This window comes from Podarcis raffonei, chromosome 3 (assembly GCF_027172205.1).
Source record: "Podarcis raffonei isolate rPodRaf1 chromosome 3, rPodRaf1.pri, whole genome shotgun sequence".
Taxonomy (NCBI): Eukaryota; Metazoa; Chordata; class Lepidosauria; order Squamata; family Lacertidae; genus Podarcis; species Podarcis raffonei.
The window spans coordinates 93,217,978-93,476,447 of record NC_070604.1 but is presented as its reverse complement, the minus strand read 5'-3'; the positions used below and the strand labels follow the sequence as shown (position 1 = coordinate 93,476,447).

Sequence of the window (258,470 nt, the reverse complement as noted above, 5' to 3'; positions counted from 1 at the left end):
TGCGACTGGTGCCTTACTGTTACTGAATTGGATACGTCCGAAATTTTAAACACCTCTTCTATTTCCAGCAGCCGATGGTCTTTTTAACCTGCAGTGCTGTCCTCTGCCCCATGGCTTTGATGATAGAGAGAACGAGCGTGACCCTCATTTCGAAACAAAACCGTGCTAGACGTTTATTTTCTTGAGTGCCTTTCATCAAAAGGTTCCAAGGCGGTGATCAAAAGTCTGACGAACGATTCACAGGCTATATAAATGCAATACAAAACCAACCCATAAACATAGCAATAGGGAACAAGAGAAGAGACAGACTAAAAATAGGCTGGCTCTGTAAGGATTGCGTGAGGCACATAAGGGGGTTCAAACCTCCGTTTGGGAGCTTGTAAGGTTTGCTGCTGGCTGTGCCAGTGAGTCTGGAAGTGCTGTGGTGTCACCTGGTGTTGCAGGGTGGCAAGACACCTGCCATTTTTGCATGTTAAGGTTGTGTGTGTTTTCCCTCCCTTCCCTGTTGAAAATGCATTGGTAATAGTGGCTATTCAGCTAGCATAGTAACTATGTGCCTTAAGTCCCAGCATATTGGCATATTGAACCAGCTGCAATCCTATGCATATGCCAACCAACCCCCCCAAAAAAAAGAGCTCAACAACTTTTGTGTCTGTATTTTCAACTTTTGAAATATGGCAATAGCCTAGTTTCACCCCTGGCATATGCTTACCTAAGGCCAGAATTCAGTCAGGACAGCAACGTGTACGAATGCTTCCAGATGGGAGTTTATTGTGAACTATGTGCTGCTTATGCATGCAAGCTCCCCCGCACTGCCAGTTCCCATGCTATTGTCACAATCAAATCCAAAATGTAAAAACAACTTATAGCTGCAGCCACTGCTGCTGTGGAAGCGTATATGGGGTGTGTGTGTAACAGGTTTATCACGTGTGATGTTTCAGTGAGTGGCTTCTAAGGCTACCACAGCCTACTTCCATTTGCTTGTCACCTGAGTACAACCTAGCCATTTGGTTTCTGGTGGCCCATCAGGAAACATTCTGGGCACTCATAGGTTTACAGTGTATGTCCTGGCTAACCTTAGTTAGCTCAGAGCCTAAATATGTTATTGAACTGCCCACTGGTGTGTTAAGGCAGATAAAAATGTATAATCTATTTGGAAAAATAAAATTTAATGTTATGCATAGCTGTCAACTTTCTTATTTGAAAATAAGGGATCAGCAGCCTCGAAAATAAGGGATCAGCAGCCTCACCTGTCCCGGGGACAGTCTACGGGATAACTAACAATCTGAGATAGCAGCGGGAAGCAGCAGGAAACGGTGCTGGAATAAGGGAATTTTCCGCAAAAAAAGGGAAGGTTGACAGCTATGGTTATGGTTTAGGATTGTTTTTATTTTGAATTACATGGTGGTGGCACCATAACCTTTTCAGTGCTTAGTGCCTCTAAAGGCCTTCATCCAGCCTGTGTAACAAGCAAACATTCTAAGACCGTCAAACAATACACATGGCATGAAAACAAAAGGCATGTAACTCTTTTAAAAAATATTTAGCAATGATATATTGTTGGGCCTAAACCTTGGGCCAAAAATCCCACCTACTGTATTTGAAAGATGTAACTAACATGACTCTTTTGGATGAGCTTTTAAATACACTTGCCTTCTTGGAAACGTTCCCAAATTGTTAAAAGCTGCTTATGTAGATAACAAACACACACTTGGTGGCTGGAGCTGCAAGCAGCTTGTGCAATAAAACTTTTTTTTTTTTGGTGCCAACTTGTGCCTTAGAATTTGTAATTTGAATTTGAGATTCTGTAAACAAGCTGCAAAAAAACAAAACAAAATCATCCACAATATGATTCCAATGTTCCAGTCTCGGTGCCTGTGGCAATTGCCTTTTCTCTATTGCAATTGTGCATTTGCAAACCCTGTTGTTGCATAAGGGAAGTTTGTGCAACCCTTCTATTCCAGTGTATTATGATAAGATATACATGCTATAGTACCACTCCAGCAAGCGTTCAGCATTTTCTCTTTCCATGCATTGCTCCAGTTACTGATCCCGTGAGAAAATTTATGGATTTCATGGGTAGGAAGGAGGCCAATTGCTGGTGTGCGTGTATGTTTTCTAGATTAAAGACTGTTGGAGAGCCTGAACTATTAAGACATTTGAGCCAGCATTCTTTTAAAGATGATCATTATACTGAGAATTATGAAATGTTGGGTTGCAATTGCTGAGTTTCTTAGGCCTCCTCGTTTTTCTTTCAATTGTTGCAATCCTCTTAAAAAACAAATGTGAAAAATGAGTTTCCGCCACCTCAACTGCCTGTAATATTTGGTTCATATTTTTGACACTTTGCAAAGCAAAAACTAAATTTAAAAGAAAAAAACACTTATGGACAACTGAAATATAAGCAGCTATATTAAAGAGAGGGTTTGAGACTGCTTCAAAGCCATCTCCTGCATAGGCAATGCTGCTTTATTGCCATGCACAACCAACCACTGTGATGTCCAAGCTAGTTGAGGCTAGCACTGCCAGAGACTTGATGCTTGTGACCCCAAGTAATACCAAGTAATAGTATTTACTCAAATCTAATGCTCATCTCTTTTGGCCAAATTACGTTGTGAAAATTAAGGTACGCATTAGATTCAATGGCACATTTACATGTGCCAGCAAATGCTTTTTTTGGTTTCAACGTTCTGAAAATTGAGGTGTGCATTATATTTGAGGGTGCATTAGACTTGAGTAAATACGATATATAGAATTTAGTATCTCAGGTTCCGTACAAACAGCAAAGCACTGTATATTTGCATAACACCAAACCATGGTTTAGTGCTACATCGACAAATATGAATGGGGCCAGTCAAAGCATTAGTGTTGTGCATGCTCCTTTCTCCACGTGCAGAGCTAGAAGTCCAGTGCCTCCTAGTGGCTAAACTCTACAATAACACTATACACACAACAGACTTTATTTTTTCATAGACCTATAGGTGCTCCTGCCACTCTAACTACGCTTGCACGCTCTCTTTTAACCAAAAACCTCAGGTGTACCATGCATACACAAACACATGGCTGATTTCTGGCAATGGGAAAGGAAGAGAGATCTGGTCTGGGGTGAAGCAGAGTCAGTGGTAGACCCTCCTGACCATATGTGCCAACCCTTAGAGGTCGAGATCCCTTCGCCCCCCTTAAAATATTTGAGGGTGCCACCCCCAAAGCTGGTGGACATTGCCATTCAAATGGGATGTGTGCACTGTGTTTTATGATTGATGATGTGGGGCGGAGCTTACCTGCCCCCCCCCCAATATTTTATTCAAGTTGGCACACCCCTGCTCCTGATGGGCCAACAACTACCCAAATGTGACATTGGGCATGAAGGCAACTGTGATCTTTACTCTCTGAACAAACCTGGCCCCATTCATTCATACAATCTCTCATGTAGATTCCTGTAACAAGCTCTACGTTGGGCTGTCCTTCAGTACAGTTTGGAAGTTTTGATTAATGCAGAATATAGTGGCTCTCAATTTAAACAGGAGAGAGCACAGCACTCCAATTTGCACAGGTTTTTTATTAGTTTCTATCATCATGTTAAGGAGTCTTAGTTTAAAGTCATTGGCAGCTTTGATTCTGCATGCCAACAGGTGCACCTTCTGCCATGGGTGCCATGTGTTTCATGGTATTTGTTAATTATAAAACAAAAATTATTTTTAAAAACCTCAAGCTGAGAGTTGTTGGGGTTTTTTGCCACTGTTGCTGCTGTTCTACTGCAATTTTTGATTAGGCTATGTGTTTCTAATTTTAAAAGTGGATGTGGTTTTATTGTTCCATTTCAAACTGGCTCAGAAATTTTACAAATATATGGACCTTCAAAAGCCTTTGAAGGAGGTTGTGCAAAACTATTGAGTGTCGAGAGGTACTGGAAAATCCCAGTAACAAAACACCTGCAACACACAATGCAACGTATACAAGTTATTGAGAACAATCTGCAACCCTTCTGACCTGATCACAAGGTAGAATTACCAAACCAGTTCTCAGCTATTTATTTGCAATGTACTGTAACCATCTTCATTAGGAAAATGTGCAGGGGCAGGGGATTAGAAGTTGTCCATGCCCAATCCTAAACATTTTCTTCAGTATAATTTTTAATTTTTTGCACTGGAACAAGCCTCAGGCTTTTGATGTGGTTTGTGTCATTCTAAGCGATTATTTATTAGCCTGTTGCATTAAAAAAAAAGAAGTGTTCTATACATTTCACCGAAGGGTTTTGAAACGTACATTTAGATTGGTAGAGTGCATGCCTCTAAGGTATACAAGTACTGTAAAAAGCTATATGACTTACCACACCTCTCTTTCTTACACTGTCTTTCGTCATGACCTGAAAGGACTTGTGTAATGCTCATCTTCTAAGAGCTGGACTAAATCCATGTGTTGTTGTACACTGAAAGCAGCTATGTGCCGTCCCGTGATCAGCTCCTCGCTCATCCTGTGTTCTCATTGTTAGCTGAGAAAGTGAAGACACTGTGCCCATCTTCTAATCCAATCTGCCATCTGGATATAATTAATATGCAAAACTATGTTTCTAACAGCTATATCAGGCAATCATATCTAAGCAACAAACAAACAGGTATTTTAGAATGAACTGTAAAAATTGTTAGCAATTTAACAGGAATATAAATATACATCTCCTATTCAACATAACTACATGAATGAATCATTAACCTGAAGAGATTAACATCTCCCAGTATTTTTGCATAACGCAGAAAAACAGTTGTTTAGATACTTTCATGATCATGAGGAACAATGGTGGGGAGGAAGACGGTGTGGACATAAAAAGTTTCTTTTAGCCATCACAAAATCAGGCTAGGCCAGACATTTGATAAGAAGATTTCATCTACATCTTAGGAAACATTCCTAATGGTAAGAGCTGTTTGACAGAGGAAGAGAAGGCTTAGTAGGTCGCGGGCTCTCATTCACTGGATCTATTTATGCAAAAGCTGGGCAGCCATCTCTCGGGCATGCTGCTGTTGCATAATACAGATTTGGATTTTCCATAGTGTTATGTACTGAAGTTCTCACCCTGGGCCAGCCGGGGGATACTGTAGATAGTTATGCAAATAAGGGATCGAAAATGACGTTCAGTGATTGGATAGTTTTAGAAAATTGTTACAGTTACGTTGTACTGGAGCTCTATATAAGCAGGCTGACTGAAACCTTCAGTTCTGTTCTGGCCTGTGAATAAACAAGAACTGTTTGAAGAATCGCTGTGTCGTCTGATATGTTCACCCACAACTTAACACATAGGAAGGGGAAATCTGGATTAAATGTTAAAAAACCAGCAGGAGCTGGTATTTTGATCATACAGTAAGTGGGGTGTGGACTAGGTGACCTACATGATCCCTGCCAACATTTTAATTCCAATATCCTGTTTGCACATAATACCAAGCTAAACCATGGCTTCACACAAATGGGCAAACGTGGATTCATGGAGAGAAGACTACGGCTGCTTTGCTTCTTCTCTGCTCCTGATGCTGCCACCCTGGTGTGATCTAAGCCATGATTTGGCTTAGCGCTACTTCTGAACTCAGGATCATTGCTGATTTCACTCCAGACAAAACACAAACAGTGGCCAAAGTTTGTTCTATGATTTACCACTCGTGGTTTGTCCAGAGTGAGATAAACCACAAGCTCAACTTCAGATGGAATGCTAAGCCAAAACAAGGCTGAGATCAGAGCAGCCATGTGGTGACAGGACCAGGAGAGCAAAGCAGCCGCAAACTTCTCCCCAGGAAGCTAAACATTTTCTTGTTCGTGTTAAGCCCTCATTTGGCTTAGCATTATGTGTGAAATGGGCCCTATGATTCTGTAAGTCATGGCCAGCCCCATGGCTGATCATAATCATTATTAAAGGCGTGTTTAGTTTGACCCTTTCCCCCTTTTTATTAATTCAGACTTTTCATAATCCATGAAGGACTGGGTGCTAATTGAAGATGTATCATAATTGAATATTGTAGTCACAGAACATTTGTGGGACATGCGGTAATCATCTACTGAGCTCTGTGGAACAACATAGACCAACAGGTCTTTCCTTCTCTCCATTATTGTACACACAACAGTAATAATGCAATCCTGGCTGTGAGATTGAGGAGGTAATCTTTGCTTTAAAGAAGACAAGAGAGTTAACTTGAACTGACAGTGGCATCGCAGCTAAGCAGCCTTGCATGAAAACAAAGATGTTTCCTGCATATGGTTGAATAATTATGTCCCCCTGCTGATTAAAGAAAGTGTTGTCATTTTGAAGTACACCAGCAACATTACGCTTAAGGCAAAAAACAGATGAAGGGACAATTTTCAAAAATGAAATCTGTATGCTTTTTGTATGACTAAAACTACCCCTTGCCGGAGATCCAATTGGGTTCTATCCAACACTGGTCCTACTCAGAGTAGACCTGTTGAAATCCACGGGCATGACAAATTTAGGCCCCTTAATCTCAGCGGGTCCACTCGTGAGTAGAACTTAAATACAACTGTCAGACTATAGAGCAAAAGCTGGAGTTTTTTTGCCATTTCTTTTTCAAAAGATTTTATTGAAGCTTTTTATAATGCAATAAGATAAAGGAAACTAATTTAAATAAAAACAGAAACACAGAAAGAGAAAAAAATGCAGAATCCTATCTCAAAGGTAGCTCTATAACCCTTGTCACCCACAGACAAGGTGAAGGGTTTTTTTTTCTGTTGGCAGCTATATTCCCCTTTGGGACCAGATGCTGCTGGTGGGTGGGGCCAGAAGCAAAAGGGGAGGAGCCACCCCCTTTGCCTCATTCTTCTATCACTCTTCCTTCCTTCCTTCCTTCCTTCCTTCCTTCCTTCCTTCCTTCCTACCTACCTACCTACCTACCTAGCTGGCAGCTGAGAGAGAGGCAATTACTCTTATTATTTATTAAAGCACTTCTTTTCGTCATATAAATTATCAGGGTGCTATACAACTATGAAACATGCCATTAAAAATAATACCACTGTAAACAATAGTTAATGTGACTGGCTAATTAAACAGAGGAGTACCCCCCAGTGAGGCTCGCCGCCGGCAGCACACCCACCTGAGAGGCTCCTGCTGCCGGAGCACCTCCACGGGCAGCTATCCCTGCCCCCTGCTCCACCACTGTTTATCCACACTTTGGACTACTGTATCTTGTAAAGTTCTGCTGGGAAGAGGACCGGAAGGGAAGATTTCTATAAGCACTCTTTGACTTCCATGAGCCTCTGCACCAGCTCCCAGATGTTTTTAATATAGATGCTGCAGTTCAGCTGCTCACTACATCAGCTTCAACTCTGCAATCACTTGGACTGAGTGTGGTGTTAATAAGACAGGTGAAAGCCAAAGCACTGGAATGCATTATTCATTTCTAAAATCATTCCCGAAGTTTATTCTATATTTGTGAAATCAGGGAGCATTTGAAATAAAATATATTTGAGCAGTTAGAAAATATGCATCAAATACAGGGGTGCTTTCCTGTGCTTTCATAAGAAGGATGGCTCAGCAGTAAACATTTGCTTTTTAAAGGCAATGTCACAAGATGTTTTCTCTTCTGCTGGGATACTGAAGTCGAGCAAACTACACTGCCTATAGGTGGTTAAACTTAAGGATTTGCTTTGAATATTTCAGAAAACCAGTCCATAAGTGGGGAAGCTGTGGGATTTTCATAATAAAAGACTTATTTTTCACTATGAAACACCACTAGTGACTGAAAGTAACCCTGTATAAAAAACAAACACACCCACCCACACTCTCACACAACATCCCCGCCCCGCCCCCCAGCCTAACAGGGGCTCAGATTCAGCCAAGGAAGTTTCAAATATTATTTGAAAATGGGTGTTGCTTTGAAGTAGAACTTTCTTTGTTTGGCTTCCTGTTCACAGCTGCCAAGAAGCCTTTGAACATTCACAAGCTCCAAGGGCCTCCCTCTTTCAACATCTGCACCCCCCCCTTTAAAGGTGTGTTCCCTTATTGCCCCAATCATCAAGGGTGTTAATTTTTTTACCTATACTTTCCCTTTTCTTCTTCAGTATCTCTTCTTAGTGTTGGAGAGATGTTTAACATACATAATTTCCCCTTACTTCAGAAACAGAAAGCTGATCAGAATGCTATTTCCTTTTTCAATCTCTTTGGCAGCCGAGCAAGTTCTTCCATAGGATACTGAAGCTAGGGTTACAAGAAAGATCTCTTTCCCGTACTACGCAGAAGAGACCCTAAGTACTTTTCAGCACACGTTTTGTGCAATATTTTGGATATCGGTATGTGAAATTCAGTTTTTCGAGTATTTCAGTCATTGCAAAATGAGCAGGCTAACTTTGAGTTTAAGTACTGAGTTGTGATGTAGTTGTACAAAGTCTTAACCTTTCAGATATGGGTTTTCTATGGCAGCAGGAAAGATCATTATAAGAACCTACAGCTTAGCAAAGTGAGGAACATTCTTTTTCTGGTATAAAGACTTGTTCTGGAACTCAAGCAAAAAATAATAATCACAGGGATGACATAAGCATTTAGAATAATACAAATGTCCTTCTGAGACATTTGTGTTGTTTCTTCATCTAGCCTAGCCTACAAAAGCAGGGGAATTGCAAACTCCCTCCCTAAGGCAACTCAAACATTAAGCACTCTTTAATCACTTGCTGCAGTGCCTTTTCTTTTATTAAGACTTTCAAACTTAAAAAAATTCAAGTGGTCTGCACCAAGTTTTAACTTCTGCTATGAACCCCTTGTTTTCAGACCATTACCATTCCTCAGAATTAAAAAAAAAAGTGTCAAGTGTTTTGAGAGAAAGAGAGGGAGGGGGACAGCTCTTATGATGAACAATGCTTCTGCTGTTTCTGCCAAAATCCAAAGGGCCGCACCCTCAACCAACTAATGCTAATGACCTTTAAAAAAAAAATCAACTTGGCTCCAGGTCACTGCCTGGTGTGCAAATCAATTTTTGCATTGTGAATGCATTTGTATTATGGATGTGGTATTTTAAGATGAGAGTGAGCAAGGAGTATTAAGGTTTGGCCATGAAACATAATGCTTTTCTCATTTTAAAAAAAGACTCCTTCATTTTTTACTAAGTTTTTTAGAGGCAGTTAATGCATAGTAAGTTCTATTTTGAATCCTAAGCCTGTTTTGCCTCATACAAAGTTATCAGGTGAGGAAAGGATTACCAGCAGTAATCAATGCAGTTTCCTTTAAAAAAAAAAAAGCAAGGAAATGTGCTGCACAGCAGGGTTCATGTAACTGATGTGAGAGCAAGAAAAAGCCAAGGTCACATCTAGCTCTTCCTCTGCCAATATCGGATTTCTTCTCTCTTCAGATATCCTTGCTTGCTTAGCTTCTCATCCCAGGGCCTATATCACATTCCTTCATTCTTAAAACACACAGGCAGAGTGAGCCGGATCAACGAGGAAGCAGTAAATTTTATTTAGATAATACAGTAGGGCCAGCCAAAGCTAAAAGAATGTTAGACAAAATTCATGCAGGAGAGTGCTATGGATGGCTGCTAGGAACAATAGTTATGTACTGCCTCGGTCCTGTATACCTGAAGGAGCATCTCCACCCCCATCGTTCAGCCCGGACACTGAGATCCAGCGCTGAGGGCCTTCTGGCGGTTCCCTCACTGCGAGAAGTGAGGTTACAGGGAACCAGACAGAGGGCTTTCTCACTAGTGGCACACGCCCTGTGGAATGCCCTCCCTTCAGATGTGAAGGAAATAAGCAGCTATCTTATCTTTAAAAGACATCTGAAGGCAGCCCTGTTTAGGGAAGTTTTTAAATTTTAATGAGGTATTGTTTTAAAGACTCGACTGGAAGCCACCCAGAGTGGCTGGGGAAACTCAGCCAGATGGGTGGGGTATAAATAATAAATTATTATTATTATTATTATTATTATTATTATTATTATTATTATTAATTTACTGCCTCCACAGTTAGAAGCAGTGATGCATTTAAATACGAGCTGCTGGAAACCACAGGATGGAAGAGTGGTCTTGTGTTCGAATCCTGATTACAGGTTTCCCACAGGCATCTGGTTGGCCACTCTGAGAACAGGATGCAGCACTGGAAGGGCCATTGGCCTGATCTATCAGGCTGTTCTTATGTAGGCACAGATGATGTACACCATTTCCCTCTACAAAACTATCTTCTCCAAAATGATGACCCTTTGTCATATTTTATATTAGCATACCCTGTTATGCTGTACTTCTATTTAGTTATTAATTAATTCCAGGAAAGAAGTAATTAGGTTCTCTCCACAAGGCACAAAGGACTTGTATTGTGCCACATGGGTTAATTAGCTATCAATGCTAGAATATCTGTGCTTACCATGACTGTTTCTTGTGAATGGTTCCCTGCCCCACCAACGTCATCTCAGCAGTTATTACCAATCTGCTTCTCAGAAAGGTTGGAGGCGTTCCCATTTTAACATCTGTTTAAGCTCTAATTATCACTGACTGCAATTTTTAAAATCTCATTGCTGTTCAACTCCCACCTTATCACTTTCTCCTTCACATGCCAGCAGCCCACGAAGAAGACTTTGCTTCATGCATCTGTCAAATTGGTCTTGAGTACATGAAAGCTTCTGCCGTAGTAGATTCGTTAATTTTTCAGGGTTGAAAGACTTTGATTGCTTCTAGAGCCTGCAGTGTCACTGGCTGAGGGGCCAGATTGGGTTTTGGCACTGATACTAGAAATCAGACCTCTGAGGCTGGCTGGCTGGCTGGCTGGCAGACAGGAGCTCACCAAATCAGATCACAGAGCACCAGGGCCCATGTACCCAGAGCTGGACACTCACACCACTGACCCCCCAGGCCCAAGAAACCAGGCGCCTCCCACACTACCTCCCCAGTCCAATGGCGGAGAGTGTGTACCACAAAATAGGATAAATGGACATCTTTAAGTGAAAGCATTTACCCTTTAGGAGTCTCCAGCTTTCCAAAAATAGATGGCGCATATGAAAGGCAGAGACTCAAAAGACCTCTGTTCGCTTTCATGCCAAGGGCATTGCTCCTTGGTTCTGCAGCAACCGACTTGCTTTGCTCCATGAGACCAGAACAACAACAAATTCATTCCCAAGAAATAAGCAGATTGGACAGCCCTTTCTCTGTCTGCTACATTATTGGTTGATAGATTAGCAGCATGCCTTCCAAGTGCTTATGAGGTACAGTTAAGTCCCCTTAGATTATCACATAAGAGGAGGAACCACAAGCAGAGTCAGATAAGGTCAGCAAGCAAAAACCAAGGTTAAGGGAGTGGAATGGTGCAGGAAGCAGCCCAGCTCATTGAGTCTTTGCTCATTTTTCCTGGAGCACAAAAATATTTGGGTATGTCTCATGACATGGGGTCTCATGACAGGGAGCTCAATGTGTCTCAGAGACTGGGTGTTCCTTTCACAAGGTAATCACTCAGCTTCCATTCAGACTGTTAAGTTGTGGGCAAACATATCAGACGACACAGCGATTCTTCAACAGCTCTTATTTATTCAGAGGCCAGAATAGAACTGAACTGAAGAGCTCAGTCAGCCTGCTTATATAGAGCTCCAGAACAACGTAACTGTTGAAACTTTCTAAAACTATCCAATCACTGAACGTCACTTTCGATCCTTCATTTGCATAACTATCTACAGTATCCCCCTGCTGGCCCAGGGTGAGAACTTCAGTACATAACACAGACACCCCATAACTTTTAAACCAGATCACAAAGGAAATTGGCTATCCAGTACTTCAGCTGATACTAGGCCCCTTCAAGACTGAGTGTGCACCTAAATTATATCAGATAGGATTAATATGTTGGCTGGGTTTGTTTTTTTTAATTCTGGGGCCTTTCTTGACTCATTTTCCATGTGCCTTTAGATAAAAATCCCTATTCAGATCACCAGTGAATACGTGAAGGAAGTGGGTTGAGATCATGACTGAAGTCAGCATCCTCCAAAAATTCATCTGGTCTTCTCTACAGGGATGCGACACCTCAGGCTGTGGCGTCAAAAGCAGCCCTCCAGGCCTCTCTATCCAGGCCTCAGAACTCTTCCCAGGTCACAGTCTTCCAAGCCACACTCTTCACCAGCCCTGACTTGCACCTTCTTTGAGTGTTTTTGCCTGACTGGCATAGGTCCTTGAATTCTGACAGTGCTTCTTGCTTGCCTGGATGGCGCATAGGACAAAACCATGAATGGCCTGAGAGAGCCCATTCCTAGGGCTGCTGAAAAAAGACCTGTGTAGCCTGAGGGAAAGCAAAAGTGAGGTAACTCAGGCTAGGGAGCACACATACCATCAACTTCTGACAGAACCAACAACCAGCCGGAGCTATATGTACAAAGATTCACAAAATGTTTAGGGGTATGTGTACCCCTGTGTACCCCCAGAAAAAAGCACTGTATATGTGACCTGCATGAAGGGATAAGTGAGGGAGCCCAGGACAAGGAGTTTGTGCCATCAGCTCCCAGTAGGACTGAGGGGATTCTGTCACTGCTTTTTATATAATGTTTATTTTTAGTATTAAAAAATTGTAAACTGTCTTGGGTGCCTTGGCAGAAAGGTGGTATATAAATCCAATAAGTAAATAGAGAGGGAAGTGCAAGTATGAGGAAACTAGCCTATTGTACAAAGGTAAAATTAATATTTATTGCTCTGCTGACAGACTTTTGCCTCTGGCCTCACTCGGCACTGGCATGTGGCCCCTAGAATATTGTGCAGAAGGGATTGTGGCTCTTGGGCTAGGAAAGATTTCCCACCTAGACACAGAACAGCAGGTGAATCTGCAAGTTTATGCGATGGGTTCTCAACCTCCTACACATTCATGTTGTTAAAATATGAGTCACATGAATGTTCCAGTATTTAAATATGGCAGCAGTGGCAAGCGTGGAATAGACCTCTTCTAATCTAAGGGCATAAAGTCAGCTAGGTGCTGAGCAAAGCTTACTTCAGAAGAAATGCAGAGCAGGAACGGAGGTATCTTCAAACAGCATAAGGATCTTCCCGCCCATGTTAACTGATTTCCCACCACAAATGTCCAACACCTCAGCCACAACATTAGCGGTACATGTTTGTGTCACAGTGCACACAACAAAAGTATGGGTTTACCGTCATTCTTCTCTCAGCCCCATTCATTCCACCCATATTTTAATGCTTTAATTTCAGTTTATTTGCCTCCCCGCCCACTCCCCCCACCCCACCAATTGTCTCTTTGGCCTTTTTCTGTGGTATTTGCTCCATTTCACAAAACAGCCATAAGTGCCTTAGGCAGTATTTGAATTTAATGATGGATGTTTTCTGCACAGACAGGTTAGCCTAATTACTACATAATCTCTGTCTCTATTTAATTAAAAGGCAGCCAAGGAAAGCAGTTTTTCCTTTAATTAAAATTTTGTTACAAGTTGCAGATTTTACCACTTTCTCCATTGAAACCTGAGCTCATCTTGGCCACTGTGGCAATTATGCAGAGATTTCAGATCAAACTATCAAGGATAAGAGATTCTATGGAACTAGAATCTTTGGTAAAAGTGAGGGGTTTCCCCCCCAAAAAATAGAAATTAGATGTTTCTTCAGTCAGGAACAGGCTTCAAAACAAGGCAGAAGGGATAATCATTATAATGATGGCAGAGCAGAAATGAACTGATTTCTGATATAAAAAACACCAAAGCTGATAAGCAGAACAAAAATGTATATACAAAGCTTAACTGTCACCACAGAACTCCACAGTTCTGTTAATTCCACAGTTAACAAGTGAATTCTTTCTATTACAAATTGGTCCCTAAAACACCATTATCATCCCAAAATGTTCTCCCCTAGAACTGTTCTGTTGATATTCAAATCAGAACAATATCAGTCTCAGGATCTTTCCCCCTGTTCAACATACAGCTGATTCAAATACCTAGTCTGTCTGCTAAATAGTTTGATACTTGGTCAATTGAAAAATTGAAAGCAACATATAACCAATTGGGTTTTCTTTTTTTCTTACCAATGCACTTTATCTCCCTATTTTTATTTAGTGTCTCAGGAGAAAAATAAAATGGTAACAGAACTTGAGACCTGTGTATCATTAATCAGGTTTTCTCATAACATTTGTTGCATTCATTATTTTAAAAGGCTGCATGCAGCTTAATATGGTTCAGGTAAGTGGCACAGGCAATTATTTGAACCATAATGTTTTGTTTTCAAGCTGAAAGCCCCAGTTTTTAGGCAAAAGAGGAAAGCAATAAAATAACAAACCTTATTTTGCCCTTTAAAAAAAAATAAAAAATCACATTAAGAAAACTGAATTCTTCATGGTTTTTTAAGTTAGGCAACTCCCCCATTTTGTGTGCAATCAGCATGTGCCCTCCCACAGACATACGTGGCATTTTCAGCGCCAAAATGGGACAGGGCAACTGAACAAAACCCCCACGCAAGTGGGGAGAGAGGCGGAGCTAGCTGCTCTGGCACCCGGAGCAGCGCACATGTTGTGCACCCAGGGGGTGGGGCTAGACACCGCAGTGAGCAGTCCGGGGGGGAGCAGCGTGGCGATGTCACCTCCCCCAGGGATGATGCCCGGGGCAAACCACACCCACCGAACCCCCTTCCTCCGCCAGTGAGTGGGAAGATGAAACTAAACTATGGGTTGAATCAGCATATACCAGTTCAATTCAACAAACCTTCATATTTGACTTAGGCTGTAATCCTAGGCACACTTACCTGGGAATAAGTCCCATCAAACATAAATGAGATAATTGAATGGCTTTTTCTTTTTTCTTTTTTGCTACAACTGGGCATTACAATGTCTATGACTACAGTACTTCTTTTCCAGTATGGGTATTTACTCAGAAGTGTGAATAGGATTGCCGCCCTAGGATAATAAATGTTAAAAAAACAAAAGGAAGTCTAGATATAAGCAAGGAAAACTAAACATTCTTTAAAACCTTTTGCAGCTTTCTTCTGATCTTAAAATGCTGCCAAGCCAAATAGATCTCTTGTATAAATTAGAGGAACTGTGCTTAACAGAATTCAGGAAGCGGGCCTCAGATTTTTACATCAGTGCTGTATCCTGAGCCAGCATATGAGGAAATGCTCCCTTGACTAGAAATAATTCAGAAACAACTAATCCCTAGAACATTTGGGGCGTAAGATGCAGGTTTCGGCTGCTCCGGACAATTTTTTTTCATAATGTAGCTGTGGAGTTGCTATTCACTTAAGTCTTATTATGCCCCAACTGTTCACTTTACAAGGTAGTAGACAAGCATACAATTTATTGTGCATTTTAAAATAAGCAACTGCCCACTGTAAAGGAGAACAGAAGCCACTCTATGAATACCATAGCTGTACAGGGTCAGTTGCTTGGAGGCCCCTGAATCAGATCTAGCCCTTGGAGAAGTGCTGTCCTCTGGATATCCTGTAGCCAACTGAATCCACAAGCAAACGAAGAACTGAAGTTAGGTTTGGGGATAATAGAACTTGGCAGCAGTTGCGTTTTTTGTTGTTTTTTTGTGGGGTGAAGGTACGGTAGTATCAAGGCCTTGGCCCAAGAACCCCCACTTCCTTCTCAAAGCACCATCTTTTTGCTGGCATTTAGACATTTTCTCTCAAAGCAACACCCACATTTTCAGACCACCCCGCTATTATACTTTGTCTTTGGGAGAATGCTGTTCTTCTCTTCCTCCAGATAGTAATATAACTCATTGCTATTATGAGTGCTGACAGCATCACTGACCTAAGTGGAGATTTATTGTGAACAGTGATGAGTCACAGCTGCCTATTTTGTAAACTCTTTTTAAAATTAAAATGGGAGGCCATTGCAGCATTTATTGTGCACTTTTTTGTTTTGTTTTTAAAGCAGCAATTAAAAAAACAACAACGGACTAGTGCTTTCCACCAAATTTATTTAGCCTTTTAAAAAGGGAGGTATCAAGCCAATGAGAACCCATGGCTTCACCTCAAAAAGGCATGAAGTCTCTGAAAAATCAGACATGCTTTGGTGAAAACAGGAGCAGCATTTTAAAGGTCCAGCAGGGTCAGTTAGAGTTAAACTGACAGAGACAACCAACTTGATTAGGATTTCTAAGCACTGGCTAAGAGACACCCTTGACCTACTTTGCTCTTGCCATCCAGCCCCTCCCCAAGTATACCTTCTGCTAAATAGAAAACAGTTAAGGCCAACTCTCAGAGGGTGTTGCACTCTGAGGGATGACTTCACCAGTGGGTTTTCATTAGCAATTAAAATAGCTTATGGAGAAATTATGCATTCTTAATAATATGACTATTATTGCATTGGCTTTCAAGAGTCTGTGTTGTATTCACAAAAGCAAGCTAATGTGTTGATTTACACTTCTTTTGTGATCCATGTGTCTGTACGTGATTCTGCGGATGTCTAAAATGGTGAACCTTGAACAATCACAGATGAATTTCATTGGTTCCCAAAACCAGAGATATATTCCCCATATGTTGTACATCCACTAGTCAATGCTGACAGCAATATCTAAGAGGTCTGGCATTCACTGATTTTATTTTTCAGATATTCACAGCATTTGTGTGGGATTGTCAGCTGACATTCACCAAAACGTATCTGTAAACCATGAACATATCTTCATCAAATAAGATAAGCAGCACCATGAAATGGACTTAAGCTCTAGAGAATACTAGATAATTACACTAAATGCTTATCAGGATTTAGAAAAGCCTTTCCCCACATCTAGATTAGCTGAACTTGTGTGAAAGCTCTGCAGCTGCACTTTCCATCCTGTTATTTTCTTGTTGCCATTTTGCCCCGTGATGAATCTGAAAATCTTCATTCTTCTTTTTCTTTTCTTTTCTTTTAGCTGTGCTAAATGAGAGCTTTTCTTTTGCAGGCACACACACACATCTGTCTCAGAGCTGCTGTGGTTTAGATCATTTCCTGTCAGTGAGTTCAGCCTGTTGATCTCTTGGCAGCATTGCTAAAAAACGCACCAGCAAGACTACGGAGGGCTTTTGTCAAGCGAAGCAAGCAAATTGGATCACAGTCTCTGCAAATTCTCGTTCTAGTCCAAAACAGCTGAAAAGGCTCTTAGAACCAGTTAAACCTAAAGGGCGGAAATAACTTTCTCCATATTATTGTTTCTCATCTGCCAAAATTTTATGGACTTGTATGGTACTGCACACCATTACAAACTGAACAGGAAATTTCAAATTCTGTTCAGAAAAACATCTTCTGTACCATAGAAGAGGAATTTGTAGTCTTCAAGATATTGTTGAACTTCAACTCCCATCATCCCCAACCACTGACCATGTTGGCAGAGGGCTGGTGTGAGACAGAGTTCAATAACATCTGGAGAGTCACATTTCCTTTTCCTTGGACCATGGCTCTTATTTGATATAGTTGGAAATCTAGGATGCAGCTGAGTTCCTTTTTCCCATGCTGCCTCTACCAAACACAACCCCTGCCCCACAAAAGCATCACTTAGAGACAGCTGTCTCCTCTACATTATCTTCACAATTCTTTACAACAGCAATATCCATATTAATGCTTTCTGGAAGCCAGATGTGAGAGGCAAGGGTTGCTTCAAATTTCCAAAAAATTCCCTTTCCAGCTGGAGTCTTCTTGCATTTGTACTGATATAAGAAACCTGGCTGTCAGGTGTTTGGGCAACCCTGTGCACAACAGTTCCCAAGGGGATTGGCTGTGTGATCAAGTTCCCCACAGGGAAACTGGTTGCATAAAGTGCGTAGGCTGCACCAGTAAGATAAAACAATACAGTGGTACCTGCGATTATGAACTTAATTCGTTCCGGAGGTCTGTTCTTAACCCGAAACCGTTCTTAACCCGAGGCACTCTTTCGCTAATGGGGCTTCCCGCTGCCACAGCACCACCACCACTTGCCTTCCACTCACATCCCAGGGCAAAGTTCGCTACCAGGAGCATCTGCTTCCAGGTTAGCGGAGCTCATTACCCAAAGCGTTTGTAAGGAGAACGGTACATAACCCAAGGTTCCACTGTAATGCACTCAATTTGATTCCCTATCCTAGTATGGTAACTTTGCCCCCACAGTTTTGAAACCAGACTAGGGGATATCATCAATACAAAACGATGTTTCACTTTTTGAAATACTGAAGTCACAAAATGGGGGGGGGGGAGTGGGAGATTCACCACAACGTAATGTTTCTGAACAAACTCTTAAGAGGCAGGCAAGTTCTGAGCAACTGCAAGGGTACATTTGATTAGAGACTGGCATGTAACCGATACCATCTGCATGTTAGCAGAAGAAGCACAGTGCTAACCACACAGTTGAGAAATAGGAAATAACCTCAGAGCAATAACCTCAAGGCCATCATATCCTAATTTAGGGTTCACAGTGGCTCAAGGGAGTGTGCTTTTTTAAGCTGCTATTCTTTCTGAGTTTCATTGTAGCTGTTACCTCATAACAATGCTAAGGGAAAAGGTTACCATAAAATGCCCATGAGATCAATGAGCGGTAACAGTTGGCCTTTGTCATTGTAGATGCCAGTTCACCATACGAGAGTGTAGCAAAAGTGGGAATAGATTTCATGTCATTGGATTTGTGAGTGTTGATCTTGCTGCACTGATTATATATTATTTTTATTGTATTTTATGCTTTACCGTAAGCTGCCCTGGGGGCCCTTTGAGAGTTGAAAGGCAGGGTGGTTGTGTTTTGCTTTTGTTTTTAAAGTCCTTGAGAGCACCTAGCCACCCAAATCCAACCTTTGAGAGTCAGAGTTTCCACCCTCAGCCTCTGCTTGCAGCTCTAAAGCTCTGTGGTGAAGGAGAGTCCATCATCTTCCAAGACAGTCTGCTTTACTGTTCAACAGCTCATACGGTCAGGAAGTTCTTCCCATCAGATGTCAAGGAAATAAACAACTTTCTGACTTTTAGAAGACATCTGAATGCAGCCCTGTTTAGGGAAGTTTTTATTTTTTTAAAAAAATATATTTTATTAATTTTCCATACATTTATGCCACATTAACATTTTGCATTAAACTTTTCAGTTTTTTGACTTCCATCGCCTTCTCTGCCAATCATTCAAATTCTGATTTTTTTAAATACACATTTCCAAATTTCAATATTGCCTTTATACCGTCCCCCCTCTTATATTTTGCTTTTTTACAATGGTTCTTATTCTGTTACAGAGCTTCTTTAAATGCCACTAACGTTATTCCGTTATCACTTATACATTCCCAGTATTCCACTAATTTTCTCCAGTCCTCGATGAATTTTTGATCTCGTTGATATCTAATCTTCCCAGTCAGTTTATCAAGTTCTGCATAGTCCATCAGCTTCGTTCTCCATTCCTCCAACGTTGGTATTTGTTCTTGTTTCCATTTCTGGGCCAGTAGTATTCTTGCCGCTGTCACTGCATATTGGAAAATTTTATGATCCTTTCTATTTATTTCATCGCCAACAATTCCTAAGAGAAAAGCCTCTGGTTTCTTAACAAATGTATATTTCAACATTTTTTTCAGCTCGTTATATATCAATTCCCAGAAGCTTTTCACTTTCTTGCATTCCCACCACATATGAAAGAATGTACCATCTTTTTCTTTACATTTCCAACACTTCTTACATGTTTTGTACATTTTTGCAAGTTTTACTGGTGTGATATACCATCTATATATCATTTTCATAACATTTTCCTTTAATGCAGTACATGCAGTAAATTTAATGCTTTCACTCCATAGTTTTATCCAATCGTTAAATTGTATATTATGTCCAATATCTCTGGCCCATGTTTAGGGAAGTTTTTAATGTTTGATGTTTTATTGCATTTTTAATATTCTGTTGGGAGCTGCCCAGAGTGGCTAGGGAAACCCAGCCAGATGGGCGGGGTATAAATAAATAAGTTGTTGTTGTGGTGGTGGTCAAAATTCCCATTGGTTCAGGTCCTACCCTCTGAAGGAACTGAAAGCAAATTTGCTCCATCGTCTATGTGGCACTCCTTGAAGATGGCTATCCTATTGTCTCTTAGTTGTATCTTCACTAGGCTAAACATGTTCAACTCCTTCAAACTTTCCTTGCAGCAACCGCACACGTTTTTGTTGTCGTTTTGAAAGAAAAGAGAAAGCTAATCGGTAGGGTTTGAGAATGAAGGCCATACCAACCCATCTGTAGGACAGGGCGCACATATTAGAATCCTGCCTGCGCTCAGTTGTACAAAAATACTGGAGGGAACAATGAAAGACAAAGCACTGCCAAAGATGTGAGCAAAACCAGCTTCAGTTCAGACACAGTCCAAGACTAAAAAAGATCTCTGGAGGTTGTCCAAAAGTCAGCTTTCTAGAATGATGACCGAACTACAATATGGAAAGCAGCTGGTGTAGTTATGTGAATGTCTAGCCACCTGGAATGCATCAGACATATGTTGAAAGGGAATACTGTGTGAAATTAGGCAAGGGTTATGGCAGATTTTGCTTCAAGTAATAATGGCCTATCTCACTATAGCTCATTTAAAGGGCCCACGCTCTGGAAAGCAGGATTGTGCAAAAGGATTATTTTACGTCCACCACTGTACTCTGTCCCTGTTCTTGTTCAACTCCCCCGGTTAGCCTCTAACCTATTGCCATTCAGATAGTATTGTAATCTGTAAAACTATCAGTAAAAGTAACAATAAAGTGGTGTTGGAGCTTGGGGTGGGGTGGCAAGGGTTAAGTACCCTCTTCCCAGTTGACACTGTTGGAAGAGATTTCTCTCCTCCCACCCCCGGTGGCACCCTGTACTGTTCCAAGAAACAACATTATGTGAACATACTGTGCAATATACAGAGATAATAACTGGGCAATATTTACTTCGGAAAAAATTCTAGGCTATCTTTAAAGAAGTTCTTTCAAGGTTCACATCAGAACAAAACACAACTATACATTCAAAACAGTGCCTTTATGGGACATCTCACCAGTTCCCTTAAAGCTTTGTCTAATAATGGATTATCATCCTTGCAGAATCTCTGCATTGTAATAATGTCAGTGAAGTGGAAGAAACACCCTTATTATGTGTGTCACTTTAGTTCCCACAGGCTCTGCCTCCCCTCACATATTACATACACATCATCACATAACAGCAACAAAATAATCAGGCTTTGTTTTTACTAAGGGGTTGTGGCTTTCACACAAATTCACACATTTTTGCTGGGCTGTCAGTATGTTTTCACTGAACCCCCCCACAATTTAATGCACAGGGCACAATCATTCTATAAAACTTACTTTTTCGAACTTACCATTTTTTGAGGGCCTCCATTCAAAACAGTACATTTTCCAAAGAACAGATAATAACCACTTTGTCTTCTTCTGCCTGGGGGCCTGTTATACTGCTCTCCTTTGTTAAACCACTAAAATTATGTTTCTCAACCTAACCTTTGGAAATACTACAGTTTCTGAACAATTATAGAGAGCTTGCTTTTCTAAAAACACAGTTGCCCTACTGGTAGATGATCACAGTCAGCATAAAATTTTTTCTTATTGGCTGAGATCCAAATAGCTACTTCAGGAGCATCTGAGGGCTTGGTCACAGGGCTAATGGGATTTTCATTTCCCCCTTTTTCTTTTAACATCAAACTTCCATGCCATGCCGCAAATTGCTTTCGAGCGCTCCCTCTGTTTTAAAGTGGTTTGCCATTTAGCTTGTCAGAGGGGCTGTTGTTCAGGAAACTCAAGACCAAATTCCCCAGTGGGCATGCAGAATTAGCTGCAGAGTTCTTTGGACTCCATAATAAGCGACAATAATTTCAGAACCAAACAAGGCATAAAATGCGTTACAAACTGCTAAACTTTATAGGGATAGATTGTCAATTGTATGAATATGAGAAACAAGCCACCAAGGAACAAACATGTCAAGTGCGATTCAGGCATGAACTAACTCAGGGGTGACTAATCCTGATTCAGGGCCATGATCCACTCAACTCCCCACCCTGAAAATCTTTCTGACCCACCAAGATCCCCAAGCAAGTGATGATAGAATTTTTGGAAAAAGAAGACACAGTGCTAGAGTGAGCTGAGCATAGTGCCCCAGTAGAGATGCAAATTTCCTCCTCCGCTCTCCATGGATCAGCTGAGGGAGAGGGCTGTGTGTTTGCCTACCTTTGCCTCTGTGTATGTATGTGTGTGAGAAAGGACTCACTTTTAGCCATTGTCCACAACTGGCAACCCCAGAGGGTTGGCTAAGGGTGAATGTGGTCCTTGGGCCAGATCTCTGATCTGCAGGAGGTGGTTTGAAGACGCCATAAATTAGACTACACCTAGTGTAAAAAAAATCTCAGGTTGTAGCAAGGCATGCTAGGAGGGGTAGAAGAAACAAAACCAACATTTCGCAGTGCCTTGCAACTACTTTGAAGTCTCAATTCCTTCTCAGAGGGCAGGCAGGGAGAGGCATTGCTATTCTTTCTGCAGCTGCTCCTACTGCTACCTGTTTAAGTTGCTTCAGCAAAGCATAGCCATGCTGGGGAGGAAGAGTGGCTCTAGGGTGGCTTTGCAAGATGCTTATCCACACTGGTGCTGCTCACTAGCTGCATAAATTGTTGTTAGGGAGCAGGCCAGCAATAAAGCATCAGTGCCTGTGAAGTTGACTCTTTATTCAAAGAAACGTGATCATGGCAACTCTTCCCAATAGATCTTGCCCTAGTGAAACAAGGTCTCTGTCTTCCCACAGCTCGTCCTCCACAGGTTCCTTTCCCAGCAGCCTAAGGCTCTGTCGGCCTTATATCTTGTTGTTCCACCCTCTTCATTCCTCTCTGTGTTTTGGGAGACTAGGGGGGAGGGCAGCTGGTCACAGCAGGAGGGGGAAGACTCCCTGGCTTCTTCAGCAGCCTGCCTCCACTCTGCCTCTTGGGCCCCCTCTGCTTCTGCCTCTGCTTCTGGGCTGCTCTCTGCCACCGCATCTTCCTGCTCACTATACCCTGTTACCTCCTCAGCTTCCGACACCTCCTCCTCCCAGTCTGCTCCCTCTGATCATTGTTGACCCACCCTGGCTCTGAGCCATCTTCCCCTGGGGGTTCCCTCGGGGGTTCCCAAGCTGGTCCCTTCCCCCGCTCCTCTGCATCCAGCCAGTCCATGACAATTATATATAGTACCATGGTGGAGGGGACTTGTAGCTCAGTGGCAGAGCACAAGATTTCATGCAAGAGGTCCCAGTTTCGGCGCCTAGTAGCAGTTTCAGGGAGAGGCTGGGAAAGTTCTCTGTTGGAAACCTTGGCGGTCAGCAGACAATACTGAACTATATACACCAAAGGTGTGACTTAGTTGAAGACATCTTCAGTTAAGGCAATCAGTCTATCAGACGATTTTAGATGAGGCCTTTCAAATAATTAAAATACAGTTGTTTTAAAGATGTTGAAGGGAGAACTTCCTAGTTCAAACAATGCAAAGCCATCCTTTTTGTAACATTGGTTGCTCCGCAGGCACCTTGAAAAATGAATCATGAGCCTGCCTAAAAGGGCCACAAGATGTCACTACTGTGCTACAGATAGAGCACTAAGGCAAATCCAAAAAAATGTAGTATAAACACTGACAACTGGGAAACACTGGCCTGCGAGCGCTCCAACTGGAGAACAGCCTTTACCAAAAGTGTCATGGGCTTTGAAGATGCTCAAACTCAGGATGCAAGAGAGAAATGTGCCAAGTCAGGAAGGCACGCTTGGCAAATCCACACCGTGATCAACTCCCGGCCGGAAACCAATGTCCCCACTGTGGAAGGACGTGTGGATCCAGAATTGGCCTCCACAGTCACTTACGGGCATATTGTTAAAACCGTGTTTATGGAAGACAATCTTACTCAGCTACGAGTGAACGCCAAAGAAGAAGAAGTGTGCTCTTTAAGGCCTCTGTGAAAAAGAAATTGTATTTTCTTGTCCTCCTTTTTTTTAAAAGACTCCCCAAGCAGAATAGACTGCAGCTATCAAAATGAGTTACGGATAGATGACCCAACTAAGGACACACATGATCCAAATATGAACACATAGTCTTTGCAAACAAAATAATTTCAAAACTAAAACATGCATCCATTTTTATCCTCCAAAGCAAAACTTTTCATGGCTGGACAGATATTTGCTAGCACTACTGTCCAGCAGAACAATTTATGCATGGCAAAGGATGGCAGCGTTTGTTTAGCACACTTTTCCCTTAGAGTTGCTTATGTTCCTAAAACAATGCTTGCTTTTAATACTAATGCAAATCCTGTGCAAGCTTACAGGGAGCAACTGAACGTGGTGTGACTCATTTCTGATTAGGCCTGCCTAGGGTTGCATGGACTGACAGCAAACGTTTGGGTGCTGTGTGTGTATGGGAGAAGAAACAATCCTCATCCATTTCAGATTAAGTCAGATACTAGAACATTTTGTAGGGATTATGTGGGAAACCTAAAAGAGTGAGGCTGGCTAGCTAAAATAGAGGGGGGTTCAACCTTCACACATACTTGTATGGGGTGCATTCCCATGCCACTGGGAAACAGGCAACCAGATGGGTGAGTAGTGTGGTCTGGTTCTAACGTAGCAATGGATTCAGACCTTCCCCAGTGATATTCCATCTCCTCGCAGAGCATACAAACAGGCCTATTACTGGGGGGGTGGGATACCTCACTTAAAAAAGGTCCAAGTGGAAGAGGAATGGATCATTTCAGGTTTAAACCGTTAGGAAAGAAGTGGTCATTTGCTATCCCTGCATTAGCAATTACACTGCAGCGTTGAGGTTGCAGCGTTCTCTAGAGAGCCATACACTTACATCACTCTTGGGGTAATGATACCTTTTCATGCAGCTTATGATGTAATTTTGTATAGTGTTTGGACTTGAGAAAGCCAGATCTCTGTGGCAATGGGGGTGGGAGGGGGACTACAGTTCCAATTGTCATATAAAGCTCTTTCAGTGTACAGTGCATAACACAGTAGTTTACTAATTTAAGACACAACTTTGGCTTGGCGTGTTGCATTTTTACTCACCTGTTCAGAACGTTCAACAAAGGAACTCAAAAACAGTTTCAAGTGAATTCTAACTGATTCAAAGGGGAAATGTGTACAAGATCATTGTGCCATTTCCCCCTTTGGAAGGATTACATGTTTTGGGTGTGTACCTGAAAATATGTGTGATGTGATACAGGCACACACTGCAAGTAGGAAGAACAATGGTGAACAGCAGCATAACTGTTCTATTTGGAACTGTTTGTTTTATAATTGCAAAATATATTGTTGTAACCCACCTGGGACGTTATGCTGAGGAGCTGGAAACAAATTTTATGAATAAAATAGCTTTTTAGGAGGATTTTATCGTATATCTGATTATAGTTTATAGTAAACACATTATGGTACGTACTGTCATTTATTTTTATATTTCAAACTTGGCAGCCCAAGTCATTAGCCGACAAGCAACAATGTGTTGTGACTTGTCAGCAGCAACTCCCTTGTTTTAGCAGAATCAAGCATACATCAGAAATTCTGGTTGACTACCATCCATCACAACTGGGCTGGCGCCCTTGGCAGGTCACGAGTTTCGCAGGCATTGTTTCAAAAGTGCTTTTCTACATTTGAATTGTGTATCAGCACTGGACTGAAGCCGATTTGTTAGCCGGCATCTGAACCATCAACGCCTATACTTGCCAGTTCGTTTCCAAGCATAACTCAACGTGTAACTATGTACCTTTAAAATCTCTAGATGGGCTGAATAGGACTGCCTCTTTCTAGATCAGGGTGCTCCAACATGCAGCCTCAATGCCTTCTTTGGCAGCCCTCAGCAACATTTGAGTCCTCCCCACCCCCAGCCCTTGTGCTGCCTTCCAAAACCCAGGTAAGCAAGAGGCTAGGCTTTGGGACAAAGGTGTGAGGGCTCTGGCAGGGCCCTAGAATCCACCAGCCCCATTCCCAAAGCCTAGTTAGCACTTTCCCAGTTTTGGGAAGCAGCCTGCAGATTCCATGTTGAAGGACTTTTGAGCCCCACTTGATATGAAGTTGGGCCATCCTGTTCTAGATCATCCTGTCCACCTCCCAAAATCTGGTGCCGACCTCAGAGGCCCTTTGTTGGGTCTGACTTTTAGGAGATGTGCAATTGGCTTGGAGGAGAGAAAGGGCTCTCACTGGACACCCTCATATTATAGAATACATCTGCCCTCACCACCTGCTGTCAGTTGGCAAAAAAAGTTCCAGCGAGCTTTTGCTGTGCTGGGTTTGCAGAGCCCGTTTTTATATTGTTTTCACGGGCTGTGGCATTTTAATTGTTGTAAGCTGCTCTCGGTAACGTGAATGGATTTGGAGGACAGGATACAAAACTTCGAAAAGAGAAGATAACAAGCAAACAGAAACTGGTTTTCCTTGTGCTAAAGTTTACGCCCTCTTTACAGTCTGCCAAGGTATACGGTTCAGTAGAGCTTTGGATGGGGTAAAAGAATACAAATTTCACTTTTTTTTTACATAAGATTAACTTTTATTTCATAAGGTAACTAGATACCAAGTGGCAGAGTAAGAAACCATCTAGAAAACCAGCAAAGCAAAAAGAATGGACATGATGGAAGAACTAGGACAGAAGAAAGCAACCTGATTCTAATGGTTATTATTTATGCAGACTTACATATTAATGCCATGCACATTAGGTATAGAAGTGATTACAGAAAATTAGCATGCATTTCATACAGTTTTTAATGTGAGATTAAGGCACTTTTGTTCGCACTCTCCCCTCCCCCCTATTTTGTCACTTTGGCAGAAAACTCCTGTCCCAGTTAATGCTACAACTGGAACTGAATTTATATTAAAAGCAGAACTCAAATCAATTCATGGATATTTTACAGATTAGTGAAATATACACTTCACATATATGCACCACGTATATATTATATATATATGCACACACTAAAATTCAGCAATGTGAGCTGTAACTGGTTTTTACAAAATTAAGCTATGTATTTGTATGTACCACATTTTATCAAATCTAAGTCTTGAATTAGGTACTTATCAATATAAAAACTGAATTAATTTACTTAACACGCCCCCCTTACTAGGTTATGTTAGCATCCTATCTTAGTGGTTTGCAACTTTAAGACAAATTTATGTTAGACCACAGTAGCTGCCAAGGAAAAGACATGCAGGTCTGGAGTTCATTTTATTAAGCGACACAGAGACGTTAGGTGCCATTATAACTATAGCTTAGATCGGGTTTTATTACAAATGCAAGGGCCAACAGCAAGCCAAAGACCACCTTCCCAAAACTCGCAAGAAATTATTGCTGTTAATGAATGTATATATAAAATTAAGCGGGGAATGAAGGTTAATACAAGAATGTTAAGTACAAGCAATGAACTTGAATCTGATACTAGTAGAGAATTTCATAACACCAAGTTACTTTCATGTTTGTCTGACTTGCCTGCTCTGATTTACAAGGAAGCTATCAACTTAAGTTGCAAAGGTTCTCAGTAAGCAGTCCAATGTAGGCAGCACCATCAGCAGCAATTATGGCTTCCAAATAGTGATAAATAGTTGCTAAATGAAAGGACTTACTACTTTTCAAGTGTTGTTTTGGTTTTGTAGGTATATGGTACATGAAGTCTTAAACATAATGTAGATAGCACAGTAGCTCTCAGACTGAGAGTCTACTGTCAAGCAAGTTCCATACAAGGTGCTTTCTGCATTGTGTCTGATTGTGAAAAACCAAAAATTACTTTTCTCCCCAGATTTTGCCTCAGGATGAAAAGAAGATACTTGGGATTCCTATTGTTGGAAAGTAACTGAAGACAGTCATCCATTTTTATGTCATTTAAATATTTTAAAACACTGAACTTCTAAAATACCACTAGGCTAGCCTTCCCCAACTCGGTGCCTTCTAGATGTTTTGGACTACACTGGCAAAGGTTGCAATAGACCATGTGGTCGCTTATTTCTTAAACCATTGCTGTTTTGGTACGTTTGTGCAAGGAAAACACTCAACTTTGAAGGAAAATGAAGCAAAGACAGGTCTTGTGCTTGAAAAGAGGGGTTGCTTTTCTTTAAAGTTACGTTCTAAATTAGAGAGTTTTATTAAGATCTTGAAAGTGGCAACTTCAGAGAGATCCATGTGGCATGTATGAAATTTCTGCCTCGTGAGGTTGAATTTCTCAGATAACTACTGCCTTCCTTGTGCCTGGGTACAATGCACTTGCTATAGCTTTTTCTTGATCTCATCTTGCTTCATATATTGTTAATTTTCTATCAAGCCAGATCTGCTTTTTGAAATTTGCATGGAGAGCCTTGGAAATTAAGTGGCAGCACGAATCTCTGAAAGTGGAACACATGCTGTTCTGTCAGCCTGGTTAAGCCAAGGTCAAGATCCAGTATTCAGTAAGGGGCCTATCAGCTCTATTTATATAATGTGCCTTGGAAAGTTGGAGGCAGCACAAGTCTCTCCTGCTTCCTTCAGCCTCCCTGACTGCCCAGAACTAAGAGGTGTAATGCCTTTCTCGTGGCTTTCTGCCTGCCCTATTAGGCTGGGTTACACGAACCATTCAACCCAATATAAAGGTAAAGGTAAAGGACCCCTAACAGTTAAGTCCAGTCACAGACGACTCTGGGGTTGCAGAGCTCATCTCGCTTTACAGGCTGGGGGAGCCAGCGTTTGTCCAGACAGTTTTCCGGGTAGGGGAACAAAAAGTGGGCAGTTATCCTCACAGGGTTCACAGTCCAATCACTTCCCTACCATCCAGCACCTGCACTCAGCCCCAGTCCAAGTGATTCCCCCCATTCTCAGCCCAATTCAGTATTTCCTGTCCCTCTCCAGGTGGTTTGTCCATCCCTTTTCCATAAACAAAGGGAGGGAAACCTGCAGCCCTCCAGATATTGCTGGACTCTCTCAACAAGCTCAGCCAGCATGTTCAAGGGTGATGGAAGCTGTAGACCAGCAAACACTTATGGAGGTCATAGGTGTTCTATCCCTGTTTTAAACTGATCATCATGGAATCTTAAAATGTTCCTGCCAACATTTCATTCGTTTTTAAAAAAGAAAAGTGTTAAAGGATTTTAATTCTGCCTAAGCTCAGTTCAATGCTGAGCTGGTTTAGGGAAAGCTTTAAGAAGGCACCGCTATTGTGAAGAACGCATTAAAGGCCTGCACAAGAAGCAGGTGATTATGAAGCATTTGCTCCTGTCATGACCGAAATGGAAGGAAGAATCAAAGCAATGACGCTGGCTTTGTTCACCAGCTGCTAATGATTATAGCATCACCCTTGGAAATGCCTTAAAAGAGATGGCAAGAAAAAAAGAATGTTAAATGCTACTGGGCACAACACTTACGGCACAAGCAAGTCTGGTGATCTTGTGTTTTCCCATGGTGGCTGTGTGGATCAACACACAACTGCTAGCGACTGCCAACACCATCTGGCATAATCGAGCAAAGGTGGCAGCAGCAAGAACAGGACAACCCACCTACCAAAGAAGAGCTGGATGAATGATAGAAGTGGGGAGAGACATATGCCATGAAAAACTCGAGAGCAATGACTGGATCCTGGGAAATGAACCAATTGTGGAGGCAATATGTGGGAGTACTAATGGGGAAGCTGCAGGAACAAGGACTGTGCTTCTTGTGCTGCATACCAAAACCTTGCTGTATGTGGCTCTTAAGAACTTTGATCAGGCTGACATGGCATCCATCTGCTCCCAAAACTTACACACTCAATGAGTTGTAATTTATATTCAGCGCACTAAGCTTTAATATGATTGGTGGCTCCCCCCTCCAACAAGTGACAATAGCCCTCCCCTCTCTCATGGGAGATGTATGATAGCTTGGCAGGCTTTAATCACTAGGATGTAATTTTTGAAAATGAAATGTCCCAGTGGAGTTATTTGCATAAGGTGATATCCAGTGGTTACTCATACAGACTCTTCAAAGTAAGATAAGTCCATTTATTTCCAAGTATGATTTAGTTGGACAAATATTTCTTTTGAGTGTATAAAGTATTTAAATCCTATTTATGGAGCGTCACATTTACTTGCTTTTAACAAACTAAGCTCATGCCTAAATAGTTGAAATTCCAGCAGTAGTCAGCAGAGGGAAACCTAGGCTTACACAATCCAATGCCCTCAAAAGTGAAAGGCATATGGTTACCTACTTAAGTGTTTTAACAGTTATCCATAGTACTCCCTTCCAGCCTCAAATCAGATGTTTATGCCTTTACTGTCCCTCCTCCTCTGCTTCTGTTTTCTACACATATCAGCAACTTATCCTCTTTCTAATGTCACTGTCAAGATACCCACATACTCTCTGCTTGATGGGAAAGTGCTCCCTGGTTCCATTTAATTAATGAAGCCCATAATTTCTCTTTGACCTCATTAATGTCTGATCCTGTCTTTTTATGATCTAGTCCAGGCATGGCCAAACTTGGCCCTCCAGCTGTTTTGGGACTACAACTCCCATCATCCCTAGCTAACTGTACCAGTGGTCAGGGATGATGGGAATTGTAGTCCCACAACAGCTGGAGGGCCAAGTTTGGCGATGCCTGATCTAGTCTGTCAAATCACATAAATGACATTACCTAGAAAGTGAGAAGTGATTTGAGTGAAAGGGTGGAAGCTTGACAAAGAAAGCGTCACAAATCACTTTTGCGTTATATCCAACACAAGATGTCAGCAAAGAAAAAAAGGGGTGGGGCTAATGGGTTAAAAGAAATGGAACAAAGGAACAAGCACAAACAACTGTTTGGACAAAATGTATGGTGTTGCTTTTGTGTAGCATAATGTAGTGTGGTGTTGTGTTTGTGTGTGTTCATTCATTCATTGGTATGGGGAGCCTGGATGGAGACAAAACAAAGCTCAAAAGCAACTTCAAGATGAAATAGCTCCGCTTTCTTGGATTCAGCATAAGTTTTGAATTATGAGTGTTATTTGTTACATTCTTTGTGGAGGTAGCATGTTTAGTATGCTATGAATTTAGGACAATAGGAACAGGTAACTCCAAGGAGGAGGAATCGGTTTCTCATTATGACATCAAGTCTCATAAACAATAGCAGCAGCATGTATATATTGCAATTTTATTTCATCTGCTCAAACAAAACAAAGTTAGCATTTTAAGAAATTTTAAAATGACACAATATGGTAAAAATAGCAGAGAATTAACTGAAAAACTCAAAAGGAGGTAAAACTAAATGCATGAAAATTCAACATTCATTAGTGTTTCATCTTCAGTTTTGATTGACACTTGATGCTTGCAAACTTTTTGAACAATGAACTTTGTTTCATGACAACTCTGAAGAGATTTCAGCACCAGCACTAAGATTTGTACATTCAGTTTGTTTGCAATTGACTTGTTAGCCACTTGTGTATGAATAGGACAGATTTATCACAGATCAGATCACAGTGTTGAGGAAAGCAATACCTTCCTGGAATTAAAAGTGATCCCCTAAACCATATTCAGCTTAAGGCATCCGCTGTACAAAAGCACAGGAACCATCATAACATTTTTTTAAAAGAACAGTAATTAAAATAACCTAAGCTTCCTCTGTAGCTCATTTTAATTACAGGACTATCTAGCAATGGCATAGCTGTCATTAAAACAGCCTTAATTTACAGTTTAACTAAAATTGGATTTCCTGGAACGGTCCAATTCAGGATCACATAACTATGCATGTAGAAAGAGTACAAAGACCTGTTTCTTTTTTCCTTTTGCACAGAAATCATGTTATTTTTAGACCAAGGCACAAAACGTTTAGTGCATTAACCAGTTTCGTTCACAATCTATTAACTCAGTTTTCTTACCTTTGGACCACTTACACCTCTAACATTCTGCTAGGCTATCTCTGAATTTTCTTTACAAACAAAATCAGACATGATTTCTGAAAAGAGTAAGCATTTAGGGTTATACTGTTTAATCAGAAATTACTTTTAAAAGATGAAAATGCCTCCTCTTAATTTGAGAGCAACATCTGTTTGCCTTGTTATTTAAAAAAATGCCTTCAACTAATGCATGCAGATAACACTTTAAAAAAATGTAACCACTGATTTTTGGATCATATTTTATATGCCATACTTCCATCTTACAGAAAGAGGGGAAACAGAGAATGTCCTCAATGAAAACTTTAAGCAGCAATAAGCAGCTGTTAATTTGCTTTGGTGCCCAACACTTGGGAGGATATGGTAAATAAAGCTTTCTTATGAACTAAACTGGATGAAAGTGGGTAATTCAAGAAAATGAATAATTCTGTCCATAGCCACAAGTTATTTTTTTCAAATCAGCATAGCTCACAAGATAAATATGGCACTATTATATAGCATGGAGAATTTAAGAGGCAGTGGGAATTATAGATTGTTGAACATTATTTGCCGAATTACAACATTTAAAATTGCAGGATTCCCCACCCCATCCCTTTCTGGAAGTCTGTATGGGATATCTTAGTAAAAGTTTGGACCCTGGAACAGGAGATGGAACCAAGTGAATTTCATCTTTGAAGAATATGTTGTTGCCACCACTGTTCTTAAGACTTTCCATCGTGTGACTTTGTGCATCAATATTTGACCTTGACTACCTAGGTCAGGCATGGCCAAACTTGGCCCTCCAGCTGTTTTGCGACTACAGTTCCCATCATCCCTGACCACTGGTCCTGTTAGCTAGGGATGATGGGAGTTGTAGTCCCAATACAGCTGGAGGGCCAGGTTTGGCCATGCCTGACCTAGGTCCACTGCATGGTTAAAGGAACAGGAGCAAGCTGTAGGAAAATGTGCATCTTTCCTGGCATGACCCACTTACACCCCCCCCCGGGGCTCCTTAACCCTGGTTACAGGCAGCACTGGCACCAAAAGCTTTTCCAGTCCTGGTTAAAATATGGTCTGGTCAAGTTTACGGCCAGTGACGATGCAACTGTTAACCATGATTCAGAGATGGGGAGAAGGGCAGGAGGAATTTACGTTGGGGAGAGGTTGGGAAGAAGTACATGATCTCGTGACTTGCTCCTAGTCACTTAAACTGGGATTAAAGGATTGGCAGCATAAATAACCCTTGCACTATGCTCACTCCCAAATTAAGTAGAAACTGACCTCAATGCACAGGTTCAAGTAGCTGTTGTGGAAAGACTGCTCTGTATTACTTTTGTATGCCTCTTTTTAAAAAAATTACCTCTAAGTTTAATCATGATGCTTAACTTTATACCAAGTTAAGAAAAAGAAGCAAAATCGCTTAGGGGTTTCCAAACCTCTTACTGAAGCATTACTAATTTTGAAATACAAACAAAATGATACAAAAAAATTATTAAGTATCTGCTTCTATTTAACATGGTTACTGATAAGTCACAACATTTTCCTTATTATTACACATGCATGCAATATAAGGAAAAATAGTGCAGTAATTAATACAAATTTTTTTAAATAAAAAAAGTCACCCTACCCCCAACCCTACACCTCCCAAGTTTTGCCTGGGCGTTAACTAGGCCTTACTGTAAAAAGGCTACTTAATATTTGTGGCATGCAAGGATGTTTTAAATTAAAAAGCCAACTCTGTGGTTGTGTTATATTACAAAAATGTCTACATGCATAAATCTTAAAAGCTCAAAAACCTACGGTAAGTCTCTAACAATCTAACAATTTACATTTGACCATTGATTTGTTTTCTGGAGAAGTCTTAGATTTGGTAAAGCATTACAATTTAGGAAGGCATCTACATCTTTATACTCAGGACAGCATTTGCATTTTCCCCTACAAAACTGTACGAAGGCTAACTAGAGAGGCTTCCTATCATAAGATTCCAAAACTCAATATATCATCACATCCTAGAAGATCCCTCATTCACCAATATTGTATTTTACAACATACTCTTATCTGCTCTTTATTTTGTGAACTGTGTTTGATCTTTAATTCATGGAAACACTCCATATGATAGGAAGACTAACCTGAGATACATTTGTACAACAGTATAACTTGCTAAATCCTTCACTAAGAAAACCTCTCTGAAAAGCCTTCCCAAGCTTTTCTCTCTCTCCTCTCTCTCTCTCTCTCTTTTAGTCTTAATGAATTGTGAATGTGCAGCTTCATCTCGATATGAAAACATTTCAATGCACTGTGATCTCGTCTGACAGGTATAGGATTTTCTGCATAAATCGTTACCGCAACTTAATAACATTTTCCACCAGGTTTAAAGTCAGAAAACAGCAGCAAAGGGAAATCGTATACCGAAGTGATGTCTGAAAGCTTTCAGAATCTTGCCCTTCTTCCAAGTGTATTTTTTTCCATTTTCTTCTAACAGCTCGCAAAATGTAGTCGATTTTGTGCCAAGACCAGTGGTCACAATGGCTAAGTCCTACTATGCTGTATTCGACTTGCTCAGTTCTTGCCGGATTGCTGATTTGGAAAGAGGAGGGAAATTGCTGTTAAACTCTGCAGTATTCTCAACAGAGAAAGGATGTGGTCTGTTCATTTGAGAAAACCTGTATCAAGACAGTGTTTCCTCAAACGTATTACAGACAATGTGGCTATAGGTAAAAGGTAAAGGTATAGGATCCCTGGATGGTTAAGTCCAGTCAAAGGCGACTACGGGGTTGTGCCACTCATCTGTCTTCAGGCCAAGGGAGCTACATTATAGTGTGGTAGTCCCAAAAAGATTAATAAACTGAAAGTGAATTCTGACAAGATGAAGGCTCTGTTGCTAGGTGTTTCTAGGGTCTGGGAATTAGATAAGACAGCAAACTCTAAATGGGGTTATATTTCCCATGAAAAACCAGGTACATAGCCTGGGTGTTTTCTTGGATCCAGCTTTGTCCAGGGAAGCCCAAGTGGTTCTGGTGGTTTTCCAGCTCTAGCTATTGTTATTCTTGGATGGATAGCTTTGTCACAGTAAACCATACTCTGGTAATCTAATGTTCTGGAAGTGCCACAGCCAGCCTAAGTACATAATAAAGTGGGGCAGGGTCTAAGGACATTTACTATTTATCCAGAGCTTTTAATCGGCAGTCTGCTTTAAATTCCAAGTTTATATTCGAACATCACCTTTTGAAGGCAGGCCAGTTTAACAGATATTTACACCACCATTTTATAGATAGGGAGGTTGAGGCAAAACAGTGACTTGCCCCCAAACTAGATATCAATTCAGGTAGGAGTGGATAGAGGCCTCATGGACCTGAAGCCAAACTCTTGATCAACTGAAACATACTCCTCCATTGTAATTGTGATAGTGGAACATTTGGGGGTCAGGATCATGTGCCAATGAAAGGTAAGCATGTGAGGTCTGAGAATTTTCCATTTCAAAACCCTAACCCACTCATACAATTCCATTCTTAAAATCCTGAAAACCAGTCATAGGTTGAAATACTCACCATCAATTAACTCTTCTTTTAGTTTCGTTAATTCCTTCCTCATTTCATCTAAAATATCCTATAGTATCAGAACAGAATTAAAAAGTCAAAAGTTTTGCCCAAGGCAATTTAAAAGGCATCAAAATTGAAAAAGATTTAACAAGCCTACGTTTAAATTTCAAGTAGCGACACTCCAAATGAAGTGCTTCTATGACCTAGATCAAATTATAATTTCCCCCTACTTTTGTATAGAGCTTGAGCACAGAGAGAACCCAGTGAACACAAGCTAATTCCCCTCCACCACACAAATCTGGGATCTGATCACATACTGATTGTTGCATCTATTTGTGGAAACTCAGGGATCTCAGTGGCAAGACAGGCAAGGGTGATGGGAAAAGGAAGAAGAGGGTGATTTTGCTGCCTCACTGTGTGCAGAAAACCCCCCTCCCAGAGGAAACGTTATGTAAAAAAGGGGCAGTATTGACGCAATGCCTTAAAAAGAAGTGTTTATTTACAATCAAACTAGCAAAGTAGCAATTCTATGTCAGATTAGGAGGTATTCTTATCTACTTCGTAACCACAATTTATGAAGCCAGAAACCAGTTTAAGGCTTCTTTGCCCATGTCCCCTCTGCCATTCATTCAGAGATCCTGCTCATTTAAAACTAGAGTTCCTTATTAAGGTCAAAACTGGGAATTCTGGTTTAATGTCTGTTAATTAACCAGGATATTAAGCCCAGAAGCTTAATGATGTCCGTGGGATGCATGTTTAACCACCTATGTTGGTAGTTTGACAACTGGTTAAAACCCTTTCATTAAAGTGTTTCATAGTGACTGAAGGCAGCTATATTTAGATGTTTTCTGTAGATGTTTTCAATAGACTGCTTTAAGACCTGCATACTAAGCATATTTGTGGTTTTTAAAAATGTTTTATTGTTGTGCTTTATATTCTTTCTATCATGTTGTACACCATGCTGCTCAAATGGCAGAGAAATTATAGAAATAAAGTTTGTTGTCAACCAGAAATAATTAAAGTCAATATCATAAACAACATTAGGACTAGAGTTCTAGTATAAAATATTTACCTGTTTCAATCTGTCATAGTCTAGCCCTTCAGACTGTACTCCATTTGTACTGGGTTGCCCAGAGGATGCAGATTTTGGTCTGTAAAGAACAAACAAACATGGTTCAAGTTAACTATGCTACCTGCTACTTCCACCAGCAATTCAATTTATAAGAACAGTGATCTACTGCCTACCATGCCTTTACAACCCACCCCCACCACCAAGTAGTTAAGAAGTTTAATTATTCTGTTTTCTTGACTGATGAGCAAACTGCTTCTGCTGGACCTAGATGGTCTTTTATCTCAAACTGAAAAATGTCGGGAGAATGGCAGTCTGACCATTAAAAGTAGAATGCTGTGTTGTTGATTTTAAATGGAAGTTTCACTTCTGAGTGGATTCCTTTACATAAAAGGTTAGATCCTGCCTTGATATAAAGTCATCAAAGCAGCAACAATATTAAATTATAATTATAATAATTCTCTGTCCTTCTAAAAACACACAGCTAATGGAAGGCCATGAGACGTTTGGTTACATGGTAAATTTGTGTGTTCATTGCTGGTGAAGCTTGGACCCAAACTTCACCATCAGTGAACAATGGGCTCCTTCAGTCCACAGGCTTTTGATCTAGTGGAGGAATCCACTAAAGGTATTACTTTAGGCAGGCATTATCTCAGCCACCACACCAGATGGAGCTAGTAGACAGCTGCCCCGGAAACAGAATTAACCTGCGCCTCCATGGACAGATGTGAGTCCAAAATGACCCCACAGCTGCACACCTGGCCTTTAGGGGCAGAGTTACCCCGTTCAGGACCAGGGAGTCCCCTCCACCTGCCCCCCCCGAAACAGTACTTATGTCTTCTTGGGATTCAATGTCAGTCCATTAACTGCCATCCACCTTCCAACCGCACCCAGTCACTCACACAGGACCTTCACCACCATCACTAGTTCCAATTTGAGTGATTTTTATCTCCATTTTTTTTTTTTGCGAAATCATTGCAAGAGATCTTGGGAGTCCTTATAGGTCCCCAATGGAGAAGGTGGTTCTGTTCAATTACAAACTACCTGAAGGAGTTTCATGGAACTGTTTTCAGCAGATGCGATAGAGGCAGCGAAGAAGGTGTTCTTCGCTGCTGCTATCACCACTTGGTGGGCTCAACGTTGAGCTCTAACCAATGTTTGGTCCGATTCAGAACGAATTTTTCTCCACCAGCACTCTAGCCATCTCAGCAATTGTTTCACTGTCCTCAGCCTGGGGGGGGAAACACTCTGTAGTGAAATCATTTTTCAACTGCTTATTAATGCTGAACTCATACACAATCTACTACTTAAGCTTAGTATAACTTTATTCTAAATATATTACTTGTTTAATTCCTGAGGGAAAATTGCTATGACAATGTAAAATTAATAATTCAATATCAGGCTTTCTTGAAAAAGGAAAGTAACCTCACCCTTTTTTATTACTGATCTTCATCTTTCACTGGATGCTTTGTTATAACAAACAAACAAAAATCTTTAAAGGACAAATAATTGAAGGGCTGAAAGGTATTTAATTCTTCCACTCCTTGGCACAAGATTCATTTTATACGGAACGCTATCTATAGCCATAAAATACTTAGGTCTGCATTTTAATATCCAATTTTTAAAAATAAAACTCCTCTGTTCCAGTCACATTGGGGTGGGTGGGGGTTGTACCCTGCAAACAAAAGACAACTACCTCGAGATAATGGGTGACTTGCTTCCATTCATTGCACTCGTTCTTTCCCAAGGCTTTCTTGTTAGCTCTGCAGGAGATAAAAATCACTGGATGTTACTTACATACATTTGTTTACTGCTGTATAAAAGTCCTTCTCTGAGCTATTAACAATAGTACTTTAAAAAGAGTAATCTTTATGAGCTAAGATGACTTGTATGGCTCCAATCACTTTGCGCCTGGCTGTGTACCACAGATTTAAGCAGTGACATTGAAAAACTTGCTGTCTTATGTACTCCACCCATTTCCCAATAATCCATATTATATTTTACCCACAGCATGCCGAGCCAACGCTTTCAGTAAGTGATACACTGTGACCTGAAAGTCTTCCCAGGCAGACAGAGACAATTTAGACCCCAGCCATTAGGGCATTTTGTTCCTATGTACAAATCATCCTGTGGGCCTCTCACTTCAGAGAGATTTTTTTTTAAGCTCCTGCTAAGAATTTTGCAATGCTGAATCATTGGTTATCATCTACCTCACTGCCTTTTACCTATTTCCTTTCAACCAGTCCTTTAAAAGGAAATATGTGCTATATTCCTTTTTAAAGAACTGGTTGAAAGGAAGAGTAAAAAAATGGAGCCCATATACAAGCCCCATTATGGTAGGTTAAGATGGAAAGGGTGGCTTCGGTCTCACCTGATGTACACACAACACCTTGAACAGGCACCCCCAAACTCAGCCCTCCAGATGTTTTGGGACTACAACTCCCATTATCCCCAGCTAACAGGACCAGTGGTCAGGGATGATGGGAATTGTAGCCCCAAAACATCTGGAGGGCCGAGTTTGGAGAACTCACAAGAGGTGTGGGCTCTCCTTCTTTGGAGGTTTTTAAGCGGAGGTTGGATGGCCATCTGCCATGGATGCTTTAGCTGAGATTCCTGCATTGCAGGGGGTTAGACTGGATGAGGCTTGGGGTTCCTTCCAACACTATGATTCTATTATTGTAGGAATTCAAACATTTCTATCTTAAGAAATTCGTTGCATCCATATTTACAGTAAGCAACAGCATCCAATTAAAAGCTGCAGAGATTGCTATTTTGCTTGTCAAACTAGAAATCCGTTCTAGGTATAGAGCTTAAGTTGTTACTGACATACTTGATTTTGGAAAGTGAACCTTAAAAGCAAGGACAATGAATGCACAGAATTTGTGTCCGCTATGTGACTGTCACAGTTTTGTACAACTTACCAGGTGTGCTTGTTGAAGGAGGCTTTGAAGCTGAATGCTCTGGTTCTTCCTATTTAAATTAGATGAAAAATACAATCAACCTGCAAGTCTAGTCAAAATTTCCAGAAGTGAGGTGACATAATCAGATGGAACATTTAAAGTTATTGGGAGTTTTTTAGCAGATATGAAGCACCGAAGCAGTTTTCCCCATTAAGGCAAGTTAATCTCAAAAATAAAAATACAGGTAATTTGCATCTTATGTGAGGGTTTGGTTCTGAGGGCCCATGTATAAACACAAAAACATGTAAAATCAGGAACCCTCACTCTGCAAGGTGGAAGGCTGCTTACCCAGGTGTGGGAAGGTGGCCTAAGAGCTCTAGCAGGGTCTCAGAGCCCTTCTGCTGCCTTCTCAAAGCCCAGCAAGAAAGGCAGGAGGTGCAAGTGCTCTGAGATGCTGCCAGGTAAGCCCACAATTGCAGCTGTGTGGTGCGTGCAAAGCTGTGATCATGTAAATAAAATAAGTATAAGGTGTGAGTTACCTGTAATTTGGTTATATGGTATGTTGCATATTGTGCCAGATTAATTTGTCAACTTACATTTTTTTCTTCCTTTGTTTCTGCTTCTGATGACCCCTTCTCAGCAATTCGTCTCCTTCAAGCAGGGACAAAAAGTGAACTCAGTTACTCCTTACTCAACACTGCTTGCCAATGTATGGCTTTGCTATCACTCCTCGGCAGCTTGTGAAAATTGTCCTCATTGAAACAAATGACACTCAACATGCAAAAACGTAAGTGTGCACACTGAAAATGTGCTCACATCATAGGCGCATCATACAGTATGCATACCAAGAATCTGAGGTGTTCATAGCTCTTTGCCATTTGCTCCCATGATGGGGAAAACACACCTGCCAAACCTGTACAGTGAGAACTATATTAAAGATGTAAAAATTAAACTATCATCTTACCTTCTTGCCAGCAGGGCACTCATTTCTTCCATTAAGCCACTTCCTCCAAGCGGGAGCGGCCCATTCCCACGGCCAGTATCTGTTTTGGGCGAAGCAGAGCTCGCTCCTCCACTGGTATTAGGAGAATCTTCATTCTAAAATTGACAAGGCCCAAGAGTAAAGACATGGAAATTATATTGTTAGAATGAGGAGTCAGATTTTATAGATGGCAACAAAGGTCTGAAATAGTCTGGGGAAAGTTTTAAGTATTTTAATAATTACCAGTAGGTCGCTTAATTTGACTAAGTGAAAGCCTAGCCATACCCCAGGGCTGAGGAGCCTCCAAGATGTGCTCCTTGTTTTGTTTATTTGCGGAAGCAGTAGAAGCACAGCAGCAGCCTGCCCACCTATCAAATTTGACCTGCAAGGCCAATACAGGGTTACATCTGAACAGTATCCCATTACAATCGTACCTTGGATCCCGAACGTCTTGGTACTCGGACGTTTTGGCTCCCGAATGCTGCAAACCTGGGAGTGAGTGTTCCGGTTTGCGAACGTTCTTTGGAACCCGAACGTCTGATGGGGCTTCCGCGGCTTCCAATTGGCTGCAGGAGCTTCCTGCAGCCAATCAGAAGCCGTGCTTTGGTTTCCGAACGTTTTGGAAGTTGAACGGATTCTGTTCAACTTCCGAGGTACCACTGTATAGTTAATTCTAATAAAGTTAGATATAGGCATTTTAGAGACATTATTGATCGCTGTTCTAGCCATTCGTTATGAACAGTCTGAGCAGATGAAGACCTTAATTCGAAAATTAAAATTAAAACGTCTGGAACTGTGCTTACCCGCGATACTTTTCTGAGTTTGGCTCCAGCAAGAGCAGCTGCTAGTCCTGTTAAAGGACGGTGGTCTTCATACATCGATCCCATGGAAAAACCCGCAGGAGGCAGAGGAGGGGCCGGAGGTGGTGGAGGAAGCTGGTTAGGAAGGGGGGGAGGTGGTGGGGGAGGCGGCCCCGATGGTGGAAGAGGGGGAGGGGGAGGGGGTCCGGGGGGAGGGGGGACTGCTGGTGGTGACTGGGCAGGGCCAGGTGGGAGAGGGGGTGGGGGTGGGGGTGCTGGTGGTCCTTGGATAACACCTAATTAAAAACACACACACAAAAACCAAACAAAAATTGTGACAAAAAGGGAAGACTGTCAGGAAACCAATTCTATACTACATTAAGAAAAAATAAACCTGCACGGTCCCCATGCTGGTTTCAATATCAAAGAAAAACATTCCTTCATTCTAATAGGGACACAATAATAGTAATGAAGAAACAATTCAGCTTGAAATAAAACTACCCTCAAAACTTCTTAAGAGGAAACAGAGATGCCACAAACAAAATTCATGTGAATGTTTTGAGGGACGTGATACTGAGCAGCCTTTGCACAACGTTATCAAAAAACAAAACAGACCACTACTGTAAAAGACAGAGGTAAAACATGATGTACACAAGAAAAATCTATGCATAGAAGCCCAATGACAAAGGAAGAGCCTGCTGGATCAGATCAAGGACTCATTTAGTCCAGGACTCTGTTTACATGGTGGCCAAATGCGTATGGGAAGCCCATAAGCAGGACAGGAACACAACAGTACTCTCCTGCTCATGATTCCCAATAACGGGTATTGAGAGCATATAGCCCTCATATAGCCCTCATATAGCCCTCATATAGCCCTCATATAGCCATTGATAGCTTTATCCTCCATGAATGTACTGAACCCTACTTGAAAGCTGTGCAAGTTGGTGTCTATTACTACATCGTGTGGTACCAAATGCCATAGTTTAACTACGCACTGCATCAGGAGTGAGGAATTGGATTCAGCTGGTGGGCCAAATGCTGGGTTCTCTCGCCCTCCAAGGGTGACTCTGACTCTGATCAGGCAGCACTATGATATCAGGTGACCCATTTACCTCTGTATTCAAGCCCAGACAAGTGCTGCTTGAACTTACCAATCAGCTGATCAACTCTGGCTGGAATCTGCTGGCTATGGAGTTCCCCATGAGTAAATTCATAGTGCAGACAACTCCAATTGGTTTGCTCTCACCAGCAATCTGCTGATCAGTAGTGACAGGGGGAGCCTCCCCTGGCAGTGCACTTTAAGATTCCCCAGGTGTGCACTGGCAGGCACATTTCTACCTGCCTCACACTTGACATCACAGAGGATGTCAAATGCGAGAAAGATGGGAATGAGGGGAAAACAGAGAGCTGTACTAGGAAGTCTCCCATGCCTAAACTAGGTGAATGAGTAATTCATTTTGTCTGTCTTTAATCTCCCAGGGTTCACCTTCACTGGATGATCTCGGGTTCTAGAACTAAAAGAACAAGAAAAACTTGTCTATTCCCTTCCGTACAACTCTATTATGCCTACCCTCTTTTCACCAACTAAAAAGCTCTAAGCTGCTCCATCACCTTCATCATTTTGCCCACATTCTGCACCTTTTCCAGTTCTACAACATTTCTTCTTTATTTGTATTTATTGAATTTATTTACTGCCCTTCATCTGAAGACCACAGGGTGGTTTACAACATAAAAACACAAAATACATAATATAAGAAAAATAAAAAATACCCTCCTTTCAAGGTGATGATCACAACATCAATAATGTTTGTATCCCCAATATAAGTCTAAAGAACACAGGCCTAAATTCCACCAATTTAAGCAAACCTAAGACAAGATACCTGATACATTTGCACCCCATGCCCGTGCTTATTTCCAGAAATATTAATACAGCATACATTAGTGAGTTAGAAGACTTTTAAATGTTGATGGAATGAGTGGTTTTGCCCCACTGCCTGGATGAAAAATAAGATTAGATTTTTTTTTTTAAATCCCTAATCAAGGGTGGTCCACAATTACAGAAGTAAATTTACTATGAAATGCAAGTTGATTTTCATCTGTCCTTGCAGTGGTGGAACACCTCAAATCAATAAAGGGTTGTGAGTTATTTAGAGTAACAGACTCTATAAAATGTTTAGCCCAGACTGAGGGAAACATTAAAAGGATCAATTCATCTTGTTATAAACCATATTTCTATCACATTAAGTAACTGCCTTTGGGTTCCTCAGAAATTTCAGCAACATATTAAATGGATGCAACACCTGCAATTTAAAAACTATTTTGGATACACAAACAAACCAAATTAAAGTATGTGTAAATGGACGTATTAAATCTTACTAATTATGCTTTCCATATACTTTTTGTGAATAATACTGAACTGAGAAAAACCCAATTCACAGTCAACATTCTTCATTTAATGTCCAATGATTAAAAAAGCAAGAAACCACCTAGCAAAACTCTTTCAGCGGACTTCCAGAAATGAAAAAACAAAAACAGAATACACTATTTAAATTTGACTGAAAAAAAGTATCTCCGCTCTTCAAAGTTTCACAATTCCTCATGACATTCTGCTGAACTTTTGCTGAGGGTATTAAGATCACTGCAGCTTTTCAACATGCTAATTCTTCAGGATAAATCAAGTTTCAGGTGCAAATTAGTTTTGAGTGCATTCCTGATTAGTTAATTAGTAGCAGTAACGGAAACCTTACCCTGCTGGGACGGAGGAGGTTCAATCGGCTGAGAGGCTGTCTGCAAGACTGGCTCAGAAGCAGAGGAGTCTCCCAGCACAGAGTTTAGAGAGTTCTCAACAGAGGCAGGGGGAGCTGCAGAGGGAGAAGGGAGAACACTAGGCTTGGATGAGGGAGTCGAGGCATATGGGGAACTTGGAGAGGAAGCTTGAGGTCCAGAGAGCGAGAGAGGCTGAAAGGAAGGTGGCGGCGTTGGACCAGAGGTAGGTGGCGAAGGTGCTGGATAATTTGCCAGTTCTGGAAGACCATTGGGTGCAGTAGGGGATGGGGACAACTGGGAGAGTTGAGCGGTTACTGGAATGGGGAGAACAGGCTTTGGGCCAGTGGCTTTGCCTGGGGGGCTGCTAATCATTACAGGAGGAGAAGGGGGAAGAGGTGCAAAACTAGAAGCAGACCAAGTAGTGGACTTGGTACTAGGGGGCAAAGGGGCCGGGGGGTTCACGGGTGAAGGTGGCCGAGAATTTTTGTTTACTTGACGAGGAACTGTGGCGTAATGCGGAAGGACGGGGTGAAAGGCAGAGCCCAAAGATGTAGCAAAACGTGACGCAGAGTGCCTTAGTGGTGGTGTAGGGGGAGAGGAAACCGATTGTGCAGAAGTCACATTAGCATAATCCGGAGTAGAGTCTGACATTGCTTTAGCATATGAAGGAGGTGGTGCCGAAGGAGGCTGGCAACTGGAGTATTCAGGAAGTGAAGTACTATACGGGGAGTTGTCGTAAGATGGAGCTGGACAGAAGATGGAAAGCAGCAGCAAAGGCAGGATAAAAGAGGAGAGAGAGAAAAAGGGAGCTAATGAAGCAACAAAACCAGCATTCAAACAAAATGTATAAATGTAGACTATAGTTAGTACCAGAGGATTAGGCACAAGTAAATTACTGTTAGGAGAATTTATACACTGTCAACAGATGCTTCCAATTTTGCCATATATATTTGTGCCAACATTTGAATTTACAAGCACATTCTGGAAACGCAAAAACAACAACAACGCCCAAACCCCTCCACTACACAGTAAGTTCTCAAAGGTAATCAGCAAAATCAATTGGTTGGAATCAAGTGAAGTGATCTTAAGAATTTTTTAAAAAAATACTACTGAATGACAATTTCAGAATATGAACAGTGCAATCCAGTGCATTTTCTGCTCAGATGTAGGCCCCATTGGCATGATTTAGGTATCATTTTAAATCATAGTTAAAGTTAAAACTATGGTTTAATGTGAACAAACAGTGTGCTGTTGCACAGTCCTTGAAAGTCCCTGCTGTACTCCTCCCCAACACCTTCAACAAACCCGAGGCTGGTTTCACATTACGTGTGAATCGAGACTAGCAGCCTGAGCAAAAGACAAAATTTTTTCTTGGCTTACCACTCATGGTTTGTTGAGAGAGAATCAACTCACAGGCATGGGATAGCATGCAACATACAGCCAGCCACCCTGCTCGTTCACATTAAAGCACAGTTTAAGTTTAACAATGATTTAAAATGGTATCTGAACCAGGCCGCAGAGTTCAGCAAGACTTGCTCCCAGGTAAGTGAGAACAGGATTGCAGTTGAAAGCTCACACTTCATCAACAGTAAGTAGAAACTATGCCCCAAAAGTAAGAACTGCATGTGAAACATGAGAAATTAGAAAATTCTTCCTCAAAAGTGACTGGCTTATACAAATTTCCACTTTACAGATCGTTCATTCTTCAAGCAAATATTTTATTAATTAGAAACAGGAAATACAGTAGAAAAAAGTAGTTGAGAATTCAGGATTGCAAATAGCCATTTGCCTGCTTGCCTTTGTCAAGCAAGAACTGCCTCCTGTTTACAAGGCAAGGCAGAATCTAGCTTCAGGACATTGGAAGAGAAATCAGTTCTTTTAGAGTGCTGATGTGCCACTTGCGGCTATTAAAAATATTTGCAGGCATACTAGTAAAAAATGTGGGCTAATAATTTTTGTGGACTTATGAACAAATCTGCACAAACCAAGTCTATGTTTATTACACCGAGAAACAAAATATTTTACACAGCTACAGGCGTTGCCTGCATATGCTATTACACTAGCTTCTTTCAGACGAGAACAAATGCAGGAGAGGAGATCAGAAGCTTCCTTTTCCATTTTTTATTAAGTGCATTTCAGTGTCTCACCTGAAGCCTAAACTGTAATTAAGATTAACTAAAGTTAGCCAAAACCAACCAGCTTCACGAACTATAGTTTATGAAGTTGGCTTGTTGCTACTAACCATAGTTCCTCCAGGTTCAGACAACATGGCAAGCTGTGGTTAATCAAATGCAGAAGCAAAAGCTTCTGAATTCCTCTCACATTTACACCGTAGAAGAAAAGTGCTCATTCCCAGGGAAAGCTGGGCTACTGTTAATGTTATGTCCAAACAAGAACATTGTGCTGTAATGAACTTGCATCCATTCCTGAAGTTCTAGGTTTTATACTCAAGAGTGATGCACATTTCCTGAGTCATTTGGCCTCAAGAAAACACACACACACACCGGCCTGCACTCCTGTTCAGCAATGAAGCAAGTCCTATGCTGTAGATTTATACACAAGTCTCTGAGGCATGTAGCCTTGGAAGAATATAAAAAGAATAATGTCACATTCCCCCAAAAGAGATGACCCAACTTTCTGATCACGTAAAACAAAAAAATATTAACAGTCAGGCATCCTAAGCATTCTGTGCTACTCTATCATAGCAAGGACTATTGGCTGGGTCATATTTTATTGGATCTGTTGCACCAATGGTCAGTTTATATCTCCTATTTTATTGGTTGGTCTTTGGAAACAAACTAAGATTATGAAAGTTTTTCTCAAGTTAACCATTTATCAATGTAGTCAACTACAACTACAACTACAACAACAACAACAACAACGAAAACCATAGCTCTGCTTTCAAAGAAGAACTAACCAAAGAATACAGATCCATCTTTGATCCAAGTAATTTTGTACAGTGACGCATCTAAAATACTATCCATACAACTTGCTAAAAGACTCTTGCAAGACTCTTTCCACGAGGTCTGCCTACTGAAATTAAACTCTCATGCCAAACATTCAATTACGCAGACAACTGACGGACGTCAATGTCAAAGTTTCCTCTCAATAACCAAGTTTGGCTGGTAAAACTGCCAGAGAACTTGGCCATCAAATCCCTAGTGTGCTTATGGTTGGAGCCACACTGAGAGAACGAACACTGCCCAATATAAGCAGCATTTCTCAAGCACAACACGCCTCTCACCCAAGTCCTGAAAGGTAAGGGACATACAGGGCCCAAGCTGCAGGTGGAAGGCAACTGCCTAAGGTTACAGGACAGGATAGAGGAGGCTAAGGCGGAGAGGAAAGGGAGGACAACAAGAGGGCAAGAACAGAAACAGAGCCCAGGATAAGAGGAGGATTTAAAGTTCTGGCAATGGGATTAGCATTAAGGGACAGGGATACTGAGTTATGAGAATATGTAGTTCTCTTAGCACAGAACTCTAGTTTCCTTCTTAAGTGATCAATGTAGGATTTCTTTCCTAACTGATGTTATATAAACTGCTTCTTAAGATTAACAGAAAAAAGAAAGAAGGCTCAAAAACACCATCCTACACATATACTATTTGAAAAATACAGAAAGTTTGGTTGCTGGCAATAAGGTTCCAATTTTTGGAAGTTAGTTTACAGCAAAACGGGAAATAAGCCATTTTAATACGTGATTACTTTGATCAATTTCATCACGTTCACAGTTCAGAACAACACACTGCGATTCTTACCAGCGCTTGACAGTTTTCTTTCTCTTTCCCATTCCAGCTGCTCTCTTTCCAGTTGGTCCTGGTGCTCCCTTTCTTGCCTTTCCCATTCTGCTCTCTCCTGCTCCTGCCTTTCCCGCTCTTGCCTCTCTCTCTCCAGGCGCTCCTGCCGGTCTCGCTCTTGCCGCTCCCTCTCCAGCCGCTCCCTCTCCAGGTGCTCCTGTTCTAGCCGCTCCCGTTCCAGCCTCTCCTTCTCCAGCCTCTCGCGCTCCAGTCTCTCTCGTTCTAGTCGTTCCCTCTCCAGCCTCTCGCGCTCCAGCCTGTCGCGTTCCAGCCGCTCCCTTTCCAACTCCTTTTGCCGTTGCTGCTCCTGCAGCTGCCTGCAACAGAGGAAAACGGGGAGTGTTAAAATGAAGAGCCAAAACCAGATTAAAGGCCACCTGGCTAGGAACACATACACAGCGAGCCAGTGTGTGACATAATAATCAGTGTTGGAAACTCAAGATATATAAGCTAGACACCAAATGGCTCCTTAAACCAAGATTAAAGTAAAGGTAAAGAAGGACCCCTGACAGTTAAGTCCAGTCGCAAACAACTCTGAGGTTGTGGTGCTCATCTTGCTTTACAGGCCGAGGGAGCTGGCGTTTGTCCACAGTTTTTCCGGGTCATGTGGCCAGGATGACTAAGCCGCTTCTGGCGCAACGGAACACCGAAACCAGAGTGGTGCACAGAAACGCCATTTACCTTCCCACAAGAGCAGTACCTACTTGCCATTTTGGGGCAAGACGGCTCTGAAGTCTTATTTTTTGATTATCAGCTAAACATCTGGCTAGTTCAGATGACAACCTTGAGCAAAGTTAAGAAGTTTCAGAAGTTAAAAGTAGAAAAGTCACTTGATCCAGGGACAGTCCACATATATGTTGGCCGACTCCGACCTCTTTTTCTTAATGGTGACACAGAGCATTCATAACGTAAGAATATTCTTCACAACTGTGAGCAAGCTACAGTAATTAACTATAATATTGTTCACTGCTCCTGCTCAGGCTGCACAGAAAAAATCATTTTGGTTCCTGAAATTCATTCTGATTGTGCAGATAAAATATGACTGATAGAATTCTCCAGGATGTGGTATTAAGTGTATGAAAACAGTCAAGAACCCCAGGCATGCACCTCAAGATGGTGGAGATGTCAAGTGCACCTGACACCTGGCTAATTTTAAACACAGCTAATAATTTATATCCCACTCTTCAGACAATAGTCTCCATACCACTTCTTATTGAATTTGAATTTTTAGCTTGCCTGTTGATCCAGAAACATCCCCAAGGAAGTTTACGTAAGTAATAATAAAAAGTTACTTCTACCCACATGGCACTGCTCTAGGATAGCTTTCAAATAATGAATCAAGAATTTTGGTAGGCTTTAAATGAGGTAATTACATGCCAGAGTGACGCAGGCCCTAGTCTACCTGGCAAAGGTGGAATTAGAAACTTCCCTATGCAAGGAGTAAGGGTGACAGACTGACAAGAAGCTTTAGTTGTGGCAATATAGGCTTTTAGGGGCCTCAAGGGAATGGCAGGTCTTCTTAGTTGGGAGAAAGACAGGAGAAAGAAGGTAACGGGTGGACAGTGGAAAGCAGACAAAACTTTGCGCTGGGGGTGGAAATGCTACTACAGCACTGAGGAAGAATTTTAGATGGTGTCCGTGAGGGGAGGAGAGCTCCAGAATGTCTTAGAACGGCAAACTCTGACTGCTACCACTAGGCGGAGCTCAAATCATAGAAATACAGTAATAGAATCATATAATTGTAGAGTTGGAAGGGACCCGGAGTCCCACATGACGTAGTCTTGCAAGCACAAGAGAAGCTATATTAAATATTGCACAGGTAACACCTTACTGCCACAAAGATGTAAATTATATAAAACCACTCAAGTTACTTGTAGTGAGTATGGGGTATGGGTGATAATTTCATGCATACATGTTGGGAGCATCCATTGTTGAGCCAATTTGGGGGTATGTGTGTCTTAAATAGATTATTTCCTGTTATTACAGACATGCTAAGATTCCGTTCCCCTGCAGCATATCTGAAGTGAATCTAGCACACCCTAAAGATAAGGTTCTTATTGATTTTTTTAAAAAATGACTACAAAGTGTTACGACAGCATATCGGAATATCCTGGGACCACTGAAGAAAGCACTTTCTTTTTTGCCGGAAATTCAATGGCCTGATAATGACTTTGGAACAGGAAAGGGATTTTCAATGAACTACTGCAGAGATTTGTTCCCTTTTCTTGCTTACTGAAACAATGGCTAAAAATACTCAGAATAATGCATCTTTTTTGCCTGATGATGCACATACATTGTTAATACATTAATTAAAATCTCTCTCTTTTTGCTAAAGACTATTTGCTATATAACATTTGAGGTCCTGATATCCATGCTTACAGAGACACGGATGCATGACACAGTTTCTCAAAATATTCTACAGCAAATTGATGCAGCCATTCCCACATTACAAAACTGATTTTAGAAAAGAATAAAGTGATACATGTGAAGATAACACTAAGACATCCAAGCCAGTCTCTAAGGTTGACTGGTAACTACTACCCTTTATAAAACAACTCATGAGCGGCACCACAATTTTAAAGATTTTTAGGGGTGTTTGCATATAAAATGCTGGTTCAACATCCTTGCAATCGTAATTTAACGCTCTGTGCAGCACTGGATTTGAACCACCATATACACCAATTTCCTGAAGAAGCAATTCTTAGCACCAAGCCACTGAAAATTGAACCTTTTACAGCAAACCTTGTGAATTGCTGGATACTTCACAGAAGTGATTTGAAAAGCAAGCTCTGTTTTCTTCACATCAGAAGGATCACCCAACAGAGGGCAGTAGAGATTTACAGCTTCCACACATTTGTATCATTCTTCATTGTAGTTCGCCTCAATTCCCAAACCAATTTAGCTAGTTTTAACTTGTTCCCTTTTAATCTGTGCATTTTAAACTTTTTCAGTTTTAAATTTTGCTCCAGCTCACTTGGAATCACAATGACCCTTCTCATATATAGAATAACAGCACTTACAACTTGAATGGCCTTAGTAACTTTTCTTTTGGAATTTTTGCAGAAGATAAAAGGGGAAAGTATCATATTCGACTATTATAGTCACAAGGTGACTGACTACATTCACACCTGCTTAGTTTCAACAACTCTGCAGCATCAGCACTCCCCAAGTCCATTCATTAAGACTCCTAATCTGTCATCTTGTTAATTCAGTGCTTAAATTTCCAATTAATGTTTAAGTTATTGCTGCCATATCCCCGAACATGCATTATAAAACCATAGATTTAGCTTCAGTTCATGTGGAAAACAACCTCCAAGCTAGCTAATTAGCAGGAAGAGATTATTCCAGCTGAGGTTCTATTAATTTACCCATCTCCCGTTTTCCCTTTGGGAAATGATTTACCTTTGTTTAAAAGATGCATCTCTCCATAAATACAAGCATTCGACTGACATAAGATTGGTGGGCTAGTTCTGCCTAAACTTACCTCAAATATTGTTTAAGTAAGAATGAATGAGCCTCAGATACTTGGAGGAAGGTTAGGATACAAATGCAACAAAACCCTACGCATGGATCCAATGAATAAACAGGATGAGTGGAAAAGCCTTCCCTTAATCTAGAAGGGAAGTTCCTGATTGATATAAGCCAGTTTCCCCCTCCTTCTACAGTCCCCTGTTGCATCTCATGCCATTTCAGAAGAAATTCCATTTCCCTGGCAGTGTAAGAGGCTGCAACACGACAGGGGAAAGCCCCACTCAGTTAAGTGCAACTCATCTTATTGTAAAAGTTGGATGCAACCAAGCCTGTCAGTTTTTCAGTTACTTCCTAAGATTTCAAACCCTAAAGTGTTGTAAGGAAAAAATGTAGGATAGTGAAATTCCCTTCACAATAATGCAGAATCAATTAAAAGTGACTAGGCTTGCCCCTGCAGTTAAGGAACAACACAGCTAATCTCATAAATCTACCTTTCTGTTTAGAGTGTTCTTTCCACTTAGGTTAAGAGGGTTAATATATTAACTGAATTTCATTTATCAAATTAATTTATTTACTAATTTATTAACTGCATCATGTCCTGGAACTGGTCTCTGGGTGTCTCCCAAAGCAAGGCAAAACACTTAAAACTGTAACCTAAAATCATAACACAATCTGCAATTTAAAACATGATTAAAAGTATACTTCAGGTTACCAGACCCTCCGGGTGTCCATATTTTCCAGGGACAGTCCCGGATTTACAAAAGCTGGTTTCTGATTTGATCCCAGAATGTCCTGCTTTTCCTTAGTGAAGACACAGGGAGGGGAGGAAGATCCAAAGAAAATACGGGCGGCGACAAAGCTGTAGGGACAAAGGCAGGAAGATATCCTACTTCTCTCCTCCCACTGACACACACAGAGACAAAAATATGTGTAAACGAGGCTTCTAACGTAAATGTATAGTTCTCTCTGGCACATGCTGCAGACCACACCCAAGAGGAATACAGTCGTACCTTGGTTGACAAATGCCTTACCAGTCGAACGTTTTGGTTCCAGAACGCCGCAAACCCGGAAGTGAGTGTTCCGGTTTGCGAACTTTCTTTTGAAAGCCGAACGTCTGATGGGGCTTCCGATTGGCTGCAGGAAGCTCCTACAACCAATCAGAAGCTGCACCTTGGAAGTCGAATGGACCTCTGGAACTGATTCTGTTCAGCTTCCAAGGTACAACTGTACAGGGTTCTGGTTGGCTTGTGAACACCCACAGAAGGAATACACAGTTCCCTGTCCCCCAGCCCAGCTATAAATCTTTGGGGTTTTTATTGTCTTCATGCGGAGAAAAAAATGGGAGAGGAATGAGCAAAATAATCCACCACCCTAACTAAGCCATTTCTGTGGAAGGGAGGTGCTAGAGACAGAGGTGGGACCTGCTGGTAGTGACTTTGTTGATTGGCTAAGCAGAAAAGATGGGCAGAAGCATCTTGGAAGCCTCTTGGTAGGTGGAAATGTATTAATAATGACTGTGGGTCAAAGACTGGACCTTGGCTTTGGAGGGTCAACCGAGGAGCCTCCACTGTAAAAGCTTGACCCTTCTTTTGACCAATGCTGAAAGGGAGATAAAAATGTTCTATAAAAAAACCAGTTTCTTTCTGTTTCTTTTTTCTTTAAGTCACTAAAGCTATTTTTGGTGTCCTACTTTTCTCTTCTTTAAAAACGCAAAAATAAATTCCTGTCCCAGATTCCTAAGGAATGGAAGTAGAGTAACTTTTTAAAAATGGAAAACTTATTTAACATTTTACAATTACTTATTTTCTTGATTAAATAGCTAGTTCAGGTTAATTAAAATACCTATTCTCATGATTAAACTATCTTTTAGCTGCATTATACTCAAACTGTGCTAATATATCTCAAAAGCCAAGTAAGGAAATTCATACTCCAGAAGAAAAGCATTTACAACTTGAAAAGCTGATCCTCATTTGCTTTTAATATCCCTTTAAAATATCAGCTTGGCAGATCTTTAATCTTTTCTTGCATGAAAAGAATACAAACTGTTTTTCCTGGTTTTATATTGTCAGTGTTGAAATATTCTAGACACAATGGCACAGGGGGAATCTTCCTTACCTATCAGTACTAAGAAGGATACCATGCTAACTCCTAAAATATACTAGAAGTTATTGTTATATTAGCAACAATATTTCCATGCTGCCCATAACCAAAAGTTTTCTGGGTAACGTAAATAAAAACTGTCATATTATTATATGAACTGGGGAGGTGTGGTGGGAATCATGGCAGGGATTGAGCGCTCCACAGCTGGAATGCTATCAGAGAGAAGGCCCTTCCTTTCATAGTCACCCATCAGGTATCACTTGGCATTGACACTGCAACTTCACTGTTGAGGTAGTATATGGGAGGAGCCAATGTTTCAGGTAAACTGGCTCCAAGCCATTTATGGGTTTGAAGGTTAAAAACAGCACTTTTAATTGGTTCCAGAAATGGACTAGAAGAGTGGAACTGATAAAATATTATAAAATATATTCAAAATGTTGACTTCTAGTTAACAACCTTTCAACCCTATACTGGACCAACTGAAGTTCCAAAGGCATGCTCAAGTACAATGCATAATGGTAATTTAAACTATTGTTGACTCCACAACTGATTAATCTTTATTAGGATCAACAAAAAGTCACAAAAATGTGGCAAACTTTTGAGTTGGAAAACTCTTAATCAGACTGCAAGATGAGCATATCTCGCCTAGGGTGCTACAGTTATCGAGTTACAAGCCAGACTTTATTTTTTTAAACAATGTGGAAAACAGCCATGACTGCTTTATTCTAGTAGTTAAGTGGAAGGCACATACTTTATCTGTAGTACCTGGAAGGGACAAACTGAACCTCCAATCCCCATTCTGGAACTAAGTCTACAAGCTTGCCTAATAGCTACAACATACAGTGGTACCTCTGCTTAAGTACTTAATTCGTTCCAGAGGTCCGTTCTTAACCTGAAATTGTTCTTAACCATTTTAGCTAATGGGGCCTCCTGCTGCCGCTGCGCCGCCGGAGCACAATTTCTCTTCTCATCCTGAAGCAAAGTTCTTAACCTGAAGCACTATTTCTGGGTTAGCGGAGTCTGTAACCTGAAGCGTATGTAACCTGAATCATATGTAACCTGAGGTACCACTGTATAGCCTTTAAAAAAAACAAAACCTTTTCCACATCCCACCAGACCTGGATTTCTGCAACATCTTACAGTTACGGTATTCTGGAGAACTTGAAAGTTTGACACATGTTTTTTTTTTTTTTTTTTTTTTTTACTTTTTTGGTTGGTCCGACTGAAGGCATTGCCCATTTGGAGTTGTTGTTTTTCCCCTTATGTGCCTTTAAGCAAACTGCTGTAGAAAATACTGGCATGTTACTGAATTCAGGACCTTCAAAGAAGTTAACAAAGGGAACTTCAACCAAACTAGCAAGCAAGCTTACAGAAGTTCCTAACCTACTTTGTTACTGTACCTGTCTACACACACAAGTTTCAGTGATTTTGCCTCATCTACAGCCTGAGAGTACCAACACACACACTCTCCACTAGTCAACAAATATTTCTTGCCTGATCACCTGAAAGCGCTTTTGACATGTCACACATGGAAAGCTTATTTAAGAGCTTGAAGACTACCTAAAAATAGAGTCTGCATTGATTTTTCTGGGCAAAAGTGTAATCAACCTCTTCAAAGATTAAAGTCACTCTGGTGTCTTAAAAGTCATTCAAAAGCTATTTTGAAATTTGCTAGTTTGGTTTACTAAAGTTGTTTTAAAAAAATAAATACTGCAGGATAGGTTAGGAATTTAAAATCACACAGTAACCAAAACATCTTTATTTACAGCCTCATCACAAACATTCAAAAGCATGGATTAGAATCATCAGCCAAATCGTACATTTTCTATATTATCCTATATTATCAAATGGATATCAGTCTAGTTCAGCAGTTCCTAATGTTTTGGGGCCTGGGGGCACATTTGAAAATCTAAGAAACTGTCACAAGCACCACAAAATGCCCATTTCACAAAAGAAAGGCTAGCAATGCTCAGAAACCCTCCCCTTCCAACAAAACAAAAAAACAGGCAAAATACCCACTAAACACAGACAAGCTCCCCCCACCCAAAACAGAACAGGCAGACACTCCAATAAATTCAAAAAACCTGTCTAATTTTAAAATTAAAAAATAAAAATTAGAAGGGAAAGGGCACACAGTGGGCACCTGGAGCTGCCTGAGGGTGAGAAATGCTCATGAGGTCCCAGATCTAGTCTATTATTTTTAAAAGATGTAGAGCAGAATGCTGCTGTACACACAGGTAAAAAAACTTGTTTTGGTTACATACACCCATATTCAAATGCTCCTGTGGTACAAAAATGCCTATAAATTTATACAGAGACAAATCCCCCTCAAGTGATTTTCAAAAGTAATACCTCTAGATATTTTCATTAACTTTCATTACATGAGGCCGGCTAGACTTTCACTAAGTGTGTGGAAATGGGTTAAGAGTAATTCAGCTTCTTTGGAAAAATTAAAACTGATTACTTACAGCAGAAGCCGGTCAACCTTTGGTCCATCATACCTCTGAAGGATAAGTGGAGGCCTATACACTTTCATTGTTTCTGAAGTCTGTATACTAATTCTTACAGCTGCCCTCTTTATAAGCATAGGCATGTAGTAATTGCTTTATTTATAGATATTAACTCAATCAGCTACCAACTGATATAAGATACAGCAACGGATTTACATTCATGACATTCGCACCCCTTCTAGCTGCTATATTAACATCATGAATCGTTTAAAGATATATTATGAACTAATGCTCTATTTAAACACAACAGTTAGGATCTTTTATTCTGAGAATCTTAAAATGGGGTTCCGGATATTATATTCAACGGAGAATGCATTAGAACTGAACAAGCCCAGCAATTATTTTAGCTGTTTGTTGCTATCTGTGTTGGTGTCAACCGTCCTGAAAGACTCTAGAACACCCTCCAGATGTTTTTGGATTACAACTCCCCGACCAGCATGAAGGGTTGCTGGGTGGGACTGCTAGTCCACAGCTCCTGGAGGGCACCATATTGGCATGGGCAGTAGCTGCAGGAGGCAATCCACATTTGACAAATATTTACTTCACGTTAAGAGAAGTGCTGTATGTGTACAACAACAAATGCACAATCTAAGAATATCATTCACTGGTCTGATCAATTCCTTACTTTCAAACACTACCCATACTTTTGTGCTTACAAAAGAAATAACAGCAATAAGTTATCATTTAATCCCACCCTCCTGTCTCCCTAGAACATATTCTTATGCCTGAAGCACCCCTTACAGATCTATTAGCTACTATCAATGCTCAAGTGTTCTTATAAGAACTGCCCCCCTCCAAAATGTTTAATATCAGTACCCTATAATTGCTTGGTTCTCAGCCTATCCTTGATGGACATCTTATAAATAAATCCCATTAAGTTCGCTGGTGCTTATAAGCGTATAAAGGATGGCTGCCTTTAGCACTTTAAAGAAAGCTGAAAATAATACAATTAAACCAGCAGTTCCCTTTGGGAATCTCCTTTTAAATACCTTAATTCCCCCTTTCCTGCTCAGTCTTCTTCTTCCTTAGTATGCTGTACCCAATTCCTTCAGAACTGCTTCATAGGGTCTGCTTTCTAAACATGTTACCATCTGTGTACATTTCCGATGAACCTTTTCCAATTGTTGAAATTAAACTTAAGCTCAAGGAATCATTCCAAACCCCCCCCCCCAAAAAACAAACTAGCATGAACAACTTGGGAAAGCTGCCTGTCCTATATATCTGACTGGATGACATCACTGTATTTCTTACAAAAATGGCTCCTACAGGCCATTTTGCACTTCAAAGTTGGTATTGATTGTTTTATATATTTTCTCTAACACTAAATATAAGACTGCAAAATGCAGAAGGTTAAAGAAAGCAATATAATAACAAGTATAGTTCTATTAGGTCCATTAACATTAAGTAGTAAACCATAGCCTTGGTAAAATGCAGTTTTACAACAGAAACAAAACAAAAAACCCTCCATAAAGAAATATATCAACACAAAAATTACCCCCCCACACACACTTCTGTTTATTAAACAATGGCTTTGTGTAATGTACACATCTTGCCCTGCGGCTTAACAAAACACAGTGTGAAGCCATTTTGGGGGTGAGGGTTGTCTTATGAACCTTGGTTTGTTTTAACTAGGTCTTGGCAGTACATGTGAACCCAATACCCATCATTAACCAAAACCACAAAACTATGGTACAAGAGCAGCTGGAAAACAAACCAATGTTTGGTGACATAAATCATGGTCTGTTTGACCTTGTTAAACCATGGCTTAAACAAGCAATGGCTAGGCATCAAATGCAAAATGGGCCAATCTGTGTGGAAATATACATGTCTACTCAGAGAAGGCCATGCTGCACTTTCTGATGTACTATGAAAAGCCTCACATGAACAAATATTTATTTATTAAATAAATATCTACATTGCACTTCATCCAAGGATCACAGGGTGGTTTACAATATAAAAACACAAAAATACATACCATAGTACTAAACAATAACTGCCCCCCCAATAAATACTTGCCCAATCACCATCATAATAGTACTGTTTTATGCAAAACCACACTAACCTTCTCTGGATTTCTAAATCTTCTTGTGATGGGCCATTTTGCACCTGTGGGGGAAGTTGTGCATTTTGTCGAGGCAACGTTGGACCTAGTAAAGCAAGTTACACTTCAGCTGTTATGCAAAAGTCACATGTAAAGTCCAATAAGAAATCAACTTTCAATTTTTGACTACTTATTAAATTTCCAGCAAATAGCCTACAAAATACATAAAACAAACTGAGCATCGCCATCAATATTGCTCCACATCTTTTCAAAATGTAAACTGATATATTCAGCAAGAATATGATGAGTGTGGAGAAAACACATATTTATAAACCTTTAAAAGATTCCAAAATTTTAAAACAATTCTTTGGGAAGCAAGATTACTGTATATACTTGAGTATAAGCCAACTTTTTCAGCAGATTTTTTACACTGAAAAAGCCCCCCTCGGCTTATACTCGAATAAGCTGACGGTCCTCTCTTGACAGTTTTACTACCCTCAAAAGTTTTCGGTGTGGCTGCCTGGAAAAGGACATTCTCTGCGGCATTCCCTAAGTGGTGGAATTCCCTCCCTACATAACGCAGTTTTCCTGGGCCTCTGGCAGCTGAGCTGCATACTTTTAGGACCCACCCCATTCCCATGACTGTTAATTTGTTTTAAACTGTTCATAACATTGTATTTTAAATTGTTGTGGGCTGCAGGCCTTCTGGTGAAAGCAAGGTAACAAATTTATTAAATCTTCATCATCATCAGTAAAGGAGTTGCTAGAAATAATTGTTCTAGGATATGTGATCAACAGTTCAAAATGAAGCACCAGCTGCAGCGTGTTAAATAGCAGATCATGTGCTGTGTGGTGACTTACAGGTCAGTCTCATACACATCCTCAAAATAAAATGCAAACAAGTTCTATATGGTATTTACTCCAGGACAAGGGAGCCTTTTCTCCTGTTGTTTTTCTCCTAGTTTTAGTTCTGACAGTTATTTTGCATGCAACTTTAAAAAACAATTCTTTTTCAGGCACCTGACATATTTATTGAGATAATGTTTATTCTGCCTGTTTCTTAAAAAAATCAATCTTTTTTACTTGAAACACGATCCATGAAGTGTGGTGAGAGGGGCTTTGTGACTGTCACAAAGATGACAACCTTATATAGCAGGACTAGAGAAACTTTGTCCCTCCAGATGTTGCTTGACTAAAACTCCCATCTGGAGTTCTGGCCACGCTGGCTGGGACTGATGGGCCAAAGGTTCACTAGTCCTGCTGTATGTTTGCACTCTCACAATAGCCATATAGGACTCTGTGCATCAGTATCCACCCTAGATTTTCAAACCAAACTCCTTTTTTTAAGCTACCATCTCAAAGCTAAACTAGATGTGACTGCTGTCACATATTTGATGTTATATTTTACAAAAATTAAATTAAAAAGCAATGTAGATGAGGACAGTGGATTGTTGGGCAAGATTTTTAATCATTCCACCCCACCTCATGGTACCAACTAAAAACATCCCCACCCCAAACCAGTATTTTCTTTGTCTGAATAGCAGAGGAAATTGTTAAATAACCCCTGCCCACAGCCCTAATACTGATCAGAGCTATATGCTGCTGTTTAAATCTTTAACAACAGATAATTCACATATTTAATGTATCATCTAGTTTGTCCCTGAGGGGTTTGATGACTGTGAAGCACTGATGAATATATCAGTCACTTAATGCTATGTCTCTCCATTGTTGCAGAGAGCCCTGGGAAAAAGGGGGAGGGGTGGAATGGCTGGCTCTCTTTCAAGAAAAACCATTTTGCATACAGTATAGTTGAAAGGCAACAGGAATGCAACCAACTGCACTACAATGTATGATTAGAGTTCATTGTTATTCAAGCCTGAGAGGTCAGTTGAATTCAAAGTACTGCTGGATAAATCGGCTTGCTGGTCTTATTCACATTCATCAGATGGCACAGAGAACACCCATGTTCTAATTTTGCTGTTCATGCTCCATCAGAAGGCCAATATGAGACCACTTTAATGTTATGTTTTAAGCAATTGCTTCCATTACTTAAATCTGGGTCTTTCCTAAAAGCCATTTCAGGGAACGAATGATTTTTAGCAGGTCTTCTAATTAAGATGTCTTTGTTTTTGACTGACAGAGCTAAGTTTTAAAAATCTGAAGCCTTGGACTATTAATGCATTGACTTGCTGGATCTTCTGCCTAGCAGTTGTTCCTATAGTACCTGTGCAAAGCTCTCTTCGCAATAAAGAAAACACCAAAGCTATTTCATGCTCAAAAGTTTATGTGGACTTCAGTTGTCAAAATGAGTTCAATAAACAGTTCTTTTTTGCACAGCTGGGAGCCCATCCAAGGAGAAGGAAAGCTCTGACCCTAAACCTCTGCTGCCTTGGGGCCATAATCATTTTAAGCTTGGTTCAAACAGTAGAGAGCCATGGGCTTCAAGAGGCACCCTTAGTTGGATATCACCCATTGTGTTATATTGCACACAAATGCTAATAATACTTGCATTAAAGACAAATATATATATATTTCCTAAGCAGGGCCACAATATTTTAAATGCAATATTTTAAGGAATAAAGATAATGCTCTTCCTGAAGGTTTGTGGATCCAAACTGTAGTTTCATCTACGCATTCTTGAAGGTGATTCTTACCCTCTATTGAGGAAGTTCTTATTTCATTCCACCTGGTAGTTTACCTAACACAAATTCTGGAAATACTGCACAGGAACTTGCTGCAGTCTCTTCCCAAATATAAGTAATTACTCACTCTACAATACCCATGAAGTGAACTGTGATGCACGTAAGACTGATTTGCTAATCCTTCACCATATAGGATAGCAGCATTCTGTTATGTACAGTCATAGGATTAAGGCATCTACTTCTAACAAACTCATGTCTATCGGAAAGATAACAGCTTAAGTTAAAATATGTATCTGGACCTTCTACTCCAACTCAAGATAAACAGAACGAAGTAAGATTGAACAATAAGCCACTATTTAAAAACCGTTGTGGAAATTTGTAGCAGCCTTACCAGAGTCTTGTGAATTTAACACTTCTAAGGCATGCATCATGGCACTTGCGAAGACATTGGCATCTTCTTTGCTGCCAAAGTTGAGCCCATACACTTGCCTAGCATCCCGCCACTGATGAAACGTCTGTGTTGCTTGATTGTACTTCAATCCTTTTGGAATGGCACAATTTATTACCACCTAAAAAAATAGTAAAGTATAGTTATGGCTTAAAGGTGCTTTGTAGCATTTTCACCTATGGATATGTATTCCTTCCCCCTTCCCCTTGTTCCAAAAGAATGCGAGAGATTTGCTTATGGTCCTGCCTAAGGGGCCCAATGCCTTGGAATACACTTCCTGTTATCAGCAAATGTTCCTTTCCCTATTGATTTTCCTCAATTATATTGTTTTAATTATCATCCATAAAAAAACCCTGCAGTGCCAGCTAGGTCACTCCAAATAATAATTAAAAAAACACCCCCCACTAATATATTATAAAACAGTAATTTTCCAATGAAAATGCGTAAACGGTCGTTAAATAAAGATATTTCACAGCGTTTGACTATATTGTTTAGCATTAATAGAAATGGGCTGAGAAGAAACTTAAGAGGCAGTTAATGAGCAACTATGTGCACAGTTGGAAGAAAATGCTAAGTACAACTCCTCTTGCGACTCATTCATTCAGACACGTATTTCTCATAGTTCCAACTTCATTTAGGGATTTTTCCCTTTTTTTTTTTTTAAAAGGCAGAGGTACATATATGCCCCAGTACCAGGCATACCCTCTCTGACTAGAACAGAGGGCTAGGTGTAACACAGTATCACTCTCTTCCATCCTCCTGCCCCAATGAGTGCAGCTCCAGGTGAGATTTTGCATTGGAAACAGGTGCTGGGCCAGTAGGGCAGTACAGAAGAGTTGCGCCAGAAGCGGTTTAGTCCTGCTGGCTACATGACCTGGAAAGCTGTCTGTGGACAAACGCCGGCTCCCTCGGCCTGAAAGCGAGATGAACGCCACAACCCCATAGTCGCCTTTGACTGGACTTAACCGTCCAGGGGTCCTTTACCTTTACCTTATAGAAGAGGGCTAGGGAAGAAAAGCAGCACCTGCAGATGAGACCTGCCTTTGTGTCACTTGATTTGTCTGTGGGGAAAGGCTTGGGGATAGATTACAGAGACTATTGTTCCCATGTTCTTATATCCTCTTTCTCCATTGATCTTTGATTTATGTTTGGAACCGTTGGCATATGCAATTAGACAGAACAGAAAGATTTATGGTTTGTGCATGAGCAAGTGGAATTTAGATTAGCTTTGTCTGAAGATGATTTGCTACTATTTGTTAGCAGGCCTGAAACAGTTATATCAGAATTTATCAGATCAATGGATAAGTTTAGTCAGATTCCAGGATGAACAATAAAGTGGTTAAAATAAGAATGCCAGAGGGCAAGTCTAAATTGCCTGCTGTGTATGTCTTTCACTAAGCATTTTCACTAGGGATTTTGGTTTCTACAGATATTTCTCAAATCATTAAATTAAGCCTAAATAGGTTCATAACTGAGATCAGGCACTACTTAAACTTAGCACTTAGGGGTAGAGTTAACACATTTAAGATGTACTGCCATGAACAATAATTTTTCTTAGCGGTATTTGTCAACAAATTTCCAAGCATATTTTCAGAAGTTTAATGTATTATTTTTTGATGTTTATTTGGGGTAATTCACCACCTCGTATATCACTTAAAATAATAAAATGGAAAGATGATTTAATTTTCCATATTTTATTTTATACTACAAGGCATAAACAAGTAGCAAGTTTCTTTTTCTAGGAGTACCCCCAGAATGGGCAATTTGAGAGTTGGCTCATGTAATACCTCTTTTGGGATGGGTGGTGCTGCAGTCTATACATGTAAAAAAGGGTCTACATCACCAATTTCAGCAACTAGGGAGTCACTGTGTATGCTGGCTTTCGGCTATAATTTGATCCATATGCTGATAGTTAAATTAACTTCATGGGGTAACCCTGATTTAAAGATAATTCTTTCTATGGAAGAAGTGGCTAGATTCTGGGATTTATACATTAGATGAGCTGATAGGAACAGATGGAGAATTTTTACAGTTTTCTTTATTGAGGGCCAGTTACTATTTACCAATGAGTGCTGAATGACAATATTTTCATTACAGCACCTGTTGGTGTCTATTTATGGTCCATCTGCAGTGCTTGCTTATACCCCAGGTGAGAGATGGGGTGGGATTCCCGTACAAGATGGTTTCTTCTGTTTCTCAGCTGTGGCTTGACATCTTTATGGTGGGCTGTACATGTGACCTATTGTGGATTGATGTCTGCATGGCCTGGTGGCATGATAAAATGTGTATTGTTACTTTTACTTTTGCAGAGTGTTCCACATACAGGATATGTCTTGAGGGAAGGATATCAGAGTAGAAGGTGATCGAAGGGAAGGGTAGGCATTACAGAATGAGATGTTGAAGGGATGATGACAGGTATTTGTGTCTGATATTCCTCATTAAACTCCCCCTTATCGCAGCATCAATGGATAATCTAACACTGTCCCCTTCAGTCTGCTGGTTCTTCTGCTGGATACTAGGTCAGTTCGCAATGAATGCTAATCCATGATCTGAGTGTGGTTCAGCAGGCTAAACTGGTTGAGGCCAGGTAGGCCAATTTGACTCAGCTCTGCCCACCCAGGTACTTGGTGCGACATCAGCCCAGAATGGAGAGACTATCCACATACCACCATCATGTACCACCTTCCTTGGAGCAGCACTTGAGGATCTGCATCTGACGCTGGGCCAAAGAGACCGGTTAAGGGTGCTATTGCTGTACTGCCTACCCTGCTGCTCATCAACCTCCCTGGCTGAGCTTGTCTCAAGTGTGATGCTGGAGAACCCCAGTTCTGTGGTTTTGAGTGACTTCAACATTCATGCTGAGCATGCCTCAGGTCCAGTCTGGGAGTTCATTGCCTCCATGGCAACCATGGGCCTGTCTCAAGTGGTCATGGGTCCAATGCAGAGAGCAGGAAATAGCCTTGATTTAGTCTTTGCTCCATATGGTGTGGGAGGTTGTCTGGAAACGGGGTGGTGGTGAATATCACTTCGTTGTCATGGTCAGTCCACTTCTTGGTGAGGTTTGGGGGTCTGCTCCATCCCCTTCATCATTTTGATTGCCCCTTACTGAGCCCTTTCCAGCTCTACAATATTCTGTTTGAGGTGAAGCAACCAGAACTCTACACAGTATTACAGGTGCAGCTGCACTAAAGATTTGCATGATGATCTTCATTTTGTCTTCAAAACATTATCAATTACATACCTTCGGCTCCTCAGTCATGAATCTGTTGCAACAAATGTTTCTGTTTTGTAAGTCCCTGATATCCTGATCCTTCAGGAGGTAAGCAGTACACATACAGTGGTACCTTGGGTTACATACGCCTCAGGTTACAGACTCCGCTAACCCAGAAACATTACCTCGGGTTAAGAACTTTGCTTCAGGATGAGAACAGAAATCGTGCTCTGGCAGTGCGGCGGCAGCAGGAGGCCCCATTAGCTAAAGTGGTGCTTCAGGTTAAGAACAGTTTCAGGTTAAGAACGGACCACCAGAACGAATTAAGTTCTTAACCTGAGGTGCCACTGTACTAATATTGGTTTTTTAAAATCAGAATGTTGAAGTCACAAATGCAATCCTTTCCGCTTAAGCAGACTGGGACTTTTGTAAAGTTCACAAAGAAATCACACTGTGAGGGTGAGTACGATGAGGGACCCTTGCTATTTTCTAAGTGGCATGATGTAAAAATATAATAATCCTAGCTTCTTCTCCATCTGAAACTGTGATTAGGAACTAGCTGGCTTGTTAAATCAATAAATGAAACTTTGATCTCACCTACACCAACTCTTTGGACTCTACATTCCAAACCCCTCAGATAATTCCACTCAGTTGGCATTATTTATTTTTTGGTAAAAGAGACAATCGATGATAAAAAATGTAGATTTGTGGTGAAAATCGTCTGAAAGCCTCTGACATGTTTGACTGTTCCATTATTCTATTAAGTTAAAGGCTCTGAGGTGGATCCAAAAGTTCATCTCCTTCCATCAATGTAAGAGAACATTTACATCTGACCAACTAAAATAAAAGGCCATTTTAATTACTTGAGCTTAATCACTTACCTGATGATCCTGAATCTTTCTGCCAACTACTCTAAATGTATTGTTGCCTGTATGATGATATATATGAACTCTGCTAAATCCAGTAGATCCACCAGCTGGTACCCACTTCTTATTAGCATCATCATAGACCATTACAGCAGCCCGTGCTTGGCAGATGCTCTGCTCACTGTTAAAACAAAGGAAAACAAATTATTAGAAGGGAAAAAACAACAAGTGATGTTAAATGTCCTATATGAAAGGAAACACCTTTTCAAAACAAAGGCAACATTCTACCTCTCATTTCCCATTCTGAAACGTTCATACATAGTTTCATTAGTCCAATCAGACACTGTTTCCAAACAGTTCATCTAATTCTTCTGAATAGGGGAAGAGGAGGGATGACCACGGTGGACCAATTTATGTCATTAAAATAATAATAATCCAATCTTGCAATTCATACGTTTCTAACCCACTTTTCAAAGCACAAATCTTCACAAAATGGCTTATAATATTAAATTGGTATAAATACACTTTAAAATGAATGAAAATAAACATTGTAAATACAGCAACAACTTGGGCTCACAGTGCCTTAAGGACTGCCTAAGCCTTTATATCCCAGTTCGATGACTGAGATCATCCAGAGTAGCACTGCTAGTTATTCCCCCCAGCCCCATGTTAGAGGCCTGACCGGACTCAACCAGAAGTTCAGTATTTAGTGACACTGGTCCCAGGTTATGGAACATTCTTCCAACAGAGATTCAGTAAGCATCCTTGCTTTTAACTATTAGGCTTCTCACTTCTCTTGATGTATTTATTTTTAAATACAGGTAGGCCTCCACAGTTGTTTAAAACAAACCATGGTTTAATCTGAATGTTCAATATGCTAGTGCAAGCTACTCACAGAGCTCCCCCTCCCTCCTATTGCACAATGGATGAAACAAGCTCTAATCTGGTTTGTCGTGCCAACAGAACAAAGGTTCCATGATTTGTTTCCTCAAGCAAACCACAAAACGCTAGCCAGTAAGAAACCTTGGCTACCACTTATGACTTGTTTGGAGGAAACAAACCAACAGCCCCAGATTTGGACAACATAACAAAACAGACTGTGACTTGTTTAATTTGTGGTGGAAAAGATGGGATGCCACAGGAACCTTTGAACATTGTGTAGCAGTATACTGCTCATTCTCATTAAATCATGGTTTGTTTTAATCTAAAGTTTAATATGAGATGTGAACCAGACCTATTCAACCTGCAACTTCAGAGCACAGATTCTTCTTCCATTTATAACTGCCCAAACATTCCATGACCCCTATTAATCTGGGAATCTGGCTTTTAGCCCAGATTCCAAGGGACATAAAGCAGAGTGCGGCTCAATAGGATTTACAAAAAGGAGCATAATGTTAAAAAGCCTGCTAACATATTCTACTGTCCTGAACAAATAGCTGCTAGATTCATCCGAGGCATTATCCAACCAACACAGAACACATACTTGAGTATTGGAGACTGGCTGGAAATTATTCAATATGGCAGGGGTCAAGTCAAACTGGGCAACTATAAAGTAACCTGAATGTTCTTAGTCAAACCTAAAATCAAAAGTTGCATTTTAATCTTTTCAGAACACCATCTCTCATTACTACATATTTATTTATTAAATTTTATTATAATTTCCAGTGCTACATGATAACATGAAGCAAACTGAAAGCAACAATGCATTTGAAAAAATATGGAAAAAATAACATGAAAAAACCCTGCTATCTTCTAGGACAGGGGTTAGCAACCTTTTTCAGCTGTGGGCCGGTCCACCGTCCCCGGACTATATTTTTTTGGGGAAATGAACGAATTCCTATGCCCCACAAATAACCCAGAGATGAATTTTAAATAAAAGCACACATTCTACTCATGTAAAAACACGCTGATTCCCGGACGGTCTGCAGGCTGAATTGAGAAGGCAATTGGGCCGCATCCAGCCCGCAGGCCTTAGGCTGCCTACCCCTGTTGTAGGAGGATCAAATATTTTGTCAAATGAGCCATTAACCTGCAGATTTATGTTGACAACACCTTGGGCAGTTTTCAGCATTTTCATCCCCCCGCCCCAAAAATTTAAATAGCAGTATAAACTTCCCATATATTTAGTTGTCATGTCTTAAAAGACTTGTCTGAATTTGTTTCATTATAATAGTTAAACCACACTAAATACACATTTGAAATATGTCAGTTCAACTATTTTTTGCTTTTGTAATTATATAGCATATAAATTTAACATGAAATGCTAGTTTTGATTTGTTCTCTAAATATAAATTAAATAAAAATGTTAACACAGGCTGTATCAATTAAGGGCAGCAATTTTTTTAAAAAAAAATCTTTCTAGAAAACCACCACATTACTCTATGGAAACCGGGGGGGGGGGGGAGTATTACATTCAGCTATTTTTTAAGTATAAACCATTTATTCAGTATAATCTTGAAGTATAAACAACCCATTCAAGTTCTGCCCTTCCCCGCTAGAAAACATCCACCATGACACGGGAAAAACAGGACTAAAAATACAATAGGATCAGATATCAAAAATGAAACATAAAAACAATGACTACATAGCTCATCCTCAAAGAAACTGCAAGGACATCTGCTTCATGAGTGAGACAAACTAGCTTGTGGTGTTTGACGCATACTTTCCCAGCTGTTATTTGGATAGCTCTTTTTTTAGATACAACCACCCTACTTCTAGATCCAACAGAAATGCCCAGAGTACAATGCCCTTTCCTCAAATACTTGGGAAAAGTTAAAGTCAATGTACTTCAGTAAAGTACACTGAAACCAGACCATTTTCACAGTCCTAAAACATTCTCAGGTCATGGTTGTTGAATAAAAATGAGAAGATAGTCTGCTAGTTTAAGAGAACACAAGCACTAGAGTCAGTGCATAGATGAACATTATGAACATCAAGAGTGAAGTCCTTTCTCTATCACAAACTACATTATTCTATCTTTAAACATTTGTTACAGCACAATCCTAGACATGGTCTACTCACAAGTAACTCCCAGTGTGCTCAAAGGGGCTTATTCCCAGATAAGTGGGTACAGGATTTCAGCATGTATAAACTAAAGTGTTGGCGGAGGAAAAAGAGGTCACAATTAACCTGGATTGGGGTTATTTATGAAGACTTAGGATATTACCTAGAAAACTAGAACCTGTTTTATATAGCAGCCTTGCAGCAAGACAGTCATCTCTTCATATTTAACTGGCTTACTGAAATAAACCTGCACAGAATTAGTCCAGATCACCCACCAACACAAATGTAGCAGCTCTGTTGCACTAATAAGTGAGCAGCTAGAGCTTGTGGTTTGTTGTAGAAGCCTTTTAAGCAGTGGGTACCAGCATGCTACTAATCTGTGTTAAACCATAGTTATTTTCTAATGTTATGTGCAAACTGCATTCCAATGTTAAATGCTGGATCCTGACCAAAGAGCACACCATGTTGACTAGGTTAGTTTCTCGGGCATTTAAGATCTCAAGCAGATACTCAGTGGTAAAGCATTTAGGGGCACGTTAGTGATATCTCCGTCACAATTCTGATGCAGATATTGGATGCAAAACACAGATTATGCCACTTGCCTTACTCAGACTTTATAACCCCTGTCTATACTTGGTACAAAGTAGAAGTTATTTTAGTTAAGGCTGTTTCTAGAGTACACCAATGTATGTCAGCTGTGTTATTTATTGCAAAGGTATTTAGTCTCTTCATGCTATAAACGGAAAAACCAAATCAATAACCCTAGAGTATTTGCACCGTCACCAATAGACAACATGAAGCCTAGCTAGACAAGACAAGAATACTTAACTAGTTTTTCCAGAGGGAATTGCAGTTTGAGAACTAAATCAAAATGTGCAAGCACAATAACTGAGAGCTTTCAATGCACAGTGTATCAAAATGAGGTATTGGAGAAAATGCAGTATTTTACTGGTATGCATTGTTTGTTGGAGCCCCCCCCCTAACTCCTGCTCTGAATCCTTTTTATACTATACTATACTATACTATATATATATATATATATATATATATATATATATATATATATGCATACAAACACACACACACACACACACACACACACACACATCAAACCAACTCATTCATTACCCTCCTGGATGGGAGGGAAACCAGGTCTTGGGTTGATTAACATCCTTTTAAATGTCTTGTGGAACCATGAGCTAGTTTTCAATTAAGTTTTACTCAGAGTAGAACCACAGGAATTAATGAGCTGGGTTAGGCCCATTATCTTCTACAGGTCTGCTCTAAACTTTAGTAGAATGCCACCCATGATTTACAGTGAACAAACTTTATCTATTAAAGGGTAAATCAATTCAAAGTCGCTTTTTCTTTGCCTTTTCAGTTGCAGTTTTTCCTCTAGGGAAATGATGTTATAGATTATGCTACTGTTATATAAACTGAAGATTTGTGCTCCTAACAAAATAATTTACTATGCTAGTTAAATGTAAGATTTATTTGGATTTAGTTATAAATGGCATTACTGAGATAGTAACAGTTCAATCTTAAACACTAACTTTGTTTGGAAAACCAGTAATGACTCATTTCCCCCCTTTAAAATGTTTTTGGAAAACAGCATGCTTTAAGCAACTAAGATACAAAATTATATTGGTACAAAAACCTTTTCTTGGCACACAGCCCATTTTTGTTTTTTGTTTAAAAACATTTTATCTATGATGCAAGGAGAAACCAGATCAACCTTTCTGTTTATCCTAATAAGAAGAAAACGAGTAGTACCTGAGCAGTTCAAGTACTGTTCAGTAAAGAATGACTTTCACTATTAACCCTAAAAGGTTCAAAAGGATAAATATAACTATCTTACAAGTACTCGGAGAAAACGCTTCATGTGGGATATCAGTCACTCCCTTATGTCTGTCAGAAAGTCACATGTGCAGGAACATCTTCCAAATGTACCTTTAATTCCTATTTTGTTAATTGTTTTGTAGTGCTCAAGCTATTCGTGCTAAAAATAGTTTGCTACATATAAAAAACTACGTGCAACTATTAATTTCTTGTTATCAGAAATAGATCAACCTCTTTTCAACAACAATGTAAATTAATTTAAAAGTTTGTATTATCTTTCAGAAGCAGAATTTCTGTACGTTTTATCACAAGCAAGAGCTATGGTGTGTACTTACATTGCTACAGGCAGCTGGAGCACAGCCAAGGGTATATCTGCCAGTTTCATGGTTTGCTGCTCTTTGTCAGACAATCTTAAAATTCTCATAGTAAAATGTATAACCCCCCGCAATGGGTATTTCTCAAGACTTTTGAGTGCTCAACTAGACTAGAAGCTTGAAAGTAATGTCCCAATTTCTAATTAAGTCAGAGAGTAGTCTTGCAAGAATGTAACTGGTCCCTAAAATAAACATGCCACTGAAATCTTAGCCATATGCTATAATTCTTTTCCTTCCTGAACTCATTCTCTAAATGTAGTAGGTAACAGTGAAGTGTATGCAGGACTCAACTGGAGAAACTTTTACCAGGCTACTACAAAGTGACTACCACAGGCATTCAGGCAAGGGCATTTTCTTCTGCATAAAGTGTTATGAAGGAATACAAGCAGAAAATCGGCATGGAAGATTTCACAGGTTGTGCAGAAAAGATTGATGAGCACAATGCATCCATCCCAGCAATTCTGTTTAAGGGCAGGTTAAAAATACCTTAAAAAATAGAGCAGCACAGACAGGTCCTACTCCTGCAAAATCATTCCTCAACTGTTTAATCATGGTATTTCTCCAAAGGAATCATTCCACATCGCTCCTTCATATGGGAGATTACACCAAAACAGTCCTACTGAATGCAACTCGATCCACAAGAAATTAAAATACACAATATATATCTGACTGCCTCTCCCAATACGAACCTATCCGGACCCTTCATCTGAGGGCATTCTCCATGTGAGGGAGGTTCACCAAGAGCAAAGCCTTTTGCGTTGGGACTCCCTAGCTGTGGAATTCTCCTCAGTGAGGTCTAAAAGGAGGTCATCATTAACCTCCTTTTAGCACCAAAATAAAACTCATCTTTTATCCCAGGCATTTGCTGGGAATATGACAAGCTGGTTGACGGCCTACTTGATAAGAATGTCCTTGCTGTTGAAATTTTTGTTGTTTTTCTTTGATGGAATGATTTTATTGAAACTGATTTTATTGAAACTTCAGCTGCTTTAGAATGCAACTGCAGTTGGTCCAAAATGCAGACACTGGCAGTGAGATGATCAGACCACCTGGCAGGATCTTACTGGACATAAGGGTGAGGGCCCTTTTACATGGGGACCCTGTGACACTGGAAGTCCCTCTCAGTAGAAAAGCAATCAAATGCCCTGGCTTCAAGGATTTTGGAAGAACTTTTTTCTTACTTGCCTTCCATAAGCGATGTTTTGTTGTTCAGACTATGGCTATTCTCTGCTGTTCTACTGGATTTTCTGGGGGGTTGGGGGGCAATTCTATTTCTTTTGTAGAGTCATGTTTTTCTGTATGTTGTATTTTATTGTTGTAAGCCACTTTTAGCAGGCCCCACCTAGAAATGCTTTAAAATAAACAAACTCCCATCAACCCCAGCCAGATACAGAGCACAAAGTTTTGGAAGACTGGCCTAGTCTTGGGCAGAACTGTCTGCCCTCTTTGATCACTAGATGTCCTTAGGCTGCAAGGAAGCAATGGGTCATCATAGCACATGACAGCTACTTGAGGCAAGTACTCATTTTTTGTGACATCAAAACTTGCATGGGTGTCTGAATATGAGCACAATATGCACAATATGCAATCCATCAAGTATGCTATTTTTAGTTTTACTTTTAGCATTTAAAAATGCTTATGAATTAAACTATTAATAGTGCAGGAAATTTTATTACTATATGTCAGGGACGTTCAACTCCCAAGAGACTGCGATCTACTCCCACAATAAAAAGCTGGCAGTGATCTACCCATTTTTTGGGGGGGGACACCAAAACTGTTGATTTTTTTTTTAGGGGAGCGAGTGAGGGCCAGGGCCGGATGCTTCCCCCCAGGGAGGAAATTAATTGAGCCGCTAGCTGCAGTCAACCTGTTGGACATCCCTGTATATGTTAAAAAGAAGCATCTAACAGATTCATTTTCAGCTGTAAAGGTTCTGGCACTCGCCTACTATCAAAGGACAGCTTCACAATACAATGAATGCTCACTACATATTCCAGTGCTGAACACTAATGCTTGAAGGCAAGCTTATGGCAAACAAGTAAATATGTGCTTGCTAAGCATCTGCTTACTACATATGTGCTACTTCATGATGTTCATGATGGGAACATGCTGCAGAATAAGCAGGATACATATTAGACAACCAATCCTATTCTGGGAATACCAGCTGGTATTCTAAGGCAACCTGGAATTGTGATGCATTAAACCACATCTCAGTGTACGCAGTCTTGCCTTTCACTTTCTTGTAACAAACTTTGAGCAAGCTGTACAGAAAAGCTTACAAGATACAGTTGTACCTTGGTTCTGGAACACCTTGATACACGAACATTTAGCCTCCCGAACACCACAAACCTGGAAGTGTGTGCTGCTGTTTTCGAACGTTTTTTGGAAGCTGAACATCCAATGCAGCTTCCACAGCTTCTAATTGAGTGCAGGAAGCTCCTGGAGCCAATTGGAAGTGGCACCTTGGTTTTTGAACATTTTCGGAAGTCGAACAGACATCCGGAATGGATTCTGTTCAAGACCCAAGGTACGACTGTACCTACCATGTTAGAGCAGCATTACCGTTCCTGCATTAAGTCTATGCAGTCTCTGTCAGAACTCTGCCATAACTAATTTACATGGAGCAATTTTTGAGAAATGACTTAATTCCTCTCACAGTCACAACTGCTCAGTATACACATAGAATATATGGAGGGAAAATGTATTCTTGTCTCTGGTGCAGATTTTGAGGGTACACAGAGGGTTGCAGAGAAGAGGAGAGGAATGAAAAGTCTATTGTGCAAGCTGGATACAACCCTTAGTTCTTGAACGTCTAAGATTGTAACCTAGATTCCCCCACCCCCAAACAAGGGGTTAGTTACACACTATAGACAGGCAAACTTTTAGAGATAGCATTGAAACAGTTTACCATTGTAGCAGATCACTTTACAAGAGGTGTATGTGTTGTTTTCAAGTACTTAAGCACAATTGTTACTCTTCTACAAGAACCGTAGAAGTAATTTAAGACTTACTGGTGGAATTTTTTTAAAAAGAAAAATTGTCTTTCTTCATATACAAATAGAATAATGTATGGAGTATGCATGCCACCTACCTAAGTGTTATAAATCACTTGTGTAGAACAGCCCTTGGGGAACAAGAATGCCGTATCAATCAGCAAGTGCTCTTAAGCTTTCTAAAAAGTTCTATTTGCTAAATAATAAATAATTGTAGACTAGGTGGCATTTCTTAACCTGTTTGCTAATCATCTGCAGGGTGTTTTGTTTGTTTGTTTGTTTTAGCATTCACCAGATATTTTAAAGGAAAACAGTTTCGTCTCTTGCACTGAAGAACCACCATTCATATTGTTAATTAATGTTATGTTCTGAAAAGCTTTGCACAAATTGTGAAGTGAGAATCAGTACAAACAAGGAGGCAGGGGGGAATGCCTTAAAAACAGATGCAAAATATTCAGTGAAGACTGCAAAACATAGTAGATGGCAGGCGCTAGCCTTGAAACTCCTCCCAGTATCTTGACAGAAAAAAGGAAGAAAAGCCCACAATGGCTAGCACCACCTTTTAGCGAGTATTACTTGATTCAACTAAAAGCCAGTCAAAAGTGCCTTTACTGTAGCTCTCTATCCTCTTGCTGGCTATAGGGGAAATAATTTTGCTTAAGTAGTGTCAAACCATTTGGGTATGTTTTTATTTTATTTCAAAAACTGAAAGACCACCCTTCAGCTAGGGCTGGGCAGTATCTGGTTTTCAACATCATGATATACCACCAGTTAAACAACGTGATACACCAATATATCACGATGTCTGAGATATAATGGAGCTATGTAGAGACACTGGCTGACTTCACTGTTCCCCTCCCCCCGTTGTGATTTTTGCCAGCCCCTGCTCTTGTGATTCACTGCCACTTGCAGGAGGCAGAGGAGAGGTGAGCTGGCAGAGTTAATAGGGGCTACAGGAATCAAGAGAAACATTGGCTGGCTTCATGGTTTTTCCCACTGTGATTTTTGCATAGCTCTCACACACACATCATGATTTGCGATATATTGCCAGGTCAAAAATTATGAAACTGATATCACAATATAGACGTCCAACCACTTTGGATGATATACCAATATACTGCCCAGCCCTACTGTGGAGGAAGCTTCTGAGATCTTCAGAACTTGAAGAAGCTGCTCTCCCAGACCACATTAACTTACTGGGTATGTAAGGGATAAGGCAAGTCTCTCAATCTGCAATCCAGATCTTTAGTGTCATTATTATTAGCACAGCATCTGCTAATGAATATTTTGATGACGCTCCAGTAAGAAACAGTAGTTCTGGTACACATGCCTAGTACACCCTTAATGAAGGTCAAACAGGTGCTGGGGAGCCTTATGTTCCATAATTTAAGAAAGGTGGGCTATAAATCACTACACATAAATAGTAAAAAATAATGGTGACTGGAAGTGTTCCACACAACATATCAACCGTTTTCATCTATTTAAAAAACGGTACAAATTGATGTTATTATCTACAAGGTGCCTGAATTCTGCATACAGATGACGACCATTTTGCACTGGGGTTCCATTCCTGGAGTCTGCACATGTCAGTGGAGAATACATAAGCCTGTTCCGCCCTCTTCCGTGTCCCAAAAGACCCACACATTGGCTGTCTTGTGTCAACTGGACAAGCGCAAAATGGTTGCGGCTTGTACTTAAGTGAACACTTTTCCTCATAGGAACTCTCCCATTGGTTGAGATTGAGGGAGGAAGGTTCACTCCCTTCGTTCACATAATGAGACTGCAGGACATTGCCTCCCGTGTAGAAGTTAAATCCACAGCACACCCAAGACAAATTTTACTACAACCCAACCACGATTCAGGAGACAGGAAACATTCAGACATATGTCTGTACTGTACTTATTATACAGTAGTAATAGAGGCAGTGTAGTATAGCAGATAAGACTAGTACCTGAGAGACTATGTTTCAAATCCCAACTCAGCCATAAAGATCACTGGGTGACCTTGGGCCAGTCACTGCCTCTCAGCCTTACCTACCTCACAGGGTTGTTTGGGGGATTAAATGAAGAGGGGCAGAACCATGTACACCACTTTGTGTACTTTGGAGAAAAAGTTGGGATGCAATAAATAAAAATAAATAAATTAAGCAGTAAGGGTATTTTAAAATCTTAAAACGTTCACTGCTTCTTAAAGCTAATGCAATCAGGTCTTCTGCTCATACTGACTTTTCATAAATCGAGCTCTCATTTCTATCATTCCAGGGCTAGATAAAAAGCAGTAGTTATTCAACGTGTGCATACAGATGAACACATTTAAAATCAGCTCTTGAAATGTCAAATCTCATACTGGCACCGTCTGTGCCTTTCCTATTGTGCAGTTTCATTTAATTGCTATGGCACATATCTCTAAGTTCCAAACCAGCACAGTATCCCAATGCCCTTATGCCACAGAAAGTTGTTCAAAATGCATCTAAATTTTTAGACAACACCAAATATAGAATTATTGTTATGATAAGCAAGCCTCAACAGCTCAGTCAAGAAGTCAGTCAAACCATGCTTTGGCCATCAGAAATATGCTCCCACTAACCACAGTTAGTACACAGGGTACCACCCAAACCAGAACTAGAAATCCATTTTGAATCAACACTGGAGGAAATCTATAGTTAGCAGTAAACAGAATTTGTGGAGTTTAGACATCAGAGCTAAGTATTTTTATTTTTAATTATTTATAGAAAATATTTGTAGCAGTTTACAACAATATAAAATATAAATGCATAAAATACAACATATTTAAAACAACCAAATAAAAATTAAAAAGTAAAAAATTATCCAGTAGCACCTTATAGACAAACTAAGTTTGTTCTGGTATAAGCTTGGTTGGGCTATAAGGTGCTACTGGACAATTTTTTACTTTTTTATTTTTATTTTGATGGTGTCAGACCAACACAGCTAGCTACCTGAACTTAAAACAACCAAGATATCCAATTCACCTAAAGAACATACAACTAGCATACCGTCAAAAATATCCCAGCTAGATCTGACAAACAGCACTTAGAAGCCTAGATTAGCCCCCAAAGGCTATGATGCCAAAAACAAACAAACAAACAAACAAACAAACAAACAAACAAACTGCAGGGCAGGAAGTACAGGAAAGAAACAGAGCGCAAAAGGGGAGAAGCAGCCAAACATGAGGCAAATTCCTATAAATTGAGCCAATAGTTTCAAGGTACTGTACATGTTTTAGCAATCCATGTTACAGTCCAAGCATTCAATTGTATGCATCCTTTAGATGAGCAGCGTTATTTCAAAAATTCACACACTTTAATGACAAACTCTCTGCTTCATAACCACAGGAAATAACCTATATTACATCATCTACCACTGACCTATATATAATTGGCAATGCTAGTAAAGACCATACTACTGACTCACTCCACTAGTGTGGCATATGGCCAATATTCTTATAGAGGGATTACCATTCAATTATTTCCATGCAGACTTGAACAGGAAGTATTTTATCACTTCAGATGCTGTTAACGGCAGTAACCTTCTAAGACAAAAATGGACTCCCACAGAAGGTGGAGGAGGTTTTTAAGCAGAAGTTGGGTGGCCATCTGTCATAGATGCTTTAGTTGAGATTCCTGCATTGCAGGGGGTTGGACTAGATGACTAGAAGGGGGATACCTTCCAAATCTACAATGCTATGTTTCTATGACCTTGCTCACATTTGTTTATGTAAGTAGTTTTCAAGTTGGAACTGGTGAATCCTGGAGTTCTTTGGAAGCTTATCAGGGAATCATCTATGACTCAATCAATACTGGCAGAAAGGCTTTTCTGAAGACAGGCTTGTCCACTGCTACTAAACATTCCCTACAATGTAGATAAAAATGGCTGAAAAGATACAACCAATTGTATAGTGTGCATGTCTGTTTGTTGAAACATTTCACTGAACGTACATGTACATCCAGCTACTCTGTCCAGCTCAAGAGATTCCTATCAGGCCCACTTAATTGTTAAAGCATAACTAATCTGTGTTAAGTGGCCCCGGGTATGCATTCTTATGGATCATGGAGATTTCCCTATTTTAGACTATGCAAGACTGACATCAGCATAGCCCGCCTCAAAGCATGAAACCCAAAACTGTTTGCAAAATCCTGGGGTTCTGTGACAAATGACAAGAGAAGGACAGGATTCCCTGGAAGTGGAAGACAGAGAATTTGAAAACCACTTTTAAAGTGACAAACAATATCTATCCTATTCAAAGAGACATATTGGTTTCAAGAAAATGCATTAACCCTCGGGGCCCCTTCCAACTCTACAATAAACCAACAAAGGAAAGATATGACAAATGTGAACAGCACTAGTTTCAAAACATATTCTTGGGTGTTCCAAATGCACTTAAAAATCACATCCACACATACACTATGCCCTACTCAGTAGGGCCTACTCTCTGACAATTCTCCAGTTACACTAGCTCACACACTGGAAGACTTCACTCAATCTGGCCCATCATTTTTTATGGGAGTCAGTTCTATAGTTTAGCTATGAAGAAGCACTTTCTTTTATCCACCCTGAATCTTCTAACACGCTGCTTCATAGGGTGTTCAAAAGATCTAGTGCAGGGGTCTGCAACCTTTAAGACAAAAAGAGCCACTTGGACCCGTTTCTGAAGAAAAAAAACCTGGGAGCCGCAAAACTCGTCATTATAAAAATAACTTTTTTGTCACTTTTTTATTATTTCTTTGTTTGACCCCTCAGAATTACTCCTCCTCATAGAAATAAATGTTAAATTAACAAGTTACCTTTTTGTGTGTGTGTGTTCTTCACTCCCCTTCAAAACAGTGACCAGCGTACATGCCCCCTTTCAATGCAGTGACCAGCGTACATGCCCCTTACAATGTAGCGGGCGGGCGGGAAGGTGACATCAGGGCGGTGCGTGACTAACCCACGCACCGCCCCCATGCGACGTCACAGCCAGTACAGCGCCCGCCACAGTGGGGAGTGTCGGGGCGCACAATGCGCCTCCTCCCCTCGCTAGTATCCGCCCCAGAGCAGCGGCAAAGGTGTAAAAGAGCCACATGCGGCTCCGGAGCCGCGGGTTGCCTACCCCTGATCTAGTGTTATGAGAGAGGGAGAAAAACCTTTTCTATCTACTTTCTCCAAGCTGCACATAATTCTCTATACTTCTTCATGCCGCCTCTTACTTGCCTTTTTCTAAATTGAAAACTCCCCAAAGTTACAACTTTTCTTCATAGGGGAGTTGCTTTATCCCCTTGATAATTTTGGTTGCTCTTTCTGAAACTTTTACAACTCTAGAATATCCTTTTTGAGGTGAGGCGAGCAGGACTGTACAAAGTATTCCACATGTGGCCACACCACAGATTTATATAATGGCATTATGTTCCTGGCAGTTTTATTTTCAATCCATTTCTTAATGATCCCTAGCATAGAATCTCCTATTTTCAGTCACCACGCCCTGGGTTGACATCTTCATCGAACAATCTACTATGACCCCAAGGTTCCTGGAGGTTCACCTCCAGTTCAGACCCCATGAGTATTTATCTGGAATTAATGCTTTTTGTCCCAACATGCATTACTTTACACTCGTTCAGAACGAACTGCATTCGCCATTTTACCAACAATTCACTCAGTTTGGAGAGGTCTTTTTGGAGCTCTTCATGATCTCTTTTTCCTTTTATTGACTCTGAACAATTTAGTATCTTTGTCACCAAACTTGACCACCTCACTGCATGCTCCTAATTCTAGATCATTTATGAACAAGTTAAAAAACACACGCCTCAATACCAATCCTTGTGGGCCTCAACTTCCTACTTCTCTCCATATTTCCCCTTCATCAATTTTACTTCCTGCATGCATCCCATCTTCTTATACCTCTACATCTAAACCGTCATGACATTCCCAATATCCTATGCTGCCTCAGTGTTTAACAACTAATTACTGTAAACTCACACAGTTCAGGAACAGTCCACAGGACAAGCCCCCCCTCCCCCCCGCTGCCAATATTGGAAGGTCTGGGTTATTCCAGCAATCCTCATTGTAATCACAGGCCTAGCAGGCCTAACTATTACAACTGCCAGCTTAAAATGTTAAGCCTATTAGCCATGCAGTCTTGTGTACTCCAAAGTAAACCTCACTTAGTTTAGAGTGGCTTACTCAAAGGTAGTAGGTGAAGGGTATACAACTGCAGCCTAAGGCATCTTTAGAAATAACTGTTTAAAAGGCTATTTGCAGGGTACATGCTGAGAGAATGTGAGTTAGCAACAGCCAAGACTCCATCATAGCAGGTCTATCATAGCATGATGTAGAATTTGGTGTGCTTTTAAACCAAGTTTTTATTTTCTCATGGAGCACAAACAGCCTACAATAAACAATGCAGCATAATGCCAATTATACAAATAAGGCATTACTGGCGTAAATTGATACTCCGAAACACTCATTTTTTTTCCTGCCAATGCTCCATGTATCCGATTAAGCCCTTCTATGTTCCACAGAAATGATGCCAGCTGCATTTGCTGCTGAGTGCCTCTAGAAAGTCAGGCTCTAATCTTGCCAATTTCATCTGAATATCTCATGGTTTAAATCGCAAATTACAGATGCCATGAGAAACTCCATCACAATTACAGGTTAAGAACAAAGTACACATTACCCTAAACACACCTCAAACGGTCAATGCTGGAGGCAGAAAAACACAGAGCATTAATTTTAAGATGGAATTTGGCTGGGTAGAGGACAGTAATAGAAACCTCTGGTTGAGAGAAAGCCAGGGTGCTCTCCTTTCCTCCAGTCAAGAGACTTTTGGCACTGCTCCTTAGGTTACTGAGACTGGGAGAGTGAGATTCGCCACTCCAAGTCTGACCCATTTTGTCAAGAATCCATTCACCAGCACAGTTCTGCCATGAACTTGCTAAAACAGAAAATGCTAAATGTGAAATTAATATTATATTATTTATTAGACTTGTGCATCACCTATGCCAAAGCTTCAAGGCAACTTTCAACAAACAAGTAAGAAGTAAAATTAATAATTACATAAATATAATTACATCTCATAAAATCAATCACCACATAACTACAACCACTACATAAAACTTTTGGTTAGAATATTCTACCTCATACAACTCCCCCCAAACCCAGCATCTCTGCTGTAGATGCTGACAATGGAATATGTTGCCAAAAGTTTGGAAAAGTGAAGTATTAATCACAAAGAAAAAATTCCATATTGTCAGTGATACTGCAGATAGGTATTTTGAAATTTTAGGTCTCTGATCAATTGCTGAAGCACAGTGAAGCGTTTCTTGTTACCAGCATTTGCACTACATCATATTTAACATATTGCAGTAACTCCAGAGTGAAGAATCGCCTTACAACTTTGAGAGGAGTATTCCTAGAAGGCAATATATGATTTAGCCCAAAGTAAGAAATAGTTTCATTTACCTATTGCACTTTCCAAATCTCTATTTTGATGATAAGTGACTATTATTTCTAGGTTGCAGATCATATTCCCCAAGCCATGAGACTGAATAATTGCAGATTTGGTTGCTGAGGCAGCAGTACTACAAGGACAAACAGTGGGAATCCCATAAAGGAATTAAGCTGTTCCAAACAGGCTCATCTGCTATCATGAGGCATTTCACAAACTGTACATATTCCTATTTCCATGTGACATATTGACCCAGTTCAGATCATCGCCATCCAAATGCAGTCACTTGCTATAAAGTGGTCCACAAAACTTTACTTAACTAATACAGCACAAAGAATAGAATTTAATTGGAGAGACACAACAAGTTGGATTGGCAGTGCTTTGAAGGGAACCTAACTGCAAAAAGAAATAGCTTATTGTTCCTTAGTCACAAATGAGGGTTTTTTTTCGGGGCAGGGGCAGGGAGAACAGTGCCAGGCTTGCAAGCCCTAGAACAGTTATAGCAACAATTTTCTCTCCAAAACTGCATATCAGTTCTTGCACATCATGTCATCATAGATGAGAAGTTCCAACCATAAGTTTGATAAATGCACATCTCTGTATGAAATAATACATTTAAAAGAAAGGCCAGCATTACTTGTTCAGTAGTTAGACTAGATACAAACTACTATGGACAATTTTTATAATGTTCAGGCTACAGGTTTACTGCCAAGAAAATCATCTGAAGTGAAGTTTATTTTTTTAAAAGCTAGGAAAAATAGTTCCATATATATTTTGGTGCTCTGTGAACAGGTGGAAAGATCAGATGCACCTGCCTTGTCAGCCATTTGGTACAGCTGCAAGATTAAAGACACAAGTACTGCTAATTACATCTCAGTGAAATTAGTTATAATGTATTCAGAGTTATTCTTCAAACAAAAGGCACTTTAATTTTAAGATTCTTCTCAACTGAGAGATTTTGCACTAAAACGAGCTTACTGATATATATTGCATTAGAAGAATATATAAACATCTACATGCAATTACAGACTATTGTCTATTTTGATACAAGCAAACTGTGAAATTGTAAATCAATGCTGTTTCTAAACTAGCATATGTTATCAAATAAGAGCTCATAATACAAACTTCCAATAGCGCTGTGATGGTTTATGCCAGACACTTTATGAAAATCAAAGCAATTTTAGTACCACACGGATAAATTAAAATCACTGAACAGCATAACAGTCATGTGACCACAGAATAGGCAAAATTTACCCATGAATGTTCATGTGACACAAAGCAGTCAAACTGATCTATTTTTAAAATTATGATTTGTACTCTTAGCCCACCCATCACTCCATGGTCCAAGGGTGGGTTCCAAAAATATAACCATTAAAATAAACACCATTAAAATAAGAAAATAAGAGAGGTAAGCACCACCAGTATCAGCATAACACTTTAAACCATGTGTAGGCAAACTAAGTCCCGGGGGCTGGATCTGGCCCAATTGCCTTCTCAATCCGGCCGGCAGACAGTCTGGGAATCAGCGTGATTTTACACGAGTAGAATGTGTGCTTTTATTTAAAATGAATCTTTGGTTTATTTGTGGGGCATAGGAATTCGTTCATCCTCCCCCCCAAAAATATATATATATATATAGTCTGGCCCCCCCACAAGGTCTGAGGGACAGTGGACTGGCCCCCTACTAAAGAAGTTTGCTGACCCCTGGTTTAAACTAAGGGGCACAGTTCCAGGTGAGCTGCAATTCCAAGACTGCATGCAAGCGTTTTCCCATGTCACAATGACTTCCATCATGTTGGGCGTATACCATCACCAGTAAGTAATGTGGCAGGGCTCACGGGTTTTATGCCTTCTAGCATTTTAAAAAAACGTTCAAGATGTGACTGAGTGAATGCAAGCAGCATGAAACTGTTCCTCCACTTTACAGGGGAAAGGCAATGATGCTTTATGACTGGCTAAGTACTGGAATTATGCAATACTACATTCCTACCTTTGAAAGAATACCAAAACCAATGGCAGATTTTCAGTCGTCTGATCACTTATCATGGCACAAATAAATGCTATTTTATAGGTTATGCTGGGAGGGGGGGACAGGACCAGCGAAACACCTTAGCTATGCACAACAGTAGCATATATTTTATTTATTGTATATACAGTCCAACTTTCCTCTAAGGAGCTCAGGGCAGCATACATGGTTCATCAGCACCAACACTTTATCCACAACAACCGGAGAACATGATGAGAGTGCTACCGTGCTCATGGCCCTGCTTGTGTGCTGGTTTGCAACTGTGGGAACAGAAAGCTGGACTAGGTAGGTATTCAGTCTGATGTACTCATGTTCTTAAGTGGGTTAGACTGAGAGATATGTGGCCACCAACGGTTTGGCCTCATTTGGAAATTTGAGGGTACCATGGGCACCAACACCCCTGGGCTGTTTCTTACCCTGATTCCACACATACTAGGGGGGGAAACAGGCATGCACATGCACACATGTGGCATTCGGAAGGCAACAGAGTTAAAGCAGATTTCCTGAAGTGTACATGGTTTTGCATAAAGGTAAAAGGTAAAGGGACCCCTGACCATTAGGTCCAGTCGTGACCGACTCTGGGGTTGCGGCGATCATCTCGCTTTATTGGCCAAGGCAGCCGGCATACAGCTTCCAGGTCATGTGACCAGCATGACTAAGCCGCTTCTGGCGAACCAGAGCAGCACACGGAAACACCATTAACTTCCCGCCAGAGCAGTACCTATTTATCTACTTGCACTTTGACATGCTTTCGAACTGCTAGGTTGGCAGGAGCAGGGACCGAGCAACGGGAGCTCACCCCGTCACAGGGATTCAAACCGCTGACCTTCTGATCAGCAAGCCCTAGGCTCTGTGGTTTAACCCACAGCACCACCTGCGTCCCACATGGTTTTGCATAGGGTCACACAAAAAACCCACCATTAGATTAAAGCTTACATTGGTAAACTGCACAGTAAAAGTCAAGAGTTCCCATTCTTTTCAGCACCACAGAAACACTGATCCAAACACAGGTGCTCATCGGATCTTCATGATTTTTTTCCCCACACAGTAAAACCCATTGCTAAATTAGAGAACACACTGTGGATACAGAGCAGGCCTATGATTTCATAGCAGGGTGTGTGTGTGTGTGTGTGTGTGTGTGTGTGTGTGTATTTTTTTTGGGGGGGGGGGTAAATTAGGAATAAACAGGCATGTGGAGGATAAATCAGGACTGAGATTATGATATGTAGGTATGGGGGAGGCAGCAATAGTAATCTCTTCCCCTGTGCCATGATCTTGCTATTGTGTCCTGGTGTCCCAAGAACAAAAAAAGCAAAACAAAACCCAGATCTGCAAGATGCAACCACACACCACAAATCTAGTTTGGCCCTACAGCAAATGAAAAAGCAAATAAAAACCACAGAATTGCAGGTGTAAGAGAGATACCTGGCTGCCAAACCTACTTCGGTGAATATAGATCCCTCTTTGCAAGCAGCAAGCATTTCTGTACAGATAGAAACTTGTGTTGGAAATGCACAGAGGCCAGTCCTAGGACATGTGGACAGCAAATTGTAAGAGAAGCATGTAATCCTAGAGTCAGCTGAAAGATTCTTTAACATGTCAACAAAGACTCAAAGGTACAACCTCCTATGTTGGGTAGTATTATGATTACAATGGTGCACCTCAGGTTAAGGACTATTCTTCTACTGCCTGGGAACTGAAACAAAACATCCCTTCTTGGATTACTACTGATAGACATGGTACGGCTCAACAGCGAATCTTCGTTCCAAGGTAAATGAATGTGCAGTTCTAGAACTATAATACATGCTCCTTTCTCAAAGACACTGGCATGAATGATTCTTCAGCATTTATCTATAGCAGAGTGCTATAATGCATGCATCTTTAGACAGTGGCACAGCCCTCAACGTGTCTTCCAAAAATTGTGAGGAAACTCCTGAGAAACTGCTAGATCCTCATCTCAATACCATTATGAAGTTTCCACCCCAAAATGGGAAAGTACTACTGCCCAAAACAATAAGGCTGGCATTTAAGATCAAAGCACATTTATTAAAGACAGACTGGTATTGCCCTGTGATCTTCCAGACAAATGTAGAATTTAATTAAAAGGCAGCTAGCTGCTTTTTCCCTCACTCAAGTTTGTTTTATTACTTCTGTTGTATCATGTATCAACATGCATCTATTAAAAAACAAAGTCATAAAAATAATGAATGGAAAAATGAGCAAGCAAGATATAGCCTAGCTATATATCCTCTCCCTTCACCTTTCTCCAATCCACTGCCTTAAAACCATACCTTGTGCCAGAAAACTCGAAACAAAAATATCCAGAACTTCAAGATTTCATGCTCAATATGTTGTATATAAACCATCCAAGACAGATAAATATTCAGCCAACATCCTCTTACCTGTCAATGACAATCTCCAAGTTTTCCTCTGCAACTTGTTCCATCATCCAACTATAGTTATACATATTTTAAAAGCCCTTTGAATATTTAGATTAAAAATTGCCTTTAAAAAAACTTTACACGGAGGGAGTTGGCTTTTAAAGTTAAGCCTCAAAAAAGCAGTCGATCAGTCATGCATTGAGTCCCAAATGTCTGTTTCATCCAGTCGAGGAGAAACAGGTGCTGCAAACTCTCAAGGCAAAGAAATTTAAGAGTAGATTTAGCACGGCACAAAACAGAAGTAAAAAAAAAAGCAAATTACCAAAGTTAAAAGCTTTAGAAGTTCAGTAGCTCTGAAGCTGTGATCTACACAATATTGATCAAATGTTAAAAAGCAGCTTTGACTTTTAAAAGCTGTTTTAAGTTTGCATTCACTTTCTCAGACTGGCTATTATAATCTTTCTCTGTGAGACTACCGACAGAGTATCCTTAATATTGTTACAGCCCATTAAAGAGCACTGGTGCAGCCCAATGTGAAGAGGAGAAAAAATATACTCAGGATAGCATCATCAGGTAAAGAGGCAATATAAAATAATCTTTTCCTGCCGTCCAAGGAGTCCTTGTGAGCCACACTTTTTTCTCAGCTCTGAACCATCCCTCGACTGTCTGCTCTTACAGGCAAGCTTCTATAAAAGGATGAGGAAGCTTTTTCAGCCTTTTCAGGACTGGATCGACAACTGGCCACCCACCTGTCAATCACATGACATCAGACAATTCAAATTTGAAACTGGGAGTAGGCACAACTTTGCTCTTTAAAAGCCAGCAGCAGAGCCATATCTCCTAACTTAGCACTGTGGGAAAACTTAGTGCTGACGTGAGGAACCCTCCAGATACTGCTGTAGTACCACTCCCATAATCCCTAGCTATTGACCAGTCTTGCTGGGGATTATGGGAATTATATTCAGCAACATCTGAAGGGTGAAGGCTTCATCACTCTTGACTTAATGCTTAGATCAAAGGTAACAACAGATCTCTGTGCCTGATATCATATGACATCATGATGTCAGGTAGCTGATACGTAGGCATAGCCTTGTAAGCCAAACTGAGAGGCCTGGGAAGCCTAAGTAGGCCCACAAGCTGGATATTCCCCACCCCTACCCTAGAAGGATCATTCTTGGGTGTTCAGGTTTCTCTATTCTCTGCCTTGTTTCAGATGTATATTCATTTCCTGAGATTGTAATAGAACTCATTTGAGCACAAGCTGGGGTAGAAGACATCAGATTTTAGATGAGGTACCATGAGGCACCTATCTACATGGAAGTGATGTGGTGACAGTGATAGATGTCTGCTTCTTTCACAAAAATCATATTTTACTAGAAAACCAGTTTCTACCATGCAATCCATGGTTTCCAGCCAAGGCTGAATGAATGCCATGATTCTCTAGAAAAGAGCAGCAAATTGTGGTAAGTTTGTCTGATATGGGACTTAGGAGGAAAACCAGTTTCTGAACCTTAAGAGCATCCCCACACCATTTCTTGCAAGTTCTTCCTGAAGTTCAGTAGACTTTCAGAGGGGCACAGTGAACTGCCAATAAGTGGGTGGGAAAGTCTATTCCAACCTATTCTATGTGTAAAACTCCACTTAATGATTGTTAGGATCATAGCTGTCAACTTTTCCCTTTTCTTGCGAGGAATCCTATTCGGAATAAGGGAATTTCCTGTAAAAAAGGGAAACGTTGACCGCTATGGTTAGGATTCAACCCATAGTCTAGAATAAATCAGCAATTTTTTTTCATATGGTTGGAAATACAGGTGTGTCAATCTTTGGAGAATAAAGACTATGTCACTTTTTATGTAACCAGGGTTATAACATACGTTAAATGATCTAAACTTGTATCCAATCTTTAACAAATTCAAGTGTTGTGTCCAATTCTTCCATTTGCAGAAGAACCTTGATCTCTCGGCTAATGGAAATGGAGGGGAGGTGGTTTTTGCAGATTCCCTGTTTCCACGCTGCTCTCTTCCACAATGCCTCCAACCTTCTGGAGCAACCGGGGGTGTGGGCAAAAGCTTTATCCCCTCCTCTTCCATTAGCAGAGGCTTCCACTGGATCAAAAGCTCTTCTACCACCTGAAGGCACAACAGGATTCAACCCTGATGTTACAACAGGTATATAGAGGAATAAAATGAATATGCAGAGCAAACAATTTAACATATTGTGCTCCAAGTAACACTGTTGCATGGCAACAAGAATCTACTGCAGGGAAGTAGAAAACCTTTTGATTTGCCAAATTACAGTTCTTTCTGGAAAAAAAGGGAAGTCAAGCAGTAGAGGAAAGTAACCCTAGGTCTTGAGGAAAGCTGCAGTTCATCTAATGAACTGATTGTCCACTGCCAGAACTCCCTACTCAGCCTGCTCTTTGACTCTCTCCCATACACCCACAAGACCACATTTTCAGTGCCTTCAGAAATTGTGTCCCAGCTTACTCCGATAACAAATAATTCTAAAGAATAACTACATCCTCGCTAGAAATTTACCATTTCCAGAAATTATGAATCCATAGGAGGGGGGGAAGTGTGGTGGGTTTTTTTTAATGGACATTTTGGTAAATTCAGAAATATGCAATATTTATTTTTGTAAGTATTTGCAATACTTATTTTGGTATCAGAGCTAAGCTTCCTTCACTACTTTGAGAGCATAAAATTTCTTCAGTTAGCTCCAGAGAAAAACTAGTAAAGGAAGAACTTCTCCCAGAAGCACCCATACAAAAACCTTTTCCAATGCTCTAAATTAGTTTGTATTTGCTGACCTCAGCTAATGAAATGTTCTCATTAAGCATGCATACCAGTAGCTCCAGACATGTATATGTCTCCCTCATCTTAGTTTTGATTAACACATAGCTGATTAACACATAGTTTAATCAAGCTATCCAAAAGCACACCTTTAATTCGATTCTCCAGAGAGCCTGGTTGAAGTTAACAGGTCACCTGTAAATCACTACCACCGTTTTTTGCATCCATTCTGCACCCATGGCAACTCCTTGTCACCTATCAAGACCCTTTCACTTCTGGATCTTGAGAGGAAATTCTCACCAGGTTGAGTCTGGCCTGTTTAAGCAATAGGTTTCCACCTAGGTTTCAGTGTTCAGTCTTGAAGTTCAACTGTTTGGTTCAGATCAGGCTGCTCTAGCCCCCATCATGGTGAGCTTTCGACACATTCTTGGATGGGCCGTTCTGTGGGTCTAGGAAGAGGATTACTTCACCGGACAGGCTGCTCCAACCGTTTTCCTTTATTTAGCTAGCTTGGTCCCCTTTTACTTCCCTGCTCCTTGATATTCCTTTCCATGTTCTGGTTTGTTGTTCTGAACTTGCTTCAGTTAGGAGATTTTATGGAACGCGCTTCCTCTCCCAGTGATACTCAAGCTTAAGTTTCACAAGGTCACAAGATTCAGGGACTTGCATAGCTTGGACATCCACAGCTCCAGTAAGTCCAGGGACATTAATCATTCTGGTGCTAATGATGAACTCCAGGCTCACTCCCACCGCCTTCTCCTCTCACATCTAGAAGGACCTTGTTGAAGCATCCCTTTCCTTTTGAACTCTGCTCTTTTCTTCCGCTTTACGTTTATTCCCACTGGCACTAGCAATGTGTACTACTCCAAAAGATAATCTCATCCCCTACATACCTAACCAATCACTGTACTTTGCAGGAGAGTGCATCCTGCAGATACCATCCTATCAGGAAGTCTACTTCGCACAATATTGGAATCAGGCCTTTAGTCATGGTGACACCTGCCCTTTTCAACTCCCTCGTTGCATATCAGACAGGTTGCTGTAACGGCTAAAGACATTCCTATTTTAAGAAGTCTTCAAAAATCTTTATCACAGTTGGTATCTGTATTAAATTTGAATTGCTTTTATGTATGTGCTGTTATTGTTTTTGGATAGGCAACTGTTTTATATCTGTAAACTGCTTTGGCATGCCCCATGGGAAGTGATTTATAAATGAAATTGACAATGATAATGATGATATCTAATTCCTCCCCTTATACCAGTTGGGCTCTACTTATCTCTCTCTCTCTCTCTCTCTCTCTCTCTCTCTCTCTCTCTCCCCCTCCCTCTCTTTATTTGGTCAGGGGCTTTTCCCACCTCAAACTGCCCTAGCTGCAACTAAGCAGCCAATCCGACTTTAATGCTACTTGATTAATCAGTCCTTTTTCATTGTGTAACAACTTTTACATTAATCAATGTCTTAACTTGTAATAAAATTCTACATTTTTAAAATTCTGAATTCTGGTTTGTTGTTGACTTCCTCTCTCTATATATATATTATGGCTTGAAGGGTAATCTCCCTTTGGAGTACCATGTCTCTAAACTAAAGATATATTATTACATGTATCAGTCAAGTACAAGTGTACACAAGTGTGTTTGCATGAATGTATGATCTAGAACACACAAGTGACATCCACACAATATACTCAAAGCTGTCTTATATCACTTTAACCATCAACATCCCCCCCCCCAAAAAAAATCCTTGGAACTGTAGCTTGTAAGGGTTCTCAAAATTGTAGCTGTAAGGAGCTTCTCAACCTTAATAAACTACCTCCACAGCCTCTCTCAACTCAAAGACCCACTCACACTGCAAGGCACACTCTTGGCCTGTCCCGTCCCCCCATCTAAGATGATGGGGGATGGGGGCTTAATTTGAATCCTTTGTTATGATCCGTTCAGTGATGCAGTTTTTATCTTCAGGAACTCCAAACTCCCCTCTTTCTTTCACTGGCTGGTAAAAGTCTTTTTATTCTAGCAGGCTTTTGCCTACTGCGGTCATTGTTAATTGTCATCTCCACTGTTGTTACATTTAAATGGATTTTAATGCTATATGTTTTATCTATTATTGTTGTTGCATTTAGTAATTTATATTTCTATTGTATTGTGATTTTTTTGAGTCTGAAAAACAACATATCCTTTTTTTAAAAAAAAACCAGTGCAACTGAATTGCATCTGAAAACCTATTAATCAGTGGGACTCTTATTACATCAGTGTAGTTTGCTCTTTTTGGCCAGGACCAGTTAATAACTGGTGTTCCATATTCTGGATCAGCTGATATTTCTGAATGATCTTCAAATGTAACTCAGGTGCAGGGCATAATAGTAAATCTGCTCAGGTATTTTATCAGTGAATGTTTAACACTGACAGTCAGTTCAGTGAGGTGTTTACAGTATTGAGATTTTAAAATATCCAAATGAATTTGCTTTGGCAAATGGGAAAACTCCTTTGACAGAGAGTGATCGGATTGCTTAAGGAATGTGCCCAACACCCACCAAATTATGCAGTAAAAGGTGGGCTGGTATTAGTGAACACTGCATTCAATTTGCAAAGCTGCAATGACATTAGTGGGCTCAGTGATCAATATAAGTCATGCCAAACCCATTATAAATATGACCCCCAATTCCAACTTCTAAAAATGAATGGGCAAAAGGCAAATCAGAATCTACTAGTGGGTCGGTAGATGACTTGAAAGACTTTCCAACTCATAACTGTTTAACAACAGCAACAATGAAAGTCCTCTTCTTTCTTCTTTCGTATTAGGCTGTTAGGATCCCTGCTGATCTGTAGTATTTTTGTACGTATTTTTGCATGTCAACTGATAATAGTGTACACTAGTCACAGGTCAAGAATAGTGTACACTAGTCTTCAGGTCAAGAACAGTTTCAGCTTAAGTACGGACCTCCGGAACGAATTAAGTACTTACTCCGAGGTACCACTGTACACAAATTCACATACTGTATAGCCAAAATTTACCTGGTTGGTTTCTGGCGGGAAGGGTGGCAGGATGAAGTCCCACACAGAAGCCCTCTCAGTGTCTCCATTATCTCTCCTTCACTCCTCCACACATGGCAGTTGCATACTGCTTTCCCTCCTCTTTGGGGTATTGCAGAGTGAGTCAGGAGCAGCAACCCAGTTCCCTTACTGATGACCATGACAGTGGGGTGATCAGCTTTGGTGGCGGTGGCAGCCTTCTGGGCAATGGTTGCAGTGGAGGAGGAGGAGGAGACAAAGGTGGAAGTGAGGAGACAGGGATGCAGACAGAAGTGCCAGCTCCATCCATTCTAGCCTTTTTCTTTAGCCTGCATCTCTCTCTGCCGCCGCCGCCCTCCTCCTCCTCCTCCCTTCCACCTTTGTCTCTCCCGCACCACAACTTCCCTGCTGGTTGCCGCAGCCAAGGGAGCTGGCACTGGGGCCCCCTGGAGAGAAACGAAATACTGAAAGCTACAAGCTGGAGTTGAGCACATGTAATTGATTCAGTGCAAGTTAAATGCGCATGTGATGCGACAACACTGTATATAGCTCATGGCATGGATAACGAACTCTGTCCCTTGGGTCACCATTTGGTATCTGACTCCAAACCCATCATTTTGCACTCTGGATTGGTAAATCTTGAAAGAGTTCTAGTAAACAAAAACAAACAAACAAACAAACAAACACAAGTTGGATCCCTCAACCCCGACATTTGCACACGCTTGCTCTGTAAGACAACGGAATTGCACAAGCCACTACTTTTTATCAAGGCAGAATATACAGTATATTGCCTGCAACATTGTTATCAAGCGTGCAAATGCAAATTCCCTCGGAATGGTTTAATAATTTGAAAGCAAAGGTCCTTTGGAGAACCTACTAGCCAAGGTTTTGTTTTTAAATGAAGAAGTTGGGGCCTTCAGCATGCGACACATGTGCCCTACACCTATGCTTTCACATTTTCACTCATTACAATGAATGCTTCACTGCTCAATAGCAGATGTAGCAAACGACAGCCTCCCTCACAAATTTGGAGGTGAAGAACTGAGCAGCAGTTGGGTAGCAATCCCCAGTTCCACAACACGATTGCTTCATTTAAGACAAAAGTCACAATCCTGGACTTAGCTCAGCATGACAGCATGAAGACCAAGCGTCTAAGGCCTTCCAGAAGTAATTGCAGGGCAAAACATTTTATTATTCTTATTGTTAAATTTGTATACTGCCCTTCATCTGTAGATCTCAGGGAGGTTCACAAAATCAAAATACAATATGAAAACACAAAATACATAATAAAAACAGAAAACACCCACAAACCAATAACCACCCACAAACAGATTTAAAAGTGTGTATATAGGAAGTTAACCAGCCCAAAGCCTGCTTGAAAAGGAATGTTTATCCCTCATGTCAAAGGGAAACACTTTTGCACAAACCATGGTGTTGAGTATCCCCACTATATGTTTGTGTGTGCTCGAATGCATACACATGCATGCACACACACACATTTTATTTTTAAAAAGAACTTGTTTTGGTATAGCTCCAGACCAGCAAGAGAGTCAGACAGACATTTATTTAATTTGTACATCACTCTTCATCCGAAGATCACAGGGTGGTTCACAACATAAAAATATGACATGAGAACACAGAATACACAAGACAAAAACAAACCAATACCCCCTCCCAAAAACACATTTAAAATGCTATAGAATGTTTAATCAGCCAAAAGCCTGGTTATAGAAAACTGTTTTTGCCTGGTGCCTAAAGATATGTAATGAAGGTGCCAGGCAAACATCCCTGGGGAGAGTGTTGCTTCATGCTAACCACAATTTAGAACAAACTATGGTATAAGTTGATAAACCATTGGTCTAATCATGTTTACAGTGCTTGTCTGCTTTTTCTGCCTTCCCATCTCCACAATGAAGCAGTTTTTCGAAGTAGAAAATTTGCCTCAACTGCAATTTGTCAATTCGACATTATGCCAAACCAACCATGTTTTTCAAACCCACTTCAACACATGGATTTCACTTCCAGTTTGCAACTATAGTTCTTCAATTCAGCTAAAATAAGGTAAGTCAGAGGTACCCATGTTTGATTTTATGTCTGAGCTTCTTCCAAAGTCCACAATTTTTTGACTGGAATTTGTAACCAAGCCAAAAACTGTTGCCAGATTGCTGGCCCTATACCAACAGCAGCTGCAAAGAAGACCTCTGCACCCCTCTTTCCTGCTTGAAAACATCGAGCCAAGCTTGACCTGGGCTACTGTTCTGCATGTGTCCTGTATCTCTGCACAGCAGCAAAAGCATCCCTCTTTCTTGCTCCAGAAAATGGAATCGGTGGGGCTCTGGACACTTTGCCATGCAGTTGCCAAACACCCAAACATGGACATAGGAAGGAAGCAGGATGACCAGAAACCTGCCAGACAATCCCCACCCACCTCTCTATCTGCAGCGCTTCAAGTATGTGAAGAAGTCTTGCTCATCATGCTAACCCAACAGCAATTCACTATGGTGAATAAAACTGCCAGGGCCTGTTTCATTGGACGTTCATTACATCTGAATCAACGTTTGACTAGCACTGCAACCCAGATTTGATCCTGGGGTTCATTTATCAAGGTGTGGTTGGAATTTATGACTGAACACAGACAATGTCAAGGTGACACTGAAGTTTTACCGGTACAGCTGAATTTGAACTTTTAGGGCCATGCACTCCTGAAAAATCATAGATAATTCACCGATGAGAGCATATGCTTACATAGTCATACCTCGGGTTAAAGACGCTTCAGGTTAAATCTTTTCAGGTTGCATCCCGCGGTGATCTGGAAGTAACGGAACGGGTTACTTCCAAGTTTCGCCGCTCACGCAGACGCTCAAAATGACGTCATGCGCAGAAGCGGTGAATCGTGACCCACGCACGTGTGCAGACATGGGTTGCGTTCCTCTCAGGTTGCAAACGGGGCTCTGGAACGGATCCCGTTCGCAACCAGAGGTACCACTGTATGTATGTATGTATGTATGTATTTATTTATTTTACATATGGCGCATATAAGACGCTAATTCAGTATGTCACATCGACTTAAAAGGGCATCAGACAGCTGAGCAGTAAAAAACATCTGCATCAAACATTGTGGATCCAACATCATCATGGACTCAACAAATGGGGTAAAGCACTTCCTAGGAAGATATTGTTAGTCTGTATCTCTGTCCTCTGCACGTCACATTTCTGAAAAAAATCAACGGGCACACTTCCTTCACAGGCTAACAGGGGGAAAGGGCCATAGTTCAGTGGTGGAGCAACTGCTTTGCATGTAGAATGTGTCACATTCAATTTCTAGCCTATCCAGGCAGGACTGAGTGAGAGCCCAGACGGAAAAACTCTAGAGAATCACTGCCAATCAGTATACACAATTCTGAACTAGATGGTCTGATTCAGTATGAGGTAGCTTCCTAAATATCTATAATCGTATAAAAGAAAATCCTAAAGTGGGAAACGATGACTGAAAACAGCAGGGCCATTCAAGTCAAACATTTAACCCACAATTGAACCAAAAGGAAATGTGTCTAGGATCTGCACTGGATTCAAACATGTTCAACTATTCATCCTAATAATTAATATGGGGGGAAACAAGACAACACCCTTGTACTCTCAACCACTGTGAGGTAAACCTATTTTCCCCAGGAACAAGCAACACTGACATTTCCCCAAGTTGAAATTTGATTTTTCAGTTTATGGTATGACTATAGTCATGCCAATAATATGTTCAACACACTTTGAGTTTATATTGTTTGTACTGTTGGCACCCTCTGGTAAGGTCTTCTCTCCTTTTATCAGACATTGCATTAAAGCTTGGTAAAAATGTATAAACATAGACACAAGTTATAAATTACATTTCTAAAATAACATGAAGCATCTTGGTGTCTCAAACAGAGTATCAGATTGTTCTAAAGTAACTGAAAATACTTTCTTTGGAAAAAACACAGGAAGTTTGTTTTCTTGCTAACGTGCTGAATTTACTGCTTTTGATACTACCAATGATTTCATATTTACATATTAGCAAAAACTTATTTTTACTTTCAGCTGAAATTTCACATTATGGATGTGCACATCTGCAAGGAAGTGGATATCTAATAAATGATCTCAAAAATTCTGCATGACCTTTAGAAAATTCTCTCTCCCCATTACGCCTCCCCACAATGAAATGTAGGAAAACTTGAAGTTACCAATCTATAAAAACACCACAGTGAAACATTACACCAAAAACACCTTCCTTTGTTTTACAAAAGTGACCTGGTTCACACATTACACTAAATCATTGGTTCCCAAAGTGGATAGTACCACCCCTTGGGAAGCAGTGGGATTGCCTAGGACAGTGGTTTTCAACCAGTGTGTCGTGGCACCCTGGGGTGCCTTGAATGATGGTCAGGGGTGCCGTGGGCAACACTGGCCTCTGTCCCTCTTTCCTTCCTTCCCTCCTCTGATGCCCTCTTGTGCCTCTGCCTCCCAAAGGCTTGTGCGGCTGTTTCTTGCAGCAGCCCTGGCTGCAAGCTCCCCAGGCGAATAGTGCCTCTGGGGCTGGCCAGGGGGTGCTTTCCAGGCCCCTGTAGGGCAGTGTGAGGAGGCACCTCTCTTTGGGGCAAGGGGGGCAGCTCAGAGACCAAGGGCGGCAGCAGTGGCTGCCTGGAGGACTTGCAAGCAGAGAGAAGAAACTGAGGGAACACTCCACAAGGGAGGGTGTTTGAAAAGGGGTGAAGGGCTGCCGGCTCTGCAGGCAAAGGGTGACATAATCTGGCTCCTGAGCCCCACAAGGGTGCTGCAGAAAGAATGTAGTTGGTCAAGGGAGCCGTGGACCCAAAAATGTGGACCCCCCCTCTGACCCTGGGGGTGCTAAGAGGCAAGGGGGCAGCAGGGAGGTGCTGGACACATGACTTTAAGACTTTGAAAATCTGGCATCCCTGGATCAAGTTCACCAATTTTGATGAATTAAGCTAAATAGTTTTAATTGGATTTTTAATAAATGTGTGATTAATTGCTACTGTTTTGAATTCTTTTTGTGTCGTTCTCTTCCTTAGTGGGTAGTGCAAACCACTATTCTGTATAATGCTTTTTATAGGGTTGAGTAGGGGGTGCTGCCCTAGAATTTGCTCTTGGGGTTCCCCTAACCCTCTGAAATAGAATTGTGGGTGGTGTGAAAGGGGAGGGGAGGATACGTTATCCTCGAAGTCATTCCACATGTGCAATGATTTAGCTGAATATAACGCAAAGGTTTAATATGAACAAGCAGTGCGCTGATTAAATTGTGTCATTCTTTCTCCCATTTCCTTTTATGCTGTTGGGAACAAACCATAGTCTGGTTTGTTGAGTTATCTGAACCCAAACTTGCAGTTTCTTGCCCCCAAACAAATCATAAGTGGCAAGTCAAGAACAAACCTTGGCTTCTGCCTTATGATTATTTGGAAATACACAAATCACAAGTCCAGGTCCAGATAACACTCTTGTACCAGGTACAAGAGTGGGGGAGGAGTGAAGCAGCAACTTTGACACTGCTTGTCCATGATCAGAAAACAAATAACAAACTGTGGTTCAGGCTTCAGACTGCGGTTTCTTTGGAGTGAAACCAGAATGTAGCTCATACACAGAATCATTTGCTTATCTGCAGATTGTGGCTAAGTGTGGCATCTGATTGAAACCACTAGTGAGGAAAGCAGAAGGAGGGGAAATGTTTCAGAAACCATACTCAAACTCAAGCTTTGGTTTTATCATATTTCAAATGACAAAGTAAGAAAAATCCCTGGACATTTTATATAGTATGATACATATATCTTCAAGATGGCCCATTATTGGTTCATTCAAGCGACACCACTTAATGAACCTGAGTCCAAAGGAAGCAATACATATGCTCTGTACCCATATATAATGAAAAATTCTACATTGCTTTTTAATTGCTGAAATGCTTCTCTTTTGTATAGCCTCTGTATTGCCTAGATTCATATTATAACCAAGTTTTCATACATGTTATTAGTTGCATAAATGCACTAAAACATCTAAATTACTTACTATTTCAACATGTGCAAAAGCTCACAATGGTCTACAGCACTTGATCGCTCAGATAACGAAAGCTAAAAAAACCAGCTATTCATATACAAATACTTTACAAATACTTCAGATTTGACATGTTTATCCCACCACTCTGCAGTACTTGTTCATACTCAGAGACCTTATTACTGAAAGTTATTGAGTATCACCAACATTAGACATAACCATTTTCAAAGGCACCAACAGTAATTGTTGCAAAGGAACTGAATTTAAAACACCAATGGCATAGCTAACTCCTCAACTGCGTACATTCATGCCTGTGGTCAAAACCACTAAAAATATTCAATGTTTCACCATACGAAGATGAATAATCTCCCCAACACTTCACACAATGCAACATTTACCAAGATGGCAAAGTGGAGGGAGGTCACCCACCTAACTGGCCTACTTGTCTAAGTGCCCACAGCAATGCATCTCCTTGACTTCATTTCATTTTTTCAGAATCCTAAGCAACCAAGAGGAGAGGAGAGAAAGACTATACACTCTTTCTTGTACTTGTCTCCTGTCTTCACAATCCTTCCAGAGTAGACCAATGAGAGGAGACTGAAAATCAGGAGTCCTCCTGATCCAATTCCCATGGTGACTTGCAGTTCTAAACCAGAGCAAAACCAAAGTTGCCACATTACATATCTGTACTGAATAGAAATAGTGATTTCACTGGGAAAACACTCAATCCATACTTCTGCGAATTCATGACACTGAAGCTTAATAGGACCATGCCACAGAAGATGTTCTTGTAAATGCTAACAGAATTAATGAGGTTTTAAAACAGCTGTTCTTGTTTTGTTTCATACATATTAACTTGCTATTATATAATTATATTAACTTACATTTATAATATTGCATTGCTTTTATATTAAATTACATTTCAAAGCCATTATTTGTACCTGAATATAGTTATAGCAGCACCTATTGTTTCAAACTGGTATTATCAACCCATTACGAACAATAGGCCACAAAACTTGAATACCTCTTAAAGATACAGCAGGGACATAAAGTCACTACTAAACAGTTATGTTCGGGCTAGGATAAATTCTATGCTCATAATAATAAATTAGCCAATAGATCACAGAATACTTTTTTAAAGTATGTGTTTTAAATAGTAACAAACTTGTTTGCTCCCCCTTCATGTACTTGCTTAGTTATAACATTTCGTGTGCATTAAGGACCTTGATACTTGCAATAAAAATCCAAAGAACGTACGTTTTAGTCTTTAAAAAGTATTGAAAATATTAAAGTTTAAGAAAACTAATTGTGCAAGTTATGTTGTAAGAAGTTTGTACAGTAAAATGACTGACTGATAAATCAAGGGCAGCCAATTTAGCGTACTAATGCCCTTACTTCTGAAGAAATGTTTGCCAGGAATACAGCTTACTTCAACTAGCTGACATATGTTTAAATACATAGTAGCCCATCAACACCAACACTAGAACACATATCAATTCATCTTTTTGCCATGTGTTCAACACATTACAGACATACCCTACAATTAATGGGAGGCACTTTTAAAAGGGTTTCAGTGTGTCCACAAAAGAACTCACAACCATCCTTTAAAAAAATATCTCTGTAGTATCTGGGCATTCTAAGACACAATCAAATGCAAACAAAAGTTGTAGAAATTCTGATATTATAATTTCTAATCCGTTTCTAATATACTAATACACACCACTGTAAAAGTAAATGGGAAGATTTCAGAAACGCTACTATGTAATCCATACTAGACTGAACTAAAGGTAAACAAATACATAGGGCACTCAGCTCTAATTCCGTTAGAACACACAATATATGGCATTTTCTGGTTGTGCGTTGTATAAATATTGCTGGTTTCCTTAATATATTCGCAGAGGATTTGTAAAATACATTTATACCTCGCTCACACACTAGGAGGACACCCAACAATGAAATGAATGAACAAAACCACAGATTTATAAATGGACCAAGTGAGAGCCATGAGAAGTACTAAACGTGGGTGCAGGCTGCCAAGACTGCACAGCTTATGTGCGTTCTCTGTTAAACTTTTTTTCAGAAGAAAGTACTTAAAATTCCTGGTGAAGTCAAGTTACTTGACATTTTGTCTCACTAAAAGAAGTGGTGGGCCATATCATGTGAATCTTATTGTATTACATTCTAAAGGGCTTGGCAACTGTTGGTCATTAATCTTTAACACAAAGGAAATTCAAATACAGTGATAAGTATTTTTTTTGGGGGGGGGGGAGTAATTTAGTCTCAATCCCAATAGTTTAAACTACAAGGATAGGGTCCCCCTGGAGCCTGGTGAACAGCCTAGCAAGTCCCCTGTCCAAAGTGTTGCGTCAAAGTGGTGAAAGAATATAAAATACAGAAATTAAAAACCGTTTAGCCATGGGAGTGGGGGAGGGGAGATACCCACTTCACTACTGACAATATGCGAAGAAACCCCTTTTAAAGCGAAAACAGAAAACCCACCCAAACACATATTCGTCATTGCTAGTGTTGTGTATGTGATTTTCTCCTATTTATCGATTACACAAAGAAAAACCCAGCAGGGGCTGCTGCAATGCAACATACGCCGATTTCAGATTGGAGCGGGGGGGGGGGAGAGAGATTCTTTTTCACTTCTACGCCTTGAATTCTGTAGCTGGGGCGAACTGATAGGTGATTCTATGCCTTGCTTTTAACCGCGAATAAAGGGCACCGAAAATAGCCCGTCCTCTTCCCTCCAGCTCCAGTTGCCCCTCCCAAAGAAAATAAAGGTGGTTTTTCAACCCTCCAAACGAACCAGTGTCACCTTTCCCCCTTCCTTTCTGTGCAACCCCCCCCCCACCCCAAAAGCTCTTCCACAACCCTTGCTTGCAACAAAAGCTCTGCACGCCAGATGAGCCATTATTATCCCTATGGTCACACCATCAGCACAATCCCTTTTCTTTTTCTCCTGCCGGCAAACACGCACACGCAAACTTCCCCCCATTCTAGAGAAAAGAACAATGCGGGGGGGGGAGAGATAGGGAGAAGGACATGTAACTACAACACCGCGGGAAATCAATGCAAAATTTGGAAGGGGGGAGAGGGGAGAGAGGAAAAACATGGGGTGAGAAAAGAAACCTCCCCCCCCAACCCTGGTTTTTCGCCGCAGCTCCTTCCCTCCAAACCGGCCGACACTTCCCATATCCCGCCCGAGGCTTCCCTATTAAGACGACCCCCCCCCCAGTCATGCCTACCCCGTCGGGGTTTCCCCCTCGAGCCCTCAGTCGCTCCACTCGGGAGGGGGCCCTTCCTCAACCCACCCGCGCAAGGCTTCCCCGTTCTCGGCTGCAACCTCTTCCCCCTCCTCCACCACCCCAAACCGTCGCAACAACAACAAAAAAGCCCTCCATGGACACGGACCCACAAGGCCCCCCTCTCGGCATAATGGTTCCCCTCCTTGCAGAGGAGGAAAGAGTAAAAAGGCTGCCCCCCAAACACACACACACCAATGCATGCATGCACACGCACACACTTCACCTCATGTTGCTGCCCAGGGGCCGGGGGGGCGTCTTCCCCCCCGCTCCTCGCTCTTCTCTCCTCAGGAGCCGGCTGGGTCGTTCTCAATAGGCGACGAGTGCGGAGGGAGGGAGGGGAGGAGGAAGAGGAGCAGCAGCAGCGGCGGGAGGGGGGGTCCCCCCGCAGGCGCCAGCCAGTCCCTGCCTTGGCAACCCTGAGACTGGCTCGCCTTGCCTTGCCTGCGCCCTCCGGCTTGGCTGCTTTGGCCCAACCCGACCACAGCGGGGAGTCCAAGGAGGGAGGGAAGAAAGGGAGGAATGGCGCACGCGGGGGGGGGGGAGGAGGAGCGGGAGGAGGGGAGAACAAGAGAAGGTGGGAGCGTCGGGAACGCGGGGGGCAGCGCGCGAGCGGCTCGCTCGAGACGCCGGCTTGCATGGGGGAAGGGGGGGCGGGCGCGCAGGGGGGACGCCAAGGGGGCGGAGCGGAGCAAGCCCCGCCTCCTTGGCTGCTCTGCATTCCCTGTGCATTCCATGCGGGTTCTGGCGCGGGGGGGGGGGAGGTTGGTGGAAGCGCCGTAGAGAGATGTGGGAGCAACCAACTGCGGAGGAGGAGGAGGAAGCCACTGCGGTGAGCTCATACGCTTTGGCGACCCCTGCTGACCGCCCGGGTGGTTCCCTTGCGCACCTTGGGCGCGTGTGCCGGTGTGGCGCGCAGCTGAACCCCCCGCCATCGCAGACGACGGTGGTGGTGGTGCACTTTCCCGAGCCCACGACCGAAAAGGCTGGAATCTGCAGTCTCCAGAAGACTGCCCTCCCTGGAACGAGCCGTTTGCAGATCGTCACAAGGGACTATGGGCACGGAATGGCTAATTTTCCTCTGCTGGTTTCTCCTCCAGGCTTCCCGTGCTTAAAGCATACGGTGTTTCGATGTTCTGCTCCGCACAGCATCCTGCATTTGTTAGCGGCTGCGTGCCGTGTAGGTTATTAAGGACACGTGCGTTGCATATATTACTGTTCAAGCCGCTGGTTACTGTTCAGCCCTTTCTACCGCGAGACCTGCCTTGAATTCTTTATTGCTCAACGCCCCGGTTGCTTCTCTGCTTTGCCTGGTTCTCATGCGCCTTGTTATTCATTCCACATTTACCTAAAGTTTCTGGACTTTAGTCTCGGCGTGGTCCTCCTGTATTCAGCGTGCAGATTGCCACCAGTGCGCACCACTTTCCAGTTAACGCGTCCCAATTGTGAATATGACTCCTGTTTCAATTCCAATCTTGGTTTCTCTTCCATGGTTCAGGAAGAAGAGCATATTAAATCCGTGGAAGAAATCCCACTGCTGTACCCAAGTTTAGCTGCACCTATGCTATGCATAACACCAGTACTCAGCATATTCGCCTGGAAATGAATCTCATTTGTTTCCATTGTTCTATCCTGGAAGTGCACTTAAGGTCACATTTTGAAATGCACACTTGAGAGTAGGTCCCATTGAACTCAGAAGGGCCTTATTTCCAAGTAAGTATAATTGGATTGGGCTGTATGTCTGGTTGTATCCAAATATTCTGGCTTCCTGCTCAGTCCCATGCGTGCCTCTTCAGAAATAACTCAAGCGAAATTCAGTAGGACTCACAATCAAATATTTCCGGGGATGTAGCTGTGCCCATCTGTTGCAGCAAAAAGCAACAAATAGTCTCGTGGCGCCATAAAGACTAAGAGACTTTATCATGACATAAGCTTTCGTCGACTTGAGCTCACTTCATCAGATGCATAAATCATTAGTCATCAGATAAATATGCACACATATGGATTTGAAGGGGTGGGTGTAAGGTTGGAATTAAATGACCATGCAAAGGGTATACAGGCTGTGACAACCTGATGAAGTGGGATTCTAGTCCATTACGGCTTAAGGCATGATCAAAATACTTTGTCCATTTTCCCAAGTACGGTAAGTGTGTGTATAAGGTTAGGTATGAGGTTGTCTTGTTTGAGGATTGGCAGAATGCAACAGACTATTGTGGTTAGGTCAAAGGCTTGACGAAAGTCTAATTTTAGGCCATGAATAAATGATATGTACTGCCTTTCTGTTCCTTCAGCTTCTCAAATTAATCATCAAAGCTGAACCCCATCACAATGACATTTGCCTTGTTTTCTGCGTTGTTAGCTTATATTGCTTTTTGTTTTTGTTTTAAAAAAATAATAATGACATGTTTATTCTCCATGGATAAGAATTTGCTGGCTACTTCCTTGTTATTTCTAGCTGAGTTATTTCTCCAAATTATATAAGGATAGCCTTCTGTAGAAATGCTGAAATAAAAAGAAAATAACGCTTCGTAAGAACAAGGTTGAAGAAGTGCTAATGTTGCATTTAAGAGTAACCGCTCCAAGGTCTATCCTGGAAAGGAAAAATACTCCCCCCATCTTTGGGCACTCTTTATTGATCATTCATCCTGACTTGTTTTGAGGGAGATTAGACAACATTGGCTCTTCAATTCGCATTCAGTCTTATTTGTTTGCAGGGAGATTAGACGATGTTGCATCAAAGCAAGGGTCATCCCACAACTTCCCAGTGCATTTTCCTGACTCTTTCCTTATCAAGAAGAATCCAATCTTTTGGGGGAAGTGGGTTTGTTGCACAAAATGTCCCAATCAACTATAATTGCACAACCGGAATTTGCCAGTGTGTGATTGAATTGATCTTGAAAATAGAAACAACCTGGAAGCACCCATTGTGTGTAAACATACCCGTGTGATGGGAGCGGGGAACCCTTTTCAGCCTGAGGGCCACATTGTCTTCTGAGCAATGTTCCAGGGGCCACATATCGGTGATTGTGGGTGGCAAATGCTAAAGTGGGCAGAGCAAATGCTAAAGTGGGACGCGGGTGGCGCTGTGGGTAAAACCTCAGCGCTTAGGACTTGCCGATCACATGGTCGGCGGTTGAAATCCTCGCGGCGGGGTGCGCTCCCGTCGTTCGGTCCCAGCGCCTGCCAACCTAGCAGTTCGAAAGCACCCCCGGGTGCAAGTAGATAAATAGGGACCGCTTACCAGTGGGAAGGTAAACGGCGTTCCGTGTGCTGCGCTGGCTCGCCAGATGCAGCTTGTCACGCTGGCCACGTGACCCGGAAGTGTCTGCAGACAGCGCTGGCTCCCGGCCTATAGAGTGAGATGAGCGCACAACCCTAGAGTCTGGCAAGACTGGCCCGTACGGGCAGGGGTACCTTTACCTTTACCTTTTTATGCCCAAGGCAGCTTATACTATAAAACAGAGCAAACAATGTCAGTGCTGGTTCCGTAACATTTCAGTTAAAACAATACAATCAAACCTTGGTTGTTGAACGTAATCCATTCCAGAAGACCATTCAACTTCCAAAATGTTCGACAACTAGAGCAGTTACTTCCAGGTTTTCGGCATTTGGGAACCGAAACATTTGAAAATGGAGCTGTTTGACAACCAAGGTTTGACTTTAATATAAAACAACTAAGTTCAAACATGTGGCAGATAAAATACCAATAATATGGGAGACAGATCCAGACTTGCTTCCTGAAATAGATGCATCTTTAAAAGGCAGTGAAAAACTTGGCAAAGGTGCCAAGTTAATCTCCCGGGATGGAGAGTTCCACTGCACAGTCACAAAGGAGAGAGAGTGATATGGCACTAATGTCCTGCTTGTTTGGTCACTGCAACAACAGAATGCTGAACTATGTAAGCCTTCAATCTGATCCAACAGGGCTCTTGTGTTGTCTCCCGTGTTTCCACCACCCAACATGCAGGAGAACTTCCTCAGACAATGTTTGGCTCATACAGGAAGAGAAAGTCCTTCAGATATCCTGTACCTGAGGCAGCCACCCTATTCAGGGAATGACCTTCACACTGAAACAGAGCACCTCTGGTTTGTCCAGATTGGTAACTGTCAGTTTATTGAACTGAATCCAGTCCTAGATGCTGCTCTAGGGTTTCCAGGTAAGAGTGTGAATAAATATTGTCTCTTGTTGCTAGATAATAAAGTCGTTAGAGCAAGCAATTTCTCTCCTTCCTTTCTCTTCCACACAACAACTGATTGTATTATAGTTGATTCGTGTGACACTTGGTTCATGACCAGATGTTGATGAAATCAATCCTTATCCAACTTCACGGCAAAGCAGTTGTTTGTATCATCAAGAACGCAGGCTGCTCCTCAGCATGCAGTGAAAATTGTGCTTTATTATTATTATTATTGCTCGCTCATACCCCTGCTATCTAAGCTGAACAAATGAAAGTATTAAAGGATTCACTTCCCCGTATCAGGAGCTTAAATAAGAATTAACTAAACAATTGAACAGTTATGAGCCAAAGGGAGACACCCTCCACAGGTGATGGAAATGCCCCAAAGTAAATAAATCCTCCTAAATGATCAAAAGCAGTACTATAAATAACCCAGTTTGTTATGGTTACAGGTAGGTAGCCGTGTTGGTCTGCCATAGCCGAAACAAAATTTTAAAAATCCTTCCACTAGCACCTTAGAGACCAACTCTGGTATGAGCTTTCATGTGCATGCACACTTCTTTGAAAGCTCATACCAATAACAAACTTAGTTGGTCTCTAAGGTGCTACTGGAAGGAATTTTTAAATTTTGTTTCGACAGTTATAATTATCCTTAGGATCCCATACTTTTAAAATTAAATTAAGTTTAATAGAGGCTCCCAATGTGTGTGTGCACGCGCGCAGATATGTGTGGGGGTGTGTGCCAAACTGGGTCTTTGACCCAGGTGAAATAAAGTCTAATTTTGCCACTGCCTTACAGCATCATAAGTACAAATCATCATCAGTGTGCAGCAACAAAGATATCTGGAGGACCCCTCAAAGAAAGGACTCCAGACAACAGATATAGCTGGGACAAAATGTCTTCCCTTTGTAAATTCTGCAAATAAATTCTATTGAGAGGGGTTCTGTGTAGACAGGATGCGAATGTTCTTGAGCTACTCTAATATATGACTGTTCCATATTATTCCTGGATTATTTATTTTCTTGTTGCAATTGGTAATGAACAATAAGATAGCATAAACTTATTGGGCTGGATACAGACTGACAGTGCACTCCTATACATGTTGACTAAGTACTACTGAGCTAGGTGAGGGACACACCTCAGGGCAAGTGTTTCTTAGGCTGAAATCCTAAATTAGGCAGCAACCCTAATCCCATTTAACAATGGGAATTAGCTTCTGAGTATATATATTTAGGATTGCACAGTTGGTCATTCTTTTTTCTTTTCTTTTTTGGTCCCATTGAAATCACTGGGACAATTCAGTCATAAAGTTCAACTAACATATAGCACAAACTTATGCGTGCTACTCAGAATTAAGTCCCAAAGAGTTCATTGCAGCCTGATTCTGGATCAAATGCTTTAACTTCTTTAAATATTTAGATCAATATCCATAATCTCTCACCCACAATATTATAAGCAAAGCTATACTAGTACCAGGAAGGAAGAATAAGGCTCAGTTCACAAGCAGAGGCAACACTTATATGGGACTTCTCTGGGGGCTATTTGGATAAAAGGAGGGGGTTCCTTTCCACCAACCTGAAGGATAGGTGGAGTTTCCACCCCCATTGTTCACTGAGGTCCAGCTCGAAGGGCCTTCTGGGAGTTCCCTCACTGCAAGAAGTGAGGTTACAGGAAACCAAGCAGATGACCTTCTCAGTAGTGGTGCTCGCCATTTGGAACGCCCTCCCATCAGATGTCAAGGAAATAAACAACTATCTGACTTTTAGAAGACATCTGAAGGCAGCCCTGTTTGGAAAAATTTTAATGCCTAATGTTTTAAGATTTTTTATGTGCTGTAAGCCGCCCATAGTGGCTGGGGAAACCCAGCCAGATGGGCGGGGTATTATTATTATTATTAGTGGGGTAGACTGGTTTACTGTTACCCAGAGAGGGAAAAGGAGCAGGAGGCAAACCTTTTAAGGAGTTATTTGTGGAAGACAGCAAGCTACAGTAGTATCTGTACTGCATCTATGCCACGCCTTCCGAAAACCCCACTGTACTATTTGGGAACAGCGAAATCTACAGGTTTAGAGGAAATGCATAGTTTAGAACCTAGAAATATTGGAAGCTGCCTTATACTGATTCAGATCATTGGTCAATCTAGCTTGATATGGTCTACGCTGACTAGCAGTAACTCTCCAGGATTTCAGGGAAGGCTCACAGCCACCTCTAACTAGAGATACCAGAGATTGAATGTGGGACTTTCCACATACATGCAGAGCAGATACCACCACTGACCCATGGACCTTCCCCTACAAAATGAATAAGCCTTACTCATATGCAATGTTCTGTGTTTATTTCAGCCAGATTCATTTGTGCATACTCATTGTCCACCCCTAAAACAGCACTTTAATGGTGGAAGAAGAGTAATATGCCTGAAGGATAAAGGACCCGAGTGACTCAGAAGGATTTGGATCAAATCCCTTGGTTGCACAGAGGCATGAATCATATGCTCCCTCTGTGTCCATAAAGAGCTGATAGTATGTTCCAAACTCTATATGTGATTATCTTTATACTGATGATGCAAAACTGAGTCTCCAGCAGCTACTTTAAGATAAACAGAAATATATTATGTTCTATATTCTGATAAGCCTCCATTTGGTATGCTGGGGGTGGGGGCGGACATGGAAAAAAGTCAAAACATGAAACTAAAGACTTACACCTGTGACCATTTCCCACCTACCCCCAAGCCATAAATACCACTGTAGGGAGACCACTGTAAAAACATAAGCTGCCATCATTTTAAATATTTCTTGATATGGCAAAGCCTTCCTGTTGGTGTGCAAGGAGGAAAGGTGTATAACATTTGCATAGATCATCAGGGGGGTTGGGCTGGCTGTTCATCAGTATGCAGATGACACCCAGCTCTACCTATCTTTTAAATCAGAACCAGTGAAGGCAGTGAATGTCCTGTGTGAGTGCCTGGAGGCGGTTGGAGGATGGATGACGGCTAACAGATTAAGGTTGAATCCTGACAAGACAGAAGTACTGTTCTTGGGGGGACAGGAGGCGGGCAGATGTGGAGGACTCCCTGGTCCTTAATGGGGTAAATGTGCCCCTGAAGAACCAGGTGCACGGCCTAGGAGTCATTTTGGACTCACAGCTGTCCATGGAGATGAAGGTTAATTCTGTGTCCAGGGCAGCTGTCTACCAGCTCCATCTGGTACGCAGGCTGAGACCCTACCTGTCCGCAAACTGTCTCGCCAGTGTGGTGCATGCTCTAGTTATCTCCCACTTGGACTACTGCAATGCACTCTACATGGGGCTACCTTTGAAGGTCACCCAGAAACTGCAATTAATCTAGAATGTGGCAGCTAGACTGGTGACTGGGAGTGGCCGCCGGGACCATATAACACTGGTCCTCAGAGATCTGCATTGGCTCCTCCCAGTATGTTTCCGAGCACAATTCAAAGTGTTGGTGCTGACCTTTAAAGCCCTAAACAGCCTCGGTCCTATATACCTGAAGGAGCATTTCCACCCCCACCGTTCAGCCCAGACACTGAGGTCCAGCACAGAGGGCCTTCTGGCAGTTCCCTCATTGCGAGAAGTGAGGTTACAGGGAACCAAACAGAGGGCTTTCTCGCTAGTGGCACCTGCCCTGTGGAATGCCCTACCATCAGATGTCAAGGAAATAAGCAGCTATCCTATTTTTAAAAGACACCTGAAGGCAGTCCTGTTTAGTGAAGTTTTTAATATTTAATGCTGTATTGTTTTCAACACTCGATTGGGAGCTGCCTAGAGTGGCTGGGGAAACTCAGCCAGATGGGAGGGGTATGTATGTATGTATGTATGTATGTATAAATAAATAAATAAATTATTATTATTATTATTATTATTATTATTATTATTATTATTATTATATTATGTTGTAATTCTTTGGTTTGTAAGTTCCAGGGTCTTCACTTTCAGATGAGTGTGTATGTATCAGGGTTTAACAAATCGTATCACTTTTCAGGGCTCTGCTGCTTTTCACCTGATTATTCTACCTTAATGGCTTTGTCAAATCTCCTCTACTTACCCTGACTTTGCTAAGGATTGCTATATTTCCCCATATAAATATAAAATGTGCCCCATGTATTCATAGCTCCAGAAGTTATTTTTATGTAGGAGGCAGGCTCACGCTGCACAATCTGCTATTTCTCTAATATTCCTTTGGAAGATCCAGCTTTTTATTGCTGGCTGCCAGATTGTCACTACTACAGGCATTGGTGAGTGCTTGGTTAAAATGCACCACTGTTGCATACCTGCCCTGCCAACATTTCTCCAATGAAAATAGGGGTGTCCATAAAATAATAAGAATAATGATAATAATTTTATTACTTATACCCCACCTATCTGACTGGGTTGCCCCAGCCACTCTGAGCGGCTTCCAACATATATAAAAACATAATAAAACATTAAACATTAAAAAAACTTCCCTATACAGAGCTGCCTTCAAATATCTTCTGAAGGTTGTATAGTTACTTATCTCCTTGATTCCATACCCCCCAACATTTCTCCAATGAAAATAGGAACTAAGGAAAAGTGGGACATTCCAGGATCAAATCAGAAACCAGGACGGTTGCTCCTTGTGGCCTTGAAATTTTGACTTTCCAAAACAAGGACTTCTAAGGTTGGAGCTGATCTATTTGGTGGAACATTGAATTGCCATTAGTTCCTTTTCAGGCCAACCAGAAGATTCATGAAACAGAGATTGAAATCCGGGTATCTTGATGTCAAAGTTCCATTGGGACCACACCAGCACAACTATACACATAGAGAGTTTCTCTCATGGACTTATTTCAGGAATATTTGGATTGCTTGGCTTTGAGATACTGAGTTGCACATGCCATTATTATTTTGGCATGGTATATATTGTCTAAGACTACATGTAATAGAAGGTGTTGAAATGCTGTACATTATTGATAATGAGTTTTTGTAAACCACAGAGTTGTTTACCTTGTGATTTATCTCTCTGTATTCCTTGAGAGTGATTTTGGACTCCAAGTCTCATCAACCTCATCCACCATGGTCAATGGTCAGGGATGATGGGAGTTGCAGTCCCAAACTTCTGAAAGGCATCAAGCTAGAGAAGGCTGGTCTACATTGATTGCCAGAAAGTCTCCAGGGTTTCAGATGGTATATTTTCTAGACCTGGAGATACCAGGGTCTGAACATGAGACCATCTGCATGGAAAGCATGTGCTCTACCACTGAGCTATGCCCCTCTCCTGACTTGACTGAAACACCGAGCACATACAAAAAGAATTAAAGAAATGTTTTAAAATAACTAATGCTTCAAAAATATATGTACAGGGTATGATTCACTTAAAGCGTTCCACCAGTTGGGAGCCCTGCTCACGGACGTTTGATTGTGCAGTAAAGTTCCTATCTCCCCACCTCACGGCCCCCAAAATAGGTTCAGGTGGGTCAGGAGAACCCCTAGAACTGGGGGGGGGGGGGAGAGAGAAATCTCTCTGTCTGACAAGCCAAAATGCTTGGTGTGGCAGAATGATCACCTTCATGCAACGTTGAATTCCTCCCCTGATGTTTTCAAGCAAACATCTAGAAGGGAGAATCATTCATGCCCTCTGACATCCATGTTTCCCCTCCAAAACAAACACAGTTGAAAATGTTTATTGATAGAAAACATGGGTTCAACAGGGCCTTCTTGTTGTATCTCCTGGGTTGAGGATCTCCCTTCCAAGAGAGTTTAATTGCTCTCCTAATTGATTATATTTAGGTGGGCAAATTTTTCCTTCCACCAGGCTTTTGATTGAATTTCTACCTGCTTGTGGATTTGTTTTGGTTCTCTTCCTAATGCTTTCTGTTTTTATAACCGTTTAAAATGGAATTTGTAATGTTGTAAAGCACCTTGGGGTCCTTTTTGATGGCTAAGGGGCATTCAATCAATCAATCAATCAATCAATGATTATCATTGATATTGCAAACTCCCACAAACATGTCAAGGCATTCTGGGATTATTGCTCTCTGCTACTGATATCTGACTCAGCTGTCCTTCTCTGAACAAGGCCCTTAGTAACATGTCCTGAACTGCCTTGACCAAAGGTGACAATCCTAAAAATAACTCCTGTTGTGTCATTACATTGCAGTTCATGTGCAACACTGTCTGTACTTTGACAATGATGGTGTTCACTCTCTTAAAATATCTTCCAGGCATTCCATTCTTAAGGACATCTCGTTGACGTCAATGGATTCTTAAAGTATAAGACTAAAAACACAAACTCACATGAAAACTCCAAGGCCCATTGAGCTTTTTATACTTCTGAACAGAGTACTTTTACACTTTGTGCTGCACAGAATTATGCCAGCATTTTCACCAAAAATTATGAGCAACAAATGACTTTTAACCCTCAGTTCTGCTCATTTACATTGCATAGATCTTATTTATAAAAATAGGATTGTGCTATAAGAATAAGGAATCTTACAGAGCAGCTCTAGACTTGAGACCTGTTAGTTGAGGAGCTTCAGGATTTGGCAAAAGCCCCAAGACATCATGGAGTGTTAAGTCTCACCGTTGCTTTGAAAAATATGTTCCCTATCCTATGGTATGAACTACTGATCAATATGGGCCTACAGTTACCTTTGTTCCATGTCCTGCCCCATGCCCTTAGCTCCTTGGTAACTGAATCATTTCATACCATGGATGGGTCTCCTTGACCATCGGTCCCAGAAACTGAGCTATGTGAGCTCTCTGCAAGTGACCTGCCAAGGTAGCTATGGGTGTTGGATGGATTCTCCTTCCTCCTCTTTCTGTACTGTGCTCAAAAAAACAATGGCGGGGGGGTTGCATAAGGGGATTCAAATTCATGCCTATTGTTTCGCCTGGAGACTTCCAATAAGTGGCCTCACTGCTGGCTGCGCCACTGGGGCTGATGGACTGTGGGTGCTGTGATTGTGGGGGTGGGGGTGCAGTGGGAGTGGCCCTGTCGATGTGAGTTTATTGCTTCCCTCCATGTATGGGAAGCATGTGGGCACTGTCACCAGCACAGTCTCTGATTGGTTGCCAGGGATGTAGGCATGTCTGTCATTTTTACTCCTTTTGTTCTGTTGTGCATTTCCTCCTTCCATTCTTGGGCCAATCACATATAGGATGCAGCAGCTACTCTAAAATAATCTCCCCTACCTCCACCCAGGTGTAATTAAGAGTACAGGATTGCTCTGAGCCATAGGACAGATTTGTGTATGCACTATCATGACACAAGCTTACTTGTTTTATATGTTAAAAAGTAAAAAGCACACGTGCAACGCACCTAATTCTAGGAACACATCACTAAAAGCAGCCTCATGCAAAGTTGCTCTTCCTCATTCAAATTCTTTAATTTTGTGCTTATCCAAAGGTTTGCAGCCACAGTTACCTTTCAGGAAAGGCATTCAGGCTATGCATCCACAAATCAGAGTATTTTCTTGACTTCAAAGACTTTGCTCCAGGAAAACTAGTTGTCAGCCTCGGAACTTACTTTGCATATGGTTATATATAGGAGGCATATTGTATTTCAGTTCGACATATTATTTTCACTTACAGAATACATACATTCCTAATAAGGCATAGTCAAGTTAGGAATGTGATCGGCTACCGTTACAGAACCATGGTCCTGTTTCTCACTCAATATATTTCTTCAGTCTCTTGTCTTTTTCCTGGAGGGCCATGCCAGCTTTCTGACTGCAGATGAAACCTGTCTCAGACACTGGGCTTTTCTTTGAAGATGTGGCTTATGTAATGTGGAAAAAATGCAACCAAGATGTTTCAAACACAAATGGAACCGAAGCATTCCAATCGCAGAGGGAAATGTTGCAAAATGTTGCCTTACTGAGTTTTCTTTTAATATAAAAAAGATTGAACACAATTTAGACAAGCGTCTATCTTTTTTGTTTTTTGTTTTCAGGCAGCTACTGGAAACTTACTTTTAAAAAGGGGTTTACCTGACCATTTTATCTTGTTTACTATACATAACTTATGCAACTTTGTGTTTTTAGGATCTGTTTGTTTAGATCTGGGTTGCTGTTTTTTTTTACTTTCCTGTTATATACTGCTTTGGAAACAATGGTTTGAAGTGGCTTATAAATCTCAGTCGCCCATCCCAGCATGCTGGGGGTAGTCTAGGTGCAGCTCATTTGTGGTCTCAGTGGTGGTCTTGATTCTGGTTCAAGTACCACTGCACCACACTGGTTTTCAGCTGAGCGATCCAGTTTCTTGCACACCCAAATAGTCCTGCCTTCCAGCCTTAATTCCCCTTTGAACTCACATCCAGCCGACTAGTGTCTCTGTCCCTGATCCCATGTTATTTTCTTTTAATATGCAGACCTGCTCCAAGCAACGGAACTTCAATTGGATATCACAGCTGCACCATTCCTGCTTCTAAAAGTTTGGGCTAGGCTCCAACAAAGACAGCCTGGCAGCAGACACTTGGAGCGACTTGCTGACTATACAGCAATATGGGACACGGCCTACTCTATTATAATCAGGAGTTACTGCCAACGGCAGGTGTGGCAGCAGGACCCCCCTCCTGTGAAAAGTTGCCCATGAGCCTCTGGCACTGTCTACCAGATCCATGAGCAAGTTCCCCTGGTAACCTAGGTGTTGACTCCAGCTTTCTGTATTTTCTCCACTCTATAACACAGACAAATATAACATTTCCTGACAGCATGGCTGTAATAGAGGAAAGAAGAAAAAGTTAACTAGCTCTTTATGGGGCAGCAAGTAGGAGCCATGCATAGACGATGTTCTTCAGAAAGGAACCCTTGTTTCAGAACATCAGTAATGGAGGGTGGCCCTAAATTAAGGAGAATAAATCTGTTCGTGTGCATTTATGAACCTATTTATAGCAAAGGGTTTGTCTTTGCCCCTCCACCAATGAAGGAGTATATTCCATGCTACAAATTATCATTTGTAATCCAAGTCCTTTCTATAACTATCACATGCAGCATACATGGAAAACACTAGCTCATGTATTTGTTCACCCTCTTGTTTTTCATTAGCTTCATCTTGCCAGATATAACGCATTACAGACTTCTCACACAGTTGATTTGGTTTTTTAAAATTTGCTATGGTTTTCATCAGCATCTTAATTTAGGTCTATGATATCATTGACCTCATCCTTTCAGTTTGCAGATCAGAGTCCTTGTTTCGCATCCTGCCTCTTAATGGGACTATTTACCACCAGTCTGTATATACGTGCATTAAGGGATGCAATTTCATCACTTATATCGCTCCTCAGTTGACTTCTCTCAACTTTGTTGGAAGTACTGTACCTCACTTCTCATTTATACCGGAGATGCGGCTTGGCATCCAAATGGACAAGGATTAGGAAAAAGCTATCTTTGCAATTCCGCGTATTTAATTACGTGGTCTGCTCAGAAGCCACAGTCATCGATATAGATCTTTAGTTTGAGTGCCAACAGTAAACTTGAAGATATATATAGACAACCGTCCCCTCCCAATGTCTCCATTCTGATGACATCATCAGCTGGCCAACCGCTGCTCAAGTGGCAATCAAGAGCTTTTCTTTTTCATAAAAATTATACCCCTGGTCTTTGCTGATTTTGTGCCATCAAAATCATTTAGAAAATGATTGGATATATATAACCCCAATCTCAAGAGCCCTGCTGGATCAGGTCAAAGACCCATCTAGCTCAGCATCCTGTTCCCACAATGGCCAATAGATACCTATGGAAAGGCCACAAGCAGGACGTCAATGCAACAGCAGTCTCCCCACTCGCAGCTGGTTTTCCAAGGCACACAGACTTCAACAGCAAAGGTAGAAGAACATTGTCAGCTTGGTAGTAGCCATGTATAATCTTATCCTCCATGAATTTTTAAAGCCATCCATGTTGGTGGCCATCGTTACACCTCATGGCAGGGAATTCCATAGTTTAATCATACATTGTGTGAAGAAAGACACCACTTAGATTTTCACCAGTTCCCCAATCTTCCTTCATTCCCACCCCCCAATTTTTATTTTTATTTTGCTCCAGAGGTCTAGGGGAACCTTCATAACAGCATAGGGCATGGTGAAGGGTGCTGTGGATTATGGGTCTTTTGGGCAAAAATCACCCCTTCAAGAGCCTTCCATTAATAGAACCATATCATTGGGGGGTGGGAGAGAGACTGTCATGTGTGACAAGCTCTTTTTATTTCCCCAGTTTAACCCACAGCAGAAGCTTGCTGCTAATCTGATGTGTACGCAAGATGACATAAGATATGGGTAGGCTTCTCGTGGTGTTTCCTACACTGAAGTGGTAGCCCTCATGTAGGAATTCTGTCTTGTGTGAAACATCCCTCAAGTTGGAAAGTCAAAGGGATGATAATTGGTTCTTAAGTACTTGTCTCCTTGCAGCATTTGCTTCCTGGCAGCAGCCATAGCCAAAGTCACAATTTGGATTTCAAATTTAGCAAGTGATACATCATCCATGCAAAATACACAGAACCACAATTGCAAAAATACCCTTTAAATGTTTTAGAAGGAACATCACAAACATGTTGCCAGATGAATTAACGTTTCTATAAAAAGACAGAAAGGGTTCTATAATATTCTATATCACTAGCACATGCTGTTATAATTACTATATCTAGCAGTAAGCTCCAGGGAAAGGTAAAATCTATACAATAAATTATAGTGAAGTATTCACAATAGACCTCCCCTTTCATACTTTAAAGAATATGACACTATATTTTGACCATTTTAGAGATAATAAAGCATTAGTTCACAGCTCTGCTCAGTACTTATTCTGCAAAGTCTTCAACATCCCCATCCTATGGTTCATGGTAAGAGGGATGCCATGTCACCCTTGCTTACACCAACTAACCTAAGCAATATTCTAGACTGTGCAAGCAGCAATACAGTTACGAACTTAATTCTTTCCAGAGATCCGTTCTTAACCTGAAACTGTTCTTAACTAGAGGCGTGCTTTCACTAATGGGGCCTCTTGCTGCCACTGTGCCGCCAGCACACGATTTCCATTCTCATCCTGGGGCAGAGTTTTCAACTTGAGGTAACTCTTCCAGGTTAGCGAAGTTTGTAACCTGAAGCGTTTGTAACCTGAGGCGTCTAACTCGAGGTACCACTGTAGTACAAATGCAGCAACAGGCTATAACTAAACACTGTGATATATGAACTTAATCTGAATGCATTTTCACAATCCAGTTGTTCAGCAATTTATCAAAACTGAGTGAAAGAATTCAGGAAAAAACCCCGAGTATACCTTTTAGGAAATAGCCCCTGTACACAGGGGACTCTCTCACACCAAACTTCTGTTTCAACACCATATGCATCCTGACCTACCTGACAAATGTCTTGTTTAGTAGCAAAGAAGCATCCTAGGTTCTCTCCTGCTCCATGTGCCTTTAATAATTAACAATTAACAGACCACTTGGAGAAACCAACTCCAGAGGTAACTTTGCAAGTGAAAAAAGTCAGATTGCAAGGCCAGTCTTACCATTAGGTTGAGTGATGGCATCCCATCACCTGTCTTAGAAGGTCAGCTTCAGCATATGGAAATGGAGATGAGGCGTCATTTCATCATTAGCTTCAGGCGGGCCAGCCTTGTTCCAAGTTGCCGATTGGCTCAGAGAACTAAGAACATAAGAAGAGCCTTCTGAATCAGGCCAATGGGCCGTCTAGTACAGCATCCTGTTCTCACAGCAGCCAACCAGACACCTGTGGGAAACCTGCAAGCAGGACCTGAGGGCAAGAGCATTCTCCTCTTCTGTGGTTCCAGCAACTGGTATTCAGAAGCATTCTTTCTCCACAGACTGAAGTAGGCATGTATCCTGTTTTACAGCAGACACTCTACTCTGAAGGACCTGTCTGTTTCAGGGATGGGGGACCTATGAGCTTCCAGATTAGCCATGCTAGCTGAGGCTGATGAGAGCTGGAGTCCAACAACATGAGGAGGACCACATCCCTACTCTACCTTAAGGACTGCCTGATGCAAGTCCTCTTTAAAATAAAGAACCATGAGAAGAGAGAGCAGGGTCCTTGAAGATTTTCATCACCAATTAAGATCTGGACAGCAAAAGGAGTAGATCAGGGGTCAGCAAACTACAGCCCGAGGCCTGGATGCGGCCCACAGGGCTTGTAAATCCGGCCTGCAGACCCTGTCGTCTGCTCAATCAGTCCCCGTGCTAAACTGGCATCACGCAGAGGCCTCACCACACAAGGATTGACTTCCGCGATGCTGGCATGGCTTCGGATTGGCTGCAGGAAGCCAATCTGAAGCCATGGATGCCTCTGGGTGATGCCCCTTCCTTCCCGCTGAGGTGGGCATGTATGGCCAAGAGCCAAGAGGGAGGAAGTGGTGGTGGTGGGGAGGCTGCCTCTGCCGCCCAGGCCAGTGGCCTGGGCTCTGCGCCCAGCGGACCCCTGGCCGAGGCAGAAGACAACGCTGCCGCTGCCGAAGATGAGGCAGCATTGGCAGCTGTGGTGTGAGTGGCAGTGGCGGGGGGGGCCCTTTCAGGAGAGGGTGGGTCTGGCCCCCCCACAAGGTCTGAGGGACAGTGGACCGCCCCCCCCCGAAAACGTTTGCTGACCCCTGGAGTAGACACATACCACCTGGTCACACTTTTCTCCACTACTGTGAGTTATATTTCGATTTAAATTATTGTAATTCTTTCTAAATGTTCGTTTATACATATAAATCAGCATAAGCTAATGTTGTGCAAATCTGTGTGATATTTTGACCACTTTTTTGGTGATACATCTGTAACAACACTAACGTAGACCCAAAGTAGAAAAGTATTTCCTTCTTAAATTGTCTGTTTGCTGACATCTTTGTCTCTCTAGATTTCCCCCAGAAAAATACTCTTTTGGGTGAAATACTTCAAAGTGGAGTAATAATATTCAATAATATCCACATGCCTAGACTAGGGCTAGAGGAGAGCTTTGATGCACCACACATTTAAAGCCAAATCTATCAAATTCACACTTTCCAAAACTGTGTGCCAACCAACACACAGCTATCCATTGAAATTCACACTTAGGTGAATTTTGTGATACAGTCCTCCAACCAAACAGTGTTTGCAAAAATGTACTTATTAGGTGAAACTGTGCATAAAATATTAGTGAAAATAATATACAAAAAGCAGTATATTGAAGATAATTGCTTCCAAAAACGTGTGCATTAGTCAAAACTACATATTAAAAGAGTGTATTATGCTAATGAATTTTCATAGGCATTAAAAAGAAAACCACAAATTTCTGCAAAAAAAAAAAAAGAGAACCAAATTTGAGATTGGAAAAATGAGAAACTGAGAGAACCAAAACTGACAGATCCTTCCAACTCTAGTCTTTGAGGCCCTCACAAACTCATTTGCAGAAGACACTCCTTGCTTGGGGTGGTTGATCTAAAGCCAGCCTGGTCTACAACAGGCCTGCTCTAGGAACTTCTCTATCATCTTCAAGCCTGCCTAAATTGTGACCTGCCAAGCTGAAGTCATGTTTTGCCATATTTTGTGGCACACCAGCAGTTTACTATAGCGCTTGTTTTTTATGCTTGCCTTTTACTGCAAAATTGGCATATAGGGAGAATGAGTTGTCAGGAATCTGGAAGGGCACAATAGGTGCTTTCAGCTTGGTGAGTAACACAAGTTGTGCAGGCCTTATCCACTTATACTTAGTGCTGAGGCTTTATTTTAGTTATTTAGTGCCACCAGTGGGCTTGGCACTTTGCAGAATTACTTAGCTAAAACAAAGAGCTTAAAACTAAAATTAGAACAGTGGCAGGGCAGAAGGAGGACACTTTGTAATGCTACCTTGCCAGAGTAGCACAGGTAAAGAAAATGTCCCCTTTGTTCACAGATGTGATCAAACCTTCGTTTGGGAGAAGAATGTGGGTCACATTTTATTTTCACTTTTAAAGGCTTTTCTGCCTTCCCTCAGTGACTTGAAAAAGTCACACCTGCTCAAACACTCCAGCTCTTGAAGCAAGAGGGACTCTGCCAAATTCGGAATGTGTCTCTACATGAAACGCATTTCACAGGTTTGCACAGATGCAGTGGCCGGGGTCCAAAGAGCTACTTTTGGGATACCTAAGGGAATGGGGAGATCTAGCAGGATTGTTGCCTTTCCCTCCCTGTTTAAACACTGCTTTTGAAATTACATCCCATTTCAAGAGAGGGTGGGTATGCTTTGTAACATGGAGAGTTGCTGCTGGAAACACCCAGTCTAAAATGTTACCTTTGAGGCATGCAGAACTTTTTGGGCACCCCTCTCTGTGTGCACAGCCCAGCACTACTTTCCATCGCAATACTCAGAGAAAAGGTGTGGTCGCAATCGGAGGATACAGTCAGCATACATGAAAGGGAAGTAATGCTAGCAATGTCAACTAGTTGATAATACCAGTGCCCTAAGGGATGCTCTTGGAATCAGTTTACTTAACTGTGGTGACTGGCTGAACACCCTTAACACTGTAATTGTTAAGGGAAGTTGCCTTGAGCAATAGAAAAGATGCTGTAAGAACTAACCAGTCATTCCCCACAGTAACTGTACCAACAAGTAGAAAGAGGAAAGAAACTGACAGCTTTGTAAAGTTTTAAAGTACGTTTTAGGCTGCAATCCTATCTATTTGGGAAGATATCCTACTGAATCCAATAGGACTAACTTGGTGGGTCTGTAAACTGCCCTGTGGTCCTCAGATCAAATAACAACTTCTGAGAAGACATGGTTAGGTTAAGATTTGCAGCCTTAATGTCCAAGTTGCAACCAAAGAGGTATCAGTTCCATAGCATTCTGTGTCTTCGCTCCTTCTGTTAGGGCACTGACAGACATTTGAAGGGCAGCTATTGAATGTGATTCAGGTTGTAGCACAAGGTGTCAAAATACAGACATCTAAGTGGCTGCACACACAGACCAGTTCTGCGCCACACATTTGGAACAAGCCGTGCGTTCCAAAGAAGCCATTAAATATGGCTTGGAGATGAACTGGAATTTTCGGCAAGCGGTGCTGAATCGCTTGCTCTGCTTCTCAGATTCTTAATGAGGGAGCTGGGACTCCTCCATGGAGGAGTGAACCGTTGCCAGGGGAGTCACAAGGCCTCCTACTCACCTGCTGTGGGGCAAAACAGCAAAACAGCAAGCAGAGGAGGACGGCATGCAAATGAACTGCTGTCGCACAGCGGCAGAAGACTTTGCTCCAGAATACTGTCTCAAATTCAGCAAAACAAAGATGGGGAAACTTCAGGCCAGGGGTCAAATGCGGTCCTCCGGAACTGCTCTGTCAGGCCCTTGGGACTCTTCCCAGCCATACCTTTCTGGAGTGCTTTTACCAGGCTGGAATATAGATCCTTGAACTATGGCAATGCTTTGATGGAAAGAGGTGTGGTGGTGGTGTAGACACTCCTGACTTCTGCATGGCTGGAATGTGGCCTAGTGTAGAAAGGTAAGAGTCAAAATCATTACTTTGCCCACTGTTGCATCTGGTATATGCCCACAGAAGGTTGTCCATGAGGCAACATGGCTCTTGGATTGGAAAATATCCCCCACGCCTGCATTAGAGCAATGCACAGAGTGCTAAACATCTGCTAGATTCTGCTAAATTTCCAGAAGTGGCTTTTACATGATGTGGAAGATCGCATAAAGCACAAAAATGATCAGGTAAGGAAACATCAGGAAAACAGCACAGTCCATGCAACAGAGTCCATGCAGAGTAACAGAGAAAAAAGTCTGTTCCATTTTCTTTCTGCCCTTTAGATATTTGAAGATCACTGTCTACACACAGCCCATTCACCCTTATCTTATCATCTCCAGGCTAAACATACTCAGTTCTTTCAACCGTTCATCCTTGGACTTCGTTTTCAAACTCCTCACCACCCTGGTCCCCTTTCTCTGGACCAGCTGCAGTTTGTCAGAGCGGCACCCAGAACCAGAGACAGGACTCCACAGGCAGTCTGGCCAGCACAGAATAGAACAGAACTTTAAATTTCCTGAGATCTGGATACTATGCATTATGAATACAGTCTTGCGTTAGTCTTTTTTTTTTTTTAGCAGCCTCATCGTACTGTGGGCTCATTTTCCCTTTGTGATCAAGGAAGTGATCTTCCAGATTACCTTTTTCCTGAGGAGTCATTCATCTTGCTTTGCTTGCACAACACTTACACAGAAATTAGGGTTCATTCACACTTACCTTTTGCCCTGCACTTTCTAGGTACAGATCTTTATTTTTCCAGTCTGTGTCTGAGCACTTTTCTTTTATTGCCCTGCCTCTTTCCCCAGGAAAACCTACTCTTTAATGCTGAATCGGAACAAATGGCAATTTGGGTTTTCTGCAGAATTGTTTTCAGCAAGAAAAAGCAGGTTTTCATGGGGAAAGTGCCAGCCCCCCCAAAAAAAGCACTCAAACACAGAGCTTTAAAACATGGACCTGTGCCTAGAAGCATGACACAAAAGGAAGGCTGGATGAGCTCTCAGAAGATGGCTGGTCTTTAATGAGCATTTGTTTGCAGGGAGGTTGTACAGCAGAGCACATTTGCCCTGATTCGCTTGCGTGGGGGTGGTTATATGTTTTCCCATTAATCTATTTATTCATTTAAAGTGCTTATGAACCACTCAGTTACCAAAGTTTCTAAGCGGTACAAGTTTATTTTTAGTACCTACACTTTTTATTGCATTTCCCTGCCCCTCGCTAAGCAGAAAAGTCTAGGTTTTTATTTGTATGTTTGCTTTAAAGGGAATTTGTTGCATCAGAGCATTTAAAAACATCTTAACTATGCAAACCTAAATTTCTGTATGTGACTGACTCCCCGCCAGGTTGTCCATTTGAAAACAGAGGTAGGTGGTCCCAGCAATAATGAGTGCATCCACACCTGCCCAGTGACATTGTGGGTGGGCATACAGCAAGATCGCAGTCACACATCCTTCTTAATTCACTTGGGTCATGTGTGGGGAGAAAAAGGCACAGATAACCTAATCAAGGGGGAGGATTTTCAAACATGTATCAAGTAACCACACTCACCCTTGTGGCTGGCAGGAGCTGGAATCAATCGAAATGGAAAGCAGCACGTTGAGGATGAGCAAGCATGATTCTAGATTGAGAAAATCTACATTTTTGTGCTACAAATGGGTTTCTGTGTATGCAGCCACTGCATTAAAAAGAGAGAGTACATACTGGTTGGCATGCATATATATTGAGCCACATGGATAGGCCAAATCAGGAAGAGAAAAACCTATAAAAAATGAACCACTGTGCAGACAGAATTTCCAGGAAGATGATTCTCTAATGCATCCCCTTGTGATTTTAATTGGTCTATTTTCTCTCATTTTCTCATATAGTTTCATTGGTTGCTGAATCCATAGCTGCCTGATGAACTGCTATCACTGGAGCGATGAAGACCGGCTAACTGCCTTAGCAATTCAGCCCCGGAGTCTCGCAGCAATATCTCTGAGGCCCAGTAAGAGGAAACATCCTGCACTCCTACTGCACCACTACCCCTTCAGCACTTTTGCTTTGAGGCTGGTGTGCACGAAAGAGCTGAATAGTTCACTCTTAAGTGTTTCAACACTGTGCTGCCACACATTCCTTTCACTGTTGTACAACGGTTCCTTTTCCTCTCAGGTCATAGCTACATGATAAGAGATATCTGAAAGCAAGTGCTAGGGTAAAAGCATCTGTCAAAATGGATTTAAAATTGTCTGGCTCATATTAAAGGCAGCCTTGAAACAAAACCTGCAGTCGAAATGTATCCAAAGTCTGCACAAATTGCATGTTTCCTGCTTGTATTACAAGGATGAGGAAACTGTGACCCTCAGATGCCACTGGACTCCAACTCCCATCATTCCTGGCCTACTTGGCCTATGGTCAGTGGTTATGGGAGCAGTAGTCCAGCAACATCCGGATGGCCAAAAATTCCCTTTTCCTGTTGTATTCCATCATGAATGGAAAAGTTCTGACTAAACATTTGGAAAAACTTTCTGAAAGTAAGAGCTGCTCAGCAGTGGAACAGACTCCCACGAGAGGTGGTGGACTCTCCTTCCTTGGCGGTTTGTAAACAGAGGTTGGATGGCTGTTTGTCATGGATACCGTACTTTAGCTGAGATTCCCGCATTGCAGGGGGTTGGACTAGATGACCCTTTGGTCCCTTCCAAGCTCTATGATTCTATGATTGAGTCTGCTTTATGCACGTACAGTGGTACCTTGGTTTAAGAACAGCTTAGTTTATGAACAACTTGGATTAAGAACGCTGCAAACCCGGAAGTAGGTGTTTTGGTTTGTGAACTTTGCCTTGGAGGCAGAACACGTTCCACTTCCTGTTGAGTGTGTTCCATTTGTAAATTGAGTCCCCTGCTGCTATGGGAAAGCACGCCTTGGTTTAAGAATGCTATGGTTTAAGAACGGACTTCCGGAACGGATTAAATTCGTAAACTAAGGTACCACTGTAATACTAAACCATTGTTTATGGTAAGCCCATGGTTGCTCAGAATGCAGGTGTTAGTAGACCAGCACATTGTTCTCTCTGTGTGCATCTCTCTCTCTCTCTTCACACACATTAGGGGCTGCCATCCCTGCTCACTCGGATTTCCAACCTCACATACCCACCAACGCCTCTGTTAACCCCCCTCCCCCCACACCTGGCCACCCTCTCCATTTTGTTGAACTGCAATTCCCATAATTCCTTACCATTACCCAGACAGGCTGGGGCTAATGAGACTTGTAGCCTAGCAACATCTAGAGGATACCACAATGGCTACCCAATGTTTAATATTACACCCAGTGCTTGAGGGGGCTGGACAAAGGTCTTGATAAAGGTGCTATGGAAACCAGCACAAAGTGATTGCCACAGGCAGCAAAAAAAAGGTGGGGGGAGGGAGAAAGAGCTTACAGGACTCTGTGCTGGTGCTCACCATCACACACAAAAGCACATATTACACCCCAAAGCAGTTTGTATGTTGAAAAATGCAACTGGGATATATATATATGCAACTATACTATAAAGCATCTACGTGTTTGTGGAGATGCCTTGTGTAGGAGTGTGGGATGAAGTCCAGCAAAATGCCTTGTACAGTGGTACCTTGGGTTAAGTACTTAATTCGTTCCGGAGGTCCGTTCTTAACCTGAAACCGTTCTTAACCTGAAGCACCACTTTAGCTAATGGGGCCTCCTGCTGCCGCCGGGCCGCCAGAGTACAATTTCTGTTCTCATCCTGAAGCAAAGTTCTTAACCCGAGGTACTATTTCTGGGTTAGCGGCGTCTGTAACCTGAAGTGTATGTAACCTGAAGCGTATGCAACCCGAGGTACCACTGTACTTTAAGGCAAGGAGGGTGAGTTTCAAAGTGTCCTTTAAGACCACTTTTTGGGGGGAAGGTTCTAGTACTATGATGCAGGCAGCTCATGTCTAAATCCAACCCAGGAACTTTGTTTTAACAAATTGAAGAAGACATATAACAACCATTCAGTTCAACTTCAAGACCTCTAGCATGAACTGAGAACCATATGGAGGGGTGGGTGAGACCCTGACATCCTTTTTCATGTTGTCTAATAATACATTCTTCTGCAATTAACTCCTATTGAAACCAGTCCCCTTTCAAATTTAAACAGCCCTCCTAAAGTATCATAGAATGATGTCAAATCTGAAATGTTTATGTAGCAACAAGCCCCTGAATAAACTGAGGCTTGGAAATAATCTTCTAAAATATGAACCACCTAATTAATATAATTATAAGTAAACTCTTGTCACCAGAAATTCACTGGAAGGGAAGGAAGACTCATGAATTGTTTCCATACGGGATTATTTAAGACTTGGTTGTGTGGAAGTGGGATAGGTAATAACACCAGGCCCAAAAGTATTTGATTATCATAATTTTGTTCAATGAATCTAGGCACTATTGCATCATATTGGGAAGACAGTCTGCTACTTTTCTTATGGACCAGCCCTATGTTTTGATTGGGCTGAGCACAGTGGCATGCAGTCATTGGACTAGGCAGACTAGGCTAGTCCCCTAAATGTTCCCCTGGCACCACCTTCCCAATGCCCAGTAAGCTTCTGCCCGGCTTAGGAAGGGAGGTGCTATGCTCACACGCATGACATCCGTTCCTCATCGCTTTTGCAAGCTGGCACTTATAGCCCTAACTGTTCCCCTGCAAAAAATGCCACTGCACACCAGTGGCTGAGCAGTGTACATGCTTATTGCCATAATATTTAAGGACTGGCTAAAGTCGGAATGGCAGAACTTGGCTAAAAGGAATTAGCCTCATTTTCTCAGAGTCACTGCTACATTTTTTTCAGAAGCAAGCAACAAAGGTTTGAGCACAAACACATGTTCAATATGTGTGGTCTGCAGCTGTGTTTGTGATCTCCTGGAACTGGGCAAGCTCTTTTGTGTACAAAATTGCAAAGCAGAAAAGCGAAATGACCAGCTCTATGTGCAATAGCTTCATGGGAATATGCTCCTACCACAAATTTGGGTTCCCTGTTATTCATGTTCTCTGCATATAGAGATCCGTCTTCTCTTATTTCCACGTTAGCATTCTGCAGCGCCAAATTTGTGGAGAGCAACAGCTATGATGTCACCAAGCACATCCCATTTCTCATGCAGTTCCCCAGACCATCTTTGTACTGCAAGAGACCACACCCCCATTTTGGTTCAGTGCTGTATCACCGGGTGTGGCGTTATATTTTTAAATTACTGGAATTCTTCCAAAATCAGTTGCCACCTGCAACTGCAACCAGGGGATCTCTCTGGCTCATCTTTACTCTCCAAGAGTTTTGGTAAGCATTTCCCAATTTATATATAAGCTAGGCATCATTTCATGCTTTCATCTAAACATGAGATAGGAAGTTCCAGGCTTTTACACAATCAGTTTCCTTGCAAGGAAAATGTCTTGATGCTTATCTGGCCTGCATAGCTCAGTTGGTTAGAGCGTGGTACTGATAACACCAAGGTTGCAGGTTTAATCTCTATATGGGGTAGCTGCATATTCCTGCATTGCAGGGGGTTGGACTAGATGATCCTCGGGATCATTTCCAACTCAGCAGTTCTATGATTCTATGATTCCGCCTGCATGACATGACTATTACCATTTTACAGTGTCGAAACCCTATTTTGGGAGCAAGCAAGGAAAGTCAGCCTTACCGGATATGTGTTTATGTTGCATTTCCTTTGTTTGTTCCTCTCTGCTGCACACACTTTCCCCCCTGACAATGACTTCCTATAAAGTGTTTCCACCCAGCTTCCAAATTCTAAACAGAGCACACCACAACATCTACTGTCTCCAGTCAAGGCACTCAATACAACTGCATCTATTCAGGCTCATCAGACAGAGACTCATAACTTAAGAATTTACATTAGTCATTCCTCAAACTACAATAGCCACCTAATGTACTATGAGTCTGTGTTGGTACGGACGATGACAGATGAACAAGTCTGGCCTGATAGCCAAGAATAATTACTGAAGGATAGACATAGAAGAGAAAATGACAGAAAATTACATGTCACTTATAATTTCCAGCTAAAACCACTCAAATGTATCATCGGTGATCTACAGCCTGTCCTGGACAATGGCACTTCCATCTCTCGGGCCCAGAGTGGCAGGCCTGTACTTGCTAACAGACAGCCCTCCAACCTAAAACAGCTACTCACTAGCAGCAACAGGCCACATAACAGAGATACAAACACATAGAGCAGTCCTGTGGCCGACCCCAAGGCCAGCTGTGTCCCCATGGCTACTCCGCCAACAATAGTACTGACCTAATATCATTTCTACTGCAATACATTCAAGGGCCAGGCCATCTGTGAGGCAATGTGAGGTGGCCAGCTCGGGTAGCAGGATCCGCAGAGGCAGCAGATCTGGCCTGCAAGAAATTCATTGCTTGCTGCTGCCACCACTGCCACAGTGGCAGTGATAGTTGTGGTGTGCTCACTGGAGGCTGGATCTGCTACTTTCTCAGCAGCCCTCCCTCAAATGTTGATGACCAGGAGGCACTGCTAGTCTCCTCCCACCCTTGTCCCCATAGGAGCCAACTCCTAGGGGCCGAGGTCCTTTTGCCCCCCCCAATAAAATATTTGAGGGGTATGGCTCCGCAAAGTTGATGGGCACCACCATTCAAATGGGGGGGTGTCGCATCATGTGATCAATTATGCAGGGCAGGGCTTACCTGGGCTCCCCAATATGTTATTCAAGTTGGCCCCCCTGTTGTTCCTGATGTAACTCTTCACTCCTTCTTCCCTGACAGGGCGGGTGTGTGTGTGTGTCTGCCATTTTGTAGTTCACCTCAGGTTCCAACATGTCTTGGGCCAACCCTGAATGCACTCTACATCAGCTCAAATTGCTGATACAAAGACCTATACAGCATGAGATGAGGATACAAAAAAATAATAATAGTCTCAGCCCTTCAATCCTAATAAATTGCTAAAATCTGCAGGACAGGGCCTGCTGCAGATACAATCTTACAAGCTCAGGAAGTCTGCTTTGCAATAATATGGGATTTGGGCTTTTAGCATGGTGACACCTATCATTTGGAACTCCTTCCCATGAGATTTATTTATTTATAAAAATATATACCTCTGAATATAGGGTGGTATATAAATTCAGTAAATAATAATAATAATATACAGACTGCACCCATTGTCAAATCTCTGCTGAAAGAGTATTCCACAGAATGGAACCAAAAACAGTGTAAAAACATCATAAAACTATTGTTCTTGTCAAATAAAACAGGTCTGGACGACATGTTTCTTGAATGCCCAATTTTCCTTGGGCACCCATGGTACACCCACGGAGAAGGCCCTGTTTTGGATCTCTGTGCTTCCTGCTACTCCTGTCGATGGAGCCAGGAGAAGAGGCACCCGCCCACCCCCCATCACTGCCCTGTTAGTTGGCTGCTCCTAATAACAAATCAATAATCCATAGAATTGGGGCTTCATTCCCTTGCTCATCTTCCAACGGGATATATATCCCTTCCTCTGCCTGCAATGCCCTTCTACATATGTAGAACAAACAGGCCAATCTCTATGCAAAAGAATAAACGGAGACAAACCTGACATCAAAAGTGGCAATATTTCAACCTCCCCGAATACTCTGAAGTGACCTCAGAATGGCCATCCTAAAGCAAAGGAACTTCAAAGGGAGACTGCAATGTGAAACCACTGGCTTGTAATACATCATCAGGAGGTTCAATGCTATCACTTGTGGACTGAGCCGAGACAAAGGATTTTTAGCACATTATATGTCTGAAACCCTACTTTGTACTTCTAGCCAAGTCAAGCAGTGAAGGCACCCACCCAAATAATCCTTGATTTGGTAGTTTTTAACCTATAACAAAGATGTATTTATGATTATACATTTTCTATACCATATACTTCTCTGTATTTGTTAAAAGTTGTGTGATGTGAAGGGAATTAAGGTTGTGGCCACATTTGACACAAGAGACTGCCAAGATCACTTAGTTGCATGCTCTTATGAAAACAGTTTTAAGCCTTGATCAGCTATGGGAACCTGAAGTCTTGCTTTGGACAGGCAGAAAGGGCTCAGGGCTCAAAGAAGTTATTTTCACAGCTTGGGTTTATTTGGAAACATCTCAGTAGTTTCAGTTTTGGTAGAAATTGTTCAGAAGTACATGGCAGGCTTGTTTTTATTATATATTAAATTTGTATACAGGAAGAAGAAGAAATATTTCAAAAAATGTGGTTTAGTGAATATGGTTTATGAAATGCATGCCTCTTGAGACAAAAGGAACTACTTGTAAAGGAAACAGACACCTCTGATAAATCCAAAGTGGAAATACGTAACATACTGGGAAATATGAAAATAAGGTCAGCATACTTGATGGAACTAAAATCAATACAATTAATATTTTATGTTGGGGAAATCAAAAGAAATTGTAGTGAATCAGTTGGGGATTTTAAAGATGAAGTCTAATTAAGGAATTATTCATGGAACTGGTTATTAAGACCTTTATTCCCTTTAGCTTTCATTACAAGCACTGAGGTAAAGCTACTACGCACTGACTACAAGAATTTCTTCGTTTTATATTCCTTACCCTTTTTTGACATGTGCTGTCCAAATTTATATATATCGGTCAAAACCATAGAACTTCAATTTAAAGCCTTGGGAAATAAAAATGCCTTGCCACCCTGTAATCTCAGAAATAACAATGTTGGTGCCTTGTGGATCTGTCAGGGTGGATATTCCACAGGTAGGAGCCACCACCAAAAGGACCTTTTCTGCCATTGCAAACTGTCTAGCATCTGAAGGTAGGAGCACTCAAGTGAAAGCCTCTGAGGATGACCTTAAGGACTGGCAGGTTTATAGTGTGCAGAAAGTGGCCCTTCAAGTAGCCTGGTCCCAAGATACTGAGAACTTTAAATGGCCAAACCAGCACCATGGATTGTGGATGGAAACATACTGGAAGCCAGCGAAGACATTTAAAGACAGGTGAAGTATGTTCAGGCTCATGTGTTTTAATTAGTAAGCTTGCTGCCATATTCTGAAAGTCTTTCAAACAGTCTTCAAGGGCAATCCCAATACAAATGCATTGCAACAATCTAATCTGACCTCACAAGAGCATGGATAACTGTTGCAAGCTCATTTTTGTCTATGAAGGGACTCTGGCTGGTGTACCAGTCTAAACTGTAGAAAGGCTCTTCATGCCACAGAACCAGCTTGAGCACCCAATGAAAAACCCAGGTCAAACATCACTCTGTGACTATGAACCTGCTGTTTAAAGGGGGTGGCAGCCATCCAGAGTTGTCTAGACCTCTAAGAGATATTGAGGCTTCAATGCCCCTCCTGGTTCAAATGAAAAGGACAAATAGAGCTGCGTGTCATCATTATATTGAGGGTACCTCATGCTACATCATCTTTAGCGGAGATTCCTGCATCGCAGGGGGTTGGATTAGACGAACCTTGGGTCCCTTCCAACTCACTCAGCGGCTTCAAGTTGATGATAAACAAGGCCTATGCAACACCACAACACAAGTGCCACTGCCATGACAACAAATTCAGCACAGTTTGAAATACAACACTTGATTATCACATTGTGGGCCTATACCCTCCTGAGTTTTAAGCAAAGCTTGTAATTTCTCACCTTGGTCCTATAGCTTTCTCTGTTACCTCATTTCCTATTTACCCTGGTTGTTGTGGTTACAGGCAGGAAGGCTTTACCTCATGCTTAATGCATAGCTTCTGGCAGGTGAGATTATAATATTCAGGATTACTTCCAAGGATCCTGGGAAATGGAACTACCAAGAGGCTTCAGGTTCAATGGAACCCCCGTCCTCACTCTGGCTCCCTGAAAGGAATGGAAAGCAGAAGATTCATTTAATATTTGTCGATGGATTTTAAGTATCAACTTATTAAGTTTACCTTTCACCTAAGAAGTCCAATGACATTTGCAACTGGGATTGAAATACAGAGAACTTTTAAAAAAAACAACCCAATAAAATATTAGCTTGGAGAATTTGCTTGATGTTTCATCTTTTGCATGTGTAACTGGGAATAAATCTGACAGAAAACAGCAGGATTGGGCTGGGGAACCCAGTCAGCCCACCCCCAAATTTCTTTCAACTCTAATTCAGTGACCTTTTTAAGTAAGGCTAGTGTTGGATTTTCCCATCTTTCACACTTGAAGCTGATCTCTGAATAATGGTTTCAGTAAGGACTCTCTTACACAGAACAAAGCTGTAACCTAAAGGACTTTTGTATGCTGAAAACATATGGGGCAGAAGGAGGCCTGTGTCATGCTTTTACAGTATCGTCACTGTTATCAAGAGTACCTTGGGAACAGTGCTTTCTTCACAGCCAAGAGAGAGATAAGTGGCTCTGGCTTGAATTGAACTGAATAATGTCAGTGTAGCATGCATCATCCTTGACAGCTTTCGAGGCCTCGTCCATGAACAGAAATCTGAGCCTGAATCTTCTTCATTACACAGATTTCACAAGCATGCAGTCCTACAGAAAGTAAACAGAATAACATCAGCATAAGTGGAGGGAGAATCAGACCCTAAAAATAATACTTTATGGTTCCTCAGCAGCACCGAACTCTTAAACTGAAACAAATACTTGACAGCGGCATTGGCAGCAACCTAAGCGGCCCCCCGTCTGACAAGCTCACGGGTAGTAAAAATACTGCTTAGGGTCACACTCTGTACTTTCCTGCACAGATTTAATGAATGGAATGCATGATGTGCTTGCTAAGCTCGGCTGGATAAACATGGAAAAAATCTAGTGGAGCTGTGTCACAGACCACAATGGTTACATAGACTATGTAACTGGAAGAAGAGATTCCTTTGCTATGTATCACTTACTTTTTATATATCTCTGTTGACGAATATTTCACAGCCATTAATTCTTTGCTGATGTTCACTAGATATATATTAGATGAGATTGGCACGTACTTTCGTGGTGTGTTAATTGGTTGCAAAAGCTTTTTTTAAAACCATGTTTGGAAAACTCTGTGGTGTTTTTGACTTTCGTTGCAGCTAAGAGCTATTGTTCGTTAACCATTTTCAGTCTTGGAGCTGTACAATAAGTATCCCGTGGGTCCCCAGGAAGAAGGAAATACAGCCTTTGTGGCTTATTCTTGACATGGAGGATGTGCTAGGTAATTAAACGCGCACACACACACACACACACACACACTATCAACTCCTGGTTTCTAATGAACCTGCCGTTTGTCTTCTTCCATTCTGCTCTTTGATTGTCTTCTCCTTTTTGTCCTTTGACATATTGAGAAGTCTATTCCTGATGGCCAGATTGCAGAAACCCTAAAGGGACAAACTCAATGCAAAGGCACGAATTTACAGATTTGTTTATACGTATGACGCTACCACCACCATTGTCTACTTTGAACCAGCATCAGTCAACTGGAAAACTGGATGTGGAATAAGCAGTAATGTGAACATTTGAGACAACCATTGTTCCTGCATAGAGGAGCATCCATAGGCAGATAACAGCTTCCTGGGGGCGGAGGGTATTACAGGGCAGGGAAACCAAAAAGGTCATGTGCAGCAGGTGAAGACCTCCTTACCTGTGTTGTTCTCTGATGTGAACAACACAATGTAAATGCAACATGAAATGCAACAAGAGGAAATGACCTCACTGTGTTTCAAACCGCTCTTGCGAACATACCCTGAACTACAACATAGGTGAAGTATTGGCCATTGGTCTTGCATAGGCCCTACTTCTTGTAGTAGTGTGCCTCAGCGTGCCGTAATGCATTACCTTTTAGGATATAGGAATGCTTTACATCCCAGTACCTATTCACCTTCCCTCTCCAGCTGTGGAAGCAGTGACAGGAGGAAGGAAGAGGGGCAGCTTTAACTTGGCGCAACCTAACTAGGCCCAAGAAAGAGGGCAACCAATGGGAAAGGATGGCAATGGCAATGAGGTGCACCCATTAAGGGCATCTTGCCAAAAGGTCATAGAATCATGGAATTGTAGAATTGAAAGGAACCCCTGGAATACATTTTATATCTTTGTTTCATTATGCTTTATGGATGTTTATTTTTAGAAAGTTTTATGTATAATTTTGTACAAAATCCAGAATGTAAATTTAGTAAGTAAATATAAATAGCATTCTAATGCTGGTTTGTTCGTTTGTTTTTGGGTGTTTTTATAGTAAAGGGCTTGATGTAATGGGATTTCCTAAAATGGGCTAAGTTGTTGTCTCATCCAGATCCCCAAAGCCTTGTACTTTCCATGAATATGCTGTTTATTTACCCGGTTTAATTTCTCCCCTCCCCATTTTTCATTCCTACAGATTTGTTGTTCTTTCTGCCATCCTCACATTCCTGATTCCACGGGGAGTTTTGCCATTCGTCTTAATAGCAGCAACTCTGGATCCCTTTGTAATCTTAGGGCAGGCTAAGACATGCTGAAAAAGCAGTTCCAGCCCAGGAAGGGGGCATGGTTTACTGGTAACATTAATATCCTTAAGGAGCCGTAATATTGCAATTGGATTCTGGCAAATTATGGAGCAACATGATGAGATGTGCAGAATCCACCCTATTACCCTTCCCACAGCCTTCCACTGGCCCTAATAACAGCTTTGTTGCTAAACCTATATAATTTGATTTTTAACAGCATACTAAAAAACAAGAGCTCAGCATTCTACAGGGTAATTTTACGTAGTTTGTGGGACAAATAGATTCTGGCTCTACTGTGTTATAATAATTAGTACAAACGGATTTTGGTACGGAGAAACTAAAAGACCTGTAGCTATGTAGTTTTAGGCAAAGGAGACCAAAAGGAAGGCAGGGAAGGAACCCAACTACAGTGACTGTTAAGGCACCCACTATGTTGCTGGGTAATGCTGTCCACCAGGGCATATGAGGAAATTCATATGGATTGTCCATGTAGGAGCAAGGGGATTGACCAGGGAGTCTGGAGCTGCCCTTTATCATTTATTGTGTTTCTCCATATTACATGACACAATTTCTGAAGGTAAAAGCAGCTTTAGGAGTTTCCTCCTTCCCCTTCTAGCCTGAACACAGATTAGATAGGGTGGCTGTTCTGCTAGTGTAGTGCTGACTGACATCTCTTCTGCAATGGTGTAATATAAATACAATATTGCTCTGCTATTGTCCTAAATTTTCAGACTGAGAAAGCACAATAAGGTGGCAATCCTATGCACTCTTTTCTGGGAGTAAACTGCATTGCATTCAGTGCAATATACTGCAGTATATTAGTGCAGTATATTAATATACTGTTATTATAATATCAATATACTGTTAGTACATCTGTTCTCTTCTCTTAACATAATTAAACGTAAATGGTGGTTTTCAAAGAGCATACTATAAAGTTTTGGTTTAGAAAGAAAAAGAAAGAATCAGAGCTTAGCTTAGCTGACTGAAACTGGAAGGTCAAGTTTACTTGAGCTTTTGTTTTCTTAGTGCATTGCATTCCCATTGCACAATAAAAGACATTGTGCTCTCCGCCTCCCAGGAGCTGCCTTGCTAAGCTTTTTCTCTTCCAACATGCTTCACACAGATGAGCTTAATTGGATTCAAGTTCTCCTGTGATAATCACTGCTAGAGTATTTGGGCTGTAAACATTGCAGATGAACGAATATGTAAACCCAAATAAACTCTTCCTAAGGATTTGAAAACAAGAGGATAAGTCATGGAAAGATTTATGTTCCCTGCATGCAATTTAAAGTTTTCTGGCTTTATATAATCTGTTTTTAAGAATATGTTAACCCTTTAAGAGTGAAAAGTAGTAAGATACTACTATACTAACACTATTATGAGCAGCACATTGAGGCCTTTCTTATTTTACCTTTAAGGGAGGGAAGAGGAGCCATTGACATAATGTCAGAAGACCTGGGCCACGTCAGAAAAGTTTATAGTAACATATTTCTGAGGCAGTATTGCCCTTCTTGAAAAAGTGGAACAGTAAAATTGTAGGAGGAAAGTTGCTGCATGGGGCAGATTACTCAACTAAAGAGTTAGCCAAGTACAGGTGATTTGTTGCCATTGTAGCTAATGGTCAGAGATGTTGTTTGGAAGCAGTAATATCAGTATATACTTTGTCAATAGCTTACAAATAAAAACTTCCCTTTTTGCCGAGCCAAAAATGATTCATTAACCCCCCATAAAAACTGATTAATAAGCTGGGGTGTGGGGGTAGTTCCAGAGCACAGTACTTGAACACCGCAAAAAAGTGAACTAATGTGAATTTGTGAGAAATTCTCCAACATATCATAGAAGGGGAGCCACTGACAAAAATAAAGTAATCTCTCTTGTCTTCACCCTCCCAAACTCTCCCAGGGGGCATCTGGAGAATGGCTTCACGCAATGATTGCAAGGTTCAGGCATTTTTCAAGTGGTTTTCCATTAGATATTGGAGTCCTGAGCTTTATAGCCCTTTTAAGGTTAAAATCAGCTGAACTGGGCTCAGAAATGTTCAGGTAGCCAGGTCTGCTAGAACCAGAGTTAAAGGCTCAGATTGCTTGATTCATGTCAGCAGTCTTGCAGCTGTATTCTGCAACAGATGCAGTTTCTGAGTCATCTCCACAGACAGCTCCATGCATTGCAGCAATCTAATATTAAAGTTACTGCAGCATAGATCACTGAATCCAGGTTATTCCTGCCCTAATGAGGAGGCCAAAGCTGCCTTCAGCTATGATAGTGGACCTAGGGGGAGTGTGACCCCCATCTAGAACAGGCTGTACGCCCCTCATCTAGCCAGATGAAACAAAGAACATCTCAGTCTGTTTTGGATTGAACCTCAGTGCATTGGCCCACATCCAGTCTATTACCGTGACCAGCATCAGTTCAGCACTTCCACTGCCTCACTTGCAAAAGATGAAAAGGAGAAATAGAGCAGTGAGTCACCAGGATGCTGATGGCAGTGCACTCTGCAGGACTTTGGCCAGTGGTTTCATGTAGAAGTTAAACAGCATGGGGCACAAGACCGACCCCTGCAGGACCCAATCATACAAACTCCCAGAAAAGACATTAGAAGGGTGGAGTGGCCCTTATTCTTGTGCCTCGCGCCCCAGATTTGAGCAGAGTCTGTATTTATACAATACCTAGATTTCTGAGATGCTCTGCTATTAATACATTTATAATTAACTATTTTTTTAAAAAAAATAATAATAAATCTAATTGCTTTTCTACTGCTTTCTCTTATTTCAGTGCTTCTTTTCATATTGCCCAATGGGAACATTTTGCTCAACGTAATTCATCACACGGCCACCTCCAAGCCTTTTAATGCGCTGCCTAAGCCACATCTTCTATGTGAAGCCTACAAATGCATGGATACACCGAAGACTACCAAATGCATTTTAATGAGCTGGCTTTGCCAGTGCTTGAAGCCTTAGGCACAGCTGAGCTGCACTAAATCTCAGTGAAGTCAATGGGAATTAAGCAGCCTAACTGCAGGATTGCCACTTTACTTTCTAAAGGAAGCTGTTCTGGAGCAGAGAGCATTGTGTCTGGATGTCAACAAAGCAGGATCAAAGCCACACTGAATGGAGAATTTCCCTTGGGAAAGACACTCAGACTAATCTACCTCACAAGGTTGTTGTGGAGGATTTATAATAAAAGGATTATATAAGTTTAAAAAAACAAACAAAAGGAGCTCCATTTGGGGTTTTAGCAAAGGACAAAGAAATTTCAATGGCATGGGGAGAAATCTGTAGCAAGATTTAAAGACTCAGGCTTGGATGTGTTCAAGATTAAGTTGCAAAAGGCAGTGTATTTTAAGTGCATTTGTTGTGGTTACTTTTTATATCTCATATAACCATAACAAGGTCAACCACATAGGGCAATCACACAATCTTCTTTCAGCAAAGGCCTCTGGAATGCAAGTTGGTTATGTAATGCAATTTAATTGTTTATAACAATTGCTAAAATGTGTAGCACTAGTGGGCAGACCACAACTTTAGGTGCTCCAATTTTTAAATAAAAAAATCAGTCTGAAATATGCCCTGTGTATGCGTGTGTGTGTGTGTGTGTGTGTGTGTGTGTGTGTATGTGTACCCTGCTCTTCCTAAATGACACTTTAAAAAGGCTATGTAAATTATTAATATTAGTCATGTTTTTAAGGGCCACACATTTTTCTTTTAATTTCTTTTATGCATTTACCATTCTATTAGCCCTGGAATGCAAATGGAAATTAAACATTTTATTAAATTAATGCTGCCAAGTTAAAGAGTGTTTTTTTAATTTTTAAACCCCGTTCATAGAAACCTACCCAAAGCTGAAATGTTTTATCCAACCTTTTCACATTGCAGATTCAGTAAGAAAATCCCTGTGATTTTTGTGCAGCATTTTTAATTGGTTCCATAGGTTGCCTGTCACCACTGACAGTGTGCAGAAGGTTCACCATACAGAAGGCTCCCTGCTCTACCCCTCCTCTTGCTTTTGATCATTTCCCTTGTCTTTCACATCTTAGTCCTTGAAGGTATGTATTCAGTAACCAGCAGAACCTGCTTCCCAGATGGTAAAAATCAGACATCCCACTTGGGTTATTGTATTTTTCTTTTTCGCTTCCCTCAATCCCCTTTGTGCCGTTAGGACTTTGCTGTTGCTAAGCTTAGTGCGATCTTGGCTCTGTTCCAGTGTAGGTAATTATATCCTGGCTGGTCTAAAAATTCCTCCTGTTGTTTCATCTGGAGAAGCAGATCTTCAGTTTCTGTCCTCAGTGGTCTCTGGGTGTCCATAAATGATAGGATACTCCTCCCTCCCCCGGGTCCCAAAGGAGGATATACATTTCAATGCTGGATGAATGAAGACTTTTTGAAGGAAAGAGACTGAAAAGCACAGCAGTTTGCAAAGAAAAACAACAACAAAGAAAAACAACAACACACACACTTTTTTGTAAGAATCCTTAGAATGTATGGCAAATGGTGAAAAGCAGGGAATGAAGAATGGGGAACTGAACTTCAGTGGGAAATACAGTGGGTCAGTATCTCCTTAGCAAGGGAGCCTAGAGTAACTTAGACCTAACTTCTATCTACCTATAGAAAGATACTGAAAGATGCATTCCCTAAGCATGTACAGGGTACCATTCCCTTATCACTGAGCAGCTGCAGTCAACTTCCAGGCTTTTGAGCAAGCACCCTATAGAAAACTCCTGCCAACCTAGCAGTTCGAAAGCGCATCAAACTGCAAGTAGATAAATAGGCACCGCTCCAGCGGGAATGTAAACGGCGTTTCCGTGCACTGCTCTGGTTCGCCAGAAGCAGCTTAGTCATGCTGGCCACATGACCCGGAAGCTGTACGCCGGCTCCCTTGGCCAATAAAGCGAGATGAGCGCTGCAACCCCAGAGTCGGTCACGACTGGACTTAATGGTCAGGGGTCCCTTTACCTTTGCCTATAGAAAAAACAGCATAAACATTATGTTGAATTTTATGCCTTCTTTGAGCAGATGAGGAGGTACATCACAACAGACATAACATTAGGGCTCTCATGATCCAATATATTTTATCAAATTCCTCTGCCCACAAATAGGATAATTTTGAGAGGCCATTTGTCTACAGTTCTTGTATGAACTAGCCATTGTACTTTCTTCATGGCCTTTTATAATGTCCACTCACAAATAAGTACTATCTTGTAAAGGTCTCTAGCCATTTTTTAAAACCTAGCCTGCATGCTCATTGCTCAGCTGGTTTCATTTCTACCTATTGGTCCAGCCTAGGAGAATAATGAATAATTTCCCCTTGAATAGCCTCTCTGTGAATTGTCACATGTCAGTTTCTGTTCCCCAACGTGGGAAAAGGGGGGGGGAGAAGGTCTGTTACAAATTTCCTCTCATTTTTACTTTCCTTTTTTTGATAGCAGAATTTCTCTATTAACAAAATAAAGTGGAAATTCCACAGCAAGCTGCAAGTGGATAAGAACATGGTCAAATGAAGGGGAGGGTGAGGAAGCTGAGGAAATTGCAGAATATAAGAGACACCATGGTCAATACAGGAGATCAAAGAAAACCACACCATGCCAGTAGCTGTTACTTCTACAACAACGAGAAAACGACATGCAGTCAAAAACATTGTTGGCTCCATGATCATCCAGTGCCAGGCAAAGTCAAGGGAAGGGTTCAAACTGCCTGTCAAAGAAAATAATTCTGCACTCAAAATAAGAACATAGTTAAAAGGCTGGGAAGCACAACATGTGGAATAACTTAAATGCTTAGCTTCCTGGTGCCATTTATGTAATACTTCCAAATTTTGGGAGAGGGGGAATGGTGCTTTTTGTGATAATGGACCTAAATAAAGCCTGCTGCTTACAATCCAAACTGTTGTCACCGTTTCCAAACAGCAGAAACAGTGTCTGTCTATATCAAGTCACAACATAAACCCAAGGATGCTTCTAGCCTTCGAATTCTAGACTAAGATTTAAATTCTGGAGACTAAGCCTGCCCTTGCCACAAGTCCTACTTCCAACCACATTCCTTTCTCAGAACCTATTTAAAGAGCATCTTCTCTCTTATGCCCTGCCATCATCTCTAAAGATGCCAGAAAAGTTGTCCTGAGGCAGACTCAGAAATTAACTTTGTGGACTCTTAAAAGCTCACTTTAAATCAGAGACAATCTTTTAATGTCCTAAACTTAATCAGTATTACACCCCCAAAACAACCCTCTTCTCTCACCTTGCTCTTAAGGTTGATCAATTGATATACTGATATCAATATATTGATTGATATGTGTAATGCAACAATGTTTAATGTATTGTTAATGGGAGCTGATGGGGCTTTCTTTTTTCTGTTTTTTCCTTCCTTCTTTCCATAGGTTTGTTACGTTAAAAAATATATTTTTCAAAAACTTCCCCTTAAGGTCCACCCTGGAGGTTGAAAGCTGATAATTCCAGATTAATATTACGATTGCCAGCATAGCAATAATTGTTATTACTGCAGCTGCCCTTCTAACTTTGACTCCTTGCCCCTTTATTCCTTCCCCACTCATCATGTTACTATGTGCAAGCCTTGGCTTTTGCATAAACTTTCACCAGCACCAAAAAACTCTAAAATCCAAATGACTTGAACTTAAAGACGGGGCACTAAACTTAAAGACGGGGCACTCACTTTTTTAAAGGCTGCTTCCATCTTTAAACACCCCCGAAACAAGAAACTGTATTAATATACCAATCTTATACAGTGGTACCTCGGGTTAAGAATTTAATTCGTTCTGGAGGTCCGTTCTTAACCTGAAACTGTTCTTAACCTGAAGCACCACTTTAGCTAATGGGGCCTCCCGCTGCCGCCACGCTGCCGGAGCACGATTTCTGTTCTCATCCTGAAGCAAAGTTCTTAACCCGAGGTACTATTTCTGGGTTAGCAGAGTCTGTAACCTGAAGCGTCTGTAACCTGAAGCGTCTGTAACCCGAGGTACCACTGTATACAGAATTTAGGGTTGCTACCTACCCATAATCCTCAAATAATAACCATTCACCAAAATACAGGACACATATTTGCATATGCTAATTCATATGTATAGTTGCAGATTTAGAAATAACTGCTGCAATTTAAATAGAAATTCTGTACATTGCACCATAGCAAGGAAGACTGTGACCAGATTACCTATGTGCCTGCTATCCCAATGCTACCTTCATGGACTTTGCTCCCCCTTCTCATGGCACTTTATATTTAATCCATGGATAGACTGGACAGCTCTTCAAATAGAAGGTTCCTTTGAATAGCAGTCCTTTGGCAATCTCCAAATAGAGGACTGTCCTCTGTAAAGTAGCACACAAGGCCACCCTAAAACTTGTGCACCATCCTGAGTACTGCTACAAAAGAGGATATACCATTTTGTATACCTTGTGAAAAAGAAGCTATGATTTAGCATAAAATTACAAAAATTGAGATCTTTCTTTTTGTAAATAGTTTTTATTAGTTTTTCACAGTTACCTTTTTACAAATAAAAACAAATGCCTTTTTTCAAACCTCCTCTTTGAGATTCTTTAAATCTCTGGACTTCCCTCCATACCCTCTTCTGGTTCCTTATATTAACCAATTTCTTCCGCATATCCATTCTTAAACTTTGTCCATGATTATTTCCCTTAATTTTATCTAATTTTCTACTAGTTGCAAGCGTTTACTTAAAAGCCTGCCAATGTATCAACTTGCTTACAGTATTTTTGTACATAAACAATAAACGATTCTCACTCTTTTTTAAATTTCTCATTTATTGTAGTCTCTGAGTTTTGCCGTTAATTTTGCCATTTCTGCATAGTCCATTAGCTTGATCTGCCATTCTTCTTTCATTGGTATCTCTTCTTCATTTCATCTTTGGGTTAACAGTATTCGGGCGGCTGTTGTAGCATACATAAATATTGTCTTCTGTTCCTCTGTCCACAGAACAAAAATGGAAATCTTTCAAACCTCTCTTACTATTTACACCATACAAATAACACATTCATTTGTTCATGCATGCATGCACGCACACAGGGGCACGCACACACACACAGAGCCTTCTTATCTAGCACTGTAGAGCTGTACTGTATCCAATGATAGCTGCTGTTGACAAATAGTGATACAGTTTTTAGATGTATTTTGCAGCTGCTAGACACTTCTAACCATAGGAGCTTAGCCACAAATGGTAGGAAATAGAGCCAAGAAGAACACGTTATCTGTTTGCAAAACTGACAAAAGTCTCATTGTGGTGGGATTGGGAAAAACAAAGGATGCACCACATTCTGGTAATGCAGAACTAAATGCTCTCTAAAATCCTTTTAAAGGCACATACAGGGATTTTCAGTTCTGGGATTTAAGAATTATGTTACCGTGGTTCCTACTACTATTAAAATTTTAAGACCATAGGAGGCTGCCCTACACCAGGTTTGTTCATCTAGCCCAGTATGACTGGCAATAGCTCTCCTGGGTCTCTGGCAGAGGTATTTTCCTTTCCCTACTACCTGATCCTTAAAAAAAAAGAAAGACTACATAATCACAGAATTGTTGAGTTGGAAGGGACCAAAAGGATAATCAACAATTATTTACCTGGAACAAAGAGAACCACAAACAAATAGAACTTCAGACCAAAGTAAAGGCTGAACAACTATGAAGACATGATAGCTGAAACTAACAAAATATTATTGCATATTGGGCAGGATGTGTCCTTGTACTAACAGTCTCATTAGCATGAAAAATAAAACTACTCTTGATATACCTAGAAACAGACTGCACTGGTTTCACCGGGTTGGGAATATATGAACACCAGGAGTGGCTTGCAGAATCAGAACAAAAACATATCTAATCTAGGATTTGCCATAGCTCAGTAGGAGAGCACATGTTTTGCATGTAAAAGGTTCCATGTTCAATTCCTGGCAATTCTAGGTAGGGCTGGGAAAGACTCCTGCCTGAGAACCTGAAGGACCACTGTTTGCACATGCAAGCCAGGGATGGGACACTTGTTGTCCTCCAGAAGTTGGTGGACTCCCGACTCCAATCAACCCTTGCTATCATGACCAACAGTTGTAGTCCAACAACATCTGGAGGACCACAGATTCCCCAGCCCAAGTGTAAACTGGATAAACCAATCGTCTGGGACAAGGCAGCTTACTAACATTACAGGGTAGTCAACGTTGATCAGAGAAGCTCACAGGTCATGGTGGAAAGAGTCAGTCTTTCTGTTCCCAGCGTCTGGCACTCAAACGCACATACCATTTTTAGATTTGACCTAAGATTCAGTCTCTATAGTGCTCTTGATGCAGCAAACAGCTTCCAGCGCTAGCTTCAATAATGTATGCTTTCCCTTTTACCAAAGCAGCTCGGCCCCATGAGAGAAATTGCATTGTCTGCTGTTTGCTACTAAAAAGCTATTTGTGGTGAGAATTTATTAAGGGCAGTGCAATGGTCTTAAGGTTTCTAGGCCCCTGCCTCTCCTTTAATCTTTGAGCCAAAGCTCTTAGCTTCTGCAGCAGGGTCCATTAGCGCTTCTTCGTGAGCATTGCTAACAATGGCTTCCTTACTGGGGGTATCACTAGGATTACACTCCCTGCCAGAATCCTCTGGCACAAGAATCACTGTGAGTCAGAGCAGGAAAATAATTAACCCTCATGATACTTCTCTGAGGAGTGAATAGAATACATAACAAGCTTTATGGGGTATTGAATTAAACCTACTCCTGGGGGAAAGGCATTCCATGGTCTTTGTTATGCTTAAGAATTAGGATGTGGCTGTTCCTAGGCAGAACAGGTCCCCCAAACTCATCTCACTCCAAAATGGTTCCTCCAGTTTCCATTTAAACAGATTTATGCCACTATTTGCTAACCACATTTTATCATGGACTTTTAGGAGGTCAAAGTATGCTGGAGCATTCTCATCAGCAGAGACACCTTATTGTGCTCTCAGAATCCAGTTCTCCAGTTTCTCCAGGCAATCTTGTAACAGAAAATTCACCTTAGAGTGCCACAGTGCAAACTCAAGTTTGTTTAACAAGGGCTGTGGATTAGTAGAATTCTTACACATTAGCGCCTACTGTAAATGGCTGCCAGTTTTTAGTGATTAAAAAAACCACACAATTTTCCAAGTTACATGCATATGTGGTGGCTAGTTTTTGTCTTTATCAGCACTTTTTTAAAAAAGTTCTCAGTTCTGCATGGGAAACTATGTTGACATCCACATTACACATTTAAAGCATTCATACCATTTTAACAGCCATGGCTTCCTGGAATACTGGGAACTGTAGCTTAAGAGTTGTTATGAGACTCCACACAGAACTTCAGTACCCAGCACCCATAACAAACTACAGTTTTCAAACACCACACATTTTAAACACATTTATGGCACGTGGCGTGCTCTGCTCCATAGGGTCACGAAGAGTCGGACACGACTAAACGACTAAGCAACAACAACAGCACATGGCTTCCCCCAAAGAATCCAGAGAACTGTAGTTTGTCCCTCAAAGAGCACCCTTTAAAACTACAGATCCCGGGGTTTCTCGGGGCAAGTCATGGCTGTTAAAGAGATATAAGAATGTGTTAAATGTATACTGTGGATGTGACTTGTACCCTGCACCACAGCAGCCACAGCGACTAATGAATCAACCTGGTACAATTTTTAGACAATCACTATGCTAAACTAATTCCTATGGATTCCAGAGGTGTGTGTTGAAATTTTTCATTGAGGAAAAGTTAGGGTCAGAAATGCCAACTTGTGGGGGTGATGCAGGTGTGTGTGTGTGTTTGACGTCCCGCGCATGAGCATCACGCCTCCCTCCCTAAGCCAGACAGAAGCTTCCTGGGCTTTGGGAAGGAGGTGCCAGGGGAACATTTAGGGGACTGCCCTAGTCCTTCTAGTCCACTGACCACACATCACTGGTGGATTCTTATGTTTTGTCAATGCTGCCCAGAGTGGCTGGGGAAACCCAGCCAGGTGGGTGGGGTATAAATAAATTATTATTATTATTATGCAGATGAAAATGCTTCTTACAGATATCTCAAGTTTATTCTGCCCATTCACTACTTTCCAAGGGACGTCTGGATCTCAAATTGTGGTACAGCTTTCTATGGGCTGACCTTGTGACCTAGTCTAAGGCTACCAATATTTTAAAGATTTTGAAAGGGAGACTTTTAGCAACTAAACCATGGGAAAAACCCTGCTAGCTGAGACCAAAGGTGCCTCTAGCCCAGGTTCCTGCCTCCCAGAGTGGCCAATCAGGATATAAACAGAAGTCCAGTAAGCCTACAAGCAATAGTGCTCTCTCACTGTTGCTTCCCAGCAGCTTGTATTCCATTGCATGCTACCATACCCATCTATAGTATCAATATAATAATCACGGCTAACAGCCATGGATAGAGCTATTCTCAGTTAAGTTGGCTATTCCCCTCTTAAAACCATCTAAGCTAGTAGCTATCACCACCACTTGTGGCAGCAGGTTTCAGAGCTACGTGGTTCCCTAGGGGACCAGTTTAGTTATTGCTTGTGCTCCAGCAACAAAAAATGGAATATTGATTCAAGCTCTGGACTCCCTGCTTTGGTTTGGTGTTACATGCGCACTGCATATGAGGAGCTGCCGCAGTTCCTTGGAAGAAAACAACATGGGAATGTTATGCAGATTATTGCATTTTTGGGATTTGTTTTCTAGTTAAAGGGGGAGGGTGATGTCAGTCTTTCACCAGCAGTCATCCCCAGCAAAGCAAATTAACGTTCCGCTTCCAGGAGGAGCTTGTCCTCCCGTAAAACAGCTGCTTGTCTCAATAGAAATGGAGGAAGAACATTATACACTACCCTAGAGAGATCTCCAGAAAACTGGAGATCACAGAGATTTGATAATGAGAAGCAGCAGTCTTCCAAAAAATGGAAACCTCATGATCCATCACACTTCCACAGGGAGTTTAGTTCACAGAAACTGTGTGTTCATGTTTGTTGGCAAATGCAATGCTGGTTAGCTGTCTCTCCGTAATCCTTGCTTTAAATAAGTAAAAGCAAAAGGTTCAGACCAATGGGTATGACAGCATTCTTACGCTCTTGTTGTTGTTTTACAATCATTATGTGGGAAAATGGAGGACAGCTTGGGACTCAGCTAGATTGATAAAGAAAAAGCGATTTATATGTGTTGTATATGCAATATAACATTATGCCACCAGATGGCGATGTGGACTCCCGTTTTTCTCTACCTGTTTTCCCTGTTTAAATTTACAGCACGTTTAACTGAAACGCTTGTTTGAGGTGTCTAGATCCAGCCTTGGTTAACAAATGTTAAAAGTTCAGGGATATTAAGAGGATGCTCCTCACTTAAGATGGTTCAAATCTATTATCGGCTGGGGGAGCTGGGGAGCACAAAGGTCACATCCACATTGTATGTTTAAAGCACTCTTATACCACTTTAACAATCATGGCACACACACCCCAAAGAATTCTGGGAATCATAGTATGTAGTTGTTAGGCGATCCCTCACAGAGCTACAATTCCCAGTATTTTACAGTTCCTGGGATTCCTGGGGGTGGGTAGCAGCAAAACAGTGTGTTAAATGTATGTTATGGAAGGGACCTAAGACATCAGTATCAACTGGTTATCATATAAGGAAGCAGAAGTGCTGTTTTGCACAACCTTTAGCACAAGAGCTAGCTGGAGACCTGGTTCACAAGTCTACAATTTATTGTTTCAGATTTCCCAGCAGAAAACTCCAGCCAAGAAGAAAGGGCAGCTACAGTAAGGCATCTACGACAAGCCCTTTGCCATCTTTAACTACAAAGAAACGGAAGAAGCATAAGATACTGCCCATATGCGATCTCATGAGAGGCGGGCGTATGCAAATGAATGTAAGTTTAAGGAAACAGAGAAACGACAAGGTGTTATAATTTGGCATTTCATCTAAAGAAGGCGATTCATGGGAATGTAACTAGTCTCTCCGTGACATATTACTGTACATTCCAAAACCTTAAAATGGGGTCATGTTGTCAATTCAGGACTGAATGTAGTCACCTTCTATGATTTGTTGGAGAGAATCCTTCAGGAGAGATTTTTTTAAACTCCCTTCTGCATTCCTGAAGGACCACAGATCACACAATTTCCTAAAACCGCTAAAGTTTTGGAAGGGAAAATAACTAGATGACACTGTACTGGAAACTTAGCTACCTGCAGGGTAGTCTTTCACACTTCCTAAATGCTTGCCCTTCACCCCAGTATTGAAGAGTGACCCTAGGAAATCTTTTTTTCTAAACTCACAGGTTTCTGGAAATATTCAGGATGACAGAAGACTAGCCTAATTTCTGTAAAAGCTAGTACTTTCCCCCCCCACTGGCATCTTGAGGGAGTTGCTTTTTCTCTCTCCAAGTTAAAAATACTCACTACCATGGAAAGAAGTGATTTTACTTAGCCGATTGCCAGAATCTGAAATACATATTCAGAAAGAGGGAATCCCCTCCCATATACATAATGCATGAGTTTCGTGAAGGCTTCTCTTCACACACGCTTCCCACCCAAGGCTTTGAATATTTAATTTCTCTGCAATAACAAGTTCAGAAAGAGATTTTTTTAAAGGCACAAAACCTCACTAATGTTAAACATTCACTGGCTTTCAGCAGGAGCTGTTCTGTTTATGCAATTATAACTTTTAAAAGAGAGTAATTCTATCTCTTGCCAAAGAGAGCTCAAAATAAATAAGATTATGCATAGATGCTCCTGTATTGGCACAGTTTCAGTATTTCCAGATTGCCCTAGTGCAAGTGTAGCACCCTGCTTGTGGTTAACGCTTAGCTGGAATGAAATATTCAACGCAGCAATAGAGAAATTAAAATAATAATTTATTTGTCAGACAAATAAATGAGAGACACAGTGGTATATGGTTACCAAAGCTCTGCCCACTCCAGCCCTGATGGCCAGCACTTATATTTCCTCAGCCCAGCCCCCTTGCTCCTCCTTTGGCTGCCTCTGTCCAATCAGCCTGGTTGAAATTCCTATTGGCTGTTTGCTAGAACCAATCATAAAAGATACACCCATTTCCTATTACCTTTTATGGGAGACAAACAGCTATATTTCCTTCTATCCATAAATGGCAGACAAGTAGCCATATATCTTACATTTACCTCGACCAGGCACCTTAATTACCAGATAACCTTTGGCCCCTGTTGCCCTATTCACTGCAAAACAGATGGCTAAAGCAGATGGTGCATGGTTTTTAATTTTTATCTTAAAGAGATCTTGGGTTCACCTTCTCACACACCATCTATGAAATAAGAATCTAACATAAGAATCTAACATTTCTTACTTTCTAAATCCTTTGCATACTTACATTTAAGCCAATATATTTCATACATAACATATATAGATTTTTAGAAGAAAGGGAACTTAGTAAAAGCTAATTTCTCTAAGTTCTCTAAAGCTTCAAAGCAGTTTCAGAGAGTTGCTTTGCCTAGTCCAGCTGCTGTTTCCATTTGCCCTTTTAACCTTATGAAAATGTGGCTCAAGTTTCTAATGGGAGGCACAATAATTCTTACTATTTACCAACTCTTAATTGTGTTTTTGCAGCTCGATTGTATTCTGTAATTTGTATGGTCAATATGACCTTTTGCTCCTAGCCTGTAATTTCCTTTTACAACCCTGAAGTACTCGTCTCCTGCAATAAATCAGTGGGGCCCTTGAACAGGAAGATAAACATCTGCCAAAGTCTTTTTAGCCAGCTAGTCTTCTGCCTGGCATACAAACATTTGCAAATATATTTTTTTAAGCTCATTTTAAAATACAAATCTTGATCAGATGCCTCACAAGAGACTTGAACTGTGCAGCTTTACTCAGGCAAAGTCTTGCAAGGGTATGCATCTTGTACATACTTACAAGGGTGTAGGCCCGACTGAACACAGTGAGACTTACTTCTGAGTAAATAGGCATAGGATCCGTCTGCATGAAACTGTAGGGCAGGGGAAGGATGAGAAAGTAGTAATTGCCACACTATCTTTCTGCCAAGGACCCAGATCCACACTCACTGAGTTGTTGGAATACAACACTGTACAGTGGTACCTCAGGTTAAGTACTTAATTCGTTCCAGAGGTCCGTTCTTAACCTGAAACTGTCCTTAACTTGAAGCACCATTTTAGCTAATGGGGCCTTCTGCTGCTGCCACGTCGCCGGAGCACGATTTCTGTACTCATCCTGAAGCAAAGTTCTTAACCTGAAGCACTATTTCTGGGTTAGCGGAGTCTGTAACCTGAAGCATATGCAACCTGAAGCATATGTAACCCAAGGTACCACTGTATTCCTAAAACATCGTCCTAAGTCAAAGCCAAACACTGCACAGCCTAATATTAGCTATGAGTCCAATTTCAAGGTACTAGTTTTGGCATATATAACCCTATATAGCTTGGGACCAGGATACCTGAAAGATCATTTCAACCATTCTTTCTAACTGGGACATATATTGCTACCACATTCCCCTGACCACATACATTTAAATGCAGATTATTTGTGTTCTAAAGCTACAATCCTGTACCTTCTTACCTGGCAATATCCTCAAAATGACACTTTTCTATAGGCATGTGTAGGCACTGTTTTCTTCTCTTGCGGAGCAAAGGTAGCTGAAATATACCGGTAACCAGAATAAGTTTACATAAGGGATCACCATACCATATGTGTGGTATGGAGCATATGGGAAAATAGGGACATAAAAACACCTTTGTATGACCTCTTAAGTGTTGGCATTTGGAGTTAAAATGTTCTGCAGAACTTTTATTAACTTAATTAACTTAATACTGAATCCCTTTTGGAGGAGCACACTTTACCCTGGATATAATCACACGGAGACTTGGAGTTTAGGGGAAAATAAGATAGCTAGGAAATAGATGCTTGATAGGAAATATCCTAGTTCTAACTAAGGTGGAGATACCTTGAGCCATGCTTGCTCTTTCATCTCAGTAATTTACAGATGGTCTTCAAGGAAAACAAAGAGTAATCAATCTGAAGTGATGCTAAAATGTGGGTCACTAAGGCCAGGCTATCCTGGTCCAGAAACAGCTGCAGTTGATGCACCAGCTATAGCTAGGCAGATTTTATAGATGATGATAATATAGATGGTATAGGAGAGCTACTACGTGTATATAAATACAAGAGCAGAATGAACCCCAAAGGGTTTAAAAACTTGCTTTTGATTGAAGGCCCAACACCTGTTTCTCCTCTCCTGTGAGAGGACCTAAATGACTGTGATACTGTCACACAACCTGAGATGGAAATCACGGGAGAAAAATGTGTTGCTTTGCTTTAAGACAGTGGTGGAGCTATATGCAGGTTTTTTCCCCTAGTTGTTAATAAAGCTGATGTGAAATGGATGGGGGAGGAAGCTAACCCTTCTCACTGATGCAAATATTTTTTACAATGTGCTTTGTCTCTGAGATTTTTTTAATGCCAAGGCCCAGATAAGTCAGCTGGGATTTCAGAAATATTAAGCACAACTGTGAGGCATTAGTAGCTAGTATCTTTTTTTAAGTGGTAGGGCTGGCGCCTTCCCCAAACCAGGATTTTTTACAGCATCCATGAAGAAAAGAGTGATTTTAAAAATGTCAGTGTGCCCTGCTTTCCTCCCTGAGAAACATCAACTGCTCTGTAGGCAGAGGGAATGCCTTCCGTTTAAGAAAGAAGGAACGTGACTTTCAGACAACATCTCTCATTTTGAAACTAAGCCATATCAGGCGACATAAATTCATGCTTTTGGGAGTGGAGCAGGGAGGATGGGACAGGCACATATATTGTACACCCAATACCAAACCCCACAAAACTATAAATATGGCAGAGCTTTTAGAAGATCAGGAAACACTTGCACATGGTTAGAACAAAACAAAATAAAATCCAGCCTATTAAAAACGAGCTACGTTTCTCCTGAAGCTGAAAGAACTTGCCATTTCGGCCAGATACTCCTTGCTGCTCCTTGCTGCTGCCTACCAGCTGTCATCCACCAGAAAAGGCCTACAAACATAAGAGGGGTCTCACCCTAGGGCACTCTATCTAGTGCCCCCTCAAACATGGAGCTGGGCGAGGGCCAAACTACACTGCTCAGCGGGGGTGGGAACCTGTGACACACATACACCAGATGTTGCTTGACTACAATTCCCATCATGCCTGACCACTGGCCACGCTGGCTAGGGCTGATGAGATTTGGAGCCCCACAACAGTTGGATGGCCATCGGGACTCTACCCCTGCTATTCTGCAATGTAAAATATTGGTGGTATAACTTGCACTTTTAATGTCAGGATCACAATAACCAGTGCCATGAACACCTCCTTCGTTCTCTTAGAACGACAATGGCGCCCACCTGACAAGTGTTGGAACCTAGTTCCAGCAAGTTCCACCTGAAAAAGCCCTAACAATAACTATATATTACCTCAGCAAACAGGAATTCTCAGAAACACGCATAAGGAGGGAAAAATCAGTGTAGGAAGGTGGCCTCCTTAGCGATTCTAATAACCATTGTGCCTCAACTACAAAGTCCTCTTCCCCAGCCAATCTTGCTTCTGGTTGGGTGGCCGCCTGCCCTATTTTTCAGAGTGCACTCCTCTGTTTGAAAGCAACCTCTGTCTGAAGGGCTGTCCAGTTTCAAAGTAAAGAATGATAAGAATGGAAAGCTGTGGTCTTACAAGTTACCAGTGCCTTAGCAATGACATTTGTAAAACCTCTCTGGAAGCCTTTCTCATCAGGAAAAAAATGCTTAAGATAAATAAATAAATCAGTTGCCCATCAACAGTTAGCACCTGACTGAGCAGATACACACCTGGCTTGTCTCCTCAACTAGGATGAGATGTATTGTATTAGTATAATAATTAGTTCTAAAATGCCAATTTTACTCATGAGAAGAGAAGACTCCCTGGAAAAGACCCTGATGTTGGGAAAGGTTGAGGGCACAAGAAGAAGGGGACTACAGAGGACGAGATGGTTGGACAGTGTTCTCGAAGCTACAAACATGAGTCTGACCAAACTGCGGGAGGCAGTGGAAGACAGGAGTGCCTGGCGTGCTCTGGTCCACGGGGTCACGAAGAGTCGGACACGACTAAACGACTAAACAACAACAAAATGCCAATTTTATGCAAATCTGTGTCCTCTTTGATCTTCCTTTTTGGTGATGCATTCTCTCTCTCTCTTAACACGTAAGTGGCTTCTTCTGATCCAAGAATCTGTTTGGATACGGATTGATGAAACTGTAGTTTGCAGGGAAGAATCAGCCGGCAGGGGAAGGGTTAAGCACCCCTTGCTCCCTCACCAGTTCTCCCTGCAAATGTCGCCTCCAGCGCCCATGTTAGCACTGTGAGACAAATGTATTTCTCTCATAATGTGTAATTGCATCTAATTGCCTGGCAGAAGGGTGAGCAGGCAGAAAAAAAGAGCCAAAGGTAAGATACATAATATATGTCTGAGCAATAACAAGTGTAAACAGCAGCTGCTCAGGCTTAGAGGCATTATAGCAACAATTATAATCACATTATAACTACACATTACAAAGGATGCTGCTTGAAACTGGCCAAGGTTTCATTGTGATGGCACCACTGAGGGGGCGAAACTACACAAATGAACATCAACTCAAATGAGGGCTGGGCTCTCAAACCATAGGCCATTATTTCCACCTGCCCTGTGAGAAATAGAAGAGAGAGCAGGCAGCAAGGAATCCCTCTTCTGTCCTGAGATGAACCTGCCCTTAGATCTTCATCCCTGGCTCCCTTCTTTAAGGAAGACTCAGAGGACAATGACAAGAGAGAGGGCCTTTTCCGCTCTGACTCCCTATTTATGTGACCCTCTCCACCATGGTCCACTTTGAGTCTTCTTTGACATATTTGGCACCTGATAAAAATGTCCATTTTCCCAGGTTGTTTATGGACTAATGATGCTGTTTGGTCAGTGGTGCTGCTTAAGTTTTCTGCTACTGGGATGGTGTGTTGCTTCATGGATTATAAGTGTTTTTCATTGTAATGCCCCAGATTCAGCTAACTTGGTGCTCAAAGAAAACTCCATCAGTTCAGGGAATTGTGGGTGGGGCAGGGGAGCAATTAAGAGCATTACTCTTTAATGGGCTTTCAATCAGTAGTTTGAACGACTACAGACCAGTTGCACTGACTCCAATCATCATGAAGTGTTTTGAGAAACTGATGCGCCGTCATATTATTTCCTGTCTTCCATCAACTTTTGACAACTACCAGTTTGCATACAGGGCAAATAGATCCACAGAGGACGCTATCACCACCACTCTCCATGCTGCTCTGTCCCATCTGGAGCAGCCGGGGAGTTATGTGAGGCTGCTGTTTGTGGACTTTAGCTCAGCTTTTAACACTATCCTCCCCCATAGACTGGTGTCCAAGCTAGAGGCGATTGGACTCTCCAACTCCACCTGTCTCTGGGTTTTGGATTTTTTGTCAGAACGTTCTCAGAGGGTTAGAGTAGGGTCACATATGTCCACAGCCCTTAGCCTTAACACCGGCTCACCACAGGGTTGTGTGTTGAGTCCCCTGCTCTATGCTCTCTATACGTATGACTGTACAGCCACCTATTCCAGCAACAAAATCATCAAGTTTGCTGATGACACTACGGTGGTAGGGCTCATTTCAGGAGGGGATGAGTCCGCCTATCGGGACGAGGTGGAGCGGCTCTGTGTTTGGTGTGGAGAGAACAATCTGGCTCTTAATACGGCTAAGACCAAGGAATTAGTGGTGGATTACAGGAAAAAAAAGGCGGACATTCAGCCCTTGCATATCAATGGGGAACGGGTGGAGAGGGTGGCGGAATTCAGGTTTTTGGGAGTAACTATCGATCAGGGCATGACTTGGAGCGCAAATACCACTGCTCTGGTGAAGAAGGCCCAGCAGAGAATTTATTTCCTCAGACTTTTAAAGAAGAACAATCTGAGTGAGAGACTGCTGGTGTCCTTCTACCGAGGCTCCATAGAGAGCATTCTTACATACTGTATTTGTGCTTGGTTCTCCAGTTGTACAGCTAGGGAGAGGAAGGTGCTCCAGAAGGTCATAACCACAGCACAAAGGATTATTGGTCAACCTCTCCCATCTTTGGAAGAATTGTACGGTTCCCGTTGTCTTAGGAAAGCAAACAACATCCTGCAGGATTCATCTCACCCGGGATACAGTCTGTTTGCACTACTGCCTTCTGGCAGGAGATATAGAAACATCAAGTCAAGGACAAATAGACTGAAAAACAGTTTTTACCCGAGAGCTGTGGCCCTTTTGAATGCTGTAACTCGATAGTGTGACCTGGGAGATTGATGGGTGTGGGTGTGGCTGGAATGTGGTTTGTTGGTTGTTGTTGTTGTTTTGCTTTTGTTGTTTTTAAGGGATGGCATCCAATTTCGTTGCACTTGTGCAATGTTGCACGTGTGTAATGACAATAAAGAATCTATCTATCTATCTATTACACTGTTTTCTGTGTAATATATAGTTTGACCTGGATATTTTAAAATTAAAAGTATATTTTATTGCACATCATTTAATAATGTCTTAATAGAATACCCAGCACCACAAAAACTGGCCCATACTAACAATCTATTATTAAGTATTAGCAGCACAGTTGGGTGGCATTCTTCACCCAAACACAAGCAACAACCCTAGAATGCTGAAAAAAACAATAACAGCACACCTTCTCCCACAATTCCTACAACCCTTTGATCCACATTCCATCATTTTGCGGCCAATAAACACATGGCTTGCACTTTCTTATTTTGCTTATTCTGCTGCTAGCTGGAGAGTCCAGAGCTGCTACTCTGCAGAATTCAACTTCTGGTTTGCTGAGCTATTCTGTGGGGTGCTTTGCTTCTTGTTTACTTGGCCGTACACCACTGAGGCTTGCTCATTTTGGCTAATCTAAAACAGCAGTTTCTATTGTAATTCAGATCAGGAACTTCTGGGTTTTAAGTACATCTCCCCTAAGGCAGATAATAGAAGGCTGCTATTCTTGCTTGCTATATGATGGCAAGTTTTTTTTAAGCATGAGCAGAAACAATGGATAATGCTTGCTATATTTGTAATTATGGAGCAACAATTGCCCATCTATGGATTCACATTTTGTTTCAATCTGAAATGCTTGAACATTTTTCCTACTGTTCCAATAAATTTTAACTAGCTTTTACTGACTTTAGGAAAGCTAGGATCTCTACAAATTTGTCTCACCTTCAGCCTCTTGCTGAAGCAAGCAGCTTTCATTTCAGCTATTGGCTAAACTACAGTGCCTCTTCTGACTCAAGCCTTTGCTTTGAAATAGATGTGGCTGGATCTAGAACATCTCAAATTCAGCGGTTTAAAAAGACATTTTTAGAACAAAATGTTTCTCTTCTGTAGATGGTCATGTAAGTTCTTGCTTAATGAGGAATCTTCTAGCCAGGGGAAAAGAAAACAATTTCTTTTTCACAACCCAACAGAGTAATTCTTTTGTCTCTTTGCTAGTTTTAATAAGCTGAGCAGCATAAAAGCATCTTCACTTCTGAGTGTGTGTCCCTCTTCCCAAAATGTCTACCTTTTTCAGCTTTCTCCCTCCACCCACCTCACCCCTAGTCTTGCTGTCTCTCATATGCACAACTAACAACTTCTCCAAACCTACTGCAAGATTCTCTTTAACAATAAGGCTACTGTTATGTACTGAGTTGAATAGGATCCAAACTGCAGCAGTCTGATTGGTCCTAGAACAATAGGATCCAAAAGGCTGTAGTCTGATTGGTCCTAGAACAATAGGATTCAGAATGCAGCAGTCTGATTGGTCCTAGAACAATGCAGCAGTATGATTGGTTGGCAGGAACCACCCAATCATGCTCCAGATAGAAGTGAATCCACAACCTGATTGGCTTACAGTAGAATTCCGGAATTAGCCAATCATGTGCAGCCCATTGTGTAAATAATGTATATAAAGCAGATACTTTGAGGGGACACTCATTCATTCCTCCTCACCACTATGAGCTGAATAAGGAGCATGAAATCACTTTGCGACTCTGAGTATATTTCAGCTACTAAGATTTAGAATGCCAAGTACCGTATTTCAAAAAACAAACTAGCCTGTGCAAACATTTGTGTACTCCCATGTAAGTTGCACAGCAAAAATGACCGCAATGAAGTTGTGGAGGCCACTGTGACCCACTGATTTAGACTGGGGATGTATGTGCTCTATCCTGCAGTTGAACAACCTTGAGTGGCTGACAGCACATCACAAGAAATGACACAAGCTAGGCTAACCTCCTTACCTGTCCCTCTTATACTATTTCAAGCCCCACATTACATGGAAAACTGTTGTAAGATGCAGCACTGCTAGTTTGCAACCGTCACATCCAAAGCCGCACATTTAAAGCACATTTAAAGCGCATGGTTTCCCCCCAAAGAATCTTGGAAAATGTATTTTGTTAATGGTGCTGGGAATTGCAGCTTGCGGTGGACTACAGTTCCCAGGATTATTATTTTGGGGGGGGGATACTGAGCGAAGGTAAGAAAAATTGGGTTCTTACTCGCCCTTTGCTTTGCACCCCTTCTGAATTGTCCGAGCAGAGACCAACGGCCGCCCTTGGCAAAAAACAGCGCCGTCTTTGAACGGCTTCAGAGGCAAGACTTGCGAACCCCTTACCGGCCATCGAGGGGCGCTGTGAGTTCAGCTCCTCGCTGGGCGAAGCTCCGGAAGCCGCTCTGCTCCTCTCTATGGCAGCATTCCACCCCGCGAATTCCCTTGAGCGCAGGAAGAGGCGGTGGAGGGTGGGTGGGAAAGGAGGAGAAAGCGACTTCTGAACAACACGGCTCGCTATTGGTGCGTGCGCACACGCTCAAGCCAATGGCGATGCCCGTTGCTTGAATCCGGCCCGCCTGGGCGAGCCATCTTGCTGCTCGCTCTGCAGACCGCTGAGCTGTACATTCTCGGTCCGAAGGGAAGTGGAGCAGCCATGCCGCACTATCAGACCTGGGAGGAGTTCACCCGCGCGGCCGAGAAACTCTACATGTCCGACCCCATGAAGGTAATTTGGGAGAAGCGAGGAGGCTCGCAAGCTTTTGCTGAAGAGGCTGCGGGGGGGCGGGGAAGTGTCTGGTCGGATGTCTTGCCCACAAGGTCTGCCAGGATCTTGTGATACCTAATAGCTCCTAGCTTTGATTTACGTCTATTATAGGCGCGCCGGTCTGACTAAAACGTCCAGAGCTCGTAGTTGTGATCCTGAAAGTCTTCACGTGGTTTATTTTTTAAGGTTCTTTCCTTTGAATTCGTTTGTGAAACTGTTTTGGCTCTCACCCCGGGTTTGGGGGAAAGAAGCATTTTTTAAATGGCTGTAGGAAAATATCCCTCGGATAGTGGTTTCCATATAAGATGTAAGCATTCATGCGAACTTTGCCCAGTCACATTCTTCCAGTTCGAGAAGCTGGTCTAGATTTGGGAAGGTATTGTGAGCAGATAGGGAAATGTGTGACTCAATGGTGTGCATTCCTTTTAGGAATCAAAGGACACCTAAGGTAAATGGGTTTGGGCAAACGGGTTAGTAAAATGAATGAAAGGGCTACTAATCCCTGCAGAGCTATTTTCACAGCTGGACTGAAAAACTATGCTTCTGTGCTTTTGAGTGCGAAGATGACAGTCATTTATTCACCCATAAGATGTTGCTTCTTTCATTTCAGGTGCGTGTGGTACTGAAATATCGGCACTGCGATGGTAATCTGTGCATTAAAGTAACAGATGATGTAGTTGTAAGTAAAGCTCCTGCAGTATATTGATTTGGGCAGGCTGGGAAATGTTTGGGGCATCTGCCAAAGTTGACCTGTGGGGGTGGGGAGATAAAGATCTGGCCCTTTGGGCCAAAAGCAATCCCTAAGCTAAATTATTTGGATGAATAGTCTTTAATATAGTCAGCTGAAAACTGCATGTGGTGGTTTTTGCAGCAAAACAGGTGGTACTTTATTAGTTCCTCCATTGGTCTATGCAAATCTCACTTCCTATCTTGAGCTTATTTCCTTCTGGTTTGCATCATCCCTTGTATGTAGGGGGTGGGGCTAATGAGGAAGGTTGCTACACAGGCAAATGGTAAGATGAAGAGTTAAGCAGCCTCTGCCCGCTTGACACTCCTCCACTGAAAGTAGATGCAGACTATCTGCTTACTAAATGTTTAGTGCTCTGGTCCATGGGGTCACGAAGAGTTGGACACGACCAAATGACTGAACAACAAACAATGCATTTGGATGCCTCCTATGTTATCATAACAAAATTAGGCTTGATGGTACCTGAGCTCAAGGAGCAATTTTTCATCTATATTTGGATATTATTCAAAGCCATTTTGAATCACAATTGTAGAACATTTCAAAACAGCACTACACTGATTTTGACTGCTGATTTTAGAACTACATTTGTGTGTGTGTGGAGGTGGTGTTTCTTAGAATTCCTGAACAACACTGGCATCTAATATTTAAAAAGTTGGTAGATTATTGGGGCATCTCCTATTGTATATCAAAGTTTACCCTAAATGCTCAATGGAGAAATTATTTTATCATCTTTAATGCCTTCAAACCATTTCCTTAAGTCTTCCATATAGGGCTATGCCTATGGGACTATTTATTTTTATTTATTGCAAATAATGATAATAATAATAATAATATGTCCCCAGTCACATTTATATCCCACCTTTTTCTCCATAGAACTCAAGATGGTGTAAATGGTTTTCTCACTCCTCATTTAATCCCCACAGCAACCCTGTGGGGTTGGTTAGGCTGAGAGGCAGTGATTGGCCCAAGGTCACCTAGTGAGCTTCATGGCTGAGTGGGGATTTGAACCCTGATCTCACAGATCCTCCTCTGACCCTCTAACCACAACACCACAGTAGGTGGGGCATTAAGCTTTCAGAAAAAAGCATTGCACTTTAAAATTTGGAAATAGTGAAATATTAATCTCGGACTCAACAACATACATTTTTTAAAAAAAAAACTACTAAAGCTTCAGCACATAATTAGAAATGACTTTAACAGTAGTGGACAAATGTAATTCCTGTGTATTCTATATGTAAAGCTCTTTGAGTTTACTCAAAGAATGCTAAAACAGTTAGGCATTATGGTCCATAGGATGGCCAGTTCTAGTTCTTTGTTAGCTTTTTATTGAAGGGCATATGAAAAATCCTTTGTATGTCCCATGTAGTCCAGCTTTTACTTTCTAACAGTGGCAAGCCAGATGTGTCTGAAACTCACAAATCAAGGTGAGGGCTATTTCTGTTTGACCCAATCATCTGGTACTTGCTATCCTGGCTAGCAGGCTAGCTGTTACGCCGCTCCTTTGAAATCTATCAATGTAGTGCAGCACCAAGCTGTTGTTGTTGTTGTTGTCATCGTCTTTGAAGAACTGAACAGAAATGAGAATCTGCTTTGTTTCAGAAAAATTGAATAAAATGAAATTGTGATGTTTATTGTATCTGCAAAACATGTGCTAAATCAGCTCTTTTTGCACCTGTATAAAACCAAGACCTGGGATATTGTTTTAGAAACAATAATAGCTGGTCCCCCTTTAAGACTTTCCAGAACCTGCTGTGTTCACAAGTCCAGTTTTAACAAACTGGTTCTGTTCCAGTTTTACTGTTAGCTTTTCAGAATTTGTTAGCTGCTTCTAAATAAATTTGTTGTCTTCACCACAAAATATTGCAGAACTTACATCTGAATAAAGTTGTATCACACTGCATAGTTAACCTGCTTTTAAAAGAAGTGTTGTCTTTTAATAAAAAACGGGTCAGAAATTCAGAATACAGTATTTTGGTGAAATAATTCTCTTGTGGAAGAAATGGAAATATTTTTTTCCTGCCAACATTATGAGTCTGGAATGCCTCATGTTGCATGCTCATTGGCCCATATCTGAAGGCAAACAGATGTGTCTCAGGCTAAGACTTCAGGCAAATAAGAAAATAAAGGTATGTTTTTTGGAGAAAGATTCTACACAGTTATATTTAATATTTACTTCCACTCAATAAATAGTGTTTAAGGTTGGAGTCATGGTTCAGGTAGCTAACCTTAGGCAGCTTTCTTAACTTCCCTGAAAGCACTGTGATGATGATGATGATGATAATAATAATAATAATAATAATAATAATAATAATAATAATAAAATTTTATTTATATCCCGCCCTCCCCAGCCAAACTGGGCTCTAACATCAAAGTAGTTGCCCTTTTCACAGGCTAGGAATGTAGGAAAATGTAGGAATAAGGGCATATTTTAAAGGACAGCTTTTTAAAAAGTGTCCTTATGCTCTATTTCAGTTATAATACACTATCTAATACCTAAGCTACAACTTCTCTACACACTTACTTGTGAGAAAGCCTCATTAAACTTGGTAGGGCTTCTAGGTAAATCTGCACTTCATTGGGTTGCACGTGTTGTTTGAGAAGTGTGTTTCTAACAGTGTGGATGAGTAACTGTGTTTGACATTACCATCCTTGCAACAACTTAAGTGAAAGGTATTTTCTGTCGTTAAAAGTACCATGCATTGTAAACCAAAATTGGACTGTGGGAAAAGTTGTGTGTTCTCAAAATACAGTAGCACAAATTTCAAAACAAATGTTGTTCAATATAGCACAATATCTTTTATTTCTGGTGCAACATTCTCTAAAAAGCATCTTCTTGATGTCTTGGGTAAATCAAAATTAAAGCTATCATTCTCTCCCTCACCCTTTTTTCTTTCAGTGTCTGCTCTATAGGACAGACCAGGCTCAAGATGTAAAGAAGATAGAGAAATTCCACAGTCAACTAATGCGACTCATGGTAGCCAAAGAATCCCGCAGTGTTGTCATGGAAACAGACTGAATAGCTGGAAATAAAATGAATGCTCCAGTCATATTTCACAGAAGGAAAATATCACTGGATTTGGGCAGATTTTTCGACAGAAGAAGTGTGGCATAAAGTGGATTGTAAAGGGGGTTTTGTAAGGATTTTCAGGCTCCACTTCAGAGTGGTGAGAGGACTATATGCTTTCATTTGAAAGCCTCTATTTATTTTTTTAATTTGAGCAAAAGAGTATATCCTCTGCTGGAAATACTGAAGGTTAAAATATGTTAGGGTAGATTTGTACGTTTTCTTTTGTAAATCTCAGCACTGCTTAAAAATAAATGGGAGGAAGCAAGTGTGCTCCTCTGAGGGGACTTCAAGATGCTATCATAGAGGAGTTTTTGCTTGTTCCTAATGAATTTTATGTTGCTGTGTTGGCTAAAGTGAGAAGAACAATGAATTACTAATGTAGAAATGGGGTGTGATAAGCCTTTATGTATGGATATATTGAGTTAGCGATAGCATCTTCCAAAACTGATTAAAATTGCCAAAATAAATAGTTGGCAATACAGCTAAGCCTGTGTATAAACATTTTAAGGATCTGAAAAACTGATACTGGCCTGAAAATCATCAATATATATCGACTACTTAGTTGTTATCTAAAATTTGATAAGGAATAAACTTCTGTTCATGACAGGCAAGTGTTCACAGAAACAGATTCAGGACTTTATTTGGAGTGTCTTATTCTGGATTTGCCCAATGTGGTTTTTTGCAGCTAAAACATCTGTAAAAGTTTTTAAAATAACCTTTACCACATTGCTTTCACTTTTTAAGCTTTAAATGTTTCTGTTGTTATAAAGGTATCATAATCACCAAACACTAAAATTGGTGCTACAGTATGAGTGGTATTACATATTGTTAAATACAGCAGTTGAGAGAGGGAAAGCTTAGCTACTACATAAATTGTATGTATGTATGTACTTCGTGTCAAATCATAACTGTTTTCATGATGCCTCTTCTCCAAGAAAGCAGTCTTTTCATATTGTCCTCATATGCTATAGAAACCATTACACGGGGGTGTTGGTTACACAAGTATGCTTCATACAGCTTGGTGATGTGTCTGATGCCACTTCAGGTGCTGATATGAGATCAGCAAAATAAAATACTTGCCAGTACCACTGCCTCTCCTAATGTTGCCTTTCTCCAGAATTTATATTGCATTAATATAAAAATCTTTGCTTCTCGTTGGGATTGAACTCCAGTCATTTTCACCTTTTACAGTTGGTGTGCTATAGAGAGGTTCATTCTTGTGTTTGCTTATTTTTTCAGCATTATACTGCAACCATTTCAAAGGCCAGCTGCCTTCCATATGCTTCCTACTAAAGCACTTGTTTCCCCCGGTTTCTTCAACATAGTGAACCTAGTCGTAGTCCGCGTTTAAAGGCAAAGGGGCCCCTGAACGTTAAGTCCGATTCTGGGGTTGCGGCACTCATCTCGTTTTACTGGCCGAGGGAGCCAGCGTTTGTCCGCAGACAGCTTCCGGGTCCTGTGGCCAGCATGACTAAGCTGCTTCTGGCGAACCAGAGCAGCGCACGGAAACGCCGTTTACCTTCCCGCTGGAGCAGTACCTATTTATCTACTTGCACTTTGACGTGCTTTCAAACTGCCTAGGTTGGCAGGAGCAGGGACCGAGCAATGGAGCTCACCCCATCGCGGGGATTCGAACCGCCGACCTGATCAGCAAGCCCTAGGCTCTGGTTTAGACCACAGCGCCACCCGCGTCCGCATTTAAAGTACCCTATATTCTTTTTTGCTTGTGTAAAACCCTGATACAGTGGTACCACGGGTTAAGTACTTAATTCGTTCCGGAGGTCCATTCTTAACCTGAAACTGTTCTTAACCTGAAGCACCACTTTAGCTAATGGGGCCTCCTGCTGTTGCCGTGCCGCCGGAGCACAATTTCTGTTCTCATCCTGAAGCAAAGTTCTTAACCTGAAGCACTATTTCTGGGTTAGCGGAGTCTGTAACCTGAAGCGTATGTGACCCGAGGTACCACTGTATTAAAAAACTGAACTATGCAGCCTGTTTACTTTCTGTACATGCACACCAGTTTGTACAATGAGTGCAAGCCATACCTTTGCCTTGTGTACACAGAGCGTTATGGACTACATTTTCTTACCTTCCCTCTCTGAGGTGGGTGAAGCCTGAGCAAACGTTGGAGAGGAAGAGGGAAAAGTTGGAGCATGGAATAAGATAAATACAAGCAGATGGGAATAACTGGCATCATGCTTTAAGTTTGATCTCTCTTTGCCTTTTGGTCCTTCTGTTCTCATAACAAAAGGAACCTGCTGGATCAGGCCATCCGTTCTAGCATCCTGTTTTCACAGTGGCCAGCCAGATGCCTATGGGAAACCCAAAAGCAGGAATTGAGCAGAACAGGAGACTAGCTATCTGTGTTTACCACCAACCGGTATTCAGAAGCATACTGCTTCTTCTGATCATACTGTCTCTTGTGATTGTGCTGAGGGAGGGAGAATGGCCCAAGCCCATATCTTGACCTGACCATGTAAACATTAAACCATAGTTTAGTGTTAAGTCCAAACATACAGGTTCTAAGGAGCTGGATAGGCAGATAGATTACTTCTACATGACTCAAATGACATTTAAAACCTTTTCTAGTCAAGGGTTGCATTTCAGCTTTTGCCTAATCATGCCTTGTTGAGGAAGGCTGTGCTCTATATCTTACTGTGAATGAGCAGTGTTTGTTCTTGGCTTCCTAATTCTGGTTTATTTGGGTTAGGAAATCATGGTTGGTTGCTGCTGTTCACACTAAGTAAGAGAGCAGCAACATGCACTGGTTTATGACTTGCCCTGATGGAACATGGCCAATTATTTACTTGTAAAAGCCAAGTACTGTGTATGCAAAGGATTCTTCTCAGCCTCAGGTTTGAGTGACAATGAATGGTAAATGACTGATCTCTTATTTTTTATTAAAATGCTCTTTTATTCTTAAAATACTAGCGGCTCTGAAAGTATATAATCTTAGTAGCACCATACAGGTGGATGTGTTTCCTAGAAAAGGCTACTTTTGTTTTGTTTTTCTTGTTTCCCTAAATTTTCATTTATTCTACTTGATCCCATGTATGTTTAGTCAGACCTTCATGGTGTGTAGTGGTGGTTGTTTTTCAGATAATTGTGTTTGGGATTTTATCTATAGAGAATGCTGAGGACTAGGCAACCATATTTCACACTGAAAAGCCACTAGCATCCTATAAACGTGTAGCTATGATGGCACATTGGGGATGTGTTTAGCACAATTACAATTGCAGCTTGCTACTGCATATTTCATACAACAGAGTGAACTTGTTTAGCTGGTTATCTACTGTTCACTTTCTTTCCTAACTGGTAACTGGCTCCACTTCCTTTTCTCAATTCTGTATGAGGCTACCATGTGCTAGATGCAATGATAGTTATTAAAAGCATCCGAGTCATCCTTGCTGTAATGCTGCAGTTAAAAAGTGGTTCATCAATACAGTATTATCACATCTAATCAAGAGCGTACCTTATGAAATATGTAACTGGGCTTAATTTTTCCTTCCTCTGATTTTTTTTTAATCTATATTTGTGGTGATGGTACAGTGCAAAGTATTGATAGCAGGGTCTACTTGATTAGGGTGACAAAGGCATATATCAGAATAATTATGGGTTTTACTTACTCAGCATATCTTATATCTTTTTTTTTAAAATAATATTTATTACTTTTAAAGATTACAGAGACCAGGCACTTAGAATTTTTTAGAACAGTAGACCCTATATTAGTGCTGTGTTCTTAATGGCCTCCTGGCACCCACAGTAACATCCCCTCCAAAAATCAAAAGCAGGTGTGAATATACAAAATGAAGGCCTTGGGATATTGGTCCATCAATGGTTATGAAGGTCTCACTGAAGAATTAAAAAATTGCCTGCTAGGGCGTCATTTTCTTCCTAAAAATCTAGCCAGGCTAGAAATAACCTCAAGGCCTTTCCTATTACCTTTCCCCCCTTCCCTGACATTTTATCTGTGTTTTGTTTTATGCGCTGCCTCATACTGTTACATGTTATTTTTATATTGTTAGATGACTTGACCATATTCATGGAAATTGATTGTACAAATATAAGAAATTCCATTAGTTTTTTAAAAGCTGAAACATGGTTTTTCTACAGAATGCAGGAAGGAGAGTTCAGAGGTCCTAGAGATGTGTGTGTGTGTTCTAATCATTGAGGAAGTACTTATTGCAGTACAGCCTCTCCGCACTCTCAAGTGATCAGCACAAAGGCTCCTGGTGACTCATGCACTGCTTTCAGCGCCTAAAGGGGGTGGAGGTAGAATGGAGGAATCCCCACTCACAGGTGTCCTGTTATAAGTGGGGATTCCCCTGTAGTTTGATCCTGATAAGAAATTACTTTGAAGAATTCACATAAGGAAAACTGACACCAGTGAATGATCATGTTTGTATACCAAATTTTGCCCTGAGCTAGCTAACGACGTGTGTTAATTATCTCTCGTACCACACCTAAAACTTTTCATGCTGGCACATCCACAGGTGAACAAGAAGAGTAATCAAGTTGGCATGCAAAGAAAGGCAACATAAAGCATTCAACAATTGATCGCTATGAGGCATAATGTGAATTTATTTTTATTTTATTTTTTAAAAGATGCCTTATTCCTAGATGCTTAAAATCCCTTTGAAAGAATTGAAAAACCCTGTCTTCAGTGTTTGTACTGAATTACCGTATTTTTCGCTCTATAAGACGCACCAGACCACAAGACGCACCTAGTTTTTGGAGGAGGAAAACAAGAAAAAAAATAATCTGAATCTCAGAAGCCAGAACAGCAAGAGCAATCACTGCATAGTGAAAGCAGCAATCCCTCTTGCTGTTCTGGCTTCTGTTATAGCTGTGCAGCCTGCATTTGCTCCATAAGACGCACACACATTTCCCCTTACTTTTTAGGAGGGAAAAAGTGAGTCTTGTAGAGCAAAAAATACAGTAAGTCTTCCAATGTACTGTCACAGTATGTACTAATTCGGTATCAAATATTTATGTCAAGGGACAAGTTGATACCACCCTCATAGATCCAGACCTTACATAACTATATATCTTTCAGAAATATCCATATGCAGGATCTAACGATATAAAACCAGAGTGGGTGAGAGAGATCTGGAAAAAAGCTAAAGGTAGACTAACAAAGATACACAGGATCCCTTGAAAGCAAATGAAATAGAATAATACCTATAAGTTTGTGAAACCTTGTTTGCTCACCTAAACTAAATCTTGGATGGAGTGTACAAAGATGAATGCCTAATCTCACGTACTTATTATGGATTGAAAGACCATTGAAAAATAGATTATAAAAAGCATTCTAAGCCTTTAATTTTATATGGGGATGCAGAAGGCATTCTAGGAATCTAGTGAAAAGCTTACATAAGGAACCCTAGGAAAATAGGGAGGAGCAGGTTAGTTTTTCTGCGCTAACAATGCCTGCAGGTTAAGGAAAAAATGGGAATAAGTACATGAATAAATGCTTACCTAGTTGTTTTTTTAAATACAGTCAACATGTTTATGAAATCTATACATTTTCTTGAGTAAGTGATGTGTTAGTGTGATACATTTAGTAAAGGCCAAGTATAAGAAATTGTATTAAGCAGTGAAAAAGATTTGGGAAGGCATTACTTCCCAGAAATAGCAGGGTTTAAGTACTAAACTTTGAAGATGGAGTTACAACTTTTGAGTGGATCAGCTGAGTCGCCTTACAAATCAGATATACTTCATTGCAGTCCCATTAGAAAATGCAATGCACCAAAAGCTTTTCTGTACTTCCAAACAAGTAAAGGATTTATTGGGGTATGTGGGGGGATAAAGTCAGTTTACTTGTAACACACTCCATTGACACTGATTTATGAATTCTGCACATAACTGAATGTGCTCAGTTTAATTCTATGATAAATAAATTGCAGGGAATTTGCTACTAGAAGTTCTTTGAACTTTGAAGGGATAATAATTCTATTAAGGGCTGCAAAATATTTCTATAGCTTCACATAATAATAGCACTTTGCCTCTATCCAACTTTAAGATCTGCAGTGGAGCCAGAATTATAAAACTAGCTTATTACAAGTGAGGCATATAACAAAATGTGATGTGGACTGTTCCAATTCAGGGTGCAAGCTGACTGCCCCTTTCTAGGATACACTATTCTATTCCATCCCACCCTCCTCTAGCAGTCAGCATTATGTGCCCACTGAACATGCTGAATCCTCACTGCTATTTTGGTCTCACCCCAAATATTCTTTTTTTGTGTGTGTACTTCTGTACGTCTTTGGGGTCCCTCAAGCTTGCTACTGTGTAGATTGTGCTGTACTGGGAATTCACACTTTGAAGGTGAGTTTTCTAAGAATACATTGCTTCCTGCCGGGTGACAGAATAAGAGATTGTGACCTGAGTTGCATTGCTAAAGATAGGGTGGGATGCATATCCAAAATAACTGTGTTAGGTGTACTTATCACTAATGTATTAAACTTGTGTCTTGACTGTTTATATTTACCTTACCTTAATATGAAATACTCCACTGCAAAAAGAAATGTAATACATCAGGGTGAAGAACAAGGGTCTACTATTTTTGTCATAATCAACGTCAACATCTTACCTTTTTTTACTAACCATCCCTAATCACAATGAAGTTGAGGGAGAGGTGCTTGGCATTACCAAAAGATGGCAAGTAAGTATGGACTATCATGCCAAAATCGGGCAGACCCACTAAGGAGTGCTCCTAAGCATATCCACTATATTTTGCTGGTATGACACCATGTTTACCATTGTTAGCATTTAGTATAAAGGTCACTGTAACTAGATTAGAGTGGCTGGGGTATATTATTATTATTATTATTATTATTATTATTATTATTATTTATTATTATAGCTGGTGATAACTTAAGCATGCAAGTTGCTTATGTGTGTGATGGTTGGGATATGTACTCCCCATAGATGGACTGTATTTAATTATGATGCTGTAATTTCAAAAAGCCTTTAACACAAACGAATAAAAGGTATTGTGTTTACTGCTGGCACCTAGCAACATGTATATAGGGCACATACACTTTAGCAGTTTAAAATGTAACAAGGCCATCCCCCCCTGCTGTGTTTCAAGTGGTGTCTTACGTAGTTGTACACATAGCTAGCTTATTTGTTTCCTCGCACATTACCCAGTTTGTTTCCCCCGTCTGCAACCCTCCGAAACTCCTGTTCATCTGTGCATGCACTGTCCTCTGTGCATGTGCAACAGCGATCTAAACCTTAACCACAGCTTTTTTCAAATTGGATGAGAAGCGCTTTGAGGGAAAACAGTATTTTGCAAGATGCTACAATATACGTTTGGATTGTGTACTTGTTTTTTTTAAAACACCACCTTTGGGAGTGCACTGGAGTCAGAGTAAATGGTAATGTGTATACAGCCATAGTCTCTCACTATATTATGTGGGAGGTTCATGTGGAATGGATGTAAAGGTACAAAGAAAAATGTGCTCTTAACACAAACCATATGAAGATTAGTTCTGGTACAAATGAAGCTGTGGAAACTTGGGCCATTAAATACTTGGACTCTATGAAATATGCTTAACCCTACTGTTGCACAGAGACACTAGAGCTCCTCTGCACTTCATAACCCCAGTGAGGTTATGTGTTTATTTTCTTGCTGCATACCAGAATTCATTTGACATGATTTCTTCGACAACTCAGTATGTGTTTTCAGTAAAAAGCCACTGTTAGCTGTTAAAGAGAATGGAATGAGTATAAACACTAGCAGCAATGGGTTTTATATGCATGCTAGAATAACCATGTTCTGCCAGGTTGAGCTTTTGCCCAGCAGGCTCTGAACACTGGTACGTAGCCATATATTTGCAGGGGACGTTCATTTCACCCTGCTATTTCTGAACACCACCCAATACAGGCCTAATTTAAAGTGGACAATTGGCACAATGGATTTTCTGTTCTTTCATTTGACCTGCACAAACCAGCTTCGGAGCTGTGTCGGTTTCTGCTTTTCTTTCACTTCCCCTTGTGTAGGCTTAAGAGGATGCTTTGGGCCCCAATGCTGAAAAAATTACATGCATAACTCTGTTGAGGGAGGGCCCTGTAGCTCAGTGGATTTATCAGAAAGCAGACCTCTTCCACCTGACCTCTCACTTCATCTTTTATACATTTATACAGCCACCTAATTCACACTCCTCCATCCCCTTTCATACATGCCATTTTTAATAGGCCTTTGAATCTTCCCCTCCCCATTATGTTCTTCCAATCACCATTATCCTTTATTATCAAACATGTAGCAAGAACAGGACAAACTTTCCTTATAGAGGTGGGAGAAAACGGAAGTGTATTAAGCCTCCAGGCTGGAAAAAAACCCTATGCAAAGCAATTTCTGAACACATTATTGGGTTAAAATGCATCAAGGTAATTTTCCCTCTGTGTTTCAAGTCACATTTGCATGCTGAGGTACACACCAGAGGGGTGTGTGGATGTCCTCAACTGATGTGCTTTACCTCTTTGGTTTCTTTGCCCCTGAATTCCCAACCCCAACTCCTACACATGAAACTGACATCTGCACATACACTGTTGTCTTTGCATGCATAATGGCAGTTTCAAATATACACACCTCAGTTTACTGCAAAGTGAACGCATCTTATTATTTCCTTTCAGATGGAAGCTGGTTTGAGGGGAAATGCAACAGCAGCATTTCTCACTAAACTACAGGATAGCTCTGCATCATGGGTAATGTGCAAACATGAACTCAAAAACCAGTGGGATCCAGAGGGATAGCTCAGTCGGTAGAGCACGAGACTCTTAATCTCAGTCATGGGTTCGAGCCCCATGTTGGGTGAAAGGTTCCTGCAATGCAGGGGTTGGACCAGATGATCCTTGTGGTCTCTTCCAACTCTACAGATTCAAGAGTAAACACCAATGTGTACACAGCCTAAGACGCGCATCGCTTCACTATGTGGCCACACCCACGGCACACATTTAAAGTGCATTTAAAGCACATGACTTCCCCTAAGAAATCCTGGGGACTGCAGTTTAGTCCTCACAGAACTGCCAAACTCTACAGTTCCCAGGATTATTTGGGGGCTGAAGTCAGGTGCTTCAAATTGGTGTGGGGAGCAGTGGTGGATGTGTCATGTTGCGTGTCCTAATCCAGAAGCCGGAGCCAAAAGAAAAGAAGCCTTCAGAGCCTTTGAAGCGCGTTACACGCCGCAGCGAAAACAAACCCATCCCGGGTCTTGAAGCTGCTGTCCAACCCAACGCAAGACTTTCGCCGAACGACACGCGTTACGACCTTGGTTTCCATCTCTGCGGTGCTCCCAGCAGCTATCTTCCCCCGCCGCCGGCCATAACGTTTCTCGGGCAGCAGGATGAAGAAGGTTTTGAGAGCCCAGGTGGAGCACCCAACACCCACCCACAGTTACATGGAGGCCCCCAAAGAACTACACCTCCCAGAATCCTCTGTTGCCGACCGAGTTCCTCGACCCCCCCGCGGCCTTAATCCGAACGGGCGATGCGAGAGGGCGGCTGCAGCGCCGCCGGCTGAGCCTGTGGGAAGAAAGGCCGCCCCGCCTCTTTCGCTCTTGTAAACGGCGGAGGGCCAGGCTGGGCTACGCGGGGGAACTTCGAGAGGGGCTCTTTCTGAGGCGTTTTTGTAACACGTGAGGCTTATTCATTTGCCTGATAACGGTAATGTAAATCCTACATGCGCAGTCGGCGGCTTGCCGGTATTCTGCGGCTTATCCCGCATCGACAACATTCACACAAGGCGCGAGCAGAGGCGCTTTTTAGTGTCACGTCACGTCTGAAAAGGGCTGAAGCTGCTTGCTTAGGCAGGACGGGGAACTTGTTGTGCGTGGCGGTTCCTGTCGAAGATCCCGGGAGAAACTCATTTATGCCCACAAGTGAAGCATCCCATTGTGAGTTCCCTGGGAAACTCGTCAAACTGAGGGTTGCTTTCGGGGTTTAAAAAAATATATAGAATCGCAGAATTATACACTAGGAAGAGCCCTTTGAACATCTCTAGTCTAAGTCCTCCCCAGTCCAATGCAGTATTTACAATGCAGGGTAAGTGCAACTGGAGAATCCCTGACAGGTGAACTGGGCTAAACTGCTTCCGCTTGGTATGTGATATGTTACTGCGGTTTGTGTGCTATTTATTTAAGGTTTGAACTTTTAAAGGATACTCTTTTTTTTGCAAGTACACAATGTAGGTCTGTAAAATATAGCCCAACATCAAATAACCCATGAAACAACGCAAAGGAGTCCTTTAGATTTAAGGGCGTTGGGATTCCAGGTTCTGTCTAAGGATTTCAGTTGCAAGTGGACTGTGCATCAGGCCTTACAAACAGGGGCGTTTGCAAGGATTGCTGATTTGCACATGTGTCACAGATTAGTCACCATAGAGAGAACTTTAATATCATCTGGAAGTCACTCATTCAGAATATCTTGCAGCTCAGGAACCTATTGTGATTTAGTTGTCAATTGAAATTACCCAGACATGAAGTTTGGAACTGCCGTTTACCCTCCACAAGACTGACTACATGTGTGTGGTTTTTCTCTTGTTCTTTTCTGCTTGGATTTCTACTGTGAGGGTTAAAGAGAAGGTAATCCAAGTTAAATCCATGTTCTTTTAGAACTTTCTGGAAATTACTGGGATGTAGTCAGAGAGAGAGTGAGAGAGCAAAGAATATGGTGTTTTTGTTGCGATTAATCCTGTTCCTTTCTCTATTGTGTGTAGATTAAGTTACAAAGCTGCCTGTTTACTGCCCTTGGACGTCTGCCATGCCACTGTAACCTTGGCCATTATGTGGGGAGTTCAGAAAAGAGTGCCTTGTGTTTTTATCACTCCGCAATAGTGAGAAGAGTCGATATGCAGGGATCTTCTATGTATGAAGAAGAGGCCCATTATCCCAAGCAGAAGTGGAAGCCAGAGTTGCTATGAAACACAGTGTACAGTATATGGATATCCCTACCTTTGTAAGGGACGCGGGTGGAGCTGTGGTCTAAACCACAGAGTCTAGGGCTTGCCGATCAGACGTCAAGTGCAAGTAGATAAATAGGTACTGCTCCAGTGGGAAGGTAAACGGTGTTTCCGTACGCTGCTCTGGTTCGCTAGAAGCGGCTTAGTCGTGCTGGCCACATGACCCGGAAGCTGTCTGTGGACAAACGCCGACTCCCTTGGCCAATAAAGCGAGATGAGCGCTGCAACCCCAGAGTTGTCCGCGACTGAACCTAACGGTCAGGGGTACCTTTACCTTTACCTTTTACCTTTGTATTAGTAGCGCTTTGCATTTTCAAAATATCCTGCTAGCAAGCTACTGCACACTGAAGGTTTTTGTAGTGTGATTTTTTAATATTACAATTCAGTAAGGATTCCAGACTGTTCCCTGAAGGCTGAGCTTAGGTTTGAAGAAGTCTGTTCTGATGCCATCCTTCGGACTTTTGTTGGGCAGAGGGGCAGGTTTGGTGACTTACTGCAATCTACTATCAGCAGCCAAGAGACCACTGAATTTGTACTCCGTTGCAGTTTGTAAGAGGAGTAAGCAGAATTTGAAGCCAGGGGTATAGTGGTTGTTTGCTTTTTAAGTAAACTTCAGGACTTTGTATTTTGCACTGTTTTTCTAATATCAAACTGTTGCTCACTGCAGAGTTAATAAAGATAAGGAGACATCAGAGTCCCTTCCCATCCCCCCAAAGCAAGAACTGATCACTCAGCAGCGGTTTTGCTAACAATGTGGAATGTTTCCAACTGTAGTTCCTCAGATGTCTTTCTAAGCCTGGTTTTGATTAGAATTGAAGTTTATGTCCAAGATGTGCTTTGCTATGCTAGTATTTATTGTAGCTTGCTTGTTTTACTTGCCAGTTTTTTTGGTATCTACTGAAGTGCTGTCTGCAGTTTCTCCTTCTAATCTTTTTTTTTTTCTTTTCGATAACTTTCCTGCAGGCGTATTTACCAACAGTGGGTTCTAGAGAAAAGCCCAGGGAATTTTGTTATCCTATTTCAACTCACTTCCCCCTACCTCCCTTGACATGCTTGCTGAATGAGAGGAAAATAGTGTCTAGTGACAGGATTTTGTTGTCTAACTGAGTTGGCTGAAAAGGACCAGGTTAAATGATGCACAAAATCCTTGGGTTTAATTTAGTTTAGTGGAACTCAGCTTGAGTCTTGACATTTTTTTCTCCATAGGGATGCAATTAAAATATAATCTGGATATTGTTAGTAATAGGTCACTTTTCCCTGTCTTTCTTTTGGGTACATCCTGATATTCTGTACAGTATTATGATGAAATTTGGGGTGCAACTGTACAGGATTTCCCTACCACGAAGCTTGTTACTTTGCAGTGTTAGGTGAATTACTCCCTGGATGTATTCACTGGCTGTTTTCTTGGCTTGCATTTAGTCAGTCCATATGTATGGAGGATGGCAACTGTGAAGTCTTTCACCATTGGCCCAGATTGACCATGCATGTTTTATAAGTGGAGCAATGTCTTTGGGACGAAGTTGCATACTCTGGAGAAATGTCTGTGAGAGAAAGTTAATACTTTTCTCTGTGGGAGAATGTTGCTGCTTAATCAAGACATTAATACAAATCTTGACTTATGCTACTTTTAATACCAAATTAACTCATAAAACTTTAATACTGTCTCTTCTGAGTCTCCTCTCTCCCAGTTTGAGTTGTGAAGACAATTGCTAATCTATAAATTATTATTGTTCCATTACTAATATACTTGTTTTGCATTATTTATAGTAGACTTCAATACATAACATTTTAAAAAAACACACACAAGATGCAAGTGAATACTGAAAGCTTTTGGTAAAATGTAGGAAGGAATACTTACGTATCTGTTGGCTTGGATCTGAAAAAGGGATGGGGGGGAGGAGGAGAACCGTTGTCCATTCAGTCAGATTTTTCTTTTTTACTACATGAAAATAGCCTCTGCGGGTTACCATTGCCAGACTTCTGTAGCTTGTCTGGGGCTATCGAGCAGTATGACGCTATGATTAATTTTTAAAGGACAAATGATTTACCCGTCTTGGAAAGGTGATATTGATGGAATAGTAAGGACATTAAAGGTGTGCTATGAGGATATGTTGCTCAACAGTGTTCTCTTTGAAATAAAGGCTAAATACATGCTGTATTATTAATAGACCTGAGGCAGATCTGATTTTTCTAAGTACTTTACATATTTCAAACAAAGCTGCCCCTTCCTGGTGACATCATCCACTGGACAGAAGTTTAACCCTTTCTGCTATACATTCAACTGTGTTTGCCCATGTTCATCCCTTGTAACCACTGACTTTCTTCCTCCCTCCCTCTCCTGTAGTCTCCCATAGTCTCCTGTAGTCTCAAAATACAGCTTAGAAATTCTGGAGATTCTGAGCAGCTGGGGTGATTGAGGAAGAAGCATTAATCTGGATCATAAAGGTTTTTGGGTCCCTACCCTAAACTTGGTTCACACAAAAAAAGACAAGAATAACACCATTGCTCCCTAGCAGGTGGCAAATTGTGTCAAGTACATTAAGAACTGCAAAAAGATTTGTCAGAAAATAAAAATAGAACCCATTTACCTGTATCCTCTCTCCAAAGAGATTTTGTCTCCGCTTAATTAATATTGAAGGTGATTCCCACCCTTCTTCTCTTGAAGTTCTTGGGTTGAACAGTTCCTGATAATTTCCCTCTGCGCAGATAATTTTAATTAAAGCTCCGCAAGCCACACAGACCAGGTTGAATGCCTTTTATTAGATATCTAAAGTAGAAATTTCTTCTCTTTCCATTCCTGGGTCTGTTTTCCAAATACTTTTTCTACCCCACATCCAGAGGATGCTCATATTAGGGGCTGGATTCCTCGAGCATTCTGATATGGCTTCCCTGTCCACTGCTTCTAAACATGTCCAACATCCTAAACATGTGAAAATATCTGAGAGCTTTGAGTATATGGTTTGGCTGTAACATGGAACAGAGGAGCTCAGCTAGAAGCCGGCCAATGCCAGGGGATTTTATTGTATAGTAGAGAGCGCAATTAGGATTGGAAACATGAGAGGAGTTTAACACACACAGCCCTGCTCCCTTGCCGTGATCCTGAGAAAAATCACCCCAGGAGCAAACAGCAGTTCCTGGGCAGGCGAGGACAGGCAGGTGGAATTAGCAGCTTCAGGAATCATAGGGATGGGGCAAGGGGAAAGAGACGGGGGGGGGGGAGCCTATCCATATGCTGAAATCCCTATCCAGATTAATCCTCCTCCCCCCCCACAAAAAAAATAGGGCTGCCAGGAGCATCCCAGACACTGAAATTTCAGGGCCTATTATAGGACGTTGGGCCAGTCCCACATTCCTGGCCTCATCTATGTCACATGGTTCTTGTGAAGATAATGGTGTACCGGGGGGGGGGGGGGCTTTATGCATTGGTCTGAGCTCTTTGAGGGAGGAGCAGAATCAAAATGTAATAACATAATCATTACAGGAGTACTCCCAAGCTATAAATCTGCTTCTACCAGGGAAGTGCACCCATGTTCAGAACAAGCTGACTCCTCACCTCCTGGACTCAAGAATTTGGAGCACATAACACCACAGTCTTTTCAGGGTTCAGCTTCAATTTATTGGCCCACACCCAAGCCATCGCTACCTCCAAGAACAAGTCTAGCACCTCAACTTTACTATTATTTTGACCTGTTAGCTGACCAAACCTCTCTTTTCTTACCCATCAAATGCTCCAAATAATTCATTAACGGAGAGGGGAGATGCCTTCAGCTATTGGGGAGCACGGCTAGACACACACTTTCCATTCATTGAATAGTCTCCTGGCATGATGCCTTTAAATATCAGAGCTGTTTTGATTTAACAATTGGTTCATAACACTATTTTGCTGTTTGAATACTTGTACATAACTGATTTACAGTTGTTATGTGCAAAGCTGATCAATATATTCATTATTTCAGTATAAAAACATGCATCACTGCAATTAAGTGTTGAGGGGGGAAGCCAAATGGGGAAACTCTCCCCCCCCCCTTTCTAGCTTCTGCTTCTAAGATAATTACTTCATTGTGGTTATGGATAAATATTTAGAAATTCTTCCTTTAAATCCCAGCACATTAAAGTATTGGTGCTATTGCCAGCTACATTGAAGTGTTTCTGTTGCATATTTGCTTTGGCAGATCCTCTAGTGTTCCATTATGGAGAGAGAACATGATGGCTTTCATTTGTTTCCCTTGCTGTCAACTGCATACAATAGGCTTTCTTCTCTTGATTCACCCAGAGTTTGTCTTCACATGAGAATAAGGACAATTGGAACAGCTATTGGCCCGTTGCCAATACCCCCTTTTTGGTGGGAGTGCCCACATGTGGTGGGAGTGCCCCAAAATCCAACTATTCTGGACAACAGCCATACGAGAAATATGTAAAATAATTAAGCAAGTATTAGAAATCACCCCAGAACTGGCCTTACTAAACATCTTCCAAGACAATAATGCCCATTTACACCACAAAGAACTCATAACCCACCTACTTTCAGCAGCCAGAAACACCATAACCAGACACTGGAGAGACCTGTCAGGAGTAAGCATGGACCAATGGTACCAAATAGCATGGGAAACAGCCTTACTGGAAAAATTAACCAATAAACTGAAACTGACACGGGGACAAATAGAAGAAGATGCCTTCACCCCGGTATGGCTCCCCTTTATCACGTACACAGCTGAACAAGACAATGACAAAAATCCACCAACAGCATACAAATCAGTACGGCTAATCTGATCCAAAACACCCACCCAGCCCACTCACACATGGAAACAAAGATCACCACAGCCAATCAAAAACAAACAACCACACCTTGGCCTACCCCAACCTCTCTCACCACCAAAGGAACACAAGTGAATAGTACAGAACCTGCACAAGCGACGCTGACACAAAACCCCACATATTTTAAGTACTCTACTGCAACCTCCTGCAATGCCGGAATCCCAGCCATAGCACCCAAGTTGTGTACAGTGGTACCTCGGGTTAAATACTTAATTCGTTCTGGAGGTCCATTCTTAACCTGAAACTGTTCTTAACCTGAAGCACCACTTTAGCTAATGGGCACCACCACAACCCGATTTCTGTTCTCATCCTGAAGCAAAGTTCTTAACCCAAGGTACTATTTCTGGGTTAGCGGAGTCTATAACCTGAAGCGTCTGTAACCTGAAGCGTCTGTAACCCGAGGTACCACTGTAGTTCCATTCAGAGGTAACGGCAGATCGTGGCATTATGTGAATGAGCCTTGTGCTTATGCATTCCCATGGTTTGATCCTGGTTTGGAGGGACCACACAAACTAGCAGTGGTAGCTGCAGATTAAATAGGAAACCTGGAGTGTTTCCAGATGGAAGTTTATTGAGGAACCAGCTCTGCTCATGCACTCAAGATTATGCACCAGAAAAGGAAAAACAAAACCCAAGAGTCTATATGGCTTAATTTATTTTTGAACACAGTAGCCCTGTTTTAACATAATAATACTAGCTACATTCACATATTCATTGAACGAGCATTTAAAGAGAGAGACAGTGTTGCGTAGCCCCTACTCAGGAAGCCTTGGACCAGTCTCTGTCTCTCACCTAACCTACCTCACAGGGTTGAGGAAGAATCAGGGAGGAGGGGGGCGCATGTATTTCACCTTGATAATTCTTTGCAGAAAAGGCAGGATATAAATGTAATAATAAATACATTTTTAAAATACTGAACCATTCTGTTGAGTTCATTTTTTAAAAAAGCTATGCTTTTTTAACGCGGGTGGCGCTGTGGGTTAAAGCTTCAGCACCTAGGACTTGCCGATCGCATGGTCGGCGGTTCAAATCCCCGTGGCGGGGTGCGCTCCCGTCGTTCGGTCCCAGCGCCTGCCAACCTAGCAGTTCAAAAGCACCCCCGGGTGCAAGTAGATAAATAGGGACCGCTTACCAGTGGGAAGGTAAACGGCGTTTCTGTGTGTTGCGCTGGCTCGCCAGATACAGCTTGTCACGCTGGCCACGTGACCCGGAAGTGTCTGCGGACAGCGCTGGCTCCCGGCCTATAGAGTGAGATGAGCGCACAACCCTAGAGTCTGGCAAGACTGGCTCGTACGGGCAGGGGTACCTTTACTTTACTTTTTATGTGCCTAACTTAACCCCCTATGGAAAGAATGGTTCTCCTTAACTATTTTGAGAAACTTTTTAAATATGAGAAATGTGGGGGTGGGGCTAATGTGTTAATAAACAACACATTTCAAAGGCCCTCGCCACCCAGGGAATTATCAATTATTTCCCCAAAAAAGCATGTTTATAACACATTCTGCTGCACAGTCTCTCGTGGGCTGGATGGAGCCTTGTTGCTGTTGTTTCACAGAGTTAATTCAATGCTTTGAAATCGCTCTGGGGGTAAATAAGATATTCATGGGGCAGGGGGATATACACAAGGCAGCCTTTCTCGTTTTTAAGAGCACAAGCACCCGACTGAATTCCATATTTATGTCCTAATGGTACAGCGTACAACATGTGGCTCTCTACAGAGATCTCACACTTTTAGACACATTTTTCAAAAGGTCAGTTGCTTGCCTGAGAACCCATATTGAGAGGCTAATTACACCAGGACTTCAAGGAGGCTCAGCTTGCAATGCTGTGTGTGCTCTGTAGGAAAGGGTAACTGAGGGAGGGAGTCCCCCCCCCAAAAAAGAGTAAGGCTTATATCGCCTTTGAGCTCCTGTGACCCAAATTGAAACAACTATTATGAATTATGCATCAACAAAAAAAGACTCTTGTCTTAAGATTTATTGCATCTTAATGACAGTCCGCATGGAAATAACTTTAAGAAGAAATAGGAGGGAATGACTGGTAGGACAATAACAGAAAATAGGTGAAGTCAAATATTTGCTTTAGGTCCAACAGGAGCACCTTGCATTATTAACCCCTGAGGAGAGCTACTATGAAGTGATGTCTAATTGGTATCTTATGTCATACGGTTTAAAGAAAATACATAATGTTTTATCAAAACAGCCCAAAGACTGTTTTTATTCTGGTCCTAAAATATAAGCATTCTAGAGAAAAAGCATGCACACAACCAGTGCCGCTGCTGCTACTGCTTCAAAAAATAATAATGTGCTGGTACTCACCATGAAGTTGTTAAAGTAACTGCCACACTTTTAACATGCTTTTTTGGGGGGGGGGAGGTACCAGTACTAAAATGTCATTTAATGCCATAATTGTGGTGATTCTTTTGCAGTCATGATGTTGCTTGAAATACTGTTGGCTGTTGTCTTGGGAGCAATCATTTACCTGTTTCTGACCAAGAAGAAAGAGGACAAATTATCTATGGGAGATGGATGGTGGGGCAAAGGACAGAAGCCTGACTCTGAAGAAGATGCAGCTATATATCCTTTCAAGGTGGAAACATCAGACGGCGAGATAAATGTAAGAAGACTCTCTTTCTCACAGTGTTTGCACAAACAGCAGGAAATTCTAGAGTAGCAGCATAATCTCAACCACGGTTTGTTAAAAATGCTTCAGTAGCATTTATAGCAGAGCTTTCCAAACTGTGTGTCGCGACATGTTAGTGTGTCGGCTGCAGTGTGTAGGTGTGTCACACAAATGCTTCCCGCACTCCTTCCGGGGCTGAAAAACTTAATTACTGTGTCACGAAATGATGCATGTCTAAAAAGTGTGTCAATAACATGAAAAGTTTGGAAAGCTCTGACTTATAGCCAAGTAAATGTGCTCGGTTAAAATTGCAACATAAATCTGAGTTCCTTTAGGTTTACATTTGTAACCAGCTCTACTACCCCCTTAATTTTAACTTGGATTTAAATGTATAAAATGTGCTTAAAGCATTCAACTGAGTCGCATCAGTTTCAGTTGATTTCTAAATCAAGCCAAGAACTATAGATATATAGAAAATATGATACATGCTGAAATGTAGGCTCGCTGCGCAAATACTAACAGCAGTTATTTTCTCTCCAGCAGTAATTTTTACAAGCAGTTTTGTTCAGAGGTCACGGCTGTATCATATTAATCTGGATATGACCCTACCGTTGCCTGTGCTATTAACAGAGAAGAATACAATAACGTGTTGTAGCTGTCTGTTTGCGTTAATCAACCCAACCTGGGCTATTTTCTGTATCCCACATCACTGATAATAGCTTTAAAACAATGAAATTCAGAAGGGTACAATGCACACAGAGCGGAATCTAATTTTAGCTGTCTTTAACATCTGCTGCTGTGTTGGCCCTGTCCTCAGTTCTCAGGGGAGAGAGCCTTTGATTTTTAAAGTCCAGCTTCATCCTAATGGCTGTGACTTTCTCTTGTTTGTTTCAGGCAAATGGAACCAGCTGGTTCTAAGAGCACTGCTGCGTGATCGGTCAAATCGTGCTCCAAATTTCTTTCTCTTTCTCTCTCTTTGTGCCATACTTGCACAAACCCACATAAAGCTACTATATAGCCTATCAGGAGAGTGGGAAATGCACTGCCTCCAATGAATGGGGGGAAGAAAGGTTAGATAAAAGGGTTCACACAATAGGGCAACATGAGTGTTGGTGGGAAGTTAATGTTTGTGACTTCCCCTCTTTTAGCAGAAGAGTATTCCTGTGTTACAAACAGCGCAGCGAGAGCGTACAGCCTCTCTCTCTTTCTCTCTCTCTTTAAATGTCATGTGAAATAACCAGTTGAGGTTCATGACACCTACATTCTGTGGAGCATTCACAAAAGAACTTAATGTATTGTCAGAAGAGTTGTTTTTTCAGTGGAAGTAGTATGAAAGTTCAGTATTCTCAATAGAAGCTCAACCTGAATTGCACATGTGGGTGGTGCAGAACAAGTGTGAAATGGATGTCCATCCCACACCACAGAAATATTGCATAGAAAGGTCTCGTATAGGTTTCACACAAATCTGTGTTATACCAAGTCAAAACTACCAGAAATACACCAGTCACAGCGAGAAAAGGGAGGAAAACATTATTTTAAGGGTGCTTGGAATAGTAGCTCTGTGGGGGTGAACTACATTTCCCAGAATTCTTTGGGGAAAGCCATGTGCTTTAAATATGTGGCACAGATGTGATTTGAGAAAAAAAAGTATTTTAACTTTTGCATATAACTCTCATGTGAGTTTTCAGTTATTCTTCTTTTCATTTCCTCATTCTTCTTTTTCCCTCCCACACATTTGTGGGGTCTAGTACTTACATAGAAGACTTGATGAGGTGAGGTTTGCCGAGCCATTAGAGGATAGTCGCTTTCGATATGGGTTTAATTCAAATTATCTTAGGAAGGTTGTTGCTTATTGGAGGAATGAGTTCAACTGGAAGAAGCAAGTGGAAGTTCTCAACAAATTCCCACAGTTCAAAACAAAGATTGAAGGTTTGTAGCCAATAGTGCTCTGATCAGTCTTTGATCTTGCCTTGTGTTGCATGGGTTTTCAGCATGAAATCAGCTTGCTTATCCATGAGTTTGTTAAAGTAAGATTGCTTTGACTGTATTGTTTTCTTATTCTGTATTTTTTATATATTTACAACAATATAGTAAATATATTTACAACAATATAGTAAATAAAATATTGTTGTAACCCACCCTGGGATCTTATGGTGAAGGGCAGGGAAGAAATCCTATAATTAAATAAATAAAATTAGACTTCCCAATTTGGCTTTGAGGTCTTTGGATTCTAGGATCCACAGAGAAGAACATTTCTTTTTCACCTTTTAAGTCTGAAATTCAGATGGGTCTTCTCTAGAGAGAAGAACGTCAGTCTTCCCTACACTAAAAGTACAGCAACATTGGAGTGGAAGCAGTGCAGGGTTGCAGCACTGGACACCTTTGACCTGCTGCTGTGATTGTAGATCTCCAATCCGTTCACAACTTGAGCTGCTGAATGTAGGAGAGTCTCTTTTTGCAGCAGCCTCTTGTATTATGCCTGATCCAGCAGTGGCCAGTTGTATGCTCCAAGTCATAATGTGACAGAGGTAGTCTCTCTGGTAATCTTGGATAGATTTATGCCAGGAGTTGGCAACCATTTGGGGCCCATAGGCACACTAGCAAACTAGAGAAACTGTCATGGATACCAGCCTTCCCTCCCCCACCACAACCAAGCACACATCACAACCTTTTTTATTAGCTACAGTCGAATCGGCACTTGTGGGCATCTGTATGCTTGCAGCTGCCTTGTTAGCAACCCCTGACTTAGGCTACGTATGGGGTGCTGTTTTTTAAAGTGAAGCTAGTGACGCCTACTACTACATCTACTTCCAGATTATCAATTTGGCATCTAGCAGCTGAGTCAAAGAGCTCATAACTATTTATTGAACCTAGGTTCCCAGTTATGCTAGGAAGCAGCACACACAAGATACTGGGTTATAAAACCAAAGTCTCTCTCTTATTGACATGTGATTCAGTGATCAGATGAGGAAATTGGCATATGTTTTGGTCCCTGGAATTTCAAAGGACCAACTCAGTGAGCACCAAGACTGGCTTTCTACTAAACAGAAAATCACAAGGCAGCAAACCATCACTCTCCAGAGCACCCTCCCTGTAGCAAATCTCATTCACAAAACCATTTAATAATGTTATGCTAGTAACTAATGATATATCTAGTATATGTTTATGCCCACCTAATCTGTATTAATAAATATTCTAAAGTTTTTATGTTTATGTATATTTTCCATAGGAATCGATGTCCATTTTCTTCATGTAAAACCTTCCCATGTGCCTGAAGGCCAGTCTGCAAAGCCGTTATTAATGGTCCATGGCTGGCCTGGCTCAGTCTATGAATTTTACAAAATAATCCCCCTCCTGATGGATCCAGGGAGCCATGGCCTCAGTGGCGAGCATGTTTTCGAAATAATCTGCCCTTCCATCCCTGGCTATGGCTTCTCCGAGGCACCTCACAAGCAAGGTACGTTGCATTATTTTGAAGGATCTGGATGTGGTACGTGTACAGCGCTTATCTTTGTTGTTAATTCATAGGAACAGAGGAAGCTGCTTTGCTCTGAGTCAGACCATCTAGCTCAGAATTGATTGTGACAGGGGTTGCCAACATTTTGGGGCACATTTATTAACAGCAGGAACTGCCGTGCTTAAAACACACACACTCACATACACACTCAAACACTGCAACCAAGTGCACAACATGTGGGATGTAAAACACAGGAGCAGTCAATTACAACATTCCTAGAGTGTACATGTTGAGACATGGGGAGGGATGTCTGTCCAGCCAGCAGGTAAACTTCCTGGGACAGACTTCCTCCGCATGTGACCAGAGGTGGGTGTGGCCTCACCTGTGCAGGTAATGATAAAAGCACAGGGCAGGGGCAGCCATCTCTCTCTCTCTTCTCATCTTCGAAGAAGCAACATCTGCTAAAGATGCCCTCTTGGCTCCCAGCCAAGAGAGGAGAAAGGGACTATCTTCCTATAAGATAGATTCTAAATGTATTTTACCTTTTTAAGCCTGTCTGCCTTCTGGGATCCTATTGTGAACAGAACATGAGTAAACTCTTTTATACTTTTCTAAAGACTGTGTCGTGTCTTGTATTTTAAGAGGGAACAAAGGGGAAATTACCAGAGTAATTATTATAGAGGTTCTAGCAAACCTGAGCACACGTTACCGTTGCAAACTTAAAAGGGGAATGTCTTACTCTGCTGATATTTTGGGAACTTGTTAGCACAAGTTGGATAAGGATATAATCTCACAATATATCCTCTCCTGCATCCTTGAACATTCCCACACAACATAGTCTATCCTGTTGTCTATGACAGAATGCTTCTTTCAATCCTAGCTTCATCAGGGACAGGGAAGGGATTTCGTGGTTACCTTAGGTGGCAGGGCAGACCTCTCTCTCTAGGTTCATGGGCGCCAATGAGCACCATGCTGGTGACCACTGGTCTATACTGGCTGGCAGTGGCTCTCCAGGATTTCACATAGGAATTTCTCCTAGCTCTGCCTGCACACACTGGGAGTTGAATACCTTCTGCATTCAAAGCCGGTGCTCTACAATGGAACCATAACAATTCCCAAGATTGTTTTGACCTCCACTCTGTACCTGTGCTGTTTCAAACAGAGCAGTAGAATCATAGAATCATAGAATCTTAGAGTTGGAAGAGACCACAAGGGCCATCGAGTCCAACCCCCTGCCAAGCAGGAAACACCATCAGAGCACTCCTGACATATGGTTGTCAAGCCTCTGCTTAAAGACCTCCAAAGAAGGAGACTCCACCACACTCCTTGGCAGCAAATTCCACTGTCGAACAGCTCTTACTGTCAGGAAGTTCTTCCTAATGTTTAGGTGGAATCTTCTTTCCTGCAGTTTGGATCCATTGCTCCGTGTCCGCTTCTCTGGAGCAGCAGAAAACAACCTTTCTCCCTCCTCTATGTGACATCCTTTTATATATTTGAACATGGCTATCATATCACCCCTTAACCTCCTTTTCTTCAGGCTAAACATGCCCAGCTCCCTTAGCCGTTCCTCATAAGGCATCGTTTCCAGGCCTTTGACCATTTTGGTTGCCCTCCTCTGGACACGTTCCAGTTTGTCAGTGTCCTTCTTGAACTGTGGTGCCCAGAACTGGACACAGTACTCCAGGTGAGGTCTGACCAGAGCAGAATACAGTGGCACTATTACTTCCCTTGATCTAGATGCTATACTCCTATTGATGCAGCCCAGAATTGCATTGGCTTTTTTAGCTGCCGCGTCACACTGTTGGCTCATGTCAAGTTTGTGGTCAACCAAGACTCCTAGATCCTTTTCACATGTACTGCTCTCAAGCCAGGTGTCACCCATCTTGTATTTGTGCCTCTCATTTTTTTTGCCCAAGTGCAATACTTTACATTTTCCCCTGTTAAAATTCATCTTGTTTGTTTTAGCCCAGTTCTCCAATCTGTCAAGGTCGTTTTGAAGTGTGATCCTGTCCTCTGGGGTGTTAGCCACCCCTCCCAGTTTGGTGTCATCTGCAAATTTGATCAGGATGCCCTTGAGTCCATCATCCAAGTCGTTGATAAAGATGTTGAATAAGACCAGGCCCAAGACAGAACCCTGTGGCACCCCACTAGTCACTCTTCTAACTCCATAGATTTGACAGACATAGTAGATGTCTGTCTATCCAAATATACCTGAAACACTCAAATGTACTTGCTAGGGACAGGGAGTTACAAATACTAAAGCTGTACGTATAAGGTAGCTTTATTTGTGCTTTGGCACCCTAGCCTCATCCAGGCATCCAGTCTAGATGTGTAGCTGGGCAGTGCATGCTGGCTCCACCCACAATGCCCTGCCCTCCTCCTGCTGCCCTTTTCTTGTTCAGTGCAAACATTCAGAAAGGAGCCTCTTACTGCATTCAACTGAAGGTGATCAGAAGCCTCTGCACAACTGGGACCCTTGTTTTACCATTGCTCAGCATGCTTCAGTCTGAGAGGAGCCCCCATGTACAGGAGTGGGGTGGGGACATTGCAGGGAGAGGCCTCTGTGCACAAGTTGTGATTCATCTACCCTTTGTATCCTGCTGTTTTTCCAGGCTCAGGGCAGTTCCTGCTGCTATTTTTTGTCCTTGTCATAGTTCTTTGACGAAGGTTAGACTGAGAGTGTGGGCGTCACAGTGATTTTCCTGGAGAAGGTCCCACATTTGGTCCTTGGCATCTTTGCTTAAAGGGGGAATAACACAGGAGTAGGGAAAGAACTCTGATAGAGGACCAAACTGCACACTTCACTCCAGAAACTCATGATGAGTTGTGCAAACTGAGTGTAAAGGCTATTGGCTTTTCTAGCAAGGTGTGGATCAGAAGGTTGCGTTGTCTCTGCTCTTTTACTTGATGTAGTAAATAAATGCTCAGTGTGACTGGGGAGAAAATTCCTGTGGCAGCCTTAAATCTAGCTAGAAATTAATATTGCACAGATTGTGTTTGCACTTGGGATGGGGCAGAAAGCAGTCCTACTTGATAACTTTCCTCCCCTCTGTATAGGCTTTGATTCTGTGTGTGCTGCCCGTGTCTTCTATAAGCTGATGCTCAGGCTGGGCTTCCAGGAATTCTATACCCAAGGAGGGGATTGGGGCTCGTTGATCAGCACCAATCTGGCTCAGATAGCTCCAAGGTGAGTGTTCATCTTCTTGACAGGCGAAATGCAAAACAGATTTATTATTTAAGCAGCATATTGGCTAACTATGAAAATGAGGCATCTCCATCCTGATTTAGATTGAATCATTTGGGATATGATGTTCCCCCATCAGCCACATACCCCAGGGGGAGAGGAAGCCCTGTGACTCAAGCACCCTGCCAGCTAGACTGTAGGAACCAAACATGCTGGAATTGCACAACTACTTTCCTAAACTTAGAGTCCTGAGTGTGTCCTGAGACTCCCAAGATTCTGGCTTCCTGATGGGAGCTGCTTGTTTCTTCTCCAGTGGGCTTGGCCTATATGTTTGTTCAAAACGGCAACAGGGTGCCATCTGAACTCCAGGTAAGTCATAAATCTATGGAGTTAAAAAGAAATATTTTTGTGGATGACTTATCTAACTTTTGTAAATTGTTTTAGCCACGTGAAAGGTGTTCACTTAAACATGGCAACAGTGACTACCCTGCATTTCAAGCAACTTCTTTCAATTACCTTGGGACGGTATTTCCCAGGACTCTTTGGTTTTGAGAATGTGGATGTCCAGCGGATGTTTCCTTTTAAGACAAAAGTGCTCTACAGGATCCTAGGGGAAGGTGGCTACTTTCACCTACATGCTACGAAGCCTGACACTGCTGGTAAAAGGCTTTCTTTTAAAAAACTTGCTTGTCCTTCCAAGTAGCCAATTTATCTTTGATCAGTTAATAAACTTTTGTGTTCAGAGTTGTACTGTTCCATGCTACCCACTTTCCCAAGTGGTGAGAAGTTTCAAGAGCAGCACTGCCAGAGTCAGGCTTGCTTTTGGAGGCTTAACGGTGCTTTTATGTTTTATTTATTCATTTACAAATATCCCACACTTTGATCTCCTCTGGCTCTTAGTTGAGCTGTTCTGGAGGACTAGTTAGCTTTCACTGAACCATTGGCACATTTTACTCATGTTGCCTCTTTATACCTGGAGCTTTTGGATGAGCTGACAATGCCTGGGGGAAAACAGTCAAATTTGATTAATGGGTTTTCACCTAGATACGCAAGTGAATTAGCTTGACTGTATTGTTGTGATTAGGTCTCCAGACTTTTAAGTGCCTCTGTTTAAAATTATCTTTTTTATAACCTGATTGGGAAAATGAATTAAGAAAAAATGGATCATGCGTTCAGGTATATGCAGATTAAATTATAGGGCTGAGTGACAATAGCACTACACTGAAATAATTTCCCTAATTGGCATAGTGTATTACTGCATTGCTGCAGAAATGGCATATACTGATCTAGTTCAAGAGGACTAAAAAACATGATTAAGTCTAGTCAGTACGTATGTTGTTTGTTTCTGTATACAGCAAAGGTGGAGAACCCCAGACCCACGGGTCTTTTGCAAGCACCAGGCCTCTCTCTCTGGCCCTAAGGACTCTCCCAGGCCAAACCCCGAGGTCACACCCCCTCCTCCTCCCTGCTTCTTATCTTCCTTGATCATTTTTGCCTGGCTCAAATGTGTCCTGCAACTCCTGATAATGACTCTTGCTTGCCTGGGTGAAGGATAGACTGGAGTGAGTGAGGGAGCACACCTTGATTAAAAGCTGATAATGTCAACTAAGGCCAGATTATGCTTGCGGTTGGTTTCTCTCCCGCTGCCGCCACCACCCAGTCTAGGGAATGCGTCCAAAAGTGCTGCCTACTTTTAATGTTATGATTAACAGTATAGGTGGAAGGCATCGATGGCATGGTAATAAGAGGCTCTACAGAGAGCTTCGTAAAGGACTCCATGTTATGCTGTGGCAAAAGATTGCCATATGATGTCAGTGTAGATATGTTCTGAACCGCCCTGTGATCTTCGGATGAAGGGTGGTACACAAATTTAATATATAATTTAATGGTAATAATATTAACAGGTGAAAACAGGGATGACACACACTAGTGTCTTGATACAGTAGGTGCAGTGAAGGTGTTTAAAGACTCAGACTGCCCAAAGTGTCTACGGTAAATGTGCCCAAAATGGCACCATTCAAAAAGAAGAGAGATTTATTTATTTATTTGTTGGGGAACTCCACGGTGGACTTTACATTTGGATTTAAATGCTCCTATCAAAGCTAGTTTTAAACAAGCTGATGCAGGAAACACCCACACGGCCTTTATCAGCAACAGTTTTGAAAGCGCCATTGGTTTCTACGGAATATTAGGGCTTGCATATCTGAGTCTCTTCACAAATGACATTGAGCATTTTAGCAGGATTCTTTCATGGGTAATCCACAGCAGGACAAATCAGAGCTAGCATGGTGGGATAATGGTCAGCCTCCACAGTGCTGCTTTTCCACCTGTGGAAGCAGTTCTGCCTTTCAGGGAAGCAGAGCTGCTGTCAGCTGCTATCACCAATGAGAGAGGCAGGCAACGTAAGGAAAGATTCTGGCTTTGCCTGGCCTCCATAGGAACATAGGCACCTGCCTTACCCTGCATCGTGTCACTGGTCCATCTAGCTCTGTGTCTACACTGACTGGCAGTGGCTCTCCAGGATTTCAGACAGATGTCTGTCCCAGTCCAACCTCAAAATGGCTGGGGATTGACCCTTAGACTTCCTGCATTCATAGCACATGCTCTACCACTAAGGCCCAGGCCTTCTCTGTTACCAAAGCTTTATCCTACTGCTGGTTTAAGCTTCAGTTTCCCCTTATAACTTAAAAAACAAAATCCTCAAAGCTGTTTCAGCATGTTTGTTTATTCTGTAAGGCTGTTAATACTGTTGGTACATAATTCATCCTACAGATCAACTTGCCAAGTGTCTCTTTATTTAGTGTCTTGTCAATCAGCAGCTGCTTCAGACAGCTGGAGTCTTGTGTTTATTTGGGGCCGGGGGAGGGGGGAGAGAAGTTAGCTGAAAATATGTTGGATGAAAGCGAACCCTTGGTTTTCATTCTTGTTTAGGCTGTGGCTTGAATGACTCTCCTGTGGGCTTGGCTGCATACATCTTGGAGAAGTTTTCTACATGGACCAATCATGCCTTTCGAGATCTAGAAGATGGAGGACTAGAAAAGTGGGTGTCATTTCTCCCTGCCCCTCTCTCTAGGTTTACAGATGCCTATTTACCTTTGATGCTTGTTTACCTATCTGCACTATTCTCAGATTAGTGTCACAATCGCCTCTTGTGTTGGATGCTTAGCTGACACTCTTCTTGGTCTTCTTTCCAACCAGAGGGCTGAATCATCATGGGAGTCGAGAGGTATAACCATCTTCCCCTGTAGCCCCCATACTCCCCCCTGTCTATCTACATTCTTCTTATGTTTGGACTGTCCACTCTTTTCCTTCCTCCCACCTCCTCCGTGAGATCCTCAGCTTCATATACAGCAGCACTGTGAACCTGGAAGCAACACTTCTCCCTGTTCTGCTGCCCCATCCTGTCTCAGTCCAGCCGTGTTTGCTTTCAGTCATGTTGGCAGGCTCAGAGAACCAAATGTAACACAACTTTCCACAGTCTATTCATTTTAAGTGTTTATGTTGTGCCTTTGTAGTGCACGTTCAGAGCAGCTTAATGCCAGCGCAACTTGGTTTGCTGTTAAGTCTGACTGAGCAGGGAGGCGCTGGACTGCAGTGTTGCTGAACTTAAGAAATCAAATGCTGCAGATGATTTTGAAGTTAGCTTGTAGTGCCCAGTTCTTCACCTGCTTTGGAGGTTTGAAACGCAGCTCAGTCAAAAAACTCAAAAGAAGAGCACATGTTCTTGCATGTCCTTGCTGACATCTAGTGTCACCATGCATGTATGAGTATTGTGCAAACGCACCCCTTTGGACAGGAGAAACATTTGTGAAGGTGGCAGCCCTCCTATGCCGAACAAAAATTTGCAAGGAGAACACTGGCTTGCTCCACAATCTAACTTGGGGTTGTTTTGTGGTGGAGTCCTGCAGCTTAAAAATGGCTTAGACCCCTTTCTGAGAGGAAAGAAGCCTTAACTTAGTCTTTATAACAAAGTCCTATGGCCAGCAAATTAGCTGCTCTACAGGCTTCTCTTATGCCACCGTCAGCTTCACATCTCCTGACTGCCTGGACAGCTGAACATGTTGAGGCCCTAGCAGTGAATTATCTAAATTGGACATAATCCTCTGGGAACTTCCCTTACAATAAGTTCTGTTGAAAGGGAGTAGATCTGTGTGCTTTAACTCATTTATAACAGGGTTTTAGCAAAATAACTGAGCTGCCTTCTTTCTTTTTTAAGTAATTCTATAAATGGGTATATTATATAAATGTTAAGTGCTTGAGGGGTTTGCTGTCCATATTCTGTCCTTGTTCCCACAGAGTCAACAAAGAAAGGGCTTGATTTACTAGATTATGATTTTGTTGCCTCTTTAAAAAAAAAAAAGCAACAAGGAAAAATAGAGTCAGGATAAATGGAAGGAAGAATGTATTCCAACAATATCCCAGAGACTCAAGCTAAATTTAGGAAATAGCTGGAGATAACATTTCTGAACCAAATGTTGATGTGTTGACAGAGATCTTACATCAGCATTTCCCAACCATGCCGGCTAAGACTGATGGGAGTTGTAGTCTTGGGAGTTGTAACCTGCACAGAGCACTTGAGAGGGAAAGGACGCAAAATCTAAAGAATAAAATAATAATGACCTTAATATTTAACGGCTCCAGATTTTGGTAACAAGGTGCCAGCTTAGGCTAAGGATGAAAAAAGGCTGCAGATGTTGATGATGGAACATAGTTGACAAGTTCTGATGTGGCTGCTTCTGGACTGTATTTTTCAGGAACTTCACACTGGATGATCTTCTCACAAACATCATGATCTACTGGGTATCTGGGTGCATAGTGTCCTCAATGCGTTTTTACAAAGAGAATATTGGGAAAGGAATTGGCACCCAGAAGCATGAGAAGTAAGAGATTCCTCTGCCTATTTTAGAGAGCTCTTTTCATACCACACGCGCACACACACACACATTTAGTTGCCCTGTGTCCTTTTACAGTTTTTCATATTTACTCAGATACCATACATGTGCCAAGTTTAGACAGAAAGTGTACACAAAGGTATTCCTGGTGACTTGTGAAATGCACATCCAGACATATCAGTGTCAGCAATAATAATATACAAATGTCCTAAATGCATTTGCAGACTCATGTGGATTTGCAGCAGGGCCAAGGAGGTTCATGAAGCTATGTCCTTGTACTTTTCTCAGGCAAGCTCAGTCATTTCACTTGCATAGGGAGCTCAGCGTGCGGTTGCACGTGGCAGCAGAGTGAAACCAGTGCTTCTGCTGCCACGCCCTGTGCCAGGCTCCCTGTGCCTCTCCTTCTGGGCAAGCCGCAGCAATTTGCTTTGTTGGGAATTTAGGAAGGCAACAGAGGCCCACTGGCAAATGTGATGGGGATGCTTAGGGCAGAGAAATATGATTTGTGGGTCCTCTCCAGACCTTCAGCTCCCTGTTTCCCATCCCTGAGTTAGTTCCAACTTCACAACTGAGTTCTGTCCTTGCCTTTTATCTTCTGAGGGCCAGCTTGACGGAGCCGCTCTGCTCACTGGAGCCTTTTACATATGCTTTTGGAGCAAGGTCTGCTAGCGTGGGAGCTTAAGATATGTGCTAGTGCAAGGCATTTCACAAAGCCTCAAAATGGGTGCTAAGCCTATGTTGCACAAAGTCTTCCACTGATTCAGGCTCAACAGCATCTCCGCCAGAGTTTCTTCCACTGCCATATTTCTGGAGTGAAAGCACAGCTTGCCCTGCCACAGCATGTCTACCTGGGTGCAGAACCTGTTGAGCTCAGTGGGGCTTACTTCTGAGTAGACATGCATTAAATTATGCCCTCAACCTTCCTTTTCCTTGCCTGTGGTTTGGAGTCCTGTTTGAAGAAGTCCCTTCATTGCGAGGAACAGAGTGACATGTTTTCCCTCTTGGTTCTCTTGCAGGCTCTCTGTGCAAGTCCCTACAGGAATTGCTTCATTTCCACATGAGGTCCTGCATATGCCCCAGTCATGGCTTCAACAGAAGTATGCGAACATCGTTTCCTTCAGCTACATGGCCAGAGGTGGACATTTTGCGGCTTTTGAGGAACCAGAGCTCCTTGCAGCAGATATTTTGCAGTTTGTGGGGAAAGTAGAAAAGGGCAACTTTGCCAAGAAGTTGGGTTCTGGGCTGTTGTAATCACCACTGTAGGGAATCCTCCCCCCACACTTAAGAAGTAATTGAGATTAAAAATGATTAAAATGCTTTGCATTTAGGGTAGCTTTTGCTGAAGTTCCTGGAGTGTTTTTCTTTTTTTCTTTTTTTGTAGACCTGTTTCTCTTCCCATTTGGCTAGATAAAAATTGAATCGAGGCACATTCAAGCTGACCTTGTGATGAGTTTATATAGTGTAGTGCCCAGAAGAGTGAACAGTGAATTAGGATGACTTTCATTCAAATGGTTACTATTGCTATATCACCATCCATGCACATAGCAATTTCTATAATCTTTGAGAATTCCTGGAGAACAAGTGAGATCCTTGCAAACTGGAGATGGGCAAATGTTGTTTCCAACTTCAAAAAGGGGGAAAAAGAAGAACCAGGTAACTCCCAACCAGTCGACTTGACATCGATAGCAGGAAAGGTCCTAGAACAGTCAGTCTGTGCCCACTTAGAAAGGATTCTGTGGATGTGTATCTTGATTTCAGTGAGGCTTTTGACAGAGTCCCCCATTATGTCATTGCAGAGAAGCTGGTAAACTGTTGAGTGAATCTGTTAATTTCAGGTTCTGTTTTTTTATCCAATCTTAAATTCACTTCCCCATATTTCCACACCATTTTGTAGTTTCTTTTTAAGTCCTCATAGAACTATGAATCAGCATTTTAGCACGAATTTCTCCTAATATACACGTTTGTATGCTGTTTTGCCCCACGTACACATTTTTGCTGAGCAGTATGCCCAACTTTTCTCTAATTGTATGTATGTAATTTTCACTAATATATGCCTTTTTATGTACATTTTATCCCAGGGCATGCATTTTTGTGTGCGTTTCTTGACTGGATAATTTTGAATTTCGAAAGGTGGCTGTGTTTCAGTTCATGTACTGTTTCAGAAAGTGCAAATTTAAGCAGGTTCACCTTTAAATGCAAACGGAATCGCATTTCTCCCCCAGCCTTACATGTAAGGCCGCTTCCTATGTTTAGTTTATATCTCAAGGCCAGTTCTTCTTCCACCTCAATGGGGAAGGGCCATAGCTCAGTGGTTAAACACTTACTTTGCATATTATGGTCCCATGCTCAATTCCCAGCACCTCCAGCTAGGATTGGGAATGATCCTTGCCTGAAACCCTGGTAGGAGACATCCTACCAGGCATTGTAGATAGTGCTGAGCTAGATGGACCAGTGGTCTGACTTGCTAGGAGGCCACTTCCTAGGTTCCTAACACTTAGCTTAGAAATTGCTGATGCAACCGACTCTGGTGGCCACAGGCTGCTCTGCCTGCATTATTTATCTGCACCTTTTTGTTCCTTTCCTTGGCTTTCTGAGCGACATTCATTTGTCCTGCTGCGTCTTCATCCCCCACGTGTGGTCTCCTATTTCAAGGCATGAAGTCACCCACCAGAACGCTCCTTGTGCACACCAGCATCTGTTACAACGAGGGAACATAGCTGTACAGTAATTTAAATTAATGTTCCCCGGTAGACTGATCTGTCACGATACAGACAAAATAAGTGGGAAGGAAGTTCACTAAGTGATGCTTGCCAGACCCTGTTTTCCACTCTTAAGTGCAGAAATATTTTGCGTCTTGCCTCCTGCAGCAGCCCCATTTCAGGGGCCCGGCCCAGGGAAAGGGGATTGCGGGAAAGCTACTGCACACACCACTGTGCTCTTGTGCTAACCATCTTTGATAGGGAGGGAGGGAGTCTTGGAAGGCGAGAATAAATACTACCAAGAAAGCTGCCTTTGCATATAAAGACTTCAGATGCCTTGGCAGCTGCTATGCTATGTAACTGGAGACAACTAAAGCACACACACAGAGCAACCGCCACATGGGAAGTAGATGTCATAATGGTGTTATTCATGTTCTGCCCTACAGGCAAGCCAAGAAGTTCCTTACCTAGAATTTATCTCTTTCAGGCCATTTCAGAAGCCTCGTGCACTTGTCACAGTTCAAGAGACCGAATCACAGACTTATAGAGTTGGAAGGGACCATGCGGGTCATCTGGTCCAACCCCATGCAATTTAGGAATCTTTCAGCCAATGTGGGGCTCTAACCCATGATCCTGAGATTAAGAGCCTCGTGCCTTTACCACCTGAGCTATCCCAGACTAAACAGCCCCACCTAAATATGAGAATATGGGAAATACGTCATAAGATACCACATTTTCCTCCAGTTTCTCAGGGTTTCGAAGAGCTGGAATTAATTTCCAATTCCAAAATGGCCCTGTGCAAATGTTGATGGTAAATATTCTCCAGGTGTGTTGATACTCCACACTTCCATTTGACATCCAAAGGTTTGGCAGTAGGGACCAGCACTGCTGACAGATGGGGAGGAGTAACAGCATTTGATAGATGCCTTGCAATGTTTTATGTTTATTTGCTTAATTACTGCTGGAGCAGTGGCAGACTTTGGGCTTTAAGATTTCAGGGGTGCCCCATGCAATGCCAGAATTCAGCACCCTCCCCACCTCTCGCCTTCAGTTGTTCATCATTGTTGCAGGGCCCTCTTGACTCAGCACCAAAGAGTCTGGAAGGAGGAGAATGAAAAGGTCTTTATTTAAAAAAAAAAAAGAATGATACCGCATAGAGAAATGTTCCCTGATACCAAGATGAGGGATTCCTTTGGAATGCAGATAGAGATAATTGATAAGAGTAATGATCTGTTGTGAGCTTGACGGAAGTGTACAATAGATGAGCTTTCCTGCTTTGGCTCATCTTCCTTCTTCTTCTGCTTTTTTTCCTATTTTTCTTTTTTCTTTTCTTTTATCTTTCCCATAGTTGCTTATGTTCTGTGTCATGTACTTTGATATTTTTTGTAGTTTTTAAAGTTTTCCCCCCATTACTATTAAGGAATTTTCCTTTGTAATTTTGGTTGTCTATATTTATATGTACCTGTTTAAAGCAAAATAAAAGTTAAAAAAAAAGGTCTTTATTTCTATCTTTCGGACCTGCCATTGTTAGTCTTCAGCTGCTCATGTTGGCCACCCACCGGCCTGTAGTAATGAATCCCAGATGGGCAGGCGAGATGGGGACTGACCCAGCGGAATTTAGTTTCACACTTCTGGGAGCAGGGGAAGCCTCTGGAGGCAGGAGACCTGCTGCGATTGTCTGGCCCATCACTTCTGAGCAGGGGGTGGGAGGTTGGAGCTGACCAGGTAGGTCCTGGGCATGGTGAACAATTCATTGTGTAGTGCTGCTGCTACTGAGAAAGCTGGCTCTGGACCCAATGGATTGTAACCAGGTCATGGCAGAACTGCAGGCATTTCTGGATGAAAAATTATCTGGATCCATTCCAGTCTGGGTTCAGGATCCATCTTCTTACCCTGATGGATTACACTTATAGAAAGGAGGGCCTGGGGAATGCAACCCCGTTCCTTCTGCTTGGTATCTCAGTGGCTTTCAACACTCTTAGCCATGCTCACGCACAGGTTAGTGCAAGGTCAAAATAAATCTTTATTGTTTTCAAAGCTTTCCAGCCTGAGCCGGTTTTTCATTCTGCTCTGAACAGGGCTTTTGTTCTACTTAAAAGTCCCACAGTTGCACAGATGAGTAACAGGCGTACTCCAGTTTTTTAAAAGCGATGGCTTTGAGAAGATGATATGATTAGAGCTCCTTTTTTAATAGAGCCGAATTTTCAGAAAACATCCAAACTGCCATCTTCTGAAAACGGTGCCCTTTTAAAGCAGCGGAAACAAAACGGAGATATAAAGCAAGGAGCTCACCTAAAATACGTACATATTGTCTCCTGCTCCTATTAATCACTGAGGGTTCCTCCCCCCTAACCTTTTCATACCTAATTAGAGCCAACTCTCTCTATCCATTTGAGAGCTGCATCCATTAGCCTGTATGTTCAGGCTTAGCCACCAGCTCCTCATTAACATTCCATCCCCTTGCAAAGGGCTGCTCTCTCCAAAAGAGGTCAGTGGTAGATTCCCCATTTTAGAATACTGACCTTCCCATTTAAATGCTGCCTGTGCTACAAGGACACTGCGTTCCTTTCCTGTTCACATATTTGCACAACCATGTTATCACTGTCTCAGAGATCAGGCTTGCTGCAACGAAAAAAGTGCGCAGCACTGTGGCTATAAGGAAAACTTGTGACTATACACTGCACTGGTGCTCTTCTTTCTTTTCAAATTAATTTGTCTAGAGACAGACACATGTAGCACTCATGACAAAAATGTCCACCACACCAGAGTGAGAGCAACACTATGTGACACATTACTAGCTATGTGCCTGTGTTCTTAAAGGTAAAGAGACCCCTGACCATTAGGTCCAGTCGTGACCGACTCTGGGGTTGCGGCGCTCATCTCACTTTATTGGCCAAGGGAGCTGGCATACAGCTTCCGGGTCATGTGGCCAGCATGACTAAGCCGCTTCTGGCGAACCAGAGCAGCGCATGGAAACGCTGTTTACCTTCCCGCCGGAGCGGTACCTATTTATCTACTTGCACTTTGAGGTGCTTTCAAACTGCTAGGTTGGCAGGAGCAGGGACCAAGCAACAGGAGCTCGCAGGGATTCGAACCGCCGACCTTCTGATGGCAAGTCCTAGGCTCTGTGGTTTAACCCACAGCGCCTGTGTTCTTACATGCAGCTTTTAAACACTCAAATTGCCAGTGTGGGGTCCTTTGGCTCAGCGTAGGAGGCTTCCACCCTTTGCCCCACATTATGATCTCAATTTGGATCAGGCCCCTTGCCCCCTAAAGGCACAGCTTCAGATGTATTGTCTTGCATGGCCCTGAGGTCCCAGATTCTGAGTGTCCACAGCAAACTGACAGATATGTAATATATTATTACTCTATTTTTTACTGTCAGCATGGTTTGCTTGTGTCCTCACTTTATATAAGCATCATCAGTTTTAGCTACGCATGTATTAGGAATTGTATAATGTTGGTGTATTAATTTTTGGCCTCATCTGTGACCATTTAATAAACATGCTGATTTTCTGTCTCACGTGGCAAAGTAACTTTGGTTTACCAGGGTGGCATAGGGTGCACTCTGCTCTCTTGCGTGTACCCTGTGGCTCAGAGTCTGCTCTCCAGTCAAGCCCAGCTATATTTCCCTTCTGGTCTGTGGCAAGCCTTACTGCAGCAGTTGCTCTATATACTGACATTAACCTTTCACCTTCCAGCTAATGGATAGGGGTCCATAGGCCACCCTGTCCCCTGAGTTGCTGCAAAAGTGATTTAATAACATGTTCACATTGTTCTGATTGTTTTCTCTACAAATACATTCCCCGCATTTCTGTTGCACATTAAGGGGGGAGGATGACAGAAGAGTATTTTTCCTGGTTCTCTTTCCCACCCTGCCCACCATACCAATGCTATTAAAACTGGCTTATGTAGTTTCATATAAATTCAGCAGTCTTCTGCCTTTAACCCAAACAGGAATTTGGGGGCCCATTTTTTAAAAATTGCATATTTACCATGGTGCTGATTCTGTTGCGACCCATCTTAGATCAGGCTGTGAGTGGGTTCCGATTCATCACTTTAAGACCAATTATATGATTGAAACTGATGGGGGATTTCAGATTAACATGTGGCTATTTATTTATTTCACAACATTTATATACCGCTTGATTGTAGAAAAAACAAAACAAAACACCCAAACCCTCCAAGGGTCTGCTTTTCCAAGGAGGAAGGGTTAGAAGTTTGATCCAGATAATACTTTGTGCCACATCCCAAAGCAGTGGTTCAAGATGAGCATTGCCATCTGTCAACAGGCATGTATACTGTAATCCATAGCCTATAATGTAAACAGAGGAGGGCGACATGATTGCTCCAAAACAGACCTTACAGAATAGTTAAGACATCCATTCCATGCATACAATCTACATCATGGGTGGGTTGATGTCCACATTTCGTAGGGGTAATCTGTTGGAGGACTGCACATTGATGAAGATGACCCAAAAGTGGTTAGGCACACACACATACAGAGAGACCCTTCATTCGTTATGCTACCTCTTTTCCATCTGCAAGAAATTAAGAGGGTCACAGACACCCCCTGATCTGTAGGTTGCCCACCCCTGCGCTACAATATATGTTGACACACACCTGTCATGATTACATTCTACCTCCACCCTCTAAATCAATATGCCTCTGAGTAACAGTGGGGAGAGAGTGCTGTTGTGCTCAGCTACCTGCAGGCTTCTCATAGGCTTCTCATAGGCTGCTGGTTAGCCACTGTGAGAGCAGGAAGCTGGGCTAAGATGGGCCTTTAGTCTGATCTAGCAGGCTCCTCTTAAGGTCTCCCTCAAAATATCCTAGCAGTTGTGGTCTGGTGCAGGTGTGGAGAATTATGTTAGAGAGAGCACTAGTCATACAGAACTGCAATGCCCAAAGTTCCCAGAGTCCATTATATATTAGAACAGGTTAGGGATGAAGATTAGTGGAATAGGAAAAAGATCTGGCACATTTCAAGACAACTCCAGCTTCACATTCCTTCGTAAGGGTTCAAAATTAAAACATTTATGTAGGGAGAAGACAGACAGCTGGCTCTGATTTAAGTGCTACCCAAGGGACAGCTGCTTGCAGGCTGCAAGGAGAAAGATGACCAAATATGCCAGAATGCCAGGCTCGGCAGTCAGGAAGAGGGGGACAGCACATTTGCTCCAGCTGCCATCCTAGCACTTCGCAGTATATGCAGACTGGCGTGATATCGCACTATGCAACTGCTAGGAGACATAGTTGCAATAACTTAAGAATAAGCGTGCAAGGGTGAAGACTTTTATGTATCAACAACCGTAGGCAGCAGCTTTCAGCCCAGTTGCCCTTCTCTGCTTATTCGCTATTGGTGTCCTGCTGAACAGCTGCATTTCGAGTTGAAATACTGCCCCTGCTCAGCTGGCCACAAACTATCCAAAGCAGTCCCTTGCAGCTGTTACAAACTCTACGAAATGCAGACTCTGGGTAAGTAATTTCCAAAACTAACAACTGCATCTGTTGCAGGCCATATAGTTTTAAAATTCAGAACAAGATCACGACTTGTAAAACAGTTCAAGCATGTCAAAACTGAGAAAGTCCTTCCTGATTACAAAGAGTCAATTATGTTGAATATGAGGTTCTGGACAAGATCCAGGATGCAGCAAGAATATGGTATCTTTTTGAAAAGTTAGTATCAACGTAGGAAAATGGGAGTGGGTTGCTGGTAGTTCTGTGTTGAAAGCAGAAACACAACAATACTTTGAAGACCTCAAGTAATATAAAATTATTCTATTGTGGATAAGAACTGGCAAAGAATAATAATCACACATGCTTCTGAGCAAGCAATAAAATATAAGAGTTAAATGCAAATGGAGACTATAATGTGAACTCTGGGAACCAAATAGCTGCTTACATTCATGTAATGGACTTACTAATCCAATTCATTTTACTACTTTTCATTTACTCTGCTTATGTGTCAGTTCTTCAGAGGCCTATCATCCAGCACCTAGTTTTGAACCACAAATGTCTTTGGAAGCCCATAAACAGGACACAAGAGTTAGCAGATTTTCCACTAGCTAGGGAGTGGGTTTCCGTGTACTGCATAGCCCTATACCCCTCCCCATGGCTAGCAAAAGTAAAATATATTGGCAGGCTAGCAAAGAAAACTTGTTTAATTTGCATAATTTTAGGGCACAAAATGTGGGCATTCTTATGCCAACACTGTAGGTCTGAAAATTTCATAAAGTTTTGTGTTAATCAATACAATTAAGTCACCAAAATGTATCTGAATTTGTGTTTTATTGAATGTGATTGCTTAATTATCCTTTAACATAGCTTTTGGTAAACATTTATACCTACTTCATAATTTAAAAAAATGTCTTACATACTTATGGTAATCTTGACACTTAAGGCAGATCTTTGTTTGATAAAGCAGAGAGATTAAAAGTGATAAAATGTTCATATCCTTTATTGTTTGGCTCATAAACTTCCCTTGTAAGAAGCCCTTAAAATAGTGACCAGATAATAACAAATTTAGCCCCTACTTAAAAGTTCTCATATAAATACAATCTGTCATCTCCTATAGTTTTGGAACATCATATCTCTGTACTGTATTTGCAGAAAAATAGTCTGTCTTTTTTAAAGAGAAGCAGCACCTCAGCCAACTGGAGCATTAGAAGAAGACCAGAGGGCTCCCCAGATCACATTTGCTTGGCTTTTTTTTGGTATCAAAACAGGAGTGCCCTTTGGACATAAGCCAAAAGTGTTTAACAGAATGGTTAAAATTCAGGCGGCATAATTTTAAAAACCAAAAAATGAAACCCAAACCCCAAAAGGTAGGTGCCACGTTTGACAACTCTTTTGGTCCCAGTGATCTAGCATTTGTCCATACAGTCACATATTTCCATAAAGGCAAACAAGTAAACCCTAAATAATTCCTCTGAGCATTGTTGTTCAGTATAAATGTACCACAATCTGTGCAACGACCTATAAAAATGACCAAACCCAAAGTGGTAACTTTGTAAAATCAGCACTGCAAATGAAACCCAGATCAGTGCTCCCTTTGGAAGAAACAGACTGTGCGACACAAAATATTTTGTGAAATCCGGAGGTCCAAGGGCGCCACCTTATGTTAGTCCCTGACGATGAGACACACATGTTTACATCTCTCCAAAGAAAGTGGGTTCCTCAGGGTAAGAGACATGAATAACAGCATCCCTTTTTACAGACGTTTTTCCCATGGTGCCATAGTTCTGGTGATCCAAATTATCCATAACTGACCTTTCATTAGGAGAACGCAGTAGAACATGGGGTACAAACATCTGGAACGGCAGAAAATTGGAATCTTGAATAATTTAAAGAGGCAAGATATGATAATTTCAAAATGGATCAAATATTTTTATCTCATCCCCTATTTTTCTTTCTCCCACCTATCTTCTGCATGGAGGCTGAATGTTGTTTTGTTCCTCTCTGGACTCTTAAACCAGAAATGAGTGTTTAGTAGGAGAAACAGCATTTCATGATTCTAGAAAAATCTTTCCCCCCTTGATTAAGGACAAAACTTGGAATATTTGGTTCAAACTAAATAAGACTGCAATATCTGAACACTATTACTGTGTAGAGAATGTGTTTTCTAAATATGTCTTTGTTGCACCTAAAACCTATGCAAGAATATATTTTGTCAACTGAAGAACTTTAGGTCAGCTAGCCCTGAAGGCAACCAAAGCAAGTGTTTTGTCACCACAGAACTTGCTGATACAAACAAATCCTTTCCTGGCAAGAAACTTGCTTTCCTGTGAAGAATTAATAATTGTTTTCTGATAAATGCTTACAGCAGATTTTCGAGTTGTTGTTACTGAAATAGCATCAGTCCCCGTTTCATCTTTTTTCTCTGTCTGCAAGTATCAATAGAGAAGAGACAAATATTAAAATTTGTGAAAATATGCCCAGTCTTGTGTAAAACATAATATTTAACTGTATTGCTCCTGTTTGCCAGTACTCCCAGTTCTATTATTTAACACGAAGAAGCAAGTACAGGAAGAACTCCCTCTTTTTTTAACATAACACTTAAATATTTACAGCTAGGGTAAGCTATTAATTAGTCAGAACTTAGCTTTACTGATGTAATTGCTTTAACAGTTTATTGTTTAAATTGTGTTATATTTTATTGTAACCCACCCTGTAATCATATTTGACAGTGTGTGGCATACAAAAACCACCAAATAAATTAATAAAGTAGCTCAACTGGCTTTGGATTTAGTGTTAAGCGCCAAATTAAGTGAAGCAGAAATGATTAGCAACTCCCAGATACAATAAGAGTGATTTACCTTATAATTCAGAGGGCTGAGGTACTTGAAGCAGCCAAAGCAGGTATAGCCTATGCAAACACAAATTGCTATGGCTACAACTAGGAATGTAAATAAAGTTGTAGGTGCTCTAAAACCTAAGGAGAAACATTTACAAAATATGAAATAAAATAGGGAATGAGATAAGAGGGTGGGGAAATCTCCGCAGCCGCACACGCAAGCAAGCAGGTAACACACACAAATCTTGAAATATGGGAATGTACCGTATCATTTGAAAACTATTCTTCTGCCTTTTAAATTAGAACAGGGTTCTGCCGGGCAGCGAGGGCGACTGTCCTGTTTCACCACTTGAGTTGAAATACCAAGGTGCCGGTCTCCTGCCACGCTGAAGCCTTGCTTAGCAGGCTGACATGGCTGTGGTTTCTGGTGACATCTCACCGAAACCCAGAAGCTGCAGCCGCTTCTCCTTACACAGTATGCCCCCCCCCCCATTATAAGCAGTAGCAGCAGCAAGATCTCCAGGAGGTCTCGCCAGAAGTCACTGCCACTTCTTGGGTTCTCCAGCAGTAATGACAAGGGGTGGATGAGGCACCTGAGGGGGTGCCACCCCTTGGGATTCTGCTGCCTGAGGCACCCGCCTCAGTCTGCCTCATGGGCAGGCCGGCCTTGCTCGATGAACTGACTTCCAACACTCCCAGGCAACTTGGCCAGGGACGCTGAGAGTTAATAGTCCAGCCTCATGGGGAGGGCACCTTGCTGGCTACCCCTGTGCTAGAAGATCTGCCTATGTCCTTGGGTCTCAGTGGGACTGCACCATTAGCTGTTCCCAGAATCGGCAGCCCTACACTTCAGCTGTATCTTTGCCCTTTGCTCCCACTCACACAGTGCAGAGATATCCATGCTCAACAACAAAAATTACTACTTGTCTGCTACATAAGCCTCTCAGAAGTCTGACCAGTTGCACACCACTCATACTTACCTAGCCTCAAAAAGGAGAAAAAGTACAGCCAAAACAGGCAGAGAATTGGAGCTGCAAGGGCTTGAGTCACAGCCGCAGAATGGATTCGTTTCTCTAGCTTTGCAGGAAGGTATGCAAAGTAGAGATTGTGGCGGTCAACCGTATGCTTTAGCAGCAAATAAATTAATCCTGAAAATAAGAAATAATGTCAGAGTTACAAAAATGTTTTTTTCTGCTGCCATTTCTCACCATAGAACCATAAAGATGTTAAATGTCCCCTTTGTTCTATACAAGCCAAAGCACCCAAATGTTCTTGTGCCTGTAGACTCAGTGATTGCCAAGAATCAAAAGGTAAACAGCATATAAAATACCAGACTCTTGCTACTGACTTTGAATAAATTAGCAGCTTCAGTTTTATAAGGTTATACAAATGCTTCATTTCCTCTTGTGGGATTCCATTATATGGTATGAGGAAAGGCTCTAGCACGTGTTCTTTCCACCGAGGCGTCTCTGCTTTAAATTGTGTGAACTAGCAAAGTTCTGTTGTTTTAAATCCCATCCAACATTCTGTTTCTTTCGTGTTTATTTTGTGATGCACACTAGTAACGTGTTTGTTCAGCTGTGAAGTACTATCAGCATTCTGTTATGTGTTTGAGGAATTCACTGTGGTTTTGTTTAGTTAATAATTTTATTTGTTTAATAATTGCAAAGGAAAAATACAACCACCACACTTTTGGTGGTATAAAGAACAGGATCTCCATTCAGAAGAGGAGAAATGCCATGCCTGTCTCCTCAGAAGTTCAATGAGACTTGACTTCCAGATAAGCAGGACTGTAACCTAACTGTTATTAGAAGACAAACACATAGCTTATATAAGGGTGTTAAATATGTTATAATTGAAACATAAAAACCAATGCTTGTTTCTGGGAAACCAGATTTTACAGAAAAACAAAGCACACAATTTCTAACCAAAATTCAGTTGGCAAAAATGGTGCCTGTTTGCTGTATCAAACTGAAACAAAGATTAGATACATCTTTCCATGTATGTTGCTATATTTAACTGGTGTTGTTTGTTTGTTTTCTGCTTTAAAAAACCCACCTATGTATTATTGGGGGTCCCTGGCATGAAAGATTACGTTTAGTAGAATCCACATTTTGTTTAGTATCTAGAATGATTTTTGTAGGAATAAAAAAAAAATACACTCCAGAAAACAAAGGTAATAAAACTAGGCACTACCATAAATAAGAATGTTAAACATTTTTACACCAGGTGTACCATAATTTGCCAGCCCTGTGCTATGGAAAATTTCTCCACCAGGCATCTATGCTGTTAAGCTCTGGATGTGTCTTGAAGACAGGCCTATTCAGCTGTTTAGTTTCCTTTTCAGATGAGCCAGTTATTCTTGCGATTATTCTGTGCTGTTTTAAAGTATCTTATGTTTTAGGACGTTTGTAATATATGGGAAGTATGATCTACACCTGAGAGCTATGTTCTCATAAGTTGTTTCATGAGCTTGTAACTCCCTTTTTCATCCTCAAGACCGCAAAATCCATAGCCTAGTCTTCTTACTAGTCTATGTTGACCTTTTAATGTTTCTCGTATTGCACTTCCTACAATGCGTAACCCCTTTCAGATCAAAAAATACTATGCTATACTAATGAATACAACAAAAAGTATACAAATGAAAACTAAGAATATAGAGGCAAACCTAAAAAGCATGTGGAACATGTATTTAGATTAACCAGCACTACACTAAGTTCCCACTGAGAGCAGCAAAATGATTTAAGTTGTCGTGCTCTTTTCTTACCCTGCGTGACAAGTCAGCTGGCACAGAAACTAGTATAACACATACATTTCTCAGTCTCAATACTATATTCAAGCCACCAAGCTCTCCTGTTTGTCCTATTACAATTCCAGCACACTGGCCAACTTACCAAATGGGACAATAAGGGGGCAGGTGATGCTGTAGGCCATGATGACGGTGAACACACAGAGTGTCCACGCATACATTGCTCCAAATGCAAACTGAAATGCTTGGTGCTACAAGGAAATAAAACATTTGCATTAAGTGTTGCAGGGACAATATTCTGCCTCTTATTCTCTCCATACACCAGTTATTTTAAAAGTGGCGCATGCCACACTTTAGCAGACATGCGTCAGCAACCTTTGAGGGCATGAGTACATATCAGTTGCATCGCCAGAAATTTGTTGCGACAATTGAGAGAGAGCCACTTTACTCAGGAGAGCTGAATCATGTTACGAAGTTAAACAAAAAGCCAGATCTGTAAATACTTTCAAATGTTGGGGTCCTTAGATGGAAAGATTTTCTATGCCTCCTAAAAGAAAAATGGGGGGGGGGGAAGCTGCTGTGTTTTAGCCGATATACACTGAGTGAGTGTTGTGCTACAAAGATTAACTGTGCTTCCCCACCAGAAAGCTGGGGAATCATCAACAAGATTGAAATTATCAGGACAACCAGAGTCCAGGGATGAATGCCGAAAGCCCATATGAACAGAGCCCATGCAAAATATTGCTGCGTACGGTTGACAGGAATATAAAATTCTTTGTGCAACAGGTCTAGGTTTCATACCTGCTTAACATGTTTTCTCTCAGAACTGGATTTGGCCATAAACATGCGAGCAGTGTATACCAGGAGTCCTGGCAAACGCAACAGCTCCATTCCAGTGCCAATAAAAGCCGATGCAATCACATAGTTCACAAAGAAAGCTCCTTGGTCAGGCAAAAAGACACACCTGCAGGTAGTTTTAGAAGAAGAAGAAACAAGTGAGTGATGATGAAGAAGAAGGTGAAAAACCTCGTCTGGTCACCACTTAACACCCCCTACCCCTGCCTGCTCTGGGGAGAACTCTACTAGATTTCATTATATGCCCCAGTATGCCTGAACTCTGGGAGGTAAACTAAGTTGGAAAAAGTAGCTAAATGGAAAGAAAGGCAAATAACAAGGCAAAACTGTGCTTGAATAAAAGAAAGGAAAAGACTTAGCCAATATTGAAGAAATGCAGGAGTAATAGAGGAGGTACTGCTTCTATCTAGAATATGCTATGGCAGCATGCTCACAATTGCTTGTGTATTCAATAAAATTAAACCAAATTGAACTATTTTCAATTTCTGCATTAATTTTTCCAACAATGCTGTTTGCCAAAGTTTCTGAAACCAGAATTCCAGATTGTCCATTTTAAATTGCAATAGCAGTTCTAGTAGCAACTGGATGATGAACTAATAATTATCTGTGATGCAGCAAACTCAGAGGGCCAAATGTGGTGACCGAGTAACCTGTTGTTTAGTAATTAAGCAACTTGGTTTTTACTTAGGGGATTTACAGTGCACGTGGCAGTAGTTGCCAACCACCTGGCACCCCTCCATCCCAAAGGAAACACTTCAGAATTGATAAGAGAAAGTTTATGAGATAACATGATTTTTTTTTAAAAAAAACCCAGCTCTCCAGCTTGTGCTGATGTAAGAATGTGTGTTTACTCCAAGGCTGTGACTTCTATTTGAGTATCACATTTCTATTCCCACACATTTTTGAAATCAGGAATACACCTGTAATCTTTGTCTACTAGAAATTTATATATGGCAAGCATTCAGCTTCTAAGCACCATCCTTTCAAATTGTTCTAGCTGCGTTTTTTGCATTTTCCTTGATAATTTGCTTATTTTGAAAATAATTGCTTAATTGAAAATAGTTAAATTTGGTTTAATTTTATTGAATGCATGCTTGTCCTCCTGCCATAGCATATTCTAGATTGTGGCTTGTATAATAGCAATGAGTAATAATTTATATTCCGTATACAATGATTACGTCAACAGAAAATAAAAGATTTAACTTCCATATATTTAAATATGAACCTTCCTGTGTCTTTCAGTGATAATACACATAAATAACGATAATTGGCTCCATAACAGCCAAGCTAGGGAAGCATCATCTAGACTCTCTTTAATCTCTTCTCCAGAAAGCAGATTTACCACTTCTATAAAAGTCTTTCAAATGAAAAAACTGTTTATCTTTCCATGTCTCAATATTATATGCATTGCATTTATTGCAAAATATTGGATGTAACTGTACAGGAAGCAAAAGAGACACTGAAGGTACCAGTGCTGCATGCTTCACCTAGATTCTAGATGTTGTTAAGTTGAATCTATTAGGTCAAAGTTCAAAATTTGTTTTAAGGAAAAGGTAAGCATCAACCAGTATATTCTGTAGTCACTCCTTTATGGACAATGTTGTTAAGACAAAATGCAATAATGTTTTCTGGGCTCCCAGAGTAATTTATTTTTGCAGGTTAAGCAAATGGTTGAATATTCTAGACAGAATAGGGTTGTTCACAGTATCTAGAAGACATACAAGCCCCTGGGCAGGTAGAAAAAGGATCTTAACTACTTACTCTAGTCTAAATCTAGATTCAGATGCGCGGTCAAACACCCAACGAAAGAAGACATCGAGACTGGAAGAAATATGCTAGCATTAGACTCCATAATTCACTACAGCCAACACATGAACAAAAGGGTCTTTCTAAGCACATCATTGTTATTTAAGAGTTTTAGTTACACTTTTGTTTTGAACATTTGCCTACAAAACAGAGGAAGTTATACATGGCTAAAGGTCAAAACGGATGTGACTCGGGAGATCTGTGTAAGGATCTACCCCAACTTTTTAATTAAAACACCATTAACCAAACTTAAAAGCAGTGCTGTAGGGCCTCCAATTTTGATTGGGGTATGGATGCTGAGGAAAGGGGTGTTCAGCTCTTTCTGCAGATACCATTTCCCTGAAACCCTTGAAATTGCCTCATTTGAGGGAGGGGGAGAACAGATGCCTGAATATTGTCAGGAAGAAAGGTGGGGAAACTGTTAACATATCCCAGCAGCACATAAAAGACCATCACCTCCCCTCACAGCTGCTTTTTAAGTTAGAAAATAAAAAGAACAATCCAAGACTTTCTGTGCCACCTCTGCGTTGGCCTTTAAGTCCCACTGAAATCAATGAGGGAAAAAGCAATGAACTGTGTCCTTATACCCCTTTTATTTTAATGGGATTTAGGTTTCATTGCACACTACACCAAAACAAAATATGGTTTAAGAAAGCAACACGGAGGTGGAAATGTTCTGTGGCTTGAGCACAGGTGTGGGATGATATGGATTCAACTGTCCCTGCTTACACAAACATCACTGTAGTGCAGGCATGGGCAAACTTGGCCCTCCAGATGCTTTGGGACTACAACTCCCATAATCCCTGACCACTGGTCCTCTTAGCTAGGGATGATGGGAGTTGTAGTCCCAAAACATCTAGAGGGCCGAGCTTGCCTATGCCTGCTGTAGTGCCTCAACATGTGCACTGGCTAATATGAAATAAAAGAAGCCAAAGTAAGTAGTTTAAGAAGTTAGCTTTCCATGAACTAAGAACTAAGAATAGAAGTAAGCGACTTTTTAATGTAATTAGTACGCCAAAAATTTCAGTCTTAACTAGAAAGCTGGGATTCTAATGTGGTTTTTACAGAGCCATAGATAGGGTGATCTTGCATCCCTGGCGGAACCATCCAGATTGCTCCCCCCAGCCATGGACAAACTAGCTCTTCTTTCTGTCTCTCCTCCAACCCCCACCCATTCAATTCCTTACGCACTTCACTTTCACCTTTTCTTATGAGGCAATAATCAAAATTTTTATTTATAGACATATTTATGGACATATTTTTAAGCCAATTTTGTGCGTCCCCCCCACCTGTGCCCCTGGCAGGTGCCTTCCTCACCACCCCTTAGCTACGGCCCTGGGTTTTTACCTGGTCAAACCAAGTGAAGGCAAAATTAGCACCATGAAGATTAAAAAAGTGTAGACCTTATGCATCATTATTCTGTTTTCACCAGACCTATAAAAAAATAAAATATTAATCACATGATACTTATGTTCTAAAACGTAAGTCTTCCTTCTACCTTTCCAGTTCTTACAGGTAACAAAAAATGAAATTTTACTATTTGGCCCGACTGCACTGGCTGCCAATTAGGATGCAGGCCCAATTCAAAGTGCTGGTTTTGACCTATAAAGCTTTAAATGGCTCAGAACCACAATGCCTTAATTACCACTTCTCCCCATATGAACTGACCCAGACTTTATGTTAATCATCTTATGCCCTTCTTGAGCTGCCCCTTCCACGAGAGGTCCGGAGGGCGGCAACACGAGAATGGGCCTTTTCTGTGGTGGCCTCCCATTTGTGGAATGCTCTCCCAAGGAGGCTCGCCTGACGCCCTCATTACATAGCTTTCGGTGCCTTTGGCTGATTAAACAATCTATGGCCTTTTAAATGTGTCTTGCGGGGGGCTATTTTTTTATGTTATTCCTTTAATTAAGCTACAATTAGTGCAGAATGCAGCTGATAAGAACACTGACTGGAGTGTCTACCAAGATAATATAATGCAAAACTTGAAATATCCACATCGGGTTGCCTATATTCTACTGGGCTGGGTATTCTGGTGCTTGTATATGTACAGGTATCAGAAGGAAAAAGCACCCCTGAATCAGCCTGCTTTGGTCCTTCAAACTACGTGGTAGGCTTTCTCATTGTCTTACTACCAGGAGAAATACAGTGCTTAGCGACACAAGATTGGGCCTTCTTGGGGGTGGTGCCTTGATTATGGAATGTTGTTCTTCTAGAGATAAAGCTGGTGGCATTTGGGCCCCAAGTGTTTATCTGTTTGCCCATGTGTGTATGGGATTATAGCTGATAGCCAAGAGAGGCTCTATGGGTGTTTTTAATTACGGAGGTTCAGTGCTGTGTTTTCAGCTCCCTGGAAATGTAATGATTTAACTAAGCTGTTACCTACGCTGGGACTGTCTGATAAAGGGTAAACTTCTTTTTTTAAAAAAAAAATGGAAGACAGACACGTAATAAATGCCATAGGCTAGGGATTGAGAACCTGTGGTCCTCCAGATGTTGTTGGGCGACAACTGTCATCATTCCTAACCTTCGACCTGATTGGAGTCCAACAAAATCTGGATGTTTCCTATCCTTGCCATAAGCAATCCATAGTCACAACAGGTCTACCTTAAAAACATTCAGTCTTTCAGTGCACACTCCCATAAGGCAAACACTACACCTGATTAGAAACTTTAGCAAAACAAATAAAAACAACATGATAGATTGTATTAGTTAACTCACCTAGGGAAAAGAGAGTGGCTCTTGTTATAATACGGCATGACCCTCATGGTCCCTTCCAACTCTATGATTAATGTCTAACTTCACCTTTGCCTTATGGCATGTTTACATTAAAAATCAGTGTTTACTTGGGAGGAATGGAAGCTGCTAGTTTTTGCAGTTCTACTTTCTATAAAGTATGTATACCCTTCCTTCCACAGAATTTTGAGGTCTTTAACTAACAAAAAAGGAACATATATTCTTACGTTGTCCAGTGTGATTCAAGAAACGTTGAGTACAATACTATTGTTGGCAGCAAAGCTGAAAAGGACCACAGAATAAGTGTTGGGAAGAACTGGCTCACAACAGGGTTCTGTGAGGATGGAGAGGAAAGAGAAAGCAATGAAGCCCATTTCTATATAGTCACCTTGAAAACAACTGAGCTGAAAGCATATCTGTTATATTAGCTTTTAAGAAAGGTATCCAACTCACCGAATATGGCTTAGTCTGTGGGAAGAATACAGAGGTGGTGACTAGGATTTGGCCAGTTACACTGGGCTTCCTCAACCTCGGCCCTCCAGATGTTTTGAGACTACAATTCCCAGCATCCCTGACCACTGGTACTGCTAGCTAGGGATCATGGGAGTTGTAGGCCAAAAACATCTGGAGGGCCACGGTTGAGGAAGCCTGAGTTACACAGACTTTGACAAAAGATTAAGATGAAAGAGAGTGTTTGCATAATTACAATTTCTGGGCAAAACCCTCTAAAAAATATTTGTGGGAGGTGTTACATAGGGCTGTACCATTTCCAGCTCATCTACACTTTCCGAGTTTTCCCATGAGGGCATTAACAGAGAATGAAACCCGAATGTAATGGGCTACTCACATTAAGATAGTGAATAGGCTTGGTTACATTAAACTTGTCCATTGTCGAGATAATGATGGAAGGGGTTGTCAAGAAAAAGAGCACAATAAACAGGAACAAGTTGATGCTAAGCCAAAGAAACCACCACTTCGCCCCTTGAACTGAGAGCTTTTCCCTGCAAGAGAGAAGACAGCAGATCAGCAAGTATTCTATACTTTGAAATAATGGTATTAACAGATGTACCTGTTGCTTAAACAAGTACAAAGCATGGGGCAGGGAAGAAAGAGGCATGTTTTGTAGTAGGAACTAACAGGCAGGGTGATGCCTTATCCCTTTTAAACATGACTGTGAGAAGGGCGGTTATTGTTTTGCTGTTTTGTTAAATTATTTACTTGTTTTTATCCTGTATTTTATTCTGTGATCTGCCCTAAGATCTTATGATAAAGGGCAGTATATAAATCTAATAAATGATAAAAATAAAAATAATAAAGTTACCAACAGATATCCTCTGGATAAGTAGCATATGCAACACTCCACTTTGAAACAGAGAGTTCCTTGCTGTAGGCTGACGGCTGAGGTTCTGCAACACACCTAAAGCCTTGACATTTACAGGCATTGAAATCTTTAAGAATACTGCAATAAAATAAAGTATTTCAGCATTCATACTTGGAATTACTTGATAATGTACAGAGAAACTGATAGGAAAGTTACTATGCATGATCAAAGCAACCCCTGCGTAACTTTTCAATGTCACACAACCACCAGAGGGTAACAATCAATATTGTTTCTTAGATTAAAACTGTGTATGCAGACACAAGTTATAACATATAAAAGTAATCTAACTCTGAGTAGGCCGTTCAGGCTGCAAGTATTTAAATATCATTCACAACCTTGTTGTGGTTTTCACTGCCAAAAAATTAATACTTACTTACTTATTCAAACCTTTATTAGGCATTATACAAATAAAACGATAAAAGAGAAAGTAACATATAAAAGCCTTGAGATGTATACAGAAAGGCAGCAGTTGGCTACATACATATATATATATATACATATAAAATCAGTGGTTTTCCTTGCTAACCCACTCCTTGGAGGGCTACTACCAAAAACTCGGCTACCCCCGCCGTTACCCTTTGGTCAACGTCGGATAGGCAGAATCCCACACATTCACCTTGTTGGGGCTCCAGACCACCCAAAAGAGGGGACAGCACGCGTTGACGGAGCGTACTGTACAATGGGCACTGAAAGAGAATGTGCTCTACCGTGTCCGGGACATTCATAAAACATCTGCAGAATCTCTTGTTTCTGGGGATGTTTTGATATCTTCCCCTGACAAATGCTGAGGGAAAAACATTCAAACGGGCCAGCATAAAGGCCCTACGTTGGGCTGGAATTATTAATTTGGTGACGTAATTGGCTCTGCTATCTAAGATATTTAAATCATAGAATATGGGCGAACAAATTTTGTTTACAGCTGCCATAATATTTTGCCTCTCGACATCCTTTAGTCTAGTTAGGATATTATGGAAAATGTATTGCTCATTAGAATTGTACAGGGGCTCCAGCTCGATGCCTAAAGATTCAATCTTTTTTTCGAGGTACTGATACCATCTTGATTTGTAGGAGTCTTTGAGCAAATCAGCGAGCAGACTTGATGGAGGGCAGCGAAAATGGCAGCGTAACCAGTACTTTATTGAGGTGGACCAGGCCCAATATTCCATTGTGTGTATGCCTATTTCTGCACACATTGTTTCATATTTGATCACAGTTGGGAGTCCAAGAATACGTCTCAGAAAGCTGGAGTGAATCTTTTTTAGATCACTATTATATGCTTGGACCCATAGCGGGATTCCATAGAATATCTGGGATTGCACTTTTGTTTGGAATATCTGATTGGCCGCAGGAATAAATTGATTGCCTTTCTGATAATAAAAAAATTAATACAGAAACTCTTCTGGAATTTGTACCCTTAGGTCTTTCAGATAAATGCAGTTCAAACAGAAGAGGTTCATTGTTTGATTAAGACAAAAGTCAATTGCCAGCTAAAATTAGTTAAATGTGAGGGGAGGAATGGGTGAAAAACCTCAGATGAGCTGAAAAGGCAATGTACTCTGAGTTCCATCTGCTGACTTCCTGTGGTATTTAAACAGATGCATGAATGGTTTTGGGCGGGGGGTGGGGTGAACTGGGATTGGTTTGTGTTTCATTTAGTGTAAATAATTCAGCTTTGATGACCATATTGAATTAAAAGAACAAAACACTTACTGTGTTGCCATGCCTTTCTCCTCAAATGTTACAAAAGCCATTCCCAGTGGCTTCTCATAAATTAGCTTTTCCTCTTTCAAATATTCACTCAAATATTTATTGCTAACCTTGGTGTAGTAATCTATAGCATCCTCCTGTTGAAAGGAAGATTCTGTTACAAAATCAGTGTTGAATAGTTCTTACAGTTCAGATCTGGAAATAGTACTGTTTTCACTTTTCATATATTAAGCTCTTCCTATTTTAAACAGAGACATCATATACAAAAACTACAAAGCATTTTATCTTCCACACAGTTTTAAGACAAGTAATAAAACAGGCTCTTTACCTTTTTGCAACCTCTGACATCACAACAGCAGAACTGGCCAAACCATTTTGTGTGAATGAGACATCGTTTACCACTCTTCTGAAACGCTTGTGTATAATAAGCCACATGTTTCTCTGCCTTTTTTCTGGGCACAAACACATAAGGTTTCATGATGCAAAAACAGATTAATTCCCCAAAACTATGTGCCCATCTTAGAAACACATTTTTATAAGTAAGTTACAGAACAGCCCACGTACATACATATAATGCAACATGTGTACTAAAGATCTAAAACTTGTATCAGCTTATGAATGCCAAATCTTGCAGGTATGCACTATGTAGACCGATAGTGCTCCTATAATGTGGAAGTATATATTTCTATACTCTATATTTCTGTATATATTATGTTTTCGTCCTACCCTTCCCCAAGGAGTCATCCATGAGGCTCTCTTATTTTACCCTCACGAAATTCCTCTAGGATAGACTAAAGCTGAAAGACAGCAATTGGCTCAAGATCATTCACTGCGCTTCTTCGCCTCATAAGAGATTTGAGCCTGGATATTCTCAATCACCGAACCCCAACATACTGCTTTGCAATTTCAGGAAGCACAAACTGAACTGGAGTTAAGAAAAGCTACAGGGCTGTAACACACTGTAGGGACATTATGGCTATATGTGGTAAAAGTCACTCTGTACCTCTGTATAGAAAACTATAACTTTCTCTTGCTAAAATATTGTTTCTGTATGCAAAACTTAATAGTATCTCATGATTGATACTGCAAGGCTGAAATATTCTTAACAACAGCAAAGATAATACCAGCAGCCTGGTACTGGTGATCATCTCTAGCACCAGATCATCTTGCTATTAACGTATTTTAAAATGAAGTGAATGCAGTTTCACCAGGACATTTTTCATGCAGGTACCTTTCTGTGTAGAGAGAGGTGAGTTTGGCCACATTATAACATAACTGGACCTCTTGTACTGCGCAGGTTGGATACGCTTCACTGCAAAAGGATGAAACAGATAATTACAAACTGTAATAAGATGGTGACAAACACTGCTTTTAAAAATAAGTAGGCTCAGAATATAAATTTAGACATTTTAACACAAGCCTACTGTGATTGGGGCTCAAAGTCGTGTGAAGCACAGACTTGCTGTCCTCAACTCTCTTAAAAAACTGATTTGGTGGCAGGTGCCAGAAGAAGAAGGACACTTCTATCACAGCCTAGAAGGTACAGGACCCCTAGAATACTGTTGCAATAGCTACTGCCAGGTGCCAGAAATGGCCTACCAAACTCCCTGGTAATGATACTGCAGCCTTGAAAACTACACTTTCCAAGGTTCTGGGCTCCTGCTGTGTCAGTGCAGGAGGAATAATGAAGCCTTCTGGTGACATGGGAAGGGAGCACAAATTCCATACAAAGCAGTTAGCCAAGTGCTGGAAAGCTCTCCTCTGACTGCTCTATCGACCCCCTCTTATGCCAATTTAAAATTAATTGCTGGCACAAGTTTACAAAGTTGTCAAGATACAGTGCCCCTTGCTCTTCTGTACCATTCCAGCTAGCCTTCCCCCTTTTGTTTTTGTTTTTTACAGTTTTTCTTGTAGTGGGTGGGTAGATAGGACTAACCCCTGGTGCCAGCTAATATGGACAAGGTCTCTCCTTAAGAAGGAAGTCTAGTAGCTTATCAATCTTTGGCTGTCACTACACACAACACAGCTAGGGTAGACACTAAATTCAAGACCTACATTTAGACAGGCTTTGCTAATCAATTTTTAATAATAGTCTGTAGGTAAAATTAAACAATAACTTAGTTATGTATTTCGTTAAGGGAGCTTAAAACTACAAGGACCCGTTAAACAAAGAAAAATAAGCTCAAATAGAAATTCAGCCTCCCCCCCCCCTCTTTTACTTACTTAAAGTGATTTTCTATGGTTGTAGCTTTGGCATTTTTGGGAAGATGAGTTATGAACAATGTGCGTTTTACCTACAGAACAGAATTTATTAGTTTCTCAGAGACTCTGAACTAGGGAAGAAGCCAGAAAAGAGACACATTATTATATATTTCAAGTTGGACTGTGTGTATTTGAAGAGGAGGAAAAAAACAAGGATTACAAGTCTGACCTCCCCCCGTTAACAAAAAAACACTTTCCGCCCCCAGCTGTAACAGAACGGAATACAAGCTCCACCAAATTTCTTGGTTTTGTGTGTGTTCTGTTTTGCAGACTTGTCCCACAACCCAGCAAATCTGAAATCTGCATACATGATTTGTCAAGGGGTAGTTTTTCTGGTTTTAGGTTAGCTTACACTAGGAGAAGTAGCAATACACATTTTTAAGAATATAGAAACTTACTATGCTTTCTTCTTCATATTTGATGGCTTGAGTGTGATGTCTCATAAAGACAACGGTCAAAATCATGTACACAACAGCTAAAATAGTGTGCAGCCAGAAAAGACTGTTGCTGTGGAACACAAGTTTTGATGTATTAGAAGTGAAATGACTGGAGTATAACATTTGCCTAAGCTGCTATTCAATTTATGACTGTTTAGTGGTCAGCAAGGCAGGATAGCAATCATAAGACTGACTATGTTACCTTTTACAACCTCCCCTTAAACCATACAGGACATATGTCTTTTTAAAAATGTATATTTTGTATGTATATTAAATATATTAAAAATGTATATTGAGAATGCTCAAGAAAGATTACCTACAACCCAAAATCCATGTAAGCTTTGTGCAAGCATGTTTCAGGATGAAAGCGCAATAAACAGGTCAACCTGAAGGGCCCTTAACTTGGAGGGCAAAGGACGAAGCATTTAGACCTCACAGTACTTCCAATAGCAACCCAAGTCTATTCCAAATCAAACCAGGGATAAGTAAAATGCAGTACACTTTCCGTATAGCTTATTCTGCCATGCCTGTTTTACATACAATACTTGCTTTTTACTTATATGGCAGGGGGGAAGTCCCCAAGTGGTAAAATCAAGGAATGTGAGACTCAGGTAAATACTACAGTACATACACAATATACATATATGATGTTAACATCTCAATAGTTACATACCCTGCTCTTAGGTTTGCAATAGTAGTTCTGCCAAAGCTGTAAGGGTCTTTATCTGAAAAACAGGACAAAAGCGCAGTATACACACTTTGAATTAATTCTTTTAAAAAGAACAAAATGCTCTTGAATCACTATAATATTACCACTGATTTATTATAACAGTTCTACCCTTATATACTGCTTTCATTTATAAATCTCAAAGCAGTTTGTAATACAGATAAAAATCATTATTAGTATAGAACATGTCATCAGTATACACACCAGGGATGCTACAGTCAAGGGTAAGTAAGCAAGACTCGAGTTTTTTACCTTCCAGCCGTACAAAATAATGGAGGAATGGGGCAGAAATGACCCCCAGCCTCATATCCTAAAGCATTGCAGTAGCTATCACATGTGCTCAAAGATCAAGTCACTGGGAATCTGGCATGCAATATCAGCACACATGCACTACAAGTCAGGCCAAGTTGAAGGACTCATTGAGTTAGCGAGGAAAGAAATAGATAACCTGTTACTCACTCTCCTCCACCTTAAAATCCATTGATGTCATTATATATCCTCCATCTCTGTGCTCACCCTTTCCTTGGAAGGGCTGGACACACGGCCATTCTCCCACTGCTAATACCTTCCCACCCCAGACAAACTCCAAACAAGCAGGCTTGCACCAGTTGGGTCCCTCTGCCAGATTCCACAGAGGAACCTATCCCAGGCCCATTAGGTTAGCAACAGTTATGTAGCACCTTTTGGAGCCTAAAAATCACATAGGAAGGAAGAAAACACTCTTCTCCCCTCCCCCCAGGGAAATATAAAGGAAAGAGGCAGAAGGAGCAAGCCGCCACCACTCCCTTCTGCTGTTTGAGGAGTAGGTAGGGGGTTCTAATTTCTTTGCCACTGTGGAATAGCATAGGCCCACCACTTGGATATTGTTTTTAACCATTTGGTATAAACATTCTGATTCCTATGATATTATCTCAGAAAGAATACATGCTAAAAATGAGCTTCTGGGTTCCTTTAAAAGACAGAGAAAGCACAAACTCTGGCTAGAGATATTGATTATTATAATATATATATTTATATATATATATTTTAAAAAAACATGCCTTCTTAGTTTTATTGATTTCTTACCTACAAGCTCCAGCGCCTTAAGCATCGCATGTAAAAAGAGACAGATTTTGAGCGTACCACTTTCAGTTCCATTGAATGTATTATGCATTATACAATCCTCTTCTTATGTAGTCTTTTTGCCAACTTAATCACCCCTTAACTTTTCAAACCCCCTTGGTCATGTAAACACAGGCTAGTTTTAAAAGTGATGGAAAGAGGCCTCAGGCTTATTAGGAGTTGTTGACTCGCTTTTTGTGTCATCCTGGGATAAAAGACTGTTTAGCTCTGTTCATAGCCATTATCTTTGGTATGCTGAGACATGGAATTCTTATATTTTCAGTGGCCACAACTGTGAACAGAATGGCTAAAACAGCCTAGGATGTGTTCCAAGCTGGAGCTGTTGGTTCAGAAGGAAAACTACCTACACCAGCTAACCTAGACACATTGTGAGAATCTAATATACTTGGCAAAAAAAACTTAGTCTAGTTACTGAATACCAATGCATATGTTTATACTCTCCATAAAGTAGTAATAGGCTATCATCAACACAGATGTGCTACTCCAATATAGAAGCAGTAATTTATTGTCAAGGCCACAATAGACGTTTTACCAGATGCCCAAAGGTTTTCTGGAGAAAATGAAATAACTATGATATATCCCACCTACATAAGAGTACTTTAATCACTGGACCCACTACAGAGAGATTTTCTAACCAAGCCCCGTAAGAATAAGTGAGCCCTGCTCATCAAGGCATTAGGAGTGACACGAAACACCAAGTCATAAAAGGTTCTCACCAAGTAAGTCGCCTGATAAATTGACAGGAAGTATGATGCACAAAGACAGCATGCTGACTACAATCAGCAGGCAGATGAGATGGCGCTGAAAGGCGAGATAGGTAATGGCATCCTCCCCACATTTTACACGAATCTCTTCATCGCTGCACCACAAATAACAGAACAGGTCAGTTGCCAAGTTTTACAAAGGTGGGCGTATGCTTAAGAAGAAGGCTGACTAAGGATTGCATTGCAGCTGCAGACTGAAAATACTCTGTGTTGTACAATATGGTGGTATCATAAAAGGTCACACGGATACAGAAGCAAAAGAGGCTAGGCAGTAAAAAGATGCTGAACGGGTTCAAACAAAAGCACATCCACATGGAAAGAACAATTGGCATTTAGCCCACTGTCTACTCCAATTTATAGAATGTGAGTGCTTTCTCCCAATTCAATTCTATACGGAATGAAAAACTTTTTAAAAATTGGATTACGGAGGCATTATTTGCACAACTAAGAGCAGATGCCAATTTGAAATACAGCTAAACCTTTGAACAGAATTATCACACTAAAGACAATATCCTGCAGATGCAGAAACACACAGTAAACACAATAAAAATAAATAAATTCAATGTTTTTGTAATGGGGCAGGACAGCTTTCCTTACTGTAGAACCCAGCAATACTGACATGAAAAACTATTGAGCTGGATAGATTACACAATTTCAATATACCAACCTGAAAATTATTTCCTCTTATTTCAGAGATACATAATTTCATTTGTTTATTTATTTTTTAGAAAACAAAGAGGTTTACAATATACATAAAAACCATATAAAATTTTAAAATCAGAAATCAACTAACTATTATAGAAGGGTATTTTCTTAATTGTCATCATAAGGTTGGCAGTTCTGTAACAATATTAAATCTAACCCTTAAGCATGACAGTATTACTGCAAAGCACAGAGCTCTAGGTAAGATCTGTGATCCTGAAAACCATTTTAATGAGAAGCAGAAGTACACTACTATTCATTATAACTGGGAAAAAGTTTCCTGAAATGAGATAAATTGCAGAGGTGGGAAACCGAAAGTGGAGTCCCTAAGGAAGCTTGCACTTCCTACTTTTGAGAACATCTTAAAAACTCAAATTTAGAATCATGATTTTCTTGGCAAGCTCATATAAATGAGTCAACAGCAAGATCTAATGATCCTTCCCTAGTGAATTTTTATTTGGGGACTTGTGTCATCACAGCCAGTCTATCCAGCTGTTAAGATGGTAAAAGATCAAAGAAATGTGTAGGCTTGCTTCATATAATAATGGATTAGCCTTTTTTAAAAAGAAAAAGAAAAAAGAAACCACACATACTGGGATACGAATTAGAGATTTTTTTTAAAAAAAACACCATTACATTTATAAATGCCTTTATATAACACAATTCAAATCTTATTTCAAAGCTGTGGGCTTACTAACTGTTTTTCTAACCATTTTAACCATAGTGCTGTCCCTTCTTGCATTTAATATAAAAGCTTTCTATTCCGCCTTATAATTAATAATTCTCAAGGTGGCTAACCAAAATCCAATTGCTGCAATGATGAAGCATAGAACATTAAAAATGTACAGCCCTCTGTTTCCAAAATTGCTAAGAAACTGTTATTAAGCAATGTATAGCATAAAGAGCACTCAGATCTCTGCTACTTTGCGTGCTCACCTCATTCGAAAGGCAGATATCATCCAAGAACAAAAACCCTAGAAGAAACAGAAATATTCTTTTTTAAACGAGTGGGATCCACGTGTTCCCTGAAAAGCTGCTCTTGGGGTTGTGGGGCTATCCAAAATGGCATGCGATGCTGTGCAAGAGGCTGCAAATTGGAACAGGAAACTGAGAGTAATTAGAAGCTATCGCCTTTGCATGAGTAGAAACAGCTCCTGCACCCAAAAGCTCTCCGATTCTCCTGCTTGGGTAGGATGCAGAATAATCAAATTATAAATTTATATTTGTAATTTATTTTACAGGGGGGAAACACTTTGGGTTGGTCCTAAGCCTCCTAATAATATCAGGACACAATGTTTCAGAGAATACCCAAAGTAATTGGAAGGCTTTTTGGGGAGTGGGGTGGGGAAATAAGAAAATGCAAATACTTAATGCAAAATACTACTGACTTCATCGGGGTCCAAATCATCAGGATTGGCTAAATCACCAGATACAGTGGTATCACTAGAATACACAAAGAAAGACCTCAAAATTAGAATACGAGAATTAACAACATTTGCCAAAATTCAAAAGCATATTTAAAAGAAGCTCAAATAAAGCAGTTAGCAGAAATACTCCAAAGGGAAAAGAAACAAATAGTTAGGAGGAAAGCATACTATAGTGAAAACATGAATAACATTTTAGACAATTGGGAGGGGGGTTCTGTAGAATCGGTTCTGTAGAAATTATTAACTCTCATATCAATATAATGCTTTGCTCCCAAAAAAAGACCTCAAAGCAATATTTTTCTAGATCTCATCCTATGACTAAGAGGACCGTCTCTTCATTTCTAGGCATAGTGACACAATACACAGCTCAGATCCAGTATTTCCACAAGCCCATTGGTGCAAGGATGTTCCCAAATAAGTGGTTTACATTTCCTGCCTCTTAACTACAGTACTAAACCAATGGATCCCATCCAAACTAGTGAGAGGTCCGTGAGAAGTATTCTTGTGGTGTGTGCATGTCCCCACCGCTCAGGAATTACATACCTACCCTCCATTTCCATTTCTTCCAACTGGGAATTCATGCAGGTATTTCTTTACCAACGTGTGCACCCTTAAAAAAAACAACCATGGAAGTGCAGAGCAGCAAATGTTGTGAGATTCCACAATGGGCAACATGAACATCCCTTTTGGATCTGTCACCAGAAAGCTGGTCAAGAAAGTCTGCTTGCTGTTCTTCTTTCCCTTGCTGGCATGTTCCCCTATTTCAGCAGAGGGTATAGCTTTCTAAATAACCCATGATGCAACCCAGCCTTAGGGGAAGCTACACAAAGACTTCTCCCCTTGCCCTTCAAATATGAAACTGACAACATTCTGGTAAGTTTCAGGAAGTATGATTCTTTCCTTCTTCCGTGTCCTTAGGTTAACTCTTCACCACCTGTCTTCACATTTCTCTCTTCCTTCACTCTCAATTCACGTTTACACATTGTAGGTGTTTGTTCCCCTTCAGTTTTGCTGCAGAGGTTTTGAGCAAGAACAGCCTTTGCAAAACCTTCACATTAAAATTAAAGTGCTGTTTTATTTTCTGCAAACCCTGACCTCAGCATGCAGCAACTGGAAATGGGCACGCTTAGAAGCAAGCATTGTTTCAGCCACTGCAAGAAACAAACATGCCCTGCACTCGCCGATTCTTCCTAAAGATCTAGTCTTATACAGCTGTTTTGCTCAAGAGAAGTTTTGAACGAAACAGTGGTTTCACAAATTAAAAAAAAATGTACTCCAGGGCTAAACTAGGTGTAATGCACTAAACTCATCGTTGACAATGGGCTTTTCTTTTTTAATCAATAGCATGCATGACCAGGTAATTTTCACGGGAACCACAGACATGCACACACACACACACCAGCCACACATACATGCTGCACTTTTTTATTATTAAAAAAAAACCCCCACTACTGAAGCAATTCCTAAAAATGTACTTAGTGTCACAGTTCCTCCTCTTTGTAATCCATAGAACTGTTGGTGTTTGTGGTCTATGACAATGCCTATTACAGTGGTACCTCGGGTTACATACGCTTCAGGTTACATACGCTTCAGGTTACAGACTCGGCTAACCCAGAAATAGTACCTTGGGTTACGAACTTTGCTTCAGGATGAGAACAGAAATTGTACTCCGGCAGCGCAGCGGCAGCAGGAGGCCCCATTAGCTAAAGTGGTGCTTCAGGTTAAGAACAGTTTCAGGTTAACAACGGACCTAAGTACTTAACCCGAGGTACCACTGTATATCAAACTGTTACAAGGGGCAGTAAGTTTCTCTGCTCACACACTCCCTACAAGTCTGCTCTGGGGGGCAGGGGCACATGGTGAGAGAAGGGAAATGATACGTTGCATCACACAGCCAGAAGTCCTTGCACTAACGTAGCTACTTTTTTGTTGGATACCACCCTTGGTCACCAACAGCATGGCACTATGCCCTCTGTATCTACCAATGTTCTGTGGGGGCCACTGTAACATTTTGACACTCATGTTTTCTACATCTTGAGAGCCAGTGTGCTGTAGTGGTTAGAGTGTTGGGACTAGGACCTGGGAGACCAGGGTTCAAATCCCCACTTGGCCATGAAGTTCACTGGGTGACCTTGGGCCAGTCACTGCCTCTCAGCCTAGCCTACCTCACAGGGTTGCTGCGAAGATAAAGTGTGTGGGGGGGGGGAGAAGTATGTACACCACCTCGAGTTCCTAGGAGAAGAATATAAATGCAATAAGCAAATGCATTATATAAATAAATAAACTTTTACCTCAATGCTTCCGATACCAGGGCAATACGACCATAATCCCAGAATCTTTTTCTTATAAAAGAAAATACCAACAATAAAATCTAAAAGAAAAGAAGTAACATTCATTCAGAAGCATAAGGTTTCGTTATTTCATATTAAGCTGGCTTCAGATATGACAGTGCCATAAGAGCACCAGGACCAAATTTTTCATACTTGACAAAAACTATGGATTTTTATTGTTGTAACACCAGAAAGTAGCTTATGGCTACTATTGGACAGGGCCTTTTTTAGAGCAAAAAGAATAAAACATGTGCTGTGAAGGGTGGGAAATACCTGTCTTAAGCTTGACGAGAAAGAATTCAGACAAATCCACGTTATGGTAATTCTGACATGGTACTCTGAAATATAGTTTGGCAACTACCATATGCTCCCATTTTAAAGAGACTAAAAAAAAAGAGGAAAGTGCTGCAAATCCTATTATCCAAAGATGACCACACACTTATTCTGCATCCCCTCCATATATATTTCTTTGGCCAGGACAAGCCAGACCTTGCAGCACAGTCTGTCTGAAGGGAAGGAAAACATTTGTGCAAGACAAAGGATGCATCTATTTCAGCAGGGTAAATTACATAACGCGGGTGGCGCTGTGGGTTAAACCACAGAGCCCAGGGCTTGCCAATCAGAAGGTCGATGGTTCGAATCCCTGCAAAGGGGTGAGCTCCTGTTGTTCGGTCCCTGCTCCTGCCAACCTAGCAGTTCGAAAGCACATCAAAGTGCAAGTAGATAAATAGGTACCGCTCCGGCGGGAAGGTAAACGGCGTTTCCGTGCGCTGCTCTGGTTCGCCAGAAGCGGCTTAGTCATGCTGGCCACATGACCCGGAAGCTGTACGCCGGCTCCCTCGGCCAATAAAGCGAGATGAGCGCCACTTACCCCAGAGTCGGTCATGACTGGACCTAATGGTCAGGGGTCCCTTTACCTTTAAATTACATGATTCACCCTTAAGAACACAAGCCCTATTGGATTGGACAATAAGTCCAGCTTATTTACAGGAAACACTTTCTACATATCCGCCATAGAGCTTCTCTTTTTTCCAGAGGATTCTGGGACTTGTCTTAACACACATGCTCAATTGATGTGGCACACTGACCATACTTCTTGAGCCTCACCATTGCCCCACCAGGTGCTTCCTCAGACCTTGCTTTGGGAACTTGGGGATTGTATAAGAGGCAGTTATCTGCCAAAACTGAGACTCCTAAAATTTACTTACCAAAAAGCAAGTAACATCAAGCAGAAGGACAATAGGGACTCCACCAAAGCTTACACCTTGAAGCACAGTACTTCCCCGTGCTCTGCTGTAGCAGTAGGATCCATTGCCACCACGGTAATCTGTTCTAGTCCCATTCCATGAGTGAGCCAGCCACAAATCTCCAAAGAATGGAATCATGTTGTTTCACTTAGAAAACAAAATCATAGGGCAAGTTACAACAGGCAGGAAAACAATATATATATATATATATATATATATATATATATATATATATATAATATACAGAGCAATGAAAGTCAGGAAAGACTGGCTGAAGCAAAATCTATATTAATAACAACAACAATTCCCCATTACTTAAATAGCTTTGGAACAGTTCAATGGAACAATCAAAACATAAGCTTTTATTGCCAGTGTGTACTTTGTCACAATAGTCCTGCCTCTATGTTCTATACCATCAAGGCCCAAGTCATGAAGGAATTAGTATGAAAGGATTGAATTGGGAAAAGCCTGCAGCAGGATGGAACTGTAAACACCACAGATCTGTCATTTTCTAGCTCAGCTATGACACAAAAAATGCTCCCATAGAGTCTCCCTTATCATTCTCTCTCATTCATATATATCACAGAGGGGTGGAGAGAAACAGAGACTGAAATTCACCACTGCCAAATAATAGGTCACCTCTGTGTCCACATAATATGTAAAAAATAATAAAGGTCCTCAAGTATGCTTTTGTGATTGGCACTGGCAGGCACCAGATTTGTGATTTTTACTGTGGAACGCAGTCAATCAACACAAGTATTAATTTTATAGTAGTTCTGGAGGACTGCATGTAAAAAATCTTGTAATTTCAAGAGAGTAAGTTTTAATTCAACCGGATCCAACCTTGATCCAAACCACATGGGAAAGCAAAGCGACCCAGTGTTTATGCTTCAATTGCTGGGGTGAAGCAGTGACCTAGAGGACTGTGACAAGCAGGTGGGGTGATGCCCACGGCACACTCTCAAAACTGCCAATCAGCCCCAAAAGGGAAGACCTGTTCCAGAGGTTTTGCAGGGCAAAGCCAAGTATCAAAGCTATCCAATACCTTAAACTGCTTTAGACATATTCATAATTTCATGCTTTAAGCATGAAGGAAACTGGTTCAGCCCCATCCAGCTGCTATAAACAACTGAACAGTCTTTTAAATTGTAGGTGACAACCAGCCATCATGAAGTTGTGCATGTACTGGCAAATCATCTAAAGATGAATGCAAAGAGAAAATTATTTAAGAGCTCACAGCAAGTGGCAAAGCAAAATCTGATGTAAAATCAGATTTTACATTCTTATGAAGGAACTTTCAGTTTTCACAGTTGTAATTTTACAGTATGAACAAGAAACCATCCAAATGAAGACATCCAATATGTTCTTTACAAAATTCTATGACGTTAGGCCTCAGTCCAAAACAGATATAGTTCATGGTTAAAAGGCAAGTTGATGGGTGGATTATCTGTTTAGATCAATGCCTCCCAAACTTGGGTCTCCAGCTGTTTTTGGGCTACAGTACCCATCATCCCTGACCACTTGTCCTGGCAGCTAGGGATGATGGGAGTTGTAGTCCAAAACCAGCTGGAGACCCAAGTTTGGGAAACACTGGTTTAGAGATGAAACTTGTTCACGTCCTGTCATCCCACACATTGATTTAATTTCAAGGGAATGAACCAGAAAGCAGCACTTATTTTACCCACCAAATCACAGCTCCACAAGAGAGGTAACAGGACAATGATTGCCCTTCTGTTTCTGAAATTCTGATTTGCCTGCAACAAAAATAATTTCAGGGCAGTCTGCAACCTGCAGAGGGCAGAAGAGAGCCATCCCAGATCTATCACTAGGCGGTTGATCATTACACATCATCTCAGCAATTATCAAGCCTGCCCAAACTTCCCTCAACAGAAGAATAAGGTATTTTATTTATTAACAAATGTCAACCAGCAATAGCCTGCCCAGTGCAGGTGCTTGGGAGAGGCTCAGAAATTAGATCACAGCCCAACTTAACTTCTGATATATTAAGAAAACGTGGGCGTCTACCCTAGGATAAGTAGGGATGAAGGGTCTAAAATTGCCCCTCCCTCGTCCCCAGAAGTTTAGGGCTGCCACCCTCCCCTTCCCCCTGGCAGGGGAGGGCCTGTGCTTTAGCACCCACAGAACCTGCTGAAATTTAACTGGGCAGCTTCTCCCCACCCACCCGCACCAGGAAAGCGGCTGGATTTCTGCCAACTCATACAGCTGTTATAGACTCGGTGCCTCTGAAGCCATTAAAAAAACAGTTGTAGAACAAAACGTGGCCATAAAATAACGGGCCCATTCGAGATTAGAACTACAGGTGGCGAAAGAGTGCAAGTAAGTTGTTTCAGAGTCGCACAATTCACCAGGGAAGTCGCCTCCACTTGATAATAAAGAGAAAATGGAAGCCAGGTGAAGAGAGGACGGAGGGGACTTGCCTGAAGTCGAAGGGGCCGAGAAGAGGAGCCGGGAGGGAGGCTTAGGTGGGTGCCGGGGACACACACACATAAACACACGACTTGGCCACAACTCACAAACACTTTAAGAGAGCAGGAAGTGGCTGGGAAGCAGCCGAAGAGGAGCTGCTGCTCTCCCTGCTGGGAAGGGGCAAAGGACCCCCCCACCCCCACCTTCCCACCTCCTGACCACGGGTGGCGCCTCTGCTTTAATTCCTCTTTCGAGGAGGAAAGCCCGCCCGGTTACCGCCGCGCACAACCCCTTGGCCAGAAATGGCCCCGTCCTCCGTTACCTGAGCCACCAGCTCTGCTAAGTGGGAATGACGAGGGCGCAGGTGACCCCGCCCCGCCCCCGCCGCGAATGCAACAGATGACTTGCCCGAGCCGCGCATGCGCCCCCGTTATGTGGACCAGGCCCTGCCCTGCCCACCGCTCCTCGGTGTGAGTCTTCTCACTCCACCTGCGACGAGCCTTGTTGCGGCCTCAGGAGAACGGCCTTCCCTGGCGGACACGCCCTTGGGCACCACCGGCAGGCCGCGCGCCAACGTGCTTTCGCCCGCTTTCTGTAAGGTGACAACGAGGCTGTGGTCGTTGCGTTTGTAAATTCTTCGCAGGTGAGGCGGGAGGAAACAAGGCAGCTGCTGCTTCGCTGCTAACTGATACCACACACGCAAGGCTCGTTTTCAAGTATAGGTCTACCTGCTGCCGTTTGCAGGCTGTACGAAGATGCGAGTGTTTCGTGGCTCCCTCACAGGTTTTGTATTCTAACAGGAGAAGCTCTCGATATATATATAATAAAATAAAATGAATTGTCCAGTAGCACCTTAGAGACCAACTAAGTTTGTTCTTGGTATAAGCTTTCGTGTGCTTGCACACTTATTCAGATACCTAAATGTGCATGTGCACGAAAGCTTATACCAAGAACAAACTTATGGACTAATATATATATGTGTGTGTGTATGTGTATATATATATATATATATATCGATGCGTCAGACCAAAACGGCTACCTACCTGAAAGGAGAAGCTCTGTGACCTTATTTAAGGTCACATCCCTTCAAATTCATTGGAATTGGATTTGGTGGTTCTACCTAGTGGTGTGGGGAAAACAACCTACACATGCTCAAAAGTACTCCTAACTTCATTTATCTGGACATAATCCCCACTTAATTCAGTATGGCTTCCTTCTGAGTAAACATGGTTAGGATTGTGGTGTATTTTGATTAAGGTGGGAAGAGAGATATCCATTTTCTCCACAACATGCATAATTGTATAAGGGGAAGTTTCCTTCCTCTCCCATGATCCTAAAACTCAGGACCATTCAAGGAAGCTGAATGCTGGAAGGTTCAAGACAAACTAAAAAATTGTCTCAGCTGTCTTTCTTACCAGCTAATGCTAGTAAAAGGTGCTTCTAGCCACCAGTGATAGGATCTAGGAGCACCTCCTGAATACAAACTTGCTCCTTTAGAGGGAGTACAAGTTGATTCAGAGCAAATAACTGGTTGGTCTCTGAGACCTGGGAAATGTTCTCTGTCTGAGTCTTGCCAAGTTTCAAGCTTAGTTTATGGGTCCTCATCCAGCCCACCTATGAGCTGATCCAGGTCTTGCACATCCTCTCCTGATTCAGATGTTATAGAGAAATAGAGCTGAATGTCATCAGCATAGTGATGACACCTCACTCCAAATCCCCTAATGACAGCTCCCAACAGCATCACATAGATGTTAAATAGCATTGGAGACAGAATAGCGCCCTGCTGCACCCCACAGCACAAACACAAGGTTACAACTAATCACTGTAAGCCCATCTGTTCCTCAATTTGTGAACAGAATTGCTTTTGTTTGGCATTGTTTTTCTGGTGGCAAAAGCAGCATTTGCTCACTAGTTAGCAAGCACTTTTCATTTCTGGGAATAAATGAAAACGTAGTGTCTGTGACATGGGTCAAGACTCTCTTAAATCCTTCTAACCATTTTATTTTGAAGATACCACATACCCCCCGAACAGCTCTTTAACACCCAAGGAAACTAAATGTGCAAGTGCATTTGTGTGACTTTCTTCATATGTGGCTTAGATTACTGGACACCAGGACATACAAATTTCAGATAAACCTCACCTTTCCATTTATCCTTCCCAGCAGGATTTTCCTCTGTGGGTCAGCGCCCCTGTAGGGTGTACATATCCTCAACATTTTGGGCACCAGGTGGTACGAGGAGTTACCACTTACATAACTGCTCCCTGTGGTCACAACATTTCCACTACACAGGCATTTTGTTTTTTCTGAGTGGTGAATGTTGAACTGTGGCCAGATTAGCTGTTAAATGCTTTCTTGTTGAAACCCTAATTAATAGATCCAATTCATTTTCTTGACACTTTACTTCCAGATCCTTTTGAAGTTTTCATCACACGATATGCTTCTTAGATGTAAACCATTGATGCTTTACATGTACCTTCATAACAAAAAGTGATAATATTACACAAGTACCATACAAATCAGATTTTTGCACTCATCTGTAATACTGAGCAGATGCAAGCCAGTCTTTCCTGTTACATGAACATTAGGCTGTAGCCCAGACCAGTCTGAGCCAGCTCAGAAGGCACCTGTATAATTATCTATTGGATTTTGCTATTATTATTTAGAATTTGAATTAACTTGACATTCAAAACATGCTGTACAAAATGTTTTTGCCCAGATCTACCAATACCAAGACAAAGGTCTACCAGGCTTGCATGTTGAGCACACTGCTTTATGGTAGTAAGTCATGGGCAAATTACACTCGCCAGGAGCAACATCTCAATGCCTTCCACATGCACCACATCAGGAAGATTTTGGGCATTGCATGGCAGGACAGAGTCTCAAACAAATATGTGAATATGATCAAGCCCACATTCCCAGCATATTCGCACTCCTGTCTCAGCGACGCCTGCACAGGCTTGGTCATATTTACAGAATAGAAGATGGCAGGATCCCCCAGGATGTGCTCTATGGGGAACTGGCTTCAGCCACAAGGCCTGCTGGCAGACCAACTCTCTTATAAAGACATCTGCAAACTTGACTGGCGACATTAACCCCACTGTGTGGGAATCCCTTGCAGTTCCTGAGACAGTTACGTCATGCATCCACAGCAATGACCAGAGGAGGAATGACCGCTGCTGGGAGGAGCGCAGAAAGAAGAAACGCCATGGTACACCTGCATCAGCACAATTGGATGCCTTCATCTGCCCCAGCAGCTTCTCCCTTATCAGTCTCTACAACCACAGCAGGTGCTGTAACTCTCAAACCGTTTCACTCTACTCCCAAGTCACATTTCATTGTCTCCCAAGACTGACGGATGCCAACAACAACAGCTCAGGCCTGGAAGCCAACCCTGTATGCAAATTCTTTAATCGCATGGCAATATTAAAAGGTTTCATTTATGCACGACAGAAAAAAAATCTGTCTGTTTTCCTTGCTCTCTATTCTGAAAGCTCCGCTGCTATCTGACTCCAGCTACCTGATCCGCACACAACACTACAATACTCTTTTCTTCTTCAAGCTGCTTAGAACTTTGAATGGGAGCATTTTGTTGTGAGCTTCCATTTGTACAGTTCTAATTTTAATAGTACAGATGCTCGTGTTGTTAACAGCTCTGCAGTGACAGTAATTTAATTCACACCTCCTTTGCACTTTAGGAAGGCAGCATGAGTTCCTACTGATAATCTCACAGAACATACCCAATGCGGTGAACACAGGATAGTGCTGCTCTTTGAGGTAGGCAGGGAGCTCTTGTTGGTGTGACATATGCAGTGTAGCTAGAGGCAGCAAAGGGATGTGAAAGTGAAATGTATGATTACATTATTTTAATAAGATAGGGAGGTGCCTGCTCCCATCTCCCCCCAAAGGAATCACTTTAGCACAGGAGTGGGGAATCTGTGGCCCACCAGATGGGGTTTAACTTCCAACTTCATCTAGCATGGCTGATTGGGAAATGTGATGGTAGATGTAATTCAGCAACATCTGGGGGCCCACAAGTCCCCACACCCCTACATTAGTAAAACAGAACCAAACCAGACCACAGAAGAATTCCACTGTAATCCCATATACTTTGCAGAAAATGTCTCTTGGATTCTCTTCATTCAGGCATGTTCCTAATGGCGCTGGCTATAGTTCAGAATAGTATGATAAAACCATTCCAGATTTGTAGTAACTGAAAGCACAAAATGAAAGAGCTGGCACAGAAATTCTCACCCATGAATCCCCTCTTTTCCCACCCCGCATTCTTACCCGACTCTGCACAATTTTAGTTTCTTTCATTGTTACATCTTTGTGTTGGTTACTTTGCCTCCCTGAACTTGCTTTATACTTCATTTCTATAGGGTGCTGCTTCCACAAAGCAGTGCTGCATTCTTAGAAGTTATTTCTTTCTCTGCAATGCTCCCAGGCCTTGCCACCGCCTTTATCACATATAGAGAGTGTGCATTCTCCTAGCACATGGGTAACATATTTGTTGAGTCATCCTTTATCAAACAGCAGTCACGTCTCATCAATCTTCTGTCTTGCAACTAAGCATGTGACTAGTATTTTGTAAATTAACGCAGCACGGGGAAAGTATAAGCAACAACAGGATAGCTCTGCATGGCTTTCTTGGATGCATTTACAGTGTGTTGCAAGGTCATTTTTTATTGGGAACTGGTAATGGAAATTGTCATTGCGCAAAATGTGTTTAATTCAGATTGTCTGTTTAAGACAGATGGGGAACTGGCTGTGGCCCTTCAGATGTCTTTGGATTCCATGTCCCATCAGTCCCAGCCAGCTAGGCTAATGCTCAGATATTATGGGAGTTGTAGTCAAGCACAGCTTCCCCATCCCAGGTTAAATAGAGTATATATGAGCCTGAGGGGTAAAGTCCCTTTGAGCATGTGTAATCTCCATATTGTAAGATCTTAGTAAAGAGGTAAAAGAGGTTAAATCCCTTTGAACATGTGAGAGCTCCGTAATCTCACATAGTTTGGCCCTAAATGGCTTGAAGAGATGGTTCCTAGAAATAATGACCCTCAAGCTACCACTTGCATACACACACCTGTACTTAGTTTTGCCTTCTTTTTAATTATTATAATTTTATCATAGCTGATTTAACTATTTGTATTAAATATGACTTTTTTAAAATATAGGAAAGTCATTTTTTAAAGAATAATGAAAGGTAAACCTGGCTGTGTCATAAATACAACAAACATGTACAGGAAAATCCTGAGTAAAGCAATTCCCACTGGGTGAGCCCCAGCTTTAATAAATGGGAAGTTAATATATGTTAATTTCTCAAAGAGCTTTATTGTGACCCCTGGACATTTTTAAAGTCTTTAAGACTTTTTCATTATGTCATACACAACTTTCATACTATTGCTGGATCTTGAGTTCTAGAGTTCATGTAGGAACTGAGCCAGTGTAAAAGGAAAGATAGCATTTGTGTGGCGGGGCCTAGATATATTCACAACTAAGAGAGAGAAACAGAAGTTATACTTTCTGTGAACACCAAAGTACTACATACTTTGAGTAAATGTTTTTTTTTAAATCCTCTGAGTATGGAAGGTTCTGTCACTTAACTCAAGCAACTGTTCCAGAATCTCAAATGATATTATTGTTAATAATGTGTAACCGTCAGCGTATGTACTATTCATACCATATATTTGTTGGAAATGTTACAGCAGTCTCTGTAATTTTTTGGCCAAGATCTAGCAAAGTGCCACCTCTTTCCTAATTTACAGTTGGAGAATTAAAGCTCTTTGCACTAACCATCTCGCAGGTCTTTAGCAGGAGGCTTTCTCCACAATTCTTATTTAGATTGGTCTTTAATATGTATTTTGGCTGAGTTGATGGAGCCAGCACCTTCTAGATTTAGAAATGCAAATCACCTTGTATTTTACTTGCATGAGGTTTGTGACAGGCTCTGCCTTTGAAGGTCTTTATTAATGTATCCAAATAACACCTAGTAGAAGTTGCTGTTATTTGCGGAAGGACCTTTAAAGGGGGTGGGAATGAATAGAGCAGCATTTACTTTTTCCCTTGTTGGAACAAGAGACACATGGAGAAATTAAAAGTCAACAGAATTCTAATTATAGGAAGAACTTTTCTTATGCAATGCATAATTAACCTGTGCAAATTGAAGCCACAAGATGTAAGAGGAAACCAAGAGCTTAGTCAAATTAGTCGCATTCAGAAAACCTACTAGCATGCCAATGAATTATAGGTGTAATCCACCCCCTTCTGAAATCCATAGCAAGCCTCTCTCATTGCACCATTCTACATCATTTTCTAATTGTATAGATCTTCAGCTATGTTATATGCCATTTTAAAATGGCATATAACATAGATCCCTGTTAAAGGAATGCAACCTCAGGAAGCATATATCACTGATAGAACAAGATGTAATTTAACAATTATAAAATAGCAATCATAAAATAGCAATAATAAAAAGCAGTCCAACAATATACATACAATAATCTGGCTGTCTTTCATTGCTCTGGTAAACTATGTATACATAAGTCAGGCAGGCAATGCTTACCAGGTCTTGGTATGCTGAACTTTCGTCTTGTCTCCAACCAGCAAAACAAAATGCAACTCCTGAGGAAAGAGGAAGTGAGCAATAGCTAGCTGAAGGAAAGTAATTAAGCTGTTGTGCTTCTTGTTCCCTATTCTAAAAAGTGCCTTAGAAAGGTCTTTTCTGCAGAAAACCCTGGCACACTGCAATATAATTTAAAGCATAATTAAGTGCAAATAATTTGAAACATCTGACCCACGATTTTCTGCAGCAGAGTGCAGTTGGATGGGATATAGGTAATGTCCACTAACTCGTACAATAACATGCACTATTTCATATAACCTACTTGAAGAAAAAACTCGGTCTGCAGTAACAGTGACTTGAAATGTGCCACATTTTATGTATTGAACACATGGTTTCCATGTTGGAGAAATATAATCCCTGAGGACAAATAATGCAAATTCTTCTTAAATTTACACAGGAGGAGGGTTGTAGCAAATAATACCCTCCCTTGATTCTCTATGAAAATGTTTGGATTTTTAAATAGAAAAGCAGCATATAAATATTTTAAATAAAAACAAAGTGGCTTACAATAAAAATTATACAGTTGAATCAAACCTACATACACCTAAGACCACCAAAGAAGTTGCTGCCAGGGTGAGCAGAGCAGTTTTAAAATAAATTTTTAAAAAATTGGATGAAAAGAGCAGAACCACTGCTGATCATCCATTATAAAAACCTTAGAGAGAAAAAGTATCTTAACCTGTTGTCTATAAGATGATAATGTTATCTTGCAGATCTGCCTAGGGAGGATATTCTAAGCACATGATACCTCCTGTGAAAAGGCCACCTCCCCAATCCTCATCTAACCTCTGCAAGCAAGAACACTCTGAGAAGGGTTTCAGAAGCAAATCTTGACAATCAGAATAATTTCTATGGGGGAAAGCAGCCCTTTCCAGTATTCAGAGTTGACTATTGGGTGTTTGGGAAGTTGGCAAGTTCCCTGCAGGGAGCTCAGTCTGGCCACTGATCCAGCCACATCTCTAGCTCCCCTAGTGATGTCAGGTGTGGCACAGGTGGACATGGTTTGGGGAAAACAGCCTCATAGACCACATTGAGACTCCTGTGCTCCCTCCTCCCCCTACATGGTGTGAGGAAGAGTTCAAAAACTTTCTCTTCCGTTTTTACATACATACTTACTGCGGTTTGCTTTGTCATGCCTGACAACCTGTGGCTTATTTAAAACAAACCAACTTCAAACAGTGGTTTTTGAAGCTTGAAAGTTTAAATACTAACTATAGTTAGTGTTTGTTTTTAGTGCATGGTTTATTAAGTTTTTCACATTCATATACAGTGGTACCTCGGGTTACAGACACTTCAGGTTACAGACTCCGCTAACTCAGAAATAGTACCTCAGGTTAAGAACTTTGCTTCAGGATGAGAACAGAAATTGTGTGGCGGCGGCGCAGCAGCAGCAGGAGGTCCCATTAGCTAAAGTGGTACCTCAGGTTAAGAACAGTTTCAGGTTAAGAACGGACCTCCAGAACGAATTAAGTTCTTAACCCGAGGTACCACTGTAATGTAACAGTACAGTCCCTTAGTCTCCCTCCACCTGACCTCGTTCTTGCTTCCTCTTTTCTAAGTCACTTTGTGTTGCCTGGAGCAAAAAAGCAAACAATAAATCTAATGATGAATGATACAGCATCTTCATCTCTGACATTCAGTTAATCTACCATGCTATACAGCAGGCATAGACAAACTCAGCTCTCCAGATGTTTTGGGACTACAATTCCCACCATCCCTGACCACTGGTCCTGTTAGCTAGGGATCATGGGAGTTGTAGTCCCAAAATATCTGGGGGGCCGAGTTTGCCTATGCCTGCTATACAGTATTCAGGTTTGCATGCCTAGATAAACGTTAGGATGAATGAATGTCAGCAGTGCTCTGCCGTAGTCCTAGATTAACATCCATTAAGTCAGGCAGGTTTCCCTCACTGCCCTGTGCCTCCCACTGTTTCTAGTTGTGGTTATTACTCAGTGAAGAGATCCAAAAATGCACTTCCAATTTCCCAGAAGCTTGATTTTATGTAGTTTATAGAATATAATCTTGTACAGTAGTTGCAGGAGGTACTGTATCCAGTTTTCTTCACTTGGTGTGGTCTGGGCTTTCCAGTATTGAAGGATTATTCATTTTGCTGCAAGTCTGGCTTGGTTGCATCTCATTCCTGCCAATGCAGTAAACTTTGGTATAGCCTATCTTGTAACATGGCCCATTGACAACTATGGAAAGCATAAGATTAAACATCAGATTAAATAAACTGAGGCACTAGCCACCTCTAGCAAATATGCTGTCATACTTTCTCTTGCAGATGTGTTTGAAATGCTTATCTTTACCATTAGGTTTGAGCCTATCACACTTCCCACTTAACACATAGGATTTATTGATGAAAGAGAATGCGGTCATTATGCAAATACACACCTGCAACAAAGCAGGTGATCCTTATGGTATGGTTAGATAGCAAAAACTAGTTTTACATTTGCTGAAATGACCACTATAAACTTTACATGTAGTCTTTGGCTGGTTCTCTTATATTTCATTCTTTGCAGACACTTTAAATCCCTTGTCTGACATTTTAAATCCACCATGTAGATTCCAATACACATCACACAGAAGGAGCTCCTATAAAATGCCTGCCTTTTCTTGTTTGCATGACAAAAAGGGAATAGTAAATCCAGCAATTGGAGGAGATAATCACCACTGTGTGAAAAAGAGTTCAATCCACATTTTTTTCTTTCTAACTGAGCTTCAACTGTTTGCCTAATAATTTTACGTTACCTGTTGAGCTCATAAATCTGCTTCCAATACACATTTGGCATTAAAGGGTTTTCTTTCTATTAGACTGGACATCAGACATGAAAGAAAGCACTTTCTAATCTAGGGGCCCTCACTCCAGTGCACCACCAGAAGATTGTATTTATCATTAATGCTTAACAGACCTTAACACATACCGCTTAAATCCATGAAAATAATGAGCAGGTGATTCAGAACTTCATTCACACTTTTGGGTAGAGTACTTCTGTGGTGACAGCAATAGTCAAAGTTCATCCTTGCTTTGTAATTCCTGATTCTAAAAGTAGTTAGCTGTATTAGATAACTCTGTTTCTATTCCTTCAGAATACACAAAAATGCTTTATGATCTCTTCCCTGGAAAATGGGCTATGAAGGTCTTTTTGTATCCATGCTTAAGGATTGGGTATTTCATCCTGCATTAGATTGTTTAAAAGAAAATAATATTCAGGGGGTTTATTTCACAGGGTTTGAGACATCTAATACAGGTGCAGTTCAAGATTGCAAGTTTGCATTTCAATCATACTGTTTGGGCTATCCAAATAAATCCTGCTACTTTCACACAGTACAAAATTCTCTCATGGAAGACACCTTCCCTCCCTTTAAAAAACTTAAATTATTTGCTTGCAGGGCAGCTGGGCATGCTACGAAGTGCAGTGCTGGTGTGACTGAAGCCACCTGCCATCTTATTTTGCCCAGAGGCACGCTCTACATTTATGCAAATGTGTTTTGTGAGTCTGTGTTCTGAGTCCTTTAAGACTCTAGCAAAGCTCCTGCAAACAGGTGATAATTATGGTCAGGTGGTGGTGGGGATTCTTGTGAGTACACAATTGCCATGTAAGAGATCTCTCTAGGACTACAGTAGGTCATGACCAATGTTTTACAATTATGGTGAATTTTTTTAAAAAAAAATTACATTTGTTTGGAATTGTACATTCCTTTTTATTAAAACCTCATTGGAAACCTACCATTCCAATGAACTGAAATTTATTTTTCATAGAAAGCATTGCTGAATATAAAAGCATCAAACACTTATGCTGTGAACACATTACACATTACAGTACACTACAAATTAAAACTCAGGTAGATTGTCCTTTTCTCATTTTGGTTTGAAACTGGTGTTGGGAGAAATGTATCAAGACAGAGTATTGCATAAGAAACAACAGGATTGTGGCTAGTGTGTGTACACAGCTTCTCAAACCAGTGGTGGGAACACACTTGATGCAGAGTAAATGAGAGTGTGGAAGAACAAGTGTTGGTGAAGGAAAATCATCATGGCCTGCAAAAGCAAGTCCTGCCTCTCTAAAACCTTTTAGAGTGTCAACAAGCATGTGTTGATAGGGGTGATCAGGTTGACAGTGTACACTTAGATGCTCAAATGCTCCTGAATAAACATAATGGGATAAGAGTACAGATTATTTTGGGTCAGTAACTGACTAACGAGCAGGAAGCAGAGAGTAGTAATAAATTGACAGTTCTCATATTGAAAGGATGTAAGAAGTGAAGTCCCTCCAAGGATCCTTATTTGGACTGAAACTTTCTAACTTGTTCATAAATGACCTGGAGTTTGGGGAGAACAGTGAAGTAGCCAAATCTATAGAAAACACCATATTATTTAGAGTGATAAAAGGTATTGATAAGACCTCTGAAAGGATCTTTCCAAACTAGATGAAAGGGCATCAAAATTGCAAATTCAGTTCAATGTAAACAAGTGTAAAGTAATGCACATCAGGGAAGGGGGTGAACCTAACTTCACATATACACTGTTGTGGTCCAGCCTAACCTAGTTCACAGGGTTGTAAGGTTACCAGACGTCCCCGTTTCCCGGGGACAGTCCCCAGATTTACAAATCAGTCCCCTGACAAAATCCATTGAAGTTGAAAAGTGTCCCCTGATTCATGGGAAAAAATCCGGTAACCTTATATAATGTAAGGATATAATAATACAATATAATAATAATAACAAACAGGAAGCTGAAGCAAGTATGAGGAAAGGTTTTCAGTTTAGCAACAAGTGAAATAAGGAGGAAACATGATAGAGGTTTTTCAAAACCATGGTTGGTGTGGAAAAAGTAGACAAGTTTGCCTTCCTCTTTCATAATACTAGGATTTTCCAATGAAGCGGAGTAGTGGAAGATTCAGGACAAACTGAAGCACTTCGACATACAGAGCATAGTTATGGAATTTGCTTTCCCAAGATGTCACGATGGCCACCAATTGATTCCAAAAGGGATTAGACAAATTAATGGAAGGTAAAGCTAAGCTGTGATCTTGTATTTGCTATCTACAGGATGAGAGGCAGCATGCCTCTGAATACCAGTTGTTGTGGAGCACAGAATGGCTGGGGCAACCTAGTCAGATGGGCAGCATATAAATAATAAAAGTATTATTATTAAGGAAGGAAGAACAGCTGCTCTCATGCTCTGTTTGTGGGCTTCCTATAAGCAACTGGCTGGATATTGTGGGGAACAGGATGTTGGACATGCTAGCATGGGCATAGCCAGGATTTTTCAGGGGGGGCAGGCATTTTGTTGCAGGGGCAAAACCTCAGTTTGCTATGTATTTTTATTTATTTCTATTGATTGGGGGGGCAGCTGCCCCTTGGCAATGCCCATGCATGATAGTGTATATGCAGTATGAGCAAGCAGGGCTTTCCATATGTTCTTAATTTTTCAGTAACTATGCTTTTTTTGCTATGAATTGAAATGTCACAGAGATTAACAAGGCAAACGTTCCCCATAGTAAAAGGATAATAACGCCCAAGGAAAGGAGTTCATTGTTGCTTTGTTCCCTCTCAAAGATGGTTGTCTTCTGGTATTACTGCAGTAATGGGATTTTACCAGGTTTTTCTCTTGAAAAACGATGTGGTAGTTGAATACTGCCTTAAATGTCCAACCTGTATGTTTCAGAAATCTAACATTCAACCTTGCCTGGTTCAAGGAGATAAACTACTGAAGTGTTATGATTAATGAGTATTAAACAACAGCAGCAGCAACAACAACAGTGTAACTGTAGTAATTCATTAACTTGGCAAAAGAAAGTACTTGAACTAGAGAGATTGTTCTGGATATTTTTTTTTAATGTAGCTATTGTTAGGAGAATTAATATGTTACAAGTTATAGTGTGTTCCATCTTTATGATCAAATTTAAGGAATTCTGTGTGATCCATGTCGCACTGAGCACGTTGGCTATCTATGTGAACACCATAGATCTGCACCCAGCAGAAAGGCAGTTTAGTTGCTCTCTACAGTGGTATATATCTCCACTGATATCCACAAGACTTTGCATGAGGTTTTCTGGATTATGAAGCAGGACCTGATATCTTATGAATAACAGCAATTGATGTGATTTACAAATGCTAACTGGTCCAAGAATTATTCTCAAACCTCCCACCCTGCCCAGTTTATGTATTTACTGCACAAAAAAGGTGTCACAGCACACTTCATAACGTTGCCATGTCTTTTCCTTCATGGAGATTCGGCAGACAACAACAGAATGACTGGAGGAAACCTGAGTTGTTTAGGGCCACAGAGAGCTTTGGGAACGTGTAGAGAGTCTTCTAAATATTTCTGTTTTAAGTTCAAATGCACTGGAAGGTGTTACTATAGCTTGGATGTATCAAAGGGGATGTAACACCTCCAAGCCCCCTGCCTCACTTCTGCTTGTGGAATTTGTAATGCCAGTGGGATCAGACTTGCTATATAAACCCACCACATTAGATCCCTTTCCCATTCAGGCAGCTTGAAACCTTGCAGAGCTGTCTCTTCTTCGCCAAGAACAGCTTGTGCTGAGGAGAGAGAAAGAGAGAGATTTAGGGGCTCTTCTCCCCACCGATAGCTAGGCAAAGGATGGCTGTGAATCTTAGATGCTTGGTAACCTGTGCTCTCATCATAGCTGCCACCGCGAATGGATTTACCCAGAAAGGACTCAAACAGATATTGCTGGATAAATTAGGGCTTCCTGAGGTCCCTGCTCTTCAGAGAACAGACATGGAAAATCTGGTCATTCCGGAAAATACAAGGAATAAATACATGTCTATGCTGAAGCGCCGCCGGGAGAAGCGGAGAGCAATGCCAAGTCTGGCTGGAATCCTGAGAGGAATTCCTGGCAATGCAGGTAAACTTTGTTGTTATCGTCACAAGAAACTAAAAAACTGAAATCTGCATCTGGTCTAGAATTTTATAGATTCAGGCTGTGTAATAACTATTATGCAAATCACTGTAATAGTATCTCTGAGAAATGCAGACCTAAATTTATACCCAAAGATTAATTGTTCAGCTTAAGTCTCTCTGTATATACAATACATTTGTCCTAAATGTGATGATAAGGTGGTGCGATAGACTTGTTTAACAATTAAACAGGATTGATTTTCAGGGAATGTATACCTCTTGAATAAGTTTCTCATGCTTCAAGTTCTTATGTATTATATTGCAAGTGGTATTCATACAGGTAATCTGCTATTAGAAATTCACTGGATTAATTTGCATCCCTTTCCTGAAGGGCAGCACAGTCTTAAGTGTGCTTACTCCATATGTCAAAAAGACATATTCTCAAGTAACAATGCAATCCTATCCATACCTATGAAGAAATAAGCTATACTGAGTTCAATGAGGCTTGCAAGGGAAGTGGGTGCAGGATTGCCCACTCCTTAGCCTGCTTACTGTATCTGTGCTTCCTTTATCTATTTTCTTACATGTATATTCCATCTTTCTTCCATGATGGAACCGAAGGCACTGTACATGTAGCTTTCAAGCTACATGACACCCCTCCAGGCATTGACCAAACCAGACATGCTTGCTTCAGCAATGTACATTTGGGGAGGGGGAAAACTGAAGGTTTAAAATAGGCATTAAGTGGAAAAAATGACTATATACTGTATGGTAGCTGGTTTAACCATTAACTCCAGTGGCTCTAAGTACATAGGGAACCTCTTATTTATGGGTTCCATCCACACGGTGAGTTGTACTATTTCTCAACAACCAAGGGAGTGTGTGAGGAGTGTGTGACACAATTCAACTCAGTATGCTAGTGACTATGTAGCACATGGTTACTTAGTGTATTATCTAGTACAATTCTCTCTTCTTCTTTTTAATGGAAAAAGGCACCAGAGGCACCTTTATATGATCTCTGTTTGTGTTTTATGTACTAAGCTCGCAATGCAGAAAGTATTGCAATCGGAGTATAAAAAAAATTGGGGTGGTGGTGGTAAACTGTTGCCTTTCCCACTGATTCCTGCTGTGTAGTTGACACAGTCCATACTAGCACATATTTCCATCACCAGGAGGGTGGGAGAGAGGAACAGTGTGGGATGAAGTTGCAGAGGAACAGTAGAGAGTGGATTCGCACTGAGTACCAATCTGCCATATCTTCAGAACTGATGTCCAGTAAATGATGTAACTGCAACATGACTTCATAGCTTTTGTAAACAACTCCTTCCAGTGCTAAGCTATTCTTAAGAAGATTTTCCTGATGCATAACTTAAAACCCTTTTTTCTGTTATTTTAAAATAACAGCCTGCATTTATACAGAACCAAAATACAAAATGTCCCAAACTGGAAAAACAACCTATTAAACTGTCTTTCTCTTTATCCACTGGGTTGCACATGAAGAAGATATGATTGATCTATCACAGGAATGAGGAACTTGTGACCAGCCAGATGTTGTTGGACTGACCACTGGACCAGTTGGCTGGGGCTGAAAGGAATTGGTGTCCAATAATATCCGGTGGGTCAGATGATTCCTCTCCCTATTCTGAAGTAATATAAAAGGAAAGTCTTTTTTTAAAGTGACAGATGAAAACAATGATGAATATAAGTATTTCAGTTGTTTCCAAATGCATAACAGATATTCCTGGAGACATTCTCTATTCGGACACCACCCGTCAAAAACTTATCTTCGACATGGAAGGCAGGATACCAGCAAACAGCGAAGTCACCATGGCTGAGCTGAAGCTTTTCAAAAAGCCCCTGGAGAGGAAACACCTGCCCATCAAGCCTTCTCATCGGCCAGTCATGAATGCCAGGGTGAGCGTGTACTGGGTGCAGCCCCAAGAGAATGGCACCAACCGGACCTCTTTGATTGATTCCAGGTATGAAGGAGGAGTCTAATCTAATGGCTCAGGAGAGGTGCACTTGAATAGAACCACACTCAGCAGTGCTGTTTCAAGGGCAGAGGGGGCAAGCCTTCTCTCATGGTTTTCAAAATATCTTCATTTCCTTACAGTATTTCCCAGATCAGATCATTTATTAAGATGATCATCATAATTGTTATTTTCTTGAAGAGCTTGTCTGCCTAATCTATTGCTCTGCAATTACAAAAGCAGGGCTTACCTGTTTACCTCATTGTCAGGCATCTTAATGTACCCGGGGGGGTGTATAAAGAATTGTTACTTATAACGGAAGCCTTTATGCAGAAGTTCAAATCAAGAGCATGCAGTCTAGGCTTTTACAGCATTTCTAACCTAAGTGAATTTTATTTTGCCTTTTAAACTGAGGTGCCTTTTCCACCCAAGTTCAGAATGCAATAAGTGAATAGGTTCTGAGATCAGGCAAAAGTCCTATTCAGTTCCTTATTTGAAAACAGATATTGTATTCTCACTCATTCCAATGTTTTTCTTTCAATTCCAGTCTGTTATTCTGGAATAAAAAAGCTAGTAGATATCTTCCCCTATATATGTTTTTATTCTAGGTTCTCTCTCCACTATTAACCCATTTTTTGTCCATTTAGGTTAGTTCCACTTATGGAGTCTGGCTGGAGGAATTTCGATGTCACCCAGGCAGTGCATTTTTGGCTAAAGACCAAGATGCAGGGGCCAATGCTCCTGGAGATCTGGATTGAAGGAGAAAGATTAGGCAGCTATGCCTCAGAAATGGCCAAAAGTGTGCGCTTTACTTCTCAGGATCCTTCGGACAAAGCACTGGGCAAGCCTGAGTTGGTGCTTTATACCCTTAACCTGGAAGACTATGGGTAAGTTTCAAACTTTAATCATATTGGTGACCGGCGAGTTTTATTTCTGCCCTTTAATACTGAAGACAAACTCAGGCACAGTTTAGATAGCCCTTAAACCCAATCCAAACCATGTTTTCTCAAAGGTAAACTCAGTTGATTTTGCTCAGTATTGCAGTCCTACAGCATAACAATAGGCATGTTTACTTTCCTTGCTGTGTTTAGTGGGAGAATTGAGTTTTACAATGTGTACTTTTGGAACTGATCTTGAGATACTCATCCACCCCGCATTGCTTTTAAAAGATGCAATGGTTGCATTGGATATACAGCTATCTATACCGTGGTACACATAAATCCCAACATTCAACTAATTTCTTCCAAAAGCTGCTGATTACTGCTACATTCTTGCAGTATACTGGAAACAAACAATTACACAAACCATTATGAGAGAGAGAAAATCCTAACCCATTTGGGAGTAAGCTGCATTGAATTCAATAGGACTTACCTTGGAATAGACATGGTTAGGATTGTGTTGCAAGTGAATCTCTCTCTCTCTCTCTCTCTCTCTCACACACACACACACACACACACACACAAGAATAGGTGAAACAAATTATGTTTGGTTCATTAAAACAGTGCCCAATGTTTTATTAGGGAGAAATACAGATTTTATCATTGCTAAACTGTGTGATGCAGTGGATAGAGTGGACCAGAGAGTCCAGCGTTCAAATCCCTGCTCACCTGGAGACCACTGGTTGAGTCTGGATCAGTTGGCATCTTTTGGTCCAGGGTTGGGGTACCTGGGGCCCTCAAGTTGTTGTTGGACTCCAACTCCCATCAGACCCAGCTAGTATGGTTAAGGATGATGGGAGTTGCAGTCCAGCTACATCCAGAGGGCCACAGGTTCCTCACCCCCATCTTAGGGTACAAACCAAACCGTCAGCATCAGGGCTTTGTGGAGTAGCAGGACATTCACGCCCCTGCTGCTCAGGGCAACCAAGGGGTGCAGGTGAGGGACAGGACGGTGGGGTCTAATGTTGTTATGTGACAGCAGTGAGTCCAGTTCATGGCTCAGCCCTGCCTCCTCTCTGCCCTCAGAACACTCCATTTCATGGCTTTCCGCTGGCTCCCTCTGGTTAGGCCTACTGCCCACCCACACATTTGGAGGGCAGAAGGGAAAGTTGACAACATCAGCACTGGCCGGTGGGAGGTCAGTTTAGTTGGAAGAAGAGTCACCTCCACCTAACCCAACCCTTCTTCCCCAAGTTTGGTATAAGGAGAGGTGATTGGATTTCTCTGCCCTTCTAACCCACTTCACATAGTTGTTGTGAAGATACATATGTATGAAGCCATGTGGGAAGGTATCATGTGTGCCTTGAAAGGGTAATAGACAATCAAACACATACCGACACTTAAACACTAGAACAATAAGCATGTTTGCGCCAGTTCTAACATTTGTAAGCTCCAGATTGTCTCTAGCTCAGGTCTTTCCACATCTCAGACATAAAACTATCTGCTTTTTGGCAGGGGACCTGGAGATTGTGAAGGCGGAACCCTGACTGAGAAGACTGCCTGCTGCCGCCAGGAACATTACATCAATTTCCGAGAGCTGACCTGGACACAGTATTGGATTATCGAGCCGGCCGGCTACCAGGCTTACCACTGTGTGGGTGCCTGCCGGCAACCCAATAACTTGCTGCACCATTTTGGCTACGGAGAAAGAACCTGTGCTGTGGTGGAGAGCTCTCCGCTCCCCATGATGTATCTTGTCAAGAAGGGAAACTACACTGAAATTGAGGTGGCAGAGTTCCCTAATATGATTGTAGAAAAATGTGGCTGCATCATGGACCATATAGCAGCGGTCTAGCCACACACCAAACACAGAATGGCAGAAAGGCAAGAGGTAGCCTGTTGCAGGGTGCTCTTTTCCTCGTTTAGTTCTCCTAATTCTAACCACATATCACCCGTGGCACACTGAATTCGGTTGCTGGTCTTCTTCATACATTTGAACAATAATTTGGTTCCTCTCCTGTCATAGGTATACAATTTTGCAGTCTCAAATGCAGGTTGTTCCAATCTGGATGGAATTTTGCAGTGTATAACTTGTATGTCTGCCTTTCATGGCCACGATAGCTGTGCTCTACCTCCACTGTAGCAGATAGGATGCCTTTGTACAAGAGGTTGCTGGGAATCTCAAGTAGGAAGAGTGCTGTTGCACTTAGGTCCTGTTTGTGGGCTTCTCATAGGTGTCTGGTTGACCACTGTGAGAACAGGATGCGGGACTAAATTGGCCTTTGGTCTTACTGGGTTCTTATATTCTGTTTACTGAGAGTTTGTTTGTTTGTTGCTGGGCTATCATTTTCCATGGCAGAGCAGCAAAGTAGCATATAATCCCAAATTCAGTGAGCGATAGCAGTTTGTTAATGATAGTTGAAAGCTGTCAGCACCAGAGAAAGATTGCTGGAGTAGATGGATTTTTCACTGGTCCTTCATCAGTTCTTCTGTCATGTGGTGTAGTGGTTAAGAGAGGTAGACTCGTAATCTGGTGAACCGGGTTCACTTTCCCGGTCCTCCACCTGCAGCTGCTGGGTGACCTTGGGCTAGTCACACTTCTCTGAAGTCTCTCAGCCCCACTCACCTCACAGAGTGTTTGTTGTGGGGGAGGAAGGGAAAGGAGATTGTTAGCCGCTTTGAGACTCCTTCGGGTAGTAATAAAGCAGGATATCAAATCCAAACAACAACAACAACAACTCTTCTTCTTCTTCTTCTTCTTCTTCTTCTTCTTCTTCTTCTTCTTCTTCTGTTCTTACTAACAAAACACCCATCAAAACAAGGGATAGTCATATGTATGATGAGAGGACAGCATCCTACAAGGAGCACTTTGAGATGAATTGCATGTGCCTCCAAGCAGAGTCCTACAGCACCTCTTGCAGGATCCCTGTGGGTAAAGACTAAGCCCTTGGTATCAGGGATGGAGGGCAGGTTTACCTTCACTTGCAACAGTGTCCTAGAGTGCAGTGTAACTTTCTCCCATGGCAGTGAATGGCTGCAATTCACTCCTGTGGAGAAAAAGTAAAGGGATGTATTGAGGGTAGAGGTTTTCAAGCTTTTTGAGTGCACGGCTCCCTTGACCAATACCATTCTTTCTGCAGCACCCCTGTGGGGCTCAGGAGCCCAGTTATGTCACCCCTTTCCTGCCAAGCTGAAAGCCTCTCACCCTTTTTCAAACACCCTCCCTTTTGCAGTGTTCCCTCAGCCTCCTCTCCTCTCGCCTCTCCTTGGGAGTCCTCCAGGCAGCTGCCGCAGCCACCCCAGCCTCTGAGCCGCCTCAGCTCCTGGCAACCAGCACCCCCTGGCCAGTCCCAGAGGCACCATTTCTCTGGGGAGCTTGTAGCCAGGGCTGCTGCAATAAACAGCTGTGTTAGCCCACTTGCCCACTGAAACCAAAAGTTTTAAAAGTGTGTCACCTTTCCTGGATCACACCCATCATTTCCCAGCTGCACTGGTTTTAGTGGGAGAGTACAGTGTGTAGTTAAATATCTCCAGTTGAAATCAATGGGTCTTTAAAGTGGTCAGGTTTGACTGGATTGTGGCCATCTATAGATAGTGAACTGAGGTTGGCAGATTTGACTATTCAGTTGAACTTGCTCCCAGACCATGACCAACATTCTGTCCATTACAATCAGACCATATTATTATACCACAAACTATCTTAGGAATCATAAAAAGCACTTACCTATTAATAATATAGAATCCATATATATTCTCTGTCCTTATTTGCTATCGCCATCAGAAGGCTGATCTATGTACCTTATGGGTTAAAAAGTGAACCAAAAACCCTGTAATAAGTGGGACTTGTGTGTAAGGATGCTTGCTCCGTATGATTGCAGGATCTCGTCCTTTTTTATTTGTAACATACAAACAATGTGATTGATGAGCTTCCCCTGAATTTTGTACATCTTGACATACTAGGAAAAACAATAAAATATACAATGAATACAGTGGATTATTTTATTTGAATCTTTAAAAATATGCACACAAACGATTACTGTTTTATAATTTGGATAATGTAGTCTGTTTTGAATGGGGCTTCCAAAGCTTTAAAATATCCTATTTAAAACAAAAAAATAAAAACAAGAAAGGAACTAAAATCTAATCTTTGTAAGGGACTGCAAAACAGATGGATATGTGCAAACAGAATAAGTCTGTGGAACTGGCTGTAATTACCCAGAGGAACTTACTTCTGAGTAGACATGCCTAAGATGGCAGTGTAAGAAAAGTGGTGGTGGAGAGGCTGCAGGAAATTTATTTATTTTGTGTATTACATTTATATCTCATCTTTGCTCCATTGAGCTCAAGGTGGCTCCCCATTTGAGCCTCACAACAACCCTGTGAGGCAGGTGAGGCTGAGAAAGTTACTGGCCCAAGGTCACCCAGTGAGCTTGATGGTTGAGTGGAGATCTGAACCCTGTTCTCTCTGGTCCTACCCAGTGCACCACACTGTCTCTCCAAAGCATAAAGTAATTTGACATTCCCCTATATTGTTGTCACAAGTAGCACATTTACATTTAGGCAATTACAGAATGCATTGCACCATCTCCACATCCAGTTGTAATCTGGGATCAAAGGAGTCGCAAAACATTTCCTTATAACCTAATTGTGACTGTAGCAAAGTTTTCTATGATGCTATTTGTGTCGTGCAAAGAAATTGGAAGTTGGCAACAAATTGGGCAAGAGAACAATATCAGGCTGTTTTTATATGTGACAACTGCAGCAAGGGTATTACTGGCACAGAAATGGAAGCAGGCAGAACTACCGAGGAAGGAGGAATGGCAGATGAAACTAATGGACTACGCAGAATTGGATAAGATGACAGGGAGAATTCCCAACCAGCGGGACCAGAAATTCTTGAAAGATTGGACTAAATATGCAAGTTATTTGAAAGACAATTGTAATCAGTTGTCTACGCTTGTAGGACTACAAGAAGTTTTGTAAGGAGAACTATATGAAATATTGCAGAAAAGATTTATGAGAACGGATTTTAAGTTATGGATTATTAAAAGTAATAGGTCAGATAACAAATGTAAGATTAAGAGATGAGGTTTGAAAATCATTAGACATGGCTGATGGAAGTCTCTGGTTAAAATAGCCAAAATGTTGTATAAGATGAGATGATCTGTTTGGAAAATATATGTAAAAACTAATAAAAATGTACAGTATATATTAAAAAAAAGAGAACAGTATCAGGTGCCAACTTCACAAGTGTTCAATAGAACTAATCATGTGAAAATTGGCCTGTGCCGCATCCTTTGAATACAAAGTACCAAGATCTGAAATCTAGTTGACACTAGATATGTGTCTTGTTGAGCAGATCCAGGACCCACTATATATTCAGTTTGGTATTTTGGATAGCAATGAGTGTGGGGGGGGGATGGGATGAACAGAGGAATTTAGGAAGCTGTCTGATAATAAATCCAGTATTGACTGGCAGGTAGGGAATTTTCCCAGCCTTACCTGGAGGTCATGAGAATTTAACTAGGGCGATTTGCGTCCCAAAGCAGATGCTGTCCCACAGACCTATGACCAAAGTATATGTCATTACTGAGTAGGATTCTGCCTTTATTAGCATTAGGAACTTCAGTTCCAGGAGTGGTCTGAAAGCTGTGGGTAACAAAAAGAAAGCTTAACAATGGACACCCACCCAGGACAAGGTAGCCAGTTATAATGCTCAAGACATACATCACAAAGGCAACACAAAGGTGGGAGGTCCGTTCTGATTGGTTTCCACAAACCCTTAAAGCTGGACACTCTATACAGTATCTAAGTTTAAAATGTAGAGATTAGATTATTCAATGCATTCACACTTTGATTTTATTTTGTTTTTGTTCAGGAACCTTTATTCCATTCAGCTGACATGCTGCATTTTGAACCTTGGCCAATCTTACGAAAAGATGGTTTATTAATGCAAACAAGCATTTTATTTAAAGAGAGCATAAATCAGGATGGATTCTTAGGTTCTGCAAGGGACCTCACCACTCATGTAGAGGCTCACCCTTCCTTCTGTTGAACAGGAAGGAAAACTAGATATAGGGGGTGATATTCAAATAAATATTTGCACAAGTGCATGGTAAATGCCACTTGAAAAATGTGGCCTGGGGGATGCATTTTACTTCTAGCAATTATCCCAACTTCACTTTCTCCTCCACTTCCTTTAAAAAAATTAATTTCTTTCTGTGCCTTTGCCTGTGACGTCTTGCTGTCTTTTAGTATCTGCCTAAATTATAGGTGAACAGCCTTGCTGCTTAGACATTTTTTAATTTGAGTGATGAGGAACTCTTCTAGGAGAAGACAAAACATTGTCACTACGCATTGTCAGGTTACATTAGACTCCCTAGTTAGGCCCTACTAAAAATAGAATCCCAAAGGATAAAAATTTCCCCACTCTAAACATAGCATGAATAGAAAGAATTTTTAAAAAATAAAATCTCGCTGAGGTATCATTTATATCATTCAACCTCCTTTATTTCATTGGGAGAGTTAAGTGCATGCATAAATCTCTCCTCCTGAAATCAGCATGGCTGAAAAGTGTTTAAACTTGGCTGGACCATACTTTTGGACCTTACTTCTCTCTGTTGTAATTCTTTTCTTTAAAATTGTCCCAAGGATATGACTAAAGAAAAGAAAAAATTAGAGAGGGAAGCTGCATTAACAGTGAACATTTATTTAAGATTGTTACTGTGGAATAAGATGCATTTATTATTGTTTTAAATAAGTATACCACCACCCTTCATTTGACTCCTGCCAACCTAGCAGTTCGAAAGCACGTCAAAGTGCAAGTAGATAAATAGGTACCGCTCCGGCGGGAAGGTTAACGGCGTTTCCGTGTGCTGCTCTGGTTCTCCAGAAGCAGCTTAGACATGACCCGGAAGCTGTACGCCGGCTCCCTCAGCCAATAAAGCGAGATGAGCACCGCAACCACAGAGTCGGGCACGACTGGACCTAATGGTCAGGGGTCCCTTTACTTTTGCCTTTTACCCTTCATTTGAAGATCGCAGGGCGGTTCACAACAGAAAAATACAAAATATGAATACAAAATACATAATAAAACAAAAACCAACCAATAACACAAACACATTTAAAGGGCCACAGAATGTTAATCAGCCAAAGGCCCACTCATAGAGAAATTTCCCCCCCCAGATGCCTAATGAAGGTGCCAGGTGACCCTCCCTGGGGAAAGCATGTCACAAATGGTGAACCACCACAGAAAAGGCCCATTCTTGTGTTGCTACTAGTCCAGACCTCACATTTGATGGAACTTTATATCTAATGACTATTAACATGTCATCACCAAGGGATGGGTGAGGGAGAACTTCTAAGTCAGGAACTGGTACTTCTTGATAAGCAGAGGGCCTTCTTGGTAGTGGTGCCCGCCCTGTGGAACGCCCTCTCAACAGATGCCAAGGAAATAAAGAACCATCTGACTTTTAGAAGACACATGAAGGCAGCCCTGTATGGGGAAGTTCGTAATGTTTGATATATTTTTTTACTGTGTTTCATGTGTGTAATTTGTTGCAAGCCACTCAGAGTGGCTGGGGGGCAACCCAATCAGGTGGGTGGCATTATGATTACGGTATTATTATTATTATTATTATTATTGGCATGCACCTCAACACAGCTCATTGGACTAGATGACACTTGTGGTCCCTTCCAATTCTACAGCTGACTTATGATTCTAACAAAACCATGGCAATATTTTTCTAACTACATGCAACATCATTCTACTAGCACTGATACAGTTACTTGACTTTAGCCTTTGCCCCATCTGTTTTTTAAAAAAATCACAATCTTCTCTTATGTAATTAAGGAATGGAATATATTGGTCTGATTGATTAGATTCCCCAGTTGTTGTTGTTGTTGCTGCTGCTGCTGTTTTTGACTGGTTGCTATTTTCCTTTCTTGGTTTTACCATCCCTGTGACAAAGCCATAACCTTCCTGCAACCAGGACTTGACACTCCCTCTCCTCCCATCTCTGCCTCCTCCTCTTCATTTGACAAGGCCCTGCAAGTGATGTCTGGCACCTCCGCTTTCTAAGGCTGCCCCTAATTGGTAGTTTAAGCAGAAAGACAAATGCCCAATCCACATCCCAGGGAAGGTGGAAATTAGTGTGGCTCTGCTTAGCTGCCGCCCAAACCAGCTGGAGCTCTGGAAGAAGAGAAAGCTCACCACAGGAACACAAGTGAACAGCAGAGAACCTGCACAAGCAATGCTGACACAAAACCCCACACATATATTAAGTAAAATAGAAATATCGCCACCCGACCCCAATCCCACTCATCTTCCCCCCCTCCACCTCTTTCCCCCTTTTCTTCCTAATGTCTCAACAAATGAAACTGATTTGTAAAAAATGTTACATGGGGGAGGGGAATACAAGAGAGAGACATTGCACATACTTCTGTAAATCAAGAAAATCTTTAATAAAAATACATTAAAAAAAAGGATGGTGTGTGTGTTTGTGTGTGTGTACAATTTCAGAGCCCATTGCACAGCAGAATGTGCTAACCAAGTGGATTTTTCTGGAAACTAATTTGATTCTCCCACATACAGCAGGAGGGTCTAATTATGATGTCATTTTAAAAAGTTATGGAAGCCCTGCCCCATAACAAAATTCCTACTGTTTTTTAAAGATTGTGTGTATATTTCACTGTATTAAGCAGAATGCTTGATGTTATATATCTATTGATATATATAAAATTCTAACAGAAATAACACAGGGGAAGATCATGATCTTAACAGGTAAATAAAAAAAAAACCCATCCACTACATCCTGGTAGTTTGAGATCAAATCACGAAAAAGCGCTTGAACGAAAACAAAAAATTAAATGATACTGAGCCACCCATTTACTTTGTTTTCAGACAGGTACCACCTCTGCATATGTTACAACTGCCAACATGGAGTTTTTACAGCACATAAATAGGACTGAAGCAATTGCCAGGGACATTATGCAGCCTTGTGAGAAAGTTGCCTCGTGCCCGCCCTGAATGTTTTGCTTTCATTATATCCCCAGTAATAAATGGCTTGTGCTCTCCTATCCTTCATAAATAAAAACTCTTAAATCACCAACAATTACTTTGTTCTCCTTACTTCCTGTGCTATAAAAGCATTCCCTTGTGTGATAATGGATGGTAATGTTATGGTCATAGCACCACATGCCTTTAATTTAGGCTACATGTGTAAGTATAAATACATATTTTAAAAAGATACATAATTGTGTGTGTGCGCGTGGGTTGTTTTTTAAAAAAAGAAAAGGCCTAAAATTTTACGACACTGGAACCTTCACTTAGAAACTGTCATTGTTCCAACAATGCATAATGCCACAGTGAGTAGACAAAAAGAGCAATTGGTGAAGGATAATTAGGGTTGGTGGAAATTGCTGCATGTCTCTTTCCCACTCTGCTGCTGGGAATGTTTGCAAAAGCACATTGAGCTTCCCAGATGAAAGGTTGGCCCATTAGGATTCTGGATTAACATTCCCTCACTTTCTACTTTCACAGACTCACTTGGTTAGAAGCGAGAGATGGATGAAGGATCATTCCGGCTCTGGAAGTGCAAAATAATACAAGAGTTGACTAATGGAAAAGCCATCTCATTCAGAGATTCCTGGGGAGTGACTTGCCCCACTGATTATGTTGGGAGGTGGGAAGGAATTGAAAATTAAACTTCTGATATCATAACGCCATTATACAAATCTACGTTGTGACTGCATTTGTGATATTGTGGACCATTTCTGGTCGCCTCACCTTGAAGGGAGAGGGAAGGTATTCCCTGTATTTTATATTTAAGTAAATTGCTCTGATAAATTGCTCTGATAAATTGCTCTGATAAATTGCTTGCTTTGCTGAGTTTGGAAGAGGCCCACTTCCTCTTTCTGCCGGCTAGCAGAGAGAGCAGCGGCTTTGCTGAGAGGCCAACTTCCTCTTTCTGCCGGCTGGCAGGGAAGAGGCCCACTTCCTCTTTCTGCCGGCTAGCAGGGAGGCCCATTTCCTTTGTTTTCTCTCAGCTAAGCAGCAACTGCAGTTGTTGCTTGCTATATTTGGCCAGACGGTCGTTTCTTTTTTTTGCACATGCTTCCTGCTGCAGAAACGCAAGAGACAAGGAGCACACAAACAAGGGAGGGAGGGGGCTTAGCTAGCCATATGCCATATTAGGGAGTAAGCTAAAACTTGCCAGCTGATTGGAGAAGGTTTTGGGGAAGCTTGGGGGAGGGAAGGGTGTTTTCAAGGTATAAGAAAGTTTGCAAATGTGAAATTGGGCGCAGCCAGTTAGCAGAAGTTATTCTGCTGGTTGCCTCAGCATGCTGTGTGTCAAATAAATCTCTTTTCTCTGACAAGAAGTCTCTGGAACTGTTTTTTCCCTTCTGGCCACGGGAGTGGCGGACCGCCGGACCTCTGGGTAATTCCAAAGTAAGGCTTTAACCTCAAAAAGGATATTGTAGAGTTGGAAAAGGTTCAGAAAAGGGCAACGAAAATGATCAGGGGGATGGAGCAAGGCCCACCTCCCTGAGGAAAAGTTGCAGCATTTGGGACTTTTTGGTTGAGAGAAAAAAATGAGTAAAATCCAACGTGATAGGATTTTGTAACACTATGCATGGCATAGAGGAAGTGGGTCAAGAAAACTTTCTCTCTCCCTATCATAACACTGGAACTTGTGGGCATTCGATGAAGCTGAGTGTTCAAAGATTCAGGACACATAAAAGAAAGTACTTCTTCATGCAGCACATAGTTAAACCATGTAACTTGCTCTCTCACGGGAGGCAGTGATGGCCACTAACTTGGATGGCTTTTTAAAAAGGACTGGACAAATTCATGGAAGAGAAGGCTGTTGATGACTATTAGCCACAATGGCTATGCTCTACACCTATGTGGTTGGAGGCAGCAATGCTTCTGAATATCAGTTGCTGAAAACCCCAAGAGTGAAGAAAGCTCTTGTGCTCAGATCCTGCTGTCATGTTTCCCCCATGCATCTGGGTGATCCCAGGATACAGTGGTACCTCGGGTTACAGACGCTTCAGGTTACATACACTTCAGGTTACAGACTCCTCTAACCCAGAAATAGTACCTCGGGTTAAGAACTTTACCTCAGGATGAGAACAGAAATCGTGCCTCGGTGGCGCAGCAGCAACAGGAGACCCCATTAACTAAAGTGGTACCTCAGGTTAAGAACAGTTTTAGGTTAAGAACAAACCTCCGGAACGAATTAAGTTCTTAACCCGAGGTACCACTGTACTGGGATGGGCCATTGCCTTTTTGCCTTCTTTTTTTGGGAGCAACGTATTTTCTCTCTTTTGATGGTATAGATTCAGACTAGCAAGTTATTATTACTTTTATTTCACCTCATGTCTCATCCACATCAACATACATTTCAAACACTCTTGTGCCATTTTAACAGCCATGGCTTCCCACAGAGAATCCTGGGAACTATATTTTGTTAAGGGTGCTGAGAGTTTTGTTAACATAGCTGTCAACTTACAGATTTGAAAATAAGGGACCAGCAGCCTTGAAAATAAGGGACCAGCAGCCTTGAAAATAAGGGACCTACAGCCTCACATGTTCCAGGCACTCCAGTCTTCCTGTCCTCCTGCAGTCTGGTCACACTCATGCTGGTAGCTTCGAGAACACTGTCCAACCAACTTTGTAACCAGAGGTTCAGCTGAATAGAATCTGAATCACATGCACCACAAGGCCTATGCAGCCTCAACTTAAGATGGCTCCCCGGCCTGGCTTTGCACTGCAAAGTTTGCAGCAGCACGTGCAACAAAATGGCGTCCAGCATTCAAAAACCCCCTCAGCTTGCATTAACTAGCCACACACAAGACATGCAAGCTCCACCCCCCAGTTGTTCTTAGACTTCTTATTGGGTGAGCAACACAGCCAAGCAACACAGTTGGAGCCTCCCTCCTCCCTGGCTGGCAGGGAGGGAGGGAGAGGAGCTGCTTCCTTTGAAAGTTAAGGGACATCATTTAAAGGACATTTAAGGGACATCCATCAATAAGGGACAGCAGCGGGACGTGGCGCTGGAATAAGGGACTGTCCCTTCAAATAAGGGACACTTGGCAGCTATGTTTGTTAAGCGTGGGAGGGGCTTTACAGGCAATCGGTCTAGTCCAACCCCTGCTCAATACAAAAAAATCCAGAGGTGAGGGTATTCCACACAAACAGCTGTCCTGTCTCTCTGAAGATCTCTAGCAAGCCTCTGGGTAATTGGCAAGCTGCTGAAACCAGTCTGAAAGTGGCCCAAGGCCCACTCACTGCTCAGTTACCATCCACTGCTTGAGAAATACTAGCCTTCTACAAAATTAGGTTTGTGCAATTAAAGCAGCTCTGGTGCAACAAATCCACTTTAAAAACAAAAGCAAAAAACCCCCCCAATAACAGAATCTTTGTAGTTAGGAATGGCCTAAAAAGTGTGGGATAGCCAGCTCTCCAGAAACAAATCGAAACAAGTGCTCAGTAAAAAGCTGACATCATATAACCTCCCTGTGGGGAAATCAGGATGAACGCTTAATAAACTGGAGGAGCCCTGGAGGAGCCTAAATTCCCAGCCTTTTCTATTTGGGAAATGGAGCTGTCAACAAGCAATGGTCTCTGCTGCCCCCTGCAGGTGAACTGCCTGTGATCTGATGCAATGGACTTTATTCCACAAGCAATTGTGTCACAGTCAAGAAGCTTTGTTGTTTTTGTAGCAGCAGACTTCCCAGCCTTTCTGAAAGTTAACCATGGAAGCCTAATAGGACTAGGTAACACAAAAATCTTTTTCTGAATCTATACTTTGGTGCTGGGGATTGCTGTAACAACTCCGTATATAATGGAAAGTGCTTTGGAGACATGCATAAACAGTTTTCAAAAATAATTTTACTTGTATAATTTTACTACGTACAGGGATTAAATTTATTTATTAACTACATTTAATCTGGTCAGGTACTATAGGATCATTTCCAGCTTTTACAGCTTGACCAAGAGGTTTGACCTTCCCTGTGTTCCCTCGACCTTTGCTCTTCTTGCCTGATCACGAGTAGCCAGAAAGGGGCTGCTAGGGGTGTGTGACAAAAGTGTCTTTTCCTGAGGGAGTGGTTTCTGCTGCACTCAAAAGAGGTGGTGGTGTGACCACTGCTTAAGAAGTCCTCCTTGGACCTGACGGTTTGGAAGCACTACTGCTTAGCTGTAAATAGCCCCTTATTAGAGAAGGTTCTTAAAGAGGATGGTGGTTGCTCAGATGCTGTAGGCCAGTAACAGCTGGACTTTCTCCATTCTGGATTCAAACCTGGGTTTGGGGCTGAAGTGGCCCTGATCACCATGCTTGATGTCCTTTATGGGGAACGGGACAGGGAAAGGATGACCCTATCATTTCTCCTTAATCTCTCAGAGGTATTTAAGACCATTGGCCATAGTATCTGTGGGCAGCTGGCCCAAGATATTGTGGAACCTGAGACGGACCCCCAAATCACACCCCCCTCTTTGCCATGAAAAAAAGGCTGAGGGAAAATCTACATCATGAAATAAGGAGGAATAAAGATTGACATCGGGATCTGCTGCCCCGGTGAATTCTGCCACCTGAGGCAGCCGGCTCACCTTGCCTCATGGGTGAGTGGGCCCTGTCTGTAGACTGGGTGTGAGAGGCAATTTCGTAGTTCTGATGCTACCTGCGAGACCAGCTCCGGAAGACAGCATTGGGGGACTGTTGCTCAGTCCCATAGAATCTGTGCCGTGGAGTCCTGCAAGATTCCATCTTATCTCCCATGCTGTTCAACAGCTATATGAAGCTGCTGGAATTTGGAGAGAGGTGCCATCAACATGTGGATGACACCAACCCAGCTCTATTTCTCATTGTCATCTGTCTGGATGATGGACAATAAGCTGAACAGCTACCTTCCTGCAGCTGTTAAATGCACAGCTCTTCCAGCAAAACAGAGGCCATCTTAATCCCTAAACCAGTTAGACGGAAGTGTCGAGACTTAAATTCATTTGCAATCTATGTAAGATATGTTATGCTCTAGTCTTAAATATAAAACTGAAACCATAGGAATTCCCCCTATGCACTCTAGCGCACGCATTAAAGTGAATCGGGTAAGGATTCTGGTAGGGAGATGCTGAGCAAATAGAATGTTGATGCCATTTTTAAAGAGGAAGCACCTTTGAATAATTAACAAATAATCTATTCATACCAGACAATAAACTTATATTATTAATAAAACATATGATCAAACCATTGTAAAGGATCTTCTAGCAATCTAGCTCAACAGTTGTGCAGTGTAAAGAGCTTTTCGTCGATTTAGTTGGTGCCCAGCGACACCTGGTGGCGGAATGTTGCCATCGTATTTGAAAGTCAACGAAGAATTATGGATAATGGCAGAGATTAAAAACAAAATCAAGCATGATTGATCAGTCTGTTTGGTATCATGCTTCACGACAATGAACTGCTGATACATGAGCTCAGATCATCTGGTTGTTTGACAGTGAAATACGATTTCTACATTTTCCCACTATGTAGGTTTTCAGCATACAACCTCCTCCCCTCCTCTTTGCCATTGGAAAAGACTGAAGGATTGGACATTGTAGCTCTCTTTAAATACCAGAAGGTTGTCATGTAGAAGAGGACACTTTCAGGGAGTAGGATTAGACCTAATGGGCTGAGGTCACAGGACGATAAGGAGAAAAACTTAAAGAGCCCTGTTGGATCAGGCCAAGGGGCCAATCAATCGCATGACACGGTACACACATAGCATCTGAGTGGCAATGCCCATCAACTTTTGGGGGGGGCTAACCTCCTCAAATGGGACGCGGGTGGCGCTGTTGGTAAAAGCCTCAGCCCCTAGGGCTTGCTGATTGAAAAGTCGGCGGTTCGAATCCCCGCAGCAGGGTGCGCTCCCGTTGTTCAGTCCCAGCGCCTGTCAACCTAGCAGTTTGAAAGCACTCCTGGGTGCAAGTAGATAAACAGGGACCGCTTACCAGCGGGAAGGTAAACGGCGTTTCCGTGTGCGGCTCTGGCTCGCCAGAGCAGCGATGTCACGCTGGCCACGTGACCCGGAAGTGTCTCCGGACAGCGCTGGCCCCCGGCCTCTTGAGTGAGATGGGCGCACAACCCTAGAGTCTGGCAAGACTGGCCCGTACGGGCAGGGGTACCTTTACCTTTACCTTCTCAAATATTTTATTGTGGGGGTTAAGCTACCCCTGCCTCTAGGAGTTGGCCCCTATGCCCCCAGGTCTCGTTCCTGGTCAGTTACCACCAGCTCAGACCCTGTGAGCATATATATGAAATTTAGATTATCGTGCCCCAATTGCATTCAGGTGAATATCAGGAGAAACTTCTTAATGGCAAGAGAGTTCAACACTAGGCTCAGTTCGCTGGAGGAGTGGTGGTCTCTCTCTTGCTGGAAGTCTTCAGATAGAGACTGTTGGAAATGGGCTGGCCCTCTATTTCCTACACTGAGCCCAGGAAAGACTAGACAGCCTACGAGGCCTGTGCCTTGTTGTTGTTGTTTAGTCATTTAGTCGTGTCCGACTCTTCGTGACCCCATGGACCAGAGCATGCCAGGCACCCCTATCTTCCACTGCCTCCCGCAGTTTGGTCAAACTCATGCTGGTAACCTCGAAAACACTATCCAACCATCTCGTCCTCTGTCGTCCCCTTCTCCTTGTGCCCTCCATCTTTCCCAACATCAGGGTCTTTTCCAGGGAGTCTTCTCTTCTCATGAGGTGGCCAAAGTATTGGAGTCTCAGCTTCAGGATCTGTCCTTCCAGTGAGCACTCAGGGCTGATTTCCTTAAGAATGGATATGTTTGCTCTGTGCCTACTCTATGGTAAAAGGAACTCATTGATCACTCCATAGCATACCCTAGGGAACCTTAGCCTGCAGGCCAAATGCAGCCCTCCGGGCCACTCCATCTGGTCCTTGGGATGCTCCCTGTGCCATGTCCCTCATCAGTCTTGTTCCATACCTGCCTCAAGAGTTTTTCCATGGTTTGAATGTTTCCTTCAGCTGTGACAGTGCTTCATGCTTAACTGGATTGAGAGATTTGAGGGTAGGGGCAGAAACCTCTGGCTTTTGCACAGCTGGAATGGAACCAACTGCACAAAATCAAGAGTCATATTACTTGCTCCACTCCCCTTTGCCTCTGGCCCTCCTCAACTCTGGCATGAGGCCCCTGGAAGATTCCCCATAAAGAAATGCAGTCATTGTGCTAAAAATGCCCCTATACAACAGTGTTATGGTGTGGTTTCCCCCTCCATGACAGATGAAGGGTGAGCTATAATCAATATTTTTTAATAATCAACAAGGATACAAATAAATCTCTGCTGAGGTGCACCCACAATTGTGAGGCTTTGCAAGCTGTTACCATTGGCTAAGGACTACCTGTGATGTCACAAAAGCAAAAGCACATGGCCTTTTCCTCTTCCCCAACAGAACCCAGTGGGTAACAGCTGTGATGTCACTAAAGGACATGGTGGGTGCAGTGGCAGAGCTTCATGCTCCGGCACTGGGGGCAGAGAGCAGGCGGGCGTGGGGCTGGCGCATGTCCCAGGGGCGGGGCATGCCACCAGGGGGCGGGGCACCCACCGCGGGCGGGGGGGCAGCTGCGATGGTACCCTGGGGATTGTGCTACCGGGGGCAGTGCACTCTCCCCCGCTCTCCTCCTCCTTTGCCAGGGGGTGGCTGAGGGGAAAGAGGCCCTCCCTCTGTGACACCACTGGGCCACCTCTAGGTCTCAGGTTTGGGACCGGAAATCTCAGGGTCTGAGGTGCTGCTGACATGGCAACCCTACGTCTAATAGACGAAAGCAACTCTACACATTTACATTGCAAGAGAGCATACATAACAAGTATGGACAAGCTACTTCCATAGTTGAACTCACCTTCTTCCCCTTCTACCAAACAATATGGCTAATCTGACTCAACAACACCCACCACTCACAAACAAACCACACTGAAACCAACTGAACACAACTAACCGAGTGGCACTGTGGGTTAAACCACAGAGCCTAAGACTTGCTGATCAGAAGGTTGGCGGTTCGAATCCCCGTGACGGGGTGAGCTCTCGTTGCTCGATCCCTGCTCCTGCCAACCTAGCAGTTCTAAAGCACGTCAAAGTGCAAGTAGATAAATAGGTACCACTCCGGCAGGAAGGTAAACGGCATTTCTGTGCGCTGCTCTGGTTTGCCAAAAGCAGCTTAGTCATGCTGGCCACATGGCCAATAAAACGAGATGAGCGCCGCAACCCCAGAGTCGGTCGCAGCTGGACCTAATGGTCAGGGGTCCCTTTACCGTGTTTGTGTGTGTGTGTGTGTATGACCTACCCATGTGATGCTGTCACAAAAACCCTGCACAAACACTACACAATAGAATGAAATATAATTATCCCCTTTCCAAACCACACAATGCAAATGTCTCATACCGAATGTAAATGGACTGTGAAAAAGACTCTGAATTGAGAATGGAGACACTTTTATTAATTTGTCTTGTTGCACAAGAATATATTTAATAAAAATTAAAAAACAACTCGCTTTCCCATGACCTAATAAGAGGACATGAACATTTTCAGGAGCTCTGGAAACAGTGATAGGGAGCGATCCAGCTTCCAATCATACCCACAGAGCAAGTAACCACTCTGGGTATAATAATCCTTGCATTATTAGCAAGGAGGAAAG

General features: G+C 41.6%; 5 protein-coding genes across 19 annotated transcripts; 3 read left to right on the top strand and 2 right to left on the bottom strand.

Annotated features, from left to right (window-relative positions):
* Positions 1-30,913: 30,913 nt before the first annotated feature.
* On the bottom strand, positions 30,914-147,562 carry ENAH (ENAH actin regulator). 10 transcript variants are annotated; one of them, XR_008329683.1, is made up of 15 exons: positions 100,089-100,126; positions 64,803-64,968; positions 60,654-60,831; positions 57,642-57,726; positions 47,460-47,815; positions 43,683-44,447; positions 40,939-41,231; positions 40,118-40,251; positions 39,750-39,804; positions 39,175-39,223; positions 37,950-38,016; positions 36,257-36,335; positions 35,194-35,251; positions 32,563-34,222; positions 30,914-32,409 (listed from the first exon to the last, which is right to left on the bottom strand). XR_008329683.1 is itself a non-coding variant. In XM_053383042.1 (14 exons), the coding sequence occupies exons 1-14, from the start codon at positions 147,545-147,547 to the stop codon at positions 34,185-34,187; spliced, it is 2,361 nt and encodes a 786-aa protein (XP_053239017.1). In that variant the 5' UTR covers positions 147,548-147,562; the 3' UTR covers positions 30,914-34,184. The 10 variants fall into 10 exon arrangements, 9 of the variants coding, with proteins under 9 accessions (XP_053239017.1, XP_053239019.1, XP_053239014.1 ...); XM_053383042.1 differs by lacking the exon at positions 100,089-100,126 and adding an exon at positions 147,510-147,562 and having other exon boundaries at positions 30,914-34,222; XM_053383044.1 differs by lacking the exon at positions 100,089-100,126 and adding an exon at positions 100,206-100,490 and having other exon boundaries at positions 30,914-34,222.
* Positions 147,563-154,778: 7,216 nt separating this feature from the next.
* Positions 154,779-159,917, top strand: SRP9 (signal recognition particle 9). The gene is made up of 3 exons (XM_053383059.1): positions 154,779-154,978; positions 155,628-155,696; positions 158,662-159,917. Exons 1-3 carry the CDS (start codon positions 154,907-154,909, stop codon positions 158,779-158,781), a joined length of 261 nt encoding a protein of 86 aa, XP_053239034.1. The 5' UTR covers positions 154,779-154,906; the 3' UTR covers positions 158,782-159,917.
* An 8,388-nt stretch (positions 159,918-168,305) lies between these two features.
* Positions 168,306-190,109, top strand: EPHX1 (epoxide hydrolase 1). Of its 4 annotated transcripts, none has more exons than XM_053383055.1 (9): positions 168,306-168,473; positions 177,039-177,226; positions 178,981-179,161; positions 180,462-180,689; positions 183,747-183,876; positions 184,318-184,532; positions 186,805-186,913; positions 188,628-188,753; positions 189,782-190,109. In XM_053383055.1, the coding sequence occupies exons 2-9, from the start codon at positions 177,041-177,043 to the stop codon at positions 190,014-190,016; spliced, it is 1,410 nt and encodes a 469-aa protein (XP_053239030.1). In that variant the 5' UTR covers positions 168,306-168,473; positions 177,039-177,040; the 3' UTR covers positions 190,017-190,109. The 4 variants fall into 4 exon arrangements, with proteins under 4 accessions (XP_053239030.1, XP_053239029.1, XP_053239028.1 ...); XM_053383054.1 differs by having other exon boundaries at positions 168,306-168,501; XM_053383053.1 differs by having other exon boundaries at positions 168,306-168,731.
* A 7,627-nt stretch (positions 190,110-197,736) lies between these two features.
* Positions 197,737-231,022, bottom strand: TMEM63A (transmembrane protein 63A). Of its 3 annotated transcripts, XM_053383049.1 has the most exons (24): positions 224,762-225,018; positions 223,698-223,766; positions 221,974-222,159; positions 220,727-220,806; positions 218,397-218,451; positions 217,945-217,982; positions 216,259-216,401; positions 214,367-214,418; positions 213,655-213,763; positions 213,218-213,288; positions 212,226-212,306; positions 211,323-211,446; positions 210,998-211,131; positions 209,228-209,365; positions 208,754-208,907; positions 208,134-208,240; positions 206,518-206,604; positions 205,126-205,185; positions 203,311-203,473; positions 202,655-202,760; positions 200,741-200,908; positions 199,783-199,898; positions 199,288-199,350; positions 197,737-198,777 (listed from the first exon to the last, which is right to left on the bottom strand). In XM_053383049.1, the coding sequence occupies exons 3-24, from the start codon at positions 222,148-222,150 to the stop codon at positions 198,616-198,618; spliced, it is 2,388 nt and encodes a 795-aa protein (XP_053239024.1). In that variant the 5' UTR covers positions 222,151-222,159; positions 223,698-223,766; positions 224,762-225,018; the 3' UTR covers positions 197,737-198,615. The 3 variants fall into 3 exon arrangements, with proteins under 3 accessions (XP_053239024.1, XP_053239026.1, XP_053239025.1); XM_053383051.1 differs by lacking the exons at positions 223,698-223,766; positions 224,762-225,018 and adding an exon at positions 231,004-231,022; XM_053383050.1 differs by lacking the exon at positions 223,698-223,766.
* A 6,209-nt stretch (positions 231,023-237,231) lies between these two features.
* On the top strand, positions 237,232-243,492 carry LOC128411073 (left-right determination factor 2-like). Its single transcript, XM_053383058.1, has 4 exons — positions 237,232-237,941; positions 239,670-239,913; positions 240,552-240,791; positions 242,298-243,492. Exons 1-4 carry the CDS (start codon positions 237,674-237,676, stop codon positions 242,635-242,637), a joined length of 1,092 nt encoding a protein of 363 aa, XP_053239033.1. The 5' UTR covers positions 237,232-237,673; the 3' UTR covers positions 242,638-243,492.
* Positions 243,493-258,470: the final 14,978 nt, after the last annotated feature.

Excerpts from the sequence above, each read along its gene's own strand:
- ENAH (XM_053383040.1), bottom strand. The coding sequence starts at position 70,053 with ATGAGAATTTTAAGATTGTCTGACAAAGAGCAGCAAACCATGAAACTG. Across the intron at positions 47,816-57,641 it reads GATTTAGAAATCCAGAGAAG|GCAGCTGCAGGAGCAGCAAC; the intron begins GTTAGTGTGGTT and ends CCTCTGTTGCAG. Across the intron at positions 36,336-37,949 it reads AAGTCACCCATTATCTCGAG|ACCAAAATCTGCATCCTCTG; the intron begins GTAGTTGTCTTT and ends TGTTCTTTACAG.
- SRP9 (XM_053383059.1), top strand. The coding sequence starts at position 154,907 with ATGCCGCACTATCAGACCTGGGAGGAGTTCACCCGCGCGGCCGAGAAA. Across the intron at positions 154,979-155,627 it reads ACATGTCCGACCCCATGAAG|GTGCGTGTGGTACTGAAATA; the intron begins GTAATTTGGGAG and ends CTTTCATTTCAG. Across the intron at positions 155,697-158,661 it reads AAGTAACAGATGATGTAGTT|TGTCTGCTCTATAGGACAGA; the intron begins GTAAGTAAAGCT and ends TTTTTCTTTCAG.
- EPHX1 (XM_053383053.1), top strand. The coding sequence starts at position 168,518 with ATGCGCAGTCGGCGGCTTGCCGGTATTCTGCGGCTTATCCCGCATCGA. Across the intron at positions 177,227-178,980 it reads CATCAGACGGCGAGATAAAT|TACTTACATAGAAGACTTGA; the intron begins GTAAGAAGACTC and ends TGTGGGGTCTAG. Across the intron at positions 188,754-189,781 it reads GGCACCCAGAAGCATGAGAA|GCTCTCTGTGCAAGTCCCTA; the intron begins GTAAGAGATTCC and ends GTTCTCTTGCAG.
- TMEM63A (XM_053383051.1), bottom strand. The coding sequence starts at position 222,150 with ATGATTCCATTCTTTGGAGATTTGTGGCTGGCTCACTCATGGAATGGG. Across the intron at positions 211,447-212,225 it reads ACCTCTCTCTACACAGAAAG|AAAAAAGGCAGAGAAACATG; the intron begins GTACCTGCATGA and ends GTTTGTGCCCAG. Across the intron at positions 198,778-199,287 it reads CAACAACTCGAAAATCTGCT|ATGTTTGTACCCCATGTTCT; the intron begins GTAAGCATTTAT and ends CTGCCGTTCCAG.
- LOC128411073 (XM_053383058.1), top strand. The coding sequence starts at position 237,674 with ATGGCTGTGAATCTTAGATGCTTGGTAACCTGTGCTCTCATCATAGCT. Across the intron at positions 237,942-239,669 it reads AGGAATTCCTGGCAATGCAG|ATATTCCTGGAGACATTCTC; the intron begins GTAAACTTTGTT and ends AATGCATAACAG. Across the intron at positions 239,914-240,551 it reads ACCTCTTTGATTGATTCCAG|GTTAGTTCCACTTATGGAGT; the intron begins GTATGAAGGAGG and ends TTGTCCATTTAG.